General features: G+C 44.0%; 2 protein-coding genes across 6 annotated transcripts in view; one reads left to right on the top strand and one right to left on the bottom strand.

The window, feature by feature from the left end:
* TAX1BP1 (Tax1 binding protein 1) overlaps window positions 1-16,762 on the bottom strand; it is a 100,320-nt gene extending 83,558 nt beyond the window's left edge. The window contains exons 1-3 of one of the 3 annotated variants that reach the window (XM_075586848.1): window positions 16,575-16,762; window positions 4,259-4,315; window positions 3,606-3,788 (exon numbers count right to left, since the gene is read on the bottom strand). In XM_075586848.1, coding sequence (XP_075442963.1) covers window positions 3,606-3,788; window positions 4,259-4,312 — 237 coding nt within the window. In that variant the 5' untranslated portion in view covers window positions 4,313-4,315; window positions 16,575-16,762. Of the gene's footprint in view, window positions 1-3,605; window positions 3,789-4,258; window positions 4,316-16,574 lie in introns of those variants that run through there. The other 2 variants (XM_075586849.1, XM_075586847.1) reach the window with 2 other exon arrangements.
* A 77,837-nt stretch (window positions 16,763-94,599) lies between these two features.
* HIBADH (3-hydroxyisobutyrate dehydrogenase) lies at window positions 94,600-215,391 on the top strand. Of its 3 annotated transcripts, none has more exons than XM_075586844.1 (8): window positions 94,600-94,758; window positions 98,169-98,326; window positions 108,035-108,144; window positions 114,688-114,809; window positions 192,220-192,353; window positions 193,004-193,080; window positions 211,973-212,129; window positions 214,410-215,391. In XM_075586844.1, the coding sequence occupies exons 1-8, from the start codon at window positions 94,689-94,691 to the stop codon at window positions 214,566-214,568; spliced, it is 987 nt and encodes a 328-aa protein (XP_075442959.1). In that variant the 5' UTR covers window positions 94,600-94,688; the 3' UTR covers window positions 214,569-215,391. The 3 variants fall into 3 exon arrangements, with proteins under 3 accessions (XP_075442959.1, XP_075442961.1, XP_075442960.1); XM_075586846.1 differs by lacking the exons at window positions 211,973-212,129; window positions 214,410-215,391 and adding exons at window positions 202,003-202,090; window positions 202,508-202,597; XM_075586845.1 differs by lacking the exons at window positions 211,973-212,129; window positions 214,410-215,391 and adding an exon at window positions 202,003-202,207.
* Window positions 215,392-288,358: the final 72,967 nt, after the last annotated feature.

Below are 288,358 nucleotides of genomic sequence, written 5' to 3'. Positions count from 1 at the left end.
GGAATACCCGTTACATAAGCATCTTAGCCCACAACTATAGCACACATATTAAACTGTTCACATTCTCTTACTACATGACGTGAATCACGCAAACAAAATGCTTATTTCTAAAAGGCACAAATGTTCAGACCAACTTCTTGATAGAGAGAACCCCTTTGTGCTGTTGTAATAAGGTAACATTTTAGGAAAGCTTGTTATGGTGAATGTTTTTAACTTTTATTTTGTCATTTAAGATATACACTTTTGGTCCAGAAGTCCAAGTTAATAGGACAACTAATATCACGAAATATATAATGCATGTTAATTTAATTTGCTCATACTTGAAGGAAAGAATGCTTTAATAACTAACATTTGCAATGATCAGGCCTTTATTACAAGTACTTCTTAAAACATTCCTGATGCAGACATTTTTTGTAACAAATCCTTTAAAAAAAATTAAAATAAATAAAAGTTTGATCTTACATCAATAATTCTATTTAAAAAAAAAAAATTAGGTGTGGTACAGCGACCACGAATAATGGATGAAACAAGAAGTATAGTAGTTACTAAAAAATAAACATGCTGTATATATAGTACATTAAAAAGTTAATAATGTCTTGTTACGTGAAATAGGCAGCTTGGCAAACAATCGTACTTTGTTTCACAAGAACAGAAAACTCAATGAAAAACGAAATTGGAGTAATAAAGAAAAAGCAGAGAATGAAAAACTAGAACAAAAGGAGCACCTCCCTGTATTGATAGGCTGCGATTGATAGGCACCTCCCTGTATTGATAGGCTGCCGCTGAGCACGCTCATGCTTGAGAGCGGTGACGTCACCAACTCAACAAGCATGAGCGCCGGGTGTCCTGCATAATTTTGCAAGCGCGAGTGGGGGGTGGGGGCGTGTTATTGGCTGGATCAGGGCTATTTCTGTGTGGAAGTGTCTGTGTGTGGCTGTGTGCATTGACTGGTGCTGATTGGTTGCTGAAGGGTCATGTGACCCTTCAGCGCACTTGAAAATCAATTTGCTCCGTCTCCCCAAGTGCCTAGCTTGGGAGAGCGTACGTGCATGTGCACGCGCGGCCTATCAGATTAATTTTAACTGAAGTGAGCGCTTGGCAGCCTGGACGCAGCCTTAGATGAGGCAACGCTTTCAAATAATTACGTGTTGCAATTTCCTGTAACACAAAACACCAAAAATATTTACTGGGGTGCAGGGCCATCTTAACAACATTAGGGCAAAGCAGTGCACGGGGCCCTGCCTACACAATCACTCCCAGCCTCCCACGCGCTCACTAGCAGCAGCTGGCACCGGAAGTGCTGCACTGCTAGGCTGCGAGCGGTTGTGACGCGAGCCGGGGTGCCGGGCGGGCGGAGAGCGAGCAGAGCCGGGGTTCCACTTCCGGGTGGGGAAGAGCGAGCGGAGCCGGGGTGCCGGGCGGGGGGAGAGCGAGCCGGGGTACCGGGCGCCACAGCAGGGGGATAGCGGGCCCTCCTAGCTAGACTTAGAATGGTGGGCATGCATGGGCCGGGCGTGTGGGGCCCCCGTATGCTGTGGGGCCCCCCGGGCAACTGCCCAGCGTGCCCATACGTTAAGACGGCCCCGCTGGGGTGCTCATATACAGATACGGGACCCCCAGTAAATATGTTTGCTGTTTAATCAGAATCTGTTATGCCTAGATACTGTTCACAATTTGTGTGTGTAAAGGAGTGTGTGGCTCAGTGAGTAAAGACACTGGCTCTGTAAACAGGTTTAAATTCCTGGTGTCAGCTACTTGTGACCTTGTGTCACTTTATCTCTCTGTGCCAGGCACCAAAATCATAGATTGTAAGCTCATCTAGGCAGGGACTGTATCTGTAACAATCCTGTGTGCTGCGTACTGCACCCTATACTGTAATTGTGAAGCGCATTGCGTCCCATTGGGTAAAAAGTGCAATATGAAATAAAACATTTTTTTTTCAAATTAATTTAACCTTGCCAAATAATTGCTCTGCAGCTTTAAGGAATCCAGTACGTGTTAACAGAAGCACTAAAGAAAAACAGGATCTGGGAACCTGGTGATGATTTATTCCAGGCCTAAACCATTTTAATTAATGTTCAGCAGGAGGGGGGGAAGAAACCCTGTGCTGTTTGTACTAATTACAACATATTTCCAACCATGCAACTCATTTGCCTTACAGTACACACTAACAGTAGCTTTTCTTCCTGTAATTTATTACTCCCCTTGGGCCATTTCCCAACAAAACCAACACATACCTCCCTTTCTTTCTTTGGCAGGCGCTGCAAGATAGCCCCAGCAGTGCCAGGAGCACATGCAGCACAGTAAGAGCAGCGCACTGCAAGTGCTTCTGGCACGGGAAAGCTCTCAGAGAAAAGGACTGCCTACACTTCTCTCAACCCCTTCATCTTTAACGATGGAAACCAGCCCAATAAAAAAAATAAAAGGTCGACCTGCTTTCTAGTAGTATAATTATATATATATGAAAAATCAAGTTTATGAAACCGGCAACAAGATTTACATTTACCAAACAGAGCACATAATATTATAGCATGAAGGGGCAAACCACATACCTTTTATTTAATACTTCAGAACAGAAATTTAAAGAGGATTGGAAAAAAAACAAACAAAAAAAAACAACAGAGCCCGTCTCAAACATTTGCCCCAAATCATCATAAAGCTACATTTACAACGATGTTCGGGGCTCGAAAAAATTCACTGGAAAATTAGGGGGGGGAGAGAGGAGCAAATTTAATAGTTCATTTGTTGTATTTTTTATGAAGTCTGGCAAGACCCAGGTACGGGACTTTGTTCCTGAGCCAATATGGGGAACACGCGTTCTAATATGGCGCCAAAGCGCACAGACAGCATGGGTGGTATAGCGGTTAATCCCCGTGGTGCCTTCCAAAGTCGTGTCCCATCCCATGTGCAAAACAGAGGGGCGCAACTTTGGGAAACCACGTTACGAGCAGGAGGTTCTAATCATATGGGGGAGGGAGTAGTCTGCATAATTGGAGGGAGGAAATCTGTATAACTATTAGGTTTGTAGAATTATTGGGGGCGGTGAGGGTCTTATTTGTAGGCCAGTAATGTATACTGTGTTTTATTTGGAACTTGTGGGTGAAGTGTTACTTTTTTCTTTAATGATAAATGTCAGTGGTATTTTTCAGCCTTGACTATGTTTGTCATTGTGGGCTTTGAACATATTTCTATTATAGATTGGACCAGGTGTCAGAAAATTATATTTTGTAGTCGGAACATTACAGTCAAATCTTAAAAATACAGTTACAATATTACACTGTAACTGATTTACAGTCAATAGCAAAACGTAAGAGATTTAACATGTGGTTATTTTTTATGATTCTGTCAATCTAAATATAGAAAAGCCATCAAGCCAAATTTGAGGTCAAGCACTCACTGTGGTGCATTTACGGAGTAATCCCTTTATTGGCAGTAAAATAGGATTGGTTATCTTTTAGAATTATGGAACTTTGATCAAATGTCCCCTCTCAAAATGTACTGCTGTTTTTCTTTAGTGAAGAGACATACAGAGAACAAGTGGCAGCCGTATAATCAATACTTACAGACAAAACATCACAAAGGCAAAATGAAATATGCTACCTTACCTTAAAAATACCAACCCAATCTTTTAGGTGTGGTGGTATATGCTGGGTCAGTGTATAATGACACTCAAGGGGGGCGTGGGGAAGGTAACTCTTCGCCACATTCTGAAAGATCACATGCGCAAAGTTGGAGGCCTGCACAGAGCTGCTTGGAGACGGAACGTCTTGCAACGCCGACATATTAACCTGCAATGTAATGATGCATCATTAAGGGACAGATCTTGCACAAACCGTCTGCTATTATTGCAAAAATATTTCTGGCATCTGCCTGAAAAACACCCCCATATCCTTGGACTAATACTGTACTCTGGGTGAAAGATGGCAGTATTTAGTCACTCTACGTCTGATTTAATTAACCTTCCAAACTTGGTGAACTTTTCAGTAGGCATTCGTTAGATCCAAATCTATGGTTTAAGAGAAAATAAAGCCCTATTTAAAATGAAAGGCTAACTTCTCAAAAAAAGGAAGGACTGGACAGAAATACTGGTACTGTATGTACACACAACAAATGGAGAACCTTTCATTTGCGTTAGAGAGCAATTAGACAACAGGACAAAGTCACAAACATGGTTAACCAGACTCCCCGCATTACAACACCGCTTATTCTTTCTGGCTGTATAATTTGTCTGAATACACCAATTCCTTGACTACTTTACCATGACCATCAGTCCTTCTTCTTTGCTGGTGCTCTCGTTACTGGTTTCCTGCATTTCCTGGTGAAAATATGGATGTTATAGGAGACAGTCTTAATTCCATGGAGAATGGGCAATTATGCTCTTCAGAATACTGTACTTTCCTTAACATGAGGCAGAGTTATCAAGCTGTGCAGCTAGATCTCCTCCGCTCTGCCTGAAAGCATTTCTACTGAAAACAAAACTGCAAGCAGTGTCCCACTAACGATTATACATAAGTTTCATTTCTGGAGTATTGACCTTTGCCTTTCTTGGGCAAAGTCCAGCTCCATCAGAGAGGGAGGGTGGGGGGAGGGAGGGAGGGATCAGTGCACATCATCATACTTCTAAAGCAGTTAGCCACAGTGACACACACTGGATTCGGTAATCATGTCACTTTCGGTATCATTTACCCCAACTTCAAAAAATATATTTTTAGAAAAGTTTAAGCCACAGCAAAACAAAAAAAGAATATATGATCCAATGGGAAAGGGATCTGGGGGAGGAACTAGACATGGAAGACTGGAATTATATTTTTCAGGCGGATGCTACATCTTCAATGTGTATCACAATCAGAGAAAATGCCTATAAGGTTATGATGAGGTGGTACTTGACCCCCACGAGGCTAGCTAAATTCATTCCAGAGTACCCAACAATATGACTGAAGGGTGGAGTACAGGCCACATTACTCCATATGTGGTGGGGGTGTCCACTCCCACTCATATCAACTTATTGGCTGGAAATCAAAATGTGGTCACAGAGGTTTTTTGGCTTGGACCTCTAGATCCCTGGTTATTCCTATTAAACAAACCATATCACCTTCTCACGAGACATGAGAATAAATTACTGTGCCACATATCTTCAGCCGCAAACTAGCGGCAGTATGGAAGCAACCAACTATTCCCTCAATCCCTAAAGATAAAAATAAAGTCTGGCAGACTTGCTGCATGGAAAAATTTGTTCGTCTTAACAATGACACCTGTGCAGATTTCCAGAAGGTGTGGTTGCCATGGATTTTGGGTGCTGGTCAACCAGAAATTAATACCCACCTAATTTTGTTGTAAAAACTGCTATATATACACCGACTGTAAATGAATGTTATAAGATGATTTTCTAGGTAAAATTCTAACTGGATGTGTTCTTTCCCCCCCGTCTTTATTTTTTGTACCCTTCCCTCCCCATCTTTTATTTTTCTCATTTACCCCTCTCACGATAAATTTTAATAAAAATTGAGTTTAAAAAAAATTAAAAAAAAAAAAAACCACACCACACAAATACATTCAAGGCAGGATAACATAAGAACTAAAACTCTGGACAGCCTGAGAGTCTGTTTTCACGTTTAGATAATATGGTGGTGGGCAATTGCGTATGCAGAAAAAATAAAAAAGTACACAGAATGAAAAAATAAAAAAACACATGTTTTTATTTTCCCAGGGCAGTGGAGAACAATGTTATTATCCTCTATCCTTTTCTGTTAATATTCTAATATATTGAAACTTTGTCTGGTATAATTGTGCATTTTAATGGGTATATGTGTAAAAGGTTTTTGATTAGCTTTAACAACTATATAAGTCAGTGGCATTCAACCTATTGTGAGGTTAAGGAATCCTATAATTATATTGTGAAATTCTGCGGAGCCGCAATCCTACCAGCGATTCTGAGATCAGATGCATTGTAAGGAACCCCAACCCTCTCTAATAGCGCGTCCGAGATCAGATGCATTGTAAGGAACCCCAACCCTCTCTAACAGCACGTCTGAGATCAGATGCATTGTAAGGAACCCCAACCCTCTCTAACAGCACGTCTGAGATCAGATACATTGTAAAGAGCCACAACCCTCTCTCTTTCTTCTGTAGGTTCACGATCATATTTTTGTTTATTTTCAAAATATTGGGAGACAGACTTTTCATTTCTTCTATAATTCAAAGTAAAGCAAAGTGCAGCAAAGTATATTGGGTTTTTAAAAAAGTACATTTGTAACGTGGATCCAAAACGGTGGCAATCACATACAATTTACTTAATTCCACATTGCGAAATCTAGCTTGCAAAGATTTTCATAGATACAGTTCATGTGCCGTTTTCATTTTTGTTGAGAACGCGCTCTAAGGCTGCGGCCACGCTGCCACTGAGCGCGCTCATGCTTGAGATCGGTGACGTCACCAACTCTCCAAGCATGAGCGCAGGCTGTCCTGCATTAGGCTAAGGCCATACAGCGGGTTCATTTTCTGTCCATGGTAGACGCTCCGTGGGGGGGGGACCGGGTCTATTGGCGTCATGGAGTTGGTTCTCCCTCATTGGACAAACCGCTCACGTGACCTGGCGGTCGCGCCGAGAAATCAGTTTCAACCGATTTCTCGCTCAACACGCGCCCCTCCTGCTGCTGCCCCTGCCGTCTGTGGGCGCAATCAATGCCTTTAGACAATGTTATCTCCCCCGCGCATCTGCGGCAGTGTGGACCTGCCCTCATTTTGTAAGCGCAAGCGGGGGGGCGGGGATCAGGGCTATTGTGTGTGTGTGTGGCTGTATGTGTATTGACTGCTGCTGAGCGCGCTTCATAATCAATTTTCTGTGTCTCCCCAAACACCGAGCTTGGAAGAGCGTACGTGCCTGTGCACAAGCGCACACGTGGCCGTGCAGATTCATTCACTGAAGTAAATGCGCCAAGCGCGCTCAGCGGCAGCATGGACGCAGCCACATTTGAAATCACTATCGATATAAGAGTTTCGACTGAACTGGCTTAGATTGCAACAGTGAAAAATTATTCCAATAACTACATTTTCAATCATTTTAAAATTGCTAGCAGTCAAGTTGGGTATGCTGTGATCTGACGAGTATAATATTATCGCCTGCTTTTGTTCAAATATCCTCTTCAACATAGGATACGTCGAATTCCACCTTGGTGCTAGTCTTGTACCAGCTTGTGTGGAGGAAGCGAAAAATTGATTTGTATTTCCTTCCGCCTCGTACAAACTACTTGCGTGCGATTTGATTGCTGCACTTTGATATCAAGTAAACAGATTTTTGAGAAAATAATGCAATCATGGAGTACCAATTGGAAACTATGGATGAAGCAGGATTCATATCTCATCCGGTAATATTTGCCCCACTTATGTTACGCGCATTGTCCCAAAGCAATACGTGTATATTGTTTTCAGCACTTAACTTCCAGAGTTGTAGCATTTCTCTTAATGCATCACTAATGGCAATACCGGTGTACCTTCTGGAAAAATGGCGAGCATTTACAAACTACGCACATTTTCTTAAATTCCTCAAGTGAGCCGATGCCCACTGAGGCTTAAAAAATACTTTTGTTAGTTTCTGAGCAGATCCATATGTCGGATGTCAAGGAGATCAAATTCTTCTGTAATTTTTCAATGTCAGTTACATCCAGAATTTTTGTTTCCATTTATTGTAAATAGTAGGAATAATATTATTTGATAAATATTTTCTTGATGTTATTTGGTAACGAGGCTCCACTGATTTCACGATTAATAAATCCAATATTTTCAACGATAGTCAAAGGCTGGTTGTCCACAGCTATTATTTAGCCAATTTTATAATTAATTTAATTTGCCTTAAGATTATTATTGCCCCATAACTTTATTTTGTCCAAACACTGTACCAAGGTCTGTTTAACTCGATGCGAAGCTCCCGCACTCGGATCGTCCAATTTCCTCTTATCGACTGGACTGATTTAATCTGAAGGTTTTAAACGTAAATGTTGCATTAACGTTGATGTTCCGTCAGTTTTAGCATTTGTTCCTCCTCGTGATAAAACAGAATTACACAATTTGCACACTCCTTTCGTCTCATCGTCAGGGGACACTTACAAAAAAATAAAAAAATCTCCAAACTGAATGTATTATTGCTGGGGTACAGACGGAGTCAGACAGAAAAGAATCCCGACCGAGATTAAACGGAAACTGATGAATGTACGAATCAAAGCCAGTAGGCGCTGATGTAGAAGTCAGAGGATTCCCAGGTCAAACATCTTCTTTACAAACTTCTTTTTACGAGCACTGCTCATTCTAGAAGCCTCAAACTAGCTCATATCGTAAAAGCCAACGGTGTAGGTTTATATTGTACTATTCCTATAGCATGAGCACACGAATTGTTGCAGTCAGAACGCATGTCCATCGTTTCAATCTAATTGGTTCGACATACCCAGCCGGTAATTTTTCTTTGCTTTCCGTGAACCCGGTATTTTTAAGTACCCGATACATCACACACATACCAATAAATAGATAGCAGAAGGTTTAAGGCAAGGTAGTGCAAACTTTTGCTGCTGCGCCCCCGTCTTCCCTGCCTAGATACTCGCACCCGCCTCCCTACTTAGAGCTGCGTCAAATGACCCCTGCGTCATAGCGTCTGAATCTTGGCAAGTATAGTTGCAGAGGCCTCACGTGATCCCCCGGTATTTCATTTAAATGCCTTGAGGAAGAGCGCGGTGCCTCTGCAACCGCTCACTCCCCCCCCCCCCCAGGAAAATCTATCGCCCACCCCCCCCCCCCGTTTTCACACCCCTGTTTTAAGGGTGCCCTTATTAGTTTAAACTAAACGGATATCAGTTGTAGAGAATCCAGCTTGGGAAATGCTTTTGTAATATAGTGTTGGGAGGCTGAAGTAGTTAGAAAGTTGGGTGGCTTGTAAAACAAAAACTAGATTGCACCTCAGCAAATGACATGTTCGCCCTGTTTTACTGTGGAAATTATTCAATGAAGTCCGATTGGTATTTCAGCACAGAAAGTCCCACTGACTTGATCGGAAGCTTCCGGGCGCCGAATCGCAGTCATAGCACTTTATTTAAATAAGCCCCCCTATCCTTCACAAAAATCATACCCAAAGTTATATCAATTAGCCAAAATGTTGTTTGTTTTTAGCAAGATTATTCCAAATAGAGATGGCTAATGAATTTGTGGGATTTGTTTTGTCGAGTTGCAATAAAGCTTTATGTGAGGCAAATAGGGCTGGGGTTCTGCTAGTGAAACACGCGCACACCGGTTTAAAAGGCTAGGAAACACTATTCTCATTTGGCTCCTAATTTGGTACTACACCGCCAACATTCATTTGTGTTATGCTATCAGTGACTTAGCATGTTAGGACTGAAACTCCCAGCCAAGAACATCTTTCCATACACTCATCCAGTCATTAAACATTGCCTATCTTTGTTGCGATACATGCTTAAAGCAGCAATACTACACCCCCCCTTTCCTTATTTTTAAGAATGGGACAGTGTACAATTCTACATTCTTACGTAAGATGGCAATCGTTTGGTGCTCCGGTTATCCATTTGTAAACACCCCGATTCAAAAAGGTGTGTCAGAGCCTGTTTCAAAAGAGGACATGGATATGACTTTCAAAATGGTAGCTGTAGCAATCAAAGGATGATCAGTACATTACAGTATAGGAGAAACCCCCTTACAAATGGCATAAGAGTAAAAAAAATAAATGCAGACATTATTATCCAATACTACAGAACTGATTTTATTTAATACAATTTCTTTTAATTTTTTTTTTTAACAAATGTCAGACATCACTGCTGTATCCCTCTAACACGTTAAAAAAATCTAGACTTTGCCTCAAGGTCTCTTTCAGAGCAAAGTTAACAATCAAGTAGCCATTTTTAGAATATTGTTTCATATAAACCTCTTGTAGCAAAAAAAAAAAAAAAAACACACAGAGGGAACAACTTTTTGTTAGTTACATCAAAGCCAAATGATGTAAATCAACATATTTGAATACTTTTGCCACAACGCCCAACACCATAAACACCTAGATTCCTCAAGCGCCGATGCTAGGTATCGCATCCCGATCTGGCGTTACCTGCCATTCAAGTCAATGGCCAAAACATCAGTTGTCAAAGCTCAGTCACAGAAACTAAGGCCTCGCCAGGGTGGTGCTTAGTGGGCGCGCTCACGCTGGCCGCTCTGAAACACATTGAGGCGATATGTGTGGCCAGCGGGAGCAAGCGCCTGCTTGGCGCTTAGATACTTGCAGAGCAAGCAAATTTGATTTTGTCGCTCGCAAGCGCGTCACGTGAGCGGTTCGCCCAATGAAGGCGAACCAGCTCCATGATGTCATGGCTGCGCCCCCAGATGAGCGCGCACCTAGCCGGCCACGATTCGCTTGGCCGAGCAAGGGGAAGCGCACGAGCGCCCGCTCCCTGCCTGGCCACAGCCTAAAATGTGAGGCTATGGGACACAGATAACCGGTTAACTGTACCAGAAGACTTGAGAAATCTAGGTCTGACCCATCCCATTATAATGTACTTTTGAAATAGGGGTGTCAGGCTGCTTTTGTTTATTGTATTGTATGTCTTTATTTATACAGCGCCATTAATGTACATAGCGCTTTTATGACAAAAAGATTAACGATGCAGACCAAGAAATATCCTACGTGGTTTTTTTTTGTTTTTTTTTTAAATAAATCAGTTCTGTAGTATGAGAAAATACTTTTTTTTTTAATGCTACAACTCTGAATTACATCTTCTATGCATTATAATGTAACAAGCCTTTCTTGTTTCTATAGCAACCATTTACAAAGTCAGATCCCCTTCCTCTTCTGAAACAGGCTCTGGCAAACCCCTTTCTGAGCCCTGCCCTATCTGTAGCGGTGCACCAACTGTATCTAGTGACTGCCTGGTCACATGATCTGCCCCACAGAACTTTGCATCTTTGGTCCTCTTCTGCTGAACTGACAGCCATTTAGTGAATTGTATTGATGCACATATTAAAGGGGGGGAAATATGTAAGCTTGGACTGCTGCTTTCGGGGCCATGGTACAAAATACAGCACTGAGACGCGCTGACGCTCATGCTCTCCTGCTCAAGCAGGAGCTTTTTTGTGTCCTGGCATGAGCGTCAGCAAGCGCGCTTGTGAGGCGGGGCAAGCGCGCCACGTCACGGCGCCACGGAGTGCCATTGTCTTTTGCCGGTCACGTAACCGGCCCTCCGCACGAAAAATTTAATGATCTGTCGGCTGCAATTCCACATGCCTCCGCACGCCTGTGGAAGCGTCTACCAAAGCCCCACACATGCCGGATGCAGGAGGTAACTTTTCTGGCTCAGCGCTGTATTTTGTACCATGGCCCCGGCCTTACGGTTGTGAAAGACCTGTACACTACAATTTCATCATGAATAATCATCATGTTGTTGGTGTACTAAAATTGTATCAAAGTCAATTACCAACGTATATCAAAAGCCTAACACGCGTTTTCTAAGGTGTTTTTATCCTAATATGTTGCTATCAGCCTTGTTTATCCTAATTTCTCAGCCTGTCCAGACCAGCTATAAATACTGTTCCTTTAAAGACTAGGGGCTTATTCAGCCAGATCTGCGCTATCGCAGTTAACTGAATAAGCCTTAAAGTCTCAGCAGCAGTTCAGGATCCTTCTGTTCAAGTATTGATGTCAGGAGGCCAGAGCGTCCTTAGTACTTGAGGTCATATGCAGAAAATACAAGTTTGAACTGAAGTTATTAAAATCAGTAGGCCACACTCGCAAAGAACTGAAGGAATACCTAAACTCTGTGGCACAGAGTTCAAACACAGACAAGACCTCTGCTAATCTCCCCCCTCCCCTACATTACCCTCCCTATGTGGTATTCTATGTCTCATGTTATCATTGAAATGGGTTTTCTGCCCTTTAGTCAGGCATTAAGTTATGGTTAAACTCTGCTGCGCCAGAGTCAAAACAATGCAAAGATCTTGTGGTTTGCTTGACCTTCTGAAAACTCAATAAAAAAATGTAAGTTGGGGGGGAAAAAAACAAAAACAGTGGGCAAAAAAATATATATACATATTTATTTTATGTTACTCTTAAATATATTGAAAATAAATTCAGTCACTCTTAAATTACTGATGTTTATATTATCTTCGGGTCTGTGTAATTCTAATATTATTTGGCAATTATTGCTCTTCGTCTTTATTCCCTAGGCGGATGGCAGCATACATAGATGAAATTAGACACAAAAAGATGGATAAACAATTTTTCGTTACAACAATCTCTAAAGGGATGACAGTATTTACAACATTTGTAAAAACGGTCCAGTGCATCTGGTTACTATGGAGGAATTCAAAGATTAAGCAATTATGTAAAAATACTTATACGGCATTCATTAGTTCACTTTTGCCATATGAAGGATTACTTAAAGGGGCAAAGTGTCTGAAAAAGACAATGGAATTGTCGCTGAACTACCACTTATTTATTTTACATATTTCCCTGAGTTTAAATAATGTCGTGTTAAAAAAAACCAAAAAAAAAACAAGCACTTCTAATCATGTAATCTTACAGACGGTAAACACTGCGATAAAGTAATAAGATGTATCCTGCATGAATCATTGCTCACACTCATTTTCTCCTAAGCTGGGCTTCCCCTCTGACCCAATTCAGAAGTGACCTCAACATCACACGTTTACAACAGTCTGACCCAATCATTTCCACTTAATTACAGGTGCTACAGTCTCCACCAGTCCCTAAGAACAGGTCCTTTGAGATCAGAGGACTGTATGACCTAGTGGTCCTTGGAATATGTAAATGTTCATCTTCCCTGGGCCATTCATTAGATTAACCATTATAGGACCAACCAATACTGCCTTCAGCCAGAGGTTCCGTATTACTGAGCCTGCTAAAAACATAGCAGGCGTTACACAGGAAGTAACCTTCTTAGGCTGCGCTTATAGTGCCGGCGACAGCGACGTCGCGTCAAAACAAATGTATTGACGCCGTCGCGTGTTCTTATAGTAGACGCGACAGCTTGGTCGCGATCGCTGGAACTCACTTAAATTTGATTTTTCCAGCAACCGCAGCGTGACGTCAGCGTCATCGGCACTATAAGCGCGACCCAAGTCATTTAACCCAGGGGAGTGCAAACTTTGCCTGCTTCCCCCCCTGCTCACGGCCCCCTCTTTACCTTGTCTTCGGTGTCAAGTGACCCCGCAGCGTCATTTGACACCACGTCGCCGATGACAAGGTAAGGGACATTGCAGAGGCCTCACGCGATCCCCAGGCATTTAATTTAAATGCCTTGGGAAAGAGCGCGGGGCCTCTGCAACTGCCGCGACCCCCCCCCCCCCCTGAAAAATATAGCGATCCCCAGTTTGCGCAGCCCTGATGTAACCCATACAAAACTCCCATGTACTAAATAATACAAATAACCCTATGCTGCAGTAGAGCAGGAGTTATACTCCATAAACCATTTACAGTACACACAGACTGAGCACAAAAAGATGCAAAAACACCCAGCAATAACATAACTCCTAACTATCTCAATTGTAGAGGGAAAAACAAAATACTATAAAATCATCATAAATACATATAGAATTTATATATTATATAATAACCTCTAAAATGTTGTCTTCATGAGCCACCAAAGCACCTGCACTGCCCTCTCAATAGTGTGATCAGTCATTCAGTGATCATGCATTCTGGCACTAAAGTGACGACTGCAATGAGGTACTCCGGGATTTTTCTTATTACTGTCTGCTAATTTGCATTGGTATCACATCTGTCACTGAAGACACTATCAGTTTCTCATGGAAAACATGCTGGTCAAAGAGCCAAGTTAAATAAAGTCTGACTCATCGCCCTCTTCTCCCTGCAACACACAAACACTATCTGTAAAGGTTTACTGTAGGTATTACCACCTGACTGCTACTCAGACCTTCAAAGCATCTAGATTTCTGGCATCCAATAACACTAACTTTACCCCTTCTCTGTTATGAGCTGACAAGCAAAGGGAATAACAAAAAAGGTACAATTCCTTATTCCTACATAAGTGGGAGTGTAACAGTTACTGCAAATGACTATAACAACATAACCTATGAAATGTCTGTAAAATTGCACATGTAACCCTGTATAGTCATCATAACTCTGTGCCGAGGACATACGTGAAAACGAGAGGCAACAATGCTCAATGTATTACTTCCTGGAAAAACATGTTATAAATAAATATACTGGTACAATGATCTCTGCTCTAATGACGTTAAATGAGAAAATAAGGAAGCAGATGAAATACAGGGGGAAGATTCCTAGAGGTCTCCTGGGGCATTAACATTGTGACAGATAATAAAATGATGGTTGATTCTTAAAATAGACCCAATCATGTGCTCATCAGCTCTGTAATGAATGAAACTACGAATACATTGGACAGACAACACAATATAAGCAGGCATTTAAACATCAGAAATGCAGCGATGTGGGCAAACAAAGCCAGGTGGGAACCTGGCCTCTGAGAGCTCACAATATGACCAAGGGGAAAGCTTCTTCTCAACTGATGTGGTGTGCCGACCTGACAGCGCCGCAGCCTGAACACCCCGGCGCAGTAGGCCGACCTGACAGCGCCGCAGCCTGAACACCCCGGCGCAGTAGGCCGACCTGACAGCGCCGCAGCCTGAACACCCCGGCGCGGTAGGCTGACCTGACAGCCCTGCCAGCGCCGGAGCCTAAACACCCCGGCGCGGTAGGCTGACCTGACTGCCCTGCCAACGCCGGAGCCTGGACACCCCGGCGCGGTAGGCTGACCTGACAGCCCTGCCAGCGCCGAAGCCTGAACACCCCGGCGCAGTAGGCCGACCTGACAGCGCCGCAGCCTGAACACCCCGGCGCGGTAGGCTGACCTGACTGCCCTGCCAGCGCCGGAGCCTGAACACCCCGGCGCGGTAGGCTGACCTGACAGCCCTGCCAGCGCCGAAGCCTGGACACCCCGGCGCGGTAGGCTGACCTGACAGCCCTGCCAGCGCCGGAGCCTGGACACCCCGGCGCGGTGTGCTGACCTGCCAGTGCCGCAGCCTGGACACCGCGGCGTGGTGTGCTGACCTGCCAGTGCGGCAGCCTGGACACCGCGGCGTGGTGTGCTGACCTGCCAGTGCGGCAGCCTGGACACCGCGGCGTGGTGTGCTGACCTGCCAGTGCTGCAGCCTGGACACCCCGGCGTGGTGTGCTGACCTGCCAGTGCTGCAGCCTGGACACCGCGGCGTGTGTGCTGACCTGCCAGTGCTGCAGCCTGGACACCCCGGCGTGGTGTGCTGACCTGCCAGTGCGGCAGCCTGGACACCGCGGCGCGGTGTGCTGACCTGCCAGTGCTGCAGCCTGGACACCCCGGCGCGGTGTGCTGACCTGCCAGTGCGGCAGCCTGGACACCGCGGCGTGTGTGCTGACCTGCCAGTGCGGCAGCCTGGACACCGCGGCGTGTGTGCTGACCTGCCAGTGCCGCAGCCTGGACACCGTGGCGTGGTGTGCTGACCTGCCAGTGCGGCAGCCTGGACACCGCGGCGTGTGTGCTGACCTGCCAGTGCCGCAGCCTGGAGACCCCGGCGTGGTGTGCTGATCTGCCAGTGCAGCAGCCTGGAGACCCCGGCGCGGTGTGCTGACCTGCCAGTGCGGCAGCCTGGACACCGCGGCGTGGTGTGCTGACCTGCCAGTGCGGCAGCCTGGACACCGTGGCGTGGTGTGCTGACCTGCCAGTGCGGCAGCCTGGACACCGCGGCGTGGTGTGCTGACCTGCCAGTGCGGCAGCCTGGACACCGCGGCGTGTGTGCTGACCTGCCAGTGCGGCAGCCTGGACACCGCGGCGTGTGTGCTGACCTGCCAGTGCCGCAGCCTGGACACCGTGGCGTGGTGTGCTGACCTGCCAGTGCGGCAGCCTGGATACCGCGGCGTGCTGACCTGCCAGTGCGGCAGCCTGGACACTCAGGCGTGGTGTGCTGACCTGCCAGTGCCGCAGCCTGGATACCGCGGCGTGCTGACCTGCCAGTGCGGCAGCCTGGACACCGTGGCGTGGTGTGCTGACCTGCCAGTGCGGCAGCCTGGACACCCAGGCATGGGGCTGCCTGCTGCATGTCACTAGCCCAGAAGAGGTCAGCTACACACATGACATTATAGCTCTCATAGGGACATCAGGTCACGACCTCTAACCTAGCCACGTCACGTGTGATTTTGTTTATTGAAAAACATGCAACATATTAGCCACGTCACGTGTGGCTGCAGGTAAACCACAAATAACCAGCGACCGCGAGGCCACGCCCTCTCCACTCAGTGTCGCGAGGACGGGAATAATAAAGGAGCCAATAACGGAGCAGCGTGTGCTCGCTCCGCCCCCTCTCAGTCTTAACTACGCCACAGAGGCCCGCGCGGTCACCTTCTTGGGCTGAGGCACGAGGGGGACCCGACCACCACCACCACCACCGGGAGGCGCATTAGTCACAACAACACCCCACACCCCCTGGCCCTTTTTTTATAGGCCCTGTTCCGCCGCACCGAGTCGGCCCCTCACAACCGCGGCTTCGGGGGTCCGGGCGCATCTCACCTGCACTGACAGCCCGGAGGTTGCTTATGGCGCAGCTCAGTAACGCTCGGCGGCTTTGGTGCTCCCGACGTCACAAACGATGAAACGCGCCCGGCTATAGACCAGCGAGCGTCCTCCCGTTACAGCGCAGCAATGCGCTTCCGCGTACCGGCCAGCGAGTGTGTTTTCTTTCCACTGTGTGCGTCACTTCCGGTGACAGGACACACACGAGGGGGGGGAATTCTGAGAACCAGCTGATTGAGAGCTCTGAGTGACGTGTCTGTGAGCTCGTGACGTGAACGTCATCACACTTGACTTTATCATGTGCAAGTAATAGATATGTCATAGTACATAAGTATACGTCACTACTATAACTAGCTTATGCCCCGACAGGAATGCCAGCATCTGTAGTAACGGTGGAGGAGTAGGTGGTATGATACCCTTTTTATTGGACCACCAAGGAGTAGCTTTTGAACCTCGGGGTCTCTTCTCGGGAACCCACCCTGTGAGGTTCAGAAGCTTGTAACATCAACGACGTGCTGGTCCAATAAAGGTGTCAGACCACCCTCTCCCTGCTTTGTTACTACATGGAAGAAAAGGGCCAACATAGCAACATACTTCTATACTGGCAGACAGTGTATGTGTATACACACTGTCTCTAGATACAGGACAGCTGCTTCAGCTACACACACTGGCTCCTACACCTACAGTGATCCACACACAGCATGGGATCTTAGAGAGCTGCATTGAGATTTAAAGGGATACCAGGAGAAAGAAGAGGAGGAATGCCACAAATGTACATTTCCTCAACAGTTTGCATTTAAAACGGTTGATGAGCAGAGACAATCAAATGATTTATTTGTAATCTATTAATCCTAGGCTGCGTGTTGTTGCTGGAACGTGGTGAATGTATGGGGAAAATAATTTTATTTATATATATATATTATTTTTTTTAATTGCATATCTACTATATATTTCTCAAACCGTTGTATGCCTGTCTGTCCTGTCCCTAGGGGCAATCACATTGGACCTTTGGCCCGTCACTCCGCCTCAGGCCAATAAGATGGCTCCCTTGGCCCGCCCGCCCCCGCACACCTCTCATTGGCTGGTGTGCTCTAACAGTGTCTCACACACACCCCTGTGCCCCCCTCACCGCAAAGATCTACATACACATACACTTCAGGTAAGCGGTTGCCTTACCTCTGCCTCCATAACAACTCGCCCCCCTCGGTCCCCCGCAGCCTCCGGGGCTGGAATCCTGCGAGCCGCGGATACAATGTAAACGCACAGGTCCTGCGTGTCACGGGACAAATCCACCGCCAGCCCCGGCTGCTCAATGCACCCCTCACTGGGCGCCTCTGCTGCGGCCGCTCAATGCGCCCCTCACTGGGCCCCTCTGCTGCGGCCGCTCAATGCGCCCCTCACAGGGCCCCTCCGCTGCGGCTGCTCACTGCGCCCCTCCGGTCCGGCCCCTCCGCTGCGGCCGCTCTATGCACCCATGACTGCGCCCCTCCGCTGCGGCCGCTCTATGCGCCCCTCCGCTGCGACCGGTCTCTGCACCCGTGGCCGCGCCCGGTACCGTGCTCGGCCAGGCTGTGCAGAGCTGTGAGTGAGCGCTCAGACGGTGGCGGCTTTCTCTGCTGCTGCTGCTGGGGATTGGTGGCAGAGATCCAGCCCCGCACCGAACCTCTCGCGCTCACATTCTCCCTGCGCCTTCTTAAAGAGACACTGCCCCTACTATTAATATCATATCATGCTATCAATTCTCTCTATACACTACATGTATTTCTATTATTTATTATTATAATGCTATATATATATTCTTATCATGCTATCTGATAATATATATACTGTATAGCACGCACACACACTGACGCACGCACACACACACACACACTGACTGACACACACACACACTGACTGACACACACACACACACTGACTGACACACACACACACACTGACTGACTGACACACACAAACACACTGACTGACGCACACACACACACTGACTGACGCACACACACGCACACACACTGACTGACGCACACACTGACTGAGGCACACACGCACACACTGACTGAGGCACGCACGCACACACTGACTGTGTGCGTCAGTCTGTGTGTGTGTTTGTGCGTCAGACTGACTGACGCACACACAATGACTGACACACACACACTGCATGAAGCTGTAAAGGGGGGGAACAGAGCTGTAAACGAGGAGGGGAGACTGGATTGATGTGAACGGGGGACAAACAGAGAGGGGGGAGACGGGAGAGGAGAGAGAGGAGCGGGAACATTACATCCCGGGCAACGCCGGGTTTCTCAGCTAGTATATTATTATTTGACTGAGTTACCCAGCAGTTGTACGCTATGATTTGTGTTTGTTTTCTTTTCTCTCGTTTCATGGCCTGTCAAGCACTCGTGCAGATTCTTTGAGGATCACAGGACTTACCATTTTGAACATTTGGCGCCAGGTTTTTCTTTTTTCCATGTTGTATTCTGTTTGTACTAGGCAGCCTACCTTTATTTAAAGGATATCTATCACTGTTTGTATCACTAAGTAGGTATTTATACTTTAGCGCTTTAGTCACAATTCTTTTTCCCAATATATATTATTACACATACAAGTTTCAGTTGCCATGGGGACCTTCTTTAGATGCAACTAAAATTGCTCAGGGCAACACTATTTAAACCCAACAACTAGTGAGTGACATTTGTCAGAGTGAAGGGCAAGGAGTTAAAAATAAGGTTGGGCAGGGACTAGGCAACAGCGCTGGCATAACTAGTGACATTTTACAATAAACCAAAATACAAGCATCTGCTAAATTGAGCAAAATCCCAGAATAGACCAAGCCAGATGGAAATAATGTCTGTACATCATTAATGTGAAATAAAGTCTCATATTTAAAAAATGCATTTATGTGTCTTATTCCATGGCAATTGTCATAGTAAATAGTAACAACACTACAGCAGTCAATTCAAATACCTCCGTAAGGAGTGGTTCAGCAACTACAGGCACTGATTTTGAAGCAGGAAATAAAACAATGTAAAGGTCGCTCCTTCTCTTCCAATTAATACTGCAATCCATGATATTTAGAATAAATAAACCTTATTGGTGATTAAAAAAAAAAAGACCTGTTCACCATCGAGAAAAAAAGTGATTTAGATAACTTAATGATAATATACAGTGACAATTCCTGACGAAGTCTAAATGCGAAATGCGTTGAGTTCCAATCCTTGGAGACGCTGTTGAGAGATATGTGCTCTGACAGAGGTCCCTACAGCCAGAAACCATCCACCAGAGTTACGTGTAAGCATCAAGAGGGATGCCGAGACCAGCACGGATGGCGATGAGATCACTGAGACTCTGTCCCCATCTTCCCCAAACAGCATTTTCTCTGATCTGCTGTTTTCGATCTATCAAAGTGTGAGTGCACACTTTGATGTTCTGTTTTTTACTATAAAATGTACATTATTGCTACCATCTGCCCCATTGTATTCCTCTATTTTCACTCTGAAGTACCCTGAGCTATTGGAGAGAAAAATTTCTAAAGTTCAGAGTTCCGCAATGAATATAAAAAAATAAATAAATACATATAAATACAGTGTGTGTATATATATATATATATATATACAGTGTTCGACAAACCTATACATTTGCTCGCCCCGGGCGAGTGGATTTAACATCGTGGTGAGCTACTTTTGGCCCAGGCATCACACGTTTGGTACTAGGTGGCGAGTAGATTTTTTTTGTTGGGCGAGTAGATTTTTTGGTGATTTGTCGACCACTGTGTATATATATATATATATATATATATACATATATATATATATATATATATATATCTCAACCCCGTTATAACGCTGAGCTTGGGGTCCAAAGAATCACATCGCGCTATAAGCGGATCGCGTTAGAAATAATGTACAATTGTATGCATTGTACAATAAAGTATTTACGATACCAATAATCGTGTTGTAAAGTATTCATAAATACAAAAATTGGGAGCCATGCTTGCATCGCGTTATAAGCGGATTCGCGTTGTAACAGATCGCGTTATAACGGGGTTGAGCTGTATATATATATATATATATATATATATATATATATATATATATATATATAGTTAGGTCCAGAAATAATTGGACACTGATACAAGGTTTGTTATTTTGGCTGTGTACCTAAATAAATTCAAGTTACAGTTAAATAAGGAATATGGGCTGAAAGTGCAGTCTATCCGCTTTAATTTGAAGGTATTCACATCCAAATTGGAGGAATGGTTTAGGCATTACATCTCTTTAATATGTAGCCCCCTCTTTTTCAAGGGACCAAAAGTAATTGGACAATTGACTCAAAAGCTGTTTAATGGACCGGTGTGGGCTATTCATTCGTTATTTAATCATCAATTAAGCAGGTAAAATGTCTGGAGTTGATTCCAGGTGTGGCATTCGCATTTGGAAGCTGTTGCTGTAAACCCACAACATGCGGTCAAAGGATATCTCAATGCAAGTGAAACAGGGCATCCTTAGGCTGCAAAAAAAAAAGAAAATCCATCAGAGAGATAGCAGGAACATTAGGAGTGGCCAAATCAACAGTTTGGTACATTCTGAGAAAAGAAGAACGCACTGGTGACCTCTGCAACACAAAAAGGCCTGGACGTCCACGGAAGACAACAGTGGTGGATGATTGTAGGATCCTTTCCATGGTAAAGAAAAACCCCTTCACAACATCCAGAACATTCTCCAGGAGGTAGGCATATCATCCAAGTCTACCATAAAGAGAAGACTTCACGAGAGCAAATACAGAGTGTCAGGGTCTCCTAGACCTCCTGCCTAGTCATAGTTCTTTGTCCACCGGGTTGGCTGCTGCCTTCTGTGTGCTCTGGGGTTCCTCTGTCTGTCTGTCTTGTTGCTCCTGTCTCTGTCCTTTATAGCTGCTGCTTCCTGTTTAGTTCCTTGCCTTTGTTTTGAGTCAGACTCCTATGCACATGCTTCTGTCTCTGATCTTGATCTGTTCCTGTACCAATCCTGTATTTGATTCTGTTCTTAGTAAAGGCCTTTGCTGGTAATCTGGCTTGTCCCTGTTTGTTCCCTGGTCTCCGTCCCTGCTCCCCGATCTCAGTCCCTGCTCCCGGACCTGTTCCTACTCCCCTGTTCTGTTCCAGTCTCCTCGTCGCCGACCTCTGCTTGTTACCTGACTGCGCTGTCTGCCGTCTGCCTCGGACCACTGCTTGTCACCCGACTGCACTGTCTGCCGCCTGCCTCGGACCCTCTGATTGTGACCACTACTACGCTTCTGCTGTTCCGGCCACCGCGATCCTACCCGCCACAGGAGTTTCTCGTGACAGAAAACAAAGGCCACTTCTGGATCTCGCCGGAACAGATTCTCTGCCTTCCTGCTTCAGCAGACCCCATTCGCTTGGAGGAATGTAAGTACTTTTTTTTTGTTTTTTGAAATCCCAGTTGGGATCCTGAACGTTTTGTTGCTGCAAAGGTTTCTGCAGGATTTTTTGTGCCACCTTCTCTTTTAGAAAAAAAAAAAAAAGCCTTCCCTGCAGTACCTGTTTTTGCCATTTTCAGACTTTCATTACCTGGACAAGGATTGTCTCTGCATTGTGGGTGGGCCACTGCAGATTTTCAGACTCACATTTCCATTTAAGACGGTTACCTTGATTTACTGATTTCCCTGGTTGGACCACTGCTGTTCACAGGGTCCCGATTTCAAAAGACAAAAGTGCTCCCATTATTTTGTTGCTGCATGCTGTGATTTTCCTGCAATCTGTAGTTCTTCCTATGATTGGTTTCAGGTTTCCCTGTAGTTTGTTTCTCTGTCTGTTATTTCCATGCTTAATTTTAAAGTTTCAGATTTAACTGCAGGTTTTCTCTGTCTATATGATATCCCTACGCCTGGTGTCTAAAGTTTCAGATTTAACTGCAGGTTTTCTCTGTCTATATGATATCCCTATGCCTGATGTCTAAAGATTCAGATTTAACTGCATGTTTTCTCTGTCTATATGATATCCCTACGCCTGATGTCTAAAGATTCATATTTAACTGCAGGTTTTCTGTTTATATGATATCCCTACGCCTGATGTCTAAAGTTTCAGATATAACTACAGGGTTCTCGGTCTATGTTTTTTCCTTGCATTTATGATACCTCTGTGACTGATGCTAAGGTTTCAAAAGGTCAGCTCTCCTATCTTGTGTCTCTCTGTGTCTAATATTCCTGTTGTTCGTTCTAATGCTTCTGCTTTAAAAACACATTTCCGCTTTACTGGTTTCTTGGGAAGTTTGGTTTCCCTACAGTATGTCCGAAGTTATGGCTCCCACTCTGAAAACAGTCTTGAGCAGTAAATGTGAACACAGTACCACTAATTCTTCAGAACTTCTCAAAGGAAGGAAGAAGAAGAAAAAGAAAGTAGGTATTACTGTGGAAGTTGCAGAAGGAATTAAGGATGAACCTTTAACCTCAGAGTCTGCATTTCATGAAAGAGATATGCTGCAGCTTAAGGCAACTCACAGACTTATCCCAAGAATAGTGGAAGAAAAGAAAGATATATTTAATCAAGGAAAAGATGCCCTAACTCAGACACTTCAATCTGCACAGAAAGAGATTGATTGTCTTCATGGACGTTTAGATAAGGAGCAAGAAGCCAATGCTGCACTTCAAAGCTGTCTATCCTCAGCAATTGCTAAGTGTGTTCTCCAGGAGAAAGAAAAAGATCAGTTGGAGAGGGACAGGGTGATCCTGTCAAGTAAGCTGGAGAAAGCCTATGCTGATAATGCCCAGTACCAGAGTTTCATGGCTCAAGTTGGCGCAAAACTGGAAGCCTCTGAGGAGAAGAGTTGCCACTTCAACACAGAACTATGTTCATTGAGAGAGATCTTCGAAGGGTTAAATACCAGTTTTGAAACGGTAACCCAAGAGTGCAAGAATCTCTATGTCCAAGTCAGTGAAGGAGATAAGAAACTCCATGAATTAGGAGAGGAGAAGAAACAGTTGGCCCAGGAAACGTTAGACGTGCAGACTGCACTGCAGAATGCAGAGAGAGTGCTGCAAGAAGAACGTGTCTCCCTGGAGCGGCACACACAAACAGAAAATATGCTGCAGAGTCAGCTGCAAGAACTGCATACACATCTGCAGGACAGGAAGGAGAAATGGGTGAATGCTGAAGAAAAGCAGCGAGTTCTGCAGGAAGAAAGTTTCCAGACTGCCTACAAAGTAAAGTTGCTGCAAGAGTATTTGAGTACCCACTGTGTCCCCAAAGAACAGCATGAGGAGCTGAAGGCCACACTGAGCATAACCAGATCCTTGCTGGAGGAGGAGCTTAGAGCCCAGGTAACCCTGTATGAGAGTGAACACAAGGCAGTCCAGAAACTGAAACAAGAGTTAGAGGAGCAGAGACACTGCTCCATCCCTAACAGTCAGTACACCCAGGAGAAAGAAACCTGGAAAAGGCAGGCTGCTGAGACCTTAGCAAAGGAATTGTCAGAGCTCCAAGACGTAATGAGGGATGCATGGAAGCAAGCTCAAAATGATCACAGTGAAGAGATGAAAGCCCTGAGAGGAGAATTGCAAAATGCACTCAACCAGGGGTCTCTCGCTGAGGAGTGGAAATTGCAGCAACGCCTAAAGATGGAAGAGCTAAAGCTAGCAGCTGAACACACATCTCAGCAACTCACAGCGCTGCAGGCACAGATCGCTGAGCTCAAGACACAGCTTGCCAAAAAGGAGGAGAGAGAGAAGGTGTCCGTCTGTCAAGTGGCTGGCCTGACACTGTGCTATGAGGTCAAAATGGCCGATGCCTGCAAATTATTGGACCACACAGCCCGTGATAAGGTCCGGCTGCAGCTGGAGCTGGAGCTGGACAAGGTCCGGGAGGAGTACCGGCAGCTGCAGATCAGAAATGAAGAAGATGAAACACATTTAAGCTTTACTCTGAGTCAGCTGGGAGATATGGAGTCGCGACTCAACTCCAAAGAAGCCGAACTGACAACTGCATTGAGTGGGAAAAGAAGTGCCGAAGGACAGCTTCAAGAGCTGAAAACTCAAATAGCTGGTCTTAATGAGATAATGAGATACCACGAAACGGCAGTCACAAAAGGAGACCCTGGAGCGTGAATTCTATGTCCCCACTTACTCATGTGGAAAGTCTGCACCCGTCCTTGATGCCCACATTCCTGATGTCCATGCCTCTGCAATGGAGTTGAACGTATCCATTGGGAAGTTCCTGATTCCAAAACTAAAAGAGATATATTGGTCACAAGAAGAGACCACAGAAAGTGAATATGTCCCCTCTGCCGCATGTGAAGAGCCTGATGTATCTGTTCCCGATGCCCCTGCTATGAAGTTAGACGGATCCCTGGTGAAGTTCCTTGCTATGCCTAATGTACTTGATGCTTATGCCAACGCTCTTGTGATGAGGATAAATGCACCTCTCACAGATTTCCCAACAGCACTTGACCTACACATTAAGTTGGCCTTCCATCAAGGTTTCCCTGAAGAGCCTGGAGGGTTGTCCGGAGTTGTTGCTGATTCCTATGTTCCTGCGAAACATGGAGTGTTGTCCAGAGGCCATCGTGAGTCGGCTTTCCTTCAGGGACACCCTGCTAAACCTGGAGGGTTGTCAGGAGGATCTACTGGCTCCTCTGCTCCCGCTGTGAAGACAAGCGCACGTTCTTCCATTTATCTACGAATATCTGATGCGTCCTCTGCTGAGCCTGTGACCTACTCTGCAAAGTCAAGCTTACTGCTCACAGATTCTCTGGTGTTTGGGTTGATGCATCCTGACATTCAGCTGTTCCGAGAGAGAATTGAATTCCTCTGTCGGCTTTCTGATGGAGTTTTTCAGTCTGTACCTGTGGAGTACCCTCTGCCCGCTGACAAACCACCAAAGGTGGGTCACCTTGAGTCCACTTTTCATCTAGGCCTCCGGAAAGAGCCTGTAGGATCGTCCGGAGGACGCTCTCGAGAGGGGGGAGTAATGTCAGGGTCTCCTTGACCTCCTGCCTAGCCATAGTTCTTCTTTGTCCACCGGGTGTGCTGCTGTCTTCTGTGTGCTCTGGGGTTCCTCTGTCTGTCTGTCTGTCTGTCTTGTTGCTCCTGTCTCTGTCCTTTATAGCTTCTGCTTCCTGTTTGGTTCCTTGCCTTTGTTTTGAGTCAGACTCCTATGCACATGCTTCTGTCTCTGATCCTGATCTGTTCCTGTACCAATCCTGTATTTGATTCTGTTCTTAGTAAAGGCCCTTGCTGGTAATCTGGCTTGTCCCTGTTTGTTCCCTGGTCTCCGTCCCTGCTCCCCGTTCTCAGTCCCTGCTCCCGGACCTGTTCCTGCTCCCCTGTTCTGTTCCAGTCTCCTCGTTGCCGACCTCTGCTTGTTACCTGACAGCGCTGTCTGCCGCCTGCCTCGGACCACTGCTTGTCACCCAACTGCGCTGTCTGCCGCGTGCCTCGGACCCTCGGATTGTGACCCCTACTACGCTCCTGCTGTTCCGGCCACCGAGATCCTACCCACCACAGGAGTCTCTCGTGACACAGAGGGTTCACCACAAGGTGCAAACCATTCATAAGCCTCAAGAATAGAAAGGCCAGATTAGACTTTGCCAAACAATAACTAAAAAAGCTAGCCCAGTTCTGGAACAGCATTCTTTGGACAGATGAAACTAAGATCAACCTGTACCAGAATGATGGTGTCACGGGAGACTCCTGTGGTGGATAGGATCTCGGTGACGGAACAGCAGGAGCGTAGTAGGGGTCACAAGCAGAGATCTGAGGCAGGCGGCAGATAGTGTAATCAGGTAACAAGCAGAGGTCGCAAAGACAGAGGAGACTGGAACAGGACAGGGGAGCAGGAACAGGTCTGGGTGCAGGGACTGAGACCAGGGAACAAACAGGGACAAGCCAAATTACCAGCAAGGGCTTTTACTATGAACAGAATCAAATACAGGACTGGTACAGGAGCAGATCAGAAGCATGTGCATAGGAGTCTGACTCAAAACAAAGGCAAGGAAGCAGAACTATAAGACAGAGAGAGGAGCAAGAAAAAGACAGACAGACAGAGAAGAACCCAGAGCAAACAGAAAGCAGCAGCACATATGGTGGACATGGAAAAAACTATGGCTAGGCAGGATGTCTAAGAGACCCTGACAGATGGGGAGAAAAAAATATGGATAAGGCTTGGAACGGCTCATGATCCGAAGCATAACACATCATCTGTAAAATACAATGGCGGCAGTGTGATGGCATGAGCATGCATGGCTTACAATGGCACTGGGTCACTAGTGTTTATTGATGATGTGACAGAAGACAGAAGAAGCCGGATGAATTCTGAAGTGTATAGGGATATATTGTCTGCCCAGATTCAGCCAAATTCAGCAAAGTTGATTGGACGGTATTTCACTTTACAGATGGACAATGACCCAAAACATACTGCGAAAGCAACCCAGGAGCTTTTTAAGGCAAAGAAGTGGAATATTCTGCAATGGCCGAGTCAATCACCTGATCTCAACCCGATTGAGCATGCATTTCACTTGCTGAAGACAAAACTTAAGGCAGAAAGACCCACGAACAAACAACAACTGAAGACAGCTGCAGTAAAGGCCTGGCAAAGCATCACAAAGGAGGAAACCCAGCGCTTGGTGATGTCCATGCATTCCAGACTTCAAGCAGTCATTGCCTGCAAAGGATTCTCGACAAAGTATTAGAAATGAACATTTTATTTATGATTGTGTTAATTTGTCCAATTATATTTGAGCCCCTGAAATAAGGGCACTGTGTATGAAAATGGTTGCAATTCCTAAACGTTTCATACGATATTTTTGTTCAACCCCTTGAATTAAAGCTGAAAGTCTGCACTTCTATTGCATCTTGGTTGTTTCATTTCAAATCCATTGTGGTGGCGTACAGAGCCACAAATATTATTTCCGGACCTAACTGTATATGTATATATATATATATATATATATATATATATATATATATATATATATATATATATATATATATAAAGCAGAAAATAGCCGTGTTAGTCCAGTTGCGATAGTGCAGAATGAATGAGTTCTTCAGTAGTAGGTGATACCTTTTTTATTGGACTAACAATTTATGTCATAGGACAAGCTTTCGAGAGTTCTCCTCTCCTCTCTAAATGGGCTGAAGATCAAAAACCCACTTGCAACAACACACAATTCCCATTTCGCTGAAGAACAATGCAAACGCCTCAGTGAGAAACTGAGAAACAAACTGATCCATCAACTATATGGAAAAAAACAGGAATTAGAATGGCAAAAATGCACAATACTGCAAACCCTGCAATTGCAAAGCAGTAAAAATACCAACAAACTAGAAAAAGATATGCAAACTCTGCACAAGAGACTGCAGCGGAACTTAATCAAGAAGAAACAGAAGAAACTACAACTCCTCTCGCAGTATGACTGCAGACCATGGACACAACATAAGGGATTTCAAACCAACAAAAAGCAGGACAACTACTTAGAACTAGAAACAAGAACTGACTTTTCAAGACAGATACACAACCTCAACCCAGAAGAGCACACAGCCTGCCATGGAGTTATAAACCTGTCAGATTATAAACTCTCAAAACCTGAGACCTCAGTTCTCTCCAAGGGACTAACATTCTGTCCCACCACCAAACTGGATCAAATCCAATTATTCTCAGACCTAGAAGAATTCTTCAGGAGACTACGACTGAAAGAATACTTCCATAAAAAAGATAGCACCCCCATAATGATGGAGTACAACAAGAAGAAGAAGAACACGTACTTCACACCACCAACAGGACGCAACATCATACTTGATAGCTACATACAGAGTTTAAGATCACAAGTTTCCTTACTAGCATCAACACAGCAGAAAAAAACTATGTACAACCTATCCCCCATGGAGAGATCTGCAATCAAGGAACTGCGAAACAACCACAACATCGGCATCAAACCAGCAGATAAAGGAGGCGCAGTGGTGCTTATGAACACAAATAAATACATAGAAGAAGGCAATAGACAACTCACAGACAACACCTACTACAAGAAACTCACGCATGATCCAACCCAGGAATATACAAAGCAACTCATGAATCTCATTCAAACATTCCCTAACCACCTGCAACCACAATTGAAGCAACTAATACCCGACAACCCAGGAGTTGGTATCTTCTACATGCTTCCCAAAATCCACAAACCAGGAAACCCTGGCAGACCTATTATAACAGGTATGGATACACTCACAGAACAAATAACAGGCTTAGTGGAGAATATCCTCAAACCTTTAGTCAGAAGCACCAACAGCTTCATACAAGATACCACAGATTTTCTCAATAATCTTAACAACATCAACCAACTACCATCCAACACACTGCTAGTTACCATGGATGTAGAATCCCTTTACAGCAACATCCCCCACAAGGATGGTATTGAGGCATGCCTGCAATTCCTTACAACATCTCCCCTGGATCAGAAATACAGCGCTGATGTAATTACCAAACTGATAGAATACCTCCTCACACACAACTACTTCAGCTTAAACAAGGAAATGTACCTACAACTAATGGGGACTGCAATGGGTACCAAGATGGCACCGCAATATGCCAATCTTTTCATGGCAAATCTTGAACAAAGATTCCTAACTACATGCCTCCACAAACCCTACAAATACTACAGATACATTGATGACCTGTTTATAATATGGGCAGAGGGTGAAGAAAACCTAAAACAATTCCACGAGTCCCTGAACTCATTCCATCCATCAATTAAACTCAAAATGGATTATTCGGCAGACCTAATAAACTTTCTAGATACTACAGTAACACTGAAAGATGGCAAACTACACACATCTGTATACAAGAAACCAACTGACAGATGCAGTTACCTCCACAACTCCAGCTTCCATCCCACTCATACCAAACAAGGTATCATACACAGCCAGGCTATAAGATACCACCGCATATGCTCTGACACTGAAGACAGAAACAGGCATCTCACAACCCTGACCAAATCGTTCAGACAGAAGGGATACAAACCAAAGACCATTGCCAAAACTATTACATCTGCACTAAAAGCCACACGAGAACACCTGCTACAATACAGACAGAAAGAACCTACCACACGCATACCACTAGTGACCACATACAACCCTACCCTAGAGGGTATACGAAAAATAATCAAAGATCTGCAAACCATGCTGACAGAGGATGCGACATTAAAAGAAATCTTTCCCAAACCTCCCATTCTTGCATTCCGGCAAACCACCAAACCTCAAACAGAAATTAGTCAGCAGAAAACTTCACAACGATTTTAAAGACATGTATAATGGCACAAAACCGTGCAGCAACAAGCGCTGCAAACTCTGCAAACACATTTGCCAAGATCCCACAGCCAGTCACAACCATAGAACATTCAATGTTAAAGGATCATACAGCTGCACATCCAGAAATGTAGTGTATATGATTCAGTGCAACAAATGTGACCAAAGCTGCTACATTGGGGAAACCAGCCAAAAACTACAAGGAAGAATGAATATGCACAGACACTCTATACTCCATCACGAAGAAGGAAGATACTGCTCACCTGTGGGGCATCACTTCTCACAACCAGATCATTCCATAAATGATTTACAAATCAAAATCGTCAATGGAATGTTTAAAAGCACCCAAGAACGGAAAACATTTGAACTCAGAATGATAAGACTCTTTGACACCAAAACCAAAGGACTTAATGCGGACATGGGTTTTCTCACACCCTATCAAAATTGTTTGTAATTATCCTGCTTGCCTCTCTTCTTAGCCACACTTTCTCTCCCCCACAGCATCCCTTCCCCTCCCCACCTTTCTTTGACACTGTCCCCTGGCTTCAAACACTTAACACCCTACCTTATCTACAGTAAATATCTGTTGTTTTTTTTCCCTCTCTCTACACTATTAGCCATTGAATCCTTTGTATATCAGTATTGCTGACCTGAAGAAGAGAGGAGAACTCTCGAAAGCTTGTCCTATGAGATAAATTGTTAGTCCAATAAAAAAGGTATCACCTAATACTGAAGAACTCATTTATTCTGCACTATATATATATATATATATATATGTAGCGGTCATGTAAAATGCCTACAGTCATCTCTCCTGCTGGCAGCAAGGCCTGGTAAGTGTGGGCATACCAGCAGTAATCATGGAGGTTTTCCCTCACACCCTGGTGGGGTGCCCTGTGTATGGATGGGACTGGTCACATGCTCTGACTCCATGGTTAGTGATGTCAGAGGTGTGTCAGCCTCAGAAGTTACATAAGGCACAGCACTGTGTCAAGAGTTAGTTCTGTCAGAGTTCAAGGCGAGTACAGTTGCTGGAAAGTTCTTGCAAGGTTCAGGAAGGAGTTCAAGTTCTGCAGAGTGTTAGTTATGTTCTAGTAACTCCATGGGAGACTGTGTCCAGGGACCTGGCACAGGGCAGTGATTCCTGCGGGAATAGTGAATCCCTCATCTAGGTGACATACCTATCAAAGGGGAGCACAGACGAGATGATCGGCTAAATACACCCATTGTGGAGAGCAGCTATGCCCACCGTGACAATAAAGATGGAGCTGATCAGAGAAACCCCTGTGTGTGAGAGTCCAATGATTGCACAGGAGGTTGCACCACCGAGGAGTTCCTCGTCAGGATCATCCCCATGCGGACGCAGGGGCCCTGGTGAGGTGGAGGCGCTGCACTGGAAATAGGTGAGACTCAGCACACTACCTCAGCTGTCTGTCTGACGGGTCCTCCCCACACACCATCATGCGGGAGACTCAGGAGTCCTGTAGCCAACAGGTGCACCATCAGGCATATCTACACTGTAATGGGGTCCGGTTAGACCACAGGGGCCAATGTGAGATTGGGTGGGTCAGGCCGGGCCAGAAATACCGTTACATTTGGAGGCGCTGCTGAGAGCAGATCTGTTATCAGGACAGGCTCTAGCTAGGCACACTGGGAAACAGGGAGAGAGTCTGCTGCCACTCTGTGCTGCGTAGGGACGGACCTAGGGGTGGTCAGGGGGCTGACGGGATATTGTCAGTTCGCAGGGACAACCTAGGGGCCTGAAAGGAGTGGGGGGTTTGGAGCCGGGCTATAGCTGACCGAGTCACCTTGAGGCAGTGCTAGTTGGTAGGATGCCAGAAGGGATAGCCTGTTAACATGGTCAGGAATCCTGGAGAGGGTCTGCGCTAGGCTGACCAAGACAGGTAGACGCCCCAAGTACTGCATGGCAGAGCCAGAGTACCTAGCCCATTCCAGACACTCACCGTAGGGAGCACAGACTGGGAGGAAGGAGTCACAGCAGACACTGAGAGAGTGAGCCTAGCCTGAGGTAGTGCAACACTGGGTCACACCTAGATAAGGTACACATGTGGTGGTGCATCTGAAGCTAATCTTTATTGTACCGGTGTGGTGGCTGCCCCGCAGAGTGGAGCCCCATGTACGATAACTGTTACGAGAGAGTGGAGGATCCGCGTGGGGCGGAGAACATGAAATGGCGGACAGAGGCTGATGGGGAGGGCACCCGTGGCGTGCAACCCACTGAAGAGCAGACTGTCGCCGAGTTATCATTGACCAATCTGCTCTGGAGCGGAGCGAAGGCCGTGGCTGCCCCGTTTTTATCCTGTCTGGGACAGCGAGGGGCCACCCTTGAAGAGTGTGAGGAAATTGTAATAATTGGGGGAGAACCCCGCGAGGAGAGCAAACAAATGGACTTTTTGGGCGTAAAAGTCAATCAAAATGGCGGTTCCCGCTTGCTAGGGAAACCGCATGGGCCAGTCGCAGAAAAAATGGCTGATGCAGGACTTGCAAAGAGCTGGCCGGGAATGGCGCGAACAGCAGAGCCCCGCCCTAAAGGGGGGCATGGCGCGAAAGCTATGGCTGCGCCGGGATGGACAGTGACTAACTCAGCCCCTGTGCTGAGTCAACCGCTTAGTCTATGGGACCCTCCCCTGATTTCTACCAGGGGGAGTGACTTTCAACTATGGCCTATGGGAATGCACCCACTGGGCCCAGGGACTGATATCCAGACGGCGCCACTACAGAAAGTAGTTCCGGCCGTGGAAGAGCAAAAAGGATGGTTATCTTGCACAGAGGGCGGCTGCCAGAAAAAGGCGGGAACTAGCCGCGGGAAAAGACCCCCATCCTTGTGGGGAAATTGGCGCGAAAACGCTAACCGCGCCCACCAGGACTGAGAGAGGTGCGGCCTTAATTAAGGGGCATGATATTCCCCTGTGGGACCCGCCCATTATTGCAACCCCTGGGGGCGGGTTCCAGCTCTGTCAGAGAAGGGAGGAGCCGAAGCAGGGAGTGGCGGATCCAGCAACTTCCACCAGCCAGTTGCGAGGAACCACTAAGCTGGAAAGACCTTTACAGAGAGTGGCTCCGGTAAAGAGAATGGCCTGCTCCTCCACTGTGGGCACAATGGTCTCTACACAGCCCTACTCAGTGCCCGGCGGGGTGCTAGTAGTGAGGGTGGCCAACACCGAGACGGTGGTCGGGCTCTGCCTACAATGCGGGCTGCCCGGAGGAACGGTCAATACGGCGGCACGTTGCCCTCATTGCGGGACTTTGTACCTGTGGCCTATGCCCACATTTATTCCTATACAGCCTGCTGACCCCCCGGTGGACGTGACAAGGCGCTCCGCCGAGTCCCCGGGCGCGCTATGGATCAACCGCGCGAGTCCCGGAGACAAGGGACTGGAGCCGGTCAAGTCGGCTGGGTCAGTAGCGATCGAGGCGGCTGAATCAACCCCCGCGTTCGGGGAAAAGAGACTGTCACCCCGCCCGGAGACCCCTAAGTCAGGAAAAGGGGATTACTCAGACGAGGACCTCCGTGAGCTAGCGGTGGTAAAAGCGGAGCTGAAAAGGCAGACCGGAAGGACGACACCCCGTGGGGTGAGTGGCAGAACGTCCCCCGCAGATCGGCGACCCGACCGACGGAGTCCCGCCATCCCAGGACCTGGCGGAGACGGGAGAGAGACGCCTACACCCCTGCGGACGGGTAAGCCAAGCAGCCCTATTACTTACCTGGTTACAGCGGACGGCGAAGCGCTGGAGGGGCCGCGCCAGGCCCAAAGAGCACGTGGAGGGACGGCATCACTTCCGGCAACGACGGCGGAGCAATCGGATGTCGTCATAGAGGAAGAGATCCCGCATGGGGGTCCCACGCAAGATGGTGACGTTTCCGGTTCCGGGGAGGACGTCACTTCCGGTGGCGACGGCGGAACCCATGAAGAAAAAGCAGCGACGCTTCGGCGATCGGGGGAAGGTCCCCGATCACTTACAAGGCCCAGAAATTGGAGAGACGATCTCAGGACTGAGGAGGGTGAGACATCATCCTTGGACCAGTCTACGGACAGCCAGGAGCGGGTCGTAACCCCGTGGGGTCCCGTTCCGTGCCCCTATGCCCAAACCCCCGCCATAGTTAACACCCCTACCCCCATCCCACGGTCACCGGGTTCACCGCCTAGCCTGGAGTACGTGGACAATTCACAAGGGGGAGAGGGAAGACGGACTGGGGAAAGGCAGCGCAGTGGCGCTACGGAGGGCGATTCAAGGGGAGGGGGAGAATTGAGAGTGGCAACTACAGCATCCCAACCCGTAGTAAAGGCCTCGGGGTCATTTAGGTGGTCCGTACCGCGATCTGAGAGGTCATCAGGGGTATTTTCCATGGACGATGACAGGGACTCAGGAGGGTCAAACAGATTTCGGGAGAACCGGTGGTGGGCCCCATTATTTGAAGGGTACTCGGCCTGGATGGACCGCACTCGGTTCCTCATCCGGCGAGAGGATGTAGTGGACTATTGGTGGGCTGTGGGAGAGTTTACCCCAGAACAGAGGGACAGAGAGCTGCAGGAGCGATGGCTGCAGATTGAGAATAGGGAAATAAAGCCTATGGGTCCCAGTATTTTGTCAGACCCCGTGGACCCTGACGAACCCCTATCATGGGTGCTGCCTGGGAGGGGAGGTAAGGCTGACCTGACTAGGATTAGTAGGGCCGAGAGAACCATAATGGCTCAGTATAAATCTTCCCATGGGTTGGAGTACCCGTATGTCCCTGAGCCTCTCATGGATGAGATAGAGGACAACCGGGATAGGTGGCTTAGGGAGGCCATAGAAATGCACCTAGTGGGGAGAGGGAGTTCCGTGATAGGAAAGAAGGCCGAGGAACGGATAGAACATTTAATCCGCATATGGGCCATTGGGAGAAATATCTATAAACACAGAGTAACATATAGACCAGAGAGGGGATTACCCAGGCATTTCTCAGTAACAGTTCTGGATATGGGGGGTAGAGAAGTAAAGAAACCGGACCCCTATCACTATTTTTAGGTGGTACTGTGCATCACGCGGGTCTGTGGCTGCTGGTCGGGGCGGGCTTGGCGGATGACTGTATTCATGTGTACTGCATTATGAGGAAATTTGTGTGATGTTAATTATGTTTTCTGTTACAGTGCTTCCTGGAAAAAGGTATACAAATTTAGGTCCCAGCGAGGACGATGGGATTCACCAGGGGGAGAATGTAGCGGTCATGTAAAATGCCTACAGTCATCTCTCCTGCTGGCAGCAAGGCCTGGTAAGTGTGGGCATACCAGCAGTAATCATGGAGGTTTTCCCTCACACCCTGGTGGGGTGCCCTGTGTATGGATGGGACTGGTCACATGCTCTGACTCCATGGTTAGTGATGTCAGAGGTGTGTCAGCCTCAGAAGTTACATAAGGCACAGCACTGTGTCAAGAGTTAGTTCTGTCAGAGTTCAAGGCGAGTACAGTTGCTGGAAAGTTCTTGCAAGGATCAGGAAGGAGTTCAAGTTCTGCAGAGTGTTAGTTATGTTCTAGTAACTCCATGGGAGACTGTGTCCAGGGACCTGGCACAGGGCAGTGATTCCTGTGGGAATAGTGAATCCCTCATCTAGGTGACATACCTATCAAAGGGGAGCACGGGCGAGATGATCGGCTAAATACACCCATTGTGGAGGGCAGCTATGCCCACCGTGACAATAAAGATGGAGCTGATCAGAGAAACCCCTGTGTGTGAGAGTCCAATGATTGCACAGGAGGTTGCACCACCGAGGAGTTCCTCGTCAGGATCATCCCCATGCGGACGCAGGGGCCCTGGTGAGGTGGAGGCGCTGCACTGGAAATAGGTGAGACTCAGCACACTACCTCAGCTGCCTGTCTGACGGGTCCTCCCCACACACCATCATGCGGGAGACTCAGGAGTCCTGTAGCCAACAGGTGCACCATCAGGCATATCTACACTGTAATGGGGTCCGGTTAGACCACAGGGGCCAATGTGAGATTGGGTGGGTCAGGCCGGACCAGAAATACTGTTACATATATATAAATATATATATATATATATATATATATATATATATATATATATATATATATATATATAGTGCAGAATAAATGAGTATATATATATTTCATGGCACCACCATGACAAAGGTCCCATTCGTGGACAGAAACATTGGTTTTGTGTTTATTTTTTCAATACACTTGTTTGTTCAATTCTGGAGTGCTGCCTGCTGATTTCGTTTCCAAACTATATCGTATTGCTTATTCTTCATTATAGGATCTGCACCCACACCAGTGACTATTATTATGGAGTGCTTTTTGTTATTTTTCTATGATATATATAGATATATATATATATATATATAGATATATATATATATATATATATATATCTATATATATATATATATATATATATAAAGACAAAGAAAGAAAAGATCCCACAATAGCACTCTAGCATACAAAGGTATCAAAATTTATTATACACATAAAACATATATAGAGGATCCACAGTGACCCCAAAGCTGTCTAATCTAAAACACTGATGACAAAACTAAGCTAAACACTGGAGTCAGCAAAATAAAGTCAAAACTGCTAAAAGTGAATGAAAGACTAAGCTGAAAAACCATGTGGAAGCTGAGTATAAAACAAACAGAAATAGCCCAACAATCAAAACAAATGCAGAACCTGTAGTGTGGAGGCTAAATAATCAGCCTCTGAACACTAGGACCGGGCCGGTCATGAAGTGGTGAGTGTAAACTCATTGACAAGATAGCATGAAAACATCATAGCAGAGGCATACAAAATAGGAATCATACATGGGTGAAAATACACACACAGCGTGGCAGCAAGGCTATGGACAGAAGTCAGTAACAGCCAAATTGTACTTAGCACTGGTTCAGGATCAGGGCAAACAGGAGACTGACGGTCTGCAAGTGAAGGGAGTCTGTTCAGTGTAGACCGCCGCAATGTGACGATGGGGCTCTTTTGTTTGTCCTGGATCCGGCGTTGCCCCTGGCTGTCCTTTTCTCTCCAGCTGCAGTTTTGAATTTGGCGCTCTAATCGTTCACGGAGCCTGCGCATTGCGGCGATCTACACTGAACAGACTCCCTTCACTTGCAGACCGTCAGTCTCCTGTTTGCCCTGATCCTGAACCAGTGCTAAGTACAATTTGGCACCGCCAGTAGTGTTGACTCTGTACACTTTACGTTACTGGTTTTAGCACTTCTCATTTACGGTCTGTTGCAGGCATTTTTTGTGTTTCATATATATATATATATATATACTAGCTGATATACCCGGCGTTGCCCGTGATGTAATGTTCTGCCTCCCCCATCCTCCCTCTCAACTCCCTTCCCCCCCTCTTCACAGCTGTTCAGGCTTCCCCCCTTCTCTCCTGACTCCCCCCCCCTCTCTCTCCTGACTCCCTCTCTCCCCCCCTCTATCCTGACTCCCTCTCCACCCCTGTCTCCTGACTCCCTCTCTTCCCCCCCTCTCTCCTGACTCCCCCCCCCTCTCTCCTGACTGAATACCACCCTCCGCCTGTCCGCTGTGCGCCGCCATCTTACCGGGGGCAGCTGCAGGAGGAAGGGTGTCCTTCCGGAGGCTGCCTGCCCACTGCCTGTCCCCCCGCCGGGGAGGGAGTGAAGTGAGCGTTGGCGGCTGGGGCAGGAGGGCCGCGCCGCGCTTCCCCTCCGTCCGGGAGCCAGTGGGGGGAGGAAGAGGGAGAGAGAGAGAGAGAGTTGGGTGACGTCATAGAGCCGGGTGACGTCATAGAGCCACCAATCTGATTGGCCAGAGGCTGAGGACCAATCAGATTCACCGCAGCTAGTACCAACCTTTCGATTTTATATATTAAGATATGGGAAAAAGAGAAGAGAGAGTGCACGCCCCATAGCGTAAAATTGTACATTTATTGGAAAGGAGGGGGGGGCGGTTAAAATTCACTCACAAAGGTAGGTGAATAAAAGGCAATTTGTGATAAAATCACCGCCAATCTGGTCAGTCAGCATACAGAATCCGCAGTCCAACTCTCACTTGACACTGCAGACAGATGGTAAATGGTGCAAGACTCCAGAGGCTTCTTCCGACAGGCGAAACCAAATTTGTTGAGGTCAAATAGTGTCTCCTACAGCAGCTGGCCGCAATGTTGATCTGCGCTCGGTGCGGCCCATCATGCGCGTGCGTGGTGACGTAATGCCGCTCCCTTATGCCATCCCCTATGTGTATATATATATACACCCCTTTTGTAAAGCACTGTACACACTGGGGCTGTCCATTCATTTATATCCACACAGATACACACACACACACTCTCTTACATCACTTACTTTCATGTACCATTTAACACCTCTAGACATAAATCTCATCCACACCGGGGGAAGGACAAGCACAGATAACATTCCAAGAGACACTGTTTTTAAGTATACCCTTCTTCATTCAATGTAACATCGCCGGAAGAAGAGATCAGTGTATCTCGAAAGCTCGCACAAATAAAAGCATTTCGTTAGCCACAGAACGGTATCATCTATTTATTTTTTGATTATTGAAGCTCGGCTAACACGGTACTGATACCTCTACATATATATATATATATATATATATACCTCTACATATATATATATATATATTGTGACAGAAACCAGGGGATGGTAATAAATTCCATATATAGGGCTCCCAGGATACTGAACAGTTTCTATCCTGTCTGGCCTGGGAGTGCAGCCTTATAATACATGCACTCCATCCCACAGTTTTGGGCAAGCGCTGGAACTGAGGGATTTCTGTCACCTGTCATGCTAATTAGAAATCAGGTATGTAAGACTGATTTCCTGTTTGCTCTTGTCTCTTCTCCAGAGCCTGGAAGGCTGCTGAACACAGTGGGGAGAAGCCCCTTCCCCACACAGGTTCAATTGTTCTGTTCATTTGGCTAACTCTGCAAAAGTACCTTGTTTTGTTGTTGGAAAGTGGAAAAGCCACTTCCACCCTGAGTTAGGGAAATCTAAGTTAAGTTATCGCTCAGGTGAGCAGCTTTTGTTTTGATGTGTTTTGTTGTATGCACTGTGGCAGTCTCAGTGCCTGGGACTGAATAAACCAGGCACAGCCTGTTTAAAGGAACAGTACGTGACGCCTCCTCATTTAACCTACCCCAAAAGACCGTGTTCTAACCGTCCCGGACAAGCAGCGGAGCCCCGGAGTAAGCTGTTTGTCACATATGGTGGAGAATGCAGGCAGAACACTAAAAGGTCTGGGGGTTAAAGAACTTTAAAAAAAAAACAAAAAAAAAAGTTTTTTTTCTCTCTCTCCAAACAAGATGGAAGACGTGGTGAGTGCGCTGGTACGCAATGTCGCTGTCCAGAAAGACGCGAATGAAGCCCTGCAACAGGCGAATGCAAACCAGCAAGAGACAAACCGCTTGCTGAGAGAGGAGCAACAGCGGTTCGCTCAGGGCTTACAGCAGGAACTCGAGATCCTGAGGGGGACTATCAGTAACCTTCCACTGGCAGCGGCAGCCCCAGTTCCGAAAATGACCAGGGCAAGCCACTACCTTCAGAAGATGGGACCCTCGGATGATGTGGAAGCCTATCTTCTCACGTTTGAACGCACGGCACAGAGAGAGGGATGGCCAGAAGCTGAGTGGGCTGGTCTAATCGCACCCTTCCTAAGCGGCGAACCCCAGAAGGCTTACTTTGATCTAGAGCCAGCCGAAGCTAACGTCTATGCAAAATTGAAGTTCGAGATCCTCGCCCGCCTCGGCGTAACCACGGCTGTTCGCGCCCAAAGGTTTCACGCATGGTCCTTCACGATGGATAAAGCCACCCGAAGCCAGATGTATGACCTCATCCACCTCGCCCGGAAGTGGCTACAACCCGAGATCAACTCAGCAAGCCACATCGTGGAACGGTTGGTCATGGACCAGTTCTTGAGGAAACTTCCCTCTGCCTTACGCCATTGGGTCAGTCGGAGTGACCCCCACAATGCGGATGAGCTTGTGGCCCTCGTAGAAAGGTACAATGCAGCAGGAGAGCACCCGCAACCCCCAGTCGTGGAGCAACCCCACTACCCGAGGTTCCAGGACTCTTCCAGAGACGTTAAAAGGGTACCGGGGTTAAGGGGAGCTGAAGAGCGGCGACCACCTTCACGCAGCACCAGCAACAGTGGTTCGCACACTAAGGGCAATAGCCAACATGGGGAGCCGGGAAAAGGCTCTAAGTGGGACACAGACTATGTACCTAAATGTGTAAATTGTCATGAGAGGGGCCACACAGCAAAAATCTGCCCACTAAATGATGAGCCCATGCAATGCAACAGCGTGGAACCTTATTCGCTGTTGTCCCAATGTATGCGCCCTAGCCCAGAGGACCCCTTGAATAACCATCTGTGGGCATTTGTAAAGGTTAATGGTAGGAGGGTTCGGGCACTTCTGGACTCTGGGAGCATGGTCACACTAGTGTCCGAATACCTCTTGCCCATTAAGAAGAAACAGGGAAACAGTTCACAAAGAATGGCAATTTGTTGTATACATGGGGATAATCATGAATATTCCACTGTTGATGTTTTTTTTTAAACAGAGTTTGGTTCTTTAGATTTCAAGGTGGGTATTGTACCCAAACTGGCACATGATGTGTTAATAGGGACCGACTTTCCCCATTTTCTAAAAATGTGGTCCCCCGCTCAGAATAGCGCCCAGAGTTCAATAGCGGACCATAACGAAGTATTAGAAGAAATAAATCCTTTCCCGTTTTCAGAAATGGAGGTTGACGAGGGCCCAAATAAGAAGGGGGAAAAGGAGGAGTGCTGTAAAATTCCCTTCCCCATCACTACTTTGGTAGGGAATACCCCAAATCAGGATGTTGATCAGACACTTACCACCCCAGAACCGGATAAGACCCTCGCTGACCTAGAGGTCAGTCCTGGGAGTTTTAAGAAGGCCCAGTGGGAGGACCCCACATTAGAGGTAGCAAGGGGAAATATACGGGACCTGAATAGTACTCTTGGCCAACCAGATAGGTCGCTTGCTTACCCCTACTTCGAGGTAGAGAACGACCTAGTATATCGGGTTGATAAAAGAAAATCAGTTACAACTAAACAATTGTTGGTACCACGGACATTCCGTAATGTAGTGTTACACCTCGCACATAGTCATCCATTGGGGGGACACCTAGGGGTGGAAAAGACAAAAGAAAAGGTTCTCCGAAGCTTCTATTGGCCTGGGGTTCTGGCAGAAATTACGAATTATTGTTCCTCATGCCCAGCATGTCAGATCACCGCCCCGTTCAAGGCGTACCGCAGCCCATTGGTACCCCTTCCCATAATAGAGTTACCATTTGACCGGATTGCTATGGATCTAGTAGGACCCCTAATAAAGTCTGCTAGGGGACATCAGCATATATTGGTAATATTAGATTATGCCACCCGATATCCGGAGGCAGTTCCCCTACGTAGCACCTCGGCCAAAAACATAGCAAAAGAGTTAGTAGTTCTGTTTTCCCGGGTTGGAATTCCTAAAGAGATTCTATCTGACCAGGGAACACCGTTTATGTCCCAAGTAACAAAAGAGTTATGTAAACTCCTAAAAATCAAGCATCTCAGAACCTCAGTCTATCATCCACAAACAGATGGTTTAGTGGAAAGGTTCAATAAAACCTTAAAGAGCATGTTACGGCGGGCGGTCGATAAAGATGGGAAAAACTGGGATTGTTTGTTACCGTACCTGTTATTTGCCATTAGGGAAGTTCCCCAATCATCCACAGGCTTCTCCCCGTTTGAACTATTGTATGGCCGACACCCAAGGGGCTTACTGGATATAGCCAAAGAGACTTGGGAACACGAGGTTACCCCTTACAGAAGTGTAATAGAGCATGTTGCCCAGATGCAGGACCGCATTGCTGCAGTCCTACCCATAGTGAGGGAACACATGGAGAAAGCTCAAGAAGCACAGAGGAATACGTATAATAAGGGTGCTGGGGTCAGAATTTTTTTTCCAGGTGATAGGGTACTAGTTCTGGTTCCCACCGTGGAAAGTAAATTCCTTGCTAAACGGCATGGGCCATATGAGGTCTTGGAAAGAGTGGGAGAAGTAAATTATAAGGTAAGACAGCCAGGTAGGAGGAAACCTGAGCAAATTTACCATATAAACCTACTCAAGCCCTGGAAAGATAGAGAAGTCTTGTCAACCCTCGTAACCCCAGGTCCGTCAGAGAGTCAAGAAACTGACCCAGAGGTTAGCATAGCTGAAACCCTGTCTGTTCATCAGAAACAAGAGGTTCAGAATTTAGTGAGCAGAAACAAAGAAATCTTTTCTACACAGCCAGGTAGAACTAGCGTAATTGAACATGACCTAGTCTCTGAACCGGGGGTCCGAGTTAACCTTAAACCGTACCGAATCCCAGAGGCCAAAAGAGAGGCTATAAGTTTAGAGGTTAAAAAAATGCTAAAACTAGGCGTAATTGAGGAATCCCAAAGTGGGTGGAACAGCCCTATAGTCTTAGTCCCAAAGCCAGATGGTACAACAAGGTTTTGTAATGACTACCGGAAACTAAACGCGGTGTCAAAATTTGATACTTACCCTATGCCCAGGGTAGATGAACTTGTAGAGAGACTGGGCAAAGCCCGATATCTCACAACCCTAGACCTAACAAAAGGGTACTGGCAGGTTCCCCTCACAGAAAGGGCAAAAGAAAAGACAGCCTTCTTAACCCCAGACGGCCTCTTTCAGTATAGGGTGCTGCCTTTTGGCTTACATGGAGCTCCCGCCACATTCCAAAGAATGATGGATAAAATTTTAAAACCACATGCTCGGTATGCTGCTGCCTACCTGGATGATGTGGTAATCCATAGTGAAGATTGGCAATCCCACCTTCCAAAGGTCCAAGCTGTGCTCGACGCAGTTCGGTCTGCTGGACTAACTGCTAACCCCGCTAAATGCACCATTGGTCTGGAGGAGGCCAAGTATCTGGGGTATTCTATTGGCAGAGGTTTACTCAAACCCCAAACACTCAAAGTGGAGGCGATACAAGGTTGGCCAAGGCCAGTTACAAAAAAACAAGTAAGGACCTTTTTGGGGTTAATAGGGTACTATAGAAGGTTTATTCCCAATTTTGCGACTAAGGCAACCCCACTAACCGACCTCACAAAAGCAAGAGGACCACTTATGGTAAAGTGGTCCCCCGAAACCGAACAGGCCTTTAGAAGCCTGAAAGAAGCTCTCTGTGCCCAACCAGTGTTGGTCACACCTGACTTCTCCAAAGAGTTCGTAGTCCAAACCGACGCATCTGAGGTAGGGCTGGGGGCGGTACTCTCCCAGGAGTCTCAAGGGGAGGAACACCCCATCCTTTATTTAAGTAGGAAACTAAATCCCCAGGAGAAAAATTACTCCATAGTAGAGAAAGAGTGTCTCGCAATAAAGTGGGCTGTAGAGACGCTCAAATACTACCTGTTGGGGAGAAAATTCCGGTTGGTCACAGATCATGCACCCCTTACCTGGATGTGTCAAAACAGGGAAAAGAATGCTAGAGTGACCAGGTGGTTCCTAAGCCTACAACCCTTTAAATTTTCTGTGGAACACAGGTCAGGGCACAAACATGGCAATGCTGACGGGTTGTCAAGGATGCACTCCCTAATATCCATGGTCGCTCATCCCTCAGGGTCTGAGCTGGGGGGGAGGATATGTGACAGAAACCAGGGGATGGTAATAAATTCCATATATAGGGCTCCCAGGATACTGAACAGTTTCTATCCTGTCTGGCCTGGGAGTGCAGCCTTATAATACATGCACTCCATCCCACAGTTTTGGGCAAGCGCTGGAACTGAGGGATTTCTGTCACCTGTCATGCTAATTAGAAATCAGGTATGTAAGACTGATTTCCTGTTTGCTCTTGTCTCTTCTCCAGAGCCTGGAAGGCTGCTGAACACAGTGGGGAGAAGCCCCTTCCCCACACAGGTTCAATTGTTCTGTTCATTTGGCTAACTCTGCAAAAGTACCTTGTTTTGTTGTTGGAAAGTGGAAAAGCCACTTCCACCCTGAGTTAGGGAAATCTAAGTTAAGTTATCGCTCAGGTGAGCAGCTTTTGTTTTGATGTGTTTTGTTGTATGCACTGTGGCAGTCTCAGTGCCTGGGACTGAATAAACCAGGCACAGCCTGTTTAAAGGAACAGTACGTGACGCCTCCTCATTTAACCTACCCCAAAAGACCGTGTTCTAACCGTCCCGGACAAGCAGCGGAGCCCCGGAGTAAGCTGTTTGTCACAATATATATATATATATATATATATATATATATATATATATATATATATATATATATATATATAGATAGATATAGATGCCCACACCACGGTGCAGTATCTTTTAGTCCCAATTTAAGGCAGGAAACACGATCTCTCTATATGGGGTTTATTTACAGGGATTAAATCATACACTAACCGGCCCTTTAAGTCAAACAAATCATAAAAAGAACACCTATTCCCGTTAGGGAAAATAACTCAACTTTGCTTCAGCCCTTTCTAACCACAGCTGGCCAACTATACTGGTGCCAAGCTTTAAACATGCCCTGGCATAAGCAACAATGTATACAGTCTCTGCTCACAATAATAAAGGGTTAGCCTTGCCTGTTAGTTCATTGGAGCAGACGTCCCCGCTTCAGCACGGTCTTCGTCCTTCCTTCTCAAGGAAACTTTGCCCCACGTGAGCTCAGAGAAACTCTCCTCTGTACGTCCACTGTCAAGGACAGGACATCTCCGCTTCAGCACGGTCTGTCGTCCTTCCTTCTCTCTGGGTTTCAACCCCAGGCAGTCCCAGGAGACTCCGTGACCACCGTCCAGCAGGTCTAAGGGGCAGTGCCAGCTTCCACAGCTGGGGAGAATTCTTCTCTGTCCCCCCCTTCTCTGAGGAACAGCAGTCTCTCAGCATGGCAGCTTTCAGTCTGTCTTTAAAACCACTTCCTTGTTCACTCAGACCAGGCAGATTAGCTCCATTAGTTAGCAGCTGCTGCTAGCTTCTCTTAGGGGAATTAACTCTCTGTGGACTGGAAAGCACACTTACTGCACTATTCCAGCACCTAGAGAACAGTGATGGTATCACTATATATATATGTATCCCAGGTCCCATGCGGCTCCCAGAGACCCCCTCCTTACGCGCCGAGCGGTCGCGGGTGCCGCCGGGGGCAGCGAGGGACCCGCCGGCATTCAGCAAAGGTGGGGGCCGGAGCAGGGAGCGTTCCGAGCCTCAGGAGGCTCTGCGGCGCACCCGGCTAGCGGGGGCCGCCATTGTGGTTGCGCGCGCATGCGCCGTGAATGCACATGCGCGGGTAAGGCTAGGGAGTTGCAGCGGCCATTAGGAAGTCGCACATGCGCAGTGGAATCGCGCACGCAGCCCCAATATAGGAATAGCCTCAATGGGACTACAATTCCCATGAGGCTAAGGGTGGAAGGCACCAGGTGCCCCAGAACGGCCAATAGGGCTGGAGGATTGCCCTGCAGGGAGAATGGATACATTTCGCGGGGTTTTGAGGAGAGAGTGAGTCGGCGCCAGGAGGAGCTAGGGGAAGAAGGTAGGGTGCAGGAGTCAGTGACTCCCTGCACTAGGCCAGCAGCCCCTGAGGCCCCAGATAGCCCTGAGCCACCCAGTAGTGTGAGTTGTGTCAGGGACAGCCCCCAGGTTAGGGACCCTGCCCCTTACTATCCAGAGCCAGTTAGGGACCCAGCGGGCGCAGCGCGTCCATCCAGAGGTTTGGGCTCAGACCTTCGCTGTCGCTGCAGCAGCCATCCGGGTGGGATCGCCCCAGACGGTAGTTCCTGTATTCAGCTGTCATCGGATCCTTTGTGAAGCTCCTTGGCAGGCCCGGGCACTGGAGTGCTCGGCAGGTAACCATCAAGTGCACCAACTATATCACCTATTCATACAGGACATAGTGGCTGCACAGTCACACATACATATCTCACTTGAAGGGTGGGGGAAATACTGTGTGTGGTTACTGGACACTGGGTGGGATCACCCGGTGAAGGGGGTAGCGTCCTGCGAGACGCAGTAGTTAGTGTCTCCTCTAGGGAGCGACACCTGTTGATTATATGCATAAGTACGTTTGCACTAGTAAAGTCATTGGTTGTTTTACATGCTGTGTGTGGAGTGATATATATTGTCCTGCGAGGAACCACTCCCCCTCTGGTGGGAGCCATCGCAGGTGGAGGCGCTGCACCAAGTACAAGGTTACTCATATTATTATACGGGCCCCAGGCTCTCCGTGGCGGAGGCTTAGGCCTCCTGTGAGCATAACAGGTAAAGCACCACACCTGGTAACAGGCATACCCCGCATTAACGTACGCAATGGGACCGGAGCATGTATGTAAAGCGAAAATGTACTTAAAGTGAAGCACTACCTTCTTCCACTTATTGATGCATGTACTGTACTGCAGTCGTGATATACGTGCATAACTGATGTAAATAACGCATTTGTAACAGGCTCTATAGTCTCCCCGCTTGCGCACAGCTTCGGTGCAGGTAGGGAGCCGGTATTGCTGTTCAGGACGTGATGACAGGCGCATGCGTGAGCTGCCGTTTGCCTATTGGGCGATGTGTACTTACTCGCGAGTGTACTTAAAGTGAGTGTCCTTAAAGCGGGGTATGCCTGTATATATAAAATATATATATATATATATATATATATATATATATATATATATATATATATATATAGTTACTCACCACAACACTCTTTGAGAAACAATATTTCATTATTGTGTCTTTATTTCAACCTTTTCGGTACCTGCGCTCCACAAGCTTTCTTACGATCTCTATATTTGAGCCAGGAAAGCCTGATTCATATCCCGGTATCAGCTCATGTGACCTTGGGCAAGTTACTTTATCTCCCTTTGCCTCAGGCACCCAAATTAAATTGTAAGCCCTCCGTGGCAGGGACTCATTGTGCCTAGAAATTCTATGCACAGTGCTGTGAACACTGTCAGTGCTATAGAAGCTACAAATATTATATTATTATTATCAGTGGTCGACAAATTACCAAAAAATCTACTCGCCACACAAAAAAATCTACTCGCCACCTAGTATCAAACATGTGCTGCTTGGGCCAATAGGAGCTCGCCACGATGTTAAATCCACTCGCCCGGGGCGAGCAAATGTATAGGTTTGTCGAACACTGATTATTATTATATATTCTAATGTATCTTCCTGAACCTGCAACAGCTGATTTCACTTCCTGTTTAGTGACTGTGTTATGCTCAGTAAGGCTGCGGCCATTGTGTGCGCGCGACAGAGCACAAGTAGGCGCACGCGCCTGAGCGATCTGATGACGCGTGTGACGGAGAGGCGTGGCCGTGACGTCACCAGGCTGGTTCGCCCTCATTGGCTCAAATGGGTCACGTGATGTGGCCGTCGCGCAAAAAAATCAAATGGATTTGTCTCTTCCAAATGTCTCTTCCAAATCCTGCCGTGCCGTCGAGCTGCTGTGCGCGTCGCATGGCCGGACTGGGGCACCTATATGAATTTGCGCGGTCGCGTGCACTATGTCCACAGCCTAAGACAGAGGCCAGTCCTCCTACAACAATTTTTAAGGATTTTATAACTAAATTCAGAGTGCACTCACTCGCACAGACAGCAGATACCGCCGCTCAAGCCTACAAATTATTTATTTAACATGGTTTATCCTTGGCAACAATATAATATATAGGCTTCTTAACCAATACAGTTTATGCCCTAGCATTACTCCATAGCATTATTTGTCATACAATTTAATTAACAAATGTATACATTATTTATCCAAGCCTTTGTAAATGTAAGAACAGTCTCTCAGTCAAGACATACAACCTCTGGCTTTATTGTTAAATCAGAAGTGATATCAAGTGGAAGGTCTTCAACCCCATATACAATTATTACAGATGTGTAGGCTTAAACTTGGGAAACATTCAGATATCTTTCATTAGAGAATTGCAGAAGAATAGGAGCAAGAGGAAGATATTGCAACAATCAGAGAAAATGCAACTGAGACTACTGAAGAACAAACTAAGGGGTTCATTCTATATACACCGAAATGGCCATTCGGGCTGATATCCTTTAAAACTAACCTGTTGGTGGCCCTTGAGGACTGGAGTTGGCCATCCCTGGGTTAAATCAAAGCAAATGAACGCTGTATTCAATATGATTTGCAAAAATAATGTCAGTATTTATTGGAGCTGATTTGATAGTCTTAACGTCACTTTATTTCAGGAGAGCACTACGTTATTCCGATAATAGTAAATTACAAAAATCTTGGTGTTACCCCTTTCCAGACCCTGAAATAGGGCTTGGAGGGGAGGGAATATCAAGGATAGATGATAAAAGTAAATTAAATAAACTTTTATCAACCTTTTAATATATGAACACCTTACTAGCCCAGGTGGCCAACTAATACATGGGGTAATATATTCCAAACAGTAGATTAAGTAGTTTGGGCTAGTAGAGTTGTAAGTCATTCTTATGGAGGGGTGATGGGGTAAAGTGCTCCAGACACGATTGCTAGGCCCTGGAGAGGAGGAAAGTAGAGGTTAACATATATTACCTTGTCTATAAGTTAAGGCCCGGCCCTGGAGAAGAATGCGCTGGAAAGGCCTTTCACAAAGCTACGAAGAAAGTGGGATACAGTAGCACCTTCTCCACTCTGTCTTGCACACAGGGAGCTTCACATTTCATTGTTCAACATGCTGCTGCCATTTTAGGCTGAGCATTGTTATTGTGTAAACAGACTTGTTACCAGCAGGCAAAAATGATAAGCAAACCAGTGTATGCTTCCTCTGTCGTGTGAGCACCAGTGCTGTATGTCAAGCCAACAAACAAGGACGCAAAGACCTGTATTGTAAAAACAGTTCAGGTGACATCACATTCCATTATGATATCAGTTCCGGTGACATCACATCTCTTGGTGATGTCACTACATTTTCTGTTCCACTGAAAGGCAAAGTCAATATGTTGTGCCTCATTCACAAATTTTAGCTACATTTGACAAAAGGCTCAAAGCTAGTTAGTTGGTGGTTCATATATTTCATAAGAACAGTAATTTAGAAGTATGATGATGTTGCCATGACATGAAGCATGTGCTGAGCAATTGGAACTATTTTCTCAGTCATCCAATTGTAACAATTATCAGCTGTAGGCCAATGGGAGAAAAGATGGGATTATTTAGTACTCCCCAGAATCTTGGGTGATTTTATGACCACATAAACCAGAGCAGAAAAGTATCATAGAGCAAGTGAAAGAAAAGACGCACATCCTGTGGGCTAGTTCACAGTGTTATTCTCAGTGCAGGATATCTTAAAACGTCCTAATCAAGAAAGACAGCGGGAGGATCTTGCCCATAATTAAATTATCAGCACTGGAGGGGCCAGCAAAACATCACTGGTCTCTTCCCCAGTGAAGTGGTTGATTTAAATGCAGAAAGCTATACAACAAAGAGGCTGGGAAGTACTTCTTTACTAGTGCAAACCGAGTTTACACTGTTTATCATGGCAGTGAATTGGTTAATATGCTGCATTTTGTTTTTGCCTGTTACTTACTTAGTAAGGTGTGTTTGTAAAACTATGTCAAATATGAGTCAAAGCACACCTACAATTCAAGAATAGTTTTCATACATCACTGAATGCACTATTGTTGCTCTTTCAAAGTTCAATGGTAATATAATCAGGGATATAACTACAGTACTGCAAAACCCCACAATGCAGGGCGGCCCGTCTGGCTGGCACTGGAAGTTGGACCCGGCCAGAGGTTGGGTCCAACTTCTATGTCGGGCTGGTAAGGCCTCTGTTTGCTGTGGGCCCTCATGCCAATGCCTACCGCCTGTGAACCTGTTTCCCACTCGGCACCATGAATTTGGGCCTGCCCAGAACATGGGCCCAACTTTTGTATCTGCCCGCGTGGTGCAAGCTTCCCACTGACGCAGGACCAGAGGCCTCGCCACATCCCACATTGCCCACAAGGCAAGAGGGGGGGATTGAGTGTGAGGAATAGGGGGAATTGCGTGTGAGTGGGATTGGGTTTGAAAAGAGGGGGGGGGGTTGAAGGGAGAGAAAGAGGGGATTGAGAGTGAGAGAGAGGGCCTTTAAAAAAATGTTTGCAGAGGTGCCCAAAAATTATAGTTACGCCACTGAATAAAACTGCCTTTGAAGCCAGTGAACTGGTCTAAATCCCAGTGTCAATTCTGCTTGAGCAACTCACTTTGGTCCATATTCACTAAATGGTGCTATGCCATAAGACACCCTCTGGTGCTGGCAGACACATTACAGCACTGGAAGGAGTCATACTAGCACCAGATTCCAGCCACATGAGGTCGCTTCTGAGCTCTCCTTGGCCAGCCTCTCCTCTCTGCTCCAGCCCCAAATGTGTGTGTCTGATGTTTGAATGTTGCATGTATTTGGTGTGGGTAGTGCATGTATTTATTGTGTCTGTATAATCAATGTATAATGATTCTGGTTTTCAGTGTTTTCTTTCTAAAATCTGTGTTTTTAAAATATTTTTCCATATGCACAAAATCCTTGTTTTTCAGTATAACGGGGGAGGGGGTTCAAGTGTAGAGGGTCAGTGTGCTGAGGGCAGGGGTTACAGTACCTTGTTACCTCACTCCTGACTCCGGCTCTTCTTCCTTCCTTGGGCTCTCTGGTGCATCATATGGTTCTACTGCCTCCTCTCATATGTCCACTCGCATTCCAACGTGGCCAGGTTTATTGGGAGCGGGAACAGCATCACGTAAGGACGCTCCGCCAATCAAAATCAATTTCTTCATTTTCCAGTCTTTATCGGTTTTAACCAGAAAACTCCAATGAGTGGTTGGTGGTTTTATTGTTAACATTTTTGTTTAAACCTGAAAACCGGACTCCATATGTAACCCACCTCCTAAAGAGTTACTACCCGGTTAGCATATTCTGGGCCCCACACTGTGGTGCTATGGGGATACTGATATCATGGAAGAGTATTTAGATTAGAGGGGATTCGAGAAGGTTAGGTTAGGTTCCTGGAGGAGTCGAGGAGAGGAGCCTCTGGGAGAGGAGATGGAGATAGACTTATAGAGTAGTAGCACAGACCAGGCCCCCCTTTATTTATTATGTTGTAATTTTCCCAAAGAGGTAAAAGGTACCATTGGCAAATGGCAAAGGACCAACCAGGGTCCCCGTAATGGGCCTAGTGTAACCGGGGTAAGACAGATGATTATTCTGAAGCAACAAAAGGGGGCGGGTCCCATACCAGTTAAGCAACTAAGATGATATACCTCCCTCTGAGTGTTAAGTGCGGGCACCCATGGAAGCACAGTATTGATAAATAACCATGCAAAACAGCACAACGTTGTCATGTGTGTGTGAGCGGTCCCTGTGACATTTGTACTACAAAAGTTTCTGGTGCTTATTATTTTCCATCCTTGCTACCTCATTGCCCAGCCGCCTGTATCCAGCACAAACCCAGTACAAGATGTAATCTCCCTATTAGCTGGGTTGGGAGGGTTACACCTACTGTATATATGTAAGATGCATGCTTCTGGTGTGTGTATATGGTTCATGTATCTGACGTGGGTATGTTTTAGATAGTATCTGTTGTGTGTATGTGTCTATATTGCATGTAAGTGTATAATGCATATATCTGGCATGTATGTGTATATTACATGTATCTGGTATGTTTGTGTATAGTGCATAATGCATGATGCATATATCTGGCATGTGTGTATGGTACATGTACAGTATCTGGTATGTGTGTGTATATGGTCCATGTTGCATATATCTGGCATATATGTGTATGGTGTATGTTGCATATATCTGGTACAGTATTTTTCAACCAGAGTTCCCCAGGCATCCCTAAAGAGTTCCCTGCAATTTTCAGGTAATTTGAGAAACATAACAGTAAGTAAGAAGTGTTCATTTTGTTCCAAGTGAAATAAATACACTAATAGTTTAGCAGGAACTGTACAGTCAGCATTACAGCCCTTGCATGATACATTTCCTTGTTTTGTGGGGCTAGTCGAGCAAAGTGGTACTCCACACAATACACTATTGTGTTAATGGACGTGCAGCCATTCTAACTACAAAAAGAAATGAAAGAAAAGAAATGTTGCTCTAAAAGATCTTTACCCCTTCTTTCCACTAATCATTGAAACCCGACATGGTGGATCAGGAACCGTGATAGAACATATTAGAAAACACATGTTGCCAACATTGCCTATTAAGGAATACGTCCTTGTATGTGTACTTTGGATTTCTATCGCAACACTTAATTAGAATTGATGAGGAAAGCTATTCAGAGCCTGCCAGAGCTGCCAAGTCTTCTAAGTCTATGTGAGCGAGATTGATGGAATTTGCGGCTTTCCATTGGAATGTCTTGGGGTGTAGGTGAGATCAGACAGTGTGTGTGTGCGTGTGCGTGTGCGTGTGCGTATGTGTGTGTGTGTATGAGACACAGAGTGGGAGCACTCCCAAGGTGTTAGACTTGGCAGCCATGCGCTGTACAATGGCATGTAGGAAAACATGTTACTGCTAAGAAGCCCATTCTGATTGCTGTTATTTCACAGTTGGATTGCAGTATTGTTAAAATGGAAAGGCTTGTTTCATTAAAAACAAAATAAGTGGAAGTCCTGCGTTCACGGAAGCACTGCTCCCTGGTGTATAATTACCACAACGTGCGCTGGAGACATGTCTGGGAAAGTGTTTCATTTTTCACTTGTGTTTATAATTGTAAGTCTTACGTTAACATATCAAATATACTGTATAAAGAGAAAAAGAAAGGGATCTCTACATTAGGGTTTGCCTTTCCTTAAATACCACACACCAGTCCCGAACAACACATGGCTGACAAATGCTGTTCTCTGTAACTTTAAAGGGATTATACTGGGTAATGCGAAATCACGTGTTATCCCCTCAAGAAGTGACACCAGCAGTTTGTAAGCCCTAAGAAGAATATGTCAGGGGACCACAATCGTCACTCGTTGCCACGGTCTATGGATCATATATTTATGAACAAGATACATTTATAGGTGCAGGTCTGATTAGCAATATCTATGACGTAGGGTTGCCAGGTGTCCGGTATTGAACCGGACAGCCCGGTATTTGGTTACTCTGTCCGGTAAAAAATGAGCGGTAATACGTCTCTGGACTTAATAACCAATCGTGTGATTTCCCCCGAGAAGGGATAGAGCAGGGCTGCGGCTGCAAGGGGGGTGGGCAGCTTCCTCCTGCATTACACATCAGCAGCCAATCAGGGGGGAGGTGGCAGGAGTCTGAGGGTGGGGCCAAAGAGCGGGGGGAAAGCATGGAGCAGGGAGAGGTGAAACTGTATCCTATGTGTATTTGTTCTGTGTGTGTGTGTACTTGTACTGTTTTGTGTGTGTGTGTGTGTGTGTGTGTGTGTGTGTGTACTTGTACTGTTTTGTGTGTGTGTGTGTGTTTTCTCTGGCTGTCCTGTGAGAGATAATGACAGAGGGGGGGGGGGTGAGAGAGGATGAAGGGGGGGGGGGTGATAATGACAGGGAGGCGTGTGAGAGGATTAAGGGAGGGGGGGGTTGAGAGGGGAGGGGGGGTTGAGAGAGGATGAAGGGAGGGGGGGTGAGAGAGGATGAAGGGAGGGGGGGTGAGAGAGGATGAAGGGAGGGGGGTGAGAGAGGATGAAGGGAGGGGCGGTGAGAGAGGATGAAGGGATGGGGGGGGTGAGAGTGTCACGGGAGACCAGGCCATTTATACCCTTTTATCCAGATCATACATTTAGCAAAACAAGATAATGAAATAAATGGTAAATTTATTCACAGGAAAAGGCAAACACACAATGTTACACATAATACAGGCAAAAACACACTTACTTGGGACTGAGGTTGAAAAATGATACTTTCCTAGGTGCAGGGAATCCTAATAAGTCTTTTTCCCTGAACCGTTGCAAACAACAGGACAGAAAATATTCCAGGCAGATTCTGCTGAAGCAGCACTTTGCCTCTTTCTTGCTGGAAACTGGAACAACTTAGAATCTTGAGAGAACTTGGAGAATCTTTAGAACCTTGAGAGAACACTGTAAACACACTCTCTAATGGGCACAACGGGTTATAAGACCTCTGACTTTCATTCAAAAAATACTATGGCCCAATCCAAAGCGTGAGAAATGTCTCCGCCGCCAATCAGGGACAAGCTGGTAGACACAACAGGATTACCTGGAAATCTGAATGAACCAAGGGGCATGTGCCATTTGGCACCTTTGACCCTGGTTTAATCAATGCCGCCCGTGGTGAAGGTTCCTGTCAGTCTGATGGGGCAGATGGACAAGCAAATAGCGTCCATTGATCTCAGGACGTGGATGCTTTGCGTCCTTCCCTCCTGCCCAAATGGTCTTGACACCTCATACATCCTCTGGGCTTTCATCTCCCCCCCGGATGAGTAGTCACAGTGGCACCCAAGTTGGTCTGAAAGTCCCAGCTCATCTCTGTGCACAAGCATATGTTTTAAACACACAGTTTAATAAAATATGCACTTTAAAATTATCCTAAGTCTGTGGGTTATGGGAAATAGAATAGGAAGCTGCACGTTATTTCTTGCTAGCTATATTCCCCACACTCTATACAATAACCTTAGGACTGGACTTTTAAAAGTCCCCTCACAACCTTATAGATGATTGGAGTACACCTGCACAGTAACTGGGTATCCCCCCCTAACCTGGGCACCCCTTATAGTTACAGGGATACTTTTCATCCCTTTGCACCATTTACCTTTCTGGGCTGTGCTGAAGCAGGGACCCCTAGTGGTGAGCCGGGCAAGCGTTTTCAAGTGGAGATATTACCGAGCTAATGTGTCTACATGCATCCACGATTCCGACCTGGGTAAATTTTTAGCGGAACCAGCAACTCTGGGCCCTGACTAGATAGACACATTCTGACAACTCTTTCTCCACAAACCCCCCTTGAAACTCATACCACAGAAATCCCTGCTTGCTGGCATCCCTGGAAAGGTAAAAATTCTTTATTGTTGCATAATTACAGGCAATGACAGGTAATGCATATACAACAGTAAAGTCCAAGAGCTTACACTCTAGGACCCCAAAACATGGATAAGAGGTAACCAAACAAGCTTAAACTTTATTAGTGGGCCTGGTTACCTCTTCGCCGTCACAGAGAGGATGAAGGGAGGTGAGGTGAGAGAGGATGAAGGGAGGGGAGGGTGAGAGAGGATGAAGGAAGGGGGGTAATAGAGGATTAAGGGAGGAGGGGTGATAGAGGGTGAAGGGAGGGGTGAGAGAGGATGAAGGGAGGTGGGTGAGAGAGGATGAAGGGAGGGTGAAAGAGGATGAAGGGGGGTGAGTGAGAGAGGATAAAGGGAAAGGGGGATGGGGGGATGAGAGGATGAAGGGAGGGTGAAAGAGGATGAAGGGGGGTGAGTGAGAGAGGATAAAGGGAGAGGGGGACGGGGGGATGAGAGGATGAAGGGAGGGGGTGAAAAAGGATGAAGGGACGTGGAGTGAGAGAGGATGAAGGGAGGGGGGTGAGAGAGGATGAAGGAAGGGGGGGAGTGAGAGAGGATGAATGGAGGGGGGTGAGAGAGGGTGAAGGGAGAGAGGATGAAGGGAAGGAGGGTGAGAGAGGATGAAGGTAAGGGGGGTGAGAGAGGATGAAGGGAGGGGGTGAGAGAGGATGAAGGGGGGGTTTAAGAGGATGAAGGGAGGTGGGTGAGAGGATGAAGGGAGGGTGAAAGAGGATGAAGGGAGGTGGGGTGAGAGAAGACGAAGGGAGAGGATGAAGGGAGATGGGGATGGGGGGTGAGAGGATGAAGGGGGGGTGAGAAGATGAATGGAGGCGGGTGAGAGAGGATGAAGGAGGTGGTGAGAGAGGATGAAGGAAGGGGTGAGAGAGGATGAAGGGGGGATGAGAGGATGAAAGGAGGGGGGATGAGAGAGAATGAAGGGAGGGGGTGAGAGAGGATGAGGGGGTGAGAGGATGAGGGGGTGGGAGGGTGAAAGGATAAGGGGAGAGAGAGAGGATGAGGAGGGGTGCAACAATCTTGGAATTTGTGGGAGGAGCAGTGAGATCAGTATTGCTCACCATGTACAGTATGACTGCAGGTCAGTTATTTATAATTGATCTGACCATTACGTCCTTTGTTCTAAATTTCACTCCAAGCATGCACCAATTTGTACTATTTCATATTCTATTTCCTAAAAAAAATCCTCGGAAGGGCGCTCCCTCCCAAGTCTCCTTCCCAGATTTTTTACAAAAAGAATATAAATTGGTACAAATTGGTGAAATCTTGGAGTGAAATTTAGAAAAAAATTACATAACAGTCAGGTCATTTATAAATTACATTCTTCCTCACCAACAATTCAGGCGCGTTTCGCACCTTTCACTATTGTGTCCAGTATTTTGTACAAGACACCTGGGAACACTAATGACAGGAGCTTCAAAGAGAAAGTACTTGGTGATGTAAGAAGAGAAAGTAGTTGGGGATGTAAGAAGAGAAAGTACTTGGTTATGTAGTTTCTTATCTAGCAATTTAATGTTTCCTCTATTTCTATATTTAGTTTCCTGGCACTGCAAAGCTATTGGGATCCCTATTTTTATTATGCATAAAATATATTAATCAGCCTCAGAGTAACCATTTACACCAGCATACTGCTGCGGCACAGTTTATTCGAGCATTTGCCCGTTCTGTGCCGCAGCAGTAGCCTGGCGCGCGCCCGAGTGTGACGGGCGCGCGCCGAAGCAGCGGAAGAGCGCCCTCCGATCGGGGCGCTCTCCCTACCGCTGCCGGGTCCGCCGGGTCCCCCGGAACCCCCTGCCGCTGTCCCGCGATCGCGGGACACCAGGGCTCCCTCGGGGAGCCCCTGGACACGCGTGCAGGGGGCGCACGCTCCCGATGACGCGTGACCGCGCGTCTATGACGCGCGGCACGCCGAGGGGCGGCCACAAGCAAGCCGGGAGATTTCCCGGCTTGCGGTACCGACCACACTTCAATAAAGTGTGTCGGTAGTGTACTGTCAGTGATGTCGGAAGATATTTGCAAAGAGAAGAAAAACTGCATGACTATATGAAAGTATGTTCCCAACGATCATGCAATAAAATAGCAATTGTACAGTTATATTGAAGCTGGGAGTTTGATCACAAAAAAAAATCTATATATGTCTTACCACAGAGACCTGATATTGTGCTCACATTGGAGCAGGCTGTGCGTGGAAAAGAAATACACTAACAGTTTCAGGCAGTATACACTAAGATCCGACCACATTCTGATTGACTTGTTGCCCTTGTATTTTTTACTTAGGCAATTGGTATCCGACTACAATTGACGCATAATACTGTGTAGAAAGCGAGATCCGGAGGGCAAATATTCTCTAATGGTATATAAAATACAAAACAGCAGAGAGAGATAGATATAGATAGATAGACAGATAGATAGATAGATAGATAGATAGATAGATAGATAGATAGATAGATAGATATATGTAACGCCTGTTCGTCTCTGGTCTGACCCACCCAATCTATCTGGGTCTATCCTGCCCCGTTACATGTCTGTGTATGGTGGTGCACCTGTAGGCAACAGGACTCCTGAGTCTCCCGCATGATGGTATTCGGGGATGTCAATAAGATAGGTATCTGAGGTAGTGGGTGACGAGTCCTACTTACATCACGTGCAGCGCCTCCACCTCATCAGGATCTATGCGTATGCAGGTAGATGGTCCTGATGAGGAACTCCTTCTTGGTGGTGAGAGCCCCAGGAGAGTAATTGCAGACTCACACCATGGGGTTCTTGGTAAACAAGCCATATTTATTGTGCGTGGTGATAAGGGCCAGCTGCCCCTCACAGTCCTTGTCTCAGCCGCACATTGTCCGTGATTTCCCTTTAAAACGTATGCCCTCCCAATGGAGTGGGATTCCCTCTCCCCGTAGGGAGATCACCCCTGTGCCAGGTCCCTGGACACAGTTGGCCATCTCTGGCTCTTGATATAATTTGATGCCACTAGTTACTGCACTAGTGGGCACCTTTAACTGGCTGCTTCACCTTGCACCATCAACTCGCAGCAACCACACGCTGCAACCTTCCACACTAACTTTAGGCAGTGCAGTGCCTTATATACCTCAGGAGGCAGGCACATCTCTGAGGTCACTAATAATGGACTCAGAACATGTAGCCACTCCCATCCATACATAGGGCACCTCACCAGGGTGTGAGGGCAAACCTCCATGATTACTGCTGGCATTCCTGTAACTTATCAGGTTTTACTGCCAGCAGGAGAGATGACTGTAGGCATTGTTAGGCATGACTACATACTCCCCCTGGTGAATTCCCACCGCCCCTCCTGGGACCTAAATTTGGTGTACCTTTCTTCAGGAACCACTGCAAAAAGGAACACACAATCAAAAGTCATAACAATGCTTTTCATAATTGGTTATAACATAGCGCTCACTGACCAGCAGGGGCGCTCAAGATTTCCTTGCACAGACCTCATACACTTTCTCCCTAATAATAGTGATGAGGATCTGGCTTCTTCACTTCTCCACCCGCCATATCGGTCACTGTTATACTATACTCCCTGGGCAAAGCACGCTCCCCTCTGTACACCACCTTATGCATATAGATGCTGCGTCCAATACTCCAGACGCGCATTAATTGGGATATACGTTCCTCTGCTCTGGGACCCTCAATGGCACCTCCCTTGGTAACCGTGTAATACTCAATATCCTCCCTGAGCCACCCATCCCGGCGGTCCTCTATCTCCTGCATGAGGGGTTCGGGAACATATGGATATTCTAGCCCATGGGTTCTTTTATATTTAGCCACAATGGCCCGTTCTGCTCGTCAGGCCCTGGTCAGCTTAGCACTGCCCGCTCTCCCCGGCAACACCCATGACAGGGGTTCCTCGGGATCCATGGATCATCCAACCCATCGGGACCTAGGGGTTCTATTAATCTTCGCCCAATTTTGTACCACCTCTCCTGAATCTCCCTGAGGTGATCCTCCTCCATAAACTCCCCTTTAGCCCACCAATGATCTACCACCCCATCCCGATCTATGATGAACCGGGTTCTATCAATCCAGGGCACATATCCCTCAAATAAGGGGGCCCACCATCGGGTTTCCCTAACCCCAGACGATATACCCGACGTACACTCGGACGGTGCTTGATTGTCCTAACCCTTTTTCTGTCTCCCAATAGTCACGCTCACATTATTGGGACAGTCTCTGGACACCGATACCTGCCGTGTAATCCTCCCTCCTCCCACTGACCCATCATCAGAGGTCCCATAGTCCAGGCTCCCAGTCCATTCATCGGAAGCGACCCGTGAATCCCCTGACATCCCTAAACTAGAAGATGACCCAAAATGGAAAGTGAATGGGGCTGAAACTTTAACTAGGGCCTGGGGTCTAGCTAGGACTGGGGTTTGGGGATAGGGCCGCACAGTCGGTATCCGCGGGTCTAGGACCTGCTCTTCTCCGCTACCTGGTCCGGTTCCGCCGCAGGGACTCTCCGTCTCTCCGGTCTCCCGACTCCTCGATCGCTGCATCGATCGCCCGCTCCTCTTGGACTTGGGCGTCCGACCTCTACTGCTCGAGCGACGGGGCACGATCATCTCCATCAAAACTCCACCGGAAGTGATGTCCAGACACGCACGTGTTCCGCCGCCATCTTGGGTTGGGTCCCCAAGCGGGACTTCTTCCTCCACCAAGATATCCGGCAACGCCTTTTTCTGTTGTGGCGCCGCCGGGGCCTGGCTCTTTCCTTCCTCCACACCACAATCTTGGGAGCCTGGGATAAGCATGGACTCTGCTTACCACTCCGGTGCGTTGGAGTGGACCTGTTGCCATCAGATCCGCTGGTCACCACGGCCGTGGGACTTCGCCGCGGTATGAGCGACACTCGGCTCCGTTCTTCGCCGACACCGGTTAGTGGCACTCTTTTAGTCGTACTGCTGCTGTGGTACGACGGCGGTCGGGTCGTAACGGCAATAATACTGAGGGACTCCTCATCCGAGGACTCCAATTTGGCATTTGGCCGGGGCATTCCGCCTGGTGATTTGCGGCACGGCCCCCTCTTATCACCGCGTCGGTGACCGTTTTTCTCGATCGGCTCTGTATGGATGACCGGAGCGGGTCCCTGTTCACTGGGACTTGTAGCCTCCTTCCAGAGCGCACCAGGAAGTTCCACAGCCAGCATAGCGCCATCTTCCGCCGCCTCTACTGCTTGAATCGGCACAAAGGTTGGCATGGGCCACAGATTTTGTAGTCCACACTGGACGCATCGTGCGGTAGAGCTCACCGCTCCACCCAGCAGTCGACACTGCAAGCATAGGCATGCTACTGTCTCTACGCCCTCTACTCTGAGAATCAGGAAGCCTCCTGGAGCCGAGTAGGGATGCGTTGTTATCAAGGGCCCCTGTTTTTGTTTGCAAGCCATAGTCACTAATGGAGGTGCTCGCACTAGTGGTCTGTATGGCTTGCTGGTTCCTCGCAACTGAAGGGCATGGGCTGGGTCACCAACCCTTCCTCCAGCTTTCTCCATCCGCATCCGCCAAGACAGGAAACCACTCCCCCTGGTGAAACTTGGGGGATGTCCCATAGACTTGTAGGCTGGCCCAGCACAGGGGCGGAACTAGTTACAGTCCATGTGGGCAAGGCTCCAGCTTTCGCGCCATACCCCCCATCAGGGCGGGGTCTCTCTGTTGGCGCCACTCCTGGCCAACTTTCTGCAGATTTAGCATTTGCAATATTCTCTGCAACTGGCCCACGCGGTTTCCCAGGGATGCGGGAACCGCCATCTTGGATTGCACTGTCAATCAGATTCATTGTTGAGGTAGCGTTCAATTGTTTGTATTTTGTATGACAAATAAGTCCATTTCGTGCCTCCCATTTCACAACACTGTCTCCTTCTCCTTCACTATCCTCAGGGTCAGTACCCCAAGGTCCTAAGCACGCCATACACGGCACTACTACTGTCTTCACGCCATTCCACAACAGGCTCACAAAAGTCTCCTCTGTAGCCGGCTCCTCTTCCTCATACATCATCTCATATTCGTTCTCTCCTTCGGCCTCCATCAGCCATACTTGAGCTTCCGCACTGCGCAAATTCTCCCTTCTGTCGGTCGCCATTAGAATACTGTGTCTTGAATTATTGTACATTGAGCTCCACTATGCGGGGCAGCTGCCACACCGATACAATAAATATGCCTTGTGCACCACCTTGTGTACCTAATGTAAATCTGACTCGTGTTTGCACTACCTCAGGCTAGGCTCACTCTTGCTGTGTCTACTGTATCTCCTTCCCCCCAGTCTGTGCTCTCTATTCACTGATCTGGAATGGCTAGAGTACTCTGGTTCGTCCATGCAATACTTTGGCGTCTACCTACTGTTGCTAGTCTAGCGCAGACCCTCTCCAGGATTCCTGCTCTAAGTTACCACTTTATCCCTTTAAGGCGTCCTACCACTAGCACTACATCAAGGGACTCGGACAGCTATAGCCCGGCTCCAGACCTAAGAATCCCAGAGCGTCTATGCGTTCCACGTCTTCTGCGGCCTCCCTTGACTACCCCTGGCTCCTCTTCCACGCAGCACAAAGTGGCAACAGACACTCTTCCCTTTCCTGGTGAGCCTAGCAAAAGCCAGTCCTGTTGACAGGTATCTCAGCAGCGCCTCCAACTGTAACGCCTGTTCGTCTCTGGTCTGACCCACCCAATCTCACACTGGCCCCTGTGGTCTATCCAGCCCCGTTACATGTCTGTGTATGGTGGTGCACCTGTAGGCAACAGGACTCCTGAGTCTCCCGCATGATGGTATTTGGGGATGTCAATAAGACAGGTATCTGAGGTAGTGGGTGACGAGTCCTACTTACATCACGTGCAGCGCCTCCACCTCATCAGGTTCTATGCATATGCAGGTAGATGGTCCTGATGAGGAACTCCTTCTTGGTGGTGAGAGCCCCTGGAGAGTAATTGCAGACTCACACCATGGGGTTCTTGGTAAACAAGCCATATTTATTGTGCGTGGTGATAAGGGCCAGCTGCCCCTCACAGTCCTTGTCTCAGCTGCACATTCTTCCGTGATTTCCCTTTAAAACGTATGCCCTCCCAATGGAGTGGGATTTCCTCTCCCCGTAGGGAGATCACCCCTGTGCCAGGTCCCTGGACACAGTTGGCCTTCTCTGGCTCTTGATATAATTTGATGCCACTAGTTACTGCACTAGTGGGCACCTTTAACTGGCTGCTTCACCTTGCACCACCAACTCGCAGCAACCTTCCACACTAACTATAGGCAGTGCCGTGCCTTATATACCTCAGGAGGCAGGCACATCTCTGAGGTCACTTTCCGTTTGTAACTTTGTAATCTGTTGTAAGCTCTCATTATGGGATGTTGACATCTCCTGCAAACCCCGCAACAGAATAGCAGCATTTTCTGTTTGCTTGTACTGGAGCGAGGATAGAAACGCCTCCATTTTCCACTTTCACTGCCTTGTGGACTGCCCGCATTAAACTCCACCAATTGTGATGTCCCCACCACGTTGCAGTCTCTTTTATCCAGATCAAAGGCAGGGAAACTTAGTGTTCATGCACAGGAGGGTTTATTTGCCAGGTACAAAGCAGGAACAGGGTTAACTTATACGATAGAACATAAACAAAAACCTAACTCTTTTTCAGAGTTCTGACTAATACAGCTTAGTCCCTAACTACCAGTGGGGAAGACTAAGTTCTTTCCCCACTTTAGACACTGTACCTGCAGCTTCCCTTTGCAGTATCTCCCAGGGCAGTCTGTGTGTGTGCCTTCAGACCAGCACAGCAGCAGCACAGGAAGCTGTCTGTGCTGCCTTTTAACCTTGAAGCTCATTAATTAGGGCTCAGATGAGAGTGAAGGGAACACACCCTGGAAGGTGCTGGGTCCTATGTACCTCCCCTCAAACACCTTTTGCTTCAATATATCACATATCCCCCCCCATTGCTCAATCGTTATCGGGTGAGCACTTGAAAATAGGAAGGTGTATACTCGGGACAATGCATCAGCATTTCCATGTTTGGAGCCTGGCCTGTGTTCAACTGTGAACTGGGACCCCTGGAGACTCAAAAACCAGCGAGTTACCCGAGCATTCTTTTCCTTATTTTGTTGCATGTACTTTAAGGGTGCATGGTCGGTTATTAGAGTAAATTTTCTCCCTAATAAATAATATTTTAGAGTCTCCAACGCACATTTGATGGCCAAGCCCTCTTTCTCAACTACGGCATATCTCTTCCCGTGGACAGTTAGCTATCGGCTGATATATATGATGGGGTGTTCCTCCGTTCCGACTATTTGTGACAGGACCGCTCCTATCCCTACATCGGAAGCGTCACACTGAACCTGAAATTCCCTGGTGAAGTCTGGGGTGATCAGGACGGGATGAGCACATAAGGCGTCTTTTAAGCTTTGGAAAGCTTTCTCCGCCTGGTCAGACCACTTCACCATGACTGAACTCTTTCCTTTCGTTAGGTCGGAGAGAGGGGTCGAGAGGGTGGCAAAGTCTGGTATAAAGCGACGGTAGTAACCAGCCAGGCCGAGGAAGGCTTTAACCTGTTTCTTAGTTACTGGTCTCGGCCACTCCCTAATTGTCTTCAGCTTTGCCACCTGTGGTTTCACAAGCCCTCTACCAACCGTATACCCTAAGTACTTGGTCTCTTCTAAATCGATGGCACACTTAGCAGGGTTTGCCGTCAGACCCGCTTCCTCCAGGGAGTCTAAAACTGCCTGTACTTTTTTTTAGGTGAGATTCCCAGTCATTACTGTGAATGATCACATCATCCAGGTAGCTCGCGGCATAGTCTGTATGGGACTTCAAAACCCGATCCATCAATCTCTGAAAGGTTGCTGGAGCCCCATGTAGACCGAAGGGTAGGACCTTATATTGGTATAGCCCGCCTGGTGTGGAAAATGCCATTTTTTCTTTAGCAGCCTGTGTTAGAGGTACCTGCCAATACCCCTTAGTCAGATCAAGGGTAGTTAAGTATCGGGCATCACCTACCCTGTCTATCAGTTCGTCTACCCGTGGCATAGGGTATGTATCAAATTTGGAGACGGCATTTACTTTCCTAAAATCATTACAGAACCTGATCGAGCCATCCGGTTTCGGAACCAACACGATAGGGCTCGACCAGTTACTGAATGACTCCTCGATTACGTCGAGGTCCAACATTTTCTGTACCTCCTCTTTAACAGCCTGTCGCCTAGCCTCAGGTAGTCTATAGGGTTTAAGATGTATGACCTTCCCAGGCTCTGTATGGATGTTATGCTCAATAACCGAGGTTCTCCCGGGTACAGGGGAGAAAACTCTGGCATTGCGCACAAGAAACTCCTTTACCTCCTGTTTCTGAGGGCCAGACAAGGTGTCAGCAACTTTCACTTCAGGAACAGAAGGTTTTCTAGATGGTACAGTCCGGACTACAGTAACCAACGCTTCCCTCTCTTTCCAGGGCTTTAGGAGATTCACATGATACAACTGTTCTGGCTTCCTCCTCCCGGGCTGACTAACTCTATAATTGACCTCTCCTACTCTTTCTAGGACTTCGTAGGGTCCTCACCAGGTGGCCAAAAATTTACATTCTACTGTAGGTACCAGCACTAACACCTTATCTCCCGGCCCAAACACCCTAAGTCTGGCATTCCGGTTATAAGAGTTTTGCTGTGAACTCTGGGCTTGCTGCATGTGTTGTCGCACAATCGGCAACACTGCTGCAATGCGATCCTGCATCTGGGAAATATGCTCGATTATGCTACGGTGGGGTGTTGACTCTGTTTCCCAGGTCTCTTTGAGCATATCCAGTATACCTCGTGGGTGTCTCCCATACAACAACTCAAAAGGGGAGTAACCTATAGATGCCTGAGGGACTTCTCTTACGGCAAACAATAAATACGGCAAGAGAAAATCCCAGTTTTTACCATCTCGGTCTATGGCCTTCCGCAACATATGTTTAAGAGTCTTGTTAAACCGCCTCCACTAGACCGTCGGTTTGTGGGTGATAGACCGAGGTGTGTAAATGTTTGATATTCAACAACCTGCATAGCTCTTTCGTAACCCGGGACATAAAAGGGGTTCCTTGGTCTGTTAATATTTCCTTGGGGATCCCGACCCGAGTAAACAACAACATTAATTCTTTGGCTATGCCTTTAGCGGATGTATTCCGGAGGGGAACCGCTTCCTGATATCTTGTGGCATAGTCTACAATGACTAGAATGTGTTGATGGCCCCGTGCTGACTTTGGTAATGGGCCTACCAGATCCATTCCGATACGTTCAAAAGGAACTTCAATAATGGGCAAGGGTACTAACGGACTACGGAACGATTTTACTGGTGAGGTCATTTGACACTCTGGACATGTCTCACAATAACGTTCTACGTCTTTGTGTAGACCCGGCCAGTAAAATCGTGCCTTTATTCTATCAGTGGTTTTCTTTACCCCTAGGTGTCCTCCCAGGACATGGCTATGGGCCAGGTCCATTACCTGACTTCTAAAGGGCTTTGGCACCAGTAACTGCTCTAACCTGTCAGGGTCATCTCTTTCTACCCTATACACCAAGTCATTGTTGTAGATAAAGTAGGGTGGTGATGGCGTTAGCTCAGGATTAACTGGTACCCCATTTATGCTCACTACTGTGGCTTTGGCGTTTACTAGCGTCAAATCGTCTAGTTGGGCAGAGGCAAACTTTACGGGAGCAACCTGTAAATCCTGAAAATCTAGTTCTGGAGTGTCCTCAACCTCAGGTTCTTCACCTGCCATAACCTCTAACACAGAACCAAGGTCTACTGGATCGGGAACCTCAGACCTCAAGGGCACATCCTGAACACAATCAGACTTCCTTTTCCACAGTTCCCAAAACCATGGGAAATCCTGACCCACTAGTACCTCATACATCAGATTCGGCACTACTCCGACCTGATGATGTACTGGGCCGATGGGGTTTTCTATGTACACTCGTGCAGCCGGGTAAGTGCGATCATCCCCATGGATACAGGTTACTTGTAAGGAGACCCCTAGTAGAAACCCAGACTGGACTAGATGTGCAGCGACCAACGTAACTGTACTACCGTTGTCGAGCATTGCACTTACAGGTATCCCATCTATTTTGACTTCACACATCCTATTCCTCTCTAAATGACCTTTCTCTATCACAGTCTGTTTAACAGCAGGAACCCCGCCCGAAAAATACCCCACAGAAATGTCACATTGCATTCGGTCAAGGTTCATAGGGCAAACTGCCGCCACATGTCCAAGTTCATGACATTTGTAGCACTCAGTGTACTTCCCAAAACTGGGTCGGGGTTTTTTCTCCAGTCTATTGGAAGGAGTGGGGCTAGAGTCCCTTCTATGGGCCGTGGGATTTCCATCTCCTTTATGGGAGTCTATGAGCCCCTGTGGGCCACTAGGCCGAGGAACAGTCTTACCGGACCTCCTGATGTGCGGGGACCTGCGACCGGGAAACTCATCGGGACTTGTATTCCGGGCCATCTCCTCAGCAGCAAAGTGGCGTTCCACTAAAGCGACCAACTGCTCTGCACTTTGGGGGTCATTCTGGCTGACCCACTTCTGGACGGTGCGAGGAAGACCCCGCAGGAACCGGTCTATGACGACCCTTTCGACGACGGCGGCAGCTGTACATTCGTCAGGCTGCAGCCATTTCCGCGCAGAGTGGATGAGGTCATAGATTTGGGAGCGGGGAGCCTTTTCTTCATCGTAATGCCAGGAGTGGAACCGCTGGGCCCGAACTGCGACAGTGACACCTAGCCGTGCCATAATCTCAGCCTTCAGGGTTTCATAGTTTTCCGCCTGCTCTGGCTCCAAGTCATAATAGGCCTTCTGCGAGTCCCCCACCAGGAAAGGAGCAATTATTCCAGCCCACTGCTCAACTGGCCACCCTTCGCGTGCTGCGGTGCGCTCGAAAATAGACAGGTACGCCTCAACGTCATCGTCCATCGTCATCTTCTGAATAAGGTGCGATTTTACCTGTTTAGTGACCTGTGGGGCCACGCTAGCCTGGGCGGTAATTTTCTCCCCCAAGACTCGGAGCTCCTGGTGTAGGCGAAGATGCGCCTCGTGTTGTTCTTCCTTTAGCGTCTGATGTAGGGACACCGCCATCTGCTTTACTAACGCGGCGGTACTTTCCGTTTGTAACTTTGTAATCTGTTGTAAGCTCTCATTATGGGATGTTGACATCTCCTGCAAACCCCGCAACAGAATAGCAGCATTTTCTGTTTGCTTGTGCTGGAGCGAGGTTAGAAACGCCTCCATTTTCCACTTTCACTGCCTTGTGGACTGCCCGCATTAAACTCCACCAATTGTGATGTCCCCACCACGTTGCAGTCTCTTTTATCCAGATCAAAGGCAGGGAAACTTAGTGTTCATGCACAGGAGGGTTTATTTGCCAGGTACAAAGCAGGAACAGGGTTAACTTATAAGATAGAACATAAACAAAAACCTAACTCTTTTTCAGAGTTCTGACTAATACAGCTTAGTCCCTAACTACCAGTGGGGAAGACTAAGGTCTTTCCCCACTTTAGACACTGTACCTGCAGCTTCCCTTTGCAGTATCTCACAGGGCTGTCTGTGTGTGTGCCTTCAGACCAGCACAGCAGCAGCACAGGAATCTGTCTGTGCTGCCTTTTAACCTTGAAGCTCATTAATTAGGGCTCAGGTGAGAGTGAAGGGAACACACCCTGGAAGGTGCTGGGTCCTATGTACCTCCCCTCAAACACCTTTTGCTTCAATATATCACAATATATATATATATATATATATATATATATATATATATATATATATATATATATATATATATATATATATATATATATATATATATATATATATATATATATATATATATATATATATAAACCATAATACTGAGTTAAGTTATGGTGAGTAAAAAAAGTGACAAAAACCCTCCACAGGAAAGCAAATATGCAAATATAACTGTATGCTCATCTGCATGTCTTAGGCAGGTCTGCAACCCCGCCTTTCCCCATCATCACCCAGCATACAGCACTTCCACTGCAGCAAGGGATTCTGGGAAATGACATGCAAATGAGCACACAGTGTCACCTTTTGCCTCAATAACCATTTTTAACATGGTTCCCTATAGGCTTAAGCTTGCTGCATGGTCACAGCTTTGAGCACAGCCAGGGTTAAGGTGCATACCCAGAAAACCACCCACAGACAGCTGTTTAGACCTTGATGGGTCTCATCAGTGTGGGGTTGATTTTACTGGGAATGCAAGAGACGCTATGGGATAGGCTAAACCATACTCAGTATTATGGTTTAGCCTATCCCATAGCCTCTCTTGCATTCCCAGTAAAATCAACCCCACACTGATGAGACCCATCAAGGTCGAAACAGCTGTCTGTGGGTGGTTTTCTGGGTATGCACCTTAACCCTGGCTGTGCTCAAAGCTGTGACCATGCAGCAAGCTTAAGCCTATAGGGAACCATGTTAAAAATGGTTATTGAGGCAAAAGGTGACACTGTGTGCTAATTTGCATGTCATTTCCCAGAATCCCTTGCTGCAGTGGAAGTGCTGTATGCTGGGTGATAATGGGGAAAGGCGGGGTTGCAGACCTGCCTAAGACATGCAGATGAGCATAGAGTTCTATTTGCATATATAAATATATATATATATATATATAAAGAAAAGTGCCCGATCCTCGTGTGATACCAGAGTAAAAGGTTTAATAAAATCGAACTTAAGACAATTTCAAACTCACAATTTTGCCAAAGCAAATAAGCGTGGTATGAGCTGATCTCATGCGCCAACGTGGAAGGAGAAAAACGCCGTCTGCCCGCTCTGTAGTTTGCTGTCGCTTCCTGGAACTCACTGCTGGTATCACTGCATTAAATTCCTCCAGCAACCCGGATTAGTAGAGTATTAGTTCCTCGTATAGCACGGATGTTGTGCCCAGGGGCAATCTCCACAAGTGCTCGGCTCAAACTCCTACTACGTCAGCCAGATGTCTCTCAATCAGCCACCGTCGTAAAGACACACAACGTGGTCACGTGGGAGTATTTGTGAGAACAATACTCACCTTGATGTGTCGATTTGAGGAGATCCATTTACTCCTATAGTGGGCTATTGTATACCCCAACCAATACAGTTATTTACATCATACTTTGAGTGCAGGTATTGGGGTTCTAGCGTTAACTTTAGGTTAACTTTTGTCTCATATATATGTAACTCAAAGCCACATACTGTACGTAGGTTGTTGCAGTTCCTGCTTCTCAAGGACCCGTGGATCTGTATCTGTAATACAAACAGCCCTGTGAGTTTCCCTTAAAAAATAAATAAAAAAAAAAAAACATTTAAAACAAACAATGTGGACCAATTAGATGGATATGATTCTCTTGGAATGCAGATTACACCTTCTAAACCCCTTCAGTGCTAGAGGTACTCATCAATGCATTTAAGGCGCAACCTAACTAGTGCCGGACTTAGGGTTGCCAGATGGCTTGTCCAAAAATACTGGACACAATGGTAAAAGATGCGATCCCCCAATATATATAAAAAATACCCCCACGGCCCCCAAATACATATAAAACATACCCCACGCCCCCCGAATGCATAAAAATAATGTCCCCACGGCCCCCAATACACAAAATATACCCCCAATACATAAAATATACCCCCACCACCCCAATACATATAAAATATACCCCCACAACCCCAATACATATAAAATATATCACCACCTCCCCCAATACATATAAAATGTACCCCCACCTCCCCAATACATATAAAATATATCACCACCTCCCCCAATACATATAAAATATACCCCCACCTCCCCAATACATATAAAATATATCACTACCTCCCCCAATACATAGAAAATATACCCCCACCACCCCAAAACATATAAAATATATCACCACCTCCCCCAATACATATAAAATATACCCCCACCTCCCCAATACATATAAAATATACCCCCGTAACCCCAATACATATAAAATATACCCCCGCCACCCCAAAACATATCAAATATACCCCCGCCACCCCAAAACATATCAAATATACCCTCACCACCCCAATACATATCAAATATACCCCCGCCACCCCAATACATATAAAACATACCCCCACCTCCCCCAATACATATAAAATATACCCCCACCTCCCCCAATATATATAAAATATACCCCCACCTCTCCAATACATATAAAATATACCCCCACCTCCCCAATACATATAAAATATAGCCCCACCACCCCAATACATATAAAATATACCCCCACCTCCCCCAATATATATAAAATATACCCTACCACCCCAATACATATAAAATATACCCCCACCACCCCAATACATATAAAATATACCCCCACCTCCCCCAATACATATAAAAAAGACCCTCACCACCCCAATACATATAAAATATATCACCACCTCCCCCAATACATATAAAATATACCCCCACCTCCCCAATACATATAAAATATATCACTACCTCCCCCAATACATAGAAAATATACCCCCACCACCCCAAAACATATAAAATATATCACCACCTCCCCCAATACATATAAAATATACCCCCACCTCCCCAATACATATAAAATATACCCCCGTAACCCCAATACATATAAAATATACCCCCGCCACCCCAAAACATATCAAATATACCCCCGCCACCTCAAAACATATCAAATATACCCTCACCACCCCAATACATATCAAATATACCCCCGCCACCCCAATACATATAAAACATACCCCCACCTCCCCCAATACATATAAAATATACCCCCACCTCCCCCAATATATATAAAATATACCCCCACCTCTCCAATACATATAAAATATACCCCCACCTCCCCAATACATATAAAATATAGCCCCACCACCCCAATACATATAAAATATACCCCCACCTCCCCCAATATATATAAAATATACCCTACCACCCCAATACATATAAAATATACCCCCACCACCCCAATACATATAAAATAAACCCCCACCTCCCCCAATACATATAAAAAAGACCCTCACCACCCCAATACATATAAAATATACCCCCTCCACCCCAATACATATAAATATACCCCCACCTCTCCCCCAAATTGTATTTTGTCCTTACCTTATCTCCTGGCAGGATGCAGACAGCACTGGAACATGTCTCTGGGCCGCCAGGGTGTGGGCTCCACCCCCGCTGTCCTCTGGCTTGCTGTCCTCTCTTCCAATCAGGGACTGCACACCAGTCTTCCTTGCTCTGCCCAGCCACCGTCCCGGCCCGCCCTCTCACTGCCTCCGCCCTCTCACTGCCTGCGCCCGCCCTCTCAGCACCAGCCACTGGCGCTTGCCGCCGCCCTCGCGCTTGCTGCGCTTGCGTTGCCACTGCCTCTGCAACAGTGGTAAGACTACGCTTATAGTGCTGGCGACAACGCAACGGCGACGTCCGGCTACGGTCGCTGGAAAAATCAAATTGAGATGACTTCCAGCGATCGCGACCAAGCCGTTGTGCCGTCGCATCGCGCTTTCAATAAGCGCACGCGACAGCGGCAGTGCATTTGTTTTGACGCGAGTTGCATCGCTGTTGCCGTCGCCGGTACTATAAGAGCAGCCTAATACTGGACACATATGTGTCCGGTATTACCTCCAATTTTATACCAGACAGGCATCAGAATTACCGGTATGTCCGTGTGAAAACCGGTCACCTGGCAACCCTAGCCCGGACTTATGCATAAACTAACTAAGTTACAGCTTAGGGCCTCACAATATGAGGGGCCTCAAAAATAGAAAAAAAATAAATGCATTTCCAGTTTTAAAATCTGATGATAAATTAAGAGTTATGTAAATGTAACGGTGTTCCCCCCCCCCCCCCCAATCTCACATTGGCCCCTTAAGTGAGGAAACTGCCCCATGTTACATGTAATGTAGTGTGGTGCACCTGCTGGCTTACAGAACTCCTGAGTCTTCCGCAGTGGTATGGGGAAGTACATCAGGACTGGCTCGTGAGGTAATGCTGAGATCTACTCACTTCTGGTACAGCGCCTCCATCTTTTCCAGGTCCCCACGACAGCAGGGAGGAGACTCTGAAAGAGAACCCCTGGGGGCAGCTTCTCCCTGAATGACTCCACTCTCAGGCAAGAAGGTTCTTTGATGTTGGACATTCTTTATTAACATCTTTAGTGGCAGACGGCCCATCATTGCGGCCGGTCTCTAGCCACTCATCATAAAGGTTGCCCACCTCAAGGAAGTCAATGGACACCACTCCTAGTCAGGGCCCTAGAAGCTGTCCTTGCTCTTCCCTTGCTCTCTAATAGAGTAAGGGGAATAGTCTGCCCACCTCTCCCCTAGGGGAGGGCCACAATCCTTGCCAGAGCCCTGGCAGTGTGTTGGGTCAGACAGTCTCATTCAAGTGGGATGAGACACACACACACCTAAATTCAGGCAGTGTTGCATACTGTATAGCTCCAGTAGGCACCACCCCTGTGTCACTGTAATTGGACACAGAGCATTATGTCACGTCCTTCACTACACAATACACATCACAGGGGATGAGGGCAAACCTCATGATTACTCCCGGCAAACCTGCCCTTTTAACAGGGATTATTGCACAGGAGGAGAGAGGCATGTAACCCCAAAATTACACAGGGCTACATAAAAAAGAAGATTCTCTATAAATAGGTTGACCATTTGTCCCGTTTTTGCCGGGACAGTCCCGTTTTTTTCTGCCCTGTCCCGCTTTCATGTCCGTCCCGGTTTTGTCGCTGGTACCGGTATTGCGGGGCAGCGGCGGTGAGGAGAATGCGGCGGCCGGTAAGTATTTTCTGTATGTGTGTATGAATGAATGCTGCCGGTGGGATTGAATGAAGGAGAATGCCGGGGGCGGGACTTAGAATGCTGCCGGGCCGCAGGGGATTGGATGGAGGATGCGGGGGCAGGGCTTTGAATGCCGGGCCGCAGGGGATTGGCTGAAGGTAAGAGGATGCGGGGGCGGGACTTTGCCAAAAAAAGCAGTCGCAGGGGACCGCCTGGCTGCCCGCTCTCCCCGACTCTCCCTCCCCCCCCGGCACTCCAGCCCCTTCGGCCCTTCCCCGGCTCTCCCTCCCCCCAGCACTCCAGCCCTCAGTCACCGGTTCTCCCTTCGGTCCCGGCACTCCCCCTGGTCCCCGGCTCTCCCTCAGGTCCCGGCACTCCGGCCCTCCCCCTCGGTCCTCCTTCCGCTCCCGGCACTCCGGCCCCCCCCCCTCGGTCCTCCTTCTGGTCCCGGCACTCTGGCCCTCCCCCTCGGCCCTCCCCCCCGGTCCCCGGCTCTCCCCCCGGTCCCGTCACTCCCCCCAGCAGTCCGGCACTCCCCCCGGTCCCTGGCTGTCCCTCCCTCCGGACCGGCACCCCAGCCGCTCGCTAGCAGTGCGGCACCTCCAGTGCCTACTGTTAGTGAGCGCGTGCCAGAGCTTGCCGCCTCCGCAGCCACCTCCGCCGAACCCCAGCCACCTGAGTTATGCATATGGGTGGAGATGCAGGGGGGGAGAGACATGGGAGATGCAGGGGGGGAGAGACATGGGAGATGCAGGGGGGGGGAAAGACATGGGAGATGCAGGGGGGGAGAGACATGGGAGATGCAGGTGGGGGGGGGAGAGACATGGGAGATGCAGGGTGGGGGGAGAGAGAGAGAGAGATGGGAGATGCGGGGAGTGGGTATATGGGGATGACGATGATGATGATTTTACCTGTGTGGCCCAATTTTTTTAAATAGGTATGGGGGGTGGGGGTCTTTAAAAATGTATTGGGGCGGCGAGGGTCTTTTTAATATGTATTGGCGGGGCAGGTATTTTTATTATGTATTGCGGGGTGGGGTTTTTGGTATGTATTTTGTGGGGGGATTGTGTGAGCAGAGTGGGGTAATTGATGAAAGGTAGGGGCAAGTGAGAGGGGGAGTAAGACACAGGGGAGATAAATACATACGAGGCGGGGAGAGTGTGTGAGACGGAGGGGAGATAAATACATGCGAGGCGGGAGGGGGGGAGAGTGTGTGAGACGGAGGGGAGAGAGAAATTCATGGGTATAGGGTGGGAGATGGAGGGGGCTCATGAGGTGTGAAATTAACCTATGGCCGCGCTTATAGTGCGTGCGACGGATGACGTCACCCGTCGCCGCTAGCGAAAGTTGTATTTCGCCTTCCGGCGACGTCGCGGGCGACCAGGTCTTTGATTGGTTTAGAGGCTGTTACATGTGGCGACAGCCTCTGAAAAATCAAATTTGTCCGGCTTCAGAAATTTGTGCAGCCAGCGTCGCGTCGCGCTTACTATAAGCACACGCGATGGCGGCAATACATTTGTTTTGCTGCGACGTCGCGTCGCCGGCACTATAAGCGCAGCCTAAGGCTGCGCTTATAGTGCTGACGTCATGCTGTGGTCACTGGAAAAATCAAACTGAAGTGACTTCCAGCGACTTCCAAGTTGACATGACAACGGTATGCATTATGGTGACGAGGCATCACGTGATGCCACATTGTCATGGCAACATGTGACCGCCTGACGTTGGTGTCTCGTTGTCATGGCAACGGGGGCGTGACATTCATTGTTTTATTAATAATTTTTTTAAGTGTCACGGTTTTTCATTTGAAAAATCTGGTCACCCTATCTATAAATATGGTCAGTTTCATTCAAATATGACCCTAAGCATCGTGTGCATCGAAAGTGACAAACTTCATTGATGGGACATTATCAATGACTTTGCTCTCCAAAAATCATGAAACAAAAAGTTTTAATATTAAAATGAATGTGATGTGCAAACACTGTACATTTTAGCTTTACACTGACATCTTTGTATAGAACAATGCTAGTACAGTATAATGCTTTCTTTCATTTCAGTTTCATGTTTATATTTTCAATGGTTCCTTCAGTCAGAATAATAAATCTATTTCAAATTTACAAAAGTAGTAATCTATACCTCACATATAAGTACGTGACGTTGCACATCAAAAAGAATATATATATATCACAGCGTGCCCTTATCTAACCAGGGACTTATGGATTCATTCAGCAGCCCCATACAGCAGGAGTAAGAGAGAGGATTCATTGTTGCTAAGAACCTGACGGTTTGATTCTTTACTTAAACTTCATTTATACTCTTGCTGATTCTGGACTTTATCTAATGAGCTTATACTCAGTTTGATTACTCATTTAACTTTATTGTTGGATGTTGATTTGGTGGCTGGGGATACAGGGTCAAGGGAAGTACCTTCTGTTCCACATGGACCTGAGGGAACGGGCCTGAGGAAGGCGTCTTCTCCCCGAAACGTTGCCTCCCTGATTACCCTCTCCTCATCGTGTTTATACCCCCCCACACCTTATCCATTGTCTCCCCCACTCCCTGTCCCTGTGTTCTTCTTCCCTTTCCACTTTTATTTAGGGCCCATTACTATTTACTCGCTTGTGCGACATCGCTCCAAGTTTATTTGTATTATCTTGTGCTTGCATTAAATAATTTTAATTTTGACATATACCTTTTTTTGTTCATTTTTCCCTTAGGCCTCTTGGGCATGGTCAGCGCGTAATGGCACGCTGGTACTTACCAGTGAGCCCCAACAGCCGCAATGAGAGCGGCTTTAGTAGGGGCTCGCCTACACTTCCACAAGCGCGCGGAAGCGTAGGTCTTAGTGAAATGTTAAAATCAAGCACTTGCCGGAGCGCAGGGCCGGTCACGTGAGCGGTTCGCCCAATGAGGGCGAACCAGCTCCGTGAAGTCACTGGCCTGCCCGCCGACACGCCCCCGACACGCCCCCGGACGGCGCGCTGTCTAAGGCCAGGGAAAGCACCCGCTTTCCCTGAGCCTCAGCGCGCCTCCGCACGCCAGCAGGAACCCTGGCCGAGGCCTTAGTCAGTGAGTGCTGGAACTCTAGTTGGTGTTTAGATATACAGTAGTTCTGGAGGGAATTTGGGTCCCCCTTGTTCCTTGTGCACCCTGCGCATAGTCATTGTACTAATTTATTGAGTGCTGTCTACCATTTTTGTTTTGCTCTATAAGTTAGTAAACAAACCAGGTATAAGGTTCTTTCGATCATGTGTTATAATTTACGCGTTATTTTTTTTTGCCACTTTCATTTACAGCAGTCATAGTTTTATTGGCACTTCATCTGGAAAAGTGAGAATTCTGTTTTCCTGAGAAGTAGGTGAAACCTCTGGAAACTCACACTGAAGCCTAAACATTATAACAGGAACACATGTTTTTATATCCAATATACCATTTGTATTTGAGATTGCTACATTACATAGGACGCTGTCCAGATATTTTTTTTTTTTAATTCTTTCTCCTATTTTTGTAAGCCAGACTGCTACCGATTTAATTATGGGCGTAAAATGCTGATTTCAGACAAAATGGTATGTAGTTAGCTCATTAGGAAAATATATTAACAACAGTAGGCATACAAGCTAAATGTCTGTAACTAGCCTTGGGAAGTTAACCAATTCTGCTTGTAAATTGTTGAATGAAAATGAGGTGATCAGCCATTTTTGTAGTAGTGCACGTTTCAGCAGGAATATTGAAGTCATTCTAGTCGACCTATTTATTGACGAAACTCCTTCAGGTTTGTGGCGGGACAGCCAAACACAAATCATCATTTTAAATCATTGAAATAAGGTATTCTCAATCCTAACATCTTCAGTTAGCCATAGGCCGCGCTACAACGTCATGCGTGACGTGAACAAAAGGGCGTACCTCAATGATGCAGGCCATAGAGCTCGCGACCGCGCGCGCGATGGAGCGCGATGGAGCGCGACGGCACAGACGATTTTTTTTTTGCAAGACAATTTTTTTTTTATTTGGTCGCGCGACAGTCGGGTCACGTGCGCGGTTCAGCCAATGAGGGTGAACTGCTCACGTGACGTCATGGTCACGCCTCCACCACCCCATCACGCACGTCATAGGAATCCTACAGATCGCTTATCGTACAGGCGCGGGCGACGTCATGCGTTCCGTCTGGCGCCTATTATATCTGAGACCTTAGTCAATGCAATCATTTCCACATCAAATATGGACATCCATATTAACCCTTAGTGACCTATACATTCAAATACACATCTTGGCTTGCAAAAAATAGGATGCAATAACAGAGGTTTTTGCTGTTATTATTAAGAATAATTATACAGAAATATTGATACACAAAAAAGAGCTAATTTGCATGCACTTCTGGCGTCAGATGTTCTCTATTTGATGCAATGTGTCCTTTTCTTCCTTCAGGTTTGCAACATTGTGGGCGGGAGAGAATGAAAGAAGGAAGGCTGCATGGCTGTTCCTCAGGGCAATTACCTGTTTTTTGTATTGGCTGCCGGATTAAGGCTGACCCCAGCAGCCACATTATCTCTCTGTGGGAGTTCCCAGAGCTCCAAGTTCCACAGTTCAATTTCAGGGACCCTCCTCATTAAATAAGGTAAAAAGAGCAGTACATATTACTGCTGTAAAGAATAGGTCTCACCTAGGTTTATATATTAAAGCAACAGACCACGCTGCTCGTGCATATACTGTATATATATATATATATATATATATATATATATATATATATATATATATATATACACACAAACACACAGAAAAGACAAAAATCCCAAAGAAAGCACTCTGATCACGGAAAAATAAGAATATAAGTACAAAAGGGTTTATTAATCATGGACCAAAAAAACACATGAGACATAGTAAAAATAACATACATATAAAAACAATACCAGACGGGGAAACACAGTCAAACTCAAATCCCACAAATATGCTGAATGTACAAAAAGCCTCTAAAAAGGATGCCCAGATGACAAAACAAATTAAGGGCAGAGGAGGATGATCTAAACAAACACAGAAGGAATCGAAAGATCCCACTGAATTTGATGACCGGCAGGTCCCAAACAAAACCCCATTAAAGGTAACAGGTATATCAATGATCAGCGAAAATTCATTTGTTATAATATAAACATGAGAAAACCTGATATAAAGACATTCTTAAATAAAAAGAAATGTCCCACAAAAATAAATAATGTACAGAACAATATGAGTGTTATATATATACTGTATATACAGTTGTGTGAAAAGAAAGTACACCCTCTTTGAATTCTATGGTTTTACATATCAGGACATAATAACAATCTGTTCCTTAGCAGGTCTAAAAATTAGGTAAATACAACCTCAGATGAACAACAACACGACATATTACACCGTGTCATGATTTATTTAACAAAAATAAAGCCAAAATGGAGAAGCCATGTGTGAAAAACTAAGTACACCTTATGATTCAATAGCTTGAAGAACTACTTTTAGGAGCAATAACTTGAAGTAATCGTTTTCTGTATGACTTTATTAGTCTCTCACATCGTTGTGGAGGAATTTTGGCCCACTCTTCTTTACAACACTGCTTCAGTTCATTGAGGTTTGTGGGCATTTGTTTATGCACAGCTCTCTTAGGCTGCGGTCCCAGTGACTGCCACAGCGCACGCCTCGCTATGCGCACAAGCACCGCCACCCCCCGTCACTCAGGACTGAGTATATGCGTCGGCGCACATTCAGCAGCTGCGCTGTACCGCAAGATTCCACACACACAAAAAAATTGTGTGTAGAACTTTGCGATGGAGCCGTGGCCACGCCCCCGCCGGCGGTTCAGCCAATGAGGGTGAAACAGCCGCGTGAGGTCATGGCCACGCCCCGTAAACCCCTCCACCATGCCCCCTCCCGTCGCAACCTCTCCCTCCCTACCAGGACCGCATGTGCGGGTGCAGCGCTGTGCACGCGCTGCCCCCCACCGGGCGTGCGTGCACTGGGACCGCAGCCTTAAGGTCCCGCCACAGCATTTCAATCGGGTTGAGGTCTGGACTTTGACTGGGCCATTGCAACACCTTGATTCTTTTCTTTTTCAGCCATTCTGTTGTAGATTTACTGGTGTGCTTGGGATCATTGTCCTGTTGCATGACCCAATTTCGGTCAAGCTTTAGCTGTCGGACAGATGGCCTCACATTTGACTCTAGAATACTTTGGTATACAGAGGAGTTAATAGTTGATTCAATGACTGCAAGAATCCCAGGTCCTGTGGCTGCAAAACAAGCCCAAATCATCACCCTTCCACCACCGTTCTTGACAGTTTGTATGAGGTGTTTGTGCTGATATGCCGTGTTTGGTTTTCGCCAAACGTGGCGCTGTGCATTATTGCCAAACATCTCCACTTTGGTCTCGTCTGTCCAAATTACATTGTTCCAGAAGTTTTGTGGTTTGCTTAGAGTTCTTTTTAGAGAGAAGAGGCTTTCTCCTGGCAACCCTTCCAAATAAATCATATTTGTTCAGTCTTTTCCTAATTGTACTGTCATGAACGTTGACATTTAACATGCTAACTGAGGCCTGTAGAGTCTGAGATATAACTCTTGGGTTTTTTGCAATTTCTCTGAGCATTGCACGGTCTGATCTTGGGGTGAATTTGTTGGGACGTCCACTCCTGGGAAGATTGGCAACTGTCTTGAATATTTGCCACTTTTGAATAATCTTTCTCACTGTAGAATGATGGACTTTAAATTGTTTGGAAATGGCCTTGTAACCCTTCCCAGATTGATGGGCACCAACAATTGCTTCTCTAAGATTATTGCTGATGTTTTTCCTCCTTGGCATTGTGTTAACACACACCTGAATGCTCCAGACCAGCAAGTTGCTAAAACTTCGACTTTTATAGAGGTGGTCAAACTTGCTGATGGTCAATTAATCAAGAGCATTTGATTAGCAGCACCTGTCTGCTACTTAGCATCTTCATTCCTATGGAAGCAGTAAGGGTGTACTTAGTTTTTCACACATGGCTTCTCCATTTTGGCTTTATTTTTGTTAAATAAATCATGACACTCTGTAATATGTCATGTGTTGTTGTTCACCTGAGGTTGTATTTACCTAATTTTTAGACCTGCTAAGGAACAGATGATTGTTATTATGTCCGGATATGTAAAACCATAGAATTCAAAGAAGGTGTACTTTCTTTTTCACACAACTTTAAATAAAGACATACAATACAATATAAACACTAGCATTATATAAAGATAAAAAAAAGTACCAAATGTGCCTTAGAAATGTCACTATTTTTACTTTTACATTCTGCTGTTTCATTCAAGAGATATCAGCTGAAGAAAATTTGACTTCCAGGGAAGTTAAAATGGCCACTAACATTCACACACTTTAAGACAACAGAGGTTGCCATGGTAACAGCTGATGCCACAGAAATAAATAAACAGGTTCAAACTAAAACAAAAAGCATGATATATAGATCACCCGAACATGAACCATCATTTGTGTTATGACTTTATTATCATTTTTGGGAGATTTCCGCTTTCGCTTACCTTATTGACTATTTTGAATGAGACCCCCTGAAGTTACTTCCTAGTTTTAGTGCTTGAACAAATGTCACATTGTGGATTTGTTTCTCAAATTAACTATAGTGATCTGATTGAGGATTAAGGCATTGTCATTTACAACTAACCGTGACACCTCTAATCCCTAAACGAGGCCACTACTGTCATTAGAGATTAAAAACATATGGGGTAGTGGTGAATACGGTTTAGCTGACATAAATCAGCCAATCTTTTATATATTTTGCTACAGGATTTTTAAAACGGATTGCAAATCCAATCTATGTTAACAACCTCTAAACTGAATTCCCAAAACTACAATGGCACCTGCATCACTGCTGGAGAATACATTACAGTATGTTTTCAGTGCTGCTTTCTGTGCAGTTAAACTTGAGCAATAAACTGCTCATAACTCTGTCACATGTTATTGCTTTTTCAGACTGATGGGGATCTCCAGGATTGGTTCTTTCATCCATTTCAGGAACAGAAGCCAGAACAAACAAAATCTAAATAAATACTATAAAATCTAATGCTGATCATCATTGCAGTGACAGGATTTTGTCGAGGATCCTTAGAAGCAGAAGGCTTAACAGATTATAATAGAACATTGCTTCAATTTATTTGAGTAGCCCCTTTTGTGAGTACTCCAGAGAAGAAAAATGACTTAATTCATATGTTATTGTGTGCAAGACATTCTATATATATATGATGTTTTTCAAGCATGCACAATGGAAATTTGTACATGTAACAGTTTCTCTGGTGGGAATGTATTGATTTCAGTCATGTACAGTAAATGATCAAACATCAAGTTTTGCCATAAAATGCCAGTATGATGTGTGATTATTAATTTTGACAGTTTTATAGACACTAAAAATGATTGACTTGTAAACTGTTGTGTGGTCCTTTTGATAGTACACTACATGGATTTAGTGTAAATGTGGGTACTTTCACTGATGTATTGATTTTCGTTTTTTTAATTAAGAAAATAAATCTAAATAAGCAGGACATTTGTCAAACATCTTTGCAAAATGTTTGAACTTTATTCAAGGTTTGTGGTTTTTTTTGTTTGTGAACTCAAGATTTCACCCAGTTTATTAATACATAAAAAAAAACTAATCTGAAGATGAGCATTTCTTGGTTTTGTCTCTAATTTCGCATAGATTCGAAAATTTGTTCTGAAGTTTGTCTCAAACTTCTGAACAAACTTTGAAGTTTGCAACATTTGGAGTTTTAACTCAAACCTGCTCATCCCAAATTTAGTGTATTCAATTATCTAATCTCTAATGATACTTGTTTATTTATATATTGTATTTACTGTAATGTTGGAATACAACATTTATTCATCACAAAACTGGACATTGTACCTTACAGTGATACTTAGCATTTTTGAGTTTACGTAACTCCTTACATTTTCCCCGGTACACCAATCTTTATCAAGCCTTCCACGATGCCTGCGTTGGCTGCCTTTTAAAACACAGTGATGGCTGGCTTTCTGTACAGTGTTGATTTCCTTATTGAAGTCTAGGGAGATCAGTCAGCGATAGCAATAGTGAGATTACCAGTTTCAATTATTTGGAGAAAACACTATTGTCATTTGGATCGACATGCAGTCTTCTAAATACCACATGTTATGGAGCCCAGTGTTGCACACCACACTCTCGGTATGCGTTTTGAGCCCGAGAAGGACTAAGAGACCATGTCCCACACCATTCCACTTGTTATCAGGCTTCTTTTTTCCTGATGCTCATCAAGCCCAGATTTTGGAAGTGGGGTGGTTGATGTAAAAATTAAATAAAGCTGAAGGTGTCCATGATGCCACCAGCAGAGATGGGTTGAACGGACTAAAATCTTTTCCCCGGAATTTCTTGGGCTTTCCTTTAAAAATCCGTTCTGCGGGGTAAAATCCATCTGCGGATTGGTTATTAAACAATCTGAGCGGATTAATCCGAATTCGTCATTGCATACAATCCATGTGTATTTTTAAGAATATGCACTCAGATTCCATATATAATCCAAAATCCGCACTCAGATTGTTAAAAATCTGCACTCGCTCTCCCTTCGGATTTAATCTGAGTGAGGATTATTAATCCCTCCCATGTGGATTGTCAATGATAGAGAAAAAAAATCCAGAAAAGGAGGATTGACCTTTTTGAGACTGAACCGCCGAAATCAATGGACCAAAGGAACCGACCGATTCCAGGCAGATCCAAATCCACCCAAAATTTTCACCCATCTCTAGCCACCAGCTCTGGTACCACCTTTGACCACAACATTACACTGTATATAGAATTTTCAGGTCTCATAAATTCTGGGGGGAAAAAATTAGACCTCTTCTTAACTGCATAACAGGGTTAAAAATATATGTTGCAGTTGCATTGTGATTTGCTAGTGACATGTTTCCTGTCTTCTGATGGGGACAATTAATTAGTCCCACCATGAAAATGTCAATATTGACTGTTTCTTCTTGTTAGAGGTGTTACCTGGAGAACAAACAAAAAAACCTCAGCCAGTTCAGGTTTTAAATCCTTTCAGTGCTGATGGTGTTTGTAACATCCAGCCCTAAGGAAAGAAGGATGTTTGGAATATTGGACAATGAGTGCTCCATTCACAAAGCTCGGTCAATTCAGGACTCATAATGTCAGGTTACCTAAAAGAGGAATAGATGTTATGTTTCCTTTGTTAACATGGTATCTGCAAAGCTAATTATATGCAAACACAACAACAGTTATTGTGGTCGTTAGTATAGGTTTAACATCACACTGTTGTTGGGGTAACTTCCAGTAATGTGTTGTTAAGTTCATTTAAGCGTTACAGAACTATGTTCCAGACGCTGAAATGCTGTAGGTCTTTAGCTGAAGTTGAAAAAGAGAAGGAAATAACGCTGTGATAGTTTAATCATATCTAACTACGGTGTTCCCCCATCCAAAGAGGCTGGCAAACTTTGGGTCCAAAGAGCGAGCCCAACCAAGTGGTCCAGGAATCAAGCAGCCCTCCCACAAATATACATAGAGGTACGCACATACGTAACATACACACCATGCATGCACGATATACACAGACTATACTTGCTATATACACACACACACACACACACACATATATATATATATATACAGTGGTTGACAAATCACCAAAAAATCTACTCGCCACACAAAAAAATCTACTCGCCACCTAGTACCAAACGTGTGCTGCTTGGGCCAATATTTACTCGCCCGGGGGTTAAATCCACTCGCCCGTGGCGAGCAAATGTATAGGTTTGTCGAACACTGTGTATATATATATATATATATATATATATATATATATATATATATATATATATATATATATGTAAAACAAATATATAATCACTGCGCTTCTCCATGTAAGGAGCATTCAGCTGGAGAAAGGATTGGCCATACAAACGTGAAAACAGAAAGTGAATTGAATCCCTGCGCTTCTCCCTTTGGGATAGCAATAAATGGGGAATAAATATATATGGTGCAAAAATTTATAAGATAAAGGAGACTTTTGGTTACATCCTTTGATCAAATAATGCCAAGCCTGCTAGGTAAGTCTCTATAGCAGGTCCCTACGCTAAATGCATACTAGTGTTATGTGAAATAAGCCCAGAAGGGGTTAATATATCCAAGCATATGCTTATATAACATAGTGCAGTTAAAAACTGGTAAATACCAGTGAGGATACTCGCATGTCTGCAAGTTAAGTGACATGCATATGGTCCGGATTGCGCCGCGCTTCAGCAGTGCACGGCGCACGTGACGCGTGTACAGCGTGCTCAAACTCCGTGGCTACAGAGCTAATCAGCTCCAGCACATTCACCTGTCTCCTGCACCTAGCCCAATCACTGCTTCCGCTGAGGCCGCACCTCCGCTCAGCCTCTCCATAGGATTGGACAGTCCTGCCTATTTATGCTCACATCTGTGCCACTGGCTGAGCATAGATTCATGTTCCGTTGTGCTTACCTGTTCTTTGCCTCCACAGTCTTGCCTTGCCGAACCTTGCTCTGTGTGCCGACCCAGATTTGCTCTTGGACTCCGCACCTCTGGAATACTGACTCCGGCTACCTCTGACCCTCTCCATTCTCCAGCCCAAACTACGGCTAATAGTACCTTCAACGATCCGGACCTCTCCTACTCTGACCTTGGCATGTACCCGGCTACCTCGACCAATCTACACTCCAGATGTGCCCCCATGGCTGTGGGTGGCGTTTATACCCATTCCCACCTCAGTCCAGGGGTCCCGCCTTGTTTGTGGTGAGCACAGCGTTACAGCTTACTTCTGGTCGCTTCTGCCAACAGGCCCTATGTCTCCCCAGCTGCTCTGCCTGCCTCTTTCCATGCTGTCCTCTCTCTCCTGCCGGTGTGCGCCAGAAGCTGGGCCTGACTTCCGGGTGCAACCAGCTTCTGGCATGCACCGAGGGGAGAGAAAGGACGGCATGGGCAAAGCAGCTGGGTGCCGGGGCCTGGTGGCAGCAACCAGAGGCCTGGCAGTTGGAGGCAACTTCCAGCACCAGCTGGCTGGGCCCCCCACAGCCTCCGGGCCCAGGACACTTGTCACGGCTCTCCCCGCATCGGCGGCCCTGAGGAGAGCAGTTGGGGGAGACCACTTAGCTGTGGCTGCAAGCTTGAAAAGCACTGCAGACTGGCCAAGCAGGAAACAGAGCTGAGATTTTAGTGCTAGAGAGGGAGTTCTGAGAAAAGTAGTTGCTGAGACAACAGGCTGAGTGACAGCTATAGTACATTTAACCCCTCTACTCTTTGTCCCCAGACATATCTGATGCTGAGGTGGGGGGCTTGAGTCCCTTATGGATACTTAATGTGCCACACATGGCCTAGGGTCAGACGGCAAAAAATAAGGACACAGTGGGGCCTATGCAGCAATTTGCGATATGTGTGTGTCGGCAGCGCGCTTACATCTCCTGTGTTTGCCGGGAATTTGCCGCTAAATGCAGTAAATGGCGATTGTGAGGGAAATTGGTGAGTTGCACATGTTGCGAGTACAAGGCGCAGCGCTCCGCGTTACTGCAGTCAGTGGCGGATGACGGCATGTATCCGTATTTCACTTGAATGTGGCGTCAACCTCTGCACATAAATAAAAAAACCTCTTTCTTGCTTAAAGCTTTCAGTTACTCACGGTAGTGACTGTCTTGCTGTTACTGACATTGGCAAACCTTTTACTGCTGTCCCTAATTAGATACTTTTAGAAACATACCTGGTGAAGAGGTGATACATGTGTGCATGTGACTTGTGACATTTCATGTACATTTGTGTCTGTGTGTTGGACTCTGTTGCAAAGCTTACATTTCAGTGAGTTGCTGTGTGTAAAGGTGTAAAATAAGTGTATACAAGCGCTAGTGCAACAATTGCAAACAAACAGGGGAAACAAAACCTGAGATACAGTCCTAGAGGGTAGGTAGTCCTGGAGCTGCCGTAGAGGGTTAATCTGGGATCTTCCAACCAGATATGCACGATGTAGATAAAAAAACCTCTTATGGCGCTGAGTGTAAGTGGCTGGAACAAGAGTCTTGTGCTGAGGTTTCTATTAGATAAGCTCAGAGAGGGAGACAAGAGAAATACAAACAACACAATAGTGTATTATCCTTTAGACAATATAAGACATGTAGATGGAAAATGGAGCAATTTATTAGTTAAAACAATTGTAACTACAATTGAAGTAAAACATGAACTGTAAAATAAACAGTGGATGATCTTCTGTTAATAAAAGAAATAGGGGCTTCCCAGCACTTGGGCAGAGAGAAGCCTTGCTGCTCCACCAGAGGTAAAACCGAAATCCTACTCACCGTCCTGGAGTAGGACATGTGCATTGGTACGGGGTCTTTAGCCAGGGGTAGCCGTCTGCTGTGGGGTACCGGACGTCTGCTTGAAGCGTGCGGGGAGATTTCAGGAATACTCGTGCATTCAACAAGACCGCGTGAATTTCGCGCGTCTCCTCCGCTGACGTCACCGCCGGATTGACTCAGCTACGGTGTCCCTGGATGACCAGAATACCTTCCTACGCGTTTCGAAACACTCGATCACGTGTTTCTTCGTCAGGGAATGAAATTCACGCGGTGTTGTTGAATGCACGAGTATTCCTGAAATCTCCCCGCACGCTTCAAATTCAAATAAAAACAAATTTATTGCCAAACAACTGCTATTCAGTAAACTCCGATATACATATTGTACTATAAAAACTTGCATTCTTTTCTCGCAATTGAAAGGGTGGTGAGATCAGAATTGCGATTTGTATATCAAGGAGTTTCTTTTATTTTTACTGCATAGGATTGATAGCGGGGGTTTCCGGAGCTTACCCGCATATTTATTTCAGCTTCAGAGACCCCCGGATTCAATCCTATATAATAAAAATAAAATTACAGCCAGTTTCATTACCTTAGCAGCTAACTGCTAAGATAATGAAGGGGTTAAATAGCAGGCACTTCTTTATTATTGGTACAGGGGGTTGGTGAAGGTGGTAGCGGCCCCAGGGTGGGTGTTAGGCCTTGTGGATGCAGTAGAAGTTAACCCTTCATTACTTTAGCGGTTACAACCGCTAAGGTAATGAAGGGGTAAGTCCCTCACACTACCCTCCCGCAAGGTCTAATCACCGTCCCGGGGCAACTACCACCTTCACCCATCCCCTGTGCCAACAATACCCCACCTGAATGGGTAAAAGTGCTATTAGCCAAAGATGGCTAATAGCACTTTTCCCCATTCAAATAACCATTGCCCCCTCTCTCTCACCCCTCCTCTCTTTAACCCCCCTCTCACTCACATCTCATCTCCCCCACTCTCTCTCCATACCCCTCTCACTCGCCCCATCTATTGTCCCCTCCCTAATACCCATCTTTCTCTCACACCTGTCTCTCTCCCTGACTCACTCAAAGGGGGATCAGAGGCTGATGAGATAGAAGAGAGTGTGTAGGGATCAGAGATCAGAGAGGGGTGAGGGGGGAGAGAGAGAGAGAGAGAGGGTGTGTGAGAGAGAGAAGTGTGTAAGACAGAGAGGGGTATGAGAGAGGGCTGCATAATGTAGGCCGCATACCATAAGAACAGCAGCACGATTTTTGTCCTATTACTGGCAGCACTGAAGTGAGTAAATCTCATGTCCTCACTTTAACTGGCAACAGTTGTTTGGAGGTAAGTGAACCCTCCTCCCAGAGCTCACCCCTCCCCACCTTTTTAACTTGGGAGGTTCTAACATTTTGCTGAATGGACAGGAATCACTGTGGTTGTTTCCCCTCATACAGAGGTAAATGGAAAGGTTCACAGTTTAGTGTTAGGACCTGCATTAATTTGGTTATACCTTGACGTGGTAGGCTTATGACGCTTTGGCCAAAGGGTTTAACTAAATAACCAAGTAAATATTATTATTATTTAAGTATTTATACTTTATACTTATTACTTTATATGTTTTGTCAATTGGATGTAGCATTGGGCACCTCTGTATTATGTTTGTAATAATACAGAGGTGTCAGGAGTACGTTCAGGGACACACGAGATCAGTGTCGAGATGACAGGTCTGCAAAAAAAAAATCCAGGTCGGTCATTGTTCAGTTCTTACTCTATATTATACCAACATTGCCAATAAATCAACAACTGGGAATACAAAACCAGGACTGGATTATTATGCTAGATTTATCAAGATCTATCTAGCGTTTTCCCATCAAAAAATTGGCACTTAACCATTGTAGAGGGAGAGGGGGATTGGCCCGGTATTAAAGAGGTTGCACCCCATATGGCCAGCCCCTGACCTCACCAGGGAGGCAAGGGGTTAACTGGACTGCGGTCCAGGAATGTGGTTTGCACCTTGCTATGACATGAAAATGTATGTTCCCCTGTTGTAATGTATTTCCACCATGTACGTGTCTGAACCACACACACACTGGGATTCAGCCGGGATGACAAGGGTTAATAGTTAGACAGTGATTATAGCCCTTTGTTTAATGTTTCCGCCTTTTCAGATACCATTTTGCAGAGTCCCATAGGCCGCCATTGAAGCTCCATTCATTTCAATGGCGGAGAGAGCGGTTTTGGACCTGTTTCCTTCGAAGACCAGCAGGTGGCGTCTGAGAGGAGGAGCGGCGGTTCCCCATTGTAAGTCAATGGGCCCATTGACTTCAATGGAGATTCCTCGGCGGCGAACCCAGGAACAGGTTGGCAGCCGTCCAAACTGCAGACCGCAAAAGCGGATACTTTGTCTAAAAAAAGAGTTTGATCACTGTTATTTCAAGTTCAAAGACAAGTGGCGTGGGAATCTTAGGTTCTAGGGCACCCAGGAATAAAATTCTTTTTGCCCCTAGCTCCTAGGCCTCCCCTCACTTGACCACCACCGGGTCCAAGAATCCAGGACTGCCAGAAAGGGTCGTGCTGGCTGAGCGGGTCGCGCCATAGGTTCCAATGGAGGCGGAAGAAGCAGCACGAGAAAACGGCTAAGTCAGAAACCCTGAAAACCATAAGCCCATATCTCCGGTTCTGGAGGGTCCAGAGGGCCGAGATTTGGGGTGCCTGAGTCACTGTTCCGGCATGACCGCAGAACCATTCCCGACCCTCTCCAACCAACCCGACGGAGTATGGACCACCATAAAGGTTCGTGAGTTTTTCCCATAGACTTCAATGGTGACCGTTTCCCCATTGACCGGCTATGGAGGAGAAGTCCCATAGGCTTCAACGGCGGAGGTGCCCCGTTGTAAGTCTATGGCGGCAGACTCCCATAGCCGCCAATGGCGGAGATTCACCATTGAAAGCCTATGGCGGCGGAGCCCGTTCTTTTCAATGGGGAATGAGTGAAAAACTGAGATTTATTTCACAGCGGAGAATTTTGTGATAAGATAAGAAACGGTTTATGTGGTATTTGCATATCTCCGGTTCTGAAGGTCGCAGCGGGCTGAAACTTGGACACTATAGTGTCCCCCTTCCGGCATTAAGGCCTGAGGAGTTTGGACCCGCTGGACCTAACAGAACCGGTTATTTTAATATGTGTGTGTATTAAAAACCATATTGTATTTGTGACGGTAACTTTGTGACAGGCTATAATAATACACCAAATAACTGGGTTGAACTGAACGAGGCTTAGATATAATAAAGTATATTTATTCCTTAAATAGGTCAACACAGCAATATAGTACAGTAACAGGCAAGAATGTAACACTTACTTGGGGTTCGGGGATGAGAAGTATCAGATAGCAATTCTCCAGCAATCAGGTAACAATCATGATGGTATTTGAAGACAATGGATATAGGGTTGACCACAGTTTATATATCTTTGTAACCCTATTCTTAACATTGAGTACAGGCTATTGGATAACAATTACCTGTATCCAATCTTTAACGTGGGAACACATTTTAATCCATGCCCCCAGCTAGTTAGCCCATGCGCACTAGGACCCTGAGGGTCTCATTTCTGTAGCCCCACATTTACATCAGGGACACCGGCCAGTCTACCAAAAGGAATATCTGGCAGGATGCCATTTTGTTTGTAGGTGTAAAATATGACACTCACAGACCACTCTAGTTTGAGGCGTCTCCGCCTCCAGGTAAACAGTGAAGGTGGCAAAACCCTTTGAACAGTACTTAGTCTCTAGACATTGGGTCGCCTCTCTGACCATCTGCATCCCTTTGTGCAAAGGAATCTCCTCAGGTTTTTATCCCTGCCTTGGGATACAACATTAAAGGTAAAACATAAACATATTAAAATATCCGGTTCTGTTGGGTCCAGCGGGTCCAAACTACCCAGATCCCAATGCCGGAACTGGGACACCATATGGTCCAAGTTTCAGCCTGCTACGACCTTCGGAACCGGAGATACACAAATACTACTTAAACCGTTTCCTATTTTAATACAAAATTCTCCGCTGTAAATTAAATCACGGTTTTTCACTAAATCCCCATTGAAAACAACGGGCTCCGCCGCCATAGACTTTCAATTGTAAACCGCCGCCATTGGCGGCTATGGGAATCCGCCGCCATAGACTTTCAACGGGGCATCGCCGCCGTTGAAGCCTATGGGGTTTCTCTGCCATAGCCCGTCAATGGGAACCGGCCGCCATTGAAGTCTATGGGAAAAACTCCCGAACCTTTAAGGTGGTCCATACTCCGTTGGGTTGGTCAGAGAGGGTCAAGGATGGTTCTGCAGTCATGCCGGAGCAGTGACTACAGGTACCCCAAACCCTGGCCCTCTGGACCCTCCAGAACCGGAGATATGGGCTTATGGTTTGTAGTGTTTCTGACTTAGTAATTTTCTTGAGCTGCTTCTGCCGCCATTGGAAACTATGGCGCGACCCGCTCTTTCAGCACAACCCTTTATGGGGGTCCTGGTTTCGGGGACCCGGTGGTGGTCGAGTGGGGGGTGGTCTAGGAACTAGGGGCAAAAAGAATTTTATTCCCAGGGACCCTAGAACTTAAGATTCCCACGCCAATTGTCTTTGAACTTGACCGAAGTGATTAAACTCTTTTCAAAGACATTGTATCCGCTTTTGCGGTCTGCGGTTTGGATGGCTGCCAACCTGTTCCTCGAGGCAGGCGTTGAGGAATCTCCATTGAAGTCAATGAGCCCATTGACTTACAATGGGAAACCGCCGCTCCTCCTCTCGGACGCCACCTGCTGGTCGTCGCTGGAAAACAGGTCCAAAACCGCTACTTCTGCCATTAGAACGCATGGAGGCTCAATGGCGACCTATGGACGGCTGCAAAATGGAGCCTGAAAAGGCGGGAAAAGGGAACAAAGGGCTATAATCACTAAATTAACATTAACCCCTTCCCTACCGCATCAACCCTAGTGTATGTGTGAGTGCAAACACCAGGATAACACAATACAGTTATATAGGGGAATAAACATTTGGATACTGAAGCAAGGTAAAAAAACACATTACTGGACCTCAGTCCAGTTAACCCCTTGCTTCCCAAGTGAGAGTAGGGGGTGGCCAAATGGGGTGTAACCCCTTTAATCCCGGGCCAAACCCCCTCTATCATGACAGTATTTCAAAGCGGGGACAAAAGCCCGCGAAGATTCCTGCACACTAAGGAATGCAAATGGTCAGGGGGGCGACCCAATGTCTAAGAACCAGGCCCTAATCAAAAGACTCAGCCACTCTAACTGCTTACATGAGGGCGGAGAAGCGTGAAGCTGGAGTGGTTTGTAGGTGCTATAACTCACTCCTACAAACAAAGAATATCCTGCCAGATACCCCATCTGGCAGACTGTCCGGCGCCCCTGATTTGGGTGTGGGGCTACAGAAATGAGACCCTCAGGGTCCTAGTACGCATGTGCCAACTAGCTGGGGGGCATGGGTTAACAATGTTCCCACGTTAGTAATTGGGTGCAGTTAATTGTTCTCCAATAGTCTGCACTCAATAATAAGAATAGGATTGAAAAGATATATAAACTGTTGTCAACCCTACAGTCTTTGTCTTCTTGATACATCTTGATTGTTACCTGATTGCTGGAGAATTGCTATTTGATACTTCTTCATTCCAACCCCTAAGTAAGTGTTACCTTCTTGTCTGTTAATTGTACTATCTTGCTGTGTTCACCTATCTAAGGAATAAATATACTTTATTATATCTAAGCCTCATTCAGTTCAACCCAGTTATTTGGTATAAATTATATATTGTCATAAGTTACAGTGACAACCATGCAGAAGATTTAAGAGTGATTGCTCCAGGCAAGAGTCCAGCTTGCATCAATGCAACGTATCTGGCCTCACCGTAAGGTCTCATACCAGCACAGAGAAGGGGGTGCATCATCCAAGGGACAGGACAGTGGAGTGCACAATCCCTTTACCCTTCCAGAATGTGGGTTAATTTTGGAGGATGATCACAGGACAAGGATACATGGATGAAGGATGGGCATGCAAAGGTGACAACAGCTAGGCACTGTGTATGCCATACTGGTGATATAAAAGCAAGAGACAGCTCTGCCCATGCTGTTAGTCCACAGCTGTCGAGATGAACGTACTTCAAATCCTCTGATTGTCTTCAATATGCGCTTTTGCCTTTGTGGTCTGTCACATCCGTAATAAAAAATCATCAGATCATTATTAGAGATGTGAGATCCTGACGAGACTCCGCTGCTGCTTTGGACCCAAATTAATTTTAAAAAGCCTTATTTCACTTTTTTAAAGTGGTGAAAATTGCAGCCCAATTACTTTTTCTCTGAAGTTCACTCGAATGTAATCGAATATGCGCAATGGCCTGTTAAAGCTGCAGTTCAGTCAATATCCTGCATGTGTGTTTTTTTTTAATAAATCAGTACTGTAATAAGAAAATATACTTTTAGCATTTTCTGTTTTTAAAAAAACAACTTTGAAAGACCAATTTTCTTGTATTCTATTTTAACAGCCATTTGCTAAGGCACTGCCCCTTCATGTCCTGTCACAAGCCCTGGCACACCCCTTTGTCAGCCCTGCCCTCCCTCTAGCACTTGTCAGTGCAGGAGTGCTCATGAATATTCATGAGCTTCCACTGAGACACAGAAGCAGAAGAAAAACAGATCCCTTCACTAATTATGTCACCAAATTTCGCCTATCAATACATGGAGAACTTATTGACCTGCAGCTATACAGTTCTTTAGGTAATTAGAGATTGCACACGTGAAACTATTGAAGTAAAAAAATAAATTAAAAAAAAAAAAAGACTGAACTGCAGCTTTAACTTCTTCCAAACATTTGTCTTGAAGCAAGGTGCTCAGTGAGTAAAGACAATGAGTTTGAACCAGGGATACCTGGTTCAATTCCCAGTGTCAGCTCCTTGTGACCTTCAGCTTGTCACTTTATCTCCCAGATACCAAAATGATAGATTGTCAGCTCATCTGGGCTGTAACTGTCTGTAAAAAAATGTCCTATGTGCTCCAATTATACTGTAATTGTGAAGTGGTTTGAGTCCCATAGAGAGTAAATCAATGTATGAAATAAAATTATAATCTTCAAATGCTGATTTGATTGTACCAAACTTCTGTGATTCCCAAATTATATAGGGTTAAGTAGCCCTATGCATTCCTGTATAATCTCTGCAATTTTTTGGGGAAAGGCGATGGTAAACAAACCAGAGTATTGTTTTAGATATTTAGTAAATATTCATCTGTCTATTTTTATTTTATGAGGATTTCTCCTCACATTGAATAGTGAGGTAGCAAGCAGGACCACTGCCTGCATTAAAGCAAATTGCAACTGTTTTTATTTATCATCCTCGGTAAGCTAAAAATGTACGCACATCTTCTGAGTTTTAAAAAGATAAAATACAGTTGCAAAACAGAAACAGCTGTAGATTGCAACAATCAGGTTCTAAAATGAAGTATATTACAACTGAATAATTCTGCAGCACACACATTCGGCTGTAGGAGTGTAACAATTCCACTTTTTATATGCAGGGGTACAATAGTATTTTGGATTGTTAATTATGTTATATATTATAAAGTACAGCAAATAAAAATATCACTTTGCCAAGTCTGAGATGAGACCGTGGTGCCGTCCACCCCCCCCCCCCCCCACAACACATACATATACACACACACACTTTTCCCCCGCAGCTCCTTCCCTGCTCCCCTCCCAAGCCGCCTCCCTTCGGTAGCTCCTTCCCTCCCTCATTGGCTGACTGCCGTACCACGTGACGCGTCACAGCTGCAAATCACTAGGAGCTTGCTGCATCGGCCGGCTGACGCGTCACAGCACGCAGTCAGCCACGTCAAAAGGAGCCTGCGGGGACCTCCAGACTGCAGGAAAGGGGCTGGTGGCGCGCGGCCGCGCGCACCACCGGACACAGCAGGACCAAAGCCTAAGGCCGCACTTATAGTCTCGCCGATGTTGCGTCAAAACAAATGTATTAAATTCGTCGCGTGCACTTATAGTAGGAGCGGTATGACGGCTTGGTCGAAATCACTGGAATTCAATTTGATTTTTTCAGTGACCGCAGCGTGACATCAGCGTCGTCGGACTATAAGAGCAGCATAAGCCTACAGTGTTCCACTGTAGCCAAGCATTCTGGGTAATAACATGCAAATGAGCACACCTTTTGCTTCATGTCCATATTAACAAGGACCCCTGTAAGCTTATGCCTGCCTCATCACACAGCTTCCCTGCACAGCCTGGGATAAAGAAGTGGGCAGCCAGGAAAACCTGCTCACAGAGCTGTTTCCGGTCTCCTCAGTATCAGGCTGGCTATACTGACTGCAATATGTATTTGTTCTTTTTTGGTTGCTATATACTGTAGATTACATTTAAAAAATATACATATATTTTAAACCCATTGACTGACATTGGCTTCTGTATTCAGGTCGGTAGAAACAGAAACCCAGAGAGACAGAGCAAGCTTTGCTGCAGCCAATCCCGGAATGCGCACAGTGGGGCAGATCCCCTGTCACTCTGCGGCTGGAAACGTGTGGCGGGCCCGCCTCCTCTCTCTTTCTTCATTGGCTGCTGGGGGCTCCGTTGTATCAGTGATTGGCTGCCACTGCTGCCAGTCGGGTCTTACCTTCACGTCACAGAGGGCGTCTGAACAGGAATCCTAGGAGTGGAGGTCAGCAGGGAGGAGGAAGCATGGCAGCCCTGTTCAGGTCTGGCAGTGCCCTGCACAGCTCAGCCAGCAGGCATGCACGCCTTGCAGTGGGTAAGCCTCCGCCCGTGCTTAGTGCTTTTAGGCAAATAGTTCCCTGTCCCTGGTTTGAGACACTGCAGAAGGGTGACACCTGATGCACAGGCCTTCCAGTGTCTGCACCCGCCCCCAGAAGCATGCTTTACGTTGGGTGATCACTCTAATTATGTACCTTGTTGCAGAATAGATCATAACAATGAGTGGAGTTTTCCAGTGGTTCGGTGCAGAGGCAGAGCTGCAACTTACAGTCATTCATAGGGGCATGTGGTGAAAAGGATGCAGGACTCTGAGCATGAGCTTTGCAGTGCACAGGATCCCCTCTGTGAGACCTGTGCAATGAATGCACTTACAGGAAGGAGTTTTTGTGTTCTGGATTTAGACACAAATCTGCATCATCTATGATCCACTAAAATGGATCTGATGTTTAAAAACAGGAAATGTACACAAGTAAATATACACAAACAAGGAGTACTGTAATTGCTCTATGAGGGTGATTAAGTTGTTGCATGTGCATTCATAATTGTTTACACTACTTCTGTCTTCTTTTTACTACTGTGATCAATTCAAGTGGGCGTTCTAGACAGTTCTTCTGTCACTTTCTTTGCAAAGAGTACTAGGCATCTTGGACAACCACGGGTTAACTATGTTACCATGTTTGTGTTGACTGATCTTGCATTTATTAGACAGTCGTTGCCTTTGTCAATTTAAAGTTATTCAACTATCTTTAAGAAGTGTCAAATTTACCTTTTTGTTCCGTGTCTTTTCTAATTTTTCTGTGTGCCAGTTAATATAATATATAATACGGATTTACATATCTTTGCTTTCGAAAATGTTGTTGTTGTTGTTTCATTTTAGGTATTTAAAGTCACAGATAATGTTTAATTACTATGCAAAGCTAATGTTAATCCTAAAATAATTGTAAGAAAAATAAATTTATATATTTATTTTTTTTGCAAAGTGTCTCTCATTACTATCCAGCTGATTATTTGCATAGAGCTGTAGTGGGGGTCACTGAAATAGCTGCTGCACTTTGGTTAATGACTGTGTTAGGAAGAGATGCAGCTACTGTATATAAGGGCAGATGGGCCCGTCCTCACATCTAGATTATACAGTATATCAATGCTAAAACCAATTCACTTTTTTCAAGCATACGAGACTTTGTACGATGTTCCTATATTTTCTGTTTTACCAACAGTTACTGGAATAATAATAATATAATAGTCCCTGTCCTGTAGAGTTTACAATCTGTTTTGGTGCCTGAGGCACAGGGAGATAAAGTGACTTGTTCAAGGTCACAAGACGCTGATACTGGGATTAGAACCAGGCTCCCCTGCTTATGCTTTACACTCGGTGTCATTGTTCTCAGAGTCGGTTCCTTTTACTCACTGAGCCGCTCCTTCAGTTATTCAGCCTTGAATAACAAGAATATGGTCTGACCTAATCATTTTCAAAATGATTAACCGAGTGCAAAAAATGTGCTGCTAATGTCTAGCTTAAAAAAAAACCCAAAAACTTTGGCGCAGTAGGTATGTTGTGGTGTGTATGTGGGGGTTTTTTTTTTTATAAACACCTGTCTTGCTTGTGAATCCCTGAGGTTCTACTGTTAGAGGCTAGCAGGGGTTCCCTAAGACCAAACTTGTTTTATTCTTAAAGACAGAACCATATATATTTTTTGGTTGTAATGTTGTAATTTTTAAAGTTTTTCAAATGTTAGCTAATAAAATATATATTGAACAGATACAATAAACTGTTGGTATATTTTGAAAATGTAGGCCCTTCCACAGGAATATTATATTTACATACGATAAATGAGTAAGGGATTTCACTTTCACCATAAAGTTTTGAGCCACTGTACGCTTGTGAAGGGTCCCAGAGTGCTTAGAAGGTTGAAAACCGCTGCATAAGGCCGCGCTTATAGTGCCGGCGACAGCGCGCAGCGGCAAAGCAAGTACATGTAATCCGTCGCGTGCGCCGATAATAAGCGTGACCAAAATTGCTGAAATAAATAGATTTTGATATTTGCCGCACCACGTGTCTGCAATAAGCCAATCACATAGCCTCTGCCTGATGTCACCGCCCCTTGCTGCCAGTGACATCGCAAAAACTGAATTACAACGTTTGCGACGGTCGCGTCGCCATCAATGTAGCCTGCACTATAAGATCAGCCTAAGGATACAGTGCTTTAGCTTCACTGTGCGTTCGTGGCTACAGGGCAGGGCGATGGTCAAATGAGTGTTATAGTTTGTGAAGAGAGAGATGGGAACATGGCTGTTCTGTTTGCGAAGATTTTATATTTCAGTTGTTCAGAAAGCACCCTACAAAACTAGGGATTAAGGCCCCTATGCAATATGCTGGTGATCTTACCTTGTTTGAGAAGATTTCAGCTCCATAGGGGAGGTGGTTAAGAGAGTGGTCAAGTACATTAGGTCCAACATTGTTTAGTTACTGTGTAAAGTCAGAACAAGTCTGCTTTTGTACTGCTAAGGTGCACAGTGTGACAGGTGTGGAAGTTTAGCCATGAAACTGAGGCACTGCACATTACAGTTGGGTTAAGGTTTGCTGCCTACAGTGTGTAGTGCAGTCATTTGGTTCATATCCATGCCTTGAACCCAGGCGTCAATGCAAGTTTGGTGGGGGGGGGGGGTGTGAGGTACAGGAAGTAGAATGCTGTTGGAGAGTCTCAGTGATGAGACACCATCTGTAAACAATGACACAGAGTTTGAAGCACAGTATCATGGTTCAATTACAAGTGTTAGCTCCTTGTGACCTTGGGCAAGTCACTTTATCTCCCTGTGCCTCAGGCACCAAAAACATAGATTGTAAGCTTCTCTGGGCAGGGGTCTGTCTGTAACATTTCCTCTGAACACTGTTGTAGGTCTGGGAGGGGTGTCCTCCAAGTTCTTACACACGCTCTAGTACTGAGATTCTTGGCGAGTAGCTCGTTAGAAAAAAAATTGAAATCAATAAAGGGAAGTTTTAGCTACAGAGTGATTTCTGTGGTCTACACCAAATGGTATGTTTGTGGTATCAGATTTCCATAGCGTGATGTTGCACGGCATAGATACCTGCTTATAATTTTTAGAGCATGATGAATTGGGCAGAAAGTTAAAAAAGTTGTTTGCATTTCCGTCTTTTTGTTTTGGAGAGATTTCACCTTTAAAATGGCGTTGAAGTATAAAACGATTTTAAGGAGGAGAATAAATACTACTTTTGATGCATACGGTACACATAATTGTGCATCATGGCAAGCGGAAAATGTTTTTTGGCATGTTGAGTATTATTTTTTTTTAAAAAAGAGCCATATCTGTAATTTTATTTTTTAAAGAATAACGGTATTGTATTTTGAATGTCTCAATCATATTTATAACCTTGCTTTTCACAGTATGTCCATAATTATGTTATGTTGCATATTTTGCTTGTATCAGTATGTAGGTCAATGGCCTCCAAAACCCCAGTTGGATTCGTTGGACTTGGAAACATGGGAAACCCAATGGCGAAAAATCTTCTGAAACACGGCTACCCCGTCATTGCATATGATGTATTTCCGGAGGCTTGCAAGGAGTTTCAGGATTCTGGTGCACAGGTACAGCTTCATTGAAGTTTCTTTAAAGTATGCTTTGAATTCTTAAGGAATGATCACAATTCCAGGGTACTGTGCAGGTAAATTATTTAGTTATAAACTGAGGTGATCTGCAAAACTGTGGGAAGGATAATGGTTTCTTCTGTTACTGTTACACTCTTCAGTTGTAACACGGATTTGTGGGCTACAATAACTAAAGTTACTGTGTCTGATTTAACGGATGCATTCTTAATGTCTTTTAAGCTGCAGTTCAGTCTTTTTTTTTTTTTTTTTTTTAATTTATTTTTTTACTTCAATAGTTTCATGTGTGCAACCTCTAATTACCTAAAGAACTGTATAGCTGCAGGTCAATTCGTTCTCCGTGTATTGATAGGCGAAATTTGGTGACATAATTAGTGAAGGGATCTGTTTTTCGTCTGCTTCTGTCTCTCAGAGGAAGCTCATGAATATTCATGAGCACTCCTGCACTGACATGTGCTAGAGGGAGGGCAGGGCTGACAAAGGGGTGTGCCAGGGCTTGTGACAGGACATGAAGGGGCAGTGCCTTAGCAAATGGCTGTTAAAATAGAATACAAGAAAATTGGTCTTTCAAAGTAGTTTTTTTTAAAAACAGAAAATGCTAAAAGTATTTTTTCTTACGACAGAACTGATTTATTAAAAAAAACACACATGCAGGATATTGACTGAACTGCAGCTTTAATGAATGCTAAGAAAATATTTTACTCATGTTGGGTGATTTGTAAACACCCTGAGTTAGTTTCTGCAGAAGGTGTTGTGTTCATTCACAGCAGGGAAAGTCTAGGCACAGAGCCTCACTGATTATCAATTGTCCTCTCACTCTAACCCCCCCCCCAACCTCTGTAAAGAGTAACACTGTATAGTAAAGATTATGTACTCCATGTTTTGTTCACATCACTTCACTTCAAAGGTCGGGCAGTTTTAATTTCTAAGGCCTTGAGCAGGCGGGCGCGCTCACGCTGGCCGCTCTGAAACATATATTGAGGCAATGTGTGTGGCAAGTGTGAGCAAGCGCCTGCTCAGCGCTTAGATGCTTGCCGAGCGGTTCACCCAATGAGGGCGAACCAGTTCCGTGACGTCATGGCCGCGCCCCAAGACGAGCGCACACCTAGCCGGCCACAAATCGCCGAGCAGGGGCCAGCACGCCCGCTCCCTGCCTGGCCGCAGCCTTAGGCCCGTAATATAGTGCGCGCGCTTGCTCCGCCGTGCGCACAGCACTTACATTTGGCTGTGGTTAGCCAGCCCTTCTATACTAGGGGCGCGCACGGCAGTGAGCATGGAGCCGGACGATCGGGGGAAAGACTGTGAGAAGTATGTTTTCGTGCTGCTGCCCGTTGCACGTAACACACACAGTGTAATTGTGTGTGTGTGTGTGTGTGTGTGTGTGTTTTCATTTAGATGTTGGTAATACAGGAATTAGATGGACTTTATTATTTCGAATTGTTCCTTCAGTCTCCCATCTTGCTTATAAAGATGCAGTCCACCCGCCCCAATTACCTACCTTGAAAGCTGATTGATCATTCTTATTATTTCCTGGCCTTTTTCATCTCTATTCAAAAAGGCCAAAAGCCTCTTTGAAGACCAGTAATGTCATGTTAACTTTGTTTTGAGCTAATTTTTCATGAAAAGACACATTTAAAAATCGATAAGAAGGGAAAAAACTAGAGATGTGAAAATGGACACTACTGTATAGAGTGGGGAAGCAATCTTAAAAAAATAAATAAAAATCATACAGGCAGGGGGACCTGTACTTCTTCTTCTTCTTCTTCTTCTTCTTCCTTTTTTTTTTTTTTTTTTTTTAAGACTCTTTAATTTGGTTTAAGGGCTTCTTTCTGAGGCCTCTGCTTCACTGGTTTGGATAATCACTCTTGGTGATATCATTACGTTCATTGGGTACAATAATCACATCTGTGTGCTTGGTACACCATTATTTCTGTTGGCAGGCAGCCTTGGGGCTTCACTACGAATAATGGGAAATATATAATTGAGTGAAGTGGGTATCGCACATTTATTTCACAACATAGAATTTGACGGCAAATAGGAACTAGAGATGTGCAAACTATTTGCTGACATTTAACTTCACTGTGAAGAATTCCAAGCGCAAATATTTTCAGTTAATGGAGACTATTTTTATTATTTAAAAAAAAAAAAATTAGTTTCAAGTGGAAATTTGTGTGTGTGTGTGTGTGTGTGTATCTGTATCTCATTTTATTCACCCCCACCCCCCCTTTGAGACTACTATTTCAGTCAGTGGGTTAATTGTGTAGGCTCACTCGGGTTCCTCCACTCACCATCCATGTGCTATAGGGTGATTATGCAGAAGGTGTTGCCACTACCTTGTACTGTATGTCTTGTGACCTTTGTCACTATAGGGCCGAGGTGGGCAACACTGGAGCCATTCGCCACATGTGGCGAATTGGCAGGCAAAGTGTGGCGAATTTCTAGTCCAGCCCTCCCTTCCCCCTCCAAGAATTCTGTCTCCTGCACATACAGTGCATTTCCCTACCTTCCCCCTCCCAGATCTCCGTTCTGTGTCCTGCACAGACACAGTTAGATTGTCGGAGGAGTGTTTCTCCGCATGGGGTCTGCAGCTGTGCAGACCCCATGCAGAGAAGCACTCCGCCGACAATCTAACTCTCTCACCTTCGCGGCGCTGCGTCTTGAGGGGGTCTGCAGAGGGTGTGGGGGGATGAAAGAAGCCGACTGGTCAAGCGCTTTGGAGGGGAACACAGGAGGACACCAACAGTCATTATTACAGGATATATATTATCTAATTCTCTCACCTTCGCGGCGCCGCATCTTGAGGGGGTCTGCAGAGGGTCTGGGGGGGATGAAAGAAGCCGACTGGTCAAGTGCTTTGGAGCAAATTGGAGGGGAACACAGGAGGACACCGACAGTCATCACAGGACAGGAGGATTTGGAAGGAATCACTTCATTTCAGTAACTTGCCCGCAGCTGTTCAGTTCCCCGAGTCCAATGGAGACCACGCTTCACACTAACAGGTGAGTTCCCGCTGCCCTGTCAGGCTGTCTCCCCTCCTGGCTTGCTAAACAGCCGGCAGCCCCCCCACCTCATCCCCCCCACACTAGCTGATTTTGGTAGAGCTCGCTGGTTCCCTCTGCCCTGTCAGGCTGTCTCCCCTCCTGGCTTGCTAAACAGCCGACACCCTCCTCATCCCCCCACACTGTGTGTATATATGTATATTTAGTTGTGTGTGGGTGTAATAAATATATGTGTGTGTGTGTACACATACATATACATATATATAAATAAAATGTTGTTACCAGATTTTAGACAATATAAGAGAAATGCTACACACCTCAAAAAGAAAAAACAATGCCATTGTCACTTGATAAAGACCATTATGGTCGAAACGTCGTGTTGGCTCAATAAATGAGTTTGATTTGCTAAACCCGTTGTGCCCTATGTTCCTTTGTTTATCTGTTACCAGATTTTACACATGGATCGGGTGCTTTTTCTCATATATATATGAAAAAGCGCCCGATCCATGTGTAAAATTTTAATTAAAAAATCACAAGACAAATGCACACTCACAATTTGTCAATGCAAATTAAGCATTGTATGGGTAAACCCATGCGCCAACAAGTAGTTGCTTGGCGAATGTTTACTTCAGTACATCAGACCTCACTGCTACCGGTGCATCACAGTCAGGTGTCCCTCCAGAAATTCAGGTATACAGTCTGTTCCAGCATTAGATGCTGTGTGTGGCTCAGGGAACGTCCTCCTTCTCCGATTGATGAAATCCGTCAATCGAAAGAAACGCGTACACGTAGGGCACGTGGTTTCAAGGAGCTACGTTTGGAGCTCGTGCGTCTGCTGCCAGGAGAAGGAGGACGTTCCCTGAGCCACACACAGCATCTAATGCTGGAACAGACTGTATACCTGAATTTCTGGAGGGACATCTGACTGTGATGCACCGGTAGCAGGTGTTTGGACCGGCACTCATTATCAAATGGGCATGGAAGATGTATGCAGCGCATAGAAGCAGGTTACTAAGGCTTCGGTCCCAGTCAGCACTGTGGCACGCGGGCCCGGCAGGGGGGTTGCGGGGGGAGAGGGAGCGTTTGCACCGGGAGGGGGCGTGGCCATGACCGCACGCGGCTGGTTCGCCCTCATTGGCTGAACCGCCGGTGGGGGCGTGGCCACGCCTCCGTCGCAAACTCCGATCTTAAATTCCCCTGCCTGCCTGAAAACATGTCGCGTACCGCTGGGGAAAGGTGTGCGACAAGGTAGGAACGGGGGTGGCGGCGTTTGAATGCACAGCGCACGCCGAGGCGTGCGCTGTAGAAGTTACTGGGGCCGCCCCCTAAACCAGGAGCCCAAAGTTTATTCTTGGGGCCCATTCGATATGGGGCATTACTGACTAGGGTTGAGCAATAAACCTGGTATGATTTAAATAATAAAAAGAACGATTCCTGCGCTCCTACCAATTAGGCTAAGATAAAATAATATTCTCATGAAAAAGGGTATTTGGTTAAACCCTTTGGCCAAAGCATTTGTAAGCCTGCATGCCACGTCAAGGCAACCCGTTTAATGCAGGTTGCAGGTTTAATGCATTAAACGGGTATGCCTTGACGTGGCATGCAGGCTTACAAATGCTTTGGCCAAAGGTTTAACCAAATACCCTTTTTCACGAGAATATTATTTTATCTTGGCCTAATTGGTAGGAGCGCAGGAATTGTTCTTTTTGTTTTTCTATATGTAAGGCCTATCTTTTTACCTGCAGCAAACTTCTTTAGGGAGGAGCGCGGTATTATGTACAGTTTATGATTAAATAATAGTCATAACACAAACTGATGGCATGATAATTTGTCAAATCTATGTGTATTACGGTGCCTGGTCCACGCGTCTCCTCCTTCCTGCTCCAGTATACATTTGGTAGTTCTTCCCTGCTTCCATCTGTCAGGAGTGAGGAGAGGCGTGTCATGCGGGTCTGACAAACTTCCTAAAAAATAAAAAAATATCCTTCCAATACTCTGTTGTACTTTACCTACACCTACCACCTGTGATCCCCCTGATCATAAAAACAAAAAATGCGTTGCCAGCCATCTCCGTGATTGCACTTCTGCACCGCTACTTCCCTGACTCCTCTCCCGTTAGTCGCCCAGATGCTCCTCCAACTCTTCTTCCACTGCGGGGGAGGGGGAGGGGGGTGATGGTTGAGTCTGCTTTGGCTGTTCTCGTGTTGTCTCTGCTTAAGTGCCTGCAAGCTAACTAGATAAGAAATAGCAGATCTCTCCACATTTCCCCCCCCCCCCTCGCTGAGGCTCTGCTCAGTCCCCTCTCTTTCTCACCACCCCTCCCTATTTGTTTTATTTTTATCGTTATTGTGGTATACAATTTGGATATCGCCAACCCTATTACTGATTCTATGCTGACTGAGCTGTCACTTTATCCCTTACTATGGGTAACACGTTTAAGTACCTCCCAAGCGTAGGAGTGAGAGCTACCAAGGGAGGAAGTCCAGAATCATCGTGTTTGCCATACTGTAATTTTATATCAAGTAACCAGTATTTCAGGATCTGTGAAGCATTCTTGACAACGGCTGTGAAATAAAGGACCTTTGTGTTTATAAAAGTTGCTGGTGGCCATCCTTTCCATATTCGAGCATTCAAGAAAATAAATATTTGGCGCTCCATAATGGAATAATGGAATAATGGGATAACTGCAAGTGCTTGTATCGTACATAATGCATAATAGATACTGCACTCAAACTAGAGACCAATGAATAAGACACAGCACTACAGAGCAAATGTTCAGTAAAGTGTTATTGTACTGTAGTCCAACCCCCCCCCCCCCCCCCAAAAAAAAAAAATTCAGTCCACTATGGCAGGGGTATGCATACTTTTGTTGCTGCGTCCCCCCTGCCTTGTCTCCCCCGGTGCTTCCCCCCCCCCCCCCCCCCGTTACCTTAGTGCGGTGTCAGATGACGCCGCTGGGTCATGTGAGATTAGAATTGCCATGGCAACGCGGGGTCATGATGACGGTCGTCATTTGACGCTGCGTTGCCATGGTAACGTGTCCAGAAACAAAGTCCAATGGTATAGAAGTCTCTACTGTTAGATGACTGTTGGTATAACTTCCCAGCTTTTCCTCAGGATGTGGACTCCATATATATATGATGCAGAACGAAAAGAAGAGAAAACACATCATAGTGCAAATATGCAAATGGGATCATGCAAGACAAACTACATATAACAAGCAAGGCTGACTATTGCTAAAAGATTAGTTTATTACACACAATGACTGTAACAGATGCGGGATCCGGTATTGTAAAACCAGAATCCTACTTACAGAACTGCCACAAATCATAAGCAGGGATATAACGTGACCGGTGGTCAGCTACAGCTCCGTCTGAGCACGTGACGTCCAGGAGTCTCCTTCGCTCCACAGCCGGAAGTACGTCACTCCGGGCGACTCTGGAGTCTGTTAGCCTGCCGATGGAAACACGTCACTCGAGGCGGGTTGAAATCGCAGAAATCCCTTCTCCAAAAGACCAATGCGGCAAAGTTCTATAAGACCTCTGTCTCAGTCGAAAGCAACAACAAACTGCCCAACGCGTTTCGTGCGCATGCGCACTTCTCCATCCCCTGAAGTGCGCGTGCGCATGCGCACGAAACGCGTTGGGCAGTATGTTGTCGCATGGCAACGCTACTTCACACCACGTCTTGTTGCCATGGTAACGTGATGTTGCGGTGACGTCGCGTTACCATGGCAATAAACAACTCGATGCCATGTGACGTCGCAGCGTCATTTGACTCTGAAGAAAGGAGGCACAGAGGAGAAGGTAAGAACTGGTGAGAGACCCCATGCTCTCCCCCAGGAAAATTTGCCGTCCCCAAATGTTGCCGCCTGGGCCTAATTCGAAATCTGCCACTGTTCAAAGGGGGTGCCAGTATTTCTGTAACATTTAAGGCTCCAGCGTCACGCGGGCCAATATGAAGCCGAACCTGATGGTATCACGGCTTCCTATTGGCCCGCAGGGTACAGGAGCTCTGAAAAGCGGCCGGTCCGTGATAGCCAAGCAGACCGGCTACCAGTACCCCCCCAACGGAGGCAAGTATCTGCGGAGCTGAAATTAATGGGGTTAAGCTCCAGGGACCCCCTGCTTCAATCCTGAATTAAAAATAAATAAAAGATCGCTGCTTGTTTTGCCTTTTTTTAATAGATCTGGGTCTTTGTGGAAGCTCCAAATGTGAACATGCCAAAGAAATGTTTTCAAAACGGAATCAAATAAGCCATAATATGTAAGAGAATCCGGTTTCATTTCAGAGGAGAGCGGAAAATTGGCAGGAAGCCGACGCGCCGCGCCACAAAATGGAGCAGTGATGGAGCGTGAATAAAAAAGCGATTTTAATGCAAGAATCACGCTCTGGCCTCGGCCAGGGTGGCGCTGAGCCGGCGGGCGCGCTCACGCTGGCCGCTATGAAACACATTGAGGCAAGCGCCTCGGCGCTTAGATGCTTGCAGAGCATCTTTGATTTTTTTCCGCTCACAAGCGCATCACGTGAGCGGCTCGCCCAATGAGGGTGAACCAGATCTGTGACGTTGTGGCCGCGCCCCCAGACGAGCGCGCACCTAGCGGCCACGAGTCGCACCCGCTCCCTACCTGTGTAGCGGCGGAAACACCAATTTGGAAATTGAAGACTTTTTAAATTGTTTTTTAAACCCTTGGATTTAACACGATCTCTTTGTCTGCTTTTTTTTTTGGTCAACCCTTTTAATCGCCTTTAAGGAAACCTCCTCGCTACTCCCTTTTTTTTAAAGCTGCCCTCTTATGTCTTATATTTTTTTAAATTTTTTTTTACTGATCCAGCCACTTCGAAGTTGCACGCACGGTTTGGTTTCTCCGAGTTATTGTCTAATTGAGCAGACACCTGTCTATTATAGATTTTTCCTACGGTAATGATGGGACCGATGTCAAAAATGAGTGTGCGCTTTTCATTTGGTAGCCCCTTTTGAAAGCACGTTTTAACTGGAGCAGACTGGAATTCAGGTGCCTACAGGGTTAGCAATAGATTTATTGCTGGTTTCCACCTGCTTATTGGGGCTATCTGCCCCACAAGTCTGGAATATTGTGTACGGTTTCCAACAGGCCTAATTAACAAGTAAAGAGTTCTCTTTTCCATTGAGCATTCTGTTGGTATTAATAGGAGGTAGACAGTAATGTGCCTTTTCACTTGACGCTGAGAGGAAACTCCCTGCTGGGCTTTGAAGGGCAGTAGGCAATTTTGTTACGAAGTACCGTGACTTCCACACTGTAGCTCACTTGGCAGAAAAGTGTGAAGACATTACTACTCTTTCCTCAGGACAAAGCTTTCTTCACTTTTTTTTTTTTTTTTTTGAAACTGCAGTTTTATAAATGCATACTTCTTTTATTATGTAGTTGCCAAGATTGTAACCAAATATAGAATAAACATGTACATCTGTCTCTTTTAAATATTATATATATATATATATATATTTTTTTTTTTTTACATTCCGTGTTGCTTTGTGTGCATCAGGAACTTTGCATATATTTGCATTTGAGTTCACTGTTCTTTTCATGGGAGAGTGTTACATACACATCTGCTTAATGTCTCTGGGAAATTCTTTGCTTATAAAAACGAGGAAGAATCAAGATTTGTGCATCCAATTCTGCTCTGATTTTCTGCTTTTTGTGGTCAAGATGGCTATTTTTTTTACATTTTTATGTTTTATAGATTTGCATTTAAACAGATTCTCTTGCTTTCCCTGTTTTTGACTTGATTTTCTTTTTATTCAAATGCTATTCGGCGTTGAATTATAAGATTTGTTAAAATAATGTAAAGTGAATATTCCATTCGCTAACCTTTTGTGGGCTGCGTTTATAGTGGCAGCGGCGGCGGCGGCATGCGCGTGCAGAACAAACCTGTTCTCAGAGGCCGCCCATAGAGCAAGCGAAGAAGCGTGACCGTCGGGAAGACCAAACATTTTGTCTTTGCCGCACGACAGACTGGTCACGTGCGCGGTTCAGCCTATGAGGGTGAACCGCTCACGTGACCACGTCCACGCCTCCCCCGACCAGGTTGCGTACGCGTGATGTCGTGCGCCCGGCCACTATATAAACGCGACCGTAGACATCGTAACCCCATTATCAGCAGTGGTCCAATGAAACGCTGCTCTGAGAGATGTCCATTACACCTGCTTGTGCACTTCAGTGAGTCTGGCTGGTAGCTGTGGAATGTATATATAAGCATGTTAAAAATAGATCTTCTGCATCTTGGGGGAACAAGATCGGCTTGGGAAGAGAACCTCAGTACTCAAAGAATGTAGTTAATGATTTTTACCTCAACAACGACGATATGTTTAATCATTTCAAATGGCGAGCAAATACTTAAAAATAAAGTTCAGTGTAGTTTTACTGCCCTTGTATCTCTTCTGTATTTCTAGCTTGTCATTTATAAATATAAAGCGCTTCAAATTAGTCAAATTACCTGATCATTGGGAAGGAGCAAATGGGATTCACACATTTTCCTAAATGATACAACAATATGTATATTTATCCATCTGCATTTTAAAGGGAATTAATCATCTAGTTTTAACTTCTGAACTCTAGACAAATGAAGTAAGGTAGAATTACACTGTCCGACATGGCAAAGTTAATACCTTGTTTTTACATTATTATTATTTATTATTATTATTCTTCATTAGATCATGGATTCACCATCTGATGTAGCAGAAAGAGCTGACAGAATTATTACCATGCTGCCCTCAAGCTCAAATGCCATAGAAGCCTATACTGGACCAAACGGCATTTTGAAGTAGGTTTATCCTTCAGTTAATTAACCTGTTTTTAATGAAACACTTTTTTTTTAGTTTGCATGAGAGCGGGTTGGATGTTTTTTTTATATATACATCTGCTGTATATATTTACATTGAAATGCATCAAGGGTGTATAGGGTAAATTCATAGTGTAGATTGTAAGCTCTCGGGACCAGGGCCCTCATTACATTCTGTATCTGTTTGCGCTTGTCTGTCCTCACGTCTGTCATTCTGTTTATGTAATTGATGTAATAATAATAGCATGTTCTTGTATAAAGCGCTACGTAAAACTAGCAGCGCTACAGAGACGTTTTCTAGGAACAGGTCCCTGCCCTGTGGAGTTTATAATCTATGTTTTATGGTGCTTGAGGCACAGGGAGATAAAGTGACTTGCCCAAGGTCACAAGGAGTCGACACTGGGAATTGAACCAGACTCCCCTGCTCAGTGCCAGTCCGTGTCTTTACTCACTGAGCAAACTCCTTCTCCCCGATGTGACCCTGTACCGCACTGTGGATGATGCAGGATAATAATTTTAAGAAATAAGAGGGTGGTAAACTTGGGTAGAAATGTGAGGCAGTATTATATCCCTTTAAAGCAGGGGTGCGCAAACTGGGGGTGTGTGAGATTTTCCCGGGGGACTGCGCAAAGCCTCTCTGTAACTACTACTACATGTGTAACGAGTGCTCGCCACAAACAGGACGGACCATGAGGCCGAGGTGGGGATTAGTAAACACCCACCAGAAGCTGAGAGGCCACATCCGATGTGCAGGTTCGTTGTCGTGTAGCCGGGTCAGGGTTAGGAGAAGTACGGTGGTGGGTATATACTCACTGTCGTCGAGGGTAGGAGACAGGAGGGTAGTAGAGGTCACGTGGTCGAGGGTAGTAGAAGGTAGAGTAGTAAATACCCAAGCCGAGGTTAGGAGACCGGAGGGTAGTTGGTAAAAATCCGTGGTCAAGGTTCAGGTGAAACTACAAGACACAGCAAAGCCATGCAGGACAAGATACAACAGAGTGCATGCGACCAGAACAGCGTCACAAGTAACAAAGTGTTATTCTCAGCCAATTTGCAGAGGCAGACGCTGAGCCTATAAAGGATGAACAGCCAATAGCTAAACGGCTGCATGGCAGTAGCTGATACTACAATCAGAGCCCTGATTCGTTGCTGGGCGTAGTTGCACAGCAGGCACTGCTGAGGCACCAGCTGCAGCAACGTCTGAATCAAACTCGGGGGTGGAGCCTGCACCTGATGTTATCACAGTGGCGGAGCCTTAGCCCGATCCTCACAACCTGGTCTTTGCCGATGCATCGCCATGGTAACCCGGGGTCAAATAACGCCACAAGGTCAAGTGGTGTTGCCAAGTCAACGTGCCGTCATTTGACGCTAGGGGAGGGGGTTGCGCGAGCAGACGGTGGGGCGCAGGGAGAAAACTTTGCGCACCCCGCTTTAAAGGGTGGTGAATTCATGATACAGTCTCCAATCACAGGTTATGGAAGTATACTGTATACTGTATATAGTAAAGGAATTTAAAAAAATCCCACGAGGGAAACTTTAAAATAAGTGTCATCACATTGGGGTCTAAGGTTTTACTCCAGTGAGCAGGGTAAGTAGGCCAAGTGTTGCTTATGTTTCTATGCTGCCACTAGAGATGTACGAAGTACAAGACCAAACACTGCAAATAACATAAGCACTTTAATAATATTTAGTCTGATTTATGATTCCTGAGACTCAAGGACCTAGTTACTTGCCCAGGGTCACACAGTGACATTAGCAGAGGTAGAACTTGAACCCGTGACCTGGTCACAGATGGATAATGTTTAGTCACACTTAGGCTCTCACTGTGTGTGTGTGTGTGTGTGTGTATTTTTTTTACTTCCTTTTAACACCAAACAATGATAGAACCATTATTTAATGTTTGTTTGATCAGACTATGAGAGGGAACCTGATTACAAATGGACTTAAGATCAAGAACCCACTTGCAACAACGCGCTGTTTCCGACCAGAAAATGAGAACCTTTAATTAATTTTTATGCCTTGAATAATGGCCAAAGAGTTTAAAATAAATAAATAAATAATAGTCTTGCCCTTCCACATGCAAAGCACCTCTTTCCCCAGAGAGAAGGGTTCTAATCTGAATTATAGGGCTATTGTTATGGGGTATGTCCAAAGTGGATGCAGTAAATTGACTGACATACTTTCAGTATTTCAGAATCCCCTCTAAGAAAAGAATACCACACCTAATTTTTAGGGAAACCAAAGCAAGTGACCTTTTCACTTTCTAACAACAATCAGTGCTGTACAACTCTTAACGGGTCTCATTTTCTTGTATGCTTTAAAACTGCTGTCCCCTTAATGTAACTTATCTGTGCCACTTTCCACTCTGAGGCGGCATAACATATGAGGGACATTGAACTAAAGTCCCAATATGAAAAAGTGGTCAATAAAAGTAATACCATATTTTTTTTTTCTCAAGGGATCTAAAGGGAGAATTTTCTGCTTTTCTTAGCCTCGTATTTTAATTTATTTTTCCTCTCCTGGCTATTTTTAGAAGAACTTTAGCTCCCTTTATATAGGGCCTCTGTTTAGGAGGCACCTGCAGGAGTGTACAGGGACGCCCTTTTTAAAGTGCAATTGAAAAGCATTCATTTTTATTATTGGAGGGGACAGCTCCTTTAAAATCTCTAGGAATTATCGTACAACTTACTAAAGAGAGAAAAATATTGTTAAGTATTTTTGTAGAAGAAGAAAATGTATGCATGAGAACAAGGCCGTATCATAATAGAAATGTGCCTATAAATGCTTTTGGATCGGATTTCTATTAGCCAAGGCTAAATTTAGACGACTCCTACCTCACTCACTGTGTGTTTCGTTATCACCATCACCATCTTCAACCATTGTTGATCCACTGCTGAAGTCCTCAACAGTGATCTTCCAGGTACTGTGGATGTAAGCCTCTTTTCCGCGTTGCTCCAACATATTTCTGATGTCCTACTCCCATACTACTTTTGGTCGTCACCTTTTTGTCTTTTAATCTTTCTTGGAATCCAGTTCAGTACCATCTTTGTCTAGCGATGATCATTTCTTCTTGCGGTATGTCTGGCCCACTGCCATTTTAATTTCTTCACCCTTGTTTTGGGTTCAAACCCATTCATTCTTTTTCAAGTCTCTTCGGGTAATACATTTGAAATAAATGGAATAGAAATAGAAGAAGTTGAAGTCTATGTCTACCTTGACTGGCAAATAACAATGGATGGAAACCTTTATTTTTTTTTTTTTTTCAACTTAAGATTTTTATTTTGTTCAGTACATAATATACATACAGTAAATAATCTCTCGACAGCATACAGTATCAGTTTACTGCATGTGACAATCCTCATTGTAATTTGGTGGACATCTTTGGACATACGGGGTAGACCGACAGACAAACTGGGGGGGGATCTCCGGCTAGGAGTCGAGGGGGGGGGGGGGGAAAGACAGACAAGGGGAATGGGAAAAGAAAAGAGAGAAAGGAGGGGGGGGTGGGAGTTTGGGAGTTGGGGGGTCTCCTTCCGTGGTTCCGCCTCTGCCTCCCTCATGCTGGTTCTCTGCATCTGAGGACTTTATGCGTACCCCGTAGGACAGCTAACTCTTAACTGATTTGTCTCTCTCATTTTCTTATGGGTCTCATCCGGGTCATGCGGGGTTTTGAGGTGGGGGGGGGGGGGTGGGGGATGCACCTATCTAAGTGTGTTGTAGGTTCCGTCATTAAGCACTCCCTCATGGGAGAACGCATTTGCTCATATTAAAGCCAAATTGAGGTCCTCTCCACTCCCTGGATTTCTTTCTGGGCTAACCATGGTGCCCAGACTTTTTCAAAATTTTCGCCAGTGTCATTGACCAAGCTTGTCAACATTTCCATCTGGCATACCGTCCAAATTCTATGTCTAATGTTTGGAATTGAAGGGATTATGTTTTGTTTCCAGCGTGCTGCAGTCTCCCCCCTCATCGCCATAGCAAAGTGAGCTATCAGCTTGTTTTCTCCTTTGGTGAACCCGATTGCTGGCCTGTTCAGGAGGAACAGCCATGGGTCTAATGGGACGGGTTTACCTGTAATTATGTTCAACCAGTCTTTAATTGAGTCCCAGACTGGGACGATTTTGGGGCAGGACCACAGCATGTGTAACAAGTCTGCCTGCTGTCCACATTGTCTCGGACACAATGGGGATGGAAACCTTTTTTGAATGAAATCAATAGGAGAATGAAGATGAGATGGAGCGCATTTGGAAGAAACGAGCATATTTCAAAAGAACCTTCCACTGTGCCTCAAGAAGAAAGTTTTGGACGAGTGTATTCTGCACGTGCTCACTTGTTGATGTGAAACTTGGATCCTAAATGGGACAATAATTCAGAAGCTTAATTAACACACACATTCCCAGCAAGCTCAAACCGCAACATCCACTATATCTATATCTATATCTATATAGTGGGTGTTGGGGTTTGACCTTGCTGGGAATGTGTGTGTGTTCAATTTCTAACTGGCAACAGTTAGCCGCTCCTCCCAGAGCTCACCCCTCCCCACCTTTTTTTTTTAACTTGGATGGTTTTCTCATTGTGCTGTATGGACAGGACCTACTATGGTTGTTTCCCCCTCATACAGAGTAAAAGGAAAGGTTCACAGTGTAGTGTTAGGACCTGCAAATTTGGTTATACCTTGATGTTGGCATGCAGGCTTATGACGCTTTGGCCAAAGGGTTTAACTAAATAACTAAGAAAATATTATTATTATTATTAATAAAGTATTTACACTTTAGAATTCAGAAACTTCACACAACACAAAAGTATGGAGAGATGTATGCTGGGTATTACCAGAAGAGTCAGGAAAAAGAATGACGACCAAAAGTAAGATGGAGGATGAAGTCAGAAAATTCGTTAGAGCAACGTGGAGCAGAGATGCTTGCAACGGCAATACCTAGAAGATCATTGGGGATGCGTTCAGTGGATTGAAAAGGGTGTGTGTGTGTGTGTGTGTGTGTGTGTCTGTGTGTGTCTGTGTGTGTGTGTGTACTGTGGTAGGGTCAGTAAGAGTCCACACACTGTATTTTAGACCTTAACAAACTCTTCAGTGGTTTTATTTTTCCGCTTCAAAACACAGTATTGGACACTGTCCCATTTTTAAAGGTGAAACACCAAACCATAAAACAAAAGCGTACTCTGTAGGGAGGCTAACTAAACATCCATGGCCCCGACTGACCAACTGGGTAGCTAGGCTAACTTCCCATTGTTACAAACCCTGCAAACTATAATATACAAAGTGTGTGTGTGTGTGTGTGTGTGTGTATGTGGCTCAGGTTCCTGGGAGTGGGGTCCAGCAGGCTTGGGGAACCGTACGAACCCATCGCCTACTGGTTGAGGGGAAAAGTCTCTGCCCTGGCAGCTTGCTGTCTGCCATATAAACCCCCTTGCAATCAGGAGTTCAGTCTGAATTGGGTGCACCTGCAGACTGCCTCTCCAGAGAAGTTAACCTCTCGCACTTTGTCAAAATTAAAGTGATGTGCAGTTCAAATGTTTGTTAGTGAAAGTTAATTACCCTCTGAACCAATCTAAGTATTTGAATCACACCTGCGAAATGTATAGGCTGGTGCAAAATATGCCGGACTACCAGTATCGCTCCTTCCAGTGACGTCATTACTCTGAGCAGGGCTACGGGTTCCACTTCCACCTGGGACACCAAGAGGATATGATCACTGCAATTCCAATAAGAGCTCCACCCAGTTTGCAAAGGGAAGGAGAAACTAAGCACCAGAGATTTATTGCGGCTTATTGTATGCCTCACAAATGTGAGTGTAACTGACTTCTCTTTCATGCATAAATATTCTTTTAATGCACAAGGGGAGGCTGCTGTGCGCTCCTTTTTTTGCAGACCATTTATACTGAAATGTCACATAATTGGAAAAGTTTGTTGGTGGTGCGTGTAAACCTTGTAAGCAGAAGTTTAGGACATGTTTTTATGGCCCTGATACATGCCTAGTCTCTCCGTAATCATTATCCTCTTCTGAAATTGGTGCTCAGACATGCAGTTGTTGTTCAGAAATCTGATTACCTCCATCACAGGGCTGGAAAAAACAAGATTGGCAATTACTCTCCCTTCAGGGCCCATTGTGGAAAACCAAGGACAATTTGCAGACTTTAAAACATTATTTAAATGTACTTATACTTGTCTGATGTCTTGTTTTTCAAATAGATGCCAGAAATGTAACCTAATAGACATATCACTGCCATCAATCTAATTTACCCGAAGTGTGACCGTTCTTTTTCAAGTGATACAGAAAGCACTAAAACAAAATGTTCTAAAATTCGCCAGCGTCTATGTAGGTGTCTACATACATTTAAAAAAAGAGGATTTGGGCATTTACAAATGTATATACCGGCATTTTGTTAAAGCTAACTTTGTTAGTAGAGTGCCGCTGCGCTCTATTTCTAAAATATCATTTTTATTCTGATTATTTTTGTACACCACACATTTTTGATATTTTATTTGAATGACCTTCATTTCACTCCTTGCAGGAAAGTGAAGAAAGGTTCCTTGCTGATTGATTCCAGTACCATTGACCCTGCAGTGTCTAAGGAACTGGCAAACCATGTTGAGAAAATGGGAGCTGTGTTCATGGATGCTCCTGTCTCTGGTGGTGAGTCCTCTAACAGTAAAGTCAGCACTGACATAACTTTCATACAGCACCTACTGTATGAGTCACATTTGCATTTGACATTTGTCTTTAAATACTTAGAACCTTTTGAGGTTCCACAAACTGCGTTGGGCTGCATGCACAATCCTGACGGCATTGGTGTTCTATGTTTAGTTGGATGTCTGATGGGGCTGAAGTGAACCAATGGCAGTTATGCTGAGTGTATATAAGGTTTACACCAAGTGAATATGACAAGGTTTACTCTGAGTCCCCCGTCTAACTGAAAACAAAGTCAAATATTCCGTCTTTCAAAAACGATAAAAAAAACAGCTGTGTGGTTTCAAACATTTTTTTTATAATTTTGTCAGTTATTTTTTCAGCTTTAAAAGTGGAAGAAAAAAAAATCTGGAGCATGCAAGAACACTGCCTAACAATGCATGGCCAGGTTGAACCAGGCCACAAAAAACCTGCATTTAAAAAAAAAAAAAAAAAAGCCTTGTGTTCGTCCGGTATTGACTCTGGTTGGTTGTTGTTGTGGAGTGCAATGTTTAATCAGTAGGGTACATTTATTTCAAGCTTGAAATCTTGCTTTTGCAGATAGACAACAACTTAGGCCGCAATTATAGTGACGGGGCGTTCGCCGCCGGAACAAATACATGTGTCTCAATCATGGCGCACATAGTGCGCACGACTGCAAGCTACGAAGCGACAGACTGGTGAGGAGACAAATCAATTTGAGCGGTTCAGCCAATGAGGGCGAACCGCTCCCGTGATGCCACGCCTCCCTGGTGCTTGCTGCCTGCAGTGCAGGTTTTGCGTGGCCTCACGCGGTCGAGCACGCGCTTATGCACTAGAACAGCGGCCTACGATTAAGATAGAGGAGATTACTTTCACTGTAACCAGTGGGATGTTCATACTGTCCGAAATCTGAAAGATCTTTTTCGAGGCAATTTTTAATAGGATAATGCACGAGATCTCTTGATGGAAATTGATATAACTTTTTCCTGGGGTGAAGTCGGCAAGTTATGAAGACGTCTTCCTCATGAGAAAAGGGTTGGTTAGCAGCATGGATATATTTTCTCGGCATGCAGGTCCGTTTTAAATGGGTCACCTGGTATGTTAGGCACAACAATTATAGGCACATTGCAGGAGCATAGACACTTTAAAGCTGCCGTTTAAAAATAAAATAAGAAAACATCCCATTCAATATGTGCAGCAATACAATCTGCACACTGACAAGTGATTAGCTAAGCTGCAGATCGATCCGTTCTTGTGATGGATCGCTTGCTCAGGGTTATTTCATTCGATTCTTGCACAGCATTGTGGGCAATGTAGTCCAGCAAGATTGTGACTGGCAGTTACTAGATACAATTGGTGCACTGCTAGAGAGGGCGGGGCTCAAGAGCCAGAGCCTATCAGAAGGGGAAGGGGCTGTCACATAGTTTTTTATTTTTTTAACATCAAATTCCTTTTCTACGATATTTAACTGTGGAGATTTTCGTATATACATTATTTATTCTTTAGCTCAGAATTTGCCTTTGCAGAGATACCAAATAACTCTCTCCGGTAGTAAAAAATATGTATAAAATAATGCACTGAAACCAAACTGAGAAGGAAATTCTGCATCAATTCCAAAGTTGTAATAATCGCACCCGAATTGATAAAGGAAATGTAGAAATGGCCACCGTTATGATTATGAAAGTCAGCCTTTTTCAAGCTAGAACATTACAGTATTAGAGGATATTCCAATAAAAATATATATATTTTTTTGTACCGGAAATGAAAAATTAAAGTCTGTTTGTAGAAGAGAAAATCTCTTAGAACCTAGTAGGTGGACACGCACCCAAGCAGGTCACACGGTAAATTGTAGTTGCAACAAGTGAAAACCTGCTCTGGATTGGATTTGCCATGAATTGCTTTCTTTCATTTGTGTTTTTCAGCTCAAAGGCCTAATTTAAAATGTGCGACTGCAGATATCACAGAATAAATGGTACATTTTATGATTTGAAAATTGCTCTCATGTGGTGTACCGTACACAGGTTATAGGTAGCTAAGAGTCATATTTTAGCCACCCAAAATATTTATCCTCTTTATTGTTTTTTTATTATTGATTTGATAGATAATTGTTGAACGTCTTTAGACCTATAAAAGTCAAGATGAACAGGCAGGAGGAGTTGGGTGATCTAATAAAAAAAACCTGTAATCTGTAAAAGAGGTTACATTGAAATCTGGTACAGAAGGCTGCCTGTCTGTAGTACTCGGTGCACACTGGTTTTGGAGCCTCATAAAGGTAAGTCCGTGCTGAAATCTGGGAGGAATTGATTAAATTGGACATCTGTACGAAGATAGTTAACTTAATTTATTGTGGTTGAATTAAGCATCTCAAATAGACATTTTGGCCTTAACGCTGCAATCGACCCCGAAGAACACATGGGTTTAATTCAGATAATGTTTGTATCTTGCCCCCCTGAGCATATCCTGCACCTTTAAAAATAAAAACTTTTTTTTTTTAAATGGTTAAAATCATGATTTTCTTATCTAACTTCTGAGGTTACCATGGTAACCTTTTAAGACTGCACTGGGCTCTGGGGAGAGCTCCATTTTAATCTCTCGACACTTGGCCAAAGGCTCCTGAGTGTGGAGCATAAGCAAGCAAAGAAAAAAACAAAAAGAACCTGTACTGCTTTTTTAAAACAATGAGGCAATTTAACTTCCAGTTTAGCAGCAGTGTGTGCAGATACTGTACTCTCCCCTTGTGCAGGATTTCAGGGTTGTCCATAAGAGGTGTTTGAGCGGAATTTAGAACATATTTTAAGGTCATGAAAATATCGCTTCAGTTTATCACGACTTTTATGTAGAAATAGCAAGACTTACTGTTTGTCTCGCCGGGGTCCTGCGACCGTGAAGATTGCGGCCCCCGACGTATTCATGCTCCAGGTGGTCCCGTTTCGGAAGCATGGAGTTGATAACCCCTGGGTTAAAGTTAGTGCAATAACGCACACAAAATAATACAATCGGACAAATATACATATTTTTAAAATTTAACTCTTTTTTTTCCATGGTTAACAAAAGCTTTATTTTGTACAATTTTTGTCTAATGGATTTTGGTGATAAGACTGTTTCATTTTTCTAAACTGGAGGTAAAGTGCTGTTTTTGTTTCGCTATTGACTGTATAGTGGTTGTGAAGCTATCATTAGACAAACAGATAAACATTTAAGCAGCTGATCTGATTGAGTTCCCCACACCTGGAGAAAAAGGAAACCGGCATTTGTCACAGGATGTAAATAAATGTAATCTGTTACTTGGAGGGGGATTAACTCTATGGAAGTCAATTTTACTAAGTTGTTTTTAAACGCATTTTTTTTTTTGACCAGCTACGTGGAACTGCCTCTTTAATCAGGTTGAGGTAATATTTGCCCTTTCGGGACCTTAAGAGATAATGATGAGTTTACGTTCCTCCTTCAGCCGCTAAGTGAGGCAAAACACAAAAGGCAATAAATACTCTTGACCAAAACCATTAAAGGAAAAGCTGGGATTTCTCCCGCTCTTGACTTGAAACTGTTTGTTTATCAGCTGGCGCCTAGTCTGGAGCTGAGAGCCAGAGATTTCTATCTGCATCAGAACTTTTGAGCATTTTGCAAAGGCACTTTCATTTTAACTTTAAGGTAACTTGAGTTTATAGCTTTGGCTTTAAAGATTACTAATGATTTACTCATTTCCTTGCCATTTAACCAAAGTGGACTTTTTTCCCCAGGAAGGGATCTGTGTTTATTTAGGGCTTTTGTCTGCGGAGGGATTAAAAGGCGGCCCACCTACATTGTGAACTTGATGGTAATAAAAAGTCACCAAAACACACCATAAAAACATTCTTACCATGGCATTAATTATGCAGTGTTGAACAGCTAAGGACCATGTTTTACTCATACGCTCAGTGTTATCGGGGTTATTTTTTTCCCTGTTAACTATTTTTGATGGAAAGCTGTTAAAATTGCAGAATGCAGTGGTTATTTGTTATGGGAGTTTAACTTTTATTTGACTTTGTCATTATTTAACCCAATGCAATAGCCTCGTTCCTCGTTGGGAAGAGGATTGGTGTTTGCTTACAAAGATAGGGATTGTTCCTATAATAAAGGGGGGAAGGGAACATTTAAATAAGCTATATATATATATATATATATATATATATATAAGCTATATATATATATATATATATATATAAGCTATATATATATATATATATATATATATATATAATAAGCTATATATATATATATATATATATATATATATATATATATATATATATATATATATATATATATAGTGCACACTCAATATTTTGTTTGTATTTCCTGGTAATGACCCTCCAGTAAAGAAGCCGTGAAACTTTCAGCCTCCCTGGCTAATTGTGTGTATTTATAAGATGAAGAAATATGTAAAGCAGCTTATTCCCCCACAAGCCTAGGTGAGTTTGTATAATGGAAAACAAATACACAAATCCAGCGCTCCTGACAAATTGGCTGGCAATTTATTAGTGAAATTCTTCATTTTGATCCGAAGTCTTCTAACAGAGGAGCCATTTAGTTACATGATTTGATCAAAAGTTCATTTGAAGACTGCTAATCCCATCATGGTAAATTCCCTTTTAGCAGGTACTTGCATTAAATGCATAATATTTCTTATTCTCTTGTGGACATTGTTACACCGCTTTTTACAGTGTTGCAAGTCCATCACATGCCTTTTACAGTATCTGGGCTTCAACATGTTGTATAACTGTTGTACCACAAGATGGCATCACAGGCAAACATGCTTCTTGCATGAGATTGAATGAAGAACACAAGCATATTCTGTTTTATTTCTGAGTGCATGTATCGGGGAGATTATATCAATGAAAGAAGCAATCGTGTGTGTGTGTTTGTCCGTTTTTATACTGAGCAACCTTTGATATCAATAGCAGCCCACCTCCCCAGCCGTGTAAGATCTTTGTAGCACTTGCCTGTTTTTGTGATCATTTGTTGCCAATATTCCCAGTAGTTTGAGCTGCAAACTGTAACAATAGATAATGTTACCTTCGTGTTCTAAGAATACATTGTAGCTGCTGTGCTAGTGACTGAAGGAAAAGTAGCGCTGTTCCGCTCAGCAGATTCGCCAGTTCGAAATATGTAAAAAAATAAAATAAAAAAATTACATTAACACCTGTGTGAACATGTACAGGTTTGTGATATTCTATTGCTCTCTTGCTTGGAGAAATAGAATAAATTGTCATGATACCAAGTCGTGTTTTTTTTCTTTTCTTTCATTTTAATGAAGCTTAAACCAACTAAAGAGCATGCTTTCCTGCTGTATGTGAAAGGGAGATGTTTATGATGTATTGGCAATGCTGCTAAAGGTGACCCCTTGCTTTTAAAGGGAATGTTTAAGGAACAATCTTTCAGGATATGAAAACTGCTTTGCTTGCCATTGGTGATACACAGATTTCTATTTGCTTTACATAACGCACACAGAAAGCTGTGCTTCTTCCATGACGGCGACGACGTTCCTGATTACTTTCTTTTGAAGCGCTTGTACTTCTCTCTCTGAGCTGCTTGTTTGTTAATTATGTTAAAATGATTTGCCTAAGCTTCAAAGCGGCACAGGGTTGCCGGGTGTGCGGTGTCGCACCTGATTCTGTTGGCTGGAACAGTAGTGCTGTTATTTCCATTATCCAGTTCTATTCTCTGGGAGGGGGGGGGGCGTTGATGAGTGCTACTGGTATGTTTTGTACTTTTATTTATAGTGTAAATGAAACCCTCAAATGAGCACTACCTGGATTTTTCTACGTGTGGGTTTTTTCTTTTCTTTAATCCGTTCTGAAGTACTAGATAATACATTACTAATTAAAAAAAATATATATATATTATTCCACTCTTAATGACTTTTTTTTAATAGTTTTAATAGTTTTTTTTAATGAGTTTTAATATAATGAGCATCCTTTGATCTCTATAGCAGGTCTATAGTCCTCTCCCCAGCAGTACAAGATCTTGGTGACACTTTCCTGTTTTGTTTTGCGCTGCAAACTGTGACCATAGATAATGTTACCTTAGTAATAAAAGAATACATTGTAGCTGCTGAGTTACAATGACTGAAAGATTGATTGAAACTGAAAGGTGGCCATTTGGTGAACCCTGGGAAACAGGATCTTTGATCTATCATGGGGTAACGAATGATCAGCAGCTTAAGTAATTCGTTTTCAATAAAGGTAACAAAAGGCGGCATATATTTTTAAAAAGAAAAAATATTTTTTTTGTAACCTGCCTCTTTAATTGCTTGAGGAGCCTGCTATGTATTGCAGAGGCCCCTACAGCACCGGAGTAAGTAAATTATTACTATTTTTTAAATTTTTTTTATTGCCCGATAGGCAAGGTAATTTTTGACTTCTACCTACATCTTGTTGTGTAATAAAATATACAAAGAATAATGCATGTTAACATTATATATATTTTTGTATTTCTCAACTGTCTAAAGGATGCACTGTTGTTTTCTTGGCTACACTATTAAACAATCAGTATCAATGTTTCTTAACAAATTACTCCTGCAAAGTTTTCTTTAAGAAAAAAAAAATGTTAAGGATTGGTTTTTTTTTCTCCTTGTGACCATGTACAAGATAATTTACTGAAAAACACACAAGTCTTGCGATTTAGCTTTAAGTTTGCTCCAAGCACGAAACCGTTTCGTCAACAAGAGCAGCCGCTTGTTGATTTTTATTGCAAAGTGTAATGCGAGCATCATCTTTTCTATAGGAATGTGAGCAATGAAGAGCCGGACATTTTCAGCACCGCACTCACATCTGTATATAGTGTATAGTAACATTTTAACTTGCAAACGTCACTTTAGATGTCATGAAATCTTTGCACACGGGTTGTTAAGGACTTTTAGTGCCCTAGAGCTCGACTTACATTGTACAGTAATTGTAATGCATTGCATTAGAATGTACAATGTGTTCAAGACTCGCCAGCAGCAAACAGGTTAATGGGTAAGGAACCTGCACTGTGGGCCCTGCTCAGGTCATTGCTTGCAATAAAAACAAAGTACTTTCTTGGGAGGGTAAATATGAATAAGAGTTAAACATTTGTAGTCTTGTAAAACCTTGTGTGGACATTGCTCAATGCCTGGCTATGATATCTTGGGTTATTTAGTTCCGATTTTGTAAATGTTGTTGTTGTTGTTGTTCTATATTCTTTTTATTTGCAAAAAAAAAAAAATGGCATTCGTTGCAAATAATGCAGAGATCCAAGGAACAGGCTATTCTGCAATGTACAGTACCAGAGAAACGTGTGCCGATTTGAGGGTGATGGCTATGTGAAGTTTGTGGGGAACCAAAATGCTGTCTTGCTGCGTATTTTGATTTCTATTGTGGTACTAGCAAACGGCTACATCACTACCATATGTTTTGTGTAGAAATAAGTCTGAATTGGGTATGATGACTGGAATATTATATCTATATCTATAGATATAGATATGTATGTGCACATGTATAATGCCTTCTCTTCTATAACATGGAAATGGATTCTTACGCCAAACCCACATGGGCGACTGTCTGACAGTATCTGATTTTTCTCTTAATGAATGTGTACATTTTCTGAAAAGGGCACAGCAATCCTTTTGTCTCCTGAAACATTAAACGGGTCCCTTTTTGGGAAACTCTAACAAGATGAGTCCATTGTTATCGTATGTGATCTAGTTTGTGTTAAACCGCTGTGGGTATTTTATGTCGGAGTGTAAATCCCACACAAACTCTTTCGCTGTTTGCTGCACGTTCTCAGGACTTCCAGTTTTCAGTCGCAGTAAAGACAAATGCCACTTGTGGTGCATTTGAATGTCTCGGGCACAGTGATCCCATGTCTTATAGAGTGCGGGAAAGATTCCTAAAAGTGAGCACCGCTAACCATTTCACAGGTTCTGGCATCGCGTCCATGCTTTGCAGTGTGTCGCAGGCAGCTTTAACAATTAACAAAAAAACTTTTTCTGCTCATCTCTAATACAAAAAAAAAGTATTTGTATAACAACAAATGAGGGCTTCAGTGTTGGGCTGATAACTTTTTTTTTTTAATTATTATTATTATTTGGATGTATAATTATTATAGGACCAGCTGTCAAGAGTTCTCCTCGCTTCCTCAGGTCAGCAATACTGATTTATTAAAGATTCAATGAGTTTAACAGATGGGGGACAAAAAAAGCCTCTTTGGCAATTAAAAAAATAATAAATAAATAAAACATTGTGCTCATCTCTAATGGATTTAAAAGTATTTGGTAAACAAACGGAAAAAGACGCTGCCGTTTTCCTCAATGCAACTTCATTTTAAATGGGTATTTTGGCAATTTTTCTTTTTTACAGATGCATCTACAGTAAATGCATGTTAGTTATCTGGGATCGTGTAAAAATAACAAACAGATGGCATATTTTGAATAGTGTTTTGAAGTTTGTAGGGAAAAAAAGCAGAAACTGTAGAGAGACAATACAATAATACAGACCCCCGTGGCAGCGAAAGGGTTAATTGTGTTTGATTTGCTGGAATTTCTTTTTCACAAACACTTTTTTTGGTAACGAGCTCCCAGTAAAGCGAAGGAACCCTTTCTGGAGTAGATATTAGGGGAAGGTTGTGCAGCTGCAGCGGGCCCGTTCTTGTATTCTCCCCATGCAATTTTATTAAACGTAGAGCACACCTCGCTCTCTCCCTCGGGTTAGTTGTACTTGCTGAGCAATCATAGAACGGATCAAAACCACCTGCAGCAATATATATATATTCCATTTTATACTAGTCCCCCTTTATACCTGTATACTGTTTCAGATGTATGTTTGATTGTTTATTTTTTTTATAGAGTGCACGCTATGGATACTGCTCTTTACAGATGCAGATTTAACATTACTACTCTTTACAGAAAATATTGACATTTCTCTGGGTTTTTTTTTTTTGCCGAGTAATCTTGAACGTCATAGGAGTTTGTATCTATGCACTCAGTCTATATCTTTTCGTGTGTGTTTATGGTGGGCGAAAAAGGCAACAAGAAACCTCCACCATATAGCAAATAAAAAGATCACTTGTGAGCACATTTACATATCTTAGACAGGTCTGCAACCCTGCCTTTCACCATTATCACCCAGCACAGAGGAGCGCAAACTTTTTCAGCTGCACTCCCCCCTGCTCTTGCGCCCCCCCTCACCTTGTGGGGTCAAGGGACCCCGTTGCCATGGCGATGGACATGTGACGTCACTCTGCATGGTACCGCGTCCCTGCAGCTCTTCAGAATCCCAGTAAGTTAGTTGCAGACGCCTCACGCGATCCCCCGGCATTTAATTTTAAATGCCTGGGGGAAGAGCGCAGGACCTATGCAACAGCCCGCCCCCTCCCCCCCACACATCTCCCGCCCCCCGTTTGCGCACCGCTGACCTACTGTAGCATGCAGTGCTTCCACTGCAGCAAGGGAAGCACTGTATGCTAGGTGATAATGGTGAAAAGCAGGGTTGCAGACCTTTCTAAGACAAGTGAATGTGCTCACAAGTGATCTTTTTATTTGATTGTTTTATTTATCTATATCACTCACATTTTATTTATTTTAAATGACGTGGCCACAGGATAATGTTTGTATACATAGCCCTACTTGTAATAATGGTGACCCATAAATAGTCCAGTGTTTAGTACAGTCAAGATGTTCTATCACAGATTTCACACACGTACTCAATGTCATCTAACATGCTGATTAAGTTGTACTATTTATTACTTTTTTTTTTTTTTCAATTTAAAACTAAATAGGTTTGACACATGGAGGTTTTACAGTGTTTTTGAGTTTTAGCATATTAAAATCTGGTCATTGTCACTAGTCTTTGACCAGATATCTCCTAGATATGCGTTTTCACCCTAATCCAATCTGCTTCTAGGACAGGGGTGCGCAAACTTTTCCCCTTGCGCCCCCCCCCCCCCACTTACCTTGGCTCCGGCGTCACCACGTGGTCGTGATGTCCTGTTCACATTAAATGTCTTGGACAAGAGCACGGGACCTCTGTAACCACTGTGCCTCCCTGGAAAATCGGGGGGGAGCATGCCCCCTAGTTTGCGCACCCCTCTTCTACAACACACTGTGCTCATTTGCATGTAATTTCCCCAGAATCCCTAGCTGCAGTGGAAGCATTGTATGCTACGGGATAATGGTGAAAAGCAGAGTTGCAGACCTGTCTGAGACATGTGAACATTCACAAGTGGTATTTATATTTGCTCTAGGTTTATGAGAAGGGTTTAAACCAGGAAGAGGTATTTGTCTAAATACAGGTTTCTCCCATACTCTGGAGGTGTGTTTATTGGTTTACCAGCTATAGAACTTGGGGCAATAGTGGTACAAAAATAGTAGTATCATATTTATCAGGGAGAAAAATCTCATTGAATGCTGTATTGCACCCGATAACAAAATTAAATCTTCTGATGGTTCTGTTTCCATTATGGAGGACACTGACGGCAGATCTTACAGCAACAACAAAATCTTTGCACAAGTGCACCAGGAAGGGGTGGGGGTAAAAATGAGGAAGACTAGAGAAAACTTTACCAACGTAACTGGAGGAAGTCATTTAGGGATCAGTGAAGCACTACAAATGAGTCTGTGGCAGCCATGTTATTCCAGTTGCAATTGTACAAGTAACAAAGACAGACAGACAGACAAACGCATGCATAATTTCATTAAAAATAGACACTTAAGTGTTCCTGTTGGAACCCACCTGGAGAACACTTGATTATAATAATAAGGTTATAGAAGCAACGCTCGACTGCCAGGGTGAGTCCAAACCTGGCACCCACCAACTCCAACCCCCGCAGCACAAACAAAGGCTGAATTAAAAAAAGATAGAAACAAAATAGAAGCAGGTCTCTCCAGGGTACATGGTGCTTAGACTGGATAGGCTTGGGTAACCAATGTCAGGCATATAGATGAGCCTTGAGTGATGTTTTCTGTATTTCCTTCCCCGCCATACAGAAAGATGCTAATTCCTCCCCCGGTTTTCCTGTTCCTCTCCTGAGTTTCGCTTATATCGGCTCCTCATTTGTGAAGACGATTATGAGTAGTGTTTTATGGGTTGCTGCAAAGTCGTAATATGTTCAGTTGTCTACTATTCTGCTTCTTTCCGTTCATTTGGAGTTTGGAAGAAGGCCATCATTTGTAAGATGATAAAAATAACTCCTAATTTTAAAAGACAACAATCTACAGAGACTGTGTGTAAATGATTCAATGTTTTTTTGGAAGGAATTGGTCCTTACACAGTCTGTGCAGATTTTTTTTCTCCCTCTGTTCTTAATGTAATAAATTCATCAAAAGTAATCTATTCTAATGCAATTACCCAGCCCTCTTTCCTAGTAGTAGAATATTGATCACATGGTTGTGTATTGAGGTGTCCCTGTAATGTTCACTAAAACCCATTGGTTTCATTTACCGCAGTATATTGGCATTGCTGTTTTGGAGCCCCACTGTTAAGGAGCTATGTTGCTTTCTTGGCCTTGTTACTTTAGAAATTCTAAAGTAGAATTTAGAATGTAGCGGCACTCGTGGATAAGTGGAACAACCCTATGAGGATCCACAATCCACTTTTTCGTTGACGGGTTCCCATATTTTCCTAACAGGATTTTGGAGCAGAATCGCTCTCCAATTTATTTATGTGTAACTAATAAAAAAAAAACAAAAAAGGAAAAAGCACACTATACTGTAAATATAGAAAAGTGAAAATATAAAAATCATGGCCATATATGCACACATACATAAACGATTATTGCTTTTGTAATGTGCCAACATATTCTGCAGTGTGGAATATATACAATCTATACACACATACAAACACTAACATTTACTATTTTCGTGTGTTAATTGTCATCTTAACTCTATGCCCAGGACATACTTGAAAACTCTCAATATATTACTTCCAGGTAAAACATTTTATGAATAAAATAAAAATACATTTACATCTATATATAAATATACATCATAAGTTGGTGGTTTGATTGTAGCCATCTTTTTAGCTCTATTTTTAAATAATGCAGGATTTTTTAAACCTACAAAAAAATTCCTGTATTTGTGACATGTAAACTGTATGAGGTATGATGCACGGCTATGACAAGCTCCCAGGGGTGTCAATTAGATCTGATGTTGGATATCAGTGGCCTATCCCTGATGCATACATACTGAGGAGAAGGGAATGTTTCCCACAGTATTAGATGTGTGGTTGCATGCTCTTGGTTAGAATTTTGTACATTCCACGTCCCCCCCCCCCCCCACCCTTTAAATGCATTGGCTCTTGTTTGTGACTTTTGATGGTTTGGAACTGATCAGTTTTTAAGATGCAATATCTGTGGCACCAATAAAATGTGTTGAGTAGGGCAAGGGAAAAAAATACGCATTTGGATTTTGTAGAAAATCAATATACAACCTACAAAAACAGATTTAAAATCTGTTGAAACATATAGTCATAATATATATTTGTACTGTAGTATTAAAAAATACGGCAATGGAAAATCTATTAACAGATGTAGCAGGCTATTTTTTCTTTCTGTCAACATTGCCATTAAGTCCTATGGAACAGTGGTCTCCAAAGGGTCTTTGCCACAGAATTCATGGAGCATCCCTGCTTGTTTCCCCCTTACCCTGCCTGTTTCCCTGTTTGGCCCCACAAGTTTCGCCCCACGTGGCCAGCCAGGCTCGTCAGCACTGCAGCTTCCGACATGGCCGTAACTAGGTTAAGCTGGCCTATTCTCTCCCCCACCGCCCTGCTCCCAAAAGTAAAATTGTGTGTGTGGTCGAGTACGACTTGTCGCTGTCATGTCGCCGTAGCCACACCGCCGTCGCCACGGCGGTAACTCTCTAACTTTACCCGAAAAGTCCCGCTAAGTTCTTACCCTAAACCCCTAATGCTAACACTAAACTTCACCCTAAAAACCTAAACACCTTAACCCTTTACCCTAAAATCCCATAATTGGAGCCCTTATCCTAACCCCCTAACCTTACCCTAAAAAGCGTAACACAATGCCCTAAAACCCGTAAAGTTAACCCCCGTATAAACTTGCCTCAGCGGCGTGCTGCCCTCAGCAGCTGATTAGCAGTGGCGAGTTGGCTGTGTAACCTGGCTGTGGCAAGTTTGTGTGTTTGTTTTGGGGGGGAAGGGTGATTGAGTGTTTTTGTGGGGGGAAATTGAGTGAGGAGGAGCAGTGGAATTGAATGAATATAAAACTTTATTTGATTTGCCATTTTTTTTATTTATACATATGGTAGCGTGTTTAAAATGTCATCCCTAGTATTAACCAGTCCTTCAATTTTATTTAGGTTTTTTTTCCGGTTCTCTGAAGGCAAGAGCTTGTAGACCCCTGCTAATGGATACACTGTAATATTCTGAGTAATGATGGCGGAAGTTATCTGAGTAAATGTTGTCACCTTCTACAGCCATAGATATGTAGTGTTCTATTTTCCTTTTTGGATTTTTACTTTCCTATTTTTTGTTTTTGTTTTAAAAGACGACCTGCCAAGTAAAAGTTGTATTACATTAAGTAATAATCCCCTCAGAACAGGGCATTACTGGCCAATAATGCCCTGGCTGGAAGTGTTGCATGCCAAATGTAGGCTTTTTTTTCACAAATAATAGACACTTTTGTATATTAATAGATTTTTTTTTTAAATTAAAATAAAATGGTAAATACATTAAAGTACCTCTTTTATACGCTTACACTGCAGCTATCATTTATATCCACACACTGCCGCTCCCTCTGTGTACAGATTCACATACACACACTGCAGCTCTATACACACCGACAAAACACAAACTACTGCTACATTGAGACGCTACTGCTGCCACACACAATACAGCACAACAGCACCACACACGCTGCAGCTACACACACACGCTGCAGCTACACACACACGCTGCAGCTACACACACACGCTGCAGCTACACACACGCTGCAGCTACACACACGCTGCAGCTACACACACGCTGCAGCTAAACACACGCTGCAGCTACACACACGCTGCAGCTACACACACGCTGCAGCTAAACACACTCTGCAGCTACACACACGCTGCAGCTACACACACGCTGCAGCTACACACACGCTGCAGCTACACACACGCTGCAGCTACACACACACACGCTGCAGCTACACACACACACGCTGCAGCTACACACACGCTGCAGCTACACACACACACGCTGCAGCTACACACACACACGCTGCAGCTACACACACACACACGCTGCAGCTACACACACACACACACTGCAGCGTACACGCACACGCGCACACACACTGCAGCAGACACACACACACACTGCAGCGTACACGCACACGCGCACACACACACACTGCAGCAGACACACACACACACTGCAGCGTACACGCACACGCGCACACACACTGCAGCAGACGCGCACACACACGCACACACACACTGCAGCAGACACACACACACTGCAGCAGACACACACGCACACACACACTGCAGCAGACAGTGCAGCAGACGAACACACACGCACACACACACAGTGCAGCAGACGCACACACACGCACACACACAGTGCAGCAGACGCACACACACACACTGCAGCAGACGCACACACACACAGTGCAGCAGACGCACACACACGCACTCACACACAGTGCAGCAGACACACACACTTGACTAGATAGAGAAAAAAAATTGTCACAAAGCCAAAAAGTACCGCACCGCAAAACAAATGGCAGTAAGAGAGAGTGAACTAAAAAACAATTTATTTCACAGATTGAAGGTCACACTGAAAAGAGCTTTATCAAAGAGTGGTGACTAACCATAAAAACTTGGTTTATGTATACATGGCGAACCTGGAAGTAACTCCGTATTTTGCGCCGTATTCAAAGACGCGATGACGTCAGCAGCGTCATCATGTCAACCTCGGCTCTAAAAACAACAATAACTTTATTTAGAAAAAAAGAGCCCGAAAGCAAAGACAATGTGGAACAGCTGATAAAGACATCCACAATGGATTCAGTTCACACAAAGTACTTAAAAAAAGTACTTAAAAAACTTAAAAAAACTTAAAAAAATCATTGAGTCATTTGAGATGTCAATCCAGGAATTTATACATATAAGGTTATTATAATTCATATATAGATATGTAAATATTAAAGAAGACCTGTTATATACATATAAACTATTTAACTGGATTACACACCTTACATGTCCTATACATGTAAATATGCAAGATGGACAGAAAACAATTCTAGTTTCTAAATTTAATATAATTTTTAATCATTATTATTATGTCCATATGCAAAGGTAACATACAGTGAGAATTAATGACGTGTCCGTGGACTCTATAATATAACCACCCGTACATAAAATTCTGAGCAAAAACTATATGCTCAATAATACATATATATATTGGTACAGGTGTAGTTCCCCGTAAAGGAAATCAGCCAGTGTGCAAAAAATGTTCTGCAACATACCACCAAATAACCTGGAAAAAAAGATATACAATATTAAATGAATACTTAATATGGGGATATTGAACAATGCATACCTAGAATAATTGAGTTGATGCATGAGGGAAGAGAAAAACATGGGATGGTGGTGGATGGTGGGGGGCAGGGGAGGAAGGGATTTTTTAAAGTACTTTGTGTGAACTGAATCCATTGTGGGTGTCTATCAGCCGTTTCACATTTTTATTATTCTTTAATAGATTGTCTTTGTTTTTCTGGCTCTTTTTTTTTCCTTCTAAAAGTTGTTGGTTTTTGAGCTGAGGTTGACCTGATGACGCTGCTGGCGTCTTTGTATACGGCGCGAAATACGAAGTTACTTCTGGGTTCGCCATGTATACATAAACCAAGTGTTTATGATTAGTCACCACTCTTTGATAAAGCTCTTCTGAGCGAAACATGTCGGTGTGACCTTCCATCTGTGAAATAAATGTTTTTTTAGTTCACCCTCTCTTACTGCCATTTGTTGTGCGGTGCTTTTTTGCTCATTTTCCCTCTGTCTACTTATCCTGCATGACGCACGCCTGGATACATGCCCTGCAAGTTTGATGTTTATGGACACAACAAGCTACCCATTGTGCGTGCAATCTCATTTATATTGGACATTCTTGAATATTTGGAGGTCTCTCTATGTACTGGGACATAAATGACTCATCCCTTCTCTAGACAGAGTTAGTCTAGTTAAGTGCTATCCTCCTCAAGATTTACAAATGCTTATGTCTCATACACTTGCTAAGTGTCAGGTCTTTTTTAAGAAATTTTTATGTTTACTATTGAAGGATTCTCATCATTGCTTCACAAAAGTTTTCTTCATATCTCCAGTGTATCCCATTCCCTTGAGCCCCAGTCATCCCTCACAGGGAAATTCCACACACACTAGATAGACGACCACTGCGGTTGCAAACACATTCTCCCTCCTCAACTCAACGGCTCAGTGCACAAAGTGAGGGGGAGGAGTTACTGCCTGGCTGCTGCTTCCTGACCAATCCCCTGCTTTGTTTGAGAGCTGATCCTGCCTCCTGACCAATCCTCTGCCCTGTCTCGGAGGTGTTCTGACAAAAGGAAAAGCTGATTGGTTAGAAATAAACACTTGGCAAGCTGCCGAAAATTAAGGGCATTACTGAATGAGTAATGCCTGGAATTTTAACCAGTCGGAAAGCAGAGATTTCAATAATGCACGGAAGTTTACAGCTTTAGCCTATAATAATGTATAGTTTAGTCATGTGATCAGAAGTTGGGAATTGAAAAGAAAAAAAGAACGCTAGTGCAAAATATCAAAGTGCAAAATAAAATTGTGCCTTAGTAATTACAGTATTAGGAAAATCGTCTTTCTGCAGCCAGAATATAGAGGTTCTCGAATCCCTTATGCACAGAAGGAAACAGAAGAGATCTGGTGCATGAAATTGAATATATAAATCACAGATATTTATTATACAAAATATTTATTAAAATACATAAAATATACAAGTAATTATACCTAAACCTTGGTTGAGCCAAATCAATATCTATTTTCAAGAAAGTCCTAATTTTAGTATGTATGTTTGTATGTATGTATATGTCTCCAGATATATAATCCCTTAAGTATGGAAAAAGGGTAGGATGGATATAACTAATCTGAATAGATTATATCTCCAAAAAATCTTTTAAGAAAAAATGTTTCAAAGCTTTCTATTATTCGTTGGGTAAAGCGCTTTATCTTTGTTTGAGAAAACTGTAAGAAAAAGGAGAATCAAAGTCCTTTATCAAGATTGTAATATATTTTGATTTATTGTTGTGCTCCATGAGATTCTATTGTCTCAGATCTTTCAGTGGATATTGTGTTAAACAGTGATATCATCAATAATTGTAGAGCAGCCTAAAGGTGAAATATATGAGACTGGTATAGGTGCAATTCAATGTATGCTCTTGCATGAGCAAATGCTCTTTCAGCAATGTATGTCCCGGTATAACTTCTGTTTGCAGAAGTTGGGAAATACTGTAGCCACTGTATCAAACCCTGCTCTATTTTCCTTGCATCAACAACGACAATTATTGGTTTTGATTCCTATGTGTATTTCAGTGGTGGGATTACAGTTGATATGTAATTTGTAATGGTAGAGCACAAAGAGTTCTGTAATTCATTGACCTTCTTCCTTTGGAACGTATATATCTGTTGCGTTTTTGTTTGTATTTAGCGGGAGTTCTCCTTGTGCTTGCTTCCACCCTCCAGGTGAGGTAACGCAAGGCTTTGTCTCCGACAGTCAGAGTAATAACATTTTATGAAACGACCGCTAATTCTGCATGCTCACTACCCTAGATTTCTTAGTGTCTTGAATCTAATCTTTTTTTTCTATTCATATTTGTTTGCACCGAGTTTGTGAACTAAAAATGCAAAGCTCTCCTATCACAGATTCAGGGGCATATTCCATAGAGTCCAAGCGGCAGTCCGGGCGGTTTTTGGACTTATTTCCCCATTGTCTTCAATAGGGATTTCCGGACGACAAAATGCCAGATTGGCCACTTTGGACTATATAGAATACGGCCCTTAAAGCTGCAGACCAAGCAATATCCTACATTTGTATTTATTTGAATAAATCTGTTCTGTACTATGAGAAAATACTTTGTAGGATTGTATTTATTTTTTAAAACAACTCTGACATTTTTAATGTTCCAAAGAAAGGATTTGAACAATCCTAGGGACTTCCTGGCTGCAGGACTTACACACAGAGGTGCATTTTTATTGGAACACCAGTAATATACTCGTTTGTGATCATTTTATTACATATATCATTGGTCACTTTTGATTTTAACACCCATTTTTGGGGCCCCGCCCTCTCTAGCAGTGCACCAATTGTATCTAGTGACTGCCTGGTCACATGGTCTTCCCCATAGAACTTTTCATCTTTGGTCCTCTTCTGCTGCACTGACTTTAGTGAACCCCAGAGCCGAATCTTCGCTGATCGATTGTCAATTTAGTGAATTATCATTGTATGGATTGTATTAATGCACATATAAAGGAGGAGGGAAAAAAATTAAACGGCAACTTGAATTGCTGCTTTAAAGCTGTGTATATTTTTTGTCTTCTTTTTTTAGATTGGTGTTCCGCTTTTTTTACAACAAGGAATAATTAAACACATGGTGATTAAAATCATGTACAATCCAAGAAAGGTCTGCTGAAATAGTGGTTTTCTCTGCTGGTTATTAACCTCGCCCACCCCAGAACCATCTATAATGCTTCTGTAGTATCTTGCAGTTTTAGCATTTACTGTCGTTTAGTGAGTAAAAACAAAACAATGATTTTTAATAATCTCTAGAGTCTGAGGCTCCCACGGAAACCTCAGGCTGTACTGGGCTCTTGGAACAGCTCCATTTTGAGCTTCCGGACATTTAATACTTCAACTGCTCATGTTTCCTGAACGAAGCATTGGATTTGAAGCCTGCAAATCCTCTCATCCTCTCCCTCCCCCCCCCCCTATGTAATCACTGTAATTATATAAGTGATAACAACACTTTAGGTTGTTGATCGTACTTGGATCCAAAGTAGAAATATTTTGAGGTGGCTCTTGACAGTTGTCAATCATACTTGCATCCTCTGATTTGGGATTTTTCTAAAAAGCAAACAAATTATGTATTACATTTGCTCTGATTCATTGTGAATTGTTTAAAAAGCACTGAGTAAGATTTGGTACTAATAGGAAATAGGGTAGAGGCGGTCACAGCAATTGGAGTCCAGCCGAAGGATAAATAAAGTTAAAATCAGCTTTAATAATACATGCTGCACATCACAGAAGGGGAACTCTGACGCGTTTCGTCCCTGTCTTTATCAAAGAGTCAAGATTTGGTACTAATACACAACAGGTTAAAAGTCTTGCACTATCTTCCACTAAAAAGTGTGCGTATGTGAAAACAAAGGGTGTGCTCTATACTACTTGTGATTATTCTAAACAACTAGTAGTTATAGGAAGAGCCTTGAAATAGAACCAACCAATGTTGGAAATTGAGGAAAATTCCAAAATATGTGAATATGCAGCTAATCAGAAGAGATGGCTCAGGACATCAAAAGATTAATGGAAATTGAAGAGATGAGCGCAAAATTCTCATAAGAAATTGATTTTAGTAAAATGTATGTATAAAAAGGCACATACTGAAAAACACATGAAAGGCATAGACAATTGCTAAATGTGCAGATATATAACCACCAATGGTACAGAGTTGGCAGACTTCCATGGTCATCGTATGGTTAATATTGGTCCCGTGAATGGAACCGCCAGTCGGCGATGAATGAGATGGAAAATGTGTCCAGATTAAGACCGGCATCGGCTCCGGTAGGGAAGGCACCCTGTTTCAGCAATATAGACAGTCCCGTTCTAGGTGAGAGACCTGCTCCGCAGAACACGGCACCCGCTCCTGATATCCAACAGGCAGACACTCGCAGGGGGAAGATGGGCTCGTATGTATGTATGCATGCATGCCACACACATCACCAACACCAGCTCAGTGAGTAAAGACACTGACTCTGACACTGAGTTTGAGCAGGGGAACCTGGTTCAATTCCCGGTGTCGGCTCCTTGTGACCTTGGGCAAGTCACTTTATGTTTTTGGTGCCTGAGGCACAGGGAGGTTGTAAGCACCACGGGGCAGGGAATGTCTGCAAAATGTCTCTAAAGCGCTACGTAAAACTAGCAGCACTATACAAGAACATGCTATTATTATTACATGCGCGCGTATATATATATATATATATATATATATATATATATATCTATCACACACATACACACACGTATTTATGTATATACACGTGTGTATGTATATACAGTACATACATAATACACCTCCGCAGTTTGGCTAATTATCATGGTTTTTTTTTTTTTTGTATTTTCCCTTGTTGGGGACAGTATCCCTGTGCTCAGAGGTTACAGCATGATGTACTTTATCTGCTCTGCTTTAGTTTTACACGTGAATTGTTAAGCAGGAATAAATGAGGTTCTTCTGGCGAGTTAAAATGTGAACTGACTGTCAGTATGAGATGGCTTCTCCGAGCAGTTAGCCAGCATTAATAAGGCACACTTGAGTAATTGAATTTGCATAACAAGGGCCGCTGAAGAGATCTGACAGGCAGAGATATTTGTCTTGCTCGAGATCTCCAGATGGACGTGACCACACAGCAGCTGGGCGGCACGGTGCTCAGCATGGTCAGCAACGCCCAGGCTGTCAGCTGGCCCTTGTGACTGCAAAGCCCTGGCAGGCCAGCTGGTGGCTTCTGACAGCCAGTGTCCCCCATCAGAGCATCTTTTCATGCTGGCTGTCAGAATATGGTACCTGCAGGGACCAGTGGTGGCATGGAACAAGTCACCAATGATGGCTGTTAGGAGAAATCTGCCTGGCTGGGATACTGTAGATGCTTGTTTGCTGCTAGGTCATTTTGGAAATATTTCCTTATCTTGCACAAGGATGAGAGAGCGTGAGATAGAGAGGGAGTTACTGCTATGGTCTCCATCTATAAAATAGCTTTATTTTCTGTCAAGAGAATTGTAGCTTGTTTGCGGCTGGTGTTGCTTGAGGGGTTACTTTTTATGTAGCGCTGATATTTTTTTCTATTGCTATACACAGAATATTAAAAACACAAATATATAAAATTTCTCTTTAATAATCAAGTAGGTCAAGGAACTTCATTTGACCCATTAAGCATCTCTCTTAGGCTTTTCCAGGTCTGCACATTTAAGATGCTTGTTCTATGCCATTTGATTTCCCATACAGCATTGGGGGGGCTTTGGTTTCTGCATGACATTTAATCTAATGCTAGTTTAATTTCAAATTCGTATAGACTGATAAGCACAAGTAAATATTGTGTGACCAAGTGGAAAAAACTCACATATACTTCGAGCTAAAATGAATCTTTGTAGGAGTCGTGGTTTTTACATTTCCTTTGATGGGGTCTCCAGCATAAATAATTTTATTTAATGCATAATCTCATTTAGGCTGAAATTTGGCAAAATGAGCAAACGAGAAACCTTGCCCTTTTTCATCCCATGTAAGCACCTTTATTCCACGCCAGTACTGCAATTCAGGTTTTCGTTGCTTTTAGTGTATAGCAAAAATCCCAACTAGGCATGAGCAGAAAACCCAAGAAGATCTCCGGACTGTGAAAGCAGAGCAACATATTCCGCTTTGCAATGATCATAAATGAATGAAATACATTTTTCCTTTCACACTGGATGCATGGATCAAGCAGTCGTAGTCCCATCATTGTCAGGTGGACCAGCGTTCCATCGCTGAGAAGAAGTCATGCGTCACACACCGCTCTCTGGCACCGAGGAGATGGGATCAACATTGAAGTGCAGCTATGTTTTCTGCTCAAACAGCAATTTCTTACGCATGCTTCACAAATACACTAGGTGGGAAGTTCAGCAAGAGAAATGGGAAATGTTTTTGGCTAACTTTCCATGGTCGAGCACAGGGGTGGCCAACTCCAGTCCTCAAGGGCCACCAACAGGTCCGGTTTTCAGGATATCTCTGGTTCAGCACAAGTGGTACAATCTTCGACTAAGCCACTGACTAAATCACCTGTGCTGAGGCAGGGATATCCTGAAAACCTGACCTGTTGATGGCCCTTGAGGACTGGAGTTTCCCACCCCTGGTCTAACAGCTTGCTCTCCATTTACTTTTGAAGTGAAACTTCTTTAACGGCACCTACCACATGAATATTTCCCTGGCAGTAAATTGCCTTGATGGTGACGGAAGTACAGTACTGTGCAGAAAATGATGTCACTGCTAGCAGAAGAGGCCATCAGCGAGGTCAGTGTTGCCAGCACCCACCAGGAGCAGGGTGACACACACACCCTCCCTCTCCCCTCCACCCCCCCTTACACTCCTACTAAACTTCTGTGCCCCAGCTCCCCCGAGATCTCCCCTTCGGACGGGGCTGCGAAATCTGGGCGCTGTGTTAATGCAGCTCCGTGGGGGGGGGGGTGTGGGAGGCGAAAGGTGGGCTGGTCCGGTAACGAGGAGGAGAGGGAGGGGGGAGAACGCTGGCTCTGCAGCACCGCCAGAGGGAGGGTTTGCCGTAGCTCGAAGGGAGGGGAGGGTAAGCTCTGAGCGCTCCGTGTCCCAGTAGCTGGGAGGGAGTGGGGAGAGCGCATAGTGCTTTGTTTCCCTGTTGGTGGGAGCGAAGGGGGGAGAGAGAGCGCTGGGAGAGCCTGCGGTTGATGCTAAGCGCACCCACCACCCCAGCCCACACTTGGAAGAGACTAACAGTGACACACATACACATGATACAAACACACTGACGCACGCACAGTGACACAAGGAATTAAGTTATTATAAATATAGAAGTACAAATAGCTAAAACACGCGTTCTAAGGCAAACTTCTTTGCGTTTTGACACTGAAATTGTGTTTTTGATTTTTAATTAAAATCATCACCATCACAAATACAGTTTCTGTGACAAAACAGTGACAAAAGACAAAGAAGTTTCACTTAAAATGTGCGTGCACACTTTTTTTTTTGTATTTTTTCCAGGCAGTTCTGGCCGGACAACAGGCATGCACCCAGTAGTGTTTCTTGTATATATGGAGTTCTGCTTTGGTCTCATTGCCTGCTCTATTTGAATGAAAACTGGCTACGGGATGCAGCTCCGTTGTCCATTAAATGTAATACTAATTCTGATATGCTAGATACTGTTTGGGGAAACTAATAATATGTAATGGAAATGAATAAAACTGATAACCTGTAATAAGATTGTAAAACAAATGTACACAAAGGTTTGGTACTGCTATTGATACTGTAGGTCTGAGCAGAGGTAAATACCCCGACCAAAAAAATAATTATATATATATATATATACACACACACACACACACACACACACACACACACACACACACACACACACACACTGTAATGCAATGCGTTAATGATTCACGTCACCTAGGCATGATTCGTATAATTAAGCTATTTAGTTTTTGCCTGCTCAAATTTAACAAGTTTACCTGTGCTTGGGCCAAATCTACATGTAATGACACATCTATAACGGTTTGTCCTTCACTCAGGTGGCTGAATTGAATTCCTAGTAAGAAATCCGATGTCTTTTCTGCGGTTGGAATATTCTGTGTCTGGGTTTCTGCGCTTATTCTGGCGAAGGTTCGAGGACAGCATATTTGTTTAAAAAAAAAAAAAGCAACATGAAATAATATACTCACTGGGGATGTATTAAAGATCGCATGACTTCTAATGAATAAATTGATCAAAGGACATCCTAGTGGAGACGTACACTGAACAGAGTCTGGGTTTGTTCAACCATTAATGTTACTTTCACTTACATTAATGCATGGCATAATAAATGGATTCAGATGCCCAATAGCAAGGAACAGCAACTATTCTTACTCTCCCGTTACCTTCTGTTTCCACTCTGCTTTCCTTATAGATCACGGGTGCTCAAGTTCAGTCCCCAAGGGATCCAAGGGCTACCTACAAGCCAGGTGCTCAAGATTTCCCTAGCACGCACTAATCCAATTAACCTAGCATTAATTACCAGTCAGACAACTTGTTTTGGTAAGTATTGCCTTAACCTGGTCTGGTAGCCCCTTGAGGACTGAAATAGAACACCCATGGTATAGACTATTGGAGCAGGGCGCTCCTTGCCTACTGTGCCAGTGTATGTTAATGTTGTGCTGCGGCGTGTATTGGTGTGTTCTAAATAAATATTGATGGTATCCTCTGTTGCAGAAATCTGTTATGATGTGCATGGCACTGTATAAATGAATGCTTGCAATATCTATAAAAGCCATTGTGAAAATGTATATAGTAGACAAACCCTATACTATCATTTTTTTTAAAAGGGGTTCTTAGACCTTTCCTCCTAGGACCACCAACCACACAAGTTTTCGGGTCTTACCAATGCATTTTGTCTCTGACTTGACTTATGAATAAGATATACAGCATTTCTTGGTAGACCTGCGAGCAATCCCCACCCCCAAAAAAAAAATAGGTCTAGCTGAGGGTCCTAATCAGAGGTTTAAAATCCCCAACATTGTTTTCTTAGAACAAATAGCGACCGATTTAGGGTTTAGATGTAAAAAAATTGCAGTGACTTAAAACAGGGGTGCTCAAAGTGGGGTGCTTGGTTTTCTGGGGGGGGGGTTGCAGAGGTTGGAGGCTCCGCGCTTACCCCAAGACATTTAAATTAAACGCCAGGGATTGCGTGAGGCCTCTGTAAATCTCCCTTACCTTACCTTCCAGCATTGCGTCGTCACGGCAACCCGGCATCAAATGACGCTGCGGGGGTCACGCGTTGCCATGGCAACATGACCCCACAGCGTCATTTGACGCTGGAGTCTTGCCGGGGAGGGGTGTGCGAGCAGGGGGGAGACCAGGAAGGGGGGCGCAGGAAGAAAACTTTGTGCATCCCTGGTTTAAAAGAAATGTTGGCGCCAACCCATCGCAATTTCAGGGAATAGGATTTAGAGTGAAGCGCTGCAGGTGCTCTTGGCGCCATTGGCTATGAGTAATTTTAACATATTTTGCCATTCTATGTCTGTGCATGATAATTAGGTCTGTGTAACGTTTGCACCTAATTGCATCAGCATACAGTAGACACATATTAACGCTACCTTACGGTTTAGCAGTTCTAATATTTTAGGCTCTAGATCAGCTCGAATAAATGCCAACATTTCTTTAATTTGTATGAGGGGTTAGGTGGTACCTTCTCTTCGGGCATGCCAAACATTAACTAGCTCTATAATTTGTATGAGGAGTTAGGTGGTACCTTCTCTTCGGGCATGCCAAACATTAACTAGCTCTATAATTTGTTTTACTTTAGCTACATTTTGGTTTATTCGCAAGAATAGTAAGCATTTTTAGGTAGTGTCTGCACATAAATAGAGCAACAATTGCACTGTAGCCTAATTTAGCTTCTGGTCCATGAAGGCGCATAATTAGGAAGAGGTCTTGCATTAAGATCAGACGTTAAGCCAACTCCTAAATTGGATGCTAAAACAACGCATGTGCTATTTAATGTGCACGCCAATATTGAGCTAATTTTGAAATAAGTTGGGAATAGACACGTCTCCTCTCTGCCTATCCGGTTGCGTGGAGGTCGTTAATGTAACGACTCTGTCTCTTGTGCGTGTTTTTCAGAAACTCTACTGTAAATTGGGGGGTTTATTTTTAGGAGTCAGAAACTGGTCATTTGCGCCCACGTAATGAGTTCACACTTCGACTCCACTGTTAGCCAACTCTAAATCGGCCCCATGGTATCAACCTTACAGATGTGAAATGGTCTGTAAATCAAAGGGGGTCTATGAACTGAGACAATTGTGGAGCAAAATTGACTGTTTTCATTTTGTGCCTTAACATCAATGTATCAGGGTCAGTACTCCAATTATCACCCCATACCGTATATATCAGCTTGTGATTCGGGGCAGAGTGCTTCCTTAATAAAACGGTTATCTAGAAACTGTTCAAATAACTTCCTAGTATTGTGATCTAATTTTACTCGCTACTACTGTGGAGCTAGTTAATTTTCCTCCATCTTTTGAGAACTTTTCAGAGCAGTGTCCAGGAATCGTGAGCAACGATGTTGTCCAATCAGCAGTAGAGTAGTAATGCCCATACGTAACATGGCTCCCTGCAGTCGTTTTCATTCAGAGCAGGGAGGACAGTGCTTACAGAGGCCCTGCGCCCAGGGGATTTAAATTAAATGTCGGGGGATCGTGCAAGGTCTCTGTAACTCTCCTTACCTAGTCTCCGACGACGTGGTGTCAAATGACACTGCAGTGGTCACGTGATGTTACCATCGCAGCGTTGTCATTTGACACCGGAGGCAAGGTAAGGAGGGGGGGGGGAGCCGGCAGGGTGGCCAAACTGAAAAGTTTGCGCACCCCTGCTCTGACAGCTCAAACACTTTTTTTTTCCTTTCAAACATCCTCCTTTTAGTTGTTTATATCGTTCTAAGATATTTTTATTTATTTGCATTAAAGATATCTAAATTCAAATTGCATAATTGGCCCATTTTTAACAACTATTGTTACTTTGGGAAATATCATGTGGATTTATTTTTCTATGTCACGCAACATGTAAGGCCTCGTATATATCAGGCGCGTGCGACGGAGCACATGGCGCCGCGCGCACCTGTAGTTTGAGCGATCTGTGGCCTGTGGGATTTGCAGGACATGCGCAACGGGGAGGCCTTGCCGTGATGTCACGTGAGCGGTTCACCCTCATTGGCTGAACCGTGCATGTGACCCGGCCGTCGCGTGATCAAAACATTTTGTCGGTTGAAAAATCTGCCGCTCTGTCGCACGCACTATGGCCCGGACTCATAGATCCCCGCATTTTTTAGAGCTGCACACACTATGGCCAAGGCCTAAAGCATTCTTTGGGGTGCAATATGTCAACAAAGCTATACATTACTTGCCCTAGCTTTTTTATTTTATTTTCAAGATTTAAAGGAATCAGACAGGGCACTAAAATGCTAAGAAAGGGCATAAACGTATCCAACTTAAAACATCACTCTCCCTAGAATTAACATTGGGTCTCAAAAGTAAAAATAATAGTAAATAATAAATACGATGTATATCTTGCACGACAGATATTATAGCCAAGGGCCCAAAATAGCCTCTTCAACCCCATCCAAATGGGTCCAAACTTGACTTGGCTTTAATAAACATGTAAGTTTTTAAAAATGGAGGCCGTGTCCCATTCCATTCTTCCTGTCTTCAATCTCCCCCCCTCACACTTTAACAGTTTTAGGATAATCTAGTATTTTTGTACTTTTGGAGAAATATTAATGTAAAAATCTCTGTTAGCGGTTTTGAAGAACCCCTCCAAATGTATTTTTGTTTATTTGTAACTGCTGTTGAATTAAACCCGGGGTTATCACTTGCACCCTTTCTTCTGTAAGGTACGATCGGCAAACTATGAAATGTAGAGTGTATGATACTATGATGTTATTATGATACTGGATGTGGTCGATTCCCTGCTGGCTTGGATTGAAACGTATTGTGTTGCAGGTGACTTTGTCAGCTTTGATGGCTGGTCACCGGGCCAACACTCCCAGTCAGGAAATCATTTTGAGAAGTGTGTTTTTGGTTTATCAACACTACGTCCAATCTGCAAGGTGGTTAAGTCACCTTGCCACCTGAAAATCTTACGCTTTAGGGTCATGTGGGACTTCATGTATCATGTTGATTAGTATAAACAGATCTATAAGCTCTGCCAGCATTTGTAATAGTTGTCAATCTCGTCTGCCCCGCGGTAACACTGTTCCACCTGTATGTATATGTATCAGACTATTTTTGCATAATACAAAACAATGTTATGTAAATATATTTTAACCTGTCTGCACATATGGTTGGTTGGTATGATTGATTTAAAAAAAAAAAAACCTTGGTTTTGCATGGTGTCTCAAATTTAATTAGCATGGAAATAACCCATACATGCTGGTTCTGTATATTTTCAAGTCTTACACGAAAGGTCTAAACAAGTTGAGAACAATTTTCTTGACTACAACATTTTACAATTTATTACAAAAAGAGTTTTTTTTTAATTTTTCTAATTCACGACAGATATTTCCATGATGAATCTTTTGAGACCTGATGGGGGAGATGTATTTATTCAAGGGGGTGTTGACGGGGCTGTAATTTGTCATGGTAGATTTGGGAGAAAATCGAAGATTAGTTATGGTGGTCACATTTCAAAAGCTGAGGAATGCATGGTAGAACTCAGACAGGATTGCGGTCATCAAAGTACTTCCATAGAAAAGGTTAATTTCCACATTTGTATGTAACATTGTTTTGTAAAGCGATGTGTAGAATGTAGAGGTGTCTAGGCAAATGTCCACTATCCTTGAGATTTGATAAGCAAGATTAATTAGTCACAAACGCATGAAGTGGTGTAATTTCTTCTGATGGCTCAATCTGTGGGATTTGTAGCAGAATATTTACAATAATGTTTTCTTAAAAGGGAGGGGGGGAATGTTGTTGTAGAAAAGTTCTGGAATTCTAGGAACAATTGGTGACTCATTTTAATTAGCACATGAAAACAAATAGGCATCAACTGTTTCAAATAGCAGGATCACCTGGTCCGATAAACACAAAATTGTTTCAACACGAACGGAACATTACATTGTAAAAGCAACCATTTGTGGATGGTGGCTGCCATTCTGATTTTTCCATTTACATTAGGGAATTGTAATGGGTGCTCACCACAAACAGGACAGGACTGCGAGGCTGAGGTGAGGATGTTGGTAACCACCGACCTGCAACCAAGTGCAGAGTGAAGGTCGTGTAGCCAGGTCAGGTCAGGGTAGGAGATGGCGGGATGGTCGTGGTACTTGCCGTGGTCTAGGGTTGAAGAAATCGGATAGTCGTAGTGTGGAGCCGGGGTCCAGAAGTAGAGAAGGTAGAAGTCCAAATGCACGCCAAAGTCCGGGATTAGAGAAGGCGGAGGTCCAGGTACCAGCCGAAGTCAAACGGGAGAAACAAAGGCAAGGGTTAAGCAAGGCAGCAGGGTGCTTGGGGCAAGCACTTCATCACATAAACAGAAGTTTATGCTCAGCCAATTTGCAGCAGGGTTGGCTGAGCATTTAGGGAACAGGTAGCCAATAGCTGGTTAGTACAAGGCTGCAGGGTGATGAATGAGAACTGCCCCCTCAGACATTCAGTCCACGTATAGGCAGGGGCGGGGAGAAGAGCAGGTGTGGAATAATTATTGAGCAGACTTCTCAGAGCCGTGCGACGCGCATCACCCGTGACGTCACAGGGGCGGAGCCTGAGCGTGGTGCGCAGTGTCCCCCAGCCTGGTAGCGCGTCATGCGTCTCGTCAGGGGCGTTCCACAGGGGCAGAGCCTGGGCACGGTGCGTGCGGTTTCCCCCAACCTGGCAGTGCAACGTGTCAGCCTTTCCTCACAACGGCGGGGCCAATCCTCACAGGAAGCTAATCCGCCCTTGTTGCTGCTTTATTTAGATTTTACCAATAATACAAAAAAAAAAAAGGTGTTTTCATTGCCATTTGGAGACAAATCATACTGTATGCACATGCAAAGGTAAAAATAAAGCAGTAGCGTGAGTACAAGTGGTAGGAGACTGATGCTCTCCTGGTGTCAGATTTGGTGTTTGCGTCCCACTGGATGCCGGGATCTTTTAATTAAACCCTTGAGTCTTTTTTTAAAATTTGTTCTGAATACAAGAAGTTGAGCGTATGTTTTGCATTACGCCCCTCCAGTTCAGGCCCTGATTCCACTTTACCCTCGTGCTGCTTTACATGTAGCCCTCGATTGCTACAGAGAAATCCCTGTCTGGCTCCAAGCTCCACACAGTAGTCTGCATTTTTTTTTTCTTCTCTACCCCCCTCGTACGGCCTTGGCATAACTTACCCTACTCTCGCGCATTCTGTTTTTTTTTTCTTTTTCTTCCCTGGTCTGTTAATTATGCGCTAGATTCCCATAAAATGTCTGCTTTCTCAGGCTCTCTCAGCAAGTAGCCTCCCCAATTGTTTCAGACTTTTTCTCTTGTAAACTCTGAGCTCCCAGTATGCTTTTTCTCCCCCCCCCCCCTCTCTCACTCTCTCCTTTTAATTGCTATTTCTCATGGAGGAGTAGATAAATATTCTTTTTTCCAAACTGAGCGTTACCTTTCTAAACACACAAGCCATAAACTTTGTTAAATTGACAATTTTCTGCGTTCTGAAACCCACCAAAAAGTGTTTTTTTTTTTTTTAAATTTTTTATATGATTTGATGCCATGTACACGAAGTATGAGGGTGAGGGGTAATCCTACTTATTAGAGTACCCATTGACTTGTATGCCTCCCAAAACACCCATCTGTATAACACTAATGTAAATATGCAAAAAGAATTCCTCTCCTCGTCAGCAAAACTCATGTTATTAGCTGGTTAGCATATATGCCTTCAGGCCTAAATGTAAAATTAATTGCACTTCATTGCTTTTTCGGTATACTGTATTGCTCATCTTTAATATTGGTGAATGCGGGCAAAGCTGCACTATGCTCTGTTAACTTAACGTCATGTTAACAGTGACGCTGTATCCACTCAGGAAATCCATGCAACGTTAGGCCATGTTTTCATGAATAGAATTTAGTATTAAATATAACGGACTTTTGTGATAAGATAACACCTCATTTCAATGTCATTAACAGCTCATATCCAGTAAAGTCCATTAAGGTTAACCTGGGGACTGGCCTTTCCATTACTGAAGGTATACCTACAGGTAAACTTGGTGTTACTCCCATCCAGACACTAACACAGTACTTTTCCTGTGCCTGGGTGGGTGTTGCAACACAAGCTTAATTTAAATAAGTGTCATTTCCCTCCCCACTTCAGGAAAGTCCCTATTTCGGGGTCTGGATAAGAATAATGCCACGATTGGCTTTTGAAGATAACTTCCCGTTATTGTAGTATTATGGTGCATTGTCTATGCTAATGAGATATATTGTTTTTTAATACGTTTTAGGTAGCGTCCCGTTTCTTCTTTTTTTATTTTCTTTTTTTTTTAACGGCTTTAGTCCACTAATATAATACACTAGACCAGCAGTGTGCAAACTGGGGGGGGGGAGATTTTTCTGGGGGGGCAGTTGCAGAGGCCCTGCGCTCTTCCCTAAGGCATTTAAATTAAATGCCAGGGGATCGCGTGACGTCTCTGCAACGCTATACTTACAGAGGTTTAGGCGCTCTGTGACACGTCACCATGGCAACGCGGGGTCATGTGACATCACACGTGTCAAATGACGCAGCGGCATTTGATGCAGGTCTAAAGTAGGGAGGGGGAGTGGGGTGGGCGCGAGCATCCAGGCAGGGAAGACGGGGGCGCAGCAGCAAAAGTTTGTGCTCCCCTGCACTAGACCACGTATGCATTCGTGCTTCTAATTGTTCTACGACCTGATAAATGAGTCTGTTAGACTTTACATATAGAATCTAGAATAACGACTCCAAAGTGATACAGCTCAACTCCGTTATTGCGCGGTCAACGGGGGCCACCCGATCCGACCACGCTATAACTGGAGTCGCGCTAATTTTTAAAAAAAAATGGCCGCCGCGCGCCCGATCGGGGGGAGGAGGGAGGTGGAGTGAGGCACCGGCAGCCCTACATGTACCCTAGCAGCCACTGTAGTTCTCCCAGCATTCCCCGCACTCCCCTCAGCAGCTCCGCACCAGCCAACCACGGATCCCCACAACTATCCTCCAGCCTCGCACCGATTTCCCCTCCCCCCGCCTCGCACCGATCCCCGCACCGACCCCCCCCAGCCTTGCACCGTTCCTCCCCCCCCCCAGCAGCCCCACGATGCCCCCAAAAGGTGGGCTGTGACACCAAAGGTATGGGGGGCAGTGTGTGCAAAAAAAAATTAAAACATTTTTTTTAAATTTATTTTTAAATTTGGGGTCCATGCTCAAACCGCGTTATAGCGGATTGCGCTATAACGGAGTTGAGCTTCAGTTAGAAAATGCATATAGAATAATAAGACATAAGATTTGCATGTAACCCTCCCCGGCTTCTCAGGAGATTACATTGGTGTACAATATTTGGATACTTCGCCTAGGTTACCTTGACTCAGGGTGCTATATTTAGGCGATGAGGTAGCAAGGGTGAAAATAATGGGCGACAGGACCTTTTTGTAATACAACATTAGTCTTTATTCATGTCCCCAGGCACAGGAGCACACCCCACACACAAAACATTTGTTGTATTATTTTCTCGTGGTTATTCATGAATACTGTGCTTCCTTACGTGCCCACACTTAACACTCAGAGGGAGGTATACTGTATCTGCATAGTTGCTATACTGGTACTGGACGCGGACCCCCTTGTCTTTCAGAGTAACTTCTGTTATGCCCCATTTAAACTGGGCCCTTACTGGGATCCTGGCTACTTTTGTACAGGTGAATATTATACCTTTTTTGTCTCATCTTGGAACTGTCACTTCCATACAGGCTGAACCGAATACAGTACTAGTATGGATCTGCCGATAGAGTTGACATCCAGGAACCCTCTGTCTGAAGCCCTCTGTAGCGTGTCGCTTTCCCCTCTCTGGGACCTGATGGATTCCACTTCTGGGATCCTAATTTTAAAGGGTACTATCCCTATCTACAACATAATAAATAAATAAGGAGGGGGGGGCCTGGTCTGTTATATTACTTTATGAATTCATTCCCATCAACTCTCCTTGGGGTTCCTCTTCTCTTGTCCTCCCAGAACCTGATTCTTTAGAACCTTCCTCTTATCCTAAATAAATAATGCATTGTGTCACCAGGATCCCTATGGCAAAACAAGGTGGGGCCAAGCATACACTAACCTGCTAGTAACCCCTTGGGAGGCGGGAGTTACATACCGCAAACAACAGATTAATCAAAGCTGCATAAGCATTCAGCCCTAAATCCGCTAAGGGGCAAATTAACTGTTTCAAAAGTCACTTAGTTAGTGAAATGGTTTCGGCCTGTGTGTAATCAAAGTGGCGTAACTTGTAGTTCGTTTCCCTCAGGTATATTAAACCTTTCAAGCTGCAGCTCACATAGTGATCGACAAAGCACCAATTAAGACCAAGGAACTTTTGAAACAAGTCAGGGATAAAGTGGGTGCTGATTATCACTATAAGCACCGTGAAGTTCATAATGAAGACGTGGAAAATGCATCATACCACCCAGACCAGGAGCGCAACCAGAGGAGGTGCAAGGGTGCATTTGCACCCCCTAAGAATTTCATATAGAATTTCATTCGGTGCCGAGGAAGAGAGCGGGGCCTCTTGCCTTCTCCGGCATCTCCTCTTGCTCCTCATCTCTGCTCCTCATCTCTGCTATGTTGTTGTCGTGTCATTTTCACGAAGATCCATGAAAGGAGAAGGTAAGAGACACTTGGAGATTCTGTGATCTGCCCCGGCAATCAGTTTAAATGTTGGGAAGAGCACGGGGCCTCTTAAGCGTGTGCACACCACCAATATGAATTTCTGGTTGTGCCCCTGGTCAGGTCGCCCTCCTAAACGGAGCAGCTGGGCAAGCAGCAAACTGGTTTGGATGTCACTCTGAAGCCAACAATGACCTGGAGAGATCTGAAAAGTTCTGTCTCTGAGATGGGAGATTGTGTTCACATATCAACAACAAGCTGATCTCTTCACAAAGCTGCAGTGGCGGATTTCCCATTAGGCCAGGGCTGGTAGGAACTAGACTAACCCAGGAGGACAGCAACCATTTTCGTTTGGGGTATTTAGCATTCGTCACACTGCTAGTTTTTGCTTGTCAACTTTTTTTGGTTCCTGATCAGCAGTCTGGCTATTCTCTTGCCCCCTATTATTTATTTTCCTAGCTACCGGTACTATTAACGCAGACTTGAAGGGTACCTTTTTTATTTTGCCTTGTCCCCTTGCACGTCTTGTCCCCTTCTCCTCCTTCTCCTTCCCCCCCCCCCCTTCTCTCTTGCTACCTCCTTTTTGCACCTAGCTCTGCAGACTTTAAAGATTCCTTTTCATTAACTACCTTGGTGTGAGCATTAAACACTATCTATTTAACTTAAAACCAGTCTCTCTTGTTGTTTTTGGGTTCCGTATTACTTCTGAGGGTTCCATACTCCTGATACAAACAGAGCTAGTCACTTTCCTCCAGAATGTTGCCAAAGCATGACAATCCTGGGCACTACAGTGCATATAGGATGGCTCCATTAAGCCCAAGGTACAGTCTACGATGGCAAAAGGAATCCCTTCCAGGGAAACTAGGTGAAGAGGCTAGTAGCCTCCTGGCTACCTAGCCCTGTGTGGTGGGATACGCCAAATCTGGGTGCCACAAACTGAAGAGAGTTCCCAGAAAGGTTCCCCTGGAAGCTGCCGAAACTTGACTCTTCAGATAGCTCTCCTCTAGGAGAGAGCGCCATTATCCCCTGCAGCGTTGATATAATCCACAGGGTGTCTGCGGTCATCGATCCTCACCCCTGATGTTCCAGTACGCAAATTGGCTTGAGCCAAGGCTGCACACAGAGACCGCAACTTCTGTGTAGCCAGGATTCTCCTCCAGAGCACTCTATTAGCTCCCAGTACCCTGTCTCCCAAGCACGATGCTCCGCCGAGCGTTCCAGACCCCTGCACCAGGTTTCCTCAAGATCCTCTGCCAATCGGCCAGGCAGTTATAGCCTCCTCGGTCACATTCAAAATCATGGAATTGGTGGCCTCAGCCAATCGGATGATGGGGCATGGTTACGGGAATAAACTCTGCTCAAGGGGAGTGACAAAGAGAAGGAAATCTGAATGCAACCAAACCGGTGAGCCCCTTCTCAGCCGCATCAAGACGGTGCAGGGCTCCAGGCGCCCTGCTGTTTGCCCGACTTTGTAGCAAAACTCTGACTTTGTTCTGTGGTTCTCCCAGCAGGAGGTCGACCTCTTCTCACTTCCCCAACCGTGTGCCCACAATGAACATACAACACACCCAAAGCACACAGACCATGTGTGGCTACATGCCCATACAATGGACTCCCCTCACCAGGCATATCATGCCTGATATGAATAGTTACTCTGGAAGAGGGCTGTAGTCACTGGGTAAGTTCAGTTTAACACCTGAATGTCCACAGACTCCCAAAAGAGCTAAATATCACTGGACTAAATATTTGAAGATATAAATACATAGGCATCAACCTGGTTACCACATTAACCCTTGGTTGCCCAAATAGAATAGTCAAATTCTTCTAGTTCTATTACATTCATTTTGATCTTTGTAGGGTTGACACATTTGTTGAACATCACTTTTTGATCTTGTTGATATTCTTATGGAGGCCCACAGTCTTACTTGCTTCAGCAAGTTCTCTGACTTGCTGTTGAAGGTCTTCTGGTTTTGTGTCAAAAATGACAATGTAATCTGCAAATCGTAGGTGACTGACAGTCACTGTTGATTTATGATACTTTTTTTTTTTCCAGTTCAATGTCTTGAATAATTCTACTTCATGTATTGCTGTGAAAAGCTTTAGTGGCATGGTGTACCACTGTGACATTCTCCCTGGCTGATCCTTATAATGTACTGTATCTTCATGTAGTTTATGGGTTGATGTGGCATTTTTGTAAATGTTCCTCAATAGCCATGTACCCTTCTTCAACATTTTGACTTTATAATGCATTAAAACTGTGTACACCAAATCAAATGCTTTTTTTTTTTTTTGGTGTAATCTATGAAAACTAAGATTAGACCGAGATCATATTAATTACTTAAGGAAATTACTTCTTAGGCTGGGGCCATGGAGGGGTGAGGAGTTCCGAGCCGCGCTAACGCTGAGCCTCGCTAACGCTGAGCCTCGCCTGCTGAAATCTGCGCGATTCCATGGACTTGCAGCCAGCGTGCGCGAAAGGAGCCGGGGGGAGGTGGTTGGAGGCGGGGCAGTGACGTCGCTGGGCCAATCGCCTGCAACGCACTGACGTCAACGTCACGGCGCCGTGACTTTGACGCTGCTTCAGGCTGATTGGATGTTTTCAGCCGACAGCGCGCTGAAAAACAGCTTGGCTGTCGGCTGAAAATTCCAAAGCCTCTGCACGCCTGCGGACGCTCGCGTGAGCCCCCTCTCAAGGCATCCTCATTGAGGATGCAGGGGCTCAGCGCTGAGCGTCCGCACGGCTCAGCGCGGCCTGTCCTTCTATAGACTCGGCCTTATACAACTTTGGGATGTGGTCAATTGCTTGTATCCAGCTTTTTCTCTACCCATTGGCAGAGTCCAGGGTCTTTTGCAGCCGATTAGCGAGTATCTTCTTAAAAATCTTCAGTGATTTTAGAAGTAGACTGATTAGTCTGTAGAATATAAAATATGTCTATGAAAAAATGTGTTGGTCCCACTCACAGATAATAATGGTAGTTTAGGCAGATCAGAGATACATCTCTCTCTGACGTGAGCTCAATGGCCAATGCACTTCCGTCTAGTTTCTCTGTGTATCGTGTAGCTCCAGTGTTGTCCAATCAATGAGAGAAAGATACGTACATAGGGTAGTATGTCCAAAATATAAATGTATTGCACAAACAATGATAATAGCAATTTGCACTCACATTTTACAAGTGTATTAGATTCATTTGAGAGGACTCTCTGATCTGTGGCGCTCTGACGATTTCTGCACGCCTCTATCACTTCCGCGATTGTCACTGCCGATGACGTCAGTCCTGGCGGATGGAGCGTCTGCAATCACACAGCTGCCAATAGCTGAATCTGGAGTCCTCCAGAACACAATTCAGTGCATTTTGAGAGAGCCTCGGCTTTATAGACATATATATTTTATTGGCTACACTACTATTTGTTTTTTCTTTAACATATATCATCACGTGAACTGCGAGCGCTCCCCCATTCTCGGACATCCAAGCTGCTTTCGGGACCAGATGGCGGTCCATTAGGGACTTTTGAGCTGCTGCACTTAAACACTTTTTTGACCTTTTTAAAGCAGCAGTCCTAGCAATATCCTGTATGTGTGTGTGTTTTTTTTTTTAATAAATCAGTTCTGTACTATTGGAAAATACTTGTAGCATTTTCGTTTAAAAAAAACAACAAATTTGAAAGACAATTTTTAATGTATTCTAATGTAACGAGCATTTTTGTTCCTATAGCAACCCTTTACAAAAGCTCAACCTCTTCCTCTCCTGTAACAGGCTCTGGCACACCCGTGTGTGAATTCTCCCCTCGCTCCAGCCATGCACGAGCACAAATGTATCAGTTTTACTGCTTGGTCACATGATCTTCCCCACGTGTCAGTGCAGCAGCAGCAACATCAGCCGAAAAGGAGAGTAGCTCAGAATTAATTAATTAAACATATACACACACATACGTGTGTGTGTGTGTGTGTGTGTGTGTGTGTGTGTGTGTGTGTATATATATATATATATATATATATATATATATATATATATATATATATATATATATATATATATATATATATACACATATACAATGGAATAAGGCTTAATTAATTAATTCTGAGCTACTCTCCTTTTCTGCTGCTGCACTGATACAGTTCTCATTTTTATAGTTATATAAATATATATATATATATATATATAGTTGCCAGAAGTCCGGTATTGAACCGGACTGTCCTGTGTTTGGTCACTCTATTCAGTAAAAAAAATGAGAGGTACTGCAATACTGGACATATATGTGTCCGGTATTACCTCCCTGACATAATGGTGAAAGATGCGTCAGGTCACTGAGTCCAGTATTTTTGGATAAGCCACCTGGCAACTGTGTGTGTGTGTGTGTGTGTGTGTGTGTGTGTGTCACACGCTTACCCCATGACATACCTTTTTTATTTGGACTAACAATTTATCACCTAATACTGAAGAACTCATATATTCTGCAGTGTGTGTGTGTGTGTGTGTGTATTTCCAGAATCCCTATCTGTGCATATTAAGTGAAACTTTTGTCTTTTGTCACAGAAATTGAATTTGTAATGGTGATGTTTTTAATTAAAAATAAAAACACAATTTTAGTGCCAAAACACAAAGAAGTTTGACTTATAACGCATGTTTTAGCTATTTGCAACTGAATTACTTGTACGTGTGTCAGTCAGTCAGTGTGTGTGTATATGTCTCTCTCTCTGTGTGGTGTGTGTTATTCTTCGTGTCCTGCCCCCCATCTCTCTTTACTCCCCCCAACCCGGCCTTCTACCCGTCACCCTGCACCCAAAACTCGTGCCCATGATCCCGCGCCCAGCACAGATTCTCAGGGCCTTCACGTTGCCAGTACTGGGTCAAGCTGGGGCCAGTTCCCTTTCTCCTTGTGAGGACCGAAGGACTAACATTGATCACTATGACCAGCACAGAGTCTCGTGCCCCTAATATTCATCATCTACTGCCCGGCACCACAGCACTTTGGCAAGTAACACATGCTGACCCGTTACTAACGACCCCTGCTAAGAGACCCCGGCCAACCCACCCTACTCTCAAATCCCAGGCTCTCCCTCGGCTTGGCCACCGATAGTCTCCTCCTCTGAGCGTCCGTCATCGCAGATTGCGCTTGTGTAGTCCTCAATGGCTGTGCTTCCTCCTGGCGGCGGGCGGTTGTGATGGTGGTTGGCCAGGTCTTCGCGGTGCTGCGGAGGATGCGGCACAATCACTCCCACCCCCCGTTACCGGTCCAGCCCCCCTCCCTCCGGAAGAGGAAGAGGTGCGGGACACAGCGTCCGGATCTCAGGGTGTGTGCGTTTTAATCGTGCCGCAAACACAATTGCATGCACACTCCTAGCATGGCCGTGGCTTTCGACACCATAAGGGCTTGTCCAGGCAGAGTGTGAGCGCGCATGCACCCTCGCACTCACCGCAATCAAACACATTACGACAATATGTTTGACTAGCGTGCACGACCATGAGCACTCTGCGCTCAGCTGCTTGGCGAGACAAATACTTTTGAATTTGTCGCACTTGCCCTGGTCACGTGCGCGGTTCAGCTAATGAGGCCGAACTGTTCACGTGACGTCACAGGCACCCCTGACAGTGGGAGAGGGTGGTGGTGACTGACCGAGTGGGGGGGCGGGGGCGTTTGACCGAGTGGGGGGGGGTGGGGTGTTTGACCGAGGTGGGGGGGGGGGTTTGACCGAGTGGGGGGGGTTGACCGGGTGGGTACTTATGGTGTCCTACACACACGCTAACACACACACTCACACACACACTCCCATACACATACACACACTCACTCTCCCATACACATACACACACTCTCCCATACACATACTCATACACATACACACACTGGAGCAGAGAGTGAGCAGAGTCAGCCGCGACCGGCACTGCCTCCCTCATGTCCCGTGCGGACAACGGGGGAGAGCGCCGGACAATCGAGGTGGGGGGGGGGGGGGTGAGCGCCGGTGGAGGAGAGGGGGGAGCGCTGGAAAACCGGGGGGGGGGGGGGAGCGCCACGAGGGAGCGCACACATCCCTGGCGGGCGCACCTCCCGCACAGGGCGGGCTGAACCGAGCAGCCACTAGGACAGACACACGTAGATAGACAGGACAGACACACAACTTACAGCAGGAGCTGAGAAGTACAGTAATGGCTGCTTCTCCTCCTGTGCGGATCGGGAGCGCGCTTCATTGGAACGCATATGAATATTCATATGCGTTCCAATGAATGAGGAAACTGACAGGAACCTGTCAGAAAATACAGAATTAAATCAGGCTACACTAATTAATCTTCGTTTTAAATCACAGGTAAACGGATTGATCAGCAGCTTTGATACTCAGTAGGTAAGTTAGAATTACATTGATGAATATATTGAAGTAAAAAAAAAAAACAATCGCCAGCAAGGACTGCTGCTTTAATACACCTTTTTCACGTTGCACATGTATTTGCACTTATTGATTGATTGGGTCTATGGTATATTATACATATATTCTATTTTTATTTAAACCCCATTCACCGTAGAGCGCCCAGTTACACCCCTCTTTTTGCTGATCAGTCTGTTGAGGTCTTTGTCTCTTTTCTTACGAATGAGGATAACTATGGTTTGTTCTGGAATGTTCCTGTTCTTCAACATGTAACAAGGTTTGTAAGAATTTTCACTGCTTTCAAGATTTCCATTGGAATTCCATCATTCATGGGGCCTTCCCATTCTTCATGGGAAGTATTGCCTTTGCTACTTCTTCTGGAATGATGCATGGTACATCTTTTTGGTGATTTTATTTCCTCTTGCACTTCATCTGTTGGCTTTTCCCCTATGTTATTGTTTTTGTACAATATTTTTTTTTCTTTTATAAATCCTCAATTTATTAAAAGTGCAAAATATTTTATTGTTCAATCATCTTGTTTGAGTGCGATGATTTGATACTTGATCTGCAAACTTTTGCTATCTTTGTCTTCACCATATTGCAGTTGCATTTGCTTGCATCTTAGGTTTTTTTCATAACTGGTTACTACATTAACGTCATGCATCTCAAGATATATTATATTATATTATAAATAGTACTTGCATGTTGTTGGTTGCTATTAACTGATTCATTAGTGATCATACTTACCCCACATAAAATCACGATTAAATACTTTCGATTTTTTAATTTTTAATTTTTTTGTTATTTCTATTTTTATAATGTAATCTGCACACATTATAGTTTTATGGCACAGCACTTTTAATAAAGATTTTGGTTTCCAATTCTACATGTACGTTTTAGAATAGAACACTGTAAAATAGTCTTTGTTTGAATTTAGTACCAAATCAATTTTGCATTGTCATTAAACGAAAGCATTGGCACCACACATAATAAATACATTTCGGTTTCGCGTCTGCTACAGTGGACGCCGTCTTTACAGATATGCAGTGACTGCCTGCCAACTCTCTGCAAGGTCCATGTACCTGATGTTTTCCATTGAAGTTCAGTAGGTGCTAATAAGAATATCCCACCAGTAGGGTAACTTTCCTTTCTGAGGTCAGCAGTGTTTAGATTCATCAGGTTGACATTTCATGCTGGCAGGTCATGAACTGTTGATAATAGCATTAAATAGTGATTCAGTTGCAGCAGGAAGCGCAACTCATTAACCAGCCACTATTAAATCATCACTGTGGACACTTCACAGCTTCTTGTATTGGTAACGACAGAAGAAGAAACAAAACAACGTGCATTCTGTTCTCTCTGTCTATCTCTCTGTATTGTTTAAGCATGCATATGATACCAAGAAAGTTTAGAAATAGCAGAGGCTTTTGGAATTTAAGCGCTCAAGTGTAATTTTTGTATGAACACATTCAGTTATTTTTCATCTTTAATTATTAATGCCAATATTGGTTATTTGCAGGATCTAAAAAAAAAGTCAATGCATTAGTATCTAAATACCATCTTTAAAAGGCTTGTGTCTGGAAGAGGGGGGGGATAGAATATGTACTGTGAGCAGAACAGGAGTGATTTAAGAAAACAATAGTAACCCCCAGTGCCTTTTTAGTTGGTACTATTACAATATATAGCAAATCAATGACAAATTGTTTATCTGTATCCTATATAATTCTAGTTTTTATGTCTGTAAACATTCTAATAAAAAGAATATGGCAAAAACAAAATGCCACTGTAAAACATTTTGTTTTAACTTGCGAGCCTTTGTTCAGCTATCATCATCCCATGCTTAAGTCTGTAAGTAAAGAAACCTAAAATGTGTGACAAAGTTAATAAGCAGTCAGCATATATATATTTTTTAATTGGTGTGTATCTTGCAGCACTTTCGCTTGTAAGGGACTGAAAAGCTTGAGAAGGGAAGACCACTAGAGGTCACTATTTGGTAATCAACTTCTAATGAACTAGAACTGTCACAGAGGCTAATAAATTACAGTGTGCTTTTTGGTAATTATGAATTCCTGGCTAATCATTCAATGACACGTTAGCAGAGGCAGCAGCATTGTGTATGTTGCATGCACAGTTATGCTAATGCACTACCACATTTCTTGGGATGGGGGCTCTCCATCATTAGAGTCATTTATTATCGGAAACTCTGTTCATCTAATCATAATTACTGATGATGAGGAATAATTAACATCCTTGCCCTCAAACCAGTTCAAAGACGAAAAAGCCAAAAGAGTGGGGGGTGTTTTTTTTTTTGTTTTTTTTGCTGCTTTAAAATCAGGAAGTGGTAAGCTTTAGAAATTTAATTGATAGAATTATTTGCCTGTGTGTGTGTGTGTGTGTGTGTGTGTGTGTGTGTGTGTGTGTGTGTGTGTGTGTGTGTGTGTGTGTGTGTGTGTGTATATTGGATCTCTGCTGTCACAGTATGGAGGTGCTTCTTGTTTGAGACTGCCCCAATTACTGATGACTGATAAGACTGTTTTCTGTGAACCCTGAGTGGAGAAAAAAATAAGTGTTGATCCAACTAATGAAATCTCATCCAGAAAGATCTGAGCATCTGATCCGTGGCTACAATGGAGGCACTGCTGTGTGAATATGGGGTAGGGGAGGTTTGGAGAACCTTTTGAGATACGTGCTCATAAGGGTTTTTCATCATTTCTGTACGGCGTTTTGTCACTTTTTTTTTACTCACTGTAACTTATATGTGTGCCTGGTTTGTAACAATGCAAGACCAGTAGCAGTCTTCCCACTGATAATACTCAAAAGGTCAACTCGGCTATCTGTGAGTAGGTTTGATGGCCATGCATTTCTTTGACCCAGGCTGTGCTTTTAAAAGCCAAGTGAAAATCCCTAGAAACTATAATGTATATACATGTGGTTCCCCACACTCATAATGTTTAAAACGAAGCAACAAAGGAATATAAAAAATGATTTACTATGAACAGAAAAATTACAACTAGGTGTGATATGAACACACGCATGAAGTGTAATAATCAAAAGGAAAGACACACGGAAATAATATATCCTAAAACTGATAGAATGAGTAAAAAATGAATGTAGTCTGTTTGGATTATTGGTATATCTATATCTCTATATCAGACACTTGGCAGCTAATGGTGTGTTTGTTTTACACTTCTTGAAAGTTTTTTTTTTTTATCAAGGCCCATCGATATGGAAAAAAATGAGCGGAGCATACATAATCCATAGTATGAAAAGGAGAAAGTAAAATAGGAGGCAAAAAGGCCAAACAAAGGTCAATGAATAGTCAATACACAGGTGGGGAAACGTATGGGTTGAAGACTTTTTCTTCCGGCCCGTTCCCACGTGGTGAAACAAAATGCAGTACTTGTTGCAGCTTGATTATTGCCACACTTTGGACATTTGGAGGAACAGATCTAACGAAGGGAAGTACCACATTTTTCGTTTCACTATGTGGGGAAACCCTTCATGCCCAGATTATAGGTACATCTTGTTCTGTTTGGCTACTCTTGATTGCTTAACTGGTATGGGACCCGGCCCCCCCTTTTGTTGTTGCCTCGGATAGTCATCTGTATTACCGTGGTTTCTCTAGGCCCATTATGGCGACCCTGGCTGGACCTTTGCAATTGGCACCATTTTTTTGCTTGTTTGGGAACTGCCCCTTCCATATAGACATAGACGAGTATTAGGCCCAGGGCATGGTTACTGCTTGCTTGCTCTCGCTTGCTCTCGCTTGCTGCTGCTTGCCACTGAGCCCCTACAGTCGCAATTAAAGCGGCTTTAGTAGGGGCTCGCGCATGCTTTCCGTTGCTTGCTGAGGCGCGCTTGAACAGAGCCGACAGTGAAATTTTAAATTCACGCGCTGAGTCCGCTCACGTGACGCCTCAGCAACCAATGGAAGGAGAGCAGGGAAATGTGAACGGGGTCTGGCGCCAGCGGAGTGAGTGTACCTTCTGCCCGATTCCTGTGGCTGTCAGCCTGCGGGAGATGGAGGGGGCTTTAATTCATATTTATTACATCACTATTTATATTAGTTGCGCACTTTTTTCTTCACTCATTCCCTGTGGCTGTCAGCCTGCGGGAGATGGAGGGGGCTTGCGCCGCCGGGGGGGAGCGGGTGATGTGCCTCCATCTGCCCGATCCCTGTGGCTGTCAGCCTGCGGGAGATGGAGGGGGCTTGCGCCGCCGGGGGGGAGCGGGTGATGTTCCTCCATCTGCCCGATCCCTGTGGCTGTCAGCCTGCGGGAGATGGAGGGGGCTTGCGCTGCCGGGGGTGAGCGGGTGATGTGCCTCCATCTGCCCGATCCCTGTGGCTGTCAGCCTGCGGGAGATGGAGGGGGCTTGCGCTGCCGGGGGGGAGCGGGTGATGTGCCCCCTTCTGCCCCGTGTGTCTGTGTGTGTGTGTGCATGTATGTGTGTGTGTGTGTGTGTGTGCGTGTGCATGTGCATGCATGTGTGTGTGTGTGTGTGTGTATGTATGTATGTGTGTGTGTGTGTGCATGTGTGTGTGTGTGTGCATGTATGTGTGTGTGTCCATGTGTGAGTGTGTGTGTGTGTGTGTACCAGTGTTTATGTGTGCGTGTATGTGTGTATGTGTGTATGTGTGTGCATGTGTGTGTATGTGTGTGTGTACCAGTGTGTATGTGTGGTGTGTGATGTGTGTGCGCGAATATATTTATCAAAGTTTCACAATGTTAATAAATAATTTACTCTCACATGTCTTTTTTTAAATTTTTTAAATATTATATAATATACACACACACACACACACACACACACACACACACACACACACACACACACACACACACACACACACACACACACACACACACACACACACACACACACGTTCCCCAGTGACACACAAACACACAGATCACTTCAAAGTGACACACACACACAGTGATACCCGCCTCCCAAGCGCTTGCTGTCTCCTCTGCAAGGACAGCAAAAAGCTCTTGGTAGAGCGAGCGGCAGCAAGCGAGAGCGAGCGGCAGCACCTAAGCGCTTACTATGTCCAAGGCCTTAGTGCTGATCCACCCGGGAATCCTCTTCTGGGGCTCTCTGTGGCGTGCTGTTTTCCTATCTTTGGGACCTGCTGGACTCCATTAGCCTTCTTCTGGGACCTTAACATAAAAGGTACTTGATCGCTCGACAAGATTCCTCTAAAGGATAAGGGGCGCGTAGGGCGACAGCATAGAAAAGCAGAAAAAACAGGCAATAGTGCAAAAACGTACACAAATGCAGGCAGCAAGATCTGAAGAAATCTTATAGAATGGCAACTCGCATATTATAAAAAATAAACAGACATTTTCATACATATTTGCTGATGGGTCCTTGATGATCCAGGTGAATGAAGAAAGGGAAAAACACAATAGTGCAGATTTCAATGCAACTTTTATGTGACCAGGTAAAATATAACATTTACCCTTACAATAAGTGCATTCTTTAAGTACAGTAATAAAAGGAACAGGTCTAGAGTCCAGTCTAACAAGTCTTTATAATATACATTATTTAATTCACATTTACTGAATATAACCTGAGAGCGCCAATTCTAGACACTCTTTTGTTTCACTTTCCCTCTACAACATAATATATAAAAAGGGGCCTGTTTGTTCTATTACTTTATTACGTTATGACCATCTCCATCTCCCCTCTCCGAGGCTACTCTCCTCAAGTCCTCCAGGAACTTAATCTTCTCGAATCTTCTCTCTAATCTAAATACTTTTCCATGACGTCAGAATAACCATAGCACAGTTCCAAAGTGCGAGGAAACCGGGGTTCAGTGGAGGAGAATCCTGCTTGTGCAGCCAACACAACATTCTGTAGACAAACAAATTCCTCAAAATCCAGGTCTCCTCTAGGACAGGGGTACAGAGTAGAGCTCTACTCACAAGTTCATAATGCAATTCTTCATTTATTGTACCTGCTAGTAACCCTTTAGGGGAGATATTTATATATATTTAGATCTCTCAATTTTCATAACCAGAGATGATGATGTACAGACCCTGACCTCTGGGGAACATATGGCTACGGCGTTGTGGGGAGATATTGCGATTTCCTTATTTGCAGTGTTTTGGGCTCACGCTGACACACATCTCAAATATCTTGGTAACTCCCCAGAGGTTGGGGGATCAGCTCCTGGGGAACCACTGGCTCAGGAATTGTTAAAATGAGGGATTACTGCTTTAATAAATGTTTGCCAGAAGATGTATAATAAGCAGTGTAACTTTATTTTGGAGCAGCAGATATGAGAGAAAACAAGTGCCAGGGAGCATTGATTTATTCCTATTAAAAATACTGCAGTGTTCTCGTTGTCGACCTGTTTCATTCAAGCAGAAACTATAATCTGCGACCTCTATTTGTAGTTTACAATTTATTTCTGAAATCCCATAATGAAAAAATGCAGTTGGTATTGTAGGGTTTCAGACGGGTGTTATTCCAATTTTTAACTGGTTACCCCCTATTAATAAACTGCATTGCGCGCCGTGCCCCTGAAACCACGTGGCACTACACACAGGGTGATGTGTGGCAAAAAAGAGTTAGCGTCGCACAGTGAGAAAGAGTTAGCCCTACACATGCTACCATCCAATAATATCCTGCATCAAATGACGCTGCATCAAAGACGTCTGGTAGATTCCAGAAGGTCCGATTCGGAGTAAAGCATGCGGCCCGGCGGTAACTGCCATAGATTTGAATGACCATTAACATATTGTAAGGTCCGCTAAACCACAAGAGATCTTGGTGAATCTCTGTCTTGGTTTATCGAGGCATAGATCTATAAAGGGACATGGCCAAAATCAGTAGAAGCCAACACTGGCATTCAAACTGGGCTCATTAACTTGAAGGACAGTGGCATTACCAAAACCAGACATTTTCCATTCCCCATTAATTTCTTCCCTTTTTTTTAAGCTTTTTGTCTTCACTCTAATGCTCACTATTTTAATCTTTCTGTTGTAGTATACCCATGTACAGTAGCTGAGACATTCATTCCTTCTGCAGAGCTGTTCAACAGACAAGTGATTCAAGTGCTCAGAAGTAGTCTAGAAATTAACATCCTGAGAGTAACCACATTAAAACCTACTGTACTGTATAACGCAGCTCTAAGCAAATAAGTATATTACAAGTGTGTGTGTGTGTGTGTGTGTGTGTGTGTGTGTGTGTGTTCACACACACCATTAAGTATTTTTAAATATGTAGTTTTATTGATAAGGTAAAAAGCACACAAGTGTTTTAACTTCCTTGAACGTCTCCCTTTTGTAAAATAATATTTCTGCATTGTGCAGGACCTACCCTCCCCTTCCACAGGATAAGTGAGCTCCATCTTGTCCTACTGGGACTTCTTCTGCGAAGAGTGGAGGAAACCGTAGACTGCCATGAAGATGCATAGAGCTCACCACTACTGATACGTGTGTGTGTGTGTGTGTGTGTGTGTGTGTGTGTGTGTGTGTGTGTGTGTGTGTGTGTGTGTGTGTGTGTGTGTGTGTGTGTGTGTGTGTGTGTGTGTGTGTGTGTGTGTGTGTGTGTGTTCACACACACCATTAAGTATTTTTAAATATGTAGTTTTATTGATAAGGTAAAAAGCACACAAGTGTTTTAACTTCCTTGAACGTCTCCCTTTTGTAAAATAATATTTCTGCATTGTGCAGGACCTACCCTCCCCTTCCACAGGATAAGTGAGCTCCATCTTGTCCTACTGGGACTTCTTCTGCGAAGAGTGGAGGAAACCGTAGACTGCCATGAAGATGCATAGAGCTCACCACTACTGATACGTGTGTGTGTGTGTGTGTGTGTGTGTGTGTGTGTGTGTGTGTGTGTGTGTGTGTGTGTGTGTGTGTGTGTGTGTATAACAGTGGTGTGGTGAGTTCTGTGCATCTGTATAACTTCTGCTTCATTCTGTACATATCGATTACTTGTGAGTGCTATATCTTTTCAGTTGGTGTATTCTGTCACAATAATGTCCATAAATCTACAGGGAATGTGCCCATAGTTGATGGCTAAATAATAGAAACATTTCCTCATTTTTATTTCCGTTCGCGATGTAAAAAGTGGAAAAGGACATGGAGTAGAAAGGAACACTGAGCCCAATGGAGCTTGTTCTTGTTACTATATTATGTCACAGCATAGTACCTAATTGCTTCCAGAGCGACCTCGTGTCTTGTCAGGGAGCCCAGGCAGGATTCAGCTCTGCTTTTGCAGGTGTAAGAAAGTTCTTTACATTACCGCTACTATTTTTCATGTATGTTTAAATAGCAAAAGGTGACACTGCTCATTTGCATGTCATAACCCAGAATCCCTGGCTGCAGTGGAAACACTGTTTGCTAAGAGATCGTGGGGAAAGGCAGAGTTGCAGACCTGTCTAAGACATGGAAATGTACTCACAAGTGATCTTTTTATTTTCTGTAAATGGTAAGGAAACTGGTGTATGTAGTGAGGAAGTGATGAAATCTCTGCTCCTGTAATAGTTTTGTTTACCAGAATGTTTCCTCAATTCATGCTATTTGCACATAAGATTTGTTTCATCTTTGGTTTCTTATTTATGTGTATGTAATTATTGGTAGCGCAGCATCAAAAATAAGGCTGCGTTTATAGTACTGGCTACGGCAATGCTACCTGTGACATCACACGTCGCTGTAGCAAAAGTTGCACACTGGTGTGCGATGTCGCTGGCGACAAGGGGCCTTGTGATTGGCTGCTGCCAGTCATGTGGTGCGGCTGTCTCTGTAAATCTCAATCTTTTGACTACAGCGATTTTGGTCGCTGTGACGTTGCCGTCGCGCCCACTATGGTCGGTCGCAATTGAGTTGATTAACCGCTGCAAACGTTCGCTGTAGCTAGTCCTATAAATGCAGCCTAAGTATACATTGCTTCTAAAGCAGCACAAAATATTTAATTTTTTTAATTTTTATTTGATTTTTTTTTTTTCCTCCAGTGCCTGGCCTGGGGTATTGCAGTAGTAGAAGCATGATGGTAAAATAAAAATAAGCAACATAGCAGTCAGGTTCACTCCATAGAAAGCCGTGACATCTTATCCCAACGATATTATTTATTTATAAAATATTTTACCAGGAAGTAATACATTGCGGCTTTCTGTTGGCTCCCGAAGCGAAAGTGACCGCAGGGGCCAGGATGTGTCCTTTACACAAGATAAACAAGACGAGTGTAAAGATCGCATGGAAATCTATTTTAGTATGAATATATGTATATAGAAAATTCACATTATAAGAAATATCAATGCAATAGTGAATATAGGTATAGAACCACCAGTGGTATATGGTTACCGGACTCCCACGGGCATCATACAATTAATAAGAGTCTCATGGATGGAGCTGCCATGGTGGCGATGAGCATAAAGATAGGTGTCCAGAATAAAACCGGCATCCTCTCCGGTATTGAAAGCTCCCGCTCCCGGTCCGGAATGTACACACCCCACGCCTCCGTCAGCTGTACAGGTGTACTTGGAACTGAAATTGCCTCTGTTCACGCAGCAGCTGCAGCACGGGTGTCACCACCTTGCACTGAATAGAAGCTGGACAGTTTTGGGCATCTTCAGGACTTTTCTCCTTAAAATTACAACATGTTAGAAACAACTAATCTCACAAATAGCATAGAGCGCACTCTCAGTCTCACACCTCTACACAAGTATTCTTGTACTGTGGCCACAACCTCAATATATTGGGATCCTCTTTAGTAGACCCCTTTTTTCCATACTGCGTGTGGACATTTAAATCCCAGAAAGTACTGGTGCTAGCTTTACCGGCAGGTGTCGGATGAATCGGGAGGTCCAGGAGCTGAAATTAGTGTGGTTCCGCTCTGGGGATCCCTGGGTTCCAATCCTGAAATGGAGGGAGAGAGACTGCTGCTTTAAAATAAAATAAAAAAAAGTGCATTGTAGATTGTTAGCTTAGTATTGGAATAGCAATTTTTAGCCATACTTTATTACAAAACATTTAGACATAGTTTGCGCACGGAAGAAGAAATAACAGGAAAAATGCAAACGGCCGCATGTATAGCCACATATATGAATTCAACCCAACACTTTCCTTACTGTGTGTACTTTGAAGTCTTACAATGTCTTAAACATTTTATAGCATTATAAAACTTTCAGCTGTAAAAAATAAAAAATACTGTAGAAATGTTATATTGGTCTGGTAAGATGCATAACCTCAAATATTGAATGGTTTACATAACTACTAGAACTGTGCATGCCACAAAATCAAACGTTGATGGTCCCTCGTATGACCAAACTGAACCAATGACAGTGACCTGTTTAAGGGACTAAATGTAGGTATACTGTATTTTAATCAGACACCATTAAGTATTTTTAAATGAATGTGTAGTTTGTTGATAAAGTAAAAAACACAGGGTGGTTTTAACTCCCTCTAGTGTTTCCCTCGTCTGTAATATTTCTGTGTTGAGCAGGTCCCCTTCCACAGAGAGGTCCACCGTTCCAATGTTGCCTTCTGCTGAGGAGGAGGAAATAGTAGGCTCCCTGCTGAAAACAAAAACTTGTTTAAAAGAATCCACAATATTGAGACTTTTTTTTATTTTACTGATAATTACATTTGCTTAAAGAAGCCGGTCACGCTGGTAAGCTGCAATTCCTCTTCGCCTGGTGCAAGTCCTCCCCGTAGCAGGACTTGCCAGGTGTCTCACCACCGGCATTACCGTGGTTTAGGACATGTTTACCTATGAGATGCCTAGCACTTTCAGGAAATAAAACCGGGTGCAATCTTCCAGTTAATTATTGGCCAGCAGACATTTTTACTTTTAGAAAGTGCTAGGGTACTGGAAGTGAAGGTCTCTTGGAACGGGGGTAGGGGAAGGGGCTCTAGTATAAAAACTGGGGTGGTTCTGTTCCAATTAACCACACAATACAGGTATGGGGGAAAATACGTTTTGGTATTCGAAAGGGGGAAGGAGGAGGGGGTCATTACTGTTGCTTTATGTTTAAAGCACTGCTTCTACGTATGCTTTAGGCTGTGGATAGGCAAATACTCTGTGGTGTAGGTTGTATGTCTTTGTTGCTACTGGGTATCCTCTTCTGCTGAGAATTGGCAATGCTGCCCCATTAATTGGTCAATTTAGGTTTAACAATGAAAGCTGAGGCAATAATGACATTTCCTCTGTAAATTGCTTTCTTCTTTTGTGAAAGTATTTTCCAAATGGCTTTGGTTACTATCACCTTCTGGCCAGGAACTGTTTTGTACAACAGTGTGGTAGTTCTCAGTGCATTAACGACAATCCACCGAACCCATTTCCACATAGGGCGCATGTCAGGATTTGAGCCCAGGTCTCCGGGGCTATAAAACGTCATTGTGAAAACGGCTGTTTTGATCTGCTCCTTCCCATTGACATCCCTCTCCCCGTTAGACAGTGAGGCTTTGCAAACAGCTTGACCATTGAGTTACTGGTATTATGGTGGCACGTTGCATTGATAACTTGCCACAGATCTGGACGCAGGATGTGGTGGGAGCTGCAGCAGGAATACGTTTTGCCAGCAGCACGTTTAACATTTATTTCTAAAGGACAGCCCTATGTTGTAAAGTAACCTGCAGTGTCCTGAGCAGCTGCATACTATTACATCACAGTAATACGATGAATGAAATACATGGATGGGAGCCCAGCCATCAAATAGTAGCGAGATGGTTCACTTGCATTATGAGCAATGGTTGGATTATCATAGCATGGAGTGCCACTTTTTTTAAACTAAACTTTGAATTTCCTTTTTGAATTTAAAATGAGATGATTGCTCAAAGAAAATGCTAAATCTAGACCCAGTAATGTTACGTATACTTGATAAACAGGGGTTGAAGCTGATTAATCAAATAGTGGTACTGGGCCCAATTAAAAGAAAAACATTATGCACATATTAAATATTTGTTGAAAGCGCTGTAAGCCTTCTATTTTAGAGCGATGTATGCTATGCAATCTGAAATTGAAAATCCTAACATAAAATACATTTTCCTTTCAAAAGAAAGTTTGTACTCTGGGTTTGGTCACAAGAAAGTAGTGGATGTCTATTTCCAAGTTCCATAACAAAAACAAGGTGTGTGTCTGTGTCTGTGTCTGTGTTTAAGGACACTCGCTTTAAGTACATATCACTCAATAGGCAAACGGCAGGTCGCGCATGCTCCTGTCAGCATGTCCTGAACAGCAATATTGGCTCCCTACCTGTACCGAAGCTGTGCGCAAGCGGGGAGACTATAGAGCCTGTTACACATGTTTTATTTACATCAGTTATATTTACATCAGTTATGCACATATATGACGATTGCAATGCAGTACATGCATCGATAAGTGGGAAAAAGGTAGTGCTTCATTGTAAGTACATTTTCGCTTTACATACATTCTCCAGTCCCATTGCATACGTTAATGCGGGGTATGATATATATATGTATTTGTGTGTATATGTATATACAGTGGCGGCCACCTTTAACCTCCTGCGGCCGCCACCGCGGGATTTTTAAAACACGGCGTGCGCGCGGCTTTTTTTTTTTTAGGTATCCCGCGCCGCGGTCGCTTTCAATGATAAGCGCCATTAGGCGCTTATCTGATGATGCGGCCGCCGCGCTGGAAACTCCGCTAGAAACGGAGATATCCCCTGCATTTATCCGGGCAAGTAGGAGGATAAAGGCAGCCGCAGCAGTATGTGTATATATATATATATATATATACAGTGGTTGACAAATCACCAAAAAATCTACTCGCCACACAAAAAAATCTACTCGCCACCTAGTACCAAACGTGTGCTGCTTGGGCCAATATTTACTCGCCCGGGGGTTAAATCCACTCGCCCGGGGCGAGCAAATGTATAGGTTTGTCGAACACTGTATATCTATATATACACAGGTTTATTTTTATTTTTTTTACAGCTCTGCTACTTTTGCAGAGAATGGTTAACTAGTACAGTAAGTTCTCCCTCTTCCTCTGCACATCTTTCTTTACTTTGAATTTCTTCCCAATGCATAACGCTCCATAGGCAGATAAATCCTATCCGTGCAGCATTCTGTTGCTTTTTCAGCAGAAGCGGGGCCATTGTGATATTTATCTGAATTCAAACAAGGCTAATTAAAAGAGCTGCTGACAGTTGTTGTGATCTGACTTTGACTGGAGCTTGATGGTCATTATGGGTAAATAATGAACCAGGTCTGAAAATGCAGCAGCTGCCAACTTGGGACAGAAGAACGACTATTGCTTCCAATTTAAGGATCTATCGACCGCTTCCCTGTTCCCTGCAGATCTTCTGCTGAAAACTAATGTTTTCTTCTGCTGTGTATTGAGGTTTCAGCTGTTTTAGAGTACAGCCCATAATTTCCTTCTTTAAAATGTAACTTAACGCATTATTAGGGCTTTCAGAATTAACAACTTTTCAGATATACCAATAATTGGTAACCTGTGTATTTATATTAATTTGTATTTATATTAATATGAAAAATAAACGCTGCTAGTTTTTGCAAGCATTATTTATTGGGATTGGGGGGTCTGGAGTTTATCGTTCTGTATGATTTTGGTAACGTATCTAAGGATTTTAATAAGTAAGAATGGGATTTATTCTACCTAGAATTTTAAGCAAGGAATGTTAAATGTAACGTAACACTTTTCCCCCCCATTGACTTGAACACTGCATATAACGCTGTTATCGTCCCTTCAGTTTGAGACATTTACAATAAGGCCAGTGTAAATTAAAAATTGTTGGTTGAAATCAAGCTCAATTTATCAGCACTCAAACTATGCTTTGTGTCATTAAAATGTAATTCTGGGTACAGTACAAAGACTTCATCATTTGCTTTGTTCTCTCCTATTAACAAGTAGAAACAGTCTGTGTCCACTCTGGTGGGGGCGGGGGCGGGATGGTTGTTTTCTAGGCTTTTAATAATTGTAGCAAATGTTGACTATAGTTTGTCCATTGCAGAATGTTCTTAGATGTATTTGGGTGAAAACTGGATGCTTTTTGGTTAGATTTGTATATTGGGCTAACATAAAAAATATGTATCAATGTTAGCGTGTTGTAATGCGGGTGAAAAAGAGAAAACTACGTGCATTGCTTTTTTTCCTCTGCACATTCTGATTTTTAGAAAAACATTTTTTGTGGTGGAAGCTAGAAACCACATTTCGACTTTTTTGTTGCTTCTGAGTACCTAAGCAGAACAATATGTGAGTGGTGGGTGTTGCATTGATTTCCTATGCTGATCGTGGTCCACAGTGTGTTTAACAAGGGGTTATGTTATGCTAGTTTATATTAAACCAGATCATCCCATTACTAAGCATGTGTGGAGTCGTTCATCTGTGTCACCAAAACCCAAGAGAACATCTGACATGGATTCTGAAACAGAAACAGTGATCACTTACAAATCAAACATGGCACGCTCTAAAGCGATTGTGCACGGCAATCGTTTCCAGAAAAGACAACTAATTGAACATGATAAAGTGTAAAGTTAATTAACACCCTTAAATTTGTTGATTACTTTCACGGGATTATATTGTTCCTTGAGTAGCAGCTTTCTGTCCCAGCTGTCGCCTGTTTAGCGAATGTCGCTGGTAAACAATAGAGACACCATAATACGTCGTAAATGGTCCCTGTGACAGCAGCCCCTTGCGAGGCTGCATCTGTAGAAAATGATTAGAACAATTGCATTTTAAAGACGGTTCAGATTGCTGGCCTGGTCCCATTGGCCCTCTCTTATGTCTTTTGATAGGAGACTGGTTAGTACGTGTATGCTCTTTTAGGAAGGAATTGTGATTTACGGTTTGTGGTGGCATAGGGTTCAAATAGCTTTTCACGCAGTTTAATTAGATATTTTTTTTTTCAGACCTTTTATTATCTGGGTTCACACCAAACTAAAATGCTGCCCTATATTTCAGAACGTCCACTCCCCCCTCCCCACCCCCCAGTGACGTGTGTATATCATTGCATATGTTGTTACAAGCCTGCTTACATTTCTGTTTTTCTTCTAAGTGTGGCCAATTGTAAAACCCATTGGATTGAGTGCAGATATCTGCCAGGAACTTCTCCCCCTCCCCCCTAAAAATAGCAACCGGTGTGCCACTCCAGTCCTCAAGCCTCCACACACACCCTCCCAAAACAGGTCAGGGTTTCAGGATGTCCCAGCTTAAGCAGGTTGCTCAATAAGTCCCTGCTTCAGCACAGGTGGTCAGAGGCTAAGTCTTTGACTGAACCTCTGATTGAGCTACCTGTGCTGAAACTGGCGTATCCTGAAAACCTGACTTGTTGGGGGGAGTGGGGGACAGGGGACTTCAGGACTGGAGTTGAGCACCCCTGTGGTAAGGGATATGTTCCATACAGCGGCCCAATGACAAATTCCATTAACAAAAAATGTTTTGCAGTCATTGATTACTGTAGTATTTAGCTATTGCAAAGCATTTTATATTGTCCTAGTAGATTAATGCGATTTACACACTGTATCCCCACACCCACGCATAAAGATACAGACCTCTATCGTGCCCACAGCTGTACTTGGTGCAGGTACAGGGAATTATAGTACAATAAGTGCAGCAAAGTGTTCTTACACCCCTGAAGAAGCGAGTTACTTCGCAAAACGCGTACGGTTATTCCCGGTTGGCCCTGCATAGCCACATTGTCTAGCGCACTGTGACACACTAAAAGACAGCCTCCAGCTGATTCTCCGATTACCGGAACCGGCATTCCCTCCTCTCGCGGGAGCCGAGAGGAGAGCCAGTGGACACCGGCACTTTTCAGCTCCGTCCCTGTGCAGGAACATCTTGCCGCCAACAGCTGGTCTGAGACATGGCACACGACGATGAATTTCGTTACTGCTCTGCCCTGGATGAGAGAGGATATTCTCCTAACATATCCATCGCCCATATCCTACCTGTGTCTTGTAAGTAAGGCTCTAATTTTTCGCTGTGCACCATTGGAATCTTCAATTGCATAACACATCAAATTGTTGTTGTTTTGCATTTCATTTTGTATTTTAAATAATTTTTATAATAAACTAGCTGAGAGACCCGGCGTTGCCCGGGATGTAATGTTCCCGTTCCTCTCTCTCCTCCCCCCTCTCTCTGTTTGTCCCCCATTCACATCAATCCAGTCCCCCCCCTCCCTCCCTCCTTTACAGCTTCATGTAGCGTGTGTGCGTCAGTCACTGTGTGTTTGCTCGCGCGTCAGTGAGTCTGAGGCAGAAACACAAACACACACAGACTGACTGACGCACACACAGTCAGTGTGTGCCTCAGTCAGTGTGTGCGTGCGTCTGTCAGGCTTTGTGTGCGCGTCAGTCAGTGTGTGCGTGCGTGCGGCAGTCAGTCAGTGTGTGCGCGCGGGGCGTCAAAGGCAGGGGGGGGCGTCAAAGGCAGGGGGGGGCGTCAAAGGGAGGGGGGGGCGTCAAAGGGAGGGGGGGGGCGTCAAAGGGAGGGGGGGGGGCGTCAAAGGGAGGGGGGGGGGCGTCAAAGGGAGGGGGGGGGCGTCAAAGGGAGGGGGGGGGCGTCAAAGGGAGGGGGGGGGCGTCAAAGGGAGGGGGGGGGCGTCAAAGGGAGGGGGGGGCGTCAAAGGGAGGGGGGGGCGTCAAAGGGAGGGGGGGGCGTCAAAGGGAGAGGGGGGGGGGCGTCAAAGGGAGAGGGGGGGGCGTCAAAGGGAGAGGGGGGGGGCGTCAAAGGGAGAGGGGGGGGGCGTCAAAGGGAGAGGGGGGGGGCGTCAAAGGGAGAGGGGGGGGGGCGTCAAAGGGAGGGGGGGGCGTCAAAGGGAGGGGGGGGGGCGTCAAAGGGAGGGGGGGGCGTCAAAGGGAGAGGGGGGGGGGCGTCAAAGGGAGAGGGGGGGGGCGTCAAAGGGAGAGGGGGGGGCGTCAAAGGGAGAGGGGGGGGGCGTCAAAGGGAGGGGGGGGGGGCGTCAAAGGGAGGGGGGGGGCACCTCAAAGGCATGGATTCCTCCCCCTGCATTTCCTGCAGTGGACAGGAGGGGGGGGGCAGTGGACAGGAGGGGGGGGGGCAGTGGACAGGAGGGGGGGGGGCAGTGGACAGGAGGGGGGGGGGCAGTGGACAGGACGGGGGGGGGCAGTGGACAGGAGGGGGGGGGGCAGTGGACAGGAGGGGGGGGCAGTGGACAGGAGGGGGGGGGCAGTGGACAGGAGGGGGGGGGCAGTGGACAGGAGGGGGGGGGCAGTGGACAGGAGGGGGGGGCAGTGGACAGGAGGGGGGGGGCAGTGGACAGGAGGGGGGGGGCAGTGGACAGGAGGGGGGGGCAGTGGACAGGAGGGGGGACGCAGTGGACAGGAGGGGGGACGCAGTGGATAGGAGGGGGGGGGCAGTGGATAGGAGGGGGGGGCAGTGGATAGGAGGGGGGGGCAGTGGACAGGAGGGGGGGGCAGTGGACAGTGACACACACACACACACACACACACACACCTCAGTTGATGCGCCCTTTCTCAGTTCCGTTTGGCGCCGGAGGTGGGGAGCGACACCTACCTGTACTTCCGGGCGCCGCCACCGTCTGACTCGGCGCCGCGAGGGAGGAAGGGGGTCCGCCATCTTACGCGCCGCGTGGCAGCTGCGGGAAGCGAGGTGATTTGGAGCGGGGAGGGGGGAGAGGTGATTTGGAGCGGGGAGAGGTGATTTGGAGCGGGGAGAGGTGATTTGGAGCGGGGAGAGGTGATGCCGCTGGGGAGGGGGAAGAGGTGATGCCGCTGGGGAGGGGGAAGAGGTGATGCCGCTGGGGAGGGGGAAGAGGTGATGCCGCTGGGGAGGGGGAAGAGGTGATGCCGCTGGGGAGGGGGAAGAGGTGATGCCGCTGGGGAGGGGGAAGAGGTGATGCCGCTGGGGAGGGGGAAGAGGTGATGCCGCTGGGGAGGGGGAAGAGGTGATGCCGCTGGGGAGGGGGAAGAGGTGATGCCGCTGGGGAGGGGGAAGAGGTGATGCCGCTGGGGAGGGGGAAGAGGTGATGCCGCTGGGGAGGGGGAAGAGGTGATGCCGCTGGGGAGGGGGAAGAGGTGATGCCGCTGGGGAGGGGGAAGAGGTGATGCCGCTGGGGAGGGGGAAGAGGTGATGCCGCTGGGGAGGGGGAAGAGGTGATGCCGCTGGGGAGGGGGAAGAGGTGATGCCGCTGGGAAAAGGTGATTTGGAGAGGGGAGAGAGGTGTGTGTGTGTGTGTGTGTGTGTGTGTGTGTGTGTGTTATTTATTTTTTTGGACCTTTGGCCCGTCACTCCGCCTCAGGCCAATGAGAGGTGTGGGGGGCGGGCCAAGGGGGTGGTGTGAGTGTGTGAGGCCAATGAGAGGTGTGCGGGGGCGGGCGGGCCAAGGGACCAATGAGATTGCCGCTAGGGACACCGGACATCCAGCAGGCAGGCATGCATGCAGGCAGGCAGGCAGGCAAACATACAGTGCTTTCACTAATATAGTATAAGATGTATCTCTCTCTCTCTTCACTTACCTTTTCTGTGTTTATATGACCTATTACCTCTAAGGCACTTAGTTTACCATTACACATTGCGTTTTGACACTTGTAGAACAGTATTATGCTATGTTTTGTTCTTTTCTCTTGTTTCGTGTACTGAGAACACGGCTGCATTGATTTCCGTTTAGAGTGGCCAGGACATTTGTCTATACTTGAAAACCAAACGGTCGTATTTATCACATTTCTCTGTAAGAGTTGCATCATACCGAGACTTTAACTATCATTGACACATTGTGACACATTGTAACACATTAACACACTATGTTGCAAGCCCTTTGGGCATGATTAAGATTTTTTATTTTCATGCAGAATCCCAAACTTGAACTAATTTGGTTTTTGGGAGGTTGACATTTCTCCACTCTAACTTCAATGCAAACGTGCACCACAATCTGCCTCCAGTGCAGAGCTGCATCTCCTCCTGACCAGTGCAGATCTGCACCACATTCTGACCAGTGCAAAGCTGCACCGCATTCTGACCAGTGCAAAGCTGCACCGCATTCTGACTTTAGTGTAGAGCTGCTTGGTATACTCCCTAAGTTGCCTTCTCCATGTTCGAGGTACAGAGACAGACTCATTGTATGGCATGTTATTAGCATTTCTTCATAGCATTTCTTCATGGCTTTTGGATGTTATTATGGTTCTATTTATTTTATTTATCTCAGTCACACATTGCGCCATCGATGATCTAGATAATTATAAATATCCTTCAAATATCTTAACTAGGAAGAATGAATATGCATTTCATTAAGTATCAGGAGGAATTTGAATAATTAATTAAATATATCCAGTCACAGAGGCGCATATGTAATGATGTGTCAATAGCCCGTTTTTGCAGGCTTTTTAATTTAAATGTAGGCTTTAGTACCTCTCCTCCCCACTCCAAGACGAAGCGCTGTTCCATAGCGCGAAACGCGTTGAGTGGGAGGCTGAGGTGTAACCTGGGTGTCATGTGTGTCTCATCGGAATAAAGTTTTTTTCAATTGCAAACCAGAAGTTCATGTGGATTTGTGCCGCAGTAGCGCCGGACTCTCTCTTCCACTCCAGCTTACAATGTCTCTACGGACGCACGCAGGAGAAACGAGCATCAGAAGGAAGGAGGACCCAGGTCGAGGAACAGATGGAGGTAAGGGTTTTTCCCTCCCATCCCCGACTGACATAGTGGTCCCGCATTTACCCGTCATACTCCATTCTCAAAGGCACCTCTCCACACCTATGGGTGTATAGACTGCATACCTGTGCGCACGACAGCACTTTGTCCATTCGCCTTCTCCATGTTCTACTGTATTTTGGACACAAAAAACATAGACGTTTACATCAAAATTGACAGTGACTCCCATAGTCTGATAATATAGCAGCACTGTCCTACAAGAGCTGGATTTGTTTTGTCATTTTGTGATGAGGAAATGAAAAATTGTGGTAATGGTTGCAGTTAAAGAAAGGCGGCAATGCTTTATATGAAATTCAGTGATGGAAAAAGTATGCATTTCTAAGCACTCCTTGCTCCAAAAAGATTAATTGTTCTGTGTTTTGCACTCTCTTTGCTTAAGTAATTTCCCCCCTTCTACTTGCAACTGAGAGAAAGCAACTGTCAAAAAATTCCCCAGTTGAGGACCATGTCGACATTAATTTTGGTCTAATAAATGACTAGCTATTTAGCAGGCTGTATTCTAGATAAAAGGTGTTGACCTGTGATGGATACTATTTATTTAGTTTGTAAGATCTGGCTTGGATTGTTGTCCTAATTTGCTTCCGGTCATATCACAAAATTACTTGACTTCGTTTTAAATAAATATAGCTAAAGCACCAGTAAAGTATCATTGTATGGGCGTGGCCAAGTCGCCAAGCAAGGAGGACGTGCGGCACGAGAGCTCCGTCCCAAGAGCTTTAAAAAAAAGGGAGATTAAAGGGGTAAAAATAGGCATAAACCCCTACAAACATAGATATAGGTGAGGAAATATACTCTATCCGAAGGCAGGCCCGTAGAGACTGAGCCTGAGAGAAGCTGAACCCTCAGACAAATAAAAACTGGGGCCTCCGCTAACTCTGCAGACACTGCTGAAACCCTTAAAATGGCCGCCAAGCAGAACAAGGGATTTTAATTCTTCTAAGACGGAATGGATTTACCCCCAGTAATAGAACCGGGGGCCCCAAGTGCTATAGATCACTCCGGATTTACGTTTTACCACAAAATACTGTAGAAACTTACCTTATGATCTGCCACGACTCCTGGAATCAGTCGCGGCAGCCATCTTATATTTTCATCTGGTACAGTGTGCTGTCCGCTTGCGACTGAGTCCTGACTGCCTCTGGAATTCAACAGGTGCGTTTTTCCTGCTGAGATCTCCCTCCCACCTGGAGGAGGAGTGGCTCAGTGAGTGAAGACACTGAAGGAAACGAGGGCATGCGCGAGTTTGCCACTTGCTATGCAGGTGCCTCCAGGTCTGGGAAGGCGAATGCTAGCCAGAACCGCTTGTATTGATCCCAAGACATGGGTACTTCCCCTAGCCATCCTGCCCAAATGTTCTTCACACCACCTGGCAGCATCTGTGGCTTTCAAGTCCGCACCTAGAGTAGACACAGTGGCACCACAGTTTGATAGATTACTGGCTCGCTCAGAATACCGGCTTTGAAAGTCCCAGCTTATTTTACAGTGCACAAGCATAATACATTTTAAACATACCTGCTTAATAAAATTTTCTTTACACTTTTATTCTGTCTAAGTCTTCTGGTTATTAGAGAGCGAGAATGAGACTCTTTACTGTTATTCCCACTAGTCATATCCCTCACACACTGTAAACCTGACTTAGACTTTTAAAATCCGCACCGTTGTTTGTGCGATTATAACATTATGAAACAAAATATTTTTTCCCATATTTTTTCTAAGTCCCAAAGTAGAATGAAAAATGCTTAGGTACATTCTCAGGGCTGTATCTCATTCCCTTCTTGAAAACCGGACTTTATTTTACTAAAAACCCTTGCAACCTTATATATGTTTGGAGTACACCCAGAACCCCTATACCAGGTTCTGGGTGAGCAGGGCATTAACTGGGCATCCCCCCTTACACTAGGGTCCCCTTTACCGTTTCAGTGATACCACACATCCCTATGCCACATTTACCTTTCTGGTCTGTGCTGAAGCAGGGAGTCCTAGCAGTGAGTCGCGCAAGCGTTTTCAAGGGGAGATTTTGCCGGAGCAATGTGTCTCAATGTATCCAAGAATACGACCTGATTACCGGGTACATTTTTGGGGTATCCAGCAACTCTGGAACCCCGCTACCTAGACACATTCTGACAAAACGTCCTCCTTTAAACCCCCCTTGAAATTCATAGCCTAGCAATCTCTGCTTGATGGCACACCCGGAAAGGTAAAACACAGAAAATTCTTTGTCGCACAATTTTATATACATCGCATGTACAACAAACAGGTTCAAGAGCTGACACTCTAAAACCCCAAATATGGATCAGAGGTAACCAGCCGGGCATAATACCTTTTATTGATGGCCTGGTAACCCCCTCACTGACGTGCTTAATTAAATGTTGGGGGGACGACGACTCCGCTGTGATCCGTGATCCCGCCGGACGCAGGGAGGGAGCTAAAATGAGAGGGGGCTGGCGTGGTCTGAGACCAGGTACGAGCCCCGGAGTAGATAGATGTCGAACATCCCGTGGAGAGCTCGCATGACAAGATGGCGTCGCTCCAAGTCTGAAGCTTCAGCATACACCGCCAGCACTCGTGTCCCTAAGCGCCGCAGCCGGGAGAGAGCAGGGAAATCGGGTGAGCCTGAGGGAAGGAGCACAAGTTGGACCGTGCACGGTCTTGAGGGACACCCCCAGGGGGAGAGAGTTCGTTGTACAGGGTGGCCGCAACAGAGAGTAGCCCGGAATGGAATAGGGTCCCTTCCCTAGCAGGGGCATAGAATCACCCTAGCAGACAAACATCCAGTAAATCCCCTCACCCAGAAGCCATACCCTGCCTCAAATCAGACCATCAGATTTTCCCCTCTTGCCCAAAATGGCGGCCATGCAAAATAGCGGCCATTCGTTTGTGAGACGAATAATGGAAAGTGAGGAGCAGCTGCAGGCCAAGGAGGAGAGAGATTGAGAACTGACCCCTCCCCCCCAAAACAAATAAAAATAAAGTAGCAACAGGACCCTGACTCGGGTGCTGCTGAAGAGGCTTACCTTCTCCGCTAGAAAGTACTTATATAATAGCCAAAAATACTTGCAGTTACCTGCAATATTGAATCTTTACTTCACTAATAATGTTCTAAATGGGGAGACTTCCAGTGACGTCAGAGTATGGCCGCCTTGGAGAGGAACTCCCGAGACCCTCCCAAAGGATTAGCAAACAGACGCAAAATTAAATTCTTTTTAGAGGAAATTGTCCCCTAAGAGACCTACAATGTCAGGGAAAGCCAAGAGAACACAAAACCAAGATGTTTCCCGGTTCTTCGCAGCGACACAGTGCTTGGCAGAACAAAATACAGATTTCCAAGATGGCACCGCAGCATGTGCGCCCATTGAGTCTGCAGGCGATCAGACGCATGCAGATATAACAAACAATTAATGGACATAGGCCTTGCATCCAAAAAAGAACAGATGGACTGGAGTCCAAAATGGAGGAAGCATTCCAATTGCAATCTTCTGCAGACAGCGAAATTATCAGACTAGGGCATGAAATAAATGCATTAAAAGACAGTCCGGAGGATCAGGAAAACAGGGACTGCAGGCAGAACCTGAGGGTCCGAAATATACCGGGGGCAATAACCACAGAAAACCTCCGCACTTACCTGTACAACCTATGTCACTTACTGGCCCCTGGCCTGAACTCCCAAGATCTTGAAATAGACCGAGCCCATAGAGTGTTGCCTCCCAGATTCGAGGATCCAACGGCGATTACAAGATGTAATGGTTAAATTTCATTCATATACTGTACAAAAAAAAAAAAATAATGCTTGCAAGCAGGGAAAAGGGGGACTTTCAATTTATAACGACCTCTCCAAAGTAACCATCGCAAGACACAGAGAGATGAAACCCCTTACTCAGATATTCAAAGACCATAACATACGTTATAGATGGGGTTTCCCCTTTAAACTCGTGGTACAAAGGAACGGTAAATACAGGACCATTTCACACCCTTAAGAAATTCCACTATTTTTGAGAGCCTTGGGCATAACTGTCCCAGAGAGAAGAGCCTATGGAAGATCAGGGGTCAAATAATAACTCTGCCCCCCAGGGCATCAGAACGCGTCACTAGTCTGACTCCCTAAATCAGGAGACTGAAAACAAACTTAAAACTGCAAAAGAAAGAAGATTAGAATGCTAGTTTTACAAGATACTTTACTATGAACTTTTAAACTAAGCTCGGGTGAGCTTTTACCCTGTTGCTGTTGGACCCTTCCTCTTTAAACAGTTTACCTTCTTGGTGTTCCATTTTGGTGTTAGCTGCAGACCAAGGTGTAACCCGCTCCTGGAATGACCTTGTCCTAAAACTACGAAAGCGAAATCAACTACGTATAGCTTGTCCGGGTTTCTCCGTTTCCACTGTTGCCTCCCGCTGTTGCGGGTACGACTGCTGTCCAAGAGAGACACTCAGTGCGGGATAAGTGTCGAACCCTACACCCGGGGCCTCCGGCTGTCGAGCAGTTGTCCAGATGTTCTAGTCTGTCAGAGCCTGTTATCTCCCCCCCCCCTCCACTACCTACTTGATGCCTACCCATTCTTTCCCTACCCCAAACACTCACCCTTCTGTGTCTCCCCATGTTTGTATGGTCCGCAGAGCAAGTCCTTAGCAGGAGATGTCCTGTCTCTACCCATGAGGCACCGTCGGCTGCGGCCCGTGAGCAAGACACCAGCGTCCTTTCTTGTGGTGGATCCCCGTGGTCACGAGCCCACCTGCGGCGCTTAGAGAAGCATCGGAACTACAGAGAAGTCTCCCTGGCGAGAGGGCCCATCAGTGCATCCCTCCTCCCCGACGACCCCACCGCCGCTCTGGGGAGTCATCTGTGAATAGGATCGAACCTAGATGATACTCCCATCCCACCCACCCCATCCCCTTGCTGATGTTATACCCACTCAAATGTCAGAACTGTTGGAACATTTTACTGTGTTTAAAGTTCAATATTAAAATTCCAAAAGGTCTCAAAACCAAGTGATATTGTTGGGATCTTTCTCTAGATCTGGGATGTACTCCCCCTTCCCGCTCTTTTCAAACCAAGAACACAACAAACCTTTCTCAATTCAACGTTCCAGTTTCGCCAGAATCTTAAAGTTAATATTGTCATGTTATATGTCTGCAATATACCCCTAAGAATCTTCGGTGATTGTTATTTAGGCTCACAGAGGGTGCTCTGCTTTTTCTTCTGGCATCCCCCATGCTTTGTGTCCGTGGAATTTCTCCCAAGGGCATTGTGCCCAACTGCCTTTTCTCCATGGTGACTAAGGCTTCCATACTAGGGCTTCCATTGAGCCCACATTTTCTGTTTTTCTTTCTCTTTTTTTTGTTTTCCTGTCCACCCCCCTCTCCCCCACCTCCATTCCTTACCCCTCCGCCCCCTTTATGTACTTCCAGTCAGAAAAGGGCAGCAACTGCTCTATCTCTCATTAAAACAATTTGAGACACACCAAGACCCCCACCTTGGGAAAGTGGATGGTCTCCATTATGTTCTATCTAAAACACAACCATGTCAAACACGACCTCTATAAAACTAGTATCCCTCAATGTCAAGACTGAACTCCTTTAATTAAAGGAGACTTGCACTTCTAGCATTTGAAAAAACAAGGAGACATAGTTTGTATTCAGGAAACACATCAACTTTCTTTCTCCACCCAATACGTTTAAGAATATTTTTCCCTGAAGCATTTTACGCATCATTCTCTAGCAAAAAGAGAGGAGTTGCAATTTTAATTAAAAATAACAATCTCTTTTGTCTCCAATAAGGTTATCTCAGACCCAGAGGGTAGATATTTGACTGTCCAGGACTCCCTTTCAGGGTCCCCAGTCTCTTTAATTAACTTATACGCCCCTAATGAGAGCCAAATTACCTTCTTGACAGACGTATTGGATTCTCTGGAGCAGCAGTCCCTCTTCTCCTTGATAATAGCATGAGATATGAACATGGTGTGTTCACCCGAACAGGACAAGTCCACCAACCCAGGTATCACCCACTCAACTCAGACTCAAAAGGCTGCCAAGAAATTTAAGGAACTGATGGACATTTTATTGGTTGGTATTTGGAGAGCACAGCACCAGGGTCAGCGGGACTAAACATTTTTTCAGCTCCACATCAGACGTACTCTAGGATTGATTATTTTCTGGGTACCAAAAATATTCTACAGGCATCCTCCCAGTCGAACATGGGCCCAATAACCTGGTCAGACCATGCCCCCATTGACCTAACGCTCTCTCTCTCCTTTGTTAAAAACAATTAATATAAATGGAAACTGATTGAACTTTTTGAACTTTCCAGACATAGAGGGCACAATTAAACAAAAAGTATCTGTGATGGTAAGGGGGTACCCAGGCCACTAATAAAGGTATTTGGCCCGGCTAGGTTCCCCTGAGCCATATTGGGAAATTGTAGATTGTCAGCTCTGTAACTCCAGTAATGGCAACAACACTGTGATTTCAATAAAAATGTATGTCTCCCACCAGGTATAAGGTGGCGAGACTAATGTGATTTCTAGATGAAATGTATAACTGTGGCAGTGTTTTCCTGTAACCGCATAAAGTAAAAAATGGTTTTAAAACCCAGTGCTTGGCAGCATAAGCAAGCGGCTTTTACCTAAGGCTGCGTCCAGGGTCAGTGCTTAGGCGCTGAGGTGCGCAGACGCTTCTCAGTGAGCCCCTGCAGCCGCAATGAGGGCGGCTTTAGCAGGGGCTGGCGCACGCTTCGGCAAGCGAGCGAAAGCGTGTGTCTTTGAAAAAATTTAGATTTTCGTGCTCATGGGAGCGCAGGGCCGGTCACGTGAGCGGTTCGCCCAATGAGGGCGAACCAGCTCTGTGACGTCACAGGCCCACCCCGATGCCCCCAAACGGCGCGCGGAACATGGCCAGTGAAAGCGCCCGCTTTCACTCAGCCTCTGCGCGCCTCCGCATGGCTGCAGTCCTATGGACGCAGCGTAACTTTCGCTAGGAAGCTCCTAGAGCGCTGAGATTTGCTGTGAGCGCTGTTCGGGTTAAACCATGAAAAACCATCTAGCGTAATTTTTATAGAGTTATATAAAAATTGATGAATTAAAGTCCCCCCTATTTTAATTGTACCAATATGTTAGGCACATATGGATTTTCATCCAACACGCCAGAAACAGAGGAAACACTTTATTTGTAATCACTGTTGTTGGCAAATGAATGGCAGGAAATGCCTGCAAGGTAACGGCGGATATTCAGCCCTTGACTTCTAAATCATCCCGCTGGCTCGATGCCACGATGTCTGGAAAAAGTCCGGAGTTGAAAGGCGCCGACGTACTAAGGTGTCAAGTGGGGAGGTATAACACAAGTATCCCCATCTTAGTAAATGGCCGGGCAAATGGGCCAGATGTCCGGCCAGCTCAGACAAAATGTCGCCAGGTAAGAGGGCCAGGTCTGGTATGCTAAGCGGTAAAGGTGCGAGGTTCGTGCATGCCCTTAGCAAACTGAGAAGCCCTCTGCCAGGTTTTACAAGGTATTGGCAACTCTGGGATAGGTGGAGAATATTATTCCCATGGAGAAGATTGGCTGCACGGGTTAAGTATAGGACTGTTTTAGTGTATTAGAAACCCTGCAACCCACCGGCAACCAGATTCACCATGTAACAAGATTCATCCAAGATTAACATCGTAACCAAGATTCGTAGTTCGTAAGAACTAAGGTTCCCAGATCCAATACCACAGCAGAAGAACGAAGGAAGCAGCTCCGGCGGAGTAACAGCGGTTGCGAGCGGCGTCACTGTCAGAGGACTGCTTTCCAGCTTTTTTTGCGCACAACTCCCGCTCCTGGGAAATTGAGCCTAGAGATTTTATTTCCAAAGATTTCGTTTTGGGAACAAGATTCTTCGTTTGCCCCGTCCCAGTAAGTGTTTTTTAGTGTAATTGTAAACTAATGTGTTTTTTTTCTGTAAATAAATCACAATTTATTTTATCGCTTTGCTCAATCAAATGATCTGGGTATTAAGGTGTTAAAAGTGCTGGTCTCCCGTGACAGTATTCGACTTTTAAAATAAACAAGAGCACCGTTTCAGCTCTAGCAATGTTGTGGGAAGTCCACAAAGCAGTAATTAGAGGTGATTTTATATCCATAGCCTCATACAGGAAAAAAAAAATAAGCTGAAACAAAATAAGGAAATAACAGATAAAATTATCAAACGAGAACAACACAAAAATAACCCTTCAAAAAAACTTTACAAGCTACTCGATAAAACAAGAACAGAGTTTAAACAGCTACAACTTGAAGAGGTAGAGAGAGTTAAAATGGACTAACCCAGTGGTGCACAAACTGGGGGGCAGAAGTTTTGTCTGGGGGGGGTGCGCGGGCCGTTGCAGAGGCCCCGCGCTCTTCCCCCAGGCATTTAATGCCGGGGGATCACGCGAGGCCTATGTAACAAGGAAACTTACCTTGTTTCAGACGCGTCTCCATGGCAACGTGGCGCCATGTGACGTCGGGTCACGTGACCCTGGAGCATCATTTGACGCATGTGGAAGGTAGGAGAGGGGGCGCAAAACCGGGGGAGGCCTGGCGGGGGGCACAGCTTAAAATGTTGTGCTCCCCTGGACTAACCAATGGTATTATAAAGGAAATATGGCCGACGGGTTACTAGGTAACAAACATTGATATGAGAGTTAAATCTCAAATCTCCGCGATTCAATCCAAATCAGGTCAAGTCACCAACAATGAAAAAGAAATGGCACAAGAATTTTAAAAGTTTTGCTCAAAATTATACAACTTAGAAACTCTGGAGAAGGGTCCTACAAACATTGAGGCGATATCACAATATCTAGAACAATGTAACATGCCCGTTTTGTCCGAAGAGGATACACAAGCCCTGAATAAGAAAATTTCACAAGAGCTATCTGATGCGATCAAATCCCTGAAGATAGCTAAAACACCAGGTCCGGATGGTTTTACCAATCTTTATTATAAAACATTTCAGGCGACTGTCTCCACATATCCTTGATACGTTTAATTCTTGCTTAGAAGGTAAACCAATTCCAATCTCCATATCTATGACCAATTTAGCCATCAGCCACAAGGAAGGTACAGACCCACTCCAATGTGGAAACTGTAGACCAATATCTTTACTCGATACAAATTGAAACATTTATAGCAAGATCCTGGCAAACAGATTGAACTCGATTCTACCAAGGTTAATACATAAAACATACCTATCAATTGCTACAGATTTTAAAATTTATTAATTGGTATGTTTGAGCTGGATTCTACTATCGATTGCTACAGATTTTAAAATGCATTTATTGATATGTCTCCTTCAGTTTGCAAGATCTTAAAATGTAATTGACAATTTGGTGTGTCTGAGTTGATTAGGCAGACCCCTCCCTTAATTGTTAGTCAATGTGACTGTGTTTTAGAATACTTAAGGCAGGATACCTTGGCTGTGAGCCATATGGCTGTGTAACATTTAAGTGTGTGGAGTTAATCTTGGAGTTGAAATTGGAGGTGAAGATTTGAGGAAGATCTGGACACTGAACAACAACTTTATAACTGTGAGAACTTTACTTTCTAAAAGCTGTGATTAATTGTACTCTTCCTATCCTCCAATAACTTGGAATCTCTCCTCATGTATCTCACCAAGCCCTCCTTATTGCTCTTTCTGTTTACTGTTTCCTCACTCCTTGGTGAATGTCCCTGTTCTCTCCAACTTCCCCACTCCCCACTGCACCATTATTTATACTCCTCTCTCCCAACAACTCTCAATAAAAAAACACCCACACAAATCCTCTATTCACACCCTCTATCTACTCCTTCCTGCTGCTAGGGATCTCCCCTAAGCCTGAAGCCAGACATACACACCTGATCTCACCCACAGCTCCCTGCCATCTTTTCCCCTGTAAATGGTGTTAACCATTTCATTTAACACTGACTAACCTGAAAACTCGCCCCACAAATCAAGCATCCCAATAGCCTGCACTCATAGCTATTGTCCCACAGTCACTTATACCACCCATTGTGGCCAAGCACACCCATCTACAGCACTTATTCCCTCACCTGTTGTCTCTGTAAGTTTCCCCTCAAACCTCTTAGATTGTAAGCTCTTCGGGGCAGGGATTTCCTTTCCCATTGTCTGATTTTGCTGCACTTATTGTATTTTTAAAATTCCCTGTACTGTATTCTTTGTGAAGCGCTGAGTACACTTTTGGCGCTATATAAATAAAGACATACAATACAATAGATCAAGTAGGTTTTGTCTCGGGCAGACAAGCCTCAGACAATACCTGAAAGATCATAAATGTTATTGACCACATGCACCTCACCGTAACAAAGGCTATACTACTAAGCCTAGATGCTGAAAAAGCGTTTGATAGAATAAAATTAACAGTCTTAGATCAGACCATGCTAAAATTTGGATTTGGGGCACCTTTCTGGAGGGAGTTAGAGCTCTCTACCAGAGGCCCACAGCGTATGTCAAACATCCAGGGGGAAACTTAGATCCAATTGAACTAGAAATGGAAGTAGACAGGGCTGCCCCTTGTCTCCACTTCTCTTCGCCTTAGCAATTGAAACCCTAGCGGCTAAAATTAGAGTTGAGGTAAATATACAAGGAATCCCCAAGCTCCTGCAATCGAATTTCAATTATAAATGGCGTTCCTCCCATATTAAATACCTGGGAATCAAGATTGCAAGCTCATATAGATTTCTATATCTATGTAATTCCCCCCCCCTCCCCCTATTTGACAAAATTAAAAAAGATCTACAAGTATGGAACAAATTCCAGATATCCTGGATAAGGCGAATTATCTGAACCAAAATGAATATTCTCCCTAGGCTGTTATACTATTTTCAAACCCTCCCGGTACATATTCCACTGCCTGAGCTGAAAAATGTACAATGACAAATTTTTTAATTCATTTGGAAAGACGAGACAGAGTGGCGAGGTCGGTAATGTTAGCCGCAAGAGGAGGCCTGGGAGTTCCTGATGTTATAAGATATTATCAAGCAGCCCAGCTAAAAAAAAAGCGGTGATCTGGAATAATAACCCAGCAACATGCTGTTGGCTGGCCACTGAATCCTACTACGCAAGACCCCTATCTCTCACAGGGATCCTCAGGGATCAAGGAGACTCTAGCAGGGAAGTTTGATCTGGGATCAATGAGGTGCACGTGGAATATATGGTCCAAAAATAAGAAGAAATATGCTTTAGCATCTTCAAAATCACATCTGACCCCTATTTTTTATAACCTAGGCTTCCCCCCTGGCTGTTCCCAAAGACCGTTTAGTCCATTCCAAAATCTTAATATCAAAATAGCGGCAGACCTGGTTGAAAAGGGTAAGATCCGATCTCTATCCAAACTCAAGATCTACATCTTTTTAAATTTCTTGAAATCAGACATTTCCTCAACAATTTCTCCTAATATGAGCTTCCCCAATTGATCAAAATTCGAAACCTACTGCAAGAGAGGCACCTGTCAGAGAAGTCTGATATCGGGAATATATCTGGATATAGAGTCATCGGTAAATACACCGGATCATAATTATATGTTAAAAGGGGCTGAAGACCTCAACATAGAGATAGATAGGGACGACTGGGAGGATATCCGGGAATTGGCAACTAAAACTTCAATTTGCACGACAACGAAGGAAAATATCTACAACATTTTATTCCAATGCTACTTAACTCCTAGTAGGCTGAGCCAGATCTTCCCTGGAACCCCCGATCTATGCTGGAGTGGGTGCGGTCTTAGAGGAGATATGGCCCACATCTGGTGGACATGTCCGGTTGTGCACAATTTTTGGACTACGATTCAAAGCATAATTACGAATGTCACTGAAATAAGAATTCCTCTAGACCCACTGATCTTTGTGTTGGCTAAACCAGTTGAAAATCTCCCCCCCACGTATGAAGCGGCTAATCTCCTTCATTTTAACTGCAGCAAGATGTTCCATAGCCGCGGCATGGATTTTTTTTTTAACACTCCCTCCCGAAGAACTGCAACTAAAAGGATAAATGAAGTTATGTTCATGGAAAAACTAACAGCCCAGCTGAAACAAACTACAGAAGAGTTCTATAAGACGTGGGAACCATGGCTTCAGAGCTAGGTAAATATATAAAAATAGCAAATGGTAAAAACCCTGACTTAATAAATAAAAGATGAGGACCCCTATACGTAAGGGTACTGAACCGCCCAGGGGCTTGATGGCCAGATCGGAAAGAGGGGACGCCCTGACTCCTCCTCCTCCCCCCTCCCTACTTCCCATGTCTCCCCCCTCCACCACTTTCCCCCCTCTCTCCCTGTCTCTCTCTCTGATCTTCTCTGTCACTTTTATCTTCTCTTTCTCTGTCCACTCTCAATTCCTCTCAGTGGTTACAGATATTGAGATCTTCACTAAAACAAAGGAGCAAATGGGCTCAGAACCCACCAGATCGCCCGATTATACAGTGTTAACATATGCTAAATCTCAAAGGTTGATGTTTGTCTCTCCCATTGGAATAGGACAAGATAATACTATGTATACTGTTTTGCGTTCCTAATGTAATGCTCCCACTGTAATGTTATCTGTATATCTCTGAAAACTCAAAAAAGATTGACACAAAAAAAAGTCTCATTGTATATAATTAATGTGGTGTGTTTCCAAGTCCTGTAAAGTGCACTGGATGGGAGGGAGTGCTGACTTGTTAGGAAAAGAACACTTGGCATTTAAAATAAATTAGGATTGGACATAACAATAGTTATTCACCTGTTTAATTTCTGAAATATCACTTTTCATAAGCATTTGGTTATTGTATTTGCTTTCTCTAGGATGGTAATGTTATGACAATTGCACATATCTTTGCCTTCTCTGATTTAAGCATGAGTTTCTTCCTGTCTGTAGGCTTGGTTCGGCTATTAAAATGCTATATCTGGTTGAATACATTATGTACTGGAGAAGGCCATTATTTGCACCTGTCTCCTCTAATAGGCTTTAGGGTAGGTGTATTATAAACACAATTATGGTTTTCTGCTCTGTATCTGCTTTTGAATTGTTAAGATAAGGGGCTTGTTGCTGTCCCTAATGGCACACCGATGCATATGTACTAGTAGCTCAGATTCCTAATTTAAAATGAAATAAGATTTGAGAGGACCGGAAAAGGTTTTTTGCTCAGGCTCATAAGTTTGAACTGGGAACATAGCTGTGAAGGTCAAATAATCAAAAGGAGGCATATTTCAGAAATGTTAACATTTAGTTTTCTTATTGGCATAAATCCAAGCACGCTTGTGTGCTGTAGGAGTACATTCAATCTGCAACACACCTGGGCCTGGTATTTCACCAAATCTAGACTGTGTATGTATGTGACACACACACACACACACACACGATATATCCTATCTATCTCTATCTCTCCTATCTATATCTCTCCTATCTATCTATCTATCTATCTACCTGGTACTCGCAGACTTAAACAAGTACCATTAAGAAAGTTTGCATCTTGGTGCTCCCTTAGCACCTTTTAACTTGGGTCCTTTCCATGGCCTTTGTCTGTAGAAGTCTAGACAATCTTTCAAGATATATGTATATATACACTACCGACACACTTTATTGAAGTGTGGTCGGTACCGCAAGCCGGGAAATCTCCCGGCTTGCTAGTGGCCGCCCCTCGGCGTGCGCGCGGTCACGCGTCATCGGGAGCGTGCGCCCCCTGCACGCGTGTCCAGGGGCTCCCCGAGGGAGCCCTGGTGTCCCGCGATCGCGGGACAGCGGCAGGGGGTTCCGGGGGACCCGGCGGACCCGGCAGCGGTAGGGAGAGCGCCCCGATCGGAGGGCGCTCTTCCGCTGCTTCGGCGTGCGCCCGTCACACTCGGGCGCGCGCCAGGCTACTGCTGCGGCACAGAACGGGCAAATGCTCGAATAAACTGTGCCGCAGCAGTAGATATATCTATTAAGATTGTCTAGACTCCTACAGGCAAGGGCCATAGAAGGGTCCCACGGTAAAGGTCCTAAGGGAGCACCAAAATGCAATTTTTTTTAATGGTACTTGTTTAAGTCTGTGAGTACCAGATATAGATATAGAGTTATATCCATCCTCCATCCTCCATCCATCTTCATTCTTCTCTTAATTCGATTTTAAAAGATTTCTGTCCATTGCTGCTTGCTTGGTAAGGTAGGCCCAGTATTCATCTTCTAGTTCTATTTAGTTTATTTCAGTCTTTGCAGAATTGATACATGTGACGATGGAGAGGATTTGGCCCGGGATTAAAGGGGTTACACCCCAATTGGCCACTCTCTAACCTCACCAGGGAGACAAGGGGTTAACTGGACTGAGGTCCAGAAATGTGATTTAACCCTTGTTATGACCTGTAAATGTATTTTCCCCTGGTCCCCTGTTCCATTGTAATGTCTGGTTTAATCAGTGTCTGCATCACATACACACTAGAATCCATCCGGGAGCACAAGGGTTAATAGTTCTTTAATGATTATAGCTCTTTGTGTAGTTTTCCCGCCTTTTCAGGCACCATTTTGCAGGTCCCCATTGGCCGCCATTAGGGCTCAATGCGTTTCAATGGCAGAATGTGCTGTTTTAGTCCGATTTCCTGTAAAGACCAGAAGGTGGCGTCCGAGAGGGAGAGCGGCGGTTTCCCATTGAAAGTCAATGTGCCCATTGACTTCAATGGAGATGCCTCGAGGTAATCTTTTCAAGAAGAAGTTGGCTGCCGTCCAGACCGCAAACCACAAAGCGGATACAATGTCTAAAAAAGAGTTACGATCACTTGAGTCAAGGTCAAAGTTAATTGATGTGGGAATAAACAGTTCTAGGGCACCTAGAAATAAAATTCTTTTTGCCCCTAGTTCCTAGGCTTCCCTCCACTCGACCACAACCGGGTCCCCGAATCCTGGACCCCCGATAAGGGTCGAACCAGATAGAGCGGGTCGCGCCATAGGCTTTGCCGGCGGCGGCAGAAACGGCTCAGAAAAATGACTAAGTGTGAAATGCTGAATTTTAGGAATCCATATCTCCGGTTCCGGAGGGACCAGAGGATCAAGGTTTAGGGTATCTGTAGTCACTGCTCCGGCATCACTGCAGAACCATCCTTAACCCTCTTGGACCAACCCGACGGAGTATGGACCCCCTTGAAAGTTCGGGACTTTTTCCCATTGATTCTAATGGGGAAAAAGCCGCATGGTGAAAAAATGACTAAGTGTAAAATGTTGAAATGTGTAAGTCCATATCTCCGGTTCTGGAATGCCCAGAGGGATGGGATTTGGGTGACATGTAGCCAAGGTTCCGGCTTTAATGCATGCCCATTTCCAGCCCCCTCAGACCAACCAGACGGAGTATGGACGACTGTAAAGATTTGTGGATTTTCTCATAGACTTCAATGGCGGCGGTCCCCCATTGAAAGTCTATGGTAGGAAACCCCATTGACTACAACGGCGGAGTTGCTCCATTGAAACCCATGGCGGCGGAGCCCGTTGTTTTCAATGGGGATTTAGTGAAAAGCTGAGATTTCTTTTTCAGTGGAGATTTTTGTATTAAAATGATTTAATGGGCATTTGTGTAACTCCGGCTCCATAGGTCGTAGCAAGTCGCTTTTTGGATCATATGGTGTCCCAGTTCTGGCAATGAGAACTGGGAAGTTTGGACCTGCTAGACCCAACGGAACCGGATATTTTAATACGTTTATGTTTTATGCTTTATATTGTATTTTAAGGTATGGATAAGTTCCAGAGGAAATTCTTTTGGCCATAAGGTAGCAGATGGCCCTAGGAGACGCCCAACTGTCTAGGACTTAAGTATTCTTCAAAGGATCTTGTCACCCTCCCTGTTTACCTAAGGGCGGAGGAGGCTCAAGCCAGATCAGTCTTTAAGTGTCCCACTTCACACCTTTCAACAAAGGTTTTCCTGCCAGAACTCCAAATGGATAGACTGGCTGGCATTCCTGATGTAAATGTGGGGCTTCAGAAATGAGACCCCCAGAGTTCTACTGCGCATGTGCCAACTAGCAGGGGGGCATGGGTCAGAATGCTTTCCCACGTTAGTGAGTGGCTGGAGGTAATTGAAAACCAATCCCCTGTGCTTAAGGTTAAGAATAGAGGGACAAAGGATATATAAACTGCTGTTCCCTATATTCCTGTGTCTTCGTTTGCTGAATGATTTCCTGATTGCTGAGAGAAACGCTATGCACTGTCTTCCTGCCAGAGGCCTTACATGTCTTTGGTGTCTTGATGACTATGAAGAGTGCTGTATGAACTGCCAGTCCAGATATGACTGCTTCATCATTTCCATTTTAAGTGTCTATATTTTGCCTGTTATCTGTACATTATTGTGTGTTCACCTTTATCAAGGAATAAATTATATTTGTTATATCTTAAGTCTCGTCCCAGTTCAAACCCAGGTATATATATATAGTTATATATAGTTTTGGTGTAAATTACAACTTGTCACAAGCTACCGTGACAATACATTTGTTGAACATTACATGGGTCTTGCTTGGATTATTATGAAGGCCCAACTTCTTACTTGCTTTAACGAGTTCTTCTTGATTTGTGGCAAAAATGACAAATGTCTTCTGCAAGTTGTAGGTGACTCAAGTATTCACCGTTAATTTTGATTCCTTTATCTTCCCAAAGCAATATCTTGAACAGTTCATCTAGTGTTGCTGTGAAAAGCTTTAGTGACTCCCTGTCACACTCGCTCACTTTTTTGTCTTTACCGTGCGACGGCGGGGTCACGTGAGTGGTTCGCCCAGTGAGGGCAAACCATCTACGTGACGTCACTGCCACTCCCCCGACACGCCTCCCCGTCATGTCTGTGTGCAGGATAGAAAATGTCTCCTGCTACAGGCGAGGGTACACCCTGGACGCAACCTTACTTGATAATACTCATCTTGTGTGTATTTTCATGTAATTTAATGGTCGATATGACGTGCTTATACATGTTACTTAGAATATCAATGTACACTTCTTGAACACTTTGCCTTAATGCATTTTAAACCGCTGAGGTATAGACAGAATCAAATACTTTTTTTGTAATCTACGAATCCTAAAGTGTTAGCTCTTATTCATTAGTTCGGAAAATCACTTCTTTTATGACTTGAATGTCGTCCGATGTGTTGTATCCACTGCACCTGTTCTCTATGCTGGGTGAATACCAGGGTCTGTTGCAGACGATTTATGAGTTTCTTTGTAAAAGTCTTGGAAGTAATTGGAAGTAGACTGATTAGTTCTTAAGGTTTTCTTTGTCTTCTTTCTTGTGGATGAGGATAGCAATGGCATTGTCCTGTTTTTTTAAGCAGCATGTAAAGCTTTGCAAGGATTTTCCACAGCTTCTTTCAAGATCTATTTTTCATGCATCTTATTGCCTTTTCCACTTCTAGAAGGATGCATGGAACATCATTGGTGTTCTCTTCTCACTTGTCTTCTGCTGGATTATGCCCTGTGTTATCCGTGTTCTGATACAATTTTTAATGTAAAAGTCCTCAACTCTGATGAGTGCCATTCTCTTCCAGCCAGCTTCAGACTCTGCCTCACCCATAACATAAAAACTCACTTCAAGGAAGTTTGTGACATTCTCCTCAAATCCTAAATGTTCATTCTCCTGTCTGTGTTGCCAAGAAAAAAACATAACTCCTAGCTTCATGGCAAGCAGACTTTAAAACACACCAACCTCCTTCTCCCACTGTATCTTATGTTTCTACTCTATTTTCGATTGTTGGCTCCTATGAGCAGGGCTCTCCTTACCTACTGTACCAGTGTATGTTAATGTATTTTTTGTTCACATCCCATCATATTATGTATTGGTTTAGTGTTGCACTATATTTTGATAATCATGTAATTTATGCCTAATTGTATATATAACATGTTGCTCACATTTAAAAAAAATAAAACAAAACAACATATTTTGTTTTCCTTGATTGACCTGGGCCCCCCTGGTTGCTGGTAAATCTCCCAGACATGAAAACATGTCTGGGGTAAGAAGAAGGTTGTTTGGGTTGACACCATATTTGTATTTCTTTACCAGAAATGGGCAAATAAGTTTAATTTACTGGGAACTGAGGGGTACCCTCATCGGAGAGCATTATAGTTTTGTTTATAGCATTATCATTTCTTCTTCAGGTGTTGGAGCTGCCCGATCTGGAAACCTTACATTTATGGTTGGTGGGGTGGAGCAAGAGTTCAATGCTGCAAAGGAACTGCTGACATGCATGGGAGCCAATGTGGTCTATTGTGGCAAAGTTGGGACTGGACAGGTATGCTTTATTTTTATAAACTCTCTTATCGATGTAGAAACAACATGGAGACTCTCAAACAAACGTGTAATCACAGAGCTACTACTGCTGCCAGAAAATCATGGCTTCTCTGAAAGAAGTGGTCATGATCCATCCCTTTAGCCGAAGACATAGGGATTCTTATTATAGGGAACCATACACAATGAGTGGAGTTGGTGGGACACCAGGATATGAACTCTGAGGATAAAGTTTGCCAGACCTCTATTGACATCTCAATCAACAAGTTTCAAACGCAAGACAATTCTATAGTTTTGCATATTTTAGGAAATTTGTTGAAGTACTTTTGAAGAACAAGGAGGGGGGGGGGAGAAATCAGAGCGATCCTAAGATAAGAATAATATATTAAACGTAGAATCCCACTGCTTTATTATAGCAGGGTAACGTAAATCCAAGCTCTCTAAACCCACAAGCACTGATAAGCAAGGCTTCCAGTTCAACATCTACAGTATTTGAGAAAAACATGCCATGTCAATTTGGTTAGTTGTTTCTTTACTAGTATAATAATGCACCTTTTTTTAATATTTAATTAAAAATATTTTATTCTATATGAATCCGTTTTATACATTATGAACATGACTGGATCATAAACAAAAATTACTATCTATTTTCAGGCTGCAAAGATTTGCAACAACATGCTTTTAGCCATCAGCATGATCGGAACTGCAGAAGCAATGAATCTTGGAATCAGGTATGTGCGTTTTTATTTATTTTGCTAAAACAAATAGTGTGTGTGTGTGTGTGTGTGTGTGTGTGTGTGTGTGTGTGTGTGTGTGTGTGTGTGTGTGTGTGTGTGTGTGTGTGTGTGTGTGTGTGTGTGTGTGTGTGTGTGTGTGTGTGTGTGTGTGTGTGTGTACACGTCTCGTATATCATATTTATTTTTTCCTTTAAACATGTAACCCTACCTGCCCGGCTCCTAAGGAGTTTATAGAAAATGTCTCTTAACTTGGCTTTCTCATTGTTGGTTACCTTGTCAGGCTGGTGGATTGGTACAGGCTGGGCATCGGTAATGCAATGATGTGTGCCAGGAACCTAATTTATACAAACAGCACCTTTATTAATCACCGTTTATAAAGTCTCATTCACAACATACACATTATTTCTTGTATATGTCCCCTCTACCCTAAGGGAATTAACGGCTACTACAGTACTGGAGCTACCTGTTGGATGTATAGAAGGTCTGAACCTCCGCACAGAGTGAGCCTGGGGTGTCTGTGTGTTGTGTACTGTATATTCCTATATGGTGCAGCGCCTCCATCTATGAGGATCCTAGGGTAATAGGATTGACTCCTCATAGGACTAGTATACCTAGGGCACCCTAGCGCAAACTTTTGATGCTGCGCCCCCCTGTCTGGCGTCCCCCGGTCTCGCGCCCCCTCCCTTACCTGGCATCTGCATCAAATGAAGTTCTAGGGTCACATGATGACGCCATGGAGACGTGGCTGAACCACGTTAAGTTTTATGATGCATAGGCCTCACGCGATCCCCCCCGCATTCATTTAAATGCCTTGGGGAGGAGCGCGGCACCTCTGCAACCGGCTGCGCCCCCCAGACAAATCTCCCGCCCCCCAGTTTGCGCACCGCTGACCTAGGGTATTCTTAATTAACACACTCACAATCAATAAAATATTGGCAGGCTCCGTGGACACTACCTCCCTCTTGCTTTGCTCCGGATCAACTGCCACTCTCAACTGTCAAACCTTAACTCCCTCGGAACGCGGCAGAACATCCTATCCCACAAAAATGGCTGCTCCGTCTCAAACGGCCGCCACCGCACTACACACATCGCCTATACCTAACATGCGGCGCCAAGTTTTCAGTTGGTAGCAAATTTTAGCACATTTGTACTCACAGGTGCTGACTTTCATAGTGTGTATTATGTGTGTGTAGTGGTGTTCCCCTGCTCCCCCCCCCCCCCCCTTGTACCTCCGTTGCGGGGGCAGACCCGCTGGCAATTCAGGAGGGTGGGGTACGCTCCGGTGCTTCGGAGGCTCCGCGACGACCCGGAAAGCATAGGGCGCCGCCATGTTTGATCGTTGCGCATGCGCAGTGCAGATGTGCGGTGGGGCGCCCCTGGTAGGTCGCGCATGCGCAGTGTAAGCGCGCGAACAGCTGGCCAATAGAGAGGAGGCTCTGAGGTGGGACTACAATTCCCATAAGCTCCCATTTAGCGGAGGCCCAGATCTCGCATTAGTAGTCTCTCTATATCAGCAGGAAAGGTGTGTGTGTGTGTGTGTGTGTGTGTGTGTGTGTGTGTGTGTGTGTGTGTGTGTGTGTGTGTGTGTGTGTGTGTGTGTGTGTGTGTGTGTGTATACCATAAAGTCAAACATATATCATTAACTCTATATTGAAAGTATTTATTACATGGCATGCATTGTGTTTTCTAGTGAATCTGTTCCATGGGTATATATTGTCTTTATTTTTATATAATATATTGACTAGATATTTATAGACTCTTAATGACCTGTTTACACTTCTTATATGGACACAAAACATATATTAGTATGCACATTAAAAAACATAATGGCATCAGATGTCCTCTTAATTACCATATGAAAATTGAGTTGTTTTATTGAAGTGTGTTCTTGTCTTTAATGTTAAATTACCTTGACCTATTATGTTGTCACATAGTAATTGAGATAAAATAGAAATTTGCTTTGCATCAGTGATAATTGGTTTATCAATATCCCAAGCTATTTACATCTTAAAATTGAATGTCTGTAAGCTGTTGAAAAATCCCTCTAAAAAAAAAGAAGCTGTTATTAAACTGCCATTATTTACAAAGAATTGCTTTGTATAATGTTTGTAACCCCTTGATAAATAGTATGAGGTGACATTAGTAGTACAGGGAAGTGCAAAGAGGTCTCTGGTTTAGATCAGTGTTTTTCAAAAGGGGTTTCTAGGATCCCTTGCATTCCCCAGGGATCCGTAAAGGGTTCCCTGGAAATTTCAAGTCTTGAAAATGTTATCAAATACAAAAGAATTTACAATGTATCTGATCTCAGACGCGCTATTAGGGAGGGTTGCGGTTCCTTACAATGCATCTAATCTCAGATGCGCTATTAGAGAGGGTTGGGGTTCCTTACAATGCATCTGTTCTCAGACGCGCTATTAGAGAGGGTTGGGGTTCCTTACAATGCATCTGATCTCAGACGCGCTATTAGAGAGGGTTGCGGTTCCTTACAATGCATCTAATCTCAGATGCGCTATTAGAGAGGGTTGGGGTTCCTTACAATGCATCTGATCTCAGACGCGCTATTAGAGAGGGTCGGGGTTCCTTACAATGCATCTGATCTCAGACACATTATTAGAGAGGGTTGGGGTTCCTTACAATGCATCTGATCTCAGACGCGCTATTAGAGAGGGTTGGGGTTCCTTACAATGCATCTGATCTCAGACGCGCTATTAGAGAGGGTTGGGGTTCCTTACAATGCATCTGATCTCAGATGCGCTATTAGAGAGGGTTGGGGTTCCTTACAATGCATCTGATCTCAGACGCGCTATTAGAGAGGGTTGGGGTTCCTTACAATGCATCTGATCTCAGACGCGCTATTAGAGAGGGTTGGGGTTCCTTACAATGCATCTGATCTCAGACGCGCTATTAGAGAGGGTTGCGGTTCCTTACAATGCATCTAATCTCAGATGCGCTATTAGAGAGGGTTGGGGTTCCTTACAATGCATCTGATCTCAGACACGCTATTAGAGAGGGTTGGGGTTCCTTACAATGCATCTGATCTCAGATGCACTATTAGAGAGGGTTGGGGTTCCTTACAATGCATCTGATCTCAGACACGCTATTAGAGAGGGTCGGGGTTCCTTACAATGCATCTGATCTCAGACACGCTATTAGAGAGGGTCGGGGTCCTGCAGAATTTCACAATGTAATTATAGGGTTCCTTAACCAAAAAAAGTTGACGAACAATGGTTTAGGTTTAAAGTATTGCTGTCATTTTATACAGATTTCATTTCTTAATGTTCAGCTTAAAGAAAATACATAGATAATAATCTGATAGTAAGTTGTTGAACCAGAATTTTGATTACTTTGAAACAGTTGCTGTATGGTGGTCCGGGCTCATCATCTGTATGGTTTTAGGATTGTTTAGGTTCCACAATCCCAAAATATACTGTACTGTAAGCTTAAAGGTTTAAAATGTGCTATACAGGCATACCCCGCATTAATATACGCAATGGGACCGGGGTATGTATGTAAAGCGAAAATGTACTTAAAGTGAAGCACTACCTTTTCCCACTTATCGATGCATGTACTGTACTGCAATCGTTATATACGTGCATAACTGATGTAAATAACGCATGTGTAACAGGCTCTATAGTCTCCCCGCTTGCGCACAGCTTCGGTACAGGTAGGGAGCCGGTATTGCTGTTCAGGACGAGCTGACAGGCGCATACGCGAGCTGCCGTTTGCCTATTGGGCGACATGTACTTGCGAGTGTACTTAAAGTGAGTGTCCTTATACCAGGGTATGCCTGTAACCTCTTCTTGATGTATTATCTTTTTTTTATGTTTAATGTTTTTTTTGTTTAAGTAGGATGTTTAACTTGGATGAAGATTTTAATTAAATGTTGGTGTACTAGCACACCATGTGTTGGTGACCTAGTGATCACTTAACCTCATTGCGAAATGCATTGCTAACCCTCTGGCAATAAAAAAAGATAATCACACCATCATACTCAGTGTGTTCCTAATTTTGAACTTTAATAAAAGTTTGTGCATTGTTGGGTGCTTAAGTTGCCACGTAGTATTGGGACTTTGCACAGATTGTTATAGTACATAGTTTATAGTTTGTTTCTTGACATATGGGCTACTCTAACATATAAGCAGACTAAGTCACCGATAGGGTCCCCACTGATTTTACGGGCTTCATTTATCCCCCATTCCGGCTCCAGGGCGTGAAATAGCAGCCAGCTATCGGACAAAGGCAGGCTGCTATTAACCTGTTGGGAACTGGGCAAACCTCCTCCACATTCTGTATCCCTCCCACAGAGTGGAACTTGGTTGCTCTGATCTCTGTTAATCGGACAGAACGGTCAGTATCTCCCTGGTAGCTGTCTCCCAATCAGTACCACGAGACCTGGAGAACTGCAGGGGAGTCACTGATATGTGTCGCCTCTGGTTAATCGATATCACAGCAACAGAGCACTACTGGCAGGGGTACTGAAATGTAATAATAATAACTTTATTTCTCATAGCACTTTTCTGCCAATGGGGACTCAACCCATCCCTCCCACCCACCCAGGTTGTTGTGTTTTTTTTTTTTTTCCCCCCCGCTGCTTTGGGTTCAAAAAAACCAGGAGCTACCCTGTAGTCTAAACCAGGGGTGTGCAAACTTTTGGAGCGCCGCCCTCCTGCCAGCACTCCTCCCGTGTTCGCGCCCTCTCTTACCTTCCTTGAGCGTCATATGACGCTGTGGGGTCATGTGACGTCACCTGACCCCTTACGTGTGATGTCACGCCGCATGACCCTGCGGCGTCATTTGTTGCCATGGAGGTACGCCAGACGCCGGCTGAATCGCGGTAAGTTGATGTTGCAGAGGCCTCACGCGATCCCCAGGCATTTAATTTTAATGCCTTGGGAGGAGCGCAGGGCCTCTGCAACTGCCCGCGCCCCCCCAGAAAAATCTCAAGCCCCCCAGTTTGCGCACTTCTTGTCTAAACTTAGCATTGGTTGAACTTGGTGGACATATGTCTTTTTTTTTTTTTTCCCCAACCTCATCTACTATTTAACTATGCACCCAACAAGCATATGGACATGGTTGTATTTTTGTGTGATCAAAATTCTTTCATCCCTTTAAAGGTGTGTGTGTGTGTGTGTGTGTGTGTGTGTGTGTGTGTGTGTGTGTGTGTGTGTGTGTGTGTGTGTGTGTGTGTGTGTGTGTGTACCCAAACTTCATCCAACTGGTACCAGTTGAAAATGAATGAACACACACTCCAGTATGCAGGTCCCAACACTACCTGCGAAAATTCTCATTTACCTCTGCAGTGGATGGAGAAGGGTCTCAGTGGACCTGTCCATAAGGCAGTGATGGGCGCCAGGAACTTTATTTATACAAACAGCAGCTTTATTAATCACTGTCGGCAAAGTCTCATTTACACTGTACACATCACTTTGTGTATAGTCTCTTCACTGTTATATGCTTTTTCTGACTGTATCCTCTTCCATAGCTGCCCCTAAATCTCGGCCTACTAGGGAGGTGCTGAAGCTTTACTGATTGTTACCTAAGTGATTTCGCTGCTGTGTAGCGGCGGTGATGTTCCATCTCCTTTGTACTACTCTATCTGTAATTAGCATCCCTGTCTTGGGTACTGAATGCCACCACGTGGCCTTCTGGGTGTAAGTCGGTAATGGAGGCTCCGATGGGGCTGGTCCAACTATGCCTCTGGGCTGTGGTTTTGCCTTGGGGCTGCGGTCTGTTGAGCCCCCTCTGGGCATAAACGGCCTCTGTGAATCTGTAGAGCAGGGGTGCGATTAACTTTTACATGCGCTCTGGCACGTCCTGCGACGTTGTGTTGTCATGGCAACCCGTCTCCATTTGACGTCAGTGTAATTTCACGCCACGTTGTCATGGCAACAAACATCCCCGTTCTCAGAAGATGCAGGAGGAGAAGCCAGATAGACGGTAAGAGGCAGTTTCACGCACCCCTGCTTTAGAAGTAGCGTGGAGCCATGTCTGGGAATGCTATCTAAACGGCACTGTACCCAACTAGAAAATGATGAAGTGGATCCTTATCATATGCTATACATATCTATATTGTGAACCTATATACACTATTCACAGTGAGATCCCTCTTTAACTGTTATGTATATCCTGCAATTACAGCACTACCACTGGGCAGAAGGCGGCACTATGATTCTACCTAGTCACCCAGCACATGTGATGGGAAAGGGGCGTTACTCTGTGTGGGCCCACACCGTTCATCCCCTTAAGGCCATAGTAATCCCAAAAGGGGGTTACAACTAAACTATTTGAACAGGGGCAATACTATAAGTCTCAGAAGCTCCTGCAGAGCAGGGAGAAAATATGACAAGCAACATCATGAATCATAGGGGCCTGGAGGGGATTTTAGGCGCCTGGACTACCATGCTGTCAGTGTGAGATAAACGGGAGGCAAAGGTGGTTATACATTTAGGGGTGCAGGCAAGCCCGGCCTTAGAGTTTGCGGCACGCTGGCAGTAGGGCCCCTTTGGAGGAAGTAGTCCGGGACAAATTGTACTTTCCTGCCGGCCCGGGCGATTCCTTGGAGTGGCTGTCCTCCTACAGCGTCATATCACGTTGTCATGGCAATGCGTCATCATGTGATGTCAGGTCACCATGACAATGAGACACTGCAGGAGGAGGGCTGATCCAGAGAAGGCAAGACCCTACCGCTCGCCCCCCCACTCTCACTGCTCGTCCCCCCCTCTCACTGCTCGCCCCCCCTCACCGCTCGGCCTCCCTCTCACCGCTCGCCCCCCCCCCCATGGGGTCCACCTTGTCCCTGATTTTTTTCCGCCCTCCCCCCTCTCCTGCCCTCTCATCCACCTTCCACTACCCTCCGTTAGCCAATCGCTGCTGCCCCCTCCTTCCAACTTGAGATTCCCCCCCTGTCAGCCCTTCCCTGCTTCCCCCCCCCATCTGCCCTCCCCTGCATTTCTGCCTGCCTCCTCCCCCCCCCCCCTCCAATCCACCTTCCGCTTCCCTCCGATATCCAATCGCTGCTGCCCCTTCCTTCCAACGTGAAATCGAACTTTTGTTATGAAGTGGGTCTTGGGGAACAGAACCGATGGCAATAATTTAGCAGTAGGATTAGTAAGTACCCCTTTAATGCCTGGAATTACGCTAGGCTCATGTTAAAAGAACAAGATTAGCATTGCGGTTTTATTTATTTCTTTTTTACCACTGAAAATGTGACATCTGATTCAATGCTTTATTTCAAATTTTGTAAAGATAATAGCTTATTTTTGTGCTTTTTTTTATCTTGGAAAATGTTCCCAATTGTAAACACTTGTGCGCATAGAAGCACAGCTATTGGCAGGTTATTATGGGGACTGACAGACTGTCATCATTTTGATAGCTTGAGCAGTATATCTCTTGAACAGCGATGGAGCTCTTATGCAGAAAGTATCATATGTTCCCAGCCAATTTACAGGGAAACAGCAATAACATTTTATCATGGTTGAGAGCCCAGTAGCTGCTTCCTATTAAACTTGCCCTTTCAGATACCTGTCTCGGATTAATTTGTTGATTTCAAATGGAAACTCAGTCTTTTCCAATGAAGCATGACTTTCTAGGAAAGACTCTCGCTGAATGACAATTATATTCTAGCTGGTTTTAGACCATTACATCCTTTGGTCTTAGTGGAAGACAGAGGACTTCAGTAACTGATTTTAATACCATGTCTAATATTAACTGTCAGTTATAAGGAAGCCAGCAGAACAATTCTCAAAAAGATGAAATGCAAAATGCTTTCTACTTGCTCTTTTTAATGGCACAATTGCTTCTGAAAAGGGATTAACATATAACTGGTTTCTTGAAGAAAATGAGCATTGTGGAGAAATATGTCACTTTGAAAACTAGAGGTTAAAGCTGACATGTAGTTTGCACTATTTGTATTTATTTTGTTATTTTCTGTGGCATCTAGGACATTTTTTTTTTATTGATAATTAATTGATAAAACACAGTTTAGAGTTTTTTTATTTCAGGTTACAGGCTTCATCTCTTTCAGCACTAACAATCTATTTTCTGTGTGGTATTTCTTTGATGTTTATTAAGCTGTGCTGAAACCAGGATGCTGTCGAACATAATGTATCCCACTGCTGACAGGAAACAAAAAACTCAAAAGGAAAATTAAGTGAAATTCTTAAGGCATGAAATGGAGAGGGCAAGGTGTGAAAATATCCGTAGGTGAATTGAATGAGTGAAGAAGAAAGTCATGGCAACGTTTATTCCTACTGTATGTGATACTTTCATACTTTAGAGCAGCAGTTCAAGCTGACTTCCCCCCCCCCTTTAATATGTGCATCAATACAATTCACACAATGATAAGTAATTAGGCAAGTTGCTGATGGATCCGTTCTCCTGTGATCGATTGGCTGAGTTTCGGCTCGGGAGGTCACTAAATGGCTGTCAGTGCAGCAGAAGAGGACCAAAGATGCAAAGTTCTATGGGGAAGATTATGTGACCAGGCAGTCACTAGATACAGTTGGTGCACTGCCAGAGAGATGGAAGGGCTCAAAAAGGGGTGTGCCAGAGCCTGTTTCAGAAGAGGAAGGGGATGTGACTTTGTAAATGGTTGCTATAGAAACAAAAAAATGCATTCAGAATTGTTTTTTTATTTTCTTTTTTTAATGCTACAAGTATTTTCTCCTAGTACAGAACTGATTTATTGGAAAAAAAAAAAAAAAAACCATAGGACATTGCGTGGTCTGCAGCTTTTTTTTTTTTTTTTAACCCTTCCTTTCTATAAGGATGGGATGCAGGTGGTGCCCTGGAGATGAAACGCTCTAATTTCAGTTCCAGGGACCCCCTGGCTCCCGAGATACGTACTGCTTAATATAGTGCGTTGCAGTCCACTCGAGGGTAAACAAGATGGCGGTTTATATCTCCTGTGTCATGCAGGCCAATAGGAAGCCGAAACGTCATCCGTTGTATCCCCAGTGGCACAGGGAATTTAAATAACCCGGCAGTACCAGCGTTACCTTCACTGGTAAGTATCTCTGGAACCACAGTCCCTGAAGCTGAAATTAACATGCTCCAGAGACCCCCCAATGCTTTCCATTCTGGTAACAACAACAAAGTATTGCTTTAAAAAGTGCTTTTTACAATTTACTTTTAATTAATTTCGTCGGATATTATGACAATATTAGAAAGTTAGACGCTGGCAGATAATGAGCTCAAGTGAGATGAACAACATGAGAATATAACCAATCCATTCTGATGCTCTCTCGCGTAACGACATCAATGTACCAAGGACTGTTGTGAGATCAGCTCTCCCAAGAGCATATCGTCTGACGTTAGATTTAATAACTAAATATAATTTAAAGTTAAATCAATTTGATATCTCTTATTTTTCCGTGAGCATTTTTAACCATCACTCTGACATGTGCATGCGTTCCCCATATAGGTTGTTCTAGTTCCAACACCCTCAAGAAGTTCTTTCTCCGACGTTTCCTGGATCAGCCACCTTCTGTCTTCATAACCTGATGCTCTGATCTAGAGTAGAAATGTGCAAATGTGTTGAAATTCAACTTTCGAAAATTCACATATCATTTTTTTTTTCTTCTTCTTATTCCCCCTCCTCCAAATGCTTGTACGTATATATTTTCTATCTTTTCAGTTTTTCAAGATTTGAACATTTTATTTTGTGTGGTTGAATTTCCAAATACTGTATTTGGCAATTTTCAAATATTCTAAATGTAAAGAGAAAAAATAATCTAGTGATGGCTTTTAGCAAATATTCACAAATGCAAAAAAAAAAAAGTTTTCGATGCAATTTTTTGGACCCAAAAATCACCAATTTCTGACTTAGAGCATTTGTTTCTTTTTTTTAAAAAAATGCCTCAACACCATTTTTACGGCTTGGTGCATTTTTAAGTATCTTATCTAATGTTCTTTCATGCACAAATCTTTTCCTCGTTAAAGGCCATGATGTGGTGGTTTAGATACTCCTCACTGCTCCCTACCTGGGGAACTCCCTCACACTCGGCATACACCAAGCACCCTCACTCCCCACCTTCAAGTTAAACCTTAATTTGCACCTTTTAAAAAAAAAAAAAAAAAAAAAAAAAAAAAGTTTTTCAATAACCCAGACCAGGGATCAGCAACCTGTGGCTCTTTCTGCACCTACTGGTGGCTCAATGCTGGCCGGCACTGGGGAAAGAGCTGGGATAACTGGCCTGGCGGCTGCGGGGGACACACAGCCAGCGCTGTAAGTTGGGCCCGAACTCTGCGTCCGGCTGCCGGTCCCCAGCTCTCCTATGGCGGCCACCAGTGGAAGCTCCACCCCACGCATGTCCGCCTGTCGGTGACATTAGTTGGGCGTGCCCAGGATTAACTTTTGCATTCGTCGGCAGGATTGGCACAGCACTGGAGGCCTCCTCCCACACAGAGTCTGTGTGTCTGCATTTTCCCCCTTTCACCCTCACCTCTTCCCCTCTGCTCATATCTCCCACAGCAGACAATTGACTCAACTTCCAGCCCCCAACTACCAAAATATGCCAAATCAAGACGTCTTTTCACCCACATATCCCAAATGTAGGGATTTAGTCACCAGAAAGTGAAGCAACGCTGCACTCTCACCTATAAATAGCTTTTTTGGGGGTTGGTCTGCATCTACTTTGTTTTTGTCGGAAGGAACAGTGTGTAAAGTAGCAGTGTTCGGCACCCCCCACCCTCCCTCCACATAGACCATTGCGAGTCTCCGCCGGGTTTGATCCCTGTGATAGACTTTTTTTTCCCCTCTCCGTTTATTTATTAACTTAGTGTGTGAAGATATCAGGGGAGAATTGAGTGAATTGGAGGGGGAGGGGGGGGAATTGGGTGTGTGGGATAATTGAGTGAGAAAGGTGGGGGGAGGGGAGAAGGGAGGACGAGTTAAAAAATAAAATATGCAGGACCAAGTATATTTTGATTTTATTTTGCGTTTTTTGCTCAAGGGTGCAAATGACAAACAGAACAATTTAAAAAACTTTATACAGATACAGTACTTACTGTGAGATACATTTTATTCTCCCACATATTTTTTCCTTTCCCCAATTCTGATTTGAAGCACGTTTTTCATATGTTGATGCTTATACAGTATATACCTATTACTAGTGTGTGTGTACAGGATGTGTTTCTGGGGGTTTAATCCTATTCATGCATGTGTTGCGGCTCTCTAAATATTTTGGCCAAAGACATATTTTTTTCAAATGGCTCCTCTTCCTTGAACGTTTGCAGACCCCTTGCCCAGACTCATGGCTGCTGCCTCACACCCACAGTCGCTCCCAAGCACTGCCATCTTCTGCACTTATTCCCTCCCCTGCTGTCTCTGTAAACCTCCCAACATACCACTTAGATTGTAAGCTCTCGAGGGTAGGGATTTCCTTTCCTATTGTCTGATTTTGCCTGTTCCACTTATTGTAGTATTCCCTGTACAGTATTAGCTTTTGTAAAGCACCAAGTAGACTGTGGACGCTATATAAATAACTAGCTGATCTACCTGGCATTGCCCGGGATTTAATTTTCCTGCTCCCCCTGTCTTTCTCTGCTCCCCCCTCTCCCTCTACTCCCCCCTCTCTCTCCGATGTATGTATGTATGTATGTATGTTTGTATGTGTATGTATGTATATATATATATATATATATATATATATATGTATATGTATATATATATATATATCTATATAGATATAGATATATATATATATATATATATATATATATATATATATATATATATATACATACAGTGTTCGACAATCCTATACATTTACACGCCCAGGGCGGGTGGTTTTAACCCCCGGGCGAGTAAATATTGGCCCAAGCAGCACTAGTGTTCGTTTTTTTAAATTTCCCCCCGCTTGCGCTGAAATTTCCCTGCTCGCACTGCCTGAAAAAAAAAAAAAACTCCCCCTACCTGACTGCTGATTGGCGCGCGCTCCCAGGCTTTGGGGCGCGCGGCCAGGCTCTATATGAGCCAGCCCCCAACGAGCGGCCATTTTTTCTGCCGGAGATCTGTTGGAGGGTAAGTACTCTCCAATACTCCATCTTGCGGACACTTACTCTCCTTCCCTGCAAGCCCCCTTACTCCCCGCGCGAGGCAGGTGTCCCCCCTTCTCTCCCTGTCCCCGCTTAACTTGGCTTCCCGCGCGGGGCAGGAGATAGTAGTGGGGGTGTTTCCCCCCCCCCCCCCCCCCCCGCTTACCCGGCTTCCCGTCGGTCCCCGCACGGGGCTGGAGATGGTCACGGGGGGTGGGGGGGGGGGGTTGCGAGCGCGGCAGTGGTGGTGCTCGGTCCTGCTGCCTTTCCTCTTCTTCCCCCTGTCGTGTGTGTATGGGTGTGTGTGTGTGTGTGTGTGTGTGTGTGTGTGTATGCATGGGTGTGTGTGTGTGTGTGTGTGTATGCATGGGTGTGTGTGTGTATGCATGGGTGTGTGTGTGTGTGTGTGTGTGTGTATGCATGGGTGTGTGTGTGTGTGTGTGTGTGTGTATGCATGCATGGGTGTGTGTGTGTATGCATGGGTGTGTGTGTGTGTGTATGCATGGGTGTGTGTGTGTGTGTATGCATGGGTGTGTGTGTGTGTGTATGCATGGGTGTGTGTATGCATGAGTGTGTGTGTATGCATGGGTGTGTGTGTGTGTGTGTTTGTATGCATGGTGGGTGTGTGTGTGTGTGTGTGTGTGTGTGTGTGTGTGTGTGTGTGTGTGTGTGTGTGTATGCATGGTGGGTGTGTGTGTGTGTGTGTGTGTGCATGGTGTGTGTGTGTGTGTGTGTGTGTGTGTGTGTATGCATGGTGGGTGTGTGTGCATGGGAGAGTGTGCCTCCCCCCCACCCTGCCGCCTCCCCCCCAAAGATTACACTAAGCCCAGCTATCTTCATGACGGCGCGACCGCCACATGAGGTGTGGGGGGGGGATGCCGGTCTGCCCGCCCGCTCGACCACTAGCTTATGCCGTGCGGGACATGCCGGCGAGGGGAGCAGGGCAGTGGCGGCCACGGCGGTACTGACTATCCCCTGGGGCGCCCGCTGGGGGACACCTCGCCATGTGCCTCCCACCCACCCTGCCACCTCCCCAAAGCTTCCACTACGCCTGAGTGAGGTATCGTGGGGGATGGGGGGCGGGGGGAATGCCGGCCTGCCCAGCCTTTCTCAGTTCTGATTTTAGCCCATCCATGCCCCAATAATTTATTAGGATAAGTGGGCGGGGGTGACTTATAAGAGAACCTCATTGCTTTGTCCTTGAATTCTTCCCTTTTTTTTTTTTTTTTTATCCCAAGGAATAAAAAAATAAAAAGGCAGGTTATAATTAAAAATATAAAGAGGGTCTTTTGGGGGCGGGGGGTCAGCGAGGAAGGGGGGCCCGCCGGACGGGAGGTGCCAAAGGGGTGGTGCTCCCGGCCGCATACACTGTTAAATAAAACATTGTTTGGTTGATTGTAACAATTTCTTATGCTGTCTACAGTTATTCCTAATGTATTTGTCCCATTCTACACTCACCCAGTCACTCACTCACCCAGTCAGTCTGTCACTCACCCAGTCAGTCTGTCACTCACCCAGTCAGTCTGTCACTCACCCAGTCAGTCTGTCACTCACCCAGTCAGTCTGTCAGTCTGTCAGTCACCCACTCACCCATTCAGACACTCACTCACTCACTCACCCACTCACCCATTCAGTCACTCACCCACTCACCCATTCAGTCACTCACCCAGTCAGTCACTCACCCAGCCAGTCAGTCACCCCCCCCCCCAGCCAGTTACCCAGCCAGCCACCCAGCCAGCCAGTCACCCAGCCAGCCAGTCATCCACCCTCTCTCTCTCCCCCCCACACTCTCTCTCCCCCCCCACACTCTCTCCCCCCCCCCCCCCACACTCTCTCTCCCCCCCCCCCACACTCTCTCTCCCCCCCCCCCACACTCTCTCTCTCTCCCCCCCCACACTCTCTCTCCCCCCCACACTCTCTCTCTCCCCCCCCCACACTCTCTCCCTCTCCCCCACACTCTCCCTCTCCCCCACACTCTCCCTCTCCCCCACACTCTCTCCCTCTCCCCCACACTCTCTCCCTCTCCCCCACACTCTCTCCCTCTCCCCCACACTCTCTCCCTCTCCCCCCACACTCTCTCCCTCTCCCCCCCACTCTCTCCCCCACACCCTCTCCCCCACACTCTCTCCCCACACACTCTCTCTCCCCCCACACTCTCTCTCCCCGACACACTCTCTCTCCCCCCACACTCTCTCCCTCTCCCCCACACTCTCTCCCTCTCCCCCACACTCTCTCCCTCTCCCCCACACTCTCGCCCCCACACTCTCTCCCCCCACACTCTCTCTCCCCCACACACTCTCTCCCCCCCACACACTCTCTCCCCCCCACACTCTCTCCCTCTCCCCCACACTCTCTCCCTCTCCCCCACACCCTCTCCGTCCCCCCCACACTCTCCCTCCCCCCCACACCCTCCCTCCCCCCCACACCCTCCCTCCCCCCCACACTCTCCCTCCCCCCCACACTCTCTCTCTCCCCCCCACACTCTCTCTCTCTCCCCCACACTCTCTCTCTCTCTCCCCCACACTCTTTCTCTCCCCCACACTCTTTCTCTCTCTCCCTCCCCCCACACTCTTTCTCTCTCTCCCTCCCCCCCACACACTCTCTCTCTCTCCCTCCCCCCACACACTCTCTCTCCCTCCCCCCCACACACTCTCTCTTCCTCCCTGCGCCCCACACACTCTCTCTCTCCCTCTCCCCCACACTCTCTCTCCCTCTCCCCCACACTCTCTCTCTCCCCCACACTCTCATACTCTGGATCTCTTATTTACCCTATATATCTTAACTGCCCTATACTACACCGGAATAACCTATACTGCTTTCTTCCAGATCTGACTCAAGCTTCACACGGAAGACATCGGAACCCCCCCTAACCCAGAAGACAGGTAAAGAACACCTTCCCTCCAATGTATAACATTGGGTGAATGAGGGTACCTGGACATTGAGGGACTGCGGATCAGGTAAGATCCCAGGCGGGATTGCTGTTTTAGATATTGTGAAGCAGGGATGTCCAGACACTGGTTAAGGGGTTCAGGAAACTAGTCATTCACACCTGGCTTTTATTTCTAGATCCGACATTTACACACACACTGTAGTATAATGTAATACAATAAATACATTTATGTCAAAAACGAATGTTGTTCTGACTAGGAATTTATTAAATGTATTTTATTTATATATTTTATTTTAAAGCGGGGTTGTAGGAATTTATTAAATGTATTTTATTTATATATTTTATTTTAAAGCGGGGTTGGGGACGGGACTAGGGGCGGGACTAGGTGGCGAGTAGATTTTTTGGTTGGGCGAGTAGATTTTTGGGTGATTTGTCGAACACTGTGTGTGTGTGTGTGTGTATATATATATATATATATATATATATATATATATATATATATATATATTGGTGTGGGGTTTGTGTGCGGGGGGGGTGTGTGCATGTATTCATGTATTAGAGTGTGTGTGTATGTATTGGTGTGGGGTGTGGATGTGTGTGTGTGTGTGTGTGTGTGTGTGTGTGTATGTATGCCACCTCTCACTCTGCCGCCCTCTTCTCTTCCCTAAACACACAGCTCCCCCCCCCTCACCTATTTCCACCCTACTGGACTGGGGAGGGGATATGCTAAGGGTGGAGTGACTGTTACGCCCTCCATAGGCGTGGCCGTGATGTCAGGCCACCCCGCAGGCTAATGAGGTGAGGGTGCAGACAGAAAAACATTTTTTGTGTATATATATTCTACTGTACAGACATAACCTTAATTCCAAGTGACCTCATTATGTTCTGACTATGAATCCCAATGCTATAGGAATTCTGGCGTTCCTACCTCTGTGCTCCTGCTATTGCCTCTGTCCTGTAACCCTATCTGACTACTTCTGTAGTCCCATGTTGAGGTGAGGGAAGGAAAAGCAGACGCAGGACCAAATTTACCAAGCGGTCTTCTTCCGTAAGGCCGCGCCTTCAATTGCACTTTTATATTTAGTTAGTTGAGTGTTTCACGGTCCAATTGATAGGCGCACGTATTTTTCTTTTCTTTTTTGTATGCGCCTATAGTGCCACCGGCAAAAATTATATTTCGCCGGGCGGCGGCGCGGGTTTCCGGCCATTTGATTGGTTCAAGGGCCGTCACATGACGCGACAGCCCTTGAAAAATCAAATTTTGCCGGCTACCAGTTTTCGTGATGTCGCTTCGTCGCATTGTCGCCGTCGCGCTTACTATAAGCTCACGCGGCGGTAGCAATGCGTTTGTTTTCGGGCAACGTCGCCGGCACTATAAGCGCGGCCTAAGACAACTGCCAACGCTGGAAGACCTCTAAATGGGCTCTAAGAGGACTTCCAGTACTGGAAGGTATCTTATCACAGTAGATTGCATAGTCAATGTGGCTAAAGACCAGGACTTTGAGAGGAAAGTGATTATTTTTCTTGGGAGATGCAATGATCTACTCTAGGTTGGGGATAGAGGTGGTGGTGGTGGTGGGAGGGTTGATCAAAACTTAAAAGTACATACAGGGTTTCAACAAAGCATAGGAGGGGAGCATATTTCAAAGAGAAGTGATAGAACAAGAGGTCATGATCTTAAACTAAAGGGTGGGAAGCTGAGGGGAACTGTAAGAGGAAGAAGTCTTCATGGAAATTCGTATATTCGTGGAATAGCCTCCAAACAGACGTGGTATGGGAGTAAGGGAATTCAAACATGCTTCGAAATAGATAACAGGCTCTCCTAAATATGAAAAAGCCAATGATCAAATAGGATTTGCAGCAGGTAGTAAAACGGGCAGACAAGGCGAGCCAAGTGGTTCTTACTGCCGTCAAATTCTGTGTTGCTATGAGTTGCAGAAATTCAGGAGGAAGACTGAAATTATAGGTCTTGTTTTCTTGAAACCTTTAAATGTCAACAAAACCGTTTTTCTAGCTACATTTGTTCATTTGCAGGCCAGTGAGTAGTGTGGTGTTAACTCGTCTGACAGTAGCTGGGCTATTTTCTCTTTGTTTTTGTAAGAAATGTGTGTTTTATGGTAAGTTTGGATTCTGCATTACTTTTACTGTTTGTGTTCATTTCTCCCCCCCCCCCATTCTTAAAAAAAAAAAATGATTATGTAATTTTAGATTTCAAATTGAAGCGTGTATAAAAACAATTATCTGGTTTATTATTTTTTTTTTTCCATATCCGAGGCTGGAATATAATTTCTTGGCCACATTTTCTTTTCAAGTCCACAATGAACATCAGTTTATGCCATAAACCTAGTGATAGAACAAATGATGTTTCTGCTTGGGCAAGCCTTGTTTTATTAGGATCAGCAACCTTATCAGCAGCTGACCCAGAACTATACTGCATGTCTGTGAAAAGAAAGAACATATGTCACATCTCCATGTGGACTGCTTCATAAGCAGCAGTGTTTAATGAAGATTTAATAAGCAGTGTTTATGCAAGTCCTTAACAAAGATAAAGCTCTTATTTGGATCAAATCATTGCAAGCATGTTTTTTTTCTTTTGGCGTGGTTTTTCATTACCTAGCTATATTTCTATGTATTATACACACACACACGCGCGCACACGATATGAAATAAAGATAAAAAGGTACAAAAAAGTAAAACAGGACAGTCAATTGAGGGAGGGCTCAGCGGGAGACTGAAATGTTGTCAATAAATCCCCCCCCCCTTTTTTTTTTGTATAGTTGTGTGTGTGTATCTATATATAGATATCTCTATCTATCTAGATATCTATCTATATATCGGTTCACAGCAGTAATACACGTGACATAACGCATAAAAGGAATAAGCGCTTCAGACATAAAGTTACGTTAGGAAAAGGAGTCCCTGCCCTGAAGAGCTTACAATCGAATTGGTAAATAGGCAGAATTTCGAAACAGTGTCTAGTTCCATGTTTGAGATAGTCCCCCTCTGCATGCGTATTATTATTTTTTAAGATTTCTTCACCATACTGTACAACAGGGAGTCATTAGACCTCTCTCTTTATTCACTGCCTACTGATTATTTGAAACTGTGTATTATATTCCTAAAAATTAGCCCAAACATCAATTAATATGACTGCTGAGCCCCCTCCCTTAGTGACATTAGTAGAATTAAAAAAAACCTTATCTGAAATGAGATTTTTTTTTCCTGATGAGATCCTTTTGTAGTCTGCATGAAAAACAGCTCTGTGCTGCGTAATGGGGCGGAGAAAGAATACACCGCACGAGTTGTCACATGAGCACTGTACTGCAGGCTTTGGGTCTTTGATGTAAAATTTGAAAATAAACTCAAATACAAAAAAAATTAAAATAAGGTTGGTAAATCTGCTTTAAATGGCATTGCAGGGATCTCGCTTTCATACCAAGTCATATTGTGGAGGAACTGCACCTCTAAACAATGCAATACACAAAACAACATTTTGTAGTACGTACTTTGGTTTTGAAATGCACTTTATTCTGGCCCATATATGCAAATGTGTGTGTTTGTAGGAGTTTAGTAGCACAGTTGGTATATGATTTGTATGTAGGCTGCATGTTTCTCACTCCTTCAAACGCCCATTGCACATGTAAACGTGTGTGAGATATATTTAAAGTACACTTTAATATTGCATCAATACCTTTCTCCCCAAACTTTCAGGCAATTGTATAGTATTTGTGTTCCATCTCTCCATGGAAGTGGTAAACAAGGCAGTATAATAACGTAAATGATAGATTTATGTCTTTTAATTTTATATTGGTTACTCGCTATATCTATATCAATACTCGACCATTTTTTTTAGACACCTAATAAAGGGTGAAAGATGACATTGGGTTCATCGTGTGTAAAACAAGTCATCCTTGTCTGGATGCTTTTTGACATTAATTCTCTTTCCTTGACCCTTTATAGATTAGGGCTTGACCCGAAGCTGTTGGCCAAAATCTTAAATATGAGCTCTGGCCGGTGTTGGTCAAGCGATACCTATAACCCTGCTCCAGGGGTTATGGAAGGGGTACCCTCTGCTAATAATTACCAAGGTGGATTTGGGACAACTCTCATGGCAAAGGTATTGTATCATGCACATTGTAACATACCTACCAATTTGTTTTATTGAACACCAGGAAAAAATCGGGAAAGACCTTTGTTATCATGGGAGTAATAGTAATACTAATACGTGGCTCTGGGGACATTTGCTTAATTGGGAGCAATGTTGTTGCTTTTCTGTGAAGACGCTTCCTTCACCATACACCAGGTATCCCTTATGATACATTATTGTGTGATACTTGTAATCCAATACATTGTCTGCATTTGTAGGACCAACTTAATACAATTAACTCTGTTTCTGGCTACATCACATGTATTGTAGTGGTGTACCGAGTACCCGGCATTACCCGTACATTATCCAGACCTGGCAACTGAGAAGAGGGCCCGGTGCCGGGTAATGTCAGGGTAGCTGATAATAATCTTATTACTTGCCTTTCTTACCTTTCAGCCAGCGACGGACGACATCTAGGAACAGCAGCAACGGACCTGTGGCAGTGGCAGCATCGGAAGTGTCTTCAGCCGGCGTGGGACAGCAGGAATCCATTCCATAGCTCTGCAGCAGGTAAGCAGTGTGAGCCGGGGAACCATGTGACCGGAGCAGACGGCTGTCCAATAGGAACGCTCCTGCTCCGGTCACATGGTTCCTTGGCGGCTCACACACACACACTGCTTACATGCTGCGGTGCTGTGTAATGGATTTCTGCAGCTCCCACGCTGGCTGAAGACACTTCCGATGCTGCCACAGGACCGCTGCTGCTGTTCCTAGATGTCACCGCCACCCTGCAAGTAAGTGCCAAACCGGGTACCCGGACGGGTAGAACTATTGATTTTGGCCGGGTACCCGTTACCTGTTTTTTTCCAAACTCACTACCCGGTACAACACTAATGTAATGTCCATATGGAGTAATAACAATGGTGTCACTACATTGGTCGGAATGATAAGTGCGATGATCACACCCCGACTTGGTGCTACTCCGTGTCGATTACCGCCAAATCAGGGTGTAATACTCCGTATCGCGGCTTGATGAATCCGGGATTAGCATGATTTCATCAGGAGTACTGTATCTCCAAAGGTTATGTTTGATTAATTGCAAAAACATTTAAGTCTCCAGCACTGGGTTTATAATACAAAAATGTGAACTTCTAATGAGTACCCATTTTTTTTATGCCTGCGAGTGAATTTGTTTTATCCTAATTTCCTACTTTGTCAATACTTTTTTTTTTTTTTAAATAACATTACTATACAGACAGATATTTAACACCTCCCATTACATTTTTTTTTTCTATAAAATCTTTTTTTTCATTCCGCCCTAATTTTTGGGGTAATATAACTGCTGCAACATGTTTCTTTTAGTAAGGTGTGAGCCCCAAACTCAACGATACAGTGTCGTCTTATTTAGAAGTATTCACAGTTGGGCTTCGTGGACTTTATTGTCAAAGCTGCAATATTACACCTAACTAACATTAAAAGTGGTTGAAGATGTATCGGCTGGGTGCTTTCACAATTCCCATAAATGGTACTCAAGGGGATCCGATCTGTAAATTAAATGTTATACAAACAATAAATATGTTGTACACAGCTTCATCCTGCCAAATGACACGTTCTAATTATACTAAGAATGTAGCCGCTTTTAAGTCCCTTGTTTTACAGCACAGCCTGCCCCTCATTTTCTGTAGCATTGTGACCTTTTACGTTTTTCTAATTGCTTTTTAAAAACCCATATGTAAGCATTCTCTACCTAAATAAACTTTAACTGTTCACATTTAAAGATTATTAAAACTTTCTAAAAGTGGCAAAATGGCGCGTGCTCAACATTTTTCTCAAAAGTGGTTCCAATTCCTCGGCAACTTTTTAATTGCTGTTCATTTTCGAGCATGTGGAACTGCATTAAGCCGGCTGGGGTACTGGTGTCCCAAGATCGCCACTCTCAGCAGTTCTTAGAAGTGATGTAATTCCGTTACGGGCTGTAATTACGTTTCAACACGCCATCTTTTTGGTAGCTGTGGTAGAGTATGCGTGTATAATTTTAGTTATTTAGTGCCAACAATGTATGCAGCGCTTTAAAACATAACAATACAAGGTGAATAAATGACCGACAATGGGTGCAAAATTTTTGTTTTTGAGTTGTTGGTTTTTTTGTGGTTTTTTTTAAGCAATGTTTGAGAGAACCCCCACATACAGTTCAGTTCAGAATACCCGAGCACTTTCATTTGTGGAGAAATAATGCAAATGTGTTTTCTCGTATTGTGAACAATCTATGCCATTGATTTGCCACAAGTGGCGTTACTTATTGTTTTGCAGGATCTGGGGTTGGCTCAGGATTCTGCCACCAACACCAAGAGCCCAACTCCACTGGGATCTCTCTCGCATCAGATCTACAGAATAATGTGTGCCAGGGGCTATGCTCAGAAAGACTTCTCATCTGTCTTCCAATTTTTACGGGAAGAGGAGAATTTGTGAAAGGACTTATGTTTGAAGATCGTGTTAGATTTGAAACACAATTTTTTTTGGAGCATCCCTGCTAAATGACCACATTCAAAACAATGAAAGATGGCCTAGTTAGGTGGTAAAGGTGGTTAGGAAATACAAATACATTGTTCATGCTGCCTAATCCAGTGTAATGTCTTAAGCATTTCCTAAATACTTTTCAGAAACATCAAAATGCCAAACTGCTCAACAGTAAATATTCACAATTGTTCATCAATTGTTTTTTTTTTTTTTTTTACACAGATTATTTTTAGGGTTCAGGGTTAAAATTTGGGGGAGTGGAACACTTTTTTGACGCATTTGCTGTAAGTGGTGGTTGCATTTAACATGATTACGGTCTAAGTGTGTACATTGGGATATATGCGCAGCAAAAGGAAATCTGTTACTATATGTTTCACCAGTGAGCAGTTGGTATTAAAATCAAGATTTGTCTTCTGAAAGCTGCACCGAAATGCAGAGCATGTACGTTTTTTTAATTGTCCCTAAATGGCCTTTCCTGATTATGACCTAATATATTCACTAACTTAAATTTAGGATTTGTGGCTATGAGCTAGTTAATATATTCTGTATCAAGTCTGTATTTAGACATTGTGTTAGATCTTAATAAAATATGGTACTGTAGTTACGTGCTTTCTCCTATTGGATGTGTCTTTAACTTCCTCAACATGTCTTATCCAGCACAAATAAATATGTATCATAGATTGTGTGTTTTTGCAGATATATTGGGAAGCCTTGACTTTGTTAAAGAAAAATGCTATTTTTGAGTTATTAGCCAAAATAAATTGTATTCTGTTCATGACTAGTTTGATCAATGCAACTCAATATGTAGGATGTCCCATCATACGGCACTAGAAGGGAGTGTGGAGACTGCTACATCTGTAAGTCTCTGACCACTTAGAGTTCATTCATTCTAATGAGGTAGAGGTTAGATTCATATTTCTTAACCCTATGGGAATACTGACCAGACCAGATTTTAGGCGAACATTATAGCATTACTAAGCACACGGCTATACCCTTATCTTGAATGTGTGGAGTGGTTGGTTAATACCAAATCGTTGCCTAGGGCAGGGGTCATCAAACTCTTAGTCCAAAAGAGCCAAATATGAGTAGCACAACGATTTAGAATTTTTCAAAGAGCCATAAATATATCTTCATCATACACCTCCCCCCCCCATCACATCAGGCTGCCCCCCCCCCCCCATCATTATTCCCCCCATCATATCAGGCTGGCCCCCCCCATCATTATTCCCCCCATCACATCAGGCTGCCACCCCCATCATTATTTCCACCATCACATCAGGCTGCCCCCCCCATCACATCAGGCTGCCACCCCCATCACATCAGGCTGCCACCCCCATCACATCAGGCTGCCACCCCCATCATTATTTCCACCATCACATCAGGCTGCCACCCCCATCATTATTTCCACCATCACATCAGGCTGCCCCCCCATCACATCAGGCTGCCCCCCCATCACATCAGGCTGCCCTGCCACTCCCCCCCCCATCATTATTCCCACCATCACATCAGGCTGGCTGGCCCCCATCATCATCATCCCTCCCCCCCCATCAATTCATCTCCACTGGCCCCGATCATCATCTTATTCCCCCCTCTCCCCCCCCAGGCCACAAATGCTGTCCTTACCTTATTAGGCAGGATGCAGACTTCTGTCTCTGCCAGGGTGTGTGGGCTCCTCTCCCGCTCTCCTCTCCATTGGACCTGCCCGGCCACCGTCCAGTCTCCAAGCACCGTTGGCATGCTTGCGGTCGCCGCCGCCCACGCGCTTGCTTCCGCATCATGCACCCCCCACGCGCTTGCTTCCGCATCATGCGCCCCCCACGCGCTTGCTTCCGCATCATGCGCCCCCCACGCGCTTGCTTCTGCATCATGCGCCCCCCACGCGCTTGCTTCCGCATCATGCGTCCCCTACGCGCTTGCTTCCGCATCATGCGTCCCCCACACGCTTGCTTCCGCATCATGCGCCTGCCACCGCAAATCCTTAGGAGAGCCGCAAGTGGCTCTCGAGCCGTGGTTTGACGACCCCTGGCCTAGGGTACCTGAGAAGACAAGGTCGAATACCAATGGGCTAGCCAGTTTACGTCATAAGTTTGCAAAAATAGAAGTGTATAGCGTATCTGAAATTGTCGAACAAAATTCAAACCGAGCAAGTTTTATGAGGCCCGAAAAGATCCTGAAACATTGTATTAAGAAAATAGTATATTGCATTTTTTTAAATGTTTTAGTCGATGCCTTTGTAAAATGTGTTTTGAAGTCTTAGTGGGACTGCTACTCCAGTTGTAAATTAGGGCCCTTATTCTGTCACTGCAAAACAGGCTGTATTTGGCTGAAAATCCCCATACACTTCTGTGGAGTTTTCCGGTTGAATCCGGTCCACACGGCTGCTGTGGCAGATGTAGAATAAGGCCCCAAGTGTTTGCTTGTGGAAGCAACTTGGGAGTGATGGCTAGTATGGAAAATGAAACAGGGCAGCACTAGTATATACAGTACCTCGTATGACTCCAGCTGCAGGCAGGTTATAAATCCTATTACAGCCCTAATAATCACTGTGTATTTACATTTTCCAGCTTTTCCTCGTATAGTCCATTCTCTAGCATAATTCTGACAGATGTTTGTGTTCTGCGGATACTTTTCAGGGGTCATCTTTGGGTGACCGACACCCAGAGATTCAAATGAGATGATCATTTCTGACCCTGGGAGCCCTTTCTGTAGGAAAGCAGATTTTTGTTTTTTTTAGTCTGCATTCATGGGGTTGGTAATGTTACTCCGGTACACCTGCATGAGATTATGAAGTAACAGCTAATAATCACAAACTGCTATTGAAATTGGTTTATTTTCATCTTCAAATGTTTCTAAATTTAGGACAATTGCGATCTCTGGTCCTTCAAGACGTCTGGTATGGAAAGTCGTGGTCCTCTTGTGACGGTGCTAGTCTCCGATCAGGAAGTGGACCCGCAGGGCTGAGGTAGGGATGCAAATTAACTGACCAGAGCCAAGGGACAGTGTCCTGTAAGAGTATCCATAGTCGGTAAGTAGGCAGGAGGTCAGGGCTGGCAGCAGTGGTGCAGAATCCAGGCAACAGGCAAAGGGTCAGGGCAGGCAGCGAGGTCGGGGTCACGGTCCGGGGTCAGCAACAGGTATTACAAATGAACAGGGAAGCCACAGGGACTGGCAAACCACATGGAAGGCTCAGGAACTAGAGCCCAGGGAGGCCAGGAACACAGGGGAGCATATACCATGCTCAGGCAAGGGCTGGAAGTCACTGGCTGCTATTTAAGCCCTTGAACAGGTGCAGCCAATATAGCAGTCTGCCAGTAATCAAAATGTCCACAGCAGCCAGGTAAGGGCAGGTTCCAACCAAAGCCTGGACTGGAACCCTTGCACCTCTCCACTTTATGAAGAACTAAAATTGCACTCATAATTTTTTGTATTATGATATAGTTTGTGCTCCTGACTACTTCATTCATACACTTCACACTGTGCCCCTACAATTTGCTCAACGGGGTCTCTGAGATAGCTCTAGGTGGGGATGTATTACTATTGAATGGATCAGTTAATGTTTGCGTTATGTATGTTATGTATGCTTGTAAGAGTTAGCTGTGTGTGCATTCATATAGCGCAGTAGGTATAGACATGGCCTTTAGCACTCATGGGAAGAGTTCTCTTGTTTCAGAGTAGTGACTCATGAAGCTGTGGTCTCGGTTTAGGCCATCGCTAAGTGTGCCGAACAGTTGCATAAATTTGTATTATGCAGGCATCTCTCATTCGCTGTTCTAAGATTACCTTGGAGTATGGCCACCTTCAGATTGTTCATCTTATGGCCAGAGTCAGAGAAATGTTTGCCGACAGGACTGTCTCTTGTTCCATGTGTGATGCTGTGGCGATGCAGATTCATTCTCTTGTTTCGCCCCTGTCCTGTCTCACCTTTATAGTAGCTGCCCCCTCGGCATTTCATACACATGAGGTGCACGACATGCATTGCCAATCTCTCTCTTCTCCCAATACTATCCAAAGTCATGGAAAAATGTGTTCACTCCCAATTAAGCGATTACTATACCAAGACAAATTTCCCTAGCCAATTCCAATCTGGCTTTCGCCCCAAACACTCCACGGTAACTATCCTGCTAAAAGTTTGCAATGAAATACAGTGTGGAATGGAACTGGTTCAACTCACTGGTGCAATATTTCTAGATTTTGCAAATGCTTTTGATACGGTTGATCATGTTATCCTGCTTAACAACCTCCAGTGCTTTGGAATAGAGACACATGCTTTAAACTGGTTTCAGTCCTACCTATCAGTTAGATCCCAACATCTGTCTATCTCAGGCTCTAACTCCAACCCCTTGGATATCAGCTGTGGTGTCCCGCAAGGCTCTGTTCTGGGGCCCTTACTCTTCTCAGTGTTCATCAATGATCTTACTACAGCTTGTAAGGGAGCTTCAATACACATGTATGCAGATGACATAATCTTATATGCACACAGCCCTATTGTATAGGTAACTACTCCCAGCTCCAAAAATAGCGATACAGAGACTCTGAGAAATGATCTGAGAGACCCAAAAATGAAAGTATGACATATGAAGTGCAAAAGATGGTTCTAAATCCGCAGCAAATCAGGTTATAAGTTCTTGGGCAAATAACATTGCCTATTGTGTGCAATGAAGGACTGAACTAACAGGGAAAGATGGACCCAATAAGAGAGTAACTAGAGAAACTAGAGCCAGTCTTGAACCGAACCCTTAGTAACTTATTAGCATAAATATCTCAGTCCTAGCTTCTGCATCCCTTAATGTCCAAAGATATTGAGGTGAATACCTGTCTCCTTATGATAAAGCCTTGTAGGATCCCGCGTGCTGAAGCTATGGTGATACCGAAGCCTCAGACCGTCCGGGAAAAACTTCAGGCTACTAACATGGAAGTGCCCGTCTCCTCTCGGCGTTCTCCCATGAGGCGTAGCGAATTGCCAGAACCTGCGCTGCGGAAGTGCGTCACTCCAATCGTGGAGCAGTAGAGTTGAAAAAATTGGTGGAACAGCAGGAACCCAGAGAGAGCATCAATCAACTCACCAGAGGTAGCAAAAAATAAAAAAGGTTTATTGAATTACATTGTTAAAAACAAAAAACAAACTAACATAAAAAACAAAATCTCCTACATGTTTTTATGTTAGTTTGTTTTTTGTTTTTAACAATGTAATTCAATAAACCTTTTTTATTTTTTGCTGCCTCTGGTGAGTCCGACCTCGAACACATAATTCAATCTGACTTTTTGAGACTTGAAAATTGGATTTCCCAAAACAAACTATTTTTAAACACTGACAAGAATGTAACAATGGTATTTGGGACCATGGCTACATTTTTAAAGCTTCCAATGACTGAGCTCCAGATCAGAACCAACGCTAACACAACCCTTACTCATGTTACTAGTTTTAAATTCTTTGGCATATGGTTTGACTCCCATTTAATATTTGGGGGTGCACATTGATACCCTTACATCCAAAACCTATGCCATACTAGGTGTACTTTACAGGAACAAATTCTCCCTAAGTCTGCTGGTCAGAAAGCGTATCGCACAGCAGATGCTAATGCCAGTTATCGACTATGGGGACATAGTATACGGCCTGGCACCCCAAACCCACCATTGCAAACTTGATACCCTCTACAATTCAATATGTTGTTTTGTTCTCCAATGCAATTACAACACACATCACTGCGAAATGCTCAAAGAACTAGATTGGTCATCCATTGGGTGCAAAGTTCATCTCTCCTGTCTTGCCTTCAAATACATTCTGGGCAAGTTACCCGTCTACATGAACAAGCTCTTCAACCCTACCACATGCAGCACCTATCATCTGTGATCTGACTCAAAAGACTGTTCATGGTCCCAAGGTTCAGAAAAGTATCTGGCCGCTCCTCCTCTTACCGCGCACCCCACAACTGGAACAATCTACCAGAGAGATTCACAGCAACCACCAGTCTAAGTTCTTTCAAAACGTAATCTTTAATCTGGTCTGTAACTGTTACATATTCCTATAATATATATTATCTCTAACTGTGCATGCAATGTCTTGTATATAATGTATACCCTGTTCACTTATGTAACTGTATTGTAACCATGTATTATTTGTCATCTTAACTCTGCCCAGGACATTCTTGAAAATGAGAGGTAACTTTCAATGTATTACTTCCTGGTAAAACATTTTATAAATATGAATGCACACACAGCTGTCTCTTACACATACATATGTACTATGTAATTCTATCCCTATACCAATAGGGACCACATAGTATCTACACACATTAATAGTAATGCAACACCCTCTTATATTTCTACACCTACCCACACCATTGGTATACACTCCCACACACACCTTTTGTAGAGCACTGTGGACACTTTATACATTTATATTTACACACATACACACATACTCTTACATCACTAAAATTCATGGACCATTTAACACGTTAAGTCATAAATCACATACTGCACAGGGGGGAGGGATAGGCTTCAATCACAGATAACATTCCAGGATGCACTGTTTTTAAGTAAAACCCTTTCTTGCTTTATGCATTGTAACATCGCCAGAAGAATAGATCAGTGTATCTAGAAAGCTCGCACAAATAAAAGCATTTTGTTAGCCACAGAACGTTATCGTCTATTTGTTTTTTATTATTAAGCTCGGCTAACACGGTACAAATATATACATTCAGTGGCATCATAGGTTTAAGGACCTTGCATTTAAAATGTAGTTTTTAATGTTTGAGCGATTTCTGCAGCTTGCACTTATTTTCTAACTATAATATACTAAAGTAACAACAGTGAAATAAAGTAAGATTTAAGAAGCTTAGAAATTTCACTTACAGTATGTTCTGTCCGCTAGGGTGTACAAATGTATTTTCCAAACATAGAGGCATGCTGAAGATAGGATGATTTCAGGTTGAACCGGAGACGCCATATTGTCTGTATATGCACGAACTGTATAAAGTAGACGCTAGCACTTAAATTGTTAACAGAATTAACAGAGAAAAGGCACAGAAATGTAATGTCCTAGTCATCTAGAAGTAGCACGGCCATTAATACAAAGGGACCTTTAGAGAAATACTGAGACAGTGAGAGAATGTAGGGAGTAGAAAGAATGAGGTATAGGGGGCCCCTCGGGTACCTTCTGTACAAAGAGAGGGTTACGGGAAGGCTGAAATAAGGGATGCGTCCTGATTATGTTTAAGGAGGCAGGAAGGTGATGGATAACATGAAAGGGAATGGGACTAACGAGACGTGTTATCGGTGAAATAAAACATACTGAAATTGCCGTTTCAACTGAGAAAAACAAGTACGTACATGGGCAATTCTGGATTTCCTGAAATCTGGTATAAGTGTGTGATCCTGTGTGTATTGAACTTAGAACTATCAAAGAACTTGAACTGATACCATTATGACTTTTGTTCTTCACTCATAACTAAGAAATGCCGGTGCAAGACTTTTATAGATGGCTTCCTGTCTCTGAATAAATACTGGAACGAAATAATTCGACCCGTGGACTTATTGACTTCGGTAGAGAGAGACCTATTTTCACCGAATAGGTCCATCTAAACCTAGTAAATACTAATAACTAAAACCAACTACAGGTTCGCACCTTATGTGTATGAACACACAGGACATAATTATCAAGACCTACAGACAGCCTCTTCAGGGGAAGGTGAGTGAAAGCCTACGATAAGCAGAAACAAAATAGAGCTAAACCATGAGACATGCATGTCTGGATAGGATGAAAATGGCAAAAAAAGAATTGATCTACCACTCGTCTCAATCTTGCCTCTGCGAATTACTTCATGTGTTCGAATAGCTTCAGGATAAATGCTCTTGTTTCTATAGGTAATTTCACAATGAATGGTTTCTATTTCCTAAGAAATGTACTGCCCCTTACATCTCTATCCATAGAAGCATCTGTCCACTCAGTGGATAGAGCTAAGAACAAAAGCTTCTCCTGTTGCCCAGTATCGGGAGGTTTCACGTTCAGCCAGTTTATCACCAAGGCCGCTTTTGCCATCAAAAGTCTCGGGCCAAGTGGGCTGTTTTTAGTTTGTGATTTGTTTGGCTCTTTGGAAACAAACAATATTAGTGCAGTGTGACAGAATAGTGATGTGTCCAAAAGTCTGTTGATGTATCCTACTATCTTTCCCCAGAAGGTTTTAATTTTTCTGCAGTGCCATACACCGTACACAAAATCTGCCCTGGTTGTTTAGATTTTAGACAATTGCACTTGGAGTCTGGGTGGCATGTGCTGTAGATCAATGGAGAGATGAGGGCCCTGTGAGGAAGCTTGAAATCTGTTCTCTCAAATCTGTTGTGTACATTTCTTTTCACTGTGTTATAGCCCTTAAACATAGCTTCACAATCTACTACCTCCAGGAAATCCTTACTCCATCTCTCTAGTAATGTGAGACGACAGTTTCTCTTTCAGCAAGTTTGTCACTAAAGCCGTGCAGAACCCATTCTTAACTGGATCTCTTAAAAGGATATCCACGTTAGTTTCTTGAAACGGGTTAAGGTTGAGAGCAGAAGATTCAGTGTGAGAAATATAATGTCTACATTGTAGAAACATGGAAAAATGCTTGTTTAGCAGAGAGCATTTTTCATTGATATCCTCATATATGGGCATGCGCTTATTCAGTTTGTCAATGAAATCGTAAATGGAGGCCAGACCAGCCCTCTCCTATAGCTTATAAGCTTCATGCACATCTCCTGCCGAGACATCCGGGTTGCCTCTGAAAGGCAGGGATAATGCGTAATTAGAACTACTTTTCAGTCTTTTCCTAAGCATTTTCCAGGCCCTGAGGGAGTCCTAAAACAATATATCGTATTTCCTCGATTCTAAGGCGCACCTTTTTTTCACATTTTAACATGTCTGAAATCGGGATGCGTCTTAGAATCGATGTCTTTGAAAAAAACGAGGCTGCAGGGGGACGCTGCTGGAGAATTTATATAGCTTTATTCGACAGCAGGTACAGGAAGTCTAGCCAGATCTGTATATATAATTCTTTGTTCAGCAGTCCTTCCCTTAAAGTCAAACACCATGTTTTAATCAATATCTGGTGATACAGTATTTAGATGAATACTTATTTGGCAATCTTATTAGCCCTTTGTGACTTGGCTAAACATTTCACATGTAATCAAATTTTGGGATAAAACGCTTAACATTTTGCGAAGGAACTTGTGCAAAACTGTCCAATCTCAATTCCTTACACGGATCTTTTGCACTATCACAAGGATTTATGACCCATTAGCACTTTATATGTTTTGTTTTTTTTGTTTTTCCTCTTTGTATTTTCTGTTTTCACCTGGGTTGGCAGAGTTTCCTTTTCCTGAAGCACATACACAGCACCAACTGTACTGTATTCATCTATGACAGTTTGAGCTACAGCATTCAGTCCATTGACATGTGACTTTAAAAACAAAGATAGACCTTGTAAGTTAAGGATTGATTCCAAACTTCCTTCTCTAAGGACCTCTAATTTCAGTTATTTAAAAAAAAAATTTTTTTAGATATCCCTGCAGGAGCACATGTGGGGCTTAATCAGTGTATTAATCATATTGTAATGTTTTCTTTTTTCCCCCCGACAATTGTAATTAAATATTTGAATTGAGGAAATACGTTTTTTTTTTTTTTGTTTTTTTTTTTTACATCTTCCGGTAAAGATGCAACGGGCGGTGTGAGGCAGATATGTCAACATTATAGGTTGTGCCATGGCAGATTCTAGACCATTATTTGAGTAAACTGACAAATTATAGAGCCAATCTCTTGCATATTGGGTTAAACAGGCTAGGTTGAAATCTCCTATGTTAGGGAAGTTGGTTATTGGTTCCTCCCCTATCTTTATTAGCCCACAGTCTATCAATCTTGATTCTATGCTTTTCCTTTCACCATACAAAGTCTGAAAAAAATCTCGTTAATAAGGGAGATGTCCATACGCTTTAGAAGAGGAAGCATCTGTAACGGGTATATTGGCTTGGTGAAGGCGTTCATTTTTAGTAGGGTGTTTCACAGGAGACTAGGACTATCACATCAGGGATCAAAATTCGCCTGACAGAAACACAGAGTTTATCAAATTAATTTATTGGAAAAAGAAATATCCTCAACTATTTACAGTTAAACAACACACACTTACAACTGGGAAACTAGAGTTACCCTATAAATTTAGGTGCAGGGACCACCCTAAAGAGATTTTCCCTGTTTTTCCTCCTGCAGCTTGTCCCAGTTGCCGCACAGCTTGTTTCCAGCTGTCTCCATTCCCTTCTTCTCCTAGCTTCTGCAACTAAAATACTGTGCGCTCACAGCTAACAAAGAGCTGATCTTGTCTCTAGCTGGGTGTTTGCAATATGAACCAGCCCCTGATTGGTGGGGGGGAAGGGCAACACAAATACAGTTGGGAAGATCACAGACCACTTTGCAACAGTCCAGCTGAAAACAAAATTAACCCCTGGTCCCTGAAGTGCTGGAACCAGGCTACAGAATACATATACACACATAGCATAATACAAATGTATTACTGACAGGTAGGGGTAATGGCAGGCTTGACCTTTATTAAAAGTAGCCACATTTACCCCTACTGTCACCGAGTGATCCTACTAAGGCGTCGTTCAGGGTGCTGGCTTCGGAGGGAGGGCGTGCTGCCGTGAGAAACAAAGTATTCAATTTGAATACTGGTTGTCAGGGTAGCAGCTGCCCTGTCTCCGAAGCCAGGAGTTGAAGCTGGCTACAGTTTCAAGAAACGAAAATTTCATTTTTTGGAGCTGCAGCAGCGTCACAGGGACCTAGGCAGCCAATGAAATCATTCTTGAGAATGATTTCATGACTGCAACCTCGATACTTTACCTGCCGTGTGTAACCCCGCCCCCGCCTCAACGCTGAAAAGTCTGCTGGGGGATAAACACAGATCGCCCAGCAAACTGCCTCACTGCCGCCCTCCCGCTCTCCCTCCAACTCCTGCAGCTGGCACCCTGAACGAGGCCTAAATAGGAATAGTGGGAGGGTTTTCCAGTATTCTAGATCTTTTTGGATCTGGACTATGATTGGTTTAAAGTTTAGTGCATATAGTTTTGAGAGATTATGAGACAATGCCTAGATACTTAATGGAATCCTTTGCTACTTTAAAAGGTATTTTTCCCGTTCAGGATCTACATATTCTCCTCTTAACCAGAAGATCTTAGACTTCTAAAAATTAACTTTGTAGCCTGAAAAGAAGTGAATTTGTTAGATTAAGTTAAAAATCCTGAGGACTGTCTTGTAAGGGTTTGTAATGAACAATATCAAATCATTCTGTAAAGTGCCAACTTAATTGTTTTGGAATCCATGTGTATACAGTGACAACTTCCCTCAAGGTAATATTATTATTAACAGGCAAGGGTTCCAACGCAAGTTGAACAAGAGAGTGAAACGAGGACAACCTTGTCTGGTACTTCTCTGGAGACTGAACCATTCCGACTTCCTTGAGCTAGTAACGATTCCGTTAAGCAGGTCACTATGGTTTCAATAGCCAATAAAACCTTCCCTTATTCCAAAATTGACTCATGGTATTGAATAAATGTGTGCAGGCTATTATATCGAAGGCTTTCTCAGCATCCAAACTTTCCAAACAAGCAGTGTCGGAATTAAAAAAAAATGTCAACCGTAGGCACTTAACCGGTGCCCCCTCCTCCTCCAGTGCCGTGCCATTCTGTTCCATTGCCATGGCAATGTGACGCCGTGTGATGTCACGTTGCCAGCCGCGCATGCGCAATTGGCACTTGCCAGCTGCTCGTGCGCCCAGCAAGCACCGGTCACGTGTGGCCAGCAAGCACCCCCAAATTCTGCCTCCCTATCGGGCCTAATGGGAAATCCGCCGCTGCAAACAAGTCTGGGTTTTTCAACACTATCGCGTTAAGTCAGTTGTCTGCCTTCAAAAAATCTAGTCTGGTCACGATGGACAATTAAAGAAAGGACACCACTTAGTCTATCTCCTAGTATTTTAGTAAAGATTTTATAGTTTAGGATTAGCAATGAAATAGGCCTATATGAGGCTATATCCTCTAGATCCTTGCCCTTTTTCAGAAGGATCTTTTATGTACGCTGAGCTAAAGTATTTGGGGCAAGTACGTTGAGTTAACATTTCGTTGTAATAATTAACGAAGGTGGCAGAGATATGACGGTTCAGGACTTTATAAAGTTCTGCAGAATAGCCATCAGGCTGTGGTGCCTTAAGAGTTTTTAACTTTTTAATAGTGTCTTCAATTTATTTGGTTGTTATAAGACAATTTAGAGAGTCTCTGTTTTTGTGAGCTATTGCCGAGACTGTTAAATGGTTCCAAAAGTTAAATTCATTAGTGGTATTGCAGGGTTCTTGGGAATGTCATTTTTGGTAGAACTTAATAATTTCAGCAATTTCGGCTGGGTCAATCGTCCTGACCCCTTTGTCATTTTTAAATTCTGGGATATAAGTTTTCGCGTTCTTTGGTCTGTTCAAGTTGCTTTTTCCCCAAATTTGGCCTTGAAATAGTGAGAGCTGCTTTTCTCCATTTCCTCCATTTAAAAGGTCAAGTTCTCTTTCTTTTTTTTCAGCGAATTATCCCACCCCTTCTTTGTGGTCTTGAAGAGGACAAATGCCTCAGTAACCAACCCATTTAAAATAAGAAATCTGTCCTTTTTTTTTTTTTAACAAAATGGATATCAAGATTGTTTAGTGAGTCATATACCTTTTCCCCTCTATTGAAGGAGATCAACATTCTATCCAAATAGAGGTTATATACTGAGTTTAGGTTCCCTCCTAAGATTAGAGAATTCCCTGGAGCTGCCGCTAAGTTGCAAAAACTTGCTACAGTAAGTATTGGGTGCATAGATATTCACCATGGTTATTGCTTCATTGAACAGGGGCCCTTGAATAATTGGCCATCTTCCACCGGGGTCAGCTTTTTGGCTTTTTAACGCAAATGATGTTCCTTTTTTTAACATAATTGCTAACCCCGTTTCTTACTATTGTAAGATGCATAGAATCCTGCCTGTACCCATTCTCTGAGTTTTGCATGCTCTGCGTCTTTAAGATGCATCTCCTGTCAGAAGGCCACATCTGCTCCCAATCTCTTTAAGTGACTTAGAACCTTCCTCCTCTTAACTGGGGAATGAATTCCACCCACATTCCATGAAACAAACTTAACCAAGTTAATCATGGTGGAGAGGTTTCTTAGCGCTTTCAGTGCCCCTTGGGCGTAAGAATGGGGGGGGGGGGGGCTGTCTGTTGGCTGAGACTTTGATATGAAAAGACTCCTGTGATGAGACCTAAACGAGTGATATAAACCGGTGTGATATAAACAATAAAATGTTAACATTTTAACCCTGACCTGAAAACATAACTGTAGAAGAACATAGACTTTGAAATCAGGGAGCATGGGAAACTGCATCCTGGCCATGTCCCTGGCTCAAGGTCTCACTGGTTTGCCCAGGAATCCTTGATGAAGCCCATAGTTAGGCCACATCCATCGCTCATAGACAAAGATCTAAGCGAGTTTGAAGCTTTGCAAGATGAGGGTATAGAGACATTTTGGAAATGTTTAGTCACAAGTGATTTACTATATGCTTTCTATGTCGCTCTTGTTTATAGGGCAAAGGAGTCATCCGCTAGGCTTGCAAGGTAATCTTGTGCTGTGTTTGGTGTGTTGAAAGCTGTTGCTCTGTCCTTGCCGAATATTTTCAATTGTGCTGGATAGACCAGAGTAAGCTTTGTGCTTTTTTTGCCATGTATGAGCAAACTTGTTGAAACTCTTCTTAGGTCAATGGAAAAGTCTTGAAAAATGAGGATCTTATTACTTTCAACGGCCACTTCTTGGCGCTGACGGAGCGCCCTTAAGACTGTAGTCTTGTCCTGAAAGTCCAGAAATCTTGGAATCACAGGTCTTGATTTGGGTGCTCCCTCCTCCATTTTTTGAGGACTCTGCCTGTGTGCTCTCGCCAACTAGAAAGGTATGGCTGTTGGCTCGATGCAAAGCAGAGAAGGGAGCGCTGAGGAGACAAAGTTCAGCAACTCATTTGCCCATACTGACTGGCACTCCTATTATCCTGATGTTGTTTCATCTCTGTTTTCAAGATCGCCTAGTTTGGTTTTGAGATTTTCAAGCATTTGGGAGTGTGTCTCCAGAGTATCTTCGGTGTTCAAGACCCTTTGCTGAACCTCCGCCACACTCATTTTTTGTTTTTTACAGTTCCTGCTTCATTTCTTTTTAGTCATCTTTCACGTCAGCAAATCTTGTCTAGCATAGAAGAGAGTGAGCCCAGGGCTTTATCAGCGATGTCTGTAGCCATGTCTGGCAGTATCTGATCTTCAGCGGGTAAAACCTCTGATAAAGCGCTGAAAGCAGGGGGTGGTTTCTTCTCTGCTTTTTTGAGTCTTTGATACCTGTTAATAGGCATATGTATGCTGTTACTTTTCCATAGATTGAGGGGTAAGACTGAGAGAGTAAGGAGCACACATAGATCAGAGATCTAAAGACATTTTTGTACAGTATATAGTCTCACAGGCCTGTCATTCTGTGTGGTTTACACATTGCAAGCATTAAAGAAGTGATTATTGCATAGAGAATGTTCCAGAAAACCATTCCTAGCATGTAGAGTGGATGCTTGTCTTTTATTGCAGTGGCATTCTATGTCTTATTTCCTAACATATAACTAGTTCCTGGAACCCGAGTGGCCTGGGTCCAGTGACAGACTATGAGAACTAATGGCATTGTTCTAATCCAGAATTGCGTGCAAACCTTCAAACCACGTGGTTTTTGGAATGGTGAAAGAAACTGTTCTTGCATATGCCACAGCTCTGCTCCAAAAAACTGAGCAGCGCATCTACAGTAATCACACTTTTCTCTATGCTGACACACAGGCCCTTATTTAGTAAGCTGTGATGGGGCTTTCAGTGTGTTAGCGCTGCATCAAAACTATTGCAGCTGAATGAATAAGGGCCATAAACCCTTCAGTCATGATCACTGGAACATTTTTTTTCTTTTCAGGTCCTATGCTTGGCTCACAATTTAAACACCCGCGACGGGCAGGATTTTTGTGGTTGTGCAGTGTACATTTTTCTGTAGTATTTTTTAAATAGGTTCTTGCAGCTTCTTTTTAAAATTTATTTTGTCAGTTGAAATAGAAAAGATGTTATTTACTGCTCAAGTATTCATTTTTGCAGAAGTGTTTTTAAACTAATATTTTAAAAAAATCCTCAATTCTTAAACAAATGTAATAATTATAACCATTTTATCATTATGGATTGATTTAACTTTATTGCAAATCTAATTTAGAATGCTGAATTGATCGGCACTTTCAAAAGGTAAAAGTTCACTTTCAAAGGGGTGAAAAAGTAAAGAACAGGGGCATGTTTCTTAGGATAAATGTTGGCAACTGACATTGGAAAAAGTGTAAGCATTTTAAAACCTTTTTTTAAACGTTGCAAAAGTCCATGGTAAACAAATGCTCTGGGAAGTTTTAACAATCTTTATGTAAAAAATCATTTTGTGATGAGACTATTTGCCAGTTCTCAGAAACAGAGATAAATTCGTTTTTTTTCCCCTGTTTTTGGCAGATTATAATGGTCTTATTAGTCAAACGTAAACATAAAAATCTGATCTGCTTGAATCCATTGTTGCCCGGAGAAATGCAAAACATTCACTTTTATTTAGCAAGATCTAATGAGTATTTCGGTTGTGTTAATATCGGACGTGACAACAACTACTGTAGCAACTGAAACTGAGGCCTTTCCCAGTTACTGTTAACACAAACAAACTGCAAATGGGACAGGAGTAAGTGCAAATAATGCTGTTATTTAGAAGTAATAAAGCCTTTGATCTTTTTTTAAATGAGTACTGTATATTCTGAAATTACATATTCAGGGACAACCAAGTGCCTATAAAGTAGGCTACTTTGCTTTGAAGGAAAGTCGGGGTCCTGCCCAGCACTCTGCGTTGCAAACAGATTATAGAAGTGCTCGTCAACACTAAATGGCATATAAAAAGTGATGGGCACTTACCTAATTTTCTAATAATAATGGCTAACAGAGCAACTATTTTAAAAAAAAAATTGCAGTTGCTTAGTGAATTTTCCTGTGTGGTGAACGTGGGAACTGAGCATGTGTTGGCTATACAGTAGGACAAAGATAGGAATCACATTCAGTTTTGCCTTGTCCTGATTCATTGTGTGTGTGTGTTCACAGTGTTGTGAAATATTCACCTCCTGCAAATTTGACACTTTTTTGGGGCATCTGAGTGTACTCCACAACGCTTTCAAATTGGACTTTACATGTAGAATCTACAAAAAGTACTCCAAAGTGATAAAGTTAGAAAATCCATGTAGAATATTACAAAAAAGTAAGTAACCCCTTTGTTATAGCATCCCTAAATCAGCTCAGGTGCAAATGAATTGTTTGAAAAGTCACAAAATTAGTGAAATGGTTTCAGCCTGTGTGTAATCAAAGTGGTCTAACTTGTAGATCATTTCCCTCAGGTACATAAAGACTTTCAAGCAACTCGCAGCGATCCTACAAATAAACCATGAAGTTCTCAAATCAAGCAGTTCTCAAATCAAGTCAGAGATAAAATAATAGAGAGGCATCAAGTAGGAGAAGGGTACAAGAACGTTTCAAAGTCGCTAATTCCCCCTCTCAGCACAGGGAAGTCCATCATTAAGATACACCCCTGAAGAAGTCCGTATACTCGGATGAAACGCGTAGGGCTATTAGAATCTGCGCCGTGACTTGTGAGCAGTGTGGAACTACTGCCACTCTCTGCCAAACGGCTGTCTCCCCGCTGAAAGGCTCTCGCGCTGCCGCTGCCGCTGATTACAAAGCCGGTTACCTCCCCTACTATTGGAGGATAGCTCGACACAGATCTGTGACGTCAGACGCTGCCCAGACACGGAAGTGAGAGACTCTATCCAGAAGAGTCAAGAGAAGCTGTGCTGGTGGCGTCGTTCCTGAACCCTGAGTGGTTATACTGCTGATTTTTATCGTGGAGCATGTGAGTGGACTGGAGCTCACTGCTCTAGATGTGTTTGTTTATTAAACTGTGTTACACTATATTTTTCTCTTCTTTTTTGCCATATGTTGTCTACTGTGATCGGATTCCAGTGAACTACATTTCCACCATTGAGAGGAGTTCTTGCGCTCCGTGTTCTCCTCCTGTTGCCACTTTGAGGGATTGAGAAATTCCTCACACAAGCAGCATCTCCTCTTGGTGATATTAACCTTTTATTGTTCATTGTTTTTATATTTTGGGTTTACGCTTACTTTTCCTGTATCATTAAGAAGTGAAAGATGCATCATACTACCCAGATCAGGTCGCCCTCCCAAACTGAGCAGCCGGGCAAACAAGAAACTGGTTTGCAATGTCACTCTGGAGCCAACAGTGACCTTGAGTGATCTGCAAAATTCTGTGTCTGAGCTGGGAGTCAGTGTTCACACATCAACAATAAGCCGGTCCCTACACAAAGGTGGACGGGTGGCAAGACAAGTCATTATTCAAGAAGACTCATCTTAAATCACGTGCTGAGTTTGTGGAAAAAGGTTTTGTGGTCAGACGAGACAAAAATTTAACTTTTTGGTCTAAATTCCCAGAGTTAAGTCTGGCTCAAGCCCTAACACCATCCCAACCACTGAGACAATAAAAAAAATTCAATAATGAACATACAAAAGAAAGCAAACTATAAATAGAGGCAAAAGGAGATTGACAGAGGTTCAATCTTGTTAAATTTGTAGCAACTATCAATTAGTGCAACAGACAATGTCTTGTATACACACAAAAGTAAAATAAAAAAACAATTCATAATGTCAATTTCAAATAGCCCAATGACTATTCAAAAACATGTATTGGACCAAAATAAGAGGTCAAAACATATACTTTGCAACAAAAAAGTCGCAGACAGATCAGGAAGTGGGGAGAGTGAAACCATGTGCTAGAAAGCTATTCAGAATGCGCAATGATATGAGGCGTGTGCGAGTGCAACCTTTTCCTTTTATGCCAGTCTATTTTATTAAAAACATTATTATGCTATAGAAGTGCTTTCTATTTTTTTTAAATTAAGATTGAACCTGTACCTGGTAGATAGAGGAGTCCATCCCTGCCTATATGATCCAGTGTCAAATTCACAATACATGAGGTATACATAATCTGCATCTGGGAGCTGGAGGAGTACATCCCAAACTATGCGATCTGGTGCATGGAATAACCCATGAAACATATGTTATGTAAGTGTACTGTACTAAGTGGTCACTTGGGGTCTTTTGTGTGATCAGATATATACTGCTGTTTTTTTCTTTTACATTCTCTTGCATATTGGATTACTTCACGGAGTCCACGCGCTGGAGGACATCATTTTTTTTTTGTTGCAAATTGGTTTCTGGAGGGACGTGGAACTCCCTCCGTGGAACTCGTAAAAGAAAGGGGTGAAGGCGGTCACAGCAATAGAAGTCCAGCCCAGGAACAAATAAAATTAAAATCAGCTTTAATTTACATGCTGTACATCACAGAAGGGGCACTCTGACGCGTTTCGTCCTTCTCCAGAACTTTATCAAAGAGTATTTTTTCAGAACTTTATCAAATTTTCTAGTACTCCGTGGAACTCGGACTATGGCTGCTGGACTTGAGTATAACCCAGTATACTATCTTATATGGGACTTTATCCTACTACAATTGAAACTTGGTTTTGTGTTTCACATATTTGTTGAGAACTCACATTGTCACTGACCTGGGTCCCTACACTTACACTCCTTAATTAAAACACACAGTTTAGTGGCTAACACTACTTTCCCATATTCAAAACATATACTCTGAATGCAATATGAGAAGACAACAAATCCATTGAATGATATAAATATATAAAGACATAACTAATAAAGCACAAAGATGGACCCTGTAGAAAGAGACATTTCCTGTCAAACAATAGTACTAGTGTCAGTGTTTTCGCTCAAACCCTCTGGAATCAAACGATTTAATTTGAAGATCCAGCAAGTTTCTTTTTTGCAAAGGGATCTGAATCTCCACCTGCAGGGGTGTGTAAATTGGGGGGCGTTGTAAAATTTTGCTGGGGGGCGCGGGCAGTTGCAGAGGCCCTGCGCTCTTCCCCACAGCATTTAAATTAAATGCCGGGGGATCGCGTGAGGCCTCTGTAACACTTCACTTACCGGGATTCAGCCGGCTGTGACGCGTCGCCATGGCAAAGCGGCGTCAAATGACGTTGCGGGTGACGTGCCGTCACATGACCCCGCAGCGTCATTTGACGCGGATAACAGGTGGGGGGGCGCGAGAACGGGAGAAGGAAGACAGGGGGCAAAGCAGGCAGTTTGCGCTCCCCTGTACTACTGTACCAATACAGATGGAGGAATATGTCCCAATCCTACGACTTTCAAACCAGCTGGGTTTTTATTGTGGCAAAGTGTTTGAGAACATTATGGGACATAACTCCATTTTTTATATTCTGTCTGTTTTCCAAAAAAATGTGCAAAAGGGGCAAGTAGTACATCCTACATATTGCTAACTACATTTTCAGGTCAACATGTATACTACAAAAATGGTGAGGCCGTTTATAAAGCCTTTTACTCTAAATACTTCCCCATTAGAGAAAGACCTAAAGTCTTTTATTTTCCATAATATTACTATTACTTTTCAAATTTCCGGACCGTTTTACTCTACATAAGGAGGTAGAATCATGTGTTGACCTTACAGTCGTTTACGTGGAGACAAGATGTTTTTCTAGTAATTGGCTCTTTTGTATACAACGGAGGGTGTATCACCAAGATACTTGTTCATGATTGGATCAGTTGTAAGTATACTCCAATGTTTGACTAGAATATTCTTAATCTTCTTTGCTGACTGGTTATATTTACAGTAGTTGCCACCTAGGTGACTTTGTTTGAGGAAGGGGCCGTGTACCCGAAACTGTACTTTTTTTTTGTCTGCCTTCTACCATGAAGTAAACCTTAGCAATTTTTGCAACTACTACTTGTGTGCCTCCATCTTTTCTGCATTGTACCATTATATGCTTCTATTTGGAACATAGGGGCACTGATGGGCTAGCTGGCACCAAGGGTTCCCTTTTTTCACTTTTTTGCGCTACATATAGGCAATATGAGTGCCTCTGTATATCTTTGTATTACTGATACTTCATGTCAAGCACGTGGGTTTAAAATAGAGACCAAAAAAAAATGTTAATGCCTTTTTTACATATTGGATAAAAAAAAATTGTCAGGTAATGATGGAGGGGGAACCTGTGTACAGAGGTTGAGCCTACACTGGGCAGGGTTTTTTTTTTTTTTTTTATATAAACATGTTCTTGTATAGCGCTGCTAGTTTTACGTAGCGCTTTCCAGAGACATTTTGCAGGTACAGGTCCCTGCCCTGTGGAGCTTACAATCTGTTTTTGGTGCCTGAGGCACAGGGAGATAAAGTGACTTGCCAAATGTCGCAAGGAGCCAACACCATGAATTGAACCAGGTTCTCCTGCTTCAAACTCAGTGCCAGTAAGTGTCGTTACTCATTGAGCCGCTCCTTCCAGGTTAATTCCAGAGCAGGCTGTCTTAGTTGGCTTGCTCAACTGACTCATTAGAAACCTTTAAAAAGCCTACAGCTCTCAGGGCTGGATATGATACAGGAAGGTAAACAACCTGGACCACTGTAGAGGGGCCACGCTTTATGTGGACTTGCTAACCTTAACTCAGCCAGGAAGAAGCCGAGGGCCCCGAAGGTGAACTTGCCTTTTAACTGATGTGTGTTATAGTTGGTAAAGGGCTTATCCCTCCACCAGATAGGGTAGCAACTGTGATAGTCAGTGCTCCAGAGAGGAGCTAGGTCTTTTTGTTTTTATTGCTCTTTTTACACTAAATATAAGATGTATTTTATGTTGTTAAAACTTCGGCTAATAAAAAGCCTATATTATTTTCGCCCTGGAATAAGTCTCCTGTTTCAACCTCTGCTTACATCTCCTACGCATGGTGTTTGAAGTGGGATCAGAGGAGTGCCCTTGGATTTCAGGGAAAAATGTGTTTTTTTGCAACATTTCCTGCAACTGCTTGCGCAACAGGAGAAAGATAGAAGAAACACATGCTAAGGTGACCAGAGTAAAGAGCTGCAAGTCCAGGCAGAAAACAAGGTACACTGCACTGGATTAACAAACAAACGCCACAGTGTGACTGGGGAAGACTGCTACAGACAGTAACCCAGACAAGGTACTGATTCTGGGAATAAAGTCTGCCCCATCATGTGTGCGAGAATAAATATAAAAAAAAGCACATGGGTTTTTTAAATGGCGGCTCAGTAAGAGTAAGACGTCTACAGAGACATATGAGAGGTACTAAAACTGCCACACTTGTATGACTACCAGCAGTGATTGTAGCATATACAGAAAAGTGTGGATGCAGTAGCGGCTCCCGAGGTGAGTGTGAAGAATACACCTGAAAGTGCCAGAATGGAGGATAAAATGTGTGCATTCTGTAATAAACCCAGCCATACGAAAGAGTGTGCCTTCAGGCCTCATGATGAGGGTGACTCCTATGTGGTTCCGCAAAAGGGACGCACCAGCGAAATGCCCCTAGGATGTTGGAGGTGCCTGGGCCCTGGGCAAATTGAAGAGTTGTGTCCCTACATCCTTGAACATGAACGCTGACAGCAAGAGCAGGCCCAGCTGAATGCTGAATATTTCCGCCTGCTACTGCAACTGCAAGAAAAGCATGGTGGTGCAGTGAAACTGCAGAAGTTACAAGCAATGAATGAGACTTCAGTATCCCTGATGCGTCAGTGTCTTCCAAAGTTAAGGGAGAGAAAAAGAAGAGGTTCTCCACTTACTGCTGAATTTTCAGACACGTTCGTCGATGACACTGCGACAACAAAAGGAGGTCGAGTTGTCCTGCAGAATAGAGCGAATGGCAGATTTGTCCGGGAATGGTGGAATTTCCAGATGGCCCAGTGCAGAAGTGATGTACCCCGAAGAGATGGCTATCTTGTTCTGACAGTGAGGATCCCTACACGAGCTATATCAGGGAAGCAGACCAGGAACCAGGGAGTGACAATTCCTTGACTCGCACTGAAAACGCCCTGCAAAGGACCCTGCATGTTAAAAGTGGTGTTATTTGCACTTGTTTTACCTTGTATCAAAGGGCCCTGCATGACTGTTATCTTAGTGAACAAGTGGAAAATGACCAAGAAGCTAACGCTAAGTTACAGAGCTATATGTTCCCAGGTCTCCTTGAGTATGCAACTTGGGAAATAACAGCGCTGCTTGTGTAGTTACTTGGAGGACCTGATAACTGAGCTAGAGATGGCAAATGCGGCTATCAACGGCAGGGATGAGAAACAGAGCTAGTCTGATGAAATTATTGCTGCCTGGAAGCAGAAGTATGAGGAGGCTCAGGTGGAGCTGGGAATCTGTCAAAAGTTGCATTGCAGTCTCGGTACCAAGCTGGAAGTCTCAGAAAGAGGTTCGCAGTCTCAATACAGAGTTGAAAGTCTCTCAGAAAGGTTCACAATCTCAGCACGGAGCTGGAAGTCTCTCGCCAGGAGGTCTGTGATCCCAGCACAGAATTGGAAATCTCTCAAAAGGAGTTTCACTGTCTTGGTGCAGAGCAGGTTGTCTCTCAGAAAGAGATCCGCAGTCTCAGCACGGAGCTGGAAATCTCTCAAAAAGAGGTTTGCAGTCTCCCTACTGAGCTGGAAGTCTTTCAAATAGAGCTCAAACTCGCAACACAGTCTTGTGCCAAGAGGTCCGAAGTCTCACCACAGAGGGGTGTAAATGGAAGGATGCCTATGAAAACCTATGAGTGTTTTGGGGAGGTGGTAAAAAGAGAAATAGAAATCTGAAAAAGGAGGTTTCAGGTCTAACTGATCAAGACAGTGAAAGAAATTAGAAGCTTCACGAAGAAAAAAAAAAGGTGACAAAACAAATGGAACAAGAAAAGTTTGAAGTGCAATTAGCACTGAAAGAAGCAGAGGGTGCCTTTGAGCAGGAAAAAGGTAAATACCTATGTTTCCAGTTAGAACTTTCTTAGATCAGAGCAGTCTGAGAGAAGCATTCAGAACACTTCAGAAATACTACAGAGATTACACCCCTGAGGAAGTGATGTAGTCACGAAACGCGTAGGGTTAGAGGTGAACACCAGCTGATTCTGAGAGACATGCACGAGCCATCCTGTATACACAGCCCGAGCAAGGCAGCAGAAGCAGTCACAGCCACACACACACCGCAGCTGTACACATCCACTCTGGGAGGGAAGACGGAACCCAAAGTATCTGCGGACATCCACTTCACACAGATGTCCTGGAGAGGAACCAAATGTGGTCACCTGCAGCCTCTTTTGAAGTGGACTCCATACCAGATGTGCCTGTTTAAACCTTACTTGTCATGAGTAGGGCTCCAATTTTCCCCAATTGAGGATCATTAGCATTACTTACACTGTGATCTAGATAGATTGTTTTCTTATATCTATCTTTATTCAATTGTTTTTTATTTCATTAGAGAATCATTAGCATTTATGTGCATATATGTTTGTTAGTTAAGTGTGGTCAGGGCCGTCTTAACATATGGGCACGCTGGGCAGTTGCCCGGGGGCCCCACAGCAGAGGGCCCCCCCCCCGGCCCATGCGTGCCCACCATAGGGTTGCCAGGTGTCCGGTTTTTACCCGGACAGGCCTGTAATTCTGCTGCCTGTCCTCCGGTATAAATTTTTTGCGGCAGTGGCAGCGCGATGGCTGGCATGGTCAGTGGCGAGGGCAGGCGAGCATTAAGTGCTGAGAGGGCGGGCGGAGGCAGGGAGAGGGAGGGCTGGCCGGGACGGTGGTTGGGCAGAGCAAGGAGGACAGGTGTGCTGTCCCTGATTGGCTGTCCTCTACTCCAATCAGAGGACAGCGGGGCGGAGCCCACACCCCGGTGGGCCAGAGACATGTTCTGTGCTGTCTGTGTCCTGCAGGAGATAGGTAAAATACAATGTGGGGGGTATATTTTATATGTATTGGGGAGGTGGGGGTATATTTTATATGTATTGTGGGGTAGGAGTATATTTAATATATATTGGGGTGGTGGGGGTATATTTTATATGTATTGTGGGGTAGGAGTATATTTAATATATATGAGGTGGTGGGGGTATATTTTATATGTATTGTGGAGGTAGGAGTAAATTTAATATATATGTGGGTGGTGGGGGTATATTTTATATGTATTGGGGTGGTAGGAGTATATTTAATATATATGGGGGTGGTGGGGGTGTATTTTATATGTATTGGGGTGGTAGGAGTATATTTAATATATATGGGGATGGTGGGGGTATATTTTATATGTATTGGGGGGGTAGGAGTATATTTAATATATGGGGGTGGTGGGGGTATATTTTATATGTATTGGGGTGGTGTGGGTATATTTTATATGTATTTGGGTGGTAGAGGTATATTTTATATGTATTGGGTGGTAGAGGTATATTTTATATGTATTGGGTGGTAGAGGTATATTTTATATGCATTGGGTGGTGGGGGTATATTTTATATGTATTGGGGAGGTGGGGGGTATTTTATATGTATTGTGGGGGTATATTTAATATATCGGGTGGTGGGGGTATATTTAATATATATGGGGGCGGTAGAGGTATATTTAATATATATCGGGGTGGTAGGAGTATATTTAATATATATGGGGGTGGTAGGAGTATATTTAATATATGGGGTGGCAGGGGTATATTTGATATGTATTGGGGTTGTGGGGGTATATTTTATATGAATTGGGGAGGTGGGGGGATATTTTATATGAATTGGGGAGGTGGGGGGATATTTTATATGTATTGGGGAGGTGGGGGATATTTTATATGTTTTGGGGTGGTGTGGGATATTTAATATATATGGGGGTAAGGGGGGATATTTTATATATATGGGGCGGTGGGGGGATATTTAATATATATATATATGGGTGGGTGGTAGGGGTATATTTTATATGTATTGGGGAGGTGGGGGATATTTTATATGTTTTGGGGTGGTGTGGGATATTTAATATATGGGGGTAGGGGGGATATTTAATATATTTGGGTGTGGTGGGGCTATATTTTATATGTATTCGGGAGCATGTTTTTTTTTTTTATATATATATGTATTGGGGGCGTCAAAACTTTTACCATTGTGTCCAGTATTTTTGGACAAGCCATCTGGCAACCCTACCCACCAATGCTAAAAATGTAAAATCTCCGTTCTAAGTCTAGCTAGGAGGGCTCGCTCTCCTCCCACCCGGCACCGCTCGCTCTCCCCCGCCCAGAAGTGGAACCCCGGCACCGCTCGCTCTCCCCCGCCCAGAAGTGGAACCCCGGCACCGCTCGCTCTCCCCCGCCCAGAAGTGGAACCCCGGCACCGCTCGCTCTCCCCCGCCCAGAAGTGGAACCCCGGCACCGCTCGCTCTCCCCCCTCTGGTGGTCGAACCCCGGCACCGCTCGCTCTCCGCCCACCCGGCACCCCGGCTCGCGTCACAACCGCTCGCAGCCTAGCAGTGCAGCACTTCCGGTGCATGCTGCTGCTAGTGAGCGCGTGGGAGGCTGGGAGCGACAGTCTGCATAGGTTAGAAGTATATACCAGTGACTGTCTTTATTGTGACATTTCTTCAGATAAAAAAGGTGGTACAGGTTGAGTTTTTTCACTGTACTGCAGTTATAGCAAAGTGATGTTTCTCTTGTGAGGTATTGTAAAAGTTATATAAAAGATTGTTTTATAAATAACACTGTAACAGTAAGATGTCAGAATAAATTGTAAACTAGATATTCAGGGGATATTAACTATTCGTTAACAAATCGTTAATTTACATTTTTATTCATGTGAGTGGTTGTGTAGGCAGGGCCCCGTGCACTGCTTTGCCCGGGGGCCCCTAATGTTGTTAAGATGGCCCTGAGTGTGGTTAGTCTGTTTTGGTTTTGTTTCTTTATTTCTATGTGACTTACTGTTCAGTCGTGTCCTGTTAGTGTGTACCATCACCCAACCAAATAGACTATTATTTCTGCATTTTGTTTATATTACATGTCCGGAGGAAATCTCCATAGTCATCTGAGGCATAGCCTGATCTACCTGACTGGACTATATGGAATGGTTTGAACTTTATTTGCCATCCCTTGATATCTGGACTTATTAGTTATTGGGCGCTGGAAGTTATTTGTTTGTATTCTAACACTTCAGAAATACTACAGAGCTCTTAGTAAGGATGGAATGAGAAAGTTATCTGTGCAAACACTCGCAACTGTCATCATACAGGCTGCCTACAGAGGAACAAAAGTTTGTCAGCTTTATCGCCAGGATAAAGCAGCCTGCCTTCAGTCTATATGGAGAATGCAATGACAAAGAAAGAAGTACGAACATTTGAAGCAATGTGTATTTTGGTCCAGTTAAATGTTAGAAAATTTAACTGTTAGCAAAGATGCTACAGAAAAGTGAAGGAAGCTGCTTGTGTGATTCAGTCCAGATATACTGTAGGTCCTACGTCATAACCAAGCAAGCTGTGCGTTGCTGTAAGCGGATCCGCAATGCTGTCTCAGTGCTACAATCGGCTTTCCACAAAATCCTGGAAAGAAGAGCCAAATTATGACTGTGAAGCACAATACAAATCCAGTCATACTATCGTGTGCACTTGGTCCGAATCAGATTCCTCACTATGAAAGCAGCCTCTATGGAGATTGTCTATGATAAAAGGAGACAGAACTATATCTGTAATTGTGCGCATAAAGAGGCAACACTGTTTATCTAGCGTCTTTGCAAGGAAAAAGGGAACAAGACTACAGGTTTGCGAACTACAAAAAAGGGAGGCCAAGGCTAACGGTAAGGTGTGTAGAGAACTCCACCAAGATTGACTTACTGGAAATTAAGATTCCTGACCCAGACACGAATGATCCTCTTACTGGTAAGGGGGTCATACTTTTTGCAGATAAGCCCATGATGGATAAGGAACCTGTAGGCCAGGGTCCCCTGGTAATGAAGGATCTTCAAGACGGTGCTACTGTAGTAGAGATACCTCAACAAACATCATGGCGGAGTTCCCCACACATTGGAAAAGAGGACAGGCTGAATAAATTAATGCATCGAGAAAGAGAGGCCCAAGACTATTAGTCTGCCAACTGCTAAAGAGATGCCACGGAGTACAGTCAGAGTTGATAAGAACGCCATTAAGGTTGAGGTGCTAAAGAGTAATGATGCTGAACCAGATGCAGATGGTCACACTAGTGACAGGAAAGAAAAGATTGCATGACATATGGAAGAACTCATTGTCAAGCGGGTAGAAGTAGAGTTGCTGAAATGGATAGATGAGCTTGAGTGAGAAGTCCTCCAAAGGGTTGAGGAAGCTAAGCACATCATGGAAAAGCAGTGGTTTGAAGAACTAAAGCGAGTGCTTGAAGAAATGCTCTTTAAGTGCTCAGGCTACAAGGACTTTGTCACTGATGTCCTCTTCAACCATAGCTATACACAGTGGTTGACAAATCACCAAAAAATCTACTCGCCACACAAAAAAATCTACTCGCCACCTAGTACCAAACGTGTGCTGCTTGGGCCAATATTTACTCGCCCGGGGGTTAAATCCACTCGCCCGGGGCGAGCAAATGTATAGGTTTGTCGAACACTGGCTATACATTGTGGTCCTGAAATGATAAAGTGGTATCAAGCCCCTGTACTTCATCTCCTGAGTACCAGATAAGTGCACCAAGGGCAAAAAACACATTTCTTGTAGGAGGAGAAATAGCCTTGAGAAAAGACTTTGCTGTAATGAAAACCATTAAGAAATCAAAAGGAGCTAAACAGAAACATGTTGTAGAAGACCTTTCCTGTGGAACACCCACATCCGATCACGCTTCCATAGATCAATTCCCACCTGATAGACCCACCGGAAGCCTAGTGTTGAGCCCGATAGAGTAGCAAGCACTAAAAAGTCTGTCCCCACACATCTTCAAGCTCCAATAAACGTTCCCCCACCACGGCCGCAACCCCCAGCATGACCGGCACCCCCATTGTGTAAAAAGAAAAATTACCTGTGTTTCAAGACTTTAAAATCTTCAGGCTTGGAATATATCAAGGACAGTTCCATGGCTGCAGCGCTCTTATCTCAAAACCCCATTCCAGAGCAGGCTGTCTTTATTACTGCTCAGCTGGCTCGTTAGAGACCTTTAAAAAACTTACAGGTCTCCAGGCTAGAGACTCTCTGATCCAGGAAGGTAAACATCCTGGACTTCTGTAGAGGGACCACGCTGAATGTGGGCTTACCACCCCTACCTCAGCCAGAAAGAAGCCGGGGGCCCCGAAGGTAAATTTGCCTCTAACTGACTTTTGTGTGTTATCGTTGGTAAGGGGCTTTGCCCTCCAACCGATAGGGTAACCACTGTGATAGTCAGCTCTCCAGGGATGAGCTAGGGATGATCTTTTTGTTGCTCTTTTTATGCTGAACATTCGCTGTATTTTACATTTGGCTAATAAAAAGCCTATATAATTTTTCTCTTGAAATAAGTCTTCTGTTTGAACCTCTGCTCACATCTCCTACATGCCTTATAACACATTGATAATACAAAGACTCTCACCTCTTAACCATGCTATTGGTAACACTGCAGTTAAAGCAAAATGGCGTTCTTCATACGACTTCCCATGGAGTCTTTTATTATTGTTTATTTGTAAAGCGCCATCATATTCCGCAGCGTGGTACATTAGAGGTACAGAGGGGCTGTTAGGGGATATTTACAAAGCATGGAAATTGGTGGAGCCACACAGCAGGTCCCAATGTGAGTTGGAGTAGGAGGTCACGGACATGCCTGATAGGTTTCCTTGAAAAGGTGAGTTTTCAGGGAGTTTTGTGTGAATGCTGGGAGAGCGTCTGATGGTGCGTGGTAGGGAATTCTAGTGAAAGGGGAGAAGACGTGTAGGTAGAAGAAGAGGTGATAAGGCAGGAGGGAAGTTGGATGCCATGGGCAAGATGTAGGTTGCATTTAGGGATATTTTGGGATATTAGAGCTGAGATGTAAGGGGAGGAAGCTTCATTGAGAGCTTTGCAAGTCAGAGCTAGGGTTCTAGAGGATATGGGCAGCCAGTGTAGGGATTTGCAAAGTGGAGCAGCAGAAGTGAAGTGAGTTAGGTAGATGAGTCTGACAGCAGCATTTAGATGGATTGGAGTTAGGATAGGCTGACAAGGGGAATGCCAACTATGCGAAGGTTGCAGTAGTTGAGGCGGTACAAGATGAGTGAGTGGATTCGCATTTTAGTTGCAACATGAGAAAAGGGCATAGTTAGGCAATATTTTTGAGCAGGAGACAGAACTTTGTGAGGAAATGAATGTGAGGAATGAAAGAGATCAGAGTCAAAGATGACCCCTAGACAGCGGGCTAGAGGTGTTGCTGAGATTGTGGTGTTGTTGACAGTGAGGGTGAGTTGGGGTGTAGGGGTAGCACTGGAAATGGGGGAAAGAGTAAGTTCTGTTTTGGACATGTTATACAAAAGCACATATTAAAAAAAACATTTTCTCGTCTCAGTCTCTTAATTTCTTCTAGAGCACATTAACTCACATGATTTCGTCTTCACTTGTAAGAGGTGTGTATCTTCCAGAGGTGCTGTTCTACTGGGACTCCAGGATCAGGGCCGGCGTGACGGCGGTGGTCGGTGCCACTGCACTGAGCCCACGATTAGAGGCCCTGCGCTCTCCCTCACAACAATTAAACTGAATGCTGGGGGGAGAGCACAGGGCTTCTGTAACTTTCTTACCTTCTCCCCCCGGCATCACCCCCTGTATGGTCCCATCATTATTGTTCTGCGACGTCAAATGGCGTCATGTTACCATGACAACGTGACGCTACAATGGGACACCCTCTGGCATTGCGTTGCTGTTACAACGTGACACTGCATGGCGCAGTGATGTCATGTGGTGTCCCGTTGTCATGGCAACATAACACCATTTGACATCGCAGAGCTATAATGACAGGACCATAGAGGGGGAGATGCCACGGGCCACTAGATACCGCCGGAGAAGGTAAGAGCCGAGGCCCTGTACATGTCTCTGCACGAGCCCCTCAAACATTCAATTCAGCCCTGTCCCGGACACTCCAATTTATATGAAGAGCCGGCTGTTCAGTACATTCTGGGTCTTCTTTATAGAGTGCTGAGACTTGCAGAGATTTGGCAGAAGATTACTGTGTTTTTATGTGGCATATAAAAAATGTTCTCTCAATTCCCTTCCTCTCCTCTCTTGCGAAATGCCTGCACTCATCAGCATTGCAAGTGCCCATGAGAAATGTTATCCAAACCATGTGTTTCTGATAACTTACGTAAGCCCGATTCCATTCGTGGGACTTGGGTCTGAAGCATAGGTTTTGGAATCCTGTCAGTAAAGGGTATAAAACTAAGGGGTAGATGGAAAAGAGAAACTATATATCCAATGTATGAAGGAGAGCTGGCAGTGGCGACAGGCGAACCCCTCGCCTGTATTGTTTCCCTGGGCCTGTTATGTCCCTCCCCTTGCATCATACAGATATTGTAGCAAATGTACATTAGAAATGAAAGTTAGCCTGGGCTGCATTATGAGTGACCACAGGATAGGAAATCTGAATGTGTTCTTGAGAATGTCACATTAAAGAGGCAATCCAAGCAGCACTTAAAATAAAGGAAAAAAATGTTTTTTGAAGTGAAACTTCTTTGCTGGCACCTACAAAGTTTTCATGGAAAAATATCCTTACCTTGAAACGAAAAACTGTAAAGCGGGTGACGTCACGCTCCTAATGGGCGCGCGCCCGTTACGCATGCCGCTTGCGCAAAAAACACCATTCCAGGCCGCACTGAGGTTAACACTATACGCATGTGCAGAAGAATAGGTTGTGAGCCGCGGTGCGCATTCGCAGAATCCAAAAGTCGCCTCCCCACATTCGCAATACAGCAGGTGTAGCCGTGCGCAGACGTGGCCGGCGCCATGCGCTGCTCATGGCGTGCGTGTGCAGGCCCGCCCAGCACCACGTGTATGTGCAGGACCCAAGAATTAGCCTCCTGGACCCCTTCCAATCTCTCTGCTGCACAGAGGGGCCCCTTCTATACAGAGTCACCCACCCACTCAGTCAGTCACCCACCCAGGTCAGTCAGTCACCCACAGTCGCACGCACACACACACACACACACACACACAGTCACAGAATCCTACACACAGTCACAGAATCACACACACACACACACACACACACACACACACACACACACAGTCACAGAATCCTACACACAGTCACAGAATCCTACACACAGTCACAGAATCCTACACACAGTCACAGAATCCTACACACAGTCACAGAATCCTACACACACAATCACAGTCACATACACATACACAGAATCACAGTCACATACATTCACGCACACAGGCACACATTCACACACACAGTCACATTCACACACACTCACAAGGAATTCAGTTAGTATAAATATAGAAGTGCAAATAGCTAAAACGGGGTGCAGAGCAGGCGTGTTCTAAGTGAAACTTCTGTGTGTTTTATCACTGAAATTGTGTTTGATTTTTAATAAAAAACAGCACCATCACAAATGCAATTTCTGTGATAAAACGGACAAAAGACAAAGACGTTTCACTTAAAATGCGCGAGCTCGGCAGATACACACTTTTTAAATATAGGAAGCCTTTGATTACCTTTATAAAAAAACGAATTACCTAAGCTGTCTATCAATTTGTTCTCCCGTGATTGATCAGCAAAGATCCTGCTTCTCAGGGTTCACTAAATGGCTGCCTTTCAGTTTCAATCAATCCTTCAGTCAGTGTAACTCAGAAGCTATGTGCAGAGAATGTTCAGTGATACAAACGCTCAAGTGCCGGATCCACACTGTACAACTGATACTGTATATCTTCTACATAAATCCACAGCACTGGTACGGGGTGTTTTTGTTTGTAAATATAGTGAGTACAGTTAAAAGTACTCCTTGATAAAGTGCTGGGGCACGAAACGTGGGAGTCTTTCACTTCTGTTTTTTCATATGGACGAATAAAAGATTTATTTTTAATCCAATCTTGGACCCACTCTCTTTGGCTGTACGTTATACTCTCTCTGGATTCGTAACTCAGAAGCTACAATGTATCCTTATATCACTAAGGTAACATTATCAGTTACAGTTTGAAGCTCAAACTGCTGGGAAGATTGGCAACAAAGGATCACAAACAGGAAAGTGTTGCAAAGATCTTGCACTGCTGGGAGGTGGCTAAAGCCTGCTATAGAAATCAAAGGATGGCAGTATATTAAACCTCATTAAAAATGACATTGAGTTGAATTTTTTTTTAAATGTAGTATGTATTATCTAATATTACAGAACTGATAAATTTGATTAAAAACACGAAATTGCATGAATTGTACCTCTTAAATACCTTGCACTCAATTTACATTGCTGGTTAAAGCAGGACCATTCTGACTATGCTGCAGGGATCGTTGATTTTCAAGGTATCAAACTTCACAATCATCCCTGTGTGAACTGAGCAAAGATAAGGGGGGGGGGGGGGGGCGAAAAAATATTGCAAAAAAAGTTTGTGTCAGTAAATGGAAAAGAAATAGAACTCTTGGCATCCGAGGGCATTGTGTATGTCTGGCAAAAAAACAAACTGAGTCCTGAATGCTGAAGGCCGATCTTGGGGGACGCGAACTTAATAGCATATGAGCAGGGTTGGGAGCTATAACTGATTTACATGTCTCCTTTGATATTCAAATAACACGGCTGCTAACAGTGTCAGTTGATTACTTTTTAACATAATCCTTTACCATTTTCCAGGACATTAATGCAGAATGATACTTTTAACACTTACTCGCAAGACACTTTTGTTTGACCTGAACAGAGAGAATTAGAACGGTGAGTACAAATACACTAGATGGCCATAAATCACAATATACCTTTCTAAATGGACAATCTTTAGATTGTCTCGGGCTATTCAGCTTCTATGAGAGAACTTTCTTTACCTCATTACAGTTTTCAGTTCCAATTTATTTATTTTCGATTTGCTAAAGAGTTTCTTTATTTAATATGTTTCATGGTTGTTGGCAATTGGCAAGATGAGTAACTGTTCTGAGTGCTTAATATCCATTCTACACGCTTTGATCCCTATTGTATGCATGTGTATATTTGTATTCATGTGGTCCTGCTACCCCATAGGCCCAGAGAGCAAAATATTGCAGGTTATTCTGACAGAGGTTACATTTCCTTCCAATATTTTGAAACTTTGGTTATTTCACCCCGTCATTGAGGAAGATTTAAAGGTTAATTATTATTTATGAAATAGAATTATGAAAGTAACCAAGAATACATTATGCACATGGGATGATATAGAATGTATTATCAGCATACTGTATATGGAATTGCATGTCACTGGATAAAGCTGACGTGCGTTCCACTCGGCAGTGCCACAGCTGCTTTTGTTCTGCAAGCAATGCAAGTATAAATAAATAGATGCATTTTCTATATCTCAGTGCTCTAATGCGGAATCTGTGGATTGGATTCTTAAAATCCACCAGTTGATTGTGGAATTCGTGGATTGGATTGTCATGATTTAAAAAAAACATCTCCCTTTTTGAGGTGAATTCATGGAAATCTGCAGCCCCAAGGAACCAGCCAATCAACGGCGGATGTCCATATGTAGTGATGGAGACTGTGATCTTCCACATGCCACTGCTATGACGGAACAGAAAACATTGACTTCCTCTTCCATTCCTGATGTCAGGGGGTGGTTTGCTGTCATGGGATCACCCACAAAATGGTCACATGACCCTGGAGCCAGAATATCCATAGCACTGTGCTGGTTGGTTAAAAAAGAACTTCCTTTTTTTTTTTTTTTAACTTTGAGACATGTTGCCAAAATCAGATTTTGGTATCTTGTTTTCATTTTCCATTTCATTGAACTTCCCCCAAAAAATTACCTAAGGAACGTTTAGAAAATAGGTATTGCCTTAGAAACCACACGAGCCAAGAAAGAAAAGTATCAATACTGTAAGTCTTTTATCAATTTTGTAAAATGGACAAAAAATTCTGATTTTGAAACAAGGCTGAATAGCGTGAGGAACTTAGCTTGAAATATATTTCAGATGAGTTTTCTGCTTAAAAGATAAAGTTGTTTACTATGTAGAGGTCTGTATATAGTTAATTTTTTTTTATCTGAACACAAGTCCAGCTGATTGTCAATTCTTTTTATTTTTTTTTAAATACATCTGTTCCTGTCTCTGACTATTGTCATTTTAACAAAACAGTCTTGCAGTTGATGGACAGGTCTTTAAATTAATAAATTCTGATTGGAGACTCAACGCCAGCTTCTCTAGATCCTTGCCTGAAGTAGATAGTATGTGGTTTGGGACAGAGCTTCCCTATGCATATAATGTTCCAGAAACTAGTAGCATTGTTGAAGGACAAGGTATTCAGTATTATTAGTAATTCCTCACATCGTACCTAAGCGTATAACATGGATTCTGCGTTCACTCAAAGGCACTCATAGCCAGTTAAACAGTATAGCAGTATAGCAGTATAGCAAACACCCACGGCTACAATTCCGAATAGTTGGGGGGGAGGAGGGGATAGGGGTAGGAAGGGGGGACGACAAAATAAACATGCCATGCCAAAAATGTTCTATCGTTTAGTTATTCCAGCTTTATTTATATTGCCTTTCTAGATGTTAAATGTTTCACATTTTATATTTTCATTATGATTGTTAGTTCAGATTATTTGTGTTCTTCAGTATAAGTAAATGTAACCATGGAAATAAATACAGAGCTGCCTTGGCTACCAGGCTAATTAAATACAGCACCTTTGATGTCTGGTACAAAGTGGGACTTTACAGGCAAACAAATGGAAGTAGCGGCCAATAAAACCACATTTCACTGTAATATCCTACCTGATGAAGCATAAAGGGGGGTAGAGTACAAACAGAAATGAAAACTGCAAGTCAGATGTTAAGATGGTTTATTTCCACGCTTGCCCTAACATTGCTGTTTCACCCCTTCTGTGCCAAAGGGCCCTTATCCACTGATGTGGTTAAACCAGAGCAGTATAGGCAGCAGTGCTTGGGGCGTGAGTGGGAGGGGAGTTAAATGTCCTTTAGAAAATTTACTTATGACTAAATAAAAAAAGACTAAAAAAGTAGCTGAATACGTCATTATCCTTTGCCTAGTTGCGTGTTACAGAGACCATTGTACAACATTACTGAAGAGTAAATGAAGCTGATATTTACTTAATCAGATTCTTTTTATAATGCTGTGTAAGACCAGTACTGATACATCTTGGATCTTCAAGGGTTTTCCTTGGTGAATGTCTGCAAAGCCTGTGATGACTTGCATACATTATTGTATTTCTTTATTTATATAGCGCAATTAAAGTACATAGCGCTTCACAGTAGTAATACACGTGGTAATCAAATAAATAACAGATAATATAAATCAGAAGATCATGGGAATAAGTGCTTCAGACATAAAAGTAACATTAAGTAACATCCTGCCCCGAGGAGCTTACAGTCTAATTGTTAGGTGGGGAGAACGTACAGAGACAGTAGGAGGGAGTTCTGGTAAGTGCGTCTGCAGGAGGCCAGGCTTTATGTATCATGTGTTCAGAATATCCACAATATCCTTATTTTATTATACTCTACCTATATTTTGCAGTGTTGCTCAAGCAAATTATATCCACAATATATTTCCATGGTGCCCTTGTTCAGAGAGCTATTTCATACCTACATACATACTGTATGTCCTTTCTTTTTTTGCACCCTCAGTTACACTGTGGTCTCTCCTGCCATACCTTTCTCAGTTCCTCCTGACACTGGCATTGCAAGCATGTCACCCTCTGCCATATACAGTATGGGGTCACCCTCTGCCATATACAGTATGGGGTCACCCTCTGCCATAAACAGTATGGGACTACAGGACAATTCTCTTTATATATTAATTTACTTTTACTTAGAAACAAAATGCATTATATACATATACACAAACACACAAAATCTTGTGCAAACAAATAGACATTTTCAGCCATAACAAGTCCTGTCTGAACACAGTGTATTATAACATTGATTTGCCCAGGAGACACAAACCATGAGATTTTAAATGGATTCCACAGACCATTTACCACCACGTCGTCTATTTTACCATACTAATGTTTTACACGCTATCTCTATATTTTAATGTGTGAGACTAATTGTTTTGTGTTTTGATAACTGATATGAAAGGGTTCTTTACAGTAAGGACAGTAAAATGAGAAATTCATTACCCATGGAGACTATGATGGCAGATACAATAGATTTGTTAAAAAAAAAAATTGGACATCTTTTTAGAAAGGAAAGGTATACAGGGATATACCAAATAAGTAAATATGGTAAGGATGTTGATCCAGGAAGAAACCTGATTGCCAATATCTGGAGTCAGGAAGGAATTATTTGTCCCCTTATGAGATATCAGATGATATTTCACTGGGTTTTTTTGTTTGCCTTCCTCTGGATCAATATACTGTAAGTACAGATATAGGATAAAGTATCTGTTGTCTACATTTTGCATAGGCTGAACTTGGACATATGTCTTTTATGCAACCACGCAACCATGCAACCATAAAGATTTATAGCCCGAGACCCTGTTAAGCAAAATATTCATTTGAAATACCTAAGGTGAATGCAGCGTCCCTGATAACACTCTACAGCTTTAAATGTTTATTATAAACCTTGCAATACATGTATTCATATTGTAGCTTTAAGTCTGTGTAAATGAGTTGTTTTCAGGAGAGACCAGCAGTTTTTGCAGACAGTGATACAGACTACTAGAACAATAAAGAGCTTTTTTGTAAATGATAGCTTGTATAAGAGTTTTTGAGACTTCACAAGGCTTTTTACAAAGGAAATTTGTGAGAACTCAAAAGCTGTTTTACAAATGACACCTAGGAAGAACTCTCACGTTGGCTCATTAAAATGATCAAATTAACAACAAACTGCACCACAACAATTGCCACAGAACAACTATCATGTGTGTGAAATCCTCAGTGACTAGTAATGCAGACATGAGGGTACAGTTATAAAGCAGCTCTAAAATATGACATTTAATAGGATCAGAAAATATAACAATCTTACTAATAAATAGACTGATCACATAACTATGATATTCTTGGACCACAAAGTGAAAAGGGAACAGTAAAACAGCTGACAGGTAGCTTACGGTGGGGGGGAAAAAATATATATTTTATTAATTTAATAAAAGTAACAAAATATCACATTTTATAAAAAAGCTGTTTCTGTATTGGGAGTTTTCCCTAAAGGGTTAACGTAGTGTAACGAGTTACAAAATGGAGTCACAATTGAAAGAAAATAGAATGTGTGCATTGCCTCCTCCCCCCCCAAGTGAGTTTGTACAGAAAAAAAAAGATATTTGTTAAGATTTGAGGACCAATAGGGACAAGATTTGCTCTTTATTAAATCAGATAGGGGCCTAATTATATATTTAGCAAAGAGATCAGCACACCTTCTACCAGGCAGTTCCCGTGCTACTGGGAAAATAATCCCACTGAGACTGAAGACGAGACAAGCAGCAATAGAATAGGAAGTATACATTTCCTGTGGTAGTATTAAAGCCTCACGTGTAGTTTGATCCTAATGCTCTGGCTTCCAGGCAGAAGACCTCCCCTATTTCATATGGAGTCAAGCAGGCCTTTGTGAAGGGACAGGAGACAGGTATCTGGTGCCAAAGGCGTTAACTAGGCTATGCCAAAGCCTGAGGCCAGAAGTAGAGTAGCAGACATCACACCTACAAGTAAATGGATAATTAGCCTTAGTTATGAAAATACACAGCAACAAATCTCTTTAAAGACTTCCTCAGTGGGAAAATCACCTTTGAATAGCAAAAGAAAGAGATCAAGGAAAGTGCATGATCACTTCAGGATGATAAAGGAAAAGGAAGAATTGTGTAATTAGGTGAAGATATGCAGCCTTGTGTAACAAAAGCCAGGGCTTGGGTTAACAGTAATGAACTTTTTACCAACCATCAAACGACAGGCATCAAGACTGCCATGGCAATGTGGGGCCGGGAAAAAGCATTTCTCAAGTATGAAATATTAGCTGGCCGTGCGTGTGGCACTTCAAACAAAGCAACAAATATATCAAAATAGGAGGGGAAATAGGTCTAGCATTCCATAATAATGTTCCTGAAACCTTGTGTTAAAGGGGTCTCACTTTCTTTTCTCCGTCTGCAGCAGTATTGCACAAATTACATAAAACAGGAAATGTTTGATTGTTATAAACCTTCCTCTGTGAGGAGAGGGTATACAGGCATACCCCGCATTAACGTACGCAATGGGACCGGAGCATGTATGTAAAGCGAAAATGTACTTAAAGTGAAGCACTACCTTTTCCCCACTTATTGATGCATGTACTGTACTGCAATCGTCATATACATGCATACCTGATGTAAACATGGCATTTGTAACAGGCTCTATAGTCTCCCCGCTTGCGCACAGCTTCGGTACAGGTAGGGAGCCAGTATTGCTGTTCAGGACGTGCTGCGTGAGCTGCTGTTTGCCTATTGGGCGACATGTACTTACTCGCGAGTGTACTTAAAGTGAGTGTCCTTAAAGCGGGGTATGCCTGTACATTGGTTTATAGTTCTATGGGGTAGATGCGTATTCTGTGACAGCTATGAATATGAAGGAGCAGCTCAGTGAGCAAAGGCACTGACTCTGATAACAAAGGCACTGACTCTGATAACAAAGGCACTGACTCTGATAACAAAGGCACTGACTCTGATAATAATAACACTGAGTTTAAATAAGGAGTCTTGTTCAATCCCGGTGTCAGCACCTTGTGACCTTGGGCAAGTCACTTTATCTCTCCCTGTGTCTCAGGCACCAAAAACATAGATTGTAAGCTCACCTGGGCAGGGACTGTGTCTGTAACAATCCTATGTGCTTCAAGCTGCACACATTGGGAGAAAAGTGCTGTATGAAATAAAGTTATTATATGATTTCGTTAACCCTTTTACTGACAGGTGCCTGCAGCAGTGGCACCTCTGGCAGCAAAAGAAATGTGTAAAACTATATACAGGCATACCCCGGTTTAAGGACACTCACTTTAAGTACACTCGCGAGTAAGGACATATCGCCTGTCAGCACGTCCTGAACAGCAATACCGGCTCCCTACCTGTACCGAAGCTGTGCGCAAGTGGGGAGACTAAAGAGCCTGTTACAAATGCCTTATTTACATCAGTTCTGCACGTATATGACGATTGAAGTACAATACATGCATCGATAAGTGGAAAAAAGGTAGTGCTTCACTTTAAGTACATTTTCGCTTTACATACATTCTCTGGATCCATTGCGTATGTTAATGTGGGGTATGCCTGTAGAAAGTAAACATATTTGTATGTGTCACAGAATACTCTTGTCTATCCCATTGCCCTATAAAGAGATGTATACTCTCTCAGGGACACGTGTGTATCATTTTATGTATGTAGAGCAAACAGTGTACACAGCTCTTTCCACAATTACAATACAGGGAAAATAAAGTACAAGCAATGAGGGTGAGATAAACAATTAAATGACAACATAAGACAGAGACCCTTCTCCAAAGTGCTTACCATCTAGGTGACACATAGCTACTTGTGCAGAGAATGGATGGCTACACACACCTCTTTCGTTCGCAATCCAGGGGGAGCATATAAGGGAAATAAAGCAAAAACAATCTAAGTGTAGACAATAAAACAATGTGAATTCAGTCTATGGTTTTCTTGGCTCATATGCACAGCCTACTCACAAGATATCAGTGTTTTACGGGCAACAGGGAGCAGTTAATGGACGACAAGAAGAGCTCCTGGTTCAGAGAGGATGAAGACCTCCAATCACAGCAAAATGATGGTGCATGAAAAAAGAAAATATATCCATAGTGCAGACCAATCATAAAAAAACGTAACTTTATAGGGCTTCAAAAAATGCAAACTTACAATAAAAACGTTCAAATAACGCATATATCACAACAATGTGATGGAAGGGAATCGCTGTGAACACCTGGCTCACCCCCCGCCTCCAGTCCGTGATCGGTTCGTGAAATGCCTCCACAGTCAGCTCTCTGCTTCCTGGTCTCTCTCCGAGGCGATGCGTCACGTCACATCCGGTTGTTTGCGACACGTCACTTCCGGTTTCGGGTTTAGGGATCCGCAATCTCTGTCACTGCTTCTCTCCTCCTGTGGGCAGCTATCACTCTACGCGTTTCGCCAATCCTATGCGTGGCTTAGTCAGGAGTGTACCGCCCCCTCCCACCTAACATCTTTATATACCCTGCGCGATTAGCATAGATAAAAAACACCTGTTTCATCAGGTCTGCACTAATTGATATGAGTAGTAATCGATTGACATTTATATCTTATGTAAAAAATGGGACTTGAAAGGGAATATAGAGGTGATAACATAATCACAAAAGTAGTAATTGGTATATAAGCAAGTCGAAAAGGACAGGGAACGATCATTGCATTGAGAAAAGGGGGATAACAAAATGTATCTAAAAAAATCAGTTAAAATCCTAGATAAAAAACATCAATATAAGTATAAAAAATGAATTGATAAAAAGGACAATCAAATGCAAAAAAAGGGATACTAATATGTATAGGGTGATACTATATATATATAAACTTATTGTAAGTTTGCATTTTTTGAAGCCCTATAAAGTTACGTTTTTTTATGATTGGTCTGCACTATGGATATATTTTCTTTTTTCATGCACCATCATTTTGCTGTAATCGGACGTCTTCATCCTCTCTGAACCAGGAGCTCTTCTTGTCGTCCATTAACTGCTCCCTGTTGCCCGTAAAACACTGATATCTTGTGAGTAGGCTGTGCATATGAGCCAAGAAAACCATAGACTGAATTCACATTGTTTTATTGTCTACACTTAGATTGTTTTTGCTTTATTTCCCTTATATGCTCCTCCTGGATTGCGAACGAAATTCTACCACTTGGGGACCAGAGAAACCAGTCCCTGCCAGATGGGTTTGAGCAGGGGGTCTTAACTCAATTTATTTCATTATTGTCACATTTTTGTCACGTTTTTGAATATTCACTTAATTGTATCATTTGATAATTTAGTATATTCACTTTATTTTTTAGTGATCACAACTAGTGCTAGCGCCTTTTTCTTTCACTATAGCATAGTACACACACCTCTTACCAGCCTGCACAAAGGAGATGGGAAAACATCGATATCTTACCGACTTGCATAGGTACGGCTGAATGTTTAGTAGATGTTTTTGACGCTAAAAAAGAGTGGATTTGTCATAGACTGTGCACAGATAACCTTACATTGTATGGAATTTCTGAAATAGCATGACATGGTTCATTTAAAAAAAAAAAAATTGTAAATCAAGACAAGCACTTTCTCTTCACATTTAGCTATAAGGCTTAGACACAAAAAAAAAGCCATTTCTATTGTACAGTATGCATTTGATATGTGGGATTTTTCACACCTAGTTTCATAGGCCTAAAATTCTGGAACTAATAAACATTCTGACGCAAACACTAAAGATAATAAACAATGCGTCACATGTCTGTAAATCACAACTACAATATATGTTGCCAATAGAGACTAAATATTTGATACACATTCTAAGAGTTGCAGCGAAGTTTAGTTGCGTTTACTTGATTTGTAGTTTGGTGGTTTTTGTCTGGTATCCTTCTTAACCCCTTCAATCCCAGCAAAGGGCTGATGCCAGAGGGCTGAACCCCATAACTATGCCTTATACTAGGCTTGTGATATTACATTTTTAGTAATAGAACCATTAAAAATTGAATATCTGCCAATAACTGGACTAACCCCAACAAATTGTTAGAGCCCTCCAGGCACTTCATTTATGCTGGTATTTCCTATGTGTCAGTAAATCGAATCCCTCTGTTGACTAAACAAACAAAAAACAATCATATACAGTACCCTAAGAAGGAGAAGAATCTCAGGCAGTAAAGACACTGACTGTAAACAATGACACTGAGTGTGAATCAGGGGAACCTCGTTCAATTTGTGGTGTTAGCACCTTGTGACCTTGGGCAAGTCACTTCATGTCCCTGTGCCTCAGGCATCAACATTATAGATTGTAAGCTCATCTGGGCAGGGGCTATACTATAATTGTGAAGCACTTTGATTCATATTGGGAGAAAAGCGCTATATGAAATAAACAAGTGAAAAAAATGTAGAGCACAGCGCAAATAGACACGGCAGCCTGACTTAACAAAAAATAATAAAATGAATGAAGTTTATTTAGGTCGGTGCCATGAGTAAAAAAGACAGAGAATCCTCAGACGTGTTTCGCACCAAACACAGGCGCTTTGTCAATTAGTAAGGGTACAACATCAGAGGACCTTTAACCTCTCTGGATAAACCTAGTTGGCCAATCTTTGGACTGAGCCAGAAAGGCATTCTGATTAGAACAATTTCTTTTAAGCCTTAACAACGGACCTTTCTGAATGCCTTTAATAACTGGATAGGGATGGCTGCTGTCTGTCCTCAAAAACATATCGGGTGAATTAACTTTGCAATAACTGTCTGAATCTATGAGGTTTGGCAAAATCCTAATCCTGGACTGAATCCGGATTCAAATTTATTTGGCAAACCTTTCCGGGTTTTCAAATTCCAGTTCAGGATTTTGCTCTTGCTTGCTCTCTGTGGCTGGATCGTCCATTTTTGCTCCTGGCAACTTCCTTTAAAAGGACAGCCCTGTTAGCAGGAAGTTGCTGTGCAAAGTTCCAGTTCATGCTGAGTACATGCAACGCGCTTTCCTGTTGTCTTCACGTTACCAGACCCGGCTCACGTACCTCGACTAACCTTTGATTTCAGCCTGCCTTGATCTCTGCACCCACACTGACTACACAACTCTGCTACCAGCCCTGACCTTCGGCTTACGACTCACTACTCTATCAGGACTCTGTCCCTTGTCTCAGGTCGGTTCTTTCACCTTCCTACCTCAGCCCTGCAGGTCCTTTTCCTGCTTGAGATGAGCATCATTACAGAATCGTAGAAAACATATCAATATATAAAGGCAAATCCAAATAGTTAATATGATGATGATGATGATGATGATGAGAAAAAGTGAATTTGAGATTGTAATTATTAGTTTTGAGAGTGTTAATGAACAAGATGTCAACATCCCTTCCCAAATAAGGATTAAAACATCTATATATCTTTTATAATAGATGATATAATAGTGAAATAAGTTACAATCTCCACAAGTGTGCTCAGATTCCCAGAACCCCACAAAAAGGTTAGCATAAGAAGATCCAAAAGTAGTGTCCATAGTAGTGCCATGTGCTTGGAGAAAAAAAATGTGAATCAAAAAGAAAATAGTTGTGTGTTAGTAAAAAAGAAAGTGCATTAACAATAAATGTGTTCTGTGTCTTTGACAAATCTGAATGGTCAAGCAAGTGGCATACAATGGCTACCCCTATCTTATAACCAATAAAAGTATATAAAGACGTAACGTCCATAGTTATCCACAAGATACCTTGTGCACAGTGGTCAGAAGATCTATATAGTATCACTTATGAAGGACAGTAGTCTCTGTACTATGGGCTGTAAAAACAAATCAACATACCTGGAAAGCCCATCTCCCAAAGATCCAATACTTGCCACTATTGGCCTGCAAGGAGGGCAGGTCACTGACTTATAGATCTTTGGGAGATGATGACAAATGGGTGTCACAGGAAATGGAACAAGGAGAAAGTCAAATTCCTTGTTGTTCAAAACATAGAGGATCTTATCCAATTCCTAAAGTTCTTTTAATTCACTCAAAAATAACTGGGCCGGATCAGTTTTAAGTCTTGAATAGAAATTAAGATCATTAAGCTGTCGAAAAGCCTTCAATCTATGATTCTCCACATTTTGAATGACTATTGCTCCCCCTTATCAGCATTTTTCTAATGATAGTTTTATTCTGTTTTAATGTATTTAATGTCTCCTTTTCTATTTTCGATAAATTGTGATAATGAGGAGGTGTATCCGAAAAAAACTCTGTCCAATAATAATAAATCTTCTTCCACTAGTTAATAAAAAAATAATATATGGGAATCTTTAACCTGAATAGGATAAAATGTCAATCTTATCTTTAGGCCCAAATCTCTCCAGGACAAAAAAAAGAGGGAGAAATGCATTCCTGCTCAGAAGCTTGTTCTGCTAGAGAGAGTTCATATCGTGAATAGTATTCACTGTTCTTTAAAAGAATATAATAATTCTGAAGTCTCGAGGTTATCGGATATCTGCGTGTTATATCTTGCCTTCGCTAAAACAGCTTCCGTGCAAGAGCTACTCAACAAAGTACTGGCATCTTTTCCCCCGAAGAGAAAAAAAACTTTTTTTAATTACAATTTTCTGATAATCAATCATAGTATTAAATAAATAAAAATCATTAGATGTTGCAAAATTCAACCTCTTATTTAAAAGAGACCGCTTGATTGGTGTAAGGGGTGACATCAGAAATATTAATGATATTGTCTATATTTCTTAAAATATTTTTTTTTCTTTTGTAAGTGGAGCTAGTAACTGCCCCTCTGCTTTGCTCGCCTTAGACTCATACACAAACAGAGTGACTAAATTGTGGCAGGAGGCTATATACCTCCCCTTTTGGTCCTAGTGATTGCACTTATGTTCATCACCCCATACATACCTTTGTATGATGACTTCTGAGTGCTATTGTTAGGGCTTACAGTGACTTTCTCTAGTCATTTATTCAAGTGTTTTCAGTGTCTCGCCTTAGACTCTTCTGTTTTTTTGATCCTGTAAAATCAGATCTAACAGCCTGGGATTGTCCAAAATTCCTCGCAAGGGGTTCCAGACTCCATCAATCTCCTTCCTGACTGGAGAATGAGACCGGCTGGGTACGGCCCCATCACATCTGAATGGTCAAGAGTCAAAGCTACAGCATTCTGAAAAGTTCTTCTTAAGAATAGATCGTCTTGAATTGGATCTTGGGGGCACAATGAACTAACTATATGAAATAAAGTTACTATTCTTTGATAATAATGAAGAAATGATTGGCGGTCATTTTGCAGTTCATTTCAATCCTTCTTTCACTTCTGCTTGTTGATTCCTTATTTTACACGTTCCATGTACAGTCCCTGTACTTTTAAAAGAGGCCTTAATTCCTTCCCTCTGTAGTAACTAAATTGCTCTGCTCTCTGCAGTCTCACCCATTACCTGTTTGCTTAGCCAGACTAAATTGAAGTAATAGCTTCTATACTTATTTCCTTTAGGTAAACACTGCTGAGTGATTCCCTTTTAGCAGCAACATAAAAGTTCTTCATTGGCCTTCTGAGTATATTTCTGTAAATAATTATTCCAGCTTACTCTCTTTAAAATGCAATTTAGTCTTTTAGAATACACATTTAGAGTTGACCTTAACACTATATTAGGAGAAAATATTCAAGTAAACCATATTACAATCTCTGTTTTCCAAATGCTCATTTAATGTTACTGTACATGTATTGATGATGGCACATTGCTTGTCATTGCCAGGTCCCTTGCATCACATTTTTGGTTCCTTGTGTTTATTTGAGCATAGAAAAATATAAAAGGTATTCTGCAGAACCAGACAAGAGCCCAAAATAATGGTATTGTTTACATCCTTAATTTTAGAAACATGCGATGCATATAACCCCCACTTCCTCTCCCCTCTCTTCCTCTCCCCCTCCTTAAAAGTGTTTTTTTTTTTCTTAAGAAATTACTTTTACTTTTCACCTTTATCACAATTTACATTGCCACATTTTTCACCGGTTTTACATTTCCGCTTAGCGGGGACCCAAACTCACCCCAAGCAGTGACCCTGCTTGGCACCTCTTGTGATATGGCATTAAATAAGTAAAGCTCTATATCTGACAGATGGACCCCACCTTTCTTGTATAGACATTGGCATTAAATGTCTATTATTTTGGGATTCATCTCTCTCTACACACAACACTCTCCTCCTAGCTATCTCCATAGCAGCCTGTGATGACCTTCACGGTACGATTTCGGACCATATTATCATTATGTCCCGCCCTAAGGCCCCTAGTCTGGCTCAATATTCCTGGATCATAGTCTGCCCCTGCTATGGCCAATGCTCAAGACATACACATCTTTCCTAGCCATTGTATATTCATTCTTCATATGGGAGGTCCATTTGCGGATAGGACGGTCTGCCACATACTCTATTACCAGCCCAGTGTATAAACGATAGATAAAGAAGAAAAAAGCAGCGCACTGCCAGGGAGCCAGGTGGTTAAAAAAGTAAATACATTTATTCAACAAATGAACATCACCCGAGGGGGTTGTGCAACCTCCTACCTGTTTCGGACGTAATATCCATTAACAATGAGTACTCCTTGGAATAAAAACCCTTTGAAAAAGCGCCTGAGAGGCGGGAAACGCGTCAGGGGATGTGTGCTGTTTTTATTCCTTTAGCCATTATGCCCAATAAATGATCTAATTTTACCTACCACAAGCATCTATTTCTAATTTAGCTGTTCCCTAGGTTTTTCCTTTTTTCTTTTTATTTATTAGTGTGTGTATATATATATAATATATATATTGTGGCAGGATGGCCTCATGGTAGTGTCAATAAGCGTCCACAGTTTATTTTAGGCCTTCACAAACTCTTCAGTGGTTTAACTTTCAACATCAAAACACAGTATTGGGCACTTTAAGGCAAAATACATACCATAAAACAAAAACCTACTCCACAGTATGGAGGCTAACTAAACATCTATTGCTCTGACTGACCATGTGATGCCTTTCCTTGTGACATCATCAAAAACGGAGGTAAGATAGCCAATCGGGGAACAAGCCTCCCTTCCTTTTTGATGACATCACAGCACTTCAAAAACTGAAAGGCATCACATGGTATATCTACAATCTGATTGGTTGGTGTACCATGTAATGGCTGCCATTTTGTTTTTTTTTGCTCTAGTGACATCATCTTAAAGGGAGGTAAGCATATACTTCCTGATTGGCTGGCTTTCCTCCCTTTTTGAAGATGTCACGTCTTAAATTAAAAATGTAGGTCCTAACACTAAAACTGTGAACCCTTCCTTTTACCTCTGTATGAGGGGAAGCAACTACAGTGAGTCTTGTCCATTCAGCAAAATGCCAGAACCTCCCAAGTTAAAAGATGGGGAGGGTTGAGCTCTGGGGGGAGGTGCCACCTACCTCCATTTAACTGTTACCAGTCAGAAATTGATTAACACACACACATTCCCAGCTAGCTCAAACTCCTACACCCACCACATCATGAATATATATGCCAAAATGAGTGCTACTGAGCGTGGCAAATGTATACAACAAAACAAAACATATATGGTAATAAGTATAAAGTATAAATACTTCAATAATAATAATAGTAATTACGCAATGCCAAGGAAGAAAGACATCAGCAATGATATTAGAGAAGCAATTGTTGCTGCCCATCAATCTGGGAAGGGTTATAAGGCCATTTCGAAACAATTTAAAGTCCATCATTCTACAGTGAGAAAGATTATTCAAAAGTGGAAAACATTCAAGACAGTTGCCAATCTTCCCAGTAGTGGACATCCCAGCAAATTCAACCCAAGGTCAGACCGTGCAATGCTCAGAGAAATTGCAAAAAATCCAAGACTTACATCTCAGACTCTACAGGCCTCAGTTAGCATGTTAAATGTTAAAGTTCATGACAGTACAATTAGAAAAAGACTGAACAGGTATGGTTTGTTTGGAAGGGTTGCCAGGAGAAAGCTTCTTCTCTCTAAAAATAACATGGCAGTACGGCTTAGGTTTGCAAAGTTGCATCTTATCAAACCACAAGACTTCTGGAACAATGTCCTTTGGACAGACCAAAGTGGAGATGTTTGGCCATAATGCACAGCGCGAAAACCAAACACAGCATATCAGCACAAACACCTCGTACCAACTGTCAAGCACAGTGGTGGAGGGGTGATGATTTGGGCTTGTTTTTGCAGCCACAGGACCTGGGAACCTTGCAGTCATTGAGTCGACCATGAACTCTGTATACCAAAGTATTCTAGAGTCAAATGTGAGGCCATCTGTCCGACAGCTAACGCTTGGCCGAAATTGGGTCATGCAACAGGACAATGATCCCAAGCACACCAGCAAATCTACTGCAGAATGGCTGAAAAAGAAAAGAATCAAGGTGTTGCAATGGCCCAGTCAATGTCCAGACCTCAACCCGATTGAAATGCTGTGGCTGGACCTTAAGATAGCTGTTCATAAACAAATGCCCACAAACCTCAATGAACTGAAGCAATGTTTTAAAGAAGAGTGGGCCAAAATTCCTCCACAACGATGCGAGAGACTGATAAAGTCATACAGAAAATGATTACTTCAAGTTATTGCTGCTATAGGTGGTTCTACAAGCTATTGAATCATAAGGTATACTTAGTTTTTTCACACATGGCTTCTCCATTTTGGCTTTTGGAAAGTGGGTCTACGCTTGCTCTTCTACAGTTATCTGGAACTACACCTGTTAATAGTGACTGGATTAAATAGTTTTGTTAATGGTGTTGCCAACACAACCCATGTTGAAACACATTGTGGAAAGTTGTGATATCTTTGCTTCCAACTGCTCAGTTCCATCTACAGATTTGGGAAGGGAAACCCCTAATTTTGAGGTACATACTTTTAAAGTGGGAGGCTCTGGTCTAAGAGTCGGTTCAGCACCAGTGACCTAACATTCCATTCTATCACGCTGTGCCTGATGCATTAAAATGCCTGTTCTGTAGGGGAGCACGGTTACTCATTGATCCGATGATGCCAGTCTGGTGACATTCTGTCTATCTTTCTGCCTATTGAGTTTGAGGGTACATGCTGGTCAGTTGGAGAGTTTTTGATCCGCGCTCATGCTTCCTAAAGATCTTTTCAGTTGATTAACTCCCCCCTCTTGCAGTTCCTATGCGTGGAGGTATTCCCCTCCTCCACAGATGTCCACCGAAAATTAACTCCACAGGTGAACCAATCATAAGAGGAAAACAGCACAAAGTGCACCAAGGGTAAAAGATATGTATAGTATACAGAACATTTAAAAAATGCACACAGTAACTTACATATAAAGTATCTGCAGTCCTGTGAGTTTCTTAAAAATGTATGTCCATGCTACCCTGCCAGGTAGGTGTATGGCTTGGAGACGGTCCTATGTTCGAAGAGTTTGGTCCCGTGCGCCGAGAACAGCTGACTCTCTGTGTCTCTGATGGTCAGAGTGCCTTGGCTCTTATGAGGCTTATAGCCCTATGCAGAGGCTCCCGGCTTACTGTAGGTTATAAGGATTTAGAAAGTGAAAGTAAAGGTATTTTGTATGCAGTGGGAGTGCATCATTTAATATAACTTCATTTGCTTGTTCACAATGTTCAATATGATTTCGGGATATGCTGTTTGAAACATACTGACTACTCATTGTAGTTGTGAGCACCAATTAGAGTTTGTATCATCATTCAAATGCCTGAACGAAACCTTTATCAGTGTGCTCTAACAATTGATTTAGTTGAGCTTCTTCCATTTTATTACTCATTTGCATTCTTTTATTACCTACTTCAGTTAAGATAACATCACATTTGTTCCAATATTAATTCTTCAAGTTAGTCAACTGCAAACTAAATGAATACAGAACACTGCATAGTTTCACACATTGTACAGATCTGCATGTGCTTCCTCCAACATGTAAGAAGGAGGCCTAATTATATGCTAATGGTTACTTTTCATAGACAGGAACATTTTCCTTCCTTTTTAATGGCATTTGTGAGGATATGGAGAACATCTTTTTTTAACTTTTATTTGACAGAAGCCTCTTGTATTAATCTTATAACAAGTCATAACCCCATTTTAATGAACAATCAATATAGCTGCAAGCTTTGATTGGTGCTCAATAAAAACATAAACTGTTTTTGTTAAAACATAATTCCAATCTATTGTTATTTGCTGTGTGAATAAGCTGCGTAATCAGGCAATACTTAAAGGAATCATTTCAACATTATCAGAAAACATGGACAAAGCAGCTTAAAAGAGTGATTGATATATGTATACTAGCTGTACCCGGTGTAACATTTGCCTATATAGCAGATCTTAAAGGTTATTAATTAAACATTCATCACCCATGTAAACAAAAAATGAGTGCGCTGAGATATGTACACCTGTGTTATAAATAGTGTGAAAACTCCTTATTTGGGGTGAAATTTAAAGGTCTCTCACTAACAGAGAATGGGTGTGTGGTATTAGGAGGAGTGAAGGGAGTAGATGAGGTGTATAAAGTGTAATGTAGTTGTAGCCCTGTTTGGTTTGGGCTATAGGTCTGCCCTCCTCCTGGCAGTAATCACTGCGTAAGGGCAGGTTTGCCAGGATCAATCATGGGTTTTCCCACTTCAGGCAGTACACTGAGGCAGTGAAGGCAGGTCATCAGGCTCTGTGTCCAATCAGAAGACACAGGGGCGGTGCCTGTTGGAGCTACTTAGGGTACTGCCACTTCCTATTTAGAGGGGTCTGTCCCTGGAGTGAGAGGGACAAGGGTGACAGACCGAGCTGCCAGGGGTGGCAGACTTGAGGCCTCCCTCCGGGGAGAGAGTGCGTGCACCCCATACCTCCTACTCTGCCTAGAGGGTAGGGGAAGAGCTAGCCCCACTCTTGGTACCCTAGGCCGGGAGTGAGGTCAGGGACATCCTGCAGGGAAGACAGCCTGCAGTGGAAGAATAGAGAAGAGACCAATAAAGATCTTGCACTTTTACCTGTACTCCTGCCTTAGAATGAAGTGAATCGGGAGGAGAGGAAGGAGAACTCTCTTGTAGGTACTTCACCCCATACAGCTGGGGGCTGCAGGAGATGGAGGCGCTGCACCAGTAGAAGAGATGGAGGCACAACCCCAGAAGCCTGTCCTGTTCTCCCCCATGTCATCGCGGGAGACTCAGGGCCCCCTGTTGCCAGCAGGTATGCACCACACAGAGGCATGTAGCCTGAGCATTAGACTCCCTAGGAGACCTTATCTGAGATTGGGGGGGAGGGGGGGATTGAGGGTTACATAGTGATAGGTGGAGTGCCTCCCCCTCTCCTATGGATTAGGATAAAATGTGACTCTATGTGTGTTTGAGGCACAATCTACTATGAATAAATGCCTAATGCAGATTATGCAGTATGATATCAACCACTACAAAACGTGCTCATATATATATGCTGTGTGTGTGTGTGTGTGTGTGTGTATATATATATCTCAAAATAAATGAATTATTCAGTATTAGGTGTTACCTTTTTATTTGGACTAACAAGATATAGATATAGATATAGATATATATCATACATACATACATACATGCTGGGATTAGGCGATAACGAAAACTTCTCACGATAAGGATGCTTATTGCCATAAAGATTTTTTTTTATTCTATAGCAACCATTTACAAAGTCACATCCCCTTCCTCTTCTGAAACAGGCTCGGGCACACCCCTTTTTGAGCCCTGCCCTTTCTCTAGCAGTGCACCAATTGTATCTAGTGACTGCCTGGTCACATGATCTTCCCCACAGAACTTTGCATCCTTGGTCCTCTTCTGCTGCACTGACAGCCATTTAGTGAACCCCCGAGCCAAATCTTCAACGATCGATCACAGGGGAACAGAGCGATTGGCAACTTAGCTAATTACTTATCGTGTGGATTGTATTGATGCACATATTAAAGGAGAGGGGGGGGGGGACTAAAGCTTGGACTGCTGCTTTAAGAAGCATGGCGGAATAAAGGGGTTGGGGGGCATGGGGGGTGGAGAAACTGAGATTATCAGGAGGAGGATTCCTTGAAGTGCAGGATATTAAAGTCTCTCAGTCACAGAGTTTCTAGATCCGCACTACTATTTCACTATCTGTCTGCCAGCTTCCATACAGCAGGCAGAAGAGTGGCCGGAAGGGAGAGGTGAGGGAGTTTTTGTCTAGAGGTTTCGTGAGAGCATTCACACGGCAGCATGTGATCATAGCAGCTGGCCCATAGAAATCCTGCAGTCATAACATAATTATTGGAAAGTATCGCGATCCGTCTATTTTTATTACCGTGGTATTACTCTGCTACCGGTATATTGCCCAATTCTAATATATGCTATATTTATACAGCAGCATACGCAGCGCTTTGCAAAATTACAATACAGGGAAAAAATAGAAACAATGGGGATATTATTTATTTATAAAATATTTTACCAGGAAGTAATACATTGAGAGTTACCTCTCATTTTCAAGTATGTCCTGGGCACAGAGTAAAACAAATAATACATGCTTTCAAGTACAGTTACATAAATGAACAGGGTATACATTATATACAAGACATTGCGTGCACAGTTAAAGAAAATATATATTATGAGCATATGAAACAGTTACAGACCAGGTTAAAATGTGAGACAGCCTTAGATTTGAAAGAACTTAAACTGGTGGTGGATGTGAGCGTCTCTGGTAGGTTGTTCCAGTTTTGGGGTGCACGGAAGGAGAAGGAGGAACGTCCGGATACTTTGTTGAGCCTTGGGACCATGAATAGTGTTTTGGAGTCTGATCTCAGGTGATAAGTGCTGCAAGTGGAAGGGGTGAGGAGCTTGTTCAGGTAGCTGGGTAGCTTGCCCATGAAGAATTTAAAGGCAAGACAGGAAAGGTGAACTTTGCGCCTAGACTCTAGTGTTGACCAATCTAGTTCTTTGAGCATTTCGCAGTGATGTTTGTTGTAGTTGCATTGGAGAACAAAACGACAAATTGAATTGTAGAGGGTGTCAAATTTGCTAAGGTGGGTTTGAGGAGCCGAGCCATATACTATGATATGAGCAGCAAGCGAATGATAATATGGCAAAGGGAGATCATGCTCCGATGAATTTACAATCTAAGTGGTATATTGAGTGACACAGACATAGTAGGAGTAAAAGTTCAATTATTACAAGTGCAGATCAGGGAGGTCAAGTGCACCTGGCATGAATAGTGTAGGCATAGATAATTTAATGAGATGCTTCTTTTAACTAGTGAATCTTCAGCTGGGCTTTTAAAATGGTAAGAGTAGGTGTTTGATGAATATTAAGTGGAAACGATAGAGAGAGGATATATTTAAGATGTGAGAGAGCTATAGAGGTTAAAAGTGCAGAAATTAGACATCCTCAGGTTGAGCGTAATAGGCAAGAATGGGTGTAATGAGAAATCAGAGTTGAGATATACTGGATGGAGGTGCAGAAGAGTGTAGAGTCTTAAAGGAACGGATACTATTGTAGTTTATACAGAGATTAATAGTAAGTCAGCAGAGAGATTTCAGGAGGTCAGAAGCAGATAAGGGTACATGAGAGCAGCAGATGATGTGAGCGGCAGCATTTTGAATAGATTTGTATGGGCGAAAGGTGTGAGACAGGGAGGCGGATAAATGATGTTGCAGTAATCCATATGAGAGAGAGCGGGGGTATGCATTTGTTTTTTAGTAGCCGAAGAGCAGACTGCTGCGGAGGAAGAAACCACAAGTTTAGTAACATTGTTTATATGAAGGGAAAAAGAGTGGGGGGAGTTTAATTTAACCCATAAGCAACATACTTGTGAGACAGGGTGGATAATGGTGTCATTGACTGTAACAGAGATGAGAAGACTAGGACTAGGTTTTGGAAGGGAGTTGGAGGAACTCGGTTTTAGGCATAAATTGGTTATCTGGGCAGAGATTGCTGATGGGCAATCTTTGATTTCTGACTGGACAACACCTGCAAACTCAGGTTAAGATAGATATAGTTGTGTGTCTTCAGCATAGAGATGATAGCTGAAGCCAAAGGAGTTAATGAGATCACCTAACTTCAGTGCACAAAGAGAGAAGAGTAGGGGACCTAAAACAGAACCTTGAGACACGTCAACTGAGAGAGCCATATAGGTACAGAAGGATTGGCGAAAGAGACACTGAAGGAGAGGTGACAGAGGTATGTGGAAAACCAGGAGAGGGCAGTCCCATGGATCCCAAGAGCGTGAAGCATGTGCAGGAGAATAGAGGGATAAGCAGTATTGAAAGCAAGAAGAATCAGAATGGAGTTGTTTCATAGAGATTTGTCAATATGGAGGTCATTAGCTACTTTGGTGAATGCAATTTCAGTTGATTATGCTGTGCAAAAGCCCAATTGGAGAGGGTAAAGTAGGTTATGTGAGCTGATAAAATGAAGTATACTGCAAGACATTGCAGAAGTTTAGAGGCAAAAAGCAAGAGAGACAGGCTGATAGTTAGAAGGGAAGGTATGGTAATGATTTTATAGGGGACAATGGTTCGGAAAATAACATGCATACCAGAAGATGGATACTGTGAAGAGATGAGTTAGGTTGTGGACCAGGGCAGAAGTGAGAGATTTAAGGAGATAGGAGGGAATAGGCTTGCATGTGGTGAAGGTTAAGGAACCGAGCACTTCAGACACTTCCTGTAATTGGAGAAAAAGAGTCAAAGGTAGAAGAAGTAGGATTAGGAAGGAGGGGTGTGGAATAAACAAATGGGATTTCTCTGTGGATAGCACTTAAAATAATTAGAAAATTATTGCGGAGTAGTGGAAGGAGTTTAGATTGTGCCTTTTTATTAGAGAGATAATGCAGATCAGTTTGGCAAGAAAAAAGAGAAAATGTATTCAATATACCGTAACTTTCTTTTCCCGTACCCTACTAGTGGGTACTAATGGGGATTACCTCCTCTTTCAGTGTTGTAGGACAAGAAATACTTTTGCAGGGCTCTTTTGCTTCTCCATCCCCTTGTCCCTCCCCTTCTCCCCCTTTCCCTTCAATTCTAACCCCTACCCCTTCTCTTTCTCTCCCCTCCCACTTCTCCTTCTCTCCCCCTTCTCCACCCCTTCCACCCTCTCCTCCCCCTTTCTCCTCCCCTTCCCCATTGCCATTTCTACTTCCCTTCCCTATTTCTCAACCCCCTTCAATTCTAACCCTTCCCCTTCTCCCCCCATCTCCTTCTACCCCCCTTTTCTTCCCTCCCATATCTCCCCCTGCCCTTTCCATTCTACCCCTATCCCTTCTCCCCTTCCCCTTTTCCACATTCCCTCCCTTCCCCCTTCCACTGCCACCTACCCTCCCTTCTTCCTCCCCTTCTCTACCGTTCCCCCTCCCTCTTCTCCCCCTTCCCCTCCATTTTCTCCCCACTTCCCCCTCCCCTTCTCCTTCACTCTTTTCCTCTCCTCCTTTTCCCCTCTACTCCCCCTCTTCTACTTCCCCTCTCCCCCTTTCTCCTCATCGCCCCTTCTCCTTACCACTCCCTTCTTCTCCCCTCTCCCCCTCTTCTCCTCCCCTTTCTCCTCCTCCCTTTCTCCTCCTCCCTTTCCCTTCTATCCCTCCCCCGTCTCTTCCCGCTTCCCTTCTGTAGAGGGAGAGTGGGATTGGCCCGGTACTAAAGGGGTTACACCCCATATGGCCACCCCCTGACCTCACCAGGGAGGCAAGGGGTTAACTGGACTGCGGTCCAGGAATGTGGTTTTCACCTTGCTATTACATGAAAATGCGTGTTCCCCTGTTCCAATGTATTATCATCATGTAAGTGTCTGCACCACACAAACACTGCGATGCATCCGGGAGGGCAAGGGTTAATAGTTGAATAGTGATTATAGCCCTTTGTTTAATTTTCCCGCCTTTTCAGGCACCATTTTGCAGAGTCCCATAGGCCGCCATTGGAGCTCCATTCATTTCAATGGTGGATCTAGCTGTTTTGGACCTGTTTCCCTCGAAGACCAGCAGGTGGCGTCCGAGAGGAGGAGCGGCGATTTCCCATTGTAAGTCAATGGGCCCATTGACTTCAATGGAGATTCCTCTAAGGCATTCTCCAGGAATAGGTTGGCAGCCGTCCAAACCGCAAAGCGGATACATTATTTGAAAAAGAGCTTTCATCACTGTTAGTTCAAGTTCAAAGACAAGTGGCGTGGGAATCTTAGGTTCTAGGGCACCCAGGAATAAAATTCTTTTTGCCCCTAGCTCCTAGGCCTCCCCTCACTTGACCACCACCGGGTCCGAGAATCCAGGACCCCCAGAAAGGGTCATGCTGGCTGAGCGGGTCGCGCCATAGGTTTCAATGGCGGCGGAAGAAGCAGCACGAGAAAACGGCTAAGTCCGAAACCCTGAAAACCATAAGCCCATATCTCCGGTTCTGGAAGGTTCAGAGGGCCGGGATTTGGGGTGCCTGCAGTCACGATTCCGGCATGACCGCAGATCCATTCCCGACCAACCCGACGGAGTATGGACCACCATAAAGGTTCATGTGTTTTTTCCCTTAGACTTCAATGGCGGCCGTTTCCCCATTGACCGGCTATGGCGGAGAAGTCCCATAGGCTTCAACGGCGGCGGTGCCCCGTTGAAAGTCTATGGCGGCAGACTCCCATAGCCACCAATGGCGGAGTTTCACCATTGAAAGCCTATGGCGGCGGAGCCCGTTGTTTTCAATGGGGAATGAGTGAAAAAAACGAGATTTATTTTACAGCGGAGAATTTTGTGATAAACTAAGAAACGGTTTATGTGATATTTGCATATCTCCAGTTCTGAAGGTTGCAGCAGGCTGAAACTTGGACCCTATAGTGTCCCACTTCCGGCAGTAAGGCCTGGGTAGTTTGGACCCGCTGGACCTAACAGAACCAGTTATTTTAATATGTTTGTGTATTAACCATCATACTGTATTTCAAAGCGGGGACAAATGCCCGCGAAGATTCCTACATACTAAGGAATACAAATGGTCAGGAGAGCGACCTAATGTCTAGGAAGCAGGCCCCTGATCAAAGACTCAGCCACTCTAACTGTTTACATGAGGGCGGAGAAGCGTGAAGCTGGAGTGGTTAGTGGGTGTTATAACTCACACTTACAAACAAAGAGTATCCTGCCAGAAATCCCATCTGGTAGACTGCCCGGCACCCCTGATTTAGATGTGAGGCTACAGAAATGAGACCCTCAGAGTCCCAGTACGCATGGGCCAACTAGCTGGGGGGCATGGGTTAAAGTGTGTTCCCACGTTAGAGATTGGGTACAGGTAATTGTTCTCCAATAGCCTGTACTCAATGTTAAGAATAGGGTTACAAAGATATATAAACTGTTGTCAACCCTACAGTCTTTGTCTTCTGATTACATCTTGATTGATACCTGATTGCTGGAGAATTGCTATTTGATACTTCTTCATTCCAACCCCCTAAGTAAGTGTTACCTTCTTGTCTGTTAATTGTACTATCTTGCTGTGTTCACCTATCTAAGGAATAAATATACTTTATTATATCTAAGCCTCGTTCAGTTCAACCCAGTTATTTGGTGTAAATTATATCCTGTCATAAGTTACCGTGACACCTTCTCCCCCCTCTTCCCTTCTGCAGACATGCCTCAGTAGGCCAAGTAGAAGTGCCACCTGGATGTCTGGGGATCAGCCCTACCCATGGATCCCCACCCCACAGTATTCAGTACTCCCTGAAGAAGTGGCAGTTCCAAAGTAGGGGTTGGAAAGTAACAGTAACGTTACACACAACAGGCCAGAGTCTCAACATGGACCCACAGTAAAACGGACATTAATGATATTGCTACGAAAGGGGGCCTGGTCCACCAGATGATTATCAGTAAAGTAATAAGTGCATGCACCTCCCATGTGTGTTAAGAGTAGACACCCAGGGAAGACCTGTATAAAGAGGGATATCAGTATGGATGAAAAGAAGTGCAACCATATCATTCTACATGCGCTGTGAACATTAGCCTGGGAACATTAATAAAGATTGAGGTTGTACTATAAAAACCTATGTGCACTCACTATGACCAATTGAGGGCTGGGAAGTATTCAATCCTAGGGTATGATCCCTATATAGCCACTCACTAAAACTAAGTAATACTAAGTATTAGTGAGTGGCTATATAGGGATCATACCCTAGGATTGAATAGTTCCCAGCCCTCAATTGGTCAAAGTGAGTGCACATAGGTTTCTTTTGGTTGCTCTGTCAACCCCCTTTCTCCTTGCATTTTCTACTCCCGTATGCACCCGATTGATACACAAAGCAACTTCACAAAAGGAGAGTGGTAGTATCTTTTTTTATGTACTATAAAAACGCCTGACGCCCATCTTTTCCATCGCCCATCCAAGGACAGCCAGGACCCTGATACAAGGTAAATCAAAGCGGATGTCTAATACACCACCACACTGATGTAACCTCCCTAGGGAGACGGCAGGGAGGTTTAGATAAGGTTTAAAGCAGATAGGAAAATGGACAGACTAGATGGGCCAAGTGGTTCTCATCTCCAATCAAATTCGATGTTTAGCTATCTCTAGAGGGATTAATGTGCGAATTGTGACAATTTACTGAAGCATCTTTTTTTTGTCCCAGACTAAACATAGGGGTTGCTGAATACAGAAGACTTAACCAGGGTTTAAACCCTTTTAGTCAACTTTTTACATTAATCTCTTTTTTAATTTTCCTACAGAAAAATGTGTATAAAAAATGTTCAAAACTATAGATTGTAAATGACTTTGGGTTAAACATAAGATTAGATAAATGTGTGTTTTGGTTTGTCCTAGTTGATGGGGACATCAACATTTCAGCAGGAGGAGGATGTAACCCCCCTGTGTCTGCAAGTAACACAGGACACTGCCCCTTTAACTGGTATGCTCTCTATAGGGCATGTGACTGTGATCAGCCAGTGAGAGAGCTAGTGAAGAAGGGGAGAGTGAAACATTAAGACTGGGCCAGCCATCTTGTGAGTTCAGATCTGCTTGAAGTTGAGTTTGAGGCTGCTTGCAGATCCATCTGCAAGAGCCTGGCAAGGACCTGGGGAGTGGAGAGAGTGTAGAACTGTTGCACAGTGAAGAAAGCACAGTGACACACCACAGTGAGGAACTACCAGCCCAGAGGAAAAGCTCAGGATACTGCCAGCCCAGAGGAAAAGCTCAGGATACGGCCAGCCCAGAGGAAAAGCTCAGGATACTGCCAGCCCAGAGGAAAAGCTCAGGATACTACCAGCCCAGAGGAAAAGCTCAGGATACTGCCAGTCCAGAGGAAAAGCTCAGGATACTGCCAGCCCAGAGGAAAAGAAAAGGATACTGCCAGCCCAGAGGAAAAGCTCAGGATACTGCCAGCCCAGAGGAAAAGCTCAGGATACTGCCAGCCCAGAGGAAAAGAAAATGATACTGCCAGCCCAGAGGAAAAGCTCAGGATACTGCCAGCCCAGAGGAAAAGCTCAGGATACTGCCAGCCCAGAGGAAAAGCTCAGGATACTGCCAGCCCAGAGGAAAAGCTCAGGATACTGCCTGCCCAGAGGAAAAGCTCAGGATACTGCCTGCCCAGAGGAAAAGCACAGGATACTGCCAGCCCAGAGGAAAAGAAAAGGATACTGCCAGCCCAGAGGAAAAGCACAGGATACTGCCTGCCCAGAGGAAAAGCTCAGGATACGGCCAGACCAGAGGAAAAGCTCCGGATACTGCCAGCCCAGAGGAAAAGCTCAGGATACTGCCAGCCCAGAGGAAAAGAAAAGGATACTGCCAGCCCAGAGGAAAAGAAAAGGACACTGCCAGCCCAGAGGAAAAGCACAGGATACTGCCAGCCCAGAGGAAAAGCTCAGGATACTGCCAGCCCAGAGGAAAAGCTCAGGATACTGCCAGCCCAGAGGAAAAGAAAAGGACACTGCCAGCCCAGAGGAAAAGCTCAGGATACTGCCAGCCCAGAGGAAAAGCTCAGAATACTGCCAGCCCAGAGGAAAAGCTCAGGATACTGCCAGCCCAGAGGAAAAGCTCAGGATACTGCCAGCCCAGAGGAAAAGCTCAGAATACTGCCAGCCCAGAGGAAAAGCTCAGGATACTGCTAGCCCAGAGGAAAAGCTCCGGATACTGCCAGCCCAGAGGAAAAGCTCAGGATACTGCTAGCCCAGAGGAAAAGCTCCGGATACTGCCAGCCCAGAGGAAAAGCTCCGGATACTGCCAGCCCAGAGGAAAAGCTCAGGATACTGCCAGCCCAGAGGAAAAGCTCAGGATACGGCCAGCCCAGAGGAAAAGAAAAGGACACTGCCAGCCCAGAGGAAAAGCTCAGGATACTGCCAGCCCAGAGGAAAAGCTCAGAATACTGCCAGCCCAGAGGAAAAGCTCAGGATACTGCCAGCCCAGAGGAAAAGCTCAGAATACTGCCAGCCCAGAGGAAAAGCTCAGGATACTGCTAGCCCAGAGGAAAAGCTCCGGATACTGCCAGCCCAGAGGAAAAGCTCAGAATACTGCCAGCCCAGAGGAAAAGCTCAGGATACTGCCAGCCCAGAGGAAAAGAAAATGATACTGCCTGCCCAGAGGAAAAGAAAAGGACACTGCCAGCCCAGAGGAAAAGCACAGGATACTGCCAGCCCAGAGGAAAAGCTCAGGATACTGCCAGCCCAGAGGAAAAGCTCAGGATACGGCCAGCCCAGAGGAAAAGCTCAGGATACTGCCAGCCCAGAGGAAAAGCTCAGAATACTGCCAGCCCAGAGGAAAAGCTCAGGATACTGCTAGCCCAGAGGAAAAGCTCCGGATACTGCCAGCCCAGAGGAAAAGCTCAGGATACTGCCAGCCCAGAGGAAAAGCTCCGGATACTGCCAGCCCAGAGGAAATGCTCAGGATACTGCCAGCCCAGAGGAAAAGCTCAGGATACTGCCAGCCCAGAGGAAAAGCTCAGGATACGGCCAGACCAGAGGAAAAGCTCAGGATACAGTTAGCCCAGGGAAGGAATTCCCCTGCACTGAAGTAAAGGTTACTCTTTTACACTATCCTAAGAAGCACAGGCCGGCAACTAGCAATTTTGTACTAAACAACTCCAACAAGGTATTACTGTGACATAACTTGCCTGATCAGTAGGATAGTGAACTCAGCTAAATTGACTGTACTATATAATTAAAGGCGCAGCGCTAGTTCGCATTTAGAAGTTTATAAGAATACTGTGTACAGTATGTTATGTGGTGGCCCTCATTATAAGGGTCCCATGAGTATTGTAAATCTGTGTTTATACCTGTTCCATTTATCCATAAACTGTTATACATATCCTGTTGTAGTGTTCCCCCCTTCTTACTGGCCACACATACGTGTGGGGGTTATTATATTGTATGAACTTGTGCCCCCACCTCATATTCTGAGGTACAGCCAAATAAAGAGTGGTTCCACATATTTTACCTTCTGAAGAGCAGTAGGAAACTGAACTTCAATGGAACTTCAAAGGAACTGTCCCACTTACCAACCAAATGACATGTTTAAGTTGATAAATCTGGATGCTGGTGCTGTTGCAAGCTGGCAACACTGACGTTGCTGATAGCGTCTTCTGCCAGCAGTGACGTCACTTCCATCACCATGAAGTCCATTTACTGACAGGGACATTTTCTCGTGTGGTAGGTGCGAGCAAAGAAGTTTCACTTCAAAAAGACATGTCCATCGAATTCAATCTCTGTTAAATTGAAATGACAGAGATATGCATCCTATATTTATATTTACAGTATATTGATCCAAAGGACGGCAAACAAAAAACCCCAGTGAAACATTATCCAATTATATCTTCTAAGGGGAGAAATGCATTCCTTCCTCACTCCAATATTGGCAATCAGATTTCTTCCTGGATCAACATCCTTCCTACTGCATGTTTACTTATGTGGTACATCCCTGTATACCTTCCCTTTCTAGAAAGAGGACTGATCTTTTCTTAAAGAAATATATTGTATCTGCCATCACTCCTTGGGTAATAAATTCCATATTTTAACTGGCCTACTTTAAAGAAGCCTTTCCTTTGTTGCTTGGGAAATCTCCTTTCCCCCAATGTTAAAGGATGACCCTGTGTTATTTGTATTGTATATTTCTTGGGGTGAATAGTTCTCTTGAAGGTTCCTTGTATTAGCCCTTAATATATTTGTAAATAGTTATCATATCCCCTCTTAAATGCCTATTTTCTAATGTAAACAAAGCTAAATTTAATCAGAACCAACTCTAATATCATCCTAGCCCTTATCACTAGTTTCAAATATCTGGGCATATGATTTGACTCCCATTTAACATTTGGGTTGCACTTTGATACCCTGACATCCAAAACCTATACCAAACTTGGTGTACTTGATAGGAACAAATATTCCCTAAGCCCGCTGGTCAGAAAGCGCATCGCACAGCAGATGCTAATAACAATTATAGACTATGGGGACATAGTATATGGTACAGCACCCCAAACTCACCTTAGCAAACTCTACAATTCAATATGCCACTTTGTCCTCCAATGTAACTACAACACATATCACTGCGAAATGCTCAAAGAAGTAGATTGGCCATCACTTGAGTCTAGGCGCAAAGTTAATCTTTCATGTCTTTCCTTTAAATACTTCTTGGGCAAACAATCCCTGTATCTGAACAAACTCCTCACCCTACCACATGTAGCACTTATCACCTGAGATCTGACTCCAAGGGACTTTTCATGGTCCCAAGGTTTAGCAAAGTATCCAGCCTCTCCTCCTTCTCTTACCGTGCACCCCAAAACTATAACAATCTACCTAAGACTCTCAAATCCGCCACCAGTCTAAGGTCTTTTAAGGCTAAAGCTGTCTCATATTTTAATGTGGTCTGTAACTTTTACATATGCCTATAACTTATTTTATCTTTAACTGTTCATGCAATGTCTTCATATATAATGTATAACCCAGTTCACCTAATGTACCCGTATATTTGTAACCATATATCTATCATCATAACTATTAAACAAATTCTTTGCCTCTATGTTTACCAGGTCAATTTCAATAGTAGTGCCGCAGGAGGAAGCCACAACCTCCATATTATTGAACAATTGTTTAACTGAGGAAGAAGTTCACAGGTGCTTGAAAAAATTAAAGTATATAAAGCATCTGGCCCCGATGGCATACATCCAAGAGTTCTCAAGGTGTTAAATTCAGTAATAGCTAAACCATTACATTTAATATTCAAGGACTCCATTTCCACAGGCTCAATACAACAAGATTGGCGTAAAGCAGATGTGGTGCCTATATTTTAAAAGGGAGCTAGATCGCAACCGGGAAATTACAGACCTGTAAGCCTGACTTCAATAGTGGGAAAACTACTTGAAGGTTTAACATGGGATAATATTCAGGAATACCTAATGGAAAAAAAATTATTAGTAATAGTCAGCATGGATTTATGAAGGATAGATCATGCCAAACTAACCTTATTAGTTTCTTTGAGGAGGTAAGTAGGAATTTAGACAGGGTACTGTAATGCAGTTAATGTGGTCTACTTAGATTTTGCAAAGGCTTTGATACGGTTCCACATGAGGTTGGTGTACAAAATAAAGCAAATTGGACTCCGTCTAAATATATGCACCTGGATTGAAAACTGGTTGAAGGATAGACAACAGAGGGTTGTCATAAATGGAACTTTTTCAGGTTGGGCTAAAGTCGTGAGTGGAGTACCTCAGGGATCGGTACTGGGACCCCTGCTTTTTAACTTGTTTATTAATGACCTTGAGGTTGGCATCGAGAGAAAAGTCTCCATCTTTGCTGATGATATTAAATTGTGTAAGGTAATAGAATCAGAGCATGATGTAATTTCTCTCCAGAAGGACTTGGAGAGGCTGAAACTTGGGCAGGTAATTGACAGATGAGGATTAATACAGATAAATGTAAGGTTATGCATTTGGGAAGCAAGAATAAACAGGCGACTTACAAATTAAATGGGGATAAATTGGGGGACCTTGATGGAGAAAGATTTAGGAGTGCTTGTAGACAGCAGGCTTAGCAATAGTGCCCAATGTCATTCAGTAGCTGCAAAGGCAAACAAGATCTTATCTTGCATCAAACGAGCAATGGATGGAAGTGAAGTAAACATAATTATGTCCCTTTATAAAGCATTAGTAAGCCAACACCTTGAATATGGAGTACAATTTTGGGCACCACTCCTTAGAAAAGACATGATGGAACTAAAGAGAGTGCAGAGACAAGCCACCAAATTAATAAAGGGGATGGACAATCTAACTTCTGAGAAGAGGCTAGCTAAATTAGATTTACTTACATTAGAAACAAGGTGTCTAAGAGGGGATATGATAACTATATACAAATATATTCGGGGACAGTAGTACAAGGAGCTTTCAAAAGAACTATTCATCCCAAGGTCAGTACAAAGGACTTGTGGTCATCCCTTAAGGCTGGAGGAATGGAGATTTCACCAGCAACAAAGAAAAGGGTTCTTTACAGTAAGGGCAGTTAAAATGTGGAATTCATTAGCCATGGAGACTGTGATGGCAGATACAATAGATTTGTTCCCTTATGAGATATCATTGGATGATATGTCACCCGGGATTTTTTTGTTTGCCTTTCTCTGGATCAATAAGTAAGTATAACTATAGGATAAAGTATCTGTTGTCTAAATTTAGCATAGGTTGAACTTGATGGACGTATGTCTTTTTTTAACCTCATCTACTATTTAACTATGTAACTATGTAACTATGTAACTCTGTGCCCAGGGCATACTTGAAAATGAGAGGTAACTCTCAATGTATTACTTCCTTAAATAAATAAATAAAATAACTTAGCTAGCCTTTCCTCACAAGTCAGATCTCCCATCCCCTTTATTTATTTGGGGGGCTTTTCTCTTTACTTTTTCCAGTTTCATAATGTCTTTTTTATACAGTGATGCATCCATATAGAACAGGGGTCTCCAAACCTGTCCTCAAGAGCCGCACACAGGCCAGCTTTTATGCATATCCCCATTTTAGAACAGGTGGCTCAATCAGTGCCTCAGTGTTTGACTGGGCCACTGATTGAGCCCCCTGTGCTAAAACAGGATATCCATAAAAGTTGGCCTGTGTGCGTCTCTTGAGGACAGGGTTGGAGACCCCTTATATAGAAGATGTGGTCTTACTAAATATCCATACCTGTTTTATGCAGGACAATATCTTATTTGAATTTGCAGCTACTGCCTGACATTGAGCACTATTGCTAAGCCTGCTGTCTACAGGCACTCCTAAATTCTTCTCCATCGAAGATTGATGTAATTTTTTCACATTCAGTTTGTTTTCCAAGTGCATAATTTTATATTTATCTGTATTAATCCTCATCTGCTACTTAGGTCCCCATGTTCCAGTTTATCCAAGTCCTTCTGTAGAGAAATTACACCCTGCTCTGATTTTACTACCTTACATTATTTAGTGTCATCAGCAAAGATGGAGGCTTTGTTCTCTATGCCGACCTCAATGTAATTAATAAAGAAGTTGAAGAAAACAAATTGTAAAAAAAAACCAAATAATAGAATCTAAATATTACCCAGTTCCATGTAACAAACCCAAATAGAGCTAGTTTGTACTGAAACTGATTGAGGGAGGCAAGTCAAATGGTGGGTGGCTTGTCTGTCTAATTATACTATACAAGACATGCCCAGTATAAGATTAATTAAATGTAATATATAATTAATTAAACAATGTCATATTTTCAATTTGTCTTTTTCAATGTCTCTCCACCCCTTTGTGTATCTCTCTGCCCTCTCTTTGCCTCCATGAATGCTTCTGCACATACTCCATCCCCTCCCTTTCTGTGCCATCATTTTGCGTCAGTATCGGAGTGAGAAGGGGAGGGTGGCTATATAGTAAGAGGGGAAGACCGCGAGAGCCAAGTGAATAACGAAAACTAAGTTTGGCCTCTCTTTCGGGTTCAGATTCAGCAGGCAGATCCAAGAAGCAGGCTCAATATTGCTTGTATTGTTGCTGTTCAGTCGTGAGTAGGGATTATGACATATACAGTATGTATGGATAATTGTTATATAATAATACTTGTAAATCCTCTGGAGTGGAGGCTATGTCACAATATATATATATTTTTATTATTATTATTATTTTTTTATTGAATAGAGTCAAAATATAAGGCAAGTGGTAGAACCATCTATTCAAATTTATAAATAATCAATAGTTGCTGTTGTGGTTTTCCAAGAGACTAGGCTTGCAACAAATATTTTTAGTCCTGTGTATCCTGTTTACTGTAGGTAACTATAATGAACTTAAGGCTATTACAGTTTATGTGCTGTTCCATGATAAGCTCCACTGCTCATATCCCTCTTACTCCTGGACAGCAATGAAGTGCTGGGTCCTTGTGTTCAGTGAAGCATTCATCAAGCACTGTTGTATGCTAACTTTGGCAATCCCTCAGCAATAGCTTGGCTCATGAATATTTTAATGATGTATGTTGGTAGGAATGTAGAGAGGATCAAGAGGTCCTCTTAGGACCAAGGCAGAATGCTTGTTTCAAGATTCAGAATTATATGTGACTTCAAATTGCCTCTGTCAAATAATGAGTTACGAACAGACACTAGGGCTAATTTAAATATTATATCACAGGCGCAGGCATCATCTGGAAAATGGGCCGAATATAAGCAGCAGTCACAACACATCCCCTGCACACTTATGTCCTATTTTCCAGCTGAGAGCAGCATTGTGCTATAATCTTCAAATTAATCCCAGTCTTCACCATATTTTATTTCCAAAGCAAGGTCTCTGAGTAAACTATGTATGTAATTACACAGTTGTTTAATATAAGCTACATACTGTACATACTTTATTTTTTTCAATTGGCAAAAATATCACCTAGAAAAATTAATTTGTATTTAATTAGCTTTTGAAAAAGGTCATTGCATGCTTTTACCAGAGAAGTAAATGTTATACAGTAATAAATAGCCAGCATTTGTGAGCATTTACCTCTATTAGGAGGGAGAAAGACCCACCTTGGATCTATATCCAGTAAAATGAAAGGAAACTGCTGACTTGTACAGAATGACAGCAATTACATCTTTCATAGTAATATTTTCTTATATACATATCATTTGTCAGTAATGAGTAACTATCTCCAAGAGCTTACTATCTAATTTCTTTGGCTCTTGCTGCACAGGGTGATAAAGGCCCAAATAAACTAAATGGTGCTGAACCATAAAGCACATTCCATTCCATTGAGTATCAATGAAAATAGGTTTGTACCTGCTTCAAAGACAGTGACATTAATACCACCACATCACTGAAAGCATAATTCTGTAGCAGTGCATATCAGTTCTCCGACACACTCTCAGATTCACTAACTGGCATACGCACTTGGAGTAATGTGTTACATTCATCGGATGTAACCTTTAGTTGACCATCCTAATTCTTGTTTTGCTAGGAAGGGCGCAGCAAGGGATCCATCTGTGTCACAATGATCATTGTGTTCTGCCACACAGTTTATATATATATATATATATATATATATATATATATATATATATATATATAGATATATAGATATATATATATATATATATCTATATATCTATATATATATATCTATATATCTATCTATATATATATATATATATATATATATATATATATATATATATATAAAAATATATAAATATATATAATTTCCAATTGGCTAAAACATGAATACAAGTAAATGTACAATTGACATTTTCTTGCAAATGTATGTTTTACTGAATTCTTAGCACACTAATGGAAACAATGCTTGCTTCACCTCCTTCTGATCGTCACTCATTGTGAGCTAGATCTGGAAAATATGGTGGATAATAGCTTACAATGGAGCAAACATTTGCATAACTGTTAGCTCAGAGGCCATAACTCTAAGCTAATTGGCTGATGGTGATTAAAATGATTAAGTGACTGTAATTTATATGATTAAGCAATTAAACCATTCTCTAGCGATTGGTTTAGTATAGGCCCCAAGATGTGAGCACATCTCCCAGCATGAATTTAGATAGAACAGCAAGGCGGGTTCTTCTAAATATTCCATTTTATTTTATTATTTATTTATTTTTAACCACTGTAATGTGTTTTAAATGTATTCTAATTCAGTTTATTGTGTTTGAAGCACAGAGACTCGTAAAATGTTAGTTTCACATGAATAATTAAATACTGCGCTACATAACATAAAAAGGCAACATATATAGATGGCATATAATGAGTAGTATAAAGATCTCACTTTTTGACTGTAAAATTATTTCTAAAAATGATACATATATATTTGTATATAGCGTAAAACGTGGAAATGCAGGCACACAGTACATCGAATAATCCAGAGGACTGGAATAATTAATAAAGTATAATGCAGGAATCAAAATGGCAAGCAATCCATATTTGCAGAAAACATGATACTGTATTCCTTAACGTTCTGGCTTCCCCGCAATGCCTTTTTCAAAAGCACACACACACATTTATATGTGTATGTAGCCCCCTTTCCCCTGTGTCCGCCACATGTGGTGCTTTACCTGTGTGGCTCACAGGAGGCCTGATCCTCCGCTGAAGGGAGAGTGGGGTGTACCTGATTCTATCTGCTGACTGCGCCTCCACTTGAGAAGGATCCCAATACAATAGGATATCCCCTCCCAAGACAATACAATAGTAAATATACACAAAGGTATGGTAAAAGAGTATTTACTGAACATGCAACTTAGAGAATAACTATACAACACAGTACTGTACAGGCTACGCACGGCCGTACCCACCCAGTGCCCACACTGTCCAACCACCACCTTATCCACACCCTGGTGATGTTCCCCCAAACTACTGAGGTTCCCTGGGCACTTAACCACCTGGTGTCCACAGAGCCAATCCCGCCCCAAAGTGTGTGGTAGCGCTACCCACAGAATGTGTGTGTGGCCGTTGGTGCACTTGTAGAGATTGATACCTGCCGGGCGCTCCAGCACCCTTGTACCGCTGACTGATGAAAGGATCCATCTGATCTAACGAAGACATCCGCGTCTGCGTGGGGTGAACTCCCGTTGGACTGTCTCACCTTTAAGAGTCTCTCAGTTGTGGTGGTGGTCTTGTCCCAGTCCACAGGCCGCACATCACTGCACGGCATCTTTGCTGTGTTCCTGACATTGTTGGGCTAATGGGGAAAGTGTCCCTATCTGAGGGACCTTTCCCTAACGCATCCACATGCTGATAGTGAGTCGGGTCCTAGCTGGGGCTGGAAGGGGGATTATAGGCCTAGTCTCAAGGTTACTGGCACTTTGTGCCACATAACCATTAATAAAAAAAAGACACAAACCCCACAAGTAAATAGCATGTGAAGCATAAACTATTAAAAAAACAACAAAAAAAAAAAACAACATGGACAACCCCCAAAAACAACAGACAACACAGATGACTCCACTAAAAGATACTCTAATCCCTAAAGATAATTAAATATAACCAAAGTTGGAAGTAGTTTAACTTTAAATAACTTTATATAGCTTGTCCATTCTTATGACTTATTAGAATTGACCAATTTATCCCATTTCGTTTATACATTTCTCTCTATCCAAATAAGGCTCACTATATATAAACATTTGAAAAGTTGAAAAAGATTATGATATATATTTAAACATGATTTATCCATACCACCCCTACACTATAATTTATTGCATAAAGAGACTTGATCCTGATGGTTAAAGTCATCTTTAAGTGTGTGGATGGAGCGGAACAGCTACAATAAATTCACTGTTTACAGGCATTTGGACCACGGGAAAAAGGAGGATGGCATAGAACAGAACAAATATGAACTGGGAGTCCTTATGATAACACCTATACATAAGGAAATCTAGCCTGCTATAAGTAAAGTACCCTCTATGAGTATGGGACTGTGTGCAAAACCATAGGTAACCTGTCTGATCTATATCATATTTTAAATATGAAATATTAATCCAGCCCATGATTATCTACCAAATAAACTCATTACTTGAAAGTGATTGACCTATGCAAGACCATAGCATATAGCCAGGTCCCCTACATAGAGAAGTCACCAAGTCAAAATTTATTAAAAAAACTGTTCCAGTCATCTGGAAAACATGTTTTTAAGGTGAATATCCAATATGCTTCTCTACAATTTAGGGCCCTGACTATATCTGCTCCCCTCTCTATAACAACTGTTCTCTCAATTCCGATAAAAGAAAAGTTATCTGGTCCCCCTACCATCTGTGAAATGTTTTGAGACAGGGTGTTTAAGGTCCTTCTTTTTAATTAGTCTGAATGCTCTTGCATTCTTGTTTTTAATGCTCTTGCATTCTTGTTTTTAATGCTCTCATGGTTATTCCTATGTATCTTCCCCCACATCCACATGTTACAAGATACATAACATGAGTTGTGTTACAATTAATAAATCTATTGATTTTGAACTTTATGTGTGGATTGTGGGAGAAGATACAACTGGAGGGTCTCATGAACTTGCACATATTGCACCTGCTGCATCTATATGATCCATTCATTACAAAGGTCCTCTCCCTTCTAATAGGAGTATATATTACACTGGGAGAGATATATGTGGCCAAAGTTTTAGCTTGACGATCTTGGCCCCCGCTCTGTATAACTACGCAGGGCAGGGTCCATGAGTAACAATCACCAATGGTTGTCAAAGCAAGCTCTTTTTGGGAACCCCTGAGCCCCCACAAAATATATATGTATATGTGTCAACAAGCGACAGAGAAGCCCAATGCTACATCCAATATGACAAAAATACACAGTAAAATACTTATATATTCTCTTGAAAAAGGGTCATTTAGTTTAACCCTTTGGCCAAAGCATTGTAAGCTTGCAAGCCATTACAAGGCAGACCCTGTTCACAGGTCCTAACACTACCAGATAAAATACTAATGTAGCCAGGTCCCCTGCGGTATTACCTTCTCTCCTGTATATGCGAGCGATTAGCACTAAGGGTTGCGGCCGGTATCGTGTTGTAATGGTTCCGCCGGTTCACGGAGCAGGGCGCCGCCATTGTTAGGGTCGTTGCGCATGCGCGAGAAGTAGCAGCACTCCAGGACTACAGGGAGCTCGCGTCTGCGCAGTTAATGTCCAGAAAGCCCGCGAAGGACTAGCCAATAGGGAAGGAGGATCTCTGTTGGCATCCGGAGATATATTCCACGCGCAGGAACTACGTAGTTTGTTGGGGACTGGAGCGGCAAGGGGTAAGAGGTAGGGTGCTGGAGTCCGTGACTCTGAGCACTAGGCCAGTACTCCCCTAGGCCCCAGACAGCCCTGAGCCACGCTAGCGGAGTGTGATAGGGACCGGCCCGAAGTTAGGGACCTGCCCCTTAGTTTTAAGCTAGTAAGGAACGCCGCGGACGCTGCGGTTTACACCGAGAGGTTTGGGCCTATGTGGGGTCCTAACGGGACCTATAGACTATACGTGCGGAAGCTCCGTGCGAAGTGACTACAGCCGGTGGACATTAACCGGGTTGCCAATATGTACAGACGACAGAAGAAGCGGTGATATTATCCACGCTGGAATTCACCTCACCATTGGAGGACATCCAGCGATTCCTTTGCGGTATAGCAGCACCCGCGGCTGGAGCCCGGGCAGGTAACACCACAACACACGTGCACCAACCAGGCCTACCATTGACATAGTGGCTGCGCAGTCACACACAAATACACATACGCTGGTCTACGTATTGGAAGCGTAAGACGTTGGGTGGGACTCATTGGACTTGAGGGTGGGATTATTGTGTTGAGACGGTAGCGTCTGCCGAGACGCCTAAAGTCTGGACACCCGCTGTGGTGTCCGTTATAGCTAACCTTTGGAGGAAACGCTGAGTTGGGTTACCATTAGAGAGGAACCCCTGTTATTACTTGTTCTACTTCTATGCCTAGTGATCAGTAAAGAAGTATTCGTTCTCATATGTCATTGTATGTGGTTATTGATTGTCCTGCGAGGAACCACTCCCCCTCTGGTGGGAGCCATCGCAGGTGGAGGCGCTGCACCGTTATAAGTAAGTTGTCCATAGTATAATTGCCCCAGGTTCCCCGTGGCGGAAGCTCAGCCCTCCTGTGAGCCAACAGGTTATGCACCACACTGTGTAACATTACATGTTCCTGCACCCACACAGTATAAATCTGCGATTGGGGGGGGGGGGGGAGGAAACCCGTTACACTAATATACTTCTTTTAGGATTAAAATTCTCATTTACCTCTATTAGGAGGGAGAAAGACCAACCTTGGATCTATATCCAGTAAAATGAAAGGAACCTGCTGACTTGGGAAGTGGGGAGGGGTGAGCTTTAAACCTGGGAAGGAGGGGCCACTAACCTTCAACAGCAACCTTCAACAATAAGATAACAAACAACACACAGAACCCCAGCAAGCTCTTTTTGGGAACCCCTGAGCCCCACAAAATATATATGTATATATGTGTCAAAAAGGATAGCTATTGAGCGTGGCAAAAGTATACAACAAGTGACAGAGAAGCCCAATGCTACATCCAATATGACAAAAATACACAGTAAAATACTTATAAATTCTCTTGAAAAAGTGTAATTTAGTTGGTTATGCATGATTCTCTTTATTTGACCACTCGTCTTACAGAACTGTGAAATAAACAGAGGGCTCTCCTTACCCTCCTCTACTCTCCCCTGAATATTTGTCCCTTAAAGTTTATAAGTTCTTTTCTTTTTCTTTTTACATTTTCCTTCTGTCCCTCTGGACTCTGTTTTAGGGAGAAGCAAATTCCTATGAATGTTTTTAACTTCCTCCAGAGCTTTCTTAAGTAATTCACCATCGTAACCTCTTTCCAGAAAACATGTCGTGAGTTTCCCAGACTGAGTGAGAAAGTCCTCCATTGTAGAACTCAGTCTGAGGAACTGACCCTTGGGTATAAACGTAATGACCGACCTGGGGTAGCAACTGTCCGCCCTAAGGAATGAATTCCTTTAGTTTATTTTCCTAAATACATCTGTTTCTATCTTCAGATCATTATCCATGTATAGCAGAAGGTCCAGAAAGTTAATATGGTGGAAATCAAAACCATACGTGAACTTTAATTCTAAAGTGTTGTTATTAACATAATTAAAGAATACATTTAAAGTGTCTGTGTCACCTTGCCAAATAATAATTAAATCATCTATGAAACTCTTGTAAAAAATAATATTGTGTCTATATGGATTAGTGCTACTATAAATAAAATTATTTCCCCACCACCCCATAAATAAATTGGCATAAGAGGGGGCAAAACTTGTCCCCATTGCTGTGCCTTTAAGTTGTAAATAAAAATTGTACTCAAAAAGAAAATAATTGTGAGTGAGTAAAAAGGAAATTATTTCGAGAATAAACGTAGTGTTAAGAATTAAGCTTTCTGGATCTTCTATGAAGTGACGGACAGCAGCCAACCCTAGGTCATGCCGAATGATGGAATACAGGGATACCACATCCATGGTCACCCAAACACAATTTTGGTTCCATGCGATGTCCTTCATTTGAGTCAGTAAAGCCCCTGAGTCCAGGTTGTGATCTAGCTCACTATTTAAATATTGGCACCACGTCGGCTTTACGTTAATCTTGGGATTCTGAGCCTTTGGAAATGAAGTCCTTGAAAATTAAATATAATGGCTATTACTGAACTTAGCCCCTTGAGAATCCATGGTTGTATGCCTTCTGGACCAGGTGCTTTATTATCTTTAACTTTATCAAGCCACCTATGCACTTCTTCCTCATTTAACCAATTGTTCGTTAATATAGGAGGTCGTTGCTTCCTTCTGTGGCATTTTGCAATTGACAACACCTTGGTAAATACAGAGGCAAATAATTGATTTAATACTTCAACTTTCTCCTTATCTCCAATGATTTGTCTTTCGATCTCACACTGAAAGGGTACTATATTCTCGTCTCTAATCTTTTTGTTCTTTAGATACTTGAAGAACTTTTTAGGGTTGATCCTACTTTCCAACGCAATCCTTTTTTCGGTTTTAATTTTTGCTAATCTGATTGCCCTTTTAGAACTTTTGTTACACTCCTTATAATTCTGACATGATGCCTCTGTCCCTTCTGACTTAAAGAATCTAAATGCCTGCCTCTTCCTTTCCATTTCTCCC

The sequence above is a fragment of the Ascaphus truei genome, chromosome 2, assembly GCF_040206685.1.
Source record: "Ascaphus truei isolate aAscTru1 chromosome 2, aAscTru1.hap1, whole genome shotgun sequence".
In the NCBI taxonomy this organism is placed as follows: Eukaryota; Metazoa; Chordata; class Amphibia; order Anura; family Ascaphidae; genus Ascaphus; species Ascaphus truei.
Note: the sequence above shows the minus strand (reverse complement) of the source record. Positions and strands in the feature narration are given on the sequence as shown.

What these genes read in the sequence shown, in the direction of transcription:
- HIBADH (XM_075586844.1), top strand. Translation starts at nt 94,689, where the DNA reads ATGGCAGCCCTGTTCAGGTCTGGCAGTGCCCTGCACAGCTCAGCCAGC. An exon ending in TTCAGGATTCTGGTGCACAG is followed by an intron (nt 98,327 to 108,034) that starts GTACAGCTTCAT and finishes ATTCTTCATTAG; the next exon opens with ATCATGGATTCACCATCTGA. An exon ending in GCAATGAATCTTGGAATCAG is followed by an intron (nt 193,081 to 211,972) that starts GTATGTGCGTTT and finishes GACCCTTTATAG; the next exon opens with ATTAGGGCTTGACCCGAAGC.